The sequence below is a fragment of the Platalea leucorodia genome (genome assembly GCF_965183815.1).
Source record: "Platalea leucorodia genome assembly, chromosome: 8".
In the NCBI taxonomy this organism is placed as follows: Eukaryota; Metazoa; Chordata; class Aves; order Pelecaniformes; family Threskiornithidae; genus Platalea; species Platalea leucorodia.
The window spans coordinates 30201337-30477578 of NC_138830.1; the positions used below are offsets into that span (position 1 = coordinate 30201337).

Below are 276242 nucleotides of genomic sequence, written 5' to 3' on the forward strand. Positions count from 1 at the left end.
TTTGCTAGTGAAATGCCAAACATTCTTTTCTTCTAGCATCACAAGACAGTTTTCTTCTCAGTCACTTACTCTGAGGTCATTAGAGTGTTTATGAAGAGAGAGACAGAGGTATGACTAATTCATCCCCAGATGTCAACCAAATAGAAAGCCTAGGAGCAAGTGGTGTAAATTTGATCTCCAGCCCAGCCATCCTAATATTCAGAATGACCTGAAACAGGTACACAAGAGGCTCTGACTGATCTCCTTCCTCATTCCTTGCGGAAGAGCCAAGATGGCCAGCTCCAACTACTCTCTTTAGAAAAGGGAACAGTTCTGTAGACAACCCACTCTAACTAGGACAAGTGGAGTCTACAAGAATGTTACCCCAAAGGTGTGCATGAACTAAAAGAAAAATGCTGGAAATTTTCAGGATACCAAATGGAAGAAGCAAAGAAAGAGCAGGAGTCTAAAGACAGAAGGGAAAAATCTACTGAATAGCCCAGAGACAATCAGAAGAAAATAAATCCTAAGCATGTTGAAGAATCGTACAATCGGGTGAAAAGGACTGGAAAATAAATATTCATAGAAGTGCAGGAATAAATTGAATGAGAAATGCATTCAGAGAAAAACGTTAAAAAAGATGCACATATACAGTTATACAGAAAATCTGCATCCAAACATATTCAGCTGTATTATGCTACTGCATATAAAAAACCTAAGAGTTTATCTGCATAGCCATATACTAACAATGCACTGCAATTCCTCCAAAATAATGTGATAGCTTGCGTTTGTTAAGCAGATTTAAAGTAAAATAAAACTTGTTCCAGCATGTGAGCGCATAAGGCAACATGCTGCCTAAAAAAATGCATTAGTGTAACATTCCTTCTAGCATTGCCAATGGCAGAAGTGTACAAAGGACATTTTCAATAGTTAGGTTTATCATGATTTTAATAATATTTATACTAAAATACCCTGTGATACTTCCCCCCCCCCCCCAATCCCAGTCTTCCTTTTTCTTCCTACATATGAGTGTATAATAAAAAGGTTTGAGAAGACCACTGGCACTAATCCACACATTACTGAATGTGTGAAGAAAGCTTACAATATGTTTACCCAGTTTTGTGAGGTGTTTTATATGTCAGTTTTGACATGCTCTTTCAGTCCCTGTCCACAATTACCATTCTTTTTCTTCATGTGCACGGAACTAACAAATCTGGAAGATTTTTATAAGTTTTCCACTAATTATTTCATTGTGCAACTCTTAGTGCAATTCTTTTCCAGCACTCCTTTCCAGAACTGGATTTGATTCCATGAAAGCAGTCTTCTACACCTGACAGAAAGGATGCCATTCTGAAAAAAAATACAAGCAGTACATACAAAAAGTCTTCTTCCAAGAAGTAGGTCTGACACATTCAGGATGCTTCCTTGCCTCTTCTCTCACTATAGCCTAAAGATGAATCTTCCTTTAATGTACCAGTTCCACACTAAATACTTCAGATAAATGAAACACAAACATACTTTAAAACCACATATGAAGGGTCACACATGCACAAGTTTTACCCCGTGGAGTGGTCTGACCGAGTAACGTGTGCCCCCCCAGCAATGCAAAGCAATCTAATGCAGCAACCCACAGTGAGCTGTCTAGACCAGGGCACACGCAAAAGTGACACATTCCAGATTTAAAGTACTGCTATAAAATCATCTGGTATTAACAGAATTCAAAAATGAAGACACAGCCTGGTGCTCTTAATCTGTAACAGCCATAGGGATCATTGAAGTCATTTCACAGGAAGATGAGCCCTAAATTATTTTGGAATATCTTGAACAAAGATCAAACACCCTTTCACTCTCTCCAGAGATGAAGCATGATTCACTGGAGAAAACAATGACCCTTAACACTTAAAGCACCATCTAAAAACAAGTAGCTTCATTCTATGCTAACATAATAATTAAGGGACATGCAAGTTTGGTGAGAGCTGCTGAAAGAGCAAGATCCCATAGGTAGGACTTTGGCAGCTCTGGGAACACCCATAGGGAAATGCACTGTACCAATACACTTGGAGCATACAGTACTTAATGATCGTATTTTATGCAGGTTCATCTTTCAACCACATCCGCATTTCTCCTTTATATTTAAAACATATCACCACAAACAAATTAATATTGCCAGCATTGATTATAATAAAGAATCATAACAAAAAAAAAAGTGTATTTTAGCATTTTTTATTATAGGCTTGGCTAATGGCAGTACATAGAATATAACAGATTTTTGTACCAAGAGCAAGTCATTTTTGCTACCAACTATAAAGCTCTGCAGATTCAAAAGTATTTTGACTCCTAAAATAAAAACCGTAACACTGCTGTAACAGAAAAAGAACTGTAGCCAGTTCAGCAAGCCACCAAACATCATCTACCTTTTATCTCCAAATCTTTCTTGTACCCAAGTCTGTCTTCTACCAGTAGCTGAGTTTGTCTGAAACAGAATCTGAGAAAGGTAGTCTCACTTTTCATGTCTCACCATGAAACCACTAATTGCAAGACCATCACAAGAAAAGTGAAGAGGAAAAGACTTGGGAAGAAGAAGCAATTAGCTGTCTTAAGTATTTCAGCTAAAATGGCAAGTGCCATAAACTTGCTTTTTCCTATTACAAAAAAAAAAAAAAAAAACAAAACACAAAACCAAAACAAACCACATACAAAAATATTTCTCCTGCTAGAATTTGTAGATCAAAAATTATTTGCCTAAGAATCAAACAGAATACTATATCACGTATCTATTAAAATATTTCATCAGGATAAATCAAAGAATAAGACATTGCCTAAAATAATTCCACAGGTAGTGACCTAACAGGACTAAATGTGTGGACAATCTGCTTTTGTTCCCATGTTAGAAATACAGAAAAAAAACCTATCAAACCAACATATACAGAGAGTTACGTGCACAACCAATCCCCCTTTGCGTACATTTTAGATTTCACAGTTATTTTTCAAGTACAGGTTCATAGTACTATTGCAACTTACCATACCCTACCAAGCTTATAGGTGAAAACACAATGTCCCAGAGTTTCTCTCCTTGGCAAAGCGGACAGCATCTGAAGCATGCTGTGTTCAAAACATTTAACGGAGATACCAGACAAATAGCTTAAAAGTGGACAACTGCTGCATTATCAGAAAAAAAAACAGATTTGTGGCAACTGAAGAACAGACTTCACAAAGTATTCGATGACTTAAGTTTATAGTAAGTTCTTTTGGTAAATTTATGACAACCAATTCACAAAAATATATCAAAAGATTTAGAAATAAATAAGGTGTTGTGGAGTGTTTTCTAACAATACTGCCACATTACTTTGTTTCTACACATGCTTTCCAAAAAGCAAGACAAGAACTTAGAAGGGCATGCTTTTCCATCTAAGTTTTATATGTAAATATTTGACAAAATGGGACTTAACACTTCTGTGCACCTCAACATACAAAATGGTTCTCATTTTCACTTTTGTCAAGGTTAGGGAAGGTCAGATGAGTTCTGTAAAACTTTGACAGTAATTGCTTTTGAGAAGAGAACTGTAGCTCCCTAGCGAAGGCTATGATGCAGGATTTCACTTCACATTTTTAGAAAGATTCAAATACAAAACAATTCATCAACAGTAGTTTCAGGCAGGTAAAACTTTCAGTTGCTTAGCAGGTTTATATTTAATCTAGCCACTTAAGTACCACTGGAATTATACATTAGCTGTATAAATCCTATTAATTTTTTCAAAGAAACATTAAAAAAATTGTATTTTTTGTGCAGTCAAAATTGTGCAGTCAGAGCTGCACCTGAGCTCAAAGAGAGAAAAATCGCAATTCTATCTATTTATTAGCTGTTCCGATAACAACATTTTGTAACAGATCAGATTCAGAAATCTGATTGCTGGCTTTATCAGAAGTAGTAGAAAAACCAACCACCGTGTATTACTGCTTACTCTACCAGCTACCACCTATGTAGCTGTATACTATACCTGTTATTACAGACTGCAAATACAATACCAGACATGATATGTAGTAGAAGTCCAGCCAAGCTAAAAGACAATCTCCTTTACTATCAGTGTTAAGGAAAGTGACCTCGGCCTAAAAAAACCCAAAGGTGTAACTTATCAGAGTCACTTCTGAAGTAATACTGCTAACTCCATCTTGGAGCAAGACCTTAAAATACAATTTGCATTGATCCTGTCAGGCACAGATCACTTTAAAAAAAAGAGAAGTGTGCTAGTATATATTTTATACTACAATTAACAGTTTTCAATGCCCTAAAAATCATATGAAAATACTCATTAGGAATTACAGAATTTCTTATGCATTTGGATATAGGAAATACCCGTGCATAGAAAACTACTCTTTGGGGTTAATTTAACAGTATCAGCATTATTCAAGTTTGTTTATCTACAGTAATGCCAGAAAATAGCAGGACTGATTTGTGCTAACCTACAAGAAACTCTTAAAAATTATCTGCAATAGAGTAAGAGATTTTAGGCAAACAATAAAGAGTATATGTCCCTCAAGGTTAAATCTGAAGGAAATAATGCCTGTCATATAAAACACAGTGTGTCTCTTAAAGAGGCATTTCCTCTTATTTCTTTTGTTAAGACACAAGGCATGCTTGAATTTTAATTTGATACTTGCAGAGATCAAGGAAATCATCTGCACTGAGCAGAGACAGAAAAAGGGCTGATGGTCTCACAGACACACACCTGTAAACACTGCAAAAAAATATAAAATTAAGCTTGCAAGGATCTCTAGTGAGGTGATTTACATGCCACTGAGCAAGGTATCATTGAGAGCTGTTTATTTGTAAATGTAATACAAAATTAAAAGCAGGGAGCTAATAAGCCATATTAAAAAAAATAATTATCTAACACCGTATCAGGCTAGAAAAGTTTCAATGTCTATTTTGTATCCGTAATACAATGGGAAGTTGAAAATAAGCTCAATATAAGAATTACTAAACAAAAACAAAGTCAAATGCGTATAATATATAAAATACTGACTGCCTACATGTTATGAAATACATATCACAAGAGTTACCACAATGCATTTCCACGTTAAACTCTAAAGCAAACTCCAAGTCACATGTTGAACGAAAGGCATCCTTTCTGGTACGCCATCACTGCAATTGAACTCCAGAAGGTCTCCTTTAAGTCAGGGTATAAAGTAATCTAAAAACAAGACGGAAAAATACAATTTAAGATCAGCTATCTTCTTACAGTTAGAAACCTGAAAAAACTGCAACCATTTTAAAAGTCACAATGAAACAATGACTTCATCATGAGTTTGAGAATCACCTGCTTACACAATTTCAAAGACTCTTTCCGTGATTGTTGTCAGCATATATTGTACTGACTTTCTGGAAAAATTGAATATATATAGATATACACACATACACACACACACACAGAGCCACACTAATGCTTAGTTTGGCTCCAAGCCATTTCACTTCACAAAGAGTAGTTAAACCTTAGAAATTAAAACTAAGACTGAAACCTATGTTTCAGTCTTATGAAACATATGTATGAAACATCTTGTAAACATTTTTCCAAAACTTCTTAATACCAACCACAATAATGAGTAGTTAAAAGAAAAACCCTTTAAGTGGCTATTTGAACATCTTACCAAAGACTTTATACATGGTGCCCATGAACTGCACTGCTGTCTCCTTCTCCACTTTGCATCTGCATCTGCATCTGTGCCTGCATTCTCGCAATCATCTCCTGCATGCGACGAAGCTGGAAAAGTAGCACAGAAGAATCCTTTAGCCTAATCTCACCTCAGAATGTGACTCTCTGCTGCCACCACACAATTATTTATATTATAGAGGGAACACGTATCTGCATTATCTTTATCTGATGGGTAGCAATCTCAGGTTATGGCATCTTGTACTGCTCTTCTTCATCCATCAAGAGGCTGGAAATTTACTCACTGAAATAAGCAGGCTTTATTATTGTAATTTGGGATGAGATTTTAAGCATCCCTAAATGGAAGCCTTTGCTTCCTCTGAAGTTAAATGCATAAAAATGATGGTGCTGAAGTGCTGAACAAACACTTGCAGTTGCTAAAGATTATCACCAGAAAATAAGCAGCTTGTTTATGTCCCTCCAAAGTACACCACTATCTGTCACTAAAAAAAATTGTCAGGATTACTTCCCAGCTCCCTTGCTGGTGATGTCTAGGTGGAAGCAAGTATTACAGGCAAATCATCCAAGGACATATAAGCATTATTAAAAATGGCTGAAGCTAATTTTAGAACACTGCAACATTTAAACACAGGGTAATCACGTAACTCAGCTACTAAGATTAATTCAGCCATGTTGCATGTACAATACTTCAAATTCTTTTATCGTACCCAAATCTGACAGGTGGGAAGTCAACCTCACTACTGAAATACATTTGAGTGTCTTTGCCTCTATGCACCTACACTTCAAACTCAAACTAAACTGTTAAGCTTAACAATGAAAAGCTAAACCTGTGAAATGTTTACACTACTCTTTTTCATATTCCTTGAAACAATGACACTTTTCATTTTTACTCTCATTATCTTTTGGGACTTGGGTAGCCACTAAGACCACTAGTAGAAGACTGAGCGTCTGCTGGTGCTAGAGCAGTCCAAAAAGTCCACCTAACTCAGCCTTCTCACTGACACTGGCTATTAGCAAATGCATCTAAGACCCTGACAGCAGGGTGCACACACCCAGTATTTCCTGACATATGCTTTCAAACTCTAGAAATCTGTCAGTTCTGAACTTGCCAAACCAAAAAAATTCTACCTTTGTGTTTAGTGAGCACATTCATGGAGAAAGTAGAACTCTCCAGTCTCTCAGCATTTTTGAGCTTATCTGCATACTTGCTATGCACAAAATTCCATGCTAATGAGTTCCACAATTTACAGACTGTCTTAAAAGTATCTTTTCTATTTGAAATCAGCCACCTATTAATCTCATTAAATGTGACCTGTTTCTTGTATAGTAGATTCCCATTCATCCTGCCATCTATGATTATGTAAGCCCCTTACTATATCCTTCCCTTCTGCCATCTACTTCCAACAAGGACATTAACCTAATCTCCCCTTGTACAGGACCTGCTTCAGATCTCCACTTCAGCCTTTCTGCCTACTTTTTGCTATTCGTTGTACTTTTTCTAGTCTTGGCTATATCGTTTTTGGGTTAGGGGGACAATGAAAACAGTATTAGAGCTATGCCTTATGGATTTATCATAATGGCAGAATGAGAATCTCTTTCTTTCTTTATTCCTGACAATTCCTACCATTTTTCCCTCCTTTGCTACACAGCTGAACTAACTTTTTTCCAGTCTGCAATTGCTAACTTTAGAACCTTTACTCATGTGAGCACGGCTCTCCCTCCAACATGCATTACATTCACTGCTGATTAGTACAACGGAATCGGGCATTTTACCAGATTCCACCTGTTCCAATAAACCAGTATCCTGAGACTCCTCTACACCTCTTCGCATTCTGTTTTGTTACTGCACCTTGAATAACTTTATATTAGAAAATTCTGCCTTTTCCTTCAGAAATAACCAAGATCATGTAAAACATTTGACCTAAAGTAGCGATAAAAGAATAAAAATTCCCCTATGACAAGAGTTCTGTCATCACATGTCATCTTACTTCAGCTTCTTTTTCAAGCAGAATCTGGTCTTTATTCACTTCTTCATCTTCTATCTTCCTAAAACAAGATGAATATTGTTCAATAACGTGATACATTCTGGATTTTGAACTTCCAAAGAATGCTTTGTTGACAAAAATCGAGGCTCTTAGAACACACCTTATATGTCAGGGTTTCATAATACAAACAAATTTCATTGAAACACATTCTCCACATAGCTGCAATTCATATTTTTATTTTTAAATTATTTTTAAGACATCAATTTATCCCTTAGTCCTTCATAAAGTTATGCCCAGAACAAGTATAAACCATTCTAGCTATGACTTTAAAACATGACAGATCTTTACATGTAGGTATCAATAAAAACTATTTCTGATCAGTATTCAAGTATAGCAGTTTACCTGAGCATAACATTATCTTAACTGATTGCAATTTGAGTACCACACAGATATAGCAAATTCAGAAATACTGCAAACACATACTTAATTCTTCTCTTTCATTGGTGCAATAAATCATTATAACTAAATCAAAATCTAAGTTCAAGGTACTGCTGGACAAGATGTTAACAAAAATATGAGGCAACATGTAAAATAACCAGTGCTCTTAAGAAATTCTGTACCCGTAAACCTGGCTACCTCCAGGCAGAACCTTCCTTTGATGCAGTTCTAGCCCATCTCTATCTTCATGAACCATGTTTGCTACCAAAGATATAAAAGGCTCATAATCAAAACCATAGAAGTAACACAACCACTGTACATATCTGGAATCCTTCCAATTGGAGGAACCCTTTATCCTCTGCTCCACTTAAGACTTTGAAGCTTGATTATTTTTCTAGTATAGTCACTAGTTTTGTTTTTTTTTCTAAGTCCAAAAGATTTCTTTTGTATAACATGTTGAAGTATGGTACAAACATTGATTACTCCCATCAAAATTAAGCAGCAAATGCTTTCAATCAGTATTTCAGCACTTTTGCTTAATTGGGATGTTCCAATTTTACATTGAGAGACCAAACATAAGAATATTTTTATATACTATATTTTCAAGATTACTTACCACTTTGCTAATAGATTTCTCCTATTCCCTGTTGCAATGGGGAAGATCTAATCACGCAAGTGCCATCAAAAGTGCAAAGTGAACAAACTGATGCTTGTTAAAAGGTTAACAGAGAAATAGATCGCCAAAAAATCCTCTGTGCCCAAAAACCTCTAAGAACATTAGCGAATACAGTAAACAAACACTTAATTGCCAAGCACTGCTGGTGAGGTAGGTGCAAGTTTGAAATAAATTCACCACAAACTACCCTCACTTACAGTAAACTTAACTACATTCTAGCAGCACTTCAGAAATGTGAAAACAAAGATATATAGGCCACTTAACTAGACAAGATACAAAAACATGTTTTAGTTTCACAAAGAAAGATACCCCAACTTAACAGTAACTTACTCTCACAGGTCCTTGGCAGAGGCAACTTTAAATCCTCCAAAAACTGGTAATCATTATTTTAACTCTGGATGACCTTAGGTAACATTACTTCTTAAACTTTTGTACATGCCTGTTGGATAACAGGCACCAGAACTCAGCAATAAAATTTTTTTTTTTTTTTTTAGCTTGAACTTCAGAAGACAGGATTTAAAGGTTAGGGGAGGAGAGCATGTCAGCTTGCCTGAAGGGAAAACTGGACTTGTAGGCCAATGCTACAGGCAGAGACAAACTCCTTTTCCTGAAAACTGACTAGGCATGTGACAAAATCTATGTCAACAGCATAATGGAAAAAGCTTTGCAAAATATATCAAAACCACTGAAATGTGCAATCATGAAACCCTCTAGTGGCTGACATAAGAGAAGCAACTGAAAAATCTAAACCAGGAAACACTCAGTTTTCAACAAGAACTCACAAACTCAACTTCACAAACCCTGCTATTTTAGTTAAAAACAGGGTGTTGCGCCTGTCTCTCTTACCAGGAAAGCTGTGCCCTACCCACCACAGCTCAAAATAGGGTTGAAAGACATTATCCTGTGACTGCTATGCAAAGAAAATTATTTATTTTATACCATGTTTAATAAAGCACTGCAGAAGGACTTGAGTTTCTTTTTCTAAAGACACAGTCCAAATATTCCAGTAGTTAATTCTGAAAAAAAACCTTTAACATATCAGCACTGACGTAACTGGCAGATTTTTGAAGACAACATTTATCATAGGCATCTGCTCTACTTATTTACTTCAAACATTCCAATCCAACTGTGTTCAAGCCTTAAAACAAAGCAGAGATCTAACTATACCCTTTTAATGTCACAACCGTCTCTTCAGATTTACGTAATACTTTTTCTTACACTCAGTGTAAGCTGGTTGACTGAACTTGGTGTTGACTGGAGCTATGGAGCTGTCCGTGATCTACCAAATCCAAGCAATGAAATGGTAGGAGAGACAGAGAGAGACCAAAAATAAATTCAAAATAGGAAGAAACAGCATGTAACCATAAGATAACAACCTGCCGCCTTGTTTGAGCCTCTCAGAGCGGAAGTTCTCATAGTGAAGATCCTGGGTCACCTCCTGAAGATCTTGCATGTGGGTGCTGGAGGAAGAAAAATAATTAAAACATACTGGCGTCACATCGGCTTGCTTAACCAACTCTCACATTCAACGCTGTATTGGGTCAACGTGTTCAGCATGTACACCCATTTAACATGCTAATTTAAAACCTAATTTAAGGTAAATTGGTGCAATAAAAGACACATAGAGAGACCACCTCAGACCCTGAGGCAGCCCTGACATAAGCTGTCCTCCTGGGTGAGGAGTTTGATGAAGCAGCGCTGGGCAGGGGAAGCAGAGTAGCAAAGCCTGAAAAAAATCAACAAGTGGAATTTTGAAGTCTACTCCTTTGCAGATATATATCTACATATAGATATATTTAAATAAGCACAAGGAGTGAAGCAACCTGTTTTATGTTCTTGGGGATCTGAATAGCAATACAACATTGTGTTCAAGAACAGAATTAGATAAAAGATTATTTTCACAGAATCACTGAGTAATTCAGATTGGAAAAAACTCATGCAGCCTATGTGGTCCAGTCCCTGCCTAGGCCTAAACCGGCTAGATCAAGGTTGCTCATGGCCTTTTCGAGACAAATTCTGAATGTCTCCAAGGATTTCACAACCACTTCAAACCCCCATTATGGTGTTTGAGTATCTTCCTGGTGATTTTTTTTTTTTATACTACAATTTAATTGGAATTTTCTAACTTACATTAACATGGTCCTCAGCTTCAGGAAGTCATTGTGTTCTGGGTTCTCCACTTCAACCACACCCCATGGGTAGAGTCGACCTCTAACTTTTTTACCTTTGGCTTCAATGAGTTGATTGGATCCCACTACACAAAACGGAATGCTGGCCTGAAAGCCAAAATTGCAAAAATTACCAATAATGAACGAGAACAAACAACTCAAAGAACAACTCTTGTTCTGCTCAGCACTGCATATTATGGTAATAAGTTTGTAATGCTTTTAATATGAAGCTGTAAAAAAAAAAAAAAAAAAAAAAAAGCCATTGTTACTCTTGTCTACCAGATAGAGGAGCCTGGGCACAGAGACACAGTGACTCACTGAAGGTCTCATTGCAGGTGACACAGTGACTCACTCAAGGTCTCATTGCAGGTCACAGTATGAATCTTGTTCTAAAGCTGCCTGAGCAGTACGAAAAGATACAGTATATTATCCACATATGTAACCTATGAAACCAGTCATACCTTCAGGAGTCTGGTCTGCTCTTTAAAATCTTCATCCTCATCTGATTCAGCATCAGGCAGGTGATAAATCTTGATGCCATGCTCTTCTATTTCATCCAGAATCTGAGATTTTATAATATAAGAAATTGAGATAATATACATGTAAAGTCAGTAATTTTAAATCTTAAAGTAAAATTACTTAATGAGTTATACACAATCTCTTGAGAAATTTGGGCCTGTCTTACCGATCCATATTACTTGGCAAGTATTTGTTTTTAAACACTATATTTCTTCATGATATTCAACAACTATTTGCCACAGACTTTCAGACAAACAATAGTGTTGAAATCTGGACTGGATCAAGTGTGCCTTCTGGCAAGTTAATTCTAACACTTCTTTCTAAATTTCATAGCTGTTATTAACTCATGATGGTTTGTTGCATTTTTCCCCCCTCAGCAAATACAGCATCAAGTCCTGCAAGACTGAATGTGTTAAAGGGTCTTGCCTACAGAAGAAGGAACTGGAATGTATTAGAAGAGGGTGACATAGGGGAAGAAAAACAACCCCAAAAATCAGAAAAATCTCTGAAAATCCTATTTTTCAATCCTCAGAATTCTGAGTAAAAAAGTACATGCACATCACAGATGCAGATCCTGTCTCTGCTTTGGGACTGATTAAACAGGTAAGGAAGCAATTACCATTAGCAAATGCATTTAAATATTTTTCCAAAGTTTCAAAATTCACTCATAATGTAATTGTAAATGCAGCCAATCTGCCATTTCGCAGGCAACATTTTAAGGACAATTTCTCAGTTAAATACATAACAAAGGATTCTACAAGATATCAAACTACATATTAAATAATGTCACACTGTGCATGAGATTATATTTTTCTTGGCTAGGACAGAGTAAGTTTGAATGAGAATGCCCCTCTCTTTAGCAACCATGCTGCTATAATCAAAGTACGACATTTTTCTGCAAGCTACAAAAAGACTTACCCTTTTCTTTAGTCGTTCTCGCTCTTTCAGAGAAAGCGTATCTGCTTTTGCAATCACTGGTACAATATTTACTTTGTTGTGTATGGCCTTCATAAACTCAACATCCAGAGGCTTAAGGCTAAAATTAAAATACGGAAAAAGTTAAATTTATTTTTAATCTAAATTACCAATTTATTTTCACACCACTGTAGATCTCTCTCCTTACACAGAAAGAACACACCCAATTAACTCCAGCAGTTCTAGTACTTCCTTAAGTAATGGCAATCTGATTCTGAAAATTTAAGTCAACAGGCAGAAACCAACTCCCCAAAGTAAACTAATTTGAAAAATAAAATGACAGAGAAACACCTACCCATGACCAAACGGTGAAATGAAATAGAAGCAGCAATGAACCCGGTTATCTATGATATGCCTTCTGTTCAAACCACTCTCATCATGCAGATATCGCTCAAACTGCTCATCAATGTAAGATATTATGGTCTTAAAACTGTAAAATAAATATGGATTCAAGAAATCATGCTCGTTCCCAAATGGTCAATAATTTTAGTGATGTTTCAAAGGTAATATTAAAACACCAAGACATCCTGCTGATAGACAAAAATTAATTTACTGGTGCTGTAAGACTGTAGAGTAAAGAGCACGTATCTTAAAATTTCACTTGAATTCCAGAATAACAAACTACTATGCATATTTAATCTTTTTATATTAAGATAAAATGTACATACATATAACACACAACTTCTACAGCAGATTTCTCTTGGGTTAGTATTTATCTTTTGACTAGTATTAATTACACATGCTCAAGATAATCTAAGCGTCTTGTTCCAAACTGATTTAAATTCATAGAATGGTTTGGGTTGAAAGGGACCTTTAAAGATCATCTAGTCCAACCCCCACTGCCATGGGCAAGGACATCTTTCAGCAGGTCAGGTTACTCAAAACGCTGTCCAACCTGATCATGAACACCTCCTGTGATGGGGCATCCACAGCTCCCCCGGGCAACCTGTTCCAGTGTCTCACCATCATCATTGTAAAAACTTCTTCCTTATGTCCAACTTAAACCTACCCTCTCTCACTTTAAAACCGTTGCCCCTTGTCCTGTTACTACAGGCCCTGGTAATAAGTCTCTTTCCATCTTTCCTATAAGCCCCTTTTATATATTGAAAGACGTTAGTAAGGTCTCCCTGGAGCATTCTCTCCTGTAGGCTGAACAACTCCAACTCTCTCAGCCTTTCTTCACAGGTGTTCCAGCCCTTGGATCATTTTCCTGGCCCTCCTCTGGACCTGCTCTAACAGGTCCACGTCAGTCTTGTGCTGGGGGTCCCAGAGCAAGTCTCACAAGAGCAGTGTAGAGGGGGAGAATCACCTCCCTCAGCCTGCTGGCCACGCTTCTTTTGATGCAGCCCAGGATATGAATGGCTTTCGGGGATGCAAGCGCACATTGCCAGCTCATGTCCAAGTTTTCATCCACCAGTATCCCCAAATTCTTCTCTGCAGGTCTGCTCTCAACCCATTCATCTCCCAGTCTGTATTGATATTGAGGATTTCCCCAACCAACGTGCAGGACCTTGCACTTGGCCTTGTTGAGCTTCATGAAGTTTGCATGGGCCCATTCCTAAAGCCTATCAAGGTCCCCCTGGATGGCATCCCTTCCCTCTAGTGAATCAACTGCACTACTCAGCTTGGTGTCATCTGCAAACTTGCTGAGGGTAGGCTCAATTCCACTATGTCATTGATGAAGTTATTAAATAGTATCGGTCCCAGTATGGACCCTTGAGGGACACCACTCTTTACTGGATTCCATTTAGACTTTGAGCCATTGACTGTAACTCTGTGGATGCAGCCGTACAGCCAATTTCTTATCCATCTAACATCATCCATCAAACCCATATCTCTCCAATTTACAGGCAAGAATGTCATGGGGGACCATATGAAAGGCCTTACAGAAGTCCAGGTAGATGACATCAGTAGCTCTTCCTTCACCTCCATCACAGAAGGCCACCAGATTAGTCAGGTATGATTTGCCCTTCGTGAAGCCATACTGGCTGTGTCCAATCACCTCCCTGTCTTCCATATGTTTCAACATATCTTCCAGGAGGATCTGTTCCATGATCTTACCAGACACAGAGGTCAGTAGTTCCCAGGGTCCTCCTTTTTACCCTTTTTAAAAATGGGTGTGACGTTTCCATTTTTCCAGTCACTGGGGACTTTGCTCGACTGCCATGACTTTCAAAATATAATGGAAAGTGGCTTGGGAACTACATCTGCCATAGATAACCCAACAAGATGGGATGACTTGTTGGGTCCCATGGACTTATGTACGTTCAAGTTCCTCAGGTGGTCTTGAACCTGATCTTCACTTACAATGGGAGGGACTTCATTTCCCCAGTCCCTGCCTTGACGTTCAGGGTCTTAAGAGATGTGAGAAGAGGGATTACCATTGAAAACTGATTGCCATTAATCTCGAGATTATTTCTTAGTACTTAAAATGTAAACTTCTCAAAAAAACCCAATCAATCAAACCCAAAGATGATGAAAATGCACTTAAAAATGAAGCACAGAATCTAAGAATGCTCAAATGAATGTGGACAAGATCTAAATGTGGATTTTTACTTGCACTAAAGACTAGATGAGTTACTTTCTCAGAGTATAGTTGAATTTCTTGTGTCCCAGTGGTTCCATTGCTTTTTGACTATAAAAAAAAAAGTCAAGGTCAATGTCCACTCAAAACTCTTACAAATTTAAGAAAGTTAACTAAAAAAAAAAACATAAGCAAAATATCTGTATCACAAAGCTTATTTCAAGTTGTGTGGAAGTTATTGATGCCTCTTTAAGTTTATCTAAATGAACACGTAACACTTAAATTAAGCTTCCTGAACATTAGAAAACACGCCTATCTCGCCAAAAATCACACCTCAAATTCAACACTTCACATAACACACAAAAAAAAGGTAAGATAATGACTTAACCGTATAATCACTTTGAATCATTGGAATGGAAGTGTTTAAAAGAGCTAGGCTGGCCACTTGGGCCATCCTACTTTGAACTGCGTATCATTATTAATATAGCCCCACTTCAGTTACTTATTCTCACCCCCAGGACAAATATGAAATGGATGTCAGTCTTCATACATATATCAATATACACTCTGTGTACATACCAGTCTCGACAATTGATAGCATCTCCATATCCTGGTGTATCTACAACCGTCAGACGTAGTTTCACACCCCTCTCTTCAATTTCAACTGTTGAGGCTTCAATCTGCACAGTGCGTTCAATCTTTTCTAAAAGACAATAAACTTGATCTTTCAGAATAGAATTTATTAGATTATGTCATTTTGAGATAAGCTCAGAAGATTAATTGGCAGATGCAACAGTATAAATGTTGTTTCAGGGATTACCTTCTAAGCCCTGATAACAGCAAGACTCTGTACTTAAATTCTTCAGATTTTGTTAGATTATTTGAGATTTCCTACTGTTCTTAAATATAATGTAGAAACTAGGGCAAAAGTGACTGAGAAAAACTGTAAATAATCAGCAATTTGGAGAACAATACTAAATTATATGTAATGGATTTTTTTCCTAAGGTTGGAAGTGATAAGTACTCGTCAGCTAACATAATAAATTATTAAAGCAAGTCATTCAACAAGTAGCAAAGAGGGGAAAAAACTAGCATCTTCCTCTACTTTCTTAGAATATTCTCTTTCATTGGATTATTGTATGCCTTGCTAACAGAATGAAAAAGGGACAAGGGACTGAAGAAAAAGAGGTGAAGTTCACATTCTCTAAATATCAAGCCAAAGCAAAGGAATCAAGTTGCAAGTCCTAGCAGGCATAAACAATGCATATGTTTAGAATTGCAATAGATTAAAAATTGAAAAAGTTTCTGATTGTTTTAGTTGATTGTTTATCTTACTGTGACACGATGACATTTTTTTAAGCTAAAGAAGGAATCAACTTTCTAGGTGCCAATATGAATACACCCGAGGACTAAACCAACAAAGACCCCATACACATCCTGGGTACAGAGGGAACCAACTGTATCAAACAGTTCAAGTATAAGGAAATACATCAGAAATTACTACAGCTAGAAATCACTACTGGCTGTTACTAAAATCCAAAGATAAAAGCATTCAACTCCAAAAATCATCAAGAACAGAGAACTAGAACAAAGGTGTGCTTACCAGCAGCTCCTGGGATTATCCTTTCTGGGTAGAGATCTGTCAAGAAGAGGCTGTTTATTAATGTAGATTTCCCCAATCCAGATTCACCTGTGATTCAATATAAAGATAAATTCAACATATTTACATAATTAAGTTCAACTGTATCCAGACAGTATCATCTGACTATACATTTTTTCATGTTAAATGTAAATCTTATAATTTAAAAATTTACAGCTTATAATTTTGTATTAGAAAAGTTTGCACAAGAAGGTTGAATAACAATTTTTACATCTCAGCTTTATAATGCACTTTCTCAGAGCTTTCTCTGATTATTTGTAATTAAATCTGCTAGTCAAGTGGAGTTCTGATCAATTTAGACTTAAAATTTCCCATTTCATGTCTCCTGATTTTTTCAAGGCATGTTTTTCTGCTATCACTCCAGAATGTGAAAGATCATACACAGTGAGACGCTAGATCCTGCCCAGGCTGTATCATTCTGCTGAAGCAGAATGTGTCCAAAGAAGAGCAACAAAGCTGGTGAAGGGTCTGGAGCACAAGTCTTATGAGGAGCGGCTGAGGGACCTGGGGTGGTTTAGTCTGGAGAAGAGGAGGCTGAGGGGAGACCTTATTGCTCTCTACAACTACCTGGAAGGAGGTTGTAGCGAGGTGGGGGTCGGTCTCTTCTCCCTAGTAACGAGTGATAGGACGAGAGGAAATGGCCTCAAGCTGCGCCAGGGGAGGTTTAGGTTGGATATTAGAAAAAACTTCTTCACTGAAAGGGTGGTCAGGCATTGGAACAGGCTGCCCAGGGAAGTGGTTGAGTCTCCATCCCTGGAGGTATTTAAAAGAAAGGTAGATATGGTGCTCGAGGACATGGTTTAGTGGTGGACTTGGCAGTGATAGGTTAACAGCTGGACTCGATGATCTTAAGGGTCTTTTCCAACCTTAACCATTCTATGATTCTGTGATTCAGTTCAAACAACAAAAAAGGCATTCCTGAACTTCTGCACAGCTAGCCATCATAAAGTATGATTTATTTCTGCTTTTTATGCTAATATGGCAAACAAGAACCCAGGGGAAGAGGAATATGATATATAGCTACTGAGCATACACACAGAGCAATTTTTTCACTGATGAAATTAGGGATTACCAAAGTGAACCATAAATATATTTTTGTTCTAGGGCTACTGACTGAGCCATGAGGAAAGTTCGAAAGCCAACTAATTAGCTAAAGATCAAGATCTTAATCAGAACAAATGCTCACGACATAAAAAAAGACCAGCAACTCGAAGTGCTCAGTACCTGAATTCACTGAACAAATCCATTTCTAGAATTTCGGTTTTATTTCAGGTGTTGATAGAATTAATTAAAAAAATTAGATGTTAAAAATGATGGGCCACATGGTCCCTCTGAGTAACACAGACTATTCTGCAATAGGAGTCTGACAAAAATATCTGAACAAAAGAAAAAAGAGATGGAATTATTTTTTAAATAAAGATTTGACTAGGAGATGCCAGTTTATAATGCCTTACAGAATGTATCTCTCAAGATCAGATTTTACCAGTGCAGCCTTCACCAGTGAAAGAGACATGCAGCCACAGTAACTCAACAGTCACATGGCATCATTTCAGCAAAACCAAAAGAAGTATGATTTTAACCAGTGGCACATTCCATACTTTCAGTCTGGCTAAATATTATATGTAAAACAAATCAGTTTTCATAGTCACTGTCAAGAATTAATGAAAAGAGTAGTTATTCTAACTACTGACCACAGTAGTTAAAGAGTTTAATGAAATAACTATTTAGATAAAGTCATAGCTTAATAATGAGAATGAATATGAAATTGTTAATAAATTCAAGTGGTTAGGATTTCTTTGGAAGCAACACAGCCAAGCAGCCAAATTGTTATAAACCCAAGCTCATATTTTCACAAACTACAATAAACAATAACAGAAAAAACAATGCAAAGAAGAAAAATCATTGATTAGGACTCTGTCAGTGCAGATAACTTTTAAAGAAGCATTCTCCTGCTCACAAATTAAGAAGCATGGCAACTTAATGAAGAATAATAGTTCAATACAGGCATTGTGATATAGCCCACAAGAGAACATACTTAAACCCCATGCATATTTCAAGAGAAAGAATTCACATTCCAAACTGTTGAAATAATCAACAATTTAAAGCACAGTTTATTTTATCTTACATCGACTGCCTCCGTCTGCTAGTGTATCTTAAAATATCACTCCAAATTTTCAATTAAATTACTTTTCTCCAAGTTTTCTTCCTGTAGTTTTCATTTATCCCTTAGAATACTGGCAGGCAATGACTGTAAAGTTAAATTTTACTCCGAGACATGCGTGGGGTTAATTGCCATTCTGTTACTCTGATACCATGTCATTTCCCTCCTATTTTCTCCTTCACAAAAAGCTAGAAATGACTTCTCGGTCTATGTAACTTTACAGAGCTTTCTGCCAGAACTGTTTCACATAGCACTATTTGCAATTAATCTCAAAGTGATCTGGAAATTAAGTTTAGCTGCAGCAGAGAAAGCTTATCTTTTGTTTCTCAGAACCGCTCAGATTTTTAGGATTACTGAACAGTAAATTTTGAAGAGTTACAGTAGATACCATAATTTGAACCATCTGCTTATAGTTTGGCTTTACCCTTAGATTCTATAAGATATCCATTATATTATCCTAAGCAAATCCAATGAAAGATACAGTAAACAACTATGACAGAATTCTCAGAAGACAAAAATAAGGGCCAACTCTGTCCAACACTGAACTACAAAAGACAGAAACGGGATAAAAGCAATGCTAGGGCTGTCATTTGGCAAAACTAATGAAAGGTTTGAGGATAGACTCTTTCTGTAACTACTGGAATCCAAAACAATTAAGAACTTAAACACCTGCTATCATGTACCGCCTCACCTCTCCTGCTCATTTCCACTGTGATCTCTCTTGGACAAATCTAACACATAAATGGGATTTACTTCTTGTGACACCAGGTAATAAAGAACCTAAGTCTATTAGGGTTACTTTTTGCAAAAGCCTATTTTAAAAGTGAGAATTACAGAGCTGAAACATCAAAACTCAGTTACAGCTCCCAAGCAGAGTGACCAGGAGAGATATAAAAGAAGCCCAAGCCTACTTAATTTGCAAAAATAACACCAGCTTCTCAGAGGATCAAGGTATTTCTGCAGACACACTAGATTTTTCTTTCCATTCCAGATACCAACACAGATTGTCAATGAAATATTGAATAGAATTAAACTTTAAACTATAACTGCTAACAGAAAATCAAGATCAGTTTAAGACATAACAGCCCACATCAAAACCAACTAATCCAATTCTCATTCTTCTCTTACAAGAGTATTTAGAAGGGGTGGAAAGACCAGAGTTCAGATTCTTTTGAGCTACAGGAGCATAAAGAACATTTTAAATAGAATAGTCTCCTTAATACTATTATCTTAACCAAAACACACAAGCAAATAAAGATTGTATTCAAATGCAAAAACAGTTTTAAACTATATTTTAAATTGAATGCTTGAATCCTGTAACACAGAAGAGAAGGAGGGAAGTAACAATCACTGGAGTGCATGACAGAATTTCTTCACTTCACCCACAAATTTATTAATGTATTCAAACATGGTTTGTACTGTGGAAAACAACTGCTGCATGAATGAATAAACTATAAAAGGAAGATAAATGCTACAGTACAGAAGAGCTTTCTGATGCAAGCTGAAGTCTTACAATAGCGGAAGTAATACTCATTTTAATTCCAAATTTCCTGTGAGCAGGTACTAATTTTGAGAAAGAATATAAAACGTTTCCTTACCAACCACCATAAGAGTAAATTCAAACCCCTTTTTCACAGACTTCCGGTGAACCTGATTGGGAAGGTTTGCAAATCCAACATAGCCAGGGGTTTCTGGATTGGTAAACTGAGCAGGCTGTTGCTAAAAATAAAATAAGACAATAATAAGCAACCACTCAAGACATACTTGTTTGTATAACTGCTTTCCTCAGTTATTTCAAATGGTTTGAAGCTAGATGACATAGAGTGTTCCTACTACTCAACAGTTTCACAATGAAGTAAGAACAACTGCATTCGCCTAGAGCTTACAAAAAAGTTTCATTATGCAGCTATCCAGCCAAGATCACCTTAAGTAAAAAAGAAACAAAAACCCAAACATTTATTTATTGAAGTATGAAGTGCATTCACTAATCACACACTTTTTAAACAGTGTCTTCACACGCATTTAAAATAAAAAAGCTTGTGTCTAATGTTTAAAGACTTAAATAAAAAGGTGACCATTTCTAATCTGGTTTTACCACATCCTAATGAAAGCACTGAATGACTGGTGAAGTGACAGCCATGTGCTGGAAGTCCTTTTTAGAGATCTCTTTTAACAGGGGGGGCAATTCAAACAATACTGTTTCAAATGGCCACCACTACAAATATGGCAGAGGAATCTTTAGATTCATTAGTTTCCTTCTTCAAACACATAATTCAAGTACCCTTTATCATTCATTTCACTCCAATAAGCTAACATGGATGTTCTACCCATTATATCAAATGCAGGGGACCGAGAATTAGATGAATCCCAGCATGTCAATAATATTTTAAGTTACCATGTTGTTTATGAAGGATTTTTCCGAAGATCAGTTGACTCTATTAGTAAATGAAGGAATTAAATCTAAGAACATCCTTTTCTTAAATGATTCCTGCTCAAAACAGTAGCAGAATGGATGTTTCAATGAAAATGCACCAGGGAGCTTGTATGCAACTCCATGACCAAAACTAAATCCTTCCAAGAGTATGAGTTAACTGCATAGGTTTATACTTATAGGAAACTACATTAACACATGTTTTACATCACTCAGTCTTTCAATATTATGTCTTCTACATGTGAATTCTCTCTTACTTATGACCCATAAATTTAGCATACGCATCACCATCAAACACAAAGCAAGTTACACATTCTACCCTTGCAGATTAATATTTAAAAACAAAATACCCATTTCACTTTGTTACACTGGAAGACAGAAATGTCATTCTTACCTTGGACATTTTTATGGAAGGTCAGGAACAGATCTGGAAAAAAAAATAACATTTTCAGCTTATTAAAAATTGTACAAGAAGAAAAAACCCAACAAAACACAAAACAACATAATATCCACTGTGGCACACTAAATTAAAAACGGAGCATTCTTGATTGGATGTCCAGATTTTGAAACATTGTCAGTTGCTTCACAGAGTACAAGTATTTGACTCTTCAGTATTAATGAGGGGCAGAATTTTCAGCAACCATTGTTCCTATTAACATCATTGGACAATAAATTCAAGCAACATGAATATGGGGTGCTAAAGGCACTGGATGTATGACAAACCATTCTGAAGCCTGACAAAGAAAAGTTGACATCCTTTCCGGAAACTAACCAAACCAAACCTACTGCTTAAACATATCTTACTATTTACAGGAAACAGTTTTTTCAAAGCTCAGAAAAACAACGCATGTACTATTTTTTCTTTCTAAGCCTCCTTCCCCTCAATATTTCCTGTCATGCTTGAGTGTTCTGTAAAGAGCTGACAGCTTCAAAATGAAACACTTTCTTCTCCTCTTTCATCTGGATGCTTGCGAACTCAGTCATTCTAACTTCTGTTGCCAAGATAAGATTTTTCACATGCAGCTGCAGCACTTTGAGATACAAAGTAGACAGGAAAAAAAAAATCTCTCATCTAACACCTCCATGCAAAGTCTCGACAAAGAAAGACCTGTCAACAGAAGAGAACTTCTATCACACTAACTTGCATGAGTTCAAGAGATCATATAACTTACATATAAAAATGTCAGCATATATTTTTATATATTTTATATTGTATCTTCAAGTGATGAGTGCTCCAAGTTCCCTTTCTACTCCCTCCCCTGGCTTGCCCTCCAACGAAAAAGGTATCAGTTCCTACTCACAAAGCCCACATACCATAGCCGCCACCTATCCATCTAGCTCACTTCCACTTTTATTCTACGGATTTGAAATTATCGCTGTCTGATTCTTTCTGTCTTCCAAGCAGACTTTTGTCAGTAAGTTCAGCCTCATACGAAATGACACCAAATGGCTTCAATGTACAGCACCCTTCAGCTTGTCCCTCCCACCAAAAAGCCATCTTGAAGTCAAAACAAACTGCCAAGTGTCAGACAGACAGAAGCCCAACCTTTTTTGTGCTAGGCAGAAGGCAAAGTTGTTTTCAAATTGGTGATGATTTCTGGCAGCTATGGCATTTGCTTCTCAAAGCTACTGTATACATATATATACATAAAGTGCAACCTCCTTTAAGTTTATTAAGTTTATTAAACTTGCAGATTAATATTTAAAAACAAAATTAATATTTAATATATTATATAATATATATTATATATTAAATATAATATATTTATAATAAAAATATTTATAATAAAAATATATAATAAATATTTAAAAACAAAATTAATGTTTAAAACAATATTAATATTTAAAAACAAAATCTGCAAGTTTATTAAGATGCAACTTTTTAGCTCACTATGATTACTTCACTTAACAGTTACCAAGCTGCTTCCCCCCAATAAGGAAGGGTCAGTTTTGAGGAAGGCTTTTTGATGGGAGGGACAGACTAAAGGTGCTAAACACTGAAGCAATTTGGTGTGGTTTCACACAAAGCTGAACTTGCTGACAAAAATCTGGCATCCTGATTACACACACAGAATAAAAACTGGATAACATGCTTCTCAAGTGAAATTTCATGCTAAAAATAAAATCCAATATCTGCAATATCTGTATTTCAGTCAATAAGCTGGTCTATGACCTATGAAGTATTCAACTACTGAAGAGGTCATCTATGAGACTTTTAGCATCATGCAAGATTGCTCCGATAGAAACTCTTCCAAGAGTGTTTCCTGCTGAGTGATGTCATTGATCTCTACTTAACCATACTCCATGAGAGACTTTCAATGCCAAACAAAACTAGATCCTGCTAGAACACAGAAGAACATTCTTTTAATTCACGAGGCTTGTCTGTCACCCAACTATTTCTCAGAGGCAGGCTAAGAGTGGAGGAAAGTTTCTCACAGCTACCAAGAAACAAAGGAGAACTATTTATGCAGATGGCTGCAGCTACATTACATTTTAATATATGGACCAAGCACGGAAATCTTTCACGAAAGACCTTTCCCACAGCATTCCCTTCAGGGCAGTGGCTGAGAGCTCCCACGCGGGCAGGAGCATGCAGTCCCGGAGCAGTCCAGATTTCCCTCCCGAGCTGGTCGATCATGTTCCTCACCCTCCGGCTTTAACAACCCGGCTGGAGTTTTCTACGAGAGCGTCTTCTGAAGCATGGCGTGCAAGCGGCACTCGAGTGACTACCCCAGCCCCTCTGCAAAGATGGAACCGCATCTCCGAGGCCCTCCCGTCGGCGGGCGCTCCAGGCGTTCGGGCGGCCCAGGCTCCCTAACCTCTCCGACACCCCCGAGCTGTTGCCGGCTCGACAGCCGGCGCCCGCCGCGGCGCCCCGCCCATCGGCCCGCTTCCGCCTCACCAGCATCTCCCCAGTACCCCTGCCAGCCGCCCCGCCGCCCTCCCTCAGCCCCTTCCTCCCTCAGCCCCTGCCCGCCGAGCGCGTCCCGCGGGAGCGGCCGGAGGGGCTGCCCGGAGAGCCCCCGGAGGGCCGGAGAAGGGGCTCTCCTTCACCGCCCCTCCAGAGAGGCGCCCCGCAGCCGGAGCCCCACGCCCGCCGAGGTAGGGCAGCGGCCGCCCCCGGCCGCCCCTGGCCGCCCTCACCTGCCGGCCGCGCCGCCAACAGCCCCAACCACCGCTCCCGCGCGCGCGCGCCCTGAGGGGAAGGGGAGGAGCCGGGGCGCTCCGCCCCGCCCCGCAGGCCCCGCCCCTGGGGCCGTGCCGGGAGGTGCGGCGCAGGGCCCAGCGCGCATGCGCCCGCCCCATTCCCATAGCAACCTGCCGGCCAAGGGTACGTGGGGGAGGGATCACCCGTATGTTGGTAGGTCACGCACATCCCTCTTCTTTACCAAGATGGCGGCCGGCCCCTCGGCCTCGTACCCAGCATAGGCTTCGCTGCGGGCCTACTAGAGGTAAAGCCGGCCCCGCGCCCGGTGGTGCCGGCCGTGCGGGAGGGCGACGGGGGTGGGGTGGGGAGCGCCTCAGGTAAGCGGGACGAGGGTGCGGGCCCGGGCCCGGCTCTGCGGCCGGGCGGGTTCCGTTGCCTCCCAACAAGATGGCGGCAGCAGAGAGACGGGCTCCGCGGGCGGAATGTCTAGCGAGCGCCCGGCTCCGCTCTATGGTCTCGGCCTTTCCGATTGGCGCGTGGTGGGCCACGTGCCCCCGGGGCGGCCCCCCCCCCCCTCCCCCCCCCCCCCCCCCATCGAGCCGGGAGCGATGCGCAGAGCGGCGCCCTTCCCCGGCCTCCCCCGCCGCCCTCCCTCTGGCAGCGGCCGCCCCGCGCTGCGGCGGCGGCGGGGAGCGCCCCGGTGCCAGCCCAGGGAAAGAACAAAACCCATGAGTCATGCCCCGCTTACCTTCCCTGCGGCGGCCGCCCTCCGCCCCGCGAGTCAGCCGGGCGTGATCCCGGGCCGCCCCTGAGGGGATGGGGCTGAGGGGGGCTCGCAGGCCTTCAGCCGTGACAGCACGGCTGCGGTCCCCTTCCCCCCCCCTTGGCCGATGTCCCGCGGCCCGGTCTGCGTCGGGCTCTGAGAGTTTGAGCTTGAGTGTAACAGTCTCCTCTTGCACCGCTGGTGGGCCTGAAAGCTGGGGCTACGGTCATGGGCTGCTCTGGAGAAGGGTTTCTGCCTTGCCTGTGGCTCTTCTGGTAGAGCCAGCCCGCCTCTGTGTGATAGAGGGGAAACTCTGCCTCTTTACTGAACTGCTTTCTAGTCCCGTAGTATGGTTTTGTTGCAGGTTATTTATAGAACAGGGTGATCCAGCAGTCGAGCAGAACTGAAGGTTAAGTATGGGGAGTTCATGATCCTTGGGCCCAGCTTGCCTATAGCTAAGTAAAGTGGCTTGACACATGATAAGTTGTGCTTCATGTGCTGGCCTTCCCCGAACAGTAGGAAGGATTTCCAACTGACAAGAGCAATTCCTTCCACTGAAAGACAAGACACAAGAGAGCAGGCCATGCTGGGAATGTTAGTAATACCAACAGCAGTTCACTCATAACTGATGAGATGAGCCAAGGACCTCGAATTCACAGCTCTAGATTAGAATTTGAATCCAAATTCACAACTCTGTGGCTGGGAAATGAAAATTAGAGACATTCACAGTCCCAAGGAGCTGGAAGGATTCAGTTCTTTTCCTATACTGTTGTGTAATGACAGAGAAAATTCTGCATAGTGATATGTGCTGTCTTGTTTTATTGCTGGTTTTCTGTTTAGTAAGGCAAGGGAAGCTGCTGCCTGATGATTTAGTCTCTGCTACACAATTGTTTTAAGTTAGAAGACAATTTAACAGATAGTATAACAGCTTTCTTTTTTTCCCTCCCAAACTAGACTGGAAAGTGGTGTTTCAGGTATCGTTTCATAGGTGGATTGGATATACCTCCCTCTGGTACAGGAACGTACATCAGAGGCAAGGCAGGAAAGGAAGCAGTAATGTAATTTGTAGCTGTGTGTCTGCTAAAACTGTATCTCCAACCCTTTGCCTGTTTAGATTTAAGCTGTTAGAAAAAACTTCTTCCTGTCTGTACGTGAATTTTCATGCAGCATAGCCCAAGTCATAGGCAGGGCCACCCACATACTCAAGCCACAAAAAAAACTCAACCTTTTCCTTCCAAAAAAGTCCACAGTAGTATAGTTTTTCACAGACCAGAATGACAGGCACAAGAAAAGCTCTCGCTAGATGCAGAGGTAACAATATCTGAAGGCCTGTAAATGTAGAGTGGAAGAGGCAGTGTAACCATCTAGTGTGAGCTTTGCCACTGTGGCAAGATATGGTAAGCCTAGATCATTCCCAAAAGACAGTTTTCTAAGTGGCTTCTAAGAAGCAGTTAAGAAAGATTGCTCTGTGTTTGTCCTATATAAATTTTTCCAGTGTTTCACTCCTGATAGTGTGACACATACTCCTGTGTCCTCCTTCATTGCAAGTTAAGCTGGTTTTGTGTTGTCTTCTTTTCCTCCTCTCCCCCAATTCTGCCTGAAAAGGTGAAAAAATTATGACATTTCTTGTGTGTTAAAGGTTATTGTGTAAAGGTTCTTATGTTCCCTACTTTTTCATTGGTCTTGCTTCTCTAGAGCGGGATGATCAAGGAAGAGGTGGGGGCAAAGGGAAGATATTTTCTCTTGATCTGGAATTGGATCATAACATTATCATTATGCTATGTAGCATAATGGTAAGGATAGTAACTTACTTTTGGTAGGATAAGGGCAGTTGTTCTTAGTCAAGTAGCTAGTCTTTTTTTCCAGTTCACATTAAGCTGCTTCTGAAGACAGTATGGTCTGTTAGAAGAGAGATCTGTAACCTTGGATTTCGTAGCTGTTATCAGTGTGGAGAGCCATCCCAGACAAGCCAGCCTGTGCAGTTCACACCTTTTCAAAGAAAATTGGGATGTTTTATTGGTTACAATATTTCAGCTGATACTGCCTTTCCCAAAACGTACTCTTCCCTTTGCATACAGAAGCATGTTAAGCTGGTACAAATGCACTTAGGATTGTGCTACTGTGAGAATTCAGGTAATTCACCCAGGTCACTACTGGTCAGATGGTTAGAGTAGTAAGCAGTGGCTCTGAGACGGGTCTAGAGTGTTCAAACTGAATGTGGGGGTGTGGTTGAAAAAGTTGATTCACCGTGACTGGGAGGATGTCTGACAATTTGAGCTGTGCGTTTCAGTAGAATATCAGATTTATGTGAAAATGCCGTTTCCCTTTAAAAAAAAGGTCACTCAACAACGGTTCAACTTTGTTTTGTATTCAAGAATTCTACAGAAGGAAATCCTTGGGCCTATACTGTGCAGAGCTTATAAAATAAGCCTTAAAGCAAAATCGCAAGACTCTGGCAAGTGTCCTCATGGGTGTTTTGAAACTGGCTAGCAGTAAAGACAGGGTCTGGACACTGCCTTCACACTTTCCTTGCCACCAGAAAGAGAGAGGTTACGGATGAGTCAGTCTCATCCTGAGTTGGAGTGGACACCCAAGCATAGCCTGGCAAGACGCCGTAACAAGAAATACAAGCCCTGTGGATCAAGCACAATAATAGTTTCCTCTCTGTAGCACTACCCTTATGGAAATGCTGCTATAATCTTGACAAAGAAATGCACTGCTGAAGAAGTTGCAACAGGGGTTTTTAAAGTGGGCTGAGAAAGGCATGTTCACCCAGGATGTAACGAGTCTAACTTGTCCAAGAGCATGTTACTGAGAGGCCCAGAGCCTGTAAAACTTTTGCAACATGGGTCTGTGCAAGAATGAAGTAGGTGTTATTTATATTAAAATATGAAAACAGATAAAGAAGAGATAGGGAAGTAAAACCCAGCTGCAGGATTAGGCCTCTGTTCCTCTTCCTAATTACCCTAACCTTGAAAGAAGAGAGCATTAGGTCATACTGTGTAGCGTGGTGGGGTTTGCTGGTGGTTTTTTGTTTTGCTTATTGTTTTTTCTGGGGCTTTGATCTCAAAGCTATTCCAGCAGAGTCCGTGTCACCAGGAGGCTGTGGTATTTATTGTGGGCTGTGAGACTGCGTTTGGAGTGGGAGGGGGGTCCTGGTCAGTAGGGCCTATTTGGGGGGGATTGCGGAGGAGCTTAAGAGACACCTAGAGCTGGTCTCTGGATCCCAGGTGCTCATGCTAGGCTGGTAATTAAGGCAAGAGTCTAGTGTCCTGAGTTCAGGGCTTGTTTCAAGAGCTCTTTTCCTTTTAGAAATTCCTAGTTCTAGATGAATAATTTTGGGTTACAGGCTTATTCTGGGTGTGGAATTATACATGAGAGAATTCAGCATGTGGCTTTATATTTAGCTGTCCTTTAGCTTTAAAAGAAAGACTGTTTATGTCCTAAAAATCTGCTATTAAAATCTTGTGATTTACATTACATCTTAAATGGAGAAGTCCTGCATGCCTAATAATTCTAGTGACCTTTTTCCCCGTCTTCCTTCTGTGAACTCATGTTGCCCCATAGCTCTCATGGTGTGACTTCAGTGGAAGAAAATCAGGGAGTCAGGTTGAAAAAAAGATGTATCAATAAACAAGGAGGAAAAGTTTATGTGTTTAAGGTTTTAATTCTGACAAGGAAAGGTAGTCAGGCTGTGATGAGTGTTCTGGGTTTATTTTGTTTCTTATGAAACTTATGTATGTTAAAGACAAAGCGGTTCTTTTTTCCATTGTTTATGTGATCTAAAGGTGTTTCTACCTATACAAACTCTGGTATTTTCCCAGCAGTCTCACAGAAATATGAGTATCCTTTCTAGCAGGTACCATGTAATACAGATACTTTTCTTTGAACTTGCTGGTTGACATCACCTGTCTCTCACGACTGGTTCAATTTTATTGAATCTTGCATCTGGTAGATCTTTCAAGCTTTGAACATATCTACTCATGTTTTGCAAATTATTGCTAGTGATATTAGCATGTAAATAACTTAGGTACATTTATACCTCGCAGTGCTAATTTCTTGACTTCAGCTGATTCAAAAAAACCATTTGGTTTAATCTCGGTGTACTGTAACTTTGTTTTGTGTCTGTGCATTCCTGTGTTTTGGGGAGAGCTAAATAAGCAGCTTCTGCAAAGAAGGCAGGCGGTGTGCATTTACGTACGTGGTTGTATATAAGAAAGCCAGCTGGATTTCTTCTTACTGCTCTAAATAAAGCCAAATGGTAGTGGTATTTAGAGAGGGGAGGGGGGAGAAAAACTTGATATTATACTTACTGTCCTAGCAATGCTCTCGCCTCAGTGAAGTCTCTTTAATTGCACTTTTGGCAATTGGTGGACTTGGGAGGAAACCTCTGGTCCCAGCAGGAGCAGCACATGGCCCCAGTGCCAGGAGCAGGTTCCTGAGCGGAGCCCAAGGAGCAGGCAGGTGGAGCAGGGCGGTCTTGGTCCAGCGGCCGTGCAGGTGCAGAGGGCTGACCTTGGCCACAGCTGCCTGTACCACAGGAGCTGGCTGTGTTGCTGAGGCAGCAACGGAACCATGTCACTCTTTTGTGAGGAGCAGGGGTTGAGGCAAGGAGCTATGTCCAGCTAGAGTCACAAAAGAGGTGCTTGCAAAGCAGCTGGCAGAAAAAAAGGGAGAAACCTGAGAGAAAAGATGGACCACAAAAGGCTCAATTAGAGGAAATCATAATGAGTTTAACTTCAATGGAAAAACAGCACTGGAAGAAGCAAAGGGATTGGTTCAGTAGCTGTAAGACACCAAGAAATGATGATTCACAGGAGAAGTTTTGCCTTTGAGAGGATTGAATAGCACAGTAATATTCATGCGACCTCCCTTCAGTGACTGTTTAATTTAATTGTAAAGTAAAATGGATTTACTTGTTGATGCAAAATGGAAGTAGTACCAGAATCTCTTACACTCAGCAACACAGTGCCTGGAACTGTTTTCCAGCGACAGTTTTGTCGTCTTTTCTAAAGATTTTTCACTGATGAGAAAGAACCATTTGGGAAAAGTTTGGGGATGGAATTGATATTTATTTCACATTAACAGAAGAAAAGAAAACAGACACCCAAACAAACAAACAAACAAACAAAACAAAACCAACAAACAGAATTCCACAAGTGACTTGCATATAAACTTATGTCACAAATCAGGGTGATTCTGGTAAAAGCATCCACGCATATAACTTGTGTGTACACCATACCTTTTACCTGCACAGGAAATATCTGTAATTGAAAATTTCTGGAAGCGAGTGCTAATATCACGACAGCTGATACTCGTGTGCTGTAGCTATGCATTTAGTAGTCTGGTATCCCAGCAACTAACTGGATTTTAAGGAGGAAAGTCTTGGAACCCTGTAGTCTTTTGACTATTACTATTCAGTTTGGAGGTGGCAGGACCCAGCCTTGTCCCTGTGTTGTTAAGCTGACAATTGCTTGGTCGGGTCTCTGTCAAAGCCCATAGAAGTGCTGTCTGACCTGTACATATCAGGACTCTGGTTTTTAAGGAAGGTTACCGGTGTCATATCTCACAGTAAATATCAGGAGGCAGGTATGGCTAGCTTTCATAAAGCTAACCTCTGGCATATTTTTCATCAGGGATTGGATAACTGGAATAATCTTCTTGCATCATTCAAATGTCAGGCTTGGTTTAGAGTATTGGCATGTAGCATGGGTATCCCTCCCCTGTCCCTTTTCCCCCAGCCCCACTAGTTTTGGTTGACTGGTATTTCAAAGGTTTTGCAGTGGATCATCTGAAAAAAAAATCAGTAAAGACTTTTTTTTTTTTTTTTTTTTAGAGGAACGCTGAACACTGATGTCTGTTGCTCAATTCAGGTGATACCACCTGCAGTAGTACCACTTGCTGGTTCTCTTCCTGTTGTTTCTGGTACTGTGTTTCTGTCTATCCCTGTGTTTCTGGCACTGAGAATTAAACTGGATCTTTCACAAAATAAACTGGATATTTGCCAAAGATGAGTGACAAAGCCTAGGCCAGGCTATGTGGCCGGAACATGGACATTGGGCATGGGATGGATACATGGGTCGAGTTAGGCAAAAGGAAGAGAGTAAGGGTCAGAGTTGATACAAGGAAGATTTCCCCACTGAAAGGAACAGAGGCAAAGCCAGAGAAAGCCCCAGCGGGGCAGGAGGCCAGGAGCAATTGAAATGGACTTGTTGCTGCTTGCCCCAGCTGCAGCCTTGGGTGAGGAGTCGGAGGTGTTTGTGCCTCTCCAGTGGGCACTGGAGACTGTGTGGGCTGTCGGACCTCCCCTGCCCTTCCCAGTGCGGGGAGAGGGGCTCTGCTCTTTGCAAACCAGGCCCCGACTGTTTCCATTGCACAGTAGAAAGTAAGTTTGCTGTTATCTCTGTTAAAGTGATAAAGCTGAAGGTAAACCTGTGTTGGAGCAGTTGAAAGGAAGGTTGAGAAGAACAACTCACAGAGCAGGCGGGGTGAGAGTAGGGATGGGGATATGTTATGGTTGGCCTGTCATGCTTTTGTTTTCAAAATGAATACTTCAGCAGTTGGTATAGCCTGCTGGGATTTAGGCACATAGTCTTACTAGGACCCTTGGAATCTCTGGAGAATAGCAAGCTGTAGATATGTGACTTGCTTAAAAGCAGAGCTGGTTCAATAGCATTGAGGAAACTTAAAGTTCTGCACCTGCTCTTGTAAATGGTTTCATGAAATTAAAACAGTGAGTTGATGGCTCTGTTGATTGCAGCAGAGTTGTGGCTAAAAATGAGAGCAAGCAATGAGTATTTAAAGGAGTTTAGAAGTTCTTGGAAATTTAAGAAATGTTAACCCTTCTATTTTATTTGAAAACTCATATTGCTCAGGACGCTATTCTGTTAATCCAAAAGACAATAACAATGTGTGGGTGGAAGACTGTACAGCATGAGGTATCAAAGCAAAAAATTTGTACCTAAAATGGCACATGTACCCTTCTGTTCAGCCCAAAGATGAGCAGGGTGGGACTAGAAATTATTCAGTTATGAAAAGAGGTTTTAAGCGTAAAATAATATTATTTGTAACAATTAGTGGAAATAGTTTTACTCTGAGTTCCCGCTATTTCTCTCTCTCTCTTCTTTCATAGCAAGCTTAGAGTGGCCTTGCAGATTTGGAAGAGAAGGCTGTCTGGTTTTTTCACTGTCAGTTTAGATCACCGTGATATAATTCTGTCTAACACATGAAGAGCCTTTTGCTTGGCCTAGTAGAGATTAGGAATTAGTGCTTGTCTGTGGATATGTTGAGGCCCTGTTGCATGTGCTATGAATAGGACAAAGGGAGGGCTGTGCTTAAATAGCGAGGGTCCTATCGTTGTTTTTAAATAGTGGCAGTTGGAATCAGATATTTACTTTAATGCCTTTTCAGAGGAATTGTTGCCAAACTGAAGAATTTTTTTTTTATTTTAAATTGTTCCTTCCCTCTCCAAAGTGTTAGCCTCCCCTCAAGTTTAATTATTTTATTCTTTTGAGGTTTCTGTTTGTCACAATAATGCTAACTTTTCTGGGTTATATTTTCCAACTGCTTATTGTAACTGAAAGATAGAAATAAAAAAATAAAAAAAAAACAAAATTGGAGTCTCTTGTGAAGCCATGTGACTTGGGGAACTGGAACTCGGAGGAAAACATACCAGAGCACATAGAAAGTTTATAAAAATGGAGCTCTGGCATCCTCTTAAGTCTTCATTATCCAATAAACATTAGTAACGAAGCAATCTTTAAAATCTTTTAAGGAGCCATGAACAACCTTGCTTAGGTTTTTCTGTACAATATCTAGAATCAAAGTAGCTAAGCAAGATTAAAACAAAACAAAATGAGAACAGATAAAAATAAATGTCTATTTACAGTTTCCATGCTTAAGTTGCAAATTGTCCCCCTGCCCCCCTGAAAAATGTCACTTGAGATGTCTGTTTGCCACTTTTCTTAATTTTTTAAATTTTTCATTTGCTGTATATATTTACCTAATTGAGTCTCTGTGAAAAGAAGTAGTTGTCGTCTTTATAAACTGCCATAAGCAGGTCCTTAAATTCTGCCTTGCAAAATGTCAGCCTTAAGAGTACCTGTATGACGGTCTTCGGGACCGTGGTGACACATTCAATCTAAGGCATGGTCAGCTTTGAATTTTCTAAATATTTCGCAGTTAATGCGAAAAAGGGTAAGTTAAGGCTCGCAAGTCCCTTGCCTTTCCAAGCTACGTGATATGCAGTGCATGAGAGCTGCTGGCAACATCGCTTTTAAAAAAAAAAAAAAAAAAATTGCCACGTGTTCATTTTATATTGCAATTGCCAAGGGAGAGGGAACAAGAGACGCTGAAAAGGTAAACAAAAGAACTCCAACCAGCAGCCAAAGGAGGGTGAAGTGAGTGTTTCCTTTTGAAGAACAGAAGGGAAATACTGCAGAACAAAGCACACACTATCTCTGCAATCCTCACTACTTGGGTAACTGTGGTATTTAACTGCAAGTATCCAAGCAGGCTTTGGGAAGTAGCTCTCAGCTAATTATTTGTGGAAGATTTTTGTTTTTTTCTTCTGAAGTGCTGGTTGAACAGAGAACAGTGCTGTAGCACCACTATGAAAGCACTTGCGCATGATGAGCATACAGTGTGGTGGTAATTTAAATTAAAAAGCAAGTTCAGATCAGCATAAAGAGCCAAAATTGAAATTGAAGGTTCTGACTGCAAGTAAGAAACCATTTTCACTGTTAGGATAGTCAAGTATTGGAATAGGTTGCCCAGAAAGTTTGTGCAGCTTTGAAGGTTTTCAAGACCTGACTGAAGAAAGCCCTGAGCACCCTGGTCCAACCCTGCTTCGAGCAGGAGGTTGGACTAGAGACCCCAGAGACTTGGACCTCCAGCCTGTTGTCAGTTGTCCTGAATTTCTGTGATTTCTTTCACTTCTGCTACTTTGTGCTATTGACACTTTCCAGGCAATATATCGGGAATCTTTTTTTTCTGAATCTCTTTTCCCGTTCTTGAGTCAAGTCAGTGTTTTGCTTTACTGTGAAACAGGACAACAGAAATGGGACCAGCAAAAATATGATTACTGTTCTACAGAACAACACAGGAAGTTCCTTTATTTCACTTAGTCCCTCATATTTAAAAAGTATTCCTCTTCAAAGGCTCCCCAAGGCCAAGAACCTGAAACTTGCTTCTGCTTTGACAACCTTTTCCATTCCTAAATTTGCCATCTCCGAAATACAGGTGGGAAATTCACCTCAGTCATTCTTGGTCTGAATATATTACTTCTGTTTTCATCTCATTCCATTTTATCTATTCCATTTTATCTTGGTTATTTGAAATCCTAACTTCTCCTGAAAGCCAAGTTCATGTTAAATAATCGGATTTCTCTCCCAGTGTAAGTGGAAGGACGGACTCTGACCTGTCCTCTGTGGCTTCCTTTTGTTTTGCTTTTGGATTGATTTTATTAAACTGCCCGTTGACTTTCTTCCTCATCTCTGAAATGGCACTTGTTTTGTCATAGCATCTGGCATCCAAGCATCACAGCATTCTGAACAACCTGAAATGAAATAATAAGTCCACAGAGTAAACCAAGACCGCTGTATGTGCACAGCCAGGGCAACCGAGAGAATTTTGCCAGTCAATTCAGCAAATTGGCAGCAAAACTAAGAGTAGAGCTCGAGTCTCTTAACTGGTTTGTCTACATTAACCAGTAAATCTAGTTTTCTCACAGAGTCCCTGTGTAAAACATGCATATCTACCCTTTAACTAGCAGCTTTTCCTAATGAGTTCACACTAGAACTCTGTCCACAACAGTAAGTTGCTCCTGTTCTTCCTACCTATTTTGCTTGCCCTTTTTTATAGAGCATCCCTGTGATAGTCTAGGAAGGGCAGTGTATATATTGCTTGCTAGCTGACAGTTGCATAATTTTATTGTCAGGGTGCCCAGGAAATAAATAAGTCTTTTAAACAACCATTTGGCCTGAGAGGCCTGCTGAGGTTAGTCACCTTTCTTCAATGTCTGGTCAGCTCTTCTGATTGTGCAAGAGAATTGCTCTCGATAAACAATGTAGGTTTACCAGGAGAAAGGCAAGTGGTGTTGCACTCCCCTGGGACCCCTTATTTATACCACCTAGGTCTCGTGTGAGACAAACACATGCAGTTGCTCATCTTCCTTTCACCTCTCTCCCTTCTTCACAATGTGACTAAATGGTTGGAGTTGGGATTAGTGTATAGGCTTCTGAATCTGAATTCTCTCAGTGCCAGGAGGCACACAAGGCGCGAACATCGTTCTTGCACTTCGATCGGTCTGCGGCTGCATGCTCTGGAGTCAAGGGCCACAGCGCAGTCTTCCGTCGGTTTCCCCCTCAGGACACGACCAATCCAGCTCCATCTCCTCCTCCTCACTTCGTTACCGATTTTCTCCATCCCCGCCATTTCTGATGCTCGTCGTTTTGCAATTTTTTTTTTTTTTTTCCCACCTCCCCCTCCCCCCTCCGGGAGGAGGTAGTTGGCCTCCTGCCCAACCCCCATGACTTGGAGGGCCAGTGGTTTTTCTGTCAGGGTGGCCTTCCCTTAGGCTGCGTTGGTTCGCGGCACGTTCTTCAATTTTATCCGGTGCACCCTCCAGAGAGGGATCCCCTATCCACCACCCAGGGGACGCGCCTTCTAGCTGTGCAGCCCCAGCCGAAGGCCCAGAGTACAAAAAGGGTGCTTATTTGTACAGTTTTAGAAATATGGAGTTATATTTAACAGGAAATAAAGTCACAGCACACACTCTTTGGAGCATACTTGGGTTGCTTTCCAAATAAGGCTTGCAGTTTCTGGCAGGAAAAATAGGGATCTCTTATAATAACAGAAAATAAGAACAGGCTAGAAGAAATCCTTTGCAAACTCCTAGCTCAGCTGAGGGTGAATGTGCCAGGAAAGACCAACCTTTTTGTGGTCTTTGCTCCAGTGGTTTAAGGAGCTGAAAGTTTCTTCTCCCTTCCCCAAGAGTCCTGGGGTGGTATGATTATGGAAAGCTTAACTCCTCAACCTTTACTTTCTCACTGGTGAACATGTGTTCCAAAAAACCAAACCCCGAACTTACTCAGTGTTAGTTTTATCTCTGTGTGTGTTTCATATTTTTGCTGGTCCCATTTCTGTGTCCTCCCTCAGATTGGTGATGCGAGCTGCCAGTTTGCTAAGCCATGGAAACTGTATTGCCCAAGCCTTTACCCTTTCTGTCACACATTAGCGCTCTTTTTGGGGGGCTTCCTTTTCAGTTGTTCTTGCAAGTCATGAAACCAGGGTCTGTCATAATGTTGCCAAAATATGGGATGCTAGAGGGAGAAGGGCAGGTTAGTGTTTGGGGTTGGGTACCTTCTTCTGTCTCCTTTCCCCTCAGCTATCAAAAATTCCTACGCCTGGCTTTGAGAGGAGCCATTTTACACACATCTTCATGACAGGCATCTTTTTTTTCCTTCTTCCTCCTCCCTGATGTGAGATTGCACTTGTGGGCAAGTAGAAAGAACAGGCACCAAGCATCCCCTGCAGGCCTCTCTCCGCCCCCACCCCATTGCCTTATTGGGGAAGAGGGATGGAGTGGGACGCTGATGGTCAATGTTATGGTGACAGGAGGAGTGGCAGGTTGAAATAGGCCTCCTAGCATCCTCAAAATGTGCTTTTGTCCATGCATGGGACACTTCCGTACTTACTGAATGTGGGAGGAAAGGTGAGCTCTCCACCCCCACTACCCTCTTCCCCCATGGAAGATCTTCCTCTAAGGAAAACAGCCTGTGACAGGTTTCCTTCAGCAGAAATCATTATTTGAGGGTGGCACATGATGGATGTGCTAGGGCTTCCAGTAACTTCTGGGCCTGGCAGGCTTCCCTCTCACCACTTGCAGCTGCAAATAAAGGAAAAACTACAGAAACATACGGGGAAGATTCCCTCTTAAACAGTCCTGGAGAGGAAGCTGTGATAAAAGCCAGATATCCATAATGTCCTAGCAACCCCAGTGGCTGCAGCAACACTGCATAGCCAGAGTAGGAGAGGGGCATACGGTTGTCCCATAGGCGCAAGGTGACACATCCCCACAGAGGGCCCCTGCTGAACCAGATGATGAGATGGAGTTGAGGGAGAAAGATGTTGGTGTTTCAGTGAGATGCTCTAGGCTGGGGGTTGTGATGCTCCTCTGGTCCCCTGGCACAGGGGATTGCAGTACTTACCCATGCCAGAGTTAATTGGATGCAGCAAAGTTAGAGCTTTGAAAGGAGGATGCTTACTTTGCGCTGGGGAGATAAACATGAGGGAGTGAAAGCACCAGAAAAGCATTGTGTAGCTGGAGCGAGGTTCAGAGTGCTAGGCCCCAAGTCCCAAATTACAACCCTCCGCGCTCCCAGCTGCTGCCTGGAAGCAGAAGTCTCCAGCGTCTGGAGGTGCTGCGGTTTGCCCAGGTCCCTGAAGCTCTGCTTTTGCATCAGCCACCTCTGTCTCGGTAGGCACCAGCTTGCTCGCATGTGTCTTGCAGGGTGCTGCTGGCATCCACAGCCTAGACGCTTTTTGTCGAAGGAGCCTGAGCCAGCTCTTGGAGCGTATATGACGTGGCAGCAGTGGTTACTGCCTTTCTGCGCGGCAACCCTGTGCTTGGAGCAGTATCCCTGCATCCTCACAGAGACCGCCAGACTTCTTGAGGAGAGGCCGAGGTGGGGGGAGACGGATCATTGTGGTGCCTGGGCAGGGTGTCAACTCCTGACAACTGTTCTCCTCCTCCCTTTAACGTACTTCCCGATTTCACCCACAAGTGTATTTTTATTTACAGTGATAAATTGTTTGTGTCAAAAAGTTCAAGTGCTTTAATGATGTCCTCCCAGCTGCAGGATTAGAAGAGGAAAACCGGAGAAATCTCCTACTCTTGTTCAATAATAATAAGTAATGATAATTTTACTTAAGGCTAAATACCATCCCTGTTTCCATAAATACATCACATGAATATCTCTAAAAATTACTGCATGTAATCAAAAGTAGTTATTCCAAAGACCTCGCATTTCTGCAGTCAGAGCTCCACAAAGCAGGTTCTTGTGTTTAGTTTGCCAGGGTCTGGGAGAGAGCAGGGCATGAATGAGAAAACCAGTCACTAAATGCAAGTTATGAATGATGAGGGAAATTAATCCTGTGTAGGAAAATGGGCAGAGACTGAGCTAATGCAAAAATCAGTTCAAATTCCATGTGTTTTTACACTGATGTGACTCTTTTTTTCCTCAGTTCCCTGAGGGTGCAGGGCTAATAATTAAAAACATCTATATTGCACAAACTTAACAAACATCCTCTCTGCAGGAAAGGAGGGTATTGTCCTTGCTGTCTTGCCTTTCCCCTCCTTCACTCTTCCCCATTTCCAGATTAGAGATTGGAATAAGGAGATGGGCTCTCTTGGGGAGGGGGGAGATTTTTTTTTTTTTTTTTTAATGTATATATTTTTTTTTTAATCTTGCTCTTACCTTGCCCCTTCTCCTGTCTGTAACTTCAGCATCGGGTAGCTGCTGCCTTGACACAGACTGTGCGGGAGGAGGAACAACTGGCCCTTCTGGGGCTGGAGCCTCAGTGTCCCTCTCTGCTTGCAGGATGGGGCAGAAGCCCCAGGTGTTTGCTGCTTTCCAGTGTTGGACATGGTTTTAAGACTGAGCAGAGCCCTCATGAGCCACTCCAGCTCCCTAACCCTGCGTGAATCCGGCCTCAGCCAAACAAAGTCGGTAATTCTCAGCTCTGGGGAGCTGCACTGACTCCCGGGGCCAGCCAGCTGTGCGGGCTCGGTTCTGCGGCAGCTCTAGCCCTCGCCTTCCCCGGAGCCGCTAGGCCACGGACGGGAGGCGCTTTCTGCACGGGGATCCGTTGTTTTGGGGAAAAGGCGGCCAGGGGCTTTCCCGCGGGTGGCGGCTCAGCTGGAAGCCACCCGCGGCTCTCGTCCCTCGCCGTGAAGTCCCGCGGGCCGGGCCGGGCCGGGCGGCGGGAGCGGGGCCGCCGCCAGAGCCGCAGGCTCCCGGGCCGGGCCGCTGCTCCGCTCCGCGGCGGCGGGGAGGCGGCGGGGCGCCCCCGGCGGCGCGGGGCACGCGTGGCGGGCCGGCCCCGCCGGGAAGGGGCATGTCCCGCTGACGTGCGGGCCGGCGATTGGCAGCGGCCCGGCCTATATAGGCGCTGGGGCGGGCGTCGCGCCGCTCTCCCAGGAGCGCTCCGGTTCTCCAGCAGGGCGGGCGAGCGGGCACCGGCCGGAGTGAGTCATGGGGGACGAGGGGGGGGGCGGCCCCGCCGCCGCGCCGACGTGGAGGCTGGGGGGGCGGCGCGGCCCGGCCCGGCCCGGCCCGGCCTCGCTTCCTCCCGCCCGGGCACAGACGTGTCGGCGCCGCCGGGAAACTCCGGGCCAACTTCCCGCCGGCCGGGCCGGGCGAAGTCCAGCGGGGGCCGCTCGGGGCAGCCGGCGGCGGGAGGGTGGGGGTCCGGCCCCGGCCGGTGCCGACCCGGCTTGTGCCGGCTGGCAGCAGCTGTCGGGTCGCGCCAGCGTGCGGCGTCGGCCCGGGCTGATGGGGAGGCTGGGCCCCGGGGGTGTGTGGGGAGGGGACGGCCTGGGCCGGGGCGCGGCGTGATCCCTCTCGCCGGGAGGAGAGGGGTAGCGGCGCGGGTCCGGGCGGCTCCACGTCGTGTCCGGCGGTCGGAGGGTTTGCGCCTGCTACGAGCAAAAACGGTCGGCGGCGGGTGGTCGTTCAGCGCCGGATCAGCCCGCCGAGCGCCGGCGGTGGGGGCCGAGCGACTCGGCTCCTGCCGCGACTAGAGGGGCGAGCGGCCGTCGGGAAGGTGCTGACGCCGGGCTCGGGCAGGCCGTGCCCCGCCACCCCCAGCCCCGCGCCTGCCACCGGCAGCTTCCCGGCGGCGGCGGGAGCCGTGCTCGGGGGCTGTCAACGGGCCTGCCGCGGGAGCACCTTTCTCCCGCTTGCGTGACGCGGCCGCCCCCGGCCTGCAGCCAGGAGGGCCGCGCCGGGCTGGTGCTGCCGCTGTCCCCCCCTCCCCGCCCGCCCGCCGTGCTCCCGGCCCGGTTCCCGCACGGGCGGTGCGTCGGGGCGTGATCCGCCCTACCTCGGCGCGGGGGGCGCGGGTGACAGCGGGTCCCGGCCGGGCCCTTTAAGGGCGCCGCCCCGCCCCGCCGCGCCGCCCCGCCCCCGGTGCCGGCAGTGCTGAGGTGGCGCTGGCGGCGCCGCCCGCCCCGGCCTGGCCTGGGCCCTGGAGCTCCCCCGCCTTGGCCTGGCGCGGCCGGGCACGGCGGAGGGGCTCGTCTCCGCCTGGCCCCGGTGGCGTGCCCGCTGCCGCGCTGCCCGTGCCGTTGTCCCGGGGAAGGCGGCCGCTGCCTGAGGGGCGCAGTGGCGGTACGGGCCCGGGCGGGCTCCGGCGCTGCCCGCCCCAGGCGGGAGGCGCTCCCCGAGGCCGGCTGCCCCTCTCGGTCTGCGGGCGTGGAAGCCTGCTCCCGGGACCGGTGAGAAGCACCGCCGGGGCCTGCCCCGCTCGGCGCCGGCCGGGAGGACGCGGGCGGGCGCATGTTCTCCTTGGCTGGGCAGGCACGGAACAGGTCCTGTCTGAGGGCAGGAGGTGACGGCGGGGAAAGTGGCAGGTCGTGGCGTTACTGGAAGAGTAAATACAGGGGACTGATAGGTCAGGTGTAAGTCTGGCGGTGTCTAAGATGCCAGTTGCATTGCGCTCTCAGATGTACTACTTCAAGAATCGGTGCAAAGGGAGAGACTCCATCCCGCCACGCAGCAGCTGTCCGCCTGCGTGATCCCCTCCAAAATGAAGGGGCCTGGGCCTTCAATGTCTGGAAGAGCTGGTTGGTTTTCAGAAAGAAAGTATTTTCATGTATGACCATTCATCTGCCAAGGGATAGCCCTGCCCCATGTGAGCATCTGTCAGAGGACAGTGGCTGCCACAACCAGCCCAGCCCTCTTGCTGTGTGCAATCCTAGCTGCATCTGATTTTAGTTACCTTGATTAACAAACTGCTAATATTTTCTTCAATATAGTTTTAAATAACTCATAACTGATATTTCCACAAGTATGGATTGTATTGGCAGGGTAACTCATGACTTTGCTTTTGTTTCTCTTCATACAAATGTTTCCCATGTGGTTGGGTCTGGCCCTTGCTGGAGGTTATTTTTTGGATTATTTCATTCTCTTTATTTTAAGTGCGCTCTAGACTTCTGAAACTTCTTTTGGCACGCAAAGCTAGCACTACAGACGGTGTATAAACTAGGCAGTTTAAAACCTGTTGACCCAGTCAGCCACACGCTAGCATGACGTAGCTGTAACCTTAGTTTCAAAACCCAAAGTGGGAAGTCAAGGAGGTATAGGCTCCAAATGCGATGCCTGAGCTGCTGGTTTCCACATTATGTTTAAAATACCATTCTGATGGCTGCCTCCAGTTTTGTCCAGAGATGAATCCCTGAGGCCTACAATATACCAGATGTTTGGCATTACTGGAGACGAAGAGCATTTGTTCTTAGCTTGCTGTATGGGTGACGAAGCAGAAATTCATATGGATAAACACTGTCCTTAGATTTCTTTTTGAATGTCTGGCTGTTCTCTGAGGTGGAGACTACAAGGAAGATCTCTGCAGCTGGTGTGGACACAGTGAAACCAGCAGCTGTGCCTTGAGGTCGTGACTCTTGGGTAGGTGCTATATTAGGTGTCGTTCACTGACTTCTCATCTTTACCCTACCCTCCTCCTCTAAGCAGCAGAGCACATGCAAGATGAGCCAGGTGGTGCTTTCCTGAGAAATGAGAGTTGTAAGCACGTCCATGTCGTTAGCAAGGCTCTAGCCAGACTTTGGCAGCTGCTTGTGATGTCTAGGATGCTTCTCACTCCTGCCCTTGTTCCTGCTTGCAGCTTCCCATGAGGTGGTGGCACCCTCCATAGCAACCCAACGGGCTGGAGGAGCCGATGGCTGAGTCTGCAGGCCTTGCTGAAATAGTCTGGGACAGGTGCTGTGCCGCTAACACACTTTCCTTGGTTCCGCGGCAGCTTGAGCTGCGCAGTCGTGTACCATGGACGTGTAACCACGTGTTACACCACGGCATAACTCTGGACAGTGAGGAGAACTCAGGTATTTCTCTGAGATCAGATTACTAGCCACCCTCTCATGTATAGCAGCAAATGCCGTGCAGAGCCTCTGTGTGCTGCAGCGGCTGTGTTTCAGACAGCATGGCTGGCTGGCTGTCCTGGTAGCTGCCACCTCGTAGTAGCAGATCATTACAGGATTAATTGCAACATTAGATCTATTGCTTTGATGGTGCACGTGGTGTTGCCTTGTGCCAGATCAGAGACATGTTGAAGTAGGGAAAAATACTCCAGCCTTCACTGAGGTGTGGATCAGGCCTGTGTGGCCCTGTTGCATTACTGCTCTCCTTGTTCTTCCGCCCTTTCCTTCTGCCTCTGTCGCCTTCCCTTACTGTGTCACAACTTAAGCGCAATGTGAGACACCACATCAGCAACGCTGTGTTTTTGGGAATCTTTTCTGGCACATTGGGAGGTCAGAAATGGCAACTGTCAGTTCACTGCAAAAGTGTCTGAGTTTGCTGTTCAGAAGGTCTGAGCCAGCACTGCAGGGTTTGTGTGGGAGAGGGACCTCTCTGGAATTTAGGAGTGCAAGCCCTGCAAAAGCACGCATAACCACTGGAGGGAACTCCAGGTGTGGGGAACTGTTGTACATCTGGCATAGTGTGTACTGTACTGGCTTTTATGTTTTTACTTATATTCCTAAACACTTTTTCAGTAAATCTGCAGATCCAGAGACAGGAGATGTAAAGCTCCCACCAACAGCGTATATTTTTTCCTGGTTCCATCTCGTGTACGCGTTTAAAATTGTCCACATAAACCAGCGTGGGTTTTTTTCTTCCGACTTGCAGACTGAGGCCTGGAGACAGAGTTCAGTGCCTGGTGCGTGATCTTATTACAACAAAAGATGAAGAGGTGGACTGGCCAGCACCTATGTGTGGATAGCCCTGAGTGTTTGCCTTAGTTTGTGAGGACATCTTTGTTGATTCACCCGAGCTCCACTAAACTACATTCCTAACTTCTGACTGATGGCAGTGTTGTTGGCAGGTTTTCAGGTTGTTAGTCTCTTCTGACTAGATGTTGATGCTCTTGCTTGCAACCCTGAAATTTCGTGCCTATCTTGCACATCTGTTACTAATTTACTGTATTTTTTGCCTGATACGGGATGACTGCTCTTGTAGCCAGTATGATGAAAGAGTAGCTACCCCAGGCTTCCTGCTATGAGGTTTAAGTAGATAGTGGTGTTGCCTGTAGCTCCAGTAAAACATGACAGGTAAAATATGGTGAGATGTGACTCAGTATGAGAACATTTTGGATAGGGTGCAAGTTTGAAACACAGTACAGGCGGTGCTCTTTTGCAAGTTAGAATAACGGGGGTGTCATGTTTTCCTGTTGTCTTGGAGCAGTCACATACATATTTTTCTCTTTTTTTTTTTTTTTTCTTTTCTTTTCTTTTTCTTTAAAGCAAAAGCTGGCAGGCTGACAAACGGGCAGCTTACAGGACGGACTCTCTGGCTACTGACCATTTAGCTGGTAAGTTCTTATTTTGGGAGAGCCAAAGATCTTGCTGTTGCTTAGCTTGCTTATCAGAGTGGCTTTCTGAGTGTACCCCTAAGTCAGCAGGAATTCAGGCACCTAAATAAGTCTTTTTCAGGAAGAGGCAGCGTCCTGGGCCCTTTGTGTTTTCTCTCCAGGGTTACACAACGGTCTTGGACTGACTATCCAGACCTTTGGATACTCATTGAAAAATTGCACACCATTAATAAATGATAGATTAATTAGATTATGCTTTAACAACTTATGGTGTCCCCCTTTCCAGTGACCTTCTTAGGCTGCACATCCTCTGCCTTCTTAATGAGGAGCTCTGGTTTTTTTTCCTTACACTGTGCTGTAAGGAAATATCCCTCCTGAGTTCCTGTCTGGTTCAACAAGAGAACTGGGCAGCTGACTGGCACTGTAGGTGCTCTCTCTTTCGAGAGGCTGACTGGAAAAGTGCTCAGTAACACGTACTTTGTCTTCCTGGAGTGACTTTTGTGCATCTTGAATGGTGTTGGTAATAGTGCTGCCACCTCTGTCTCTTCAGTGGCATACCCGGATTGTGTGTGGGTGGGAAGTCGACAATGAGCTCCGTGGCAGTTTTGACCCAGGAGAGCTTCGCTGAACACCGCAGCGGCCTGGCTCAGCAGCAGGTGAAAGGTGAGAAAACACAGTTGAGCTCCTGTGCTGTTACCCAAGCTTGCTCCACACATCCAGTTCCCCCCCACAAGTGTGCAGACGTTGCATTCTCCATTCCTAGATTGGTGGCCTGCCAAACTCTGGCTTTCTGCCAACAGCAGCACAGTGGTGATGCTGCACAGTGCAGAGCCAGGAGGAGGCAACCCTCAGATCTCCATAGAGCTCTGGCTAGCAGTGCCGTCAGCCGTGGGACAGGGCACATGGAAGAGTGGGGCACTGGGCTACAAGAGAGCCTCATGGGATCAGTGTGCTGGGCTGTCATTTCCTTTCTTTGCTCAGCCAGGTCTTGGGGAAAGTCAGTATGATTTTATTAACTGACTTACTGATGGGTTTCGGCACCCATCCTCCAGCTGCGAGCTGGCCCACGTGGCATGGCCCAGTGCACAACTGAGTCGAACATAAGGTACAGGCTTTACCTGGACTCTGCCCTAACTATAGCACTTCTCTCTGCCTTCCTCCTGGGTGTATGTTTGTCTTACCCCCTTCTGACCTGCAGCCTTGCTCTGTTCCTTTCACTTCTTTCTGCTCAGCCTGTTCTCTCCTAATTAAGCCACTCTTGACAAAGTTGGCACTAATGTGCTGTTTGCTGCCACCATTTGCTTGTATGTTCACTTCCTGCATCTGTAGTGCCTGCTCAGACAAGGCTGGTTGTTCATGGCATCTGCTACAGTCTGTGCTGTGGTCAGTTGTGCTCCAGACTTGGCTGCTCCACAAGCATAACTATAATAGGATTAGTAGTAGTGCACAAGTCATTTGCTCTCCCTTGTTAGTGGTGCCTAAATACAATTGCACTGCCTATGAATAGGGGCATTTCTGCAGGGAGAGCATCTCATTTACCCTGTTTGCTTCACCCCAGTTACAGCTTTAAACTCCGAAGAAGAGAATGATCCTCCAACCTACAAGGAAGCCTTCCCTCCGCTCCCTGAGAAAGCACCGTGTTTGGAAGCTGCCCAGGAACCTGCTGGGCCCTGGAGCAAAATCCGACCAATAAAGGCTTCTGTCATCACTCAGGTTGGTGGGAGTGCGTGTCTTATCTCCCTCCTTTTCCTCCCTCCAAAAAGTAGGTGAAGTGAAGCTTTCCCTGGAGTATGAAATCCTTAGTGTGTCAGATTGACAGCCTCTTTGCTGTACTTACCCCTGGGGCACGAGGGAGACTGCAGCTGAGAGCTAGGACTGCTCTGGAGGGCAGGGATGTGCTGGAAAACTGTCCAGAAAAAGCTCTGCATCCCTGTTCCACAAATAGCTGGAGCAGGCCTGAAGGGAGGATTGTAGAATGCAAGTAGTGAGGACTAATCCATTAAAGTATTCTCCCCATAGCTTAGCACTGTTGCCTGCCTGACGTACTTCAGGAAGACACCCGGTGTGGGATGGACTGCCTGCTGCAGTACTCTTGCACTTTTCCTGGTTGCAGCTGGTATCTCCACTAGAAAGGCTGATGTGTTGCACAAACCTGGGAACTTAGTATGCCAGTAAAGTTCTGTATGGCAATAAAAGAGGGAGGTATTGGCAATCAAAAGCATACTGACTGCTTGCTGTCCCCTTCTTTTATCTGTCCTGTGGCTGAGCAGGTGTTTCATGTGCCACTGGAGGAGAGGAAATACAAGGACATGAATCAGTTTGGAGAAGGCGAGCAGGCCAAGATCTGCCTTGACATCATGCAGAAGACAGGAGCTCACCTGGAGCTGTCTCTCGCAAAGGACCAGGGCCTTTCAATCATGGTCTCTGGCAAGCTGGAAGCAGTCATGAAGGCTCGGAAGGAGATCGTCGCTCGGCTGCAGACTCAGGTGAGGGCATCTAACTGTTTCTCGCTTCATGTTTGCTCTTCCTCAAGACTCACAAATGCTTTGAGACCCTTGGGCGTGTGTGCTTATAGAGAAGTGCTATTAGATGACTAATTCAGCTTTGCCATATATTTTCAAAGTACACAATTGGCAATTTGGAATGCAAATGTGGCTTAAAATAGGGTTCAAAGCTAATTACAGGCCATGGTGTTGCATGAAGGGTGGAGTCTGCAATCTCTGAATGCTTGAATTGTAAACACTTGAATTGCAAACAGTGACTTTGTGCTGAGGTGCTGGTGCCCGAGGGTGTGCAGGCCCCTCACACAAAGCTAGTAGTGTCTGATGACTGGATTGTGCTTTCTCTGAAGTCCTTCAGAGGAGAACGTGGAGGGATGGGAGAAAGAAAAGTAGAGAAAAGGTAGTCCTGCAAAAAGCTGAAAGCTTCAGGTCGGGGTTCTGGTTTGTGTAACTCAAGCCACACTGGTAAGGAGCCACAGCCCTCTTGTTTCAGTTGCTTCTCTTTTCAGTCCTCTAGGTTTTGATTTCTTACCTTCAGATTCTTGAGTTCATAACCAAGATGGTAGTTCTTGTTAGGATAGATCGCAGACAAGTGTCATAGTGTGTTTTAAAGTGTAATGTCAAAGGTAGTTAATGCAGTAGTTAATACCATGTCTGCTTAGTGCTGCATGTCATACCCTGCCAGAGAGAAGAGAAAGGGGCATAACGTGCATCTGAAAAAACAGTTCAGGTTGTACTGTCACAGATCCATAACCCACTGTCCTCAAATATACCTCCTACTGCCCTGGCCCCAGGCCTGAAAGGTGTGTCTGTATTCCAGGTTCTCCTAGGCTTGGCTGGCTTCAGTACAGGGACACAGAGTTGAAGAGTCACACCAAGTAATATCTTTTTTTTTGATCCCCCCCCCATTGTAGCTTGAATTTTAAGTGTCTAATTACTGTTAGTAGTTACATACTCACAGCAATCGAGACCATGGTAGCAATCATAAGCTACCAGGTCAGTAAAAACTCAGTCAGAAGGGAGGAAGTCAGGAATCCCTGTTACAAACCAACCCTTTAATGGTAGATTGAGAGAAGCTCTTGGGACCCCTTTTCCAAGAGAGGCCTTCTAAAAGCAGTCCCATGAGCAGCACATCCTACATTGAAGACAGCTTAGCACTTAGTAGTGGTAAGCATCTCCTAGCTGTCTGCCTGCTGGAATAGGTGTCTGGTGTTGAATTTATGTTTCCTAGGAGTCAGACGGTGTCTTATTCTCTGTAGCCTTGGCAGCAGATGTCAAGAGTTCAGATAAACTCCACCCATGAGCCATCATCTCAGTTGCTGTCTGGTACTGCTCCAGTGTCTTGCACTGGACGATCAGCACCTCCTCGTCTGTGCCTAAAGGCCTTTGCTAATTCAGAGTACTGCTCCTGCGCAAACAGAAGGGTTTTGAGGGAAAGGTGGGTTTCAGACTCCTGGTGTACAGGCACCATAGATCAACTGTTCTGGTACAGTATCAGTCCTCGGACAGAATGTGCTGCGAAGGCACTGTGTTTGCTCTTCAGTGGTACTGCTAAGCAGCATCTAACTTGCTTTCCCTGGCTCTGTTCCTGTGGATCTGCCAGTGCAGGCAAGGGTTCTCACAGATGCCTGGTTCCTGTGTTGCAGGCTTCAGCGACAGTTGCCATCCCCAAGGAGCACCACCGTTTTGTCATTGGAAAGAATGGCGAGAAGCTGCAGGACCTGGAGCTCAAAACTGCAACCAAAATCCAGATCCCCCGCCCGGATGACCCCAGCAACCAGATAAAGATCACCGGCACTAAAGAAGGGATTGAGAAGGCCCGACATGAAATCCTGCTTATCTCTGCTGAGCAGGTACTTCAGTACTGTGATCTTTCTCATGGCATTAGCTGGACAGCCATTTTGCTTCTCCATGGTATATTAGATGTTTGTAGCCACCATGGCCACAGTCAGTGGCTAATATGTTAGTCTGAATGGAGACGTATACTGTGCCACTGGCTGTATGAGCACTGCGGCCAAGTTCTGCAACTTCTGGTTCTCCATTTTGCCAATCTCTGAAGTCAGAGAAGCGTGTATCATGTTTGAAGTGAACCATATTAGGTACCAGCTGAGATAAGGCAGGAGATTACAGAGGTGAATATCGTAAATCATCAGCAGCAACAGCAGTATTTATAGATTGAAAGGGATGGAGATCTACAAGCCTGCAAACTGAAAAGGGTGCTTTGGCCAGAGTGTCAAGCAAGACAGCACTGGCAACTTAGCTGTGTCTGGCAGAGACTAATATGGAGGGCAGTTCCCACTGAGGTCTGTTCTGGGCTTTTCCAGGATAAGCGTGCCGTGGAGCGGCTGGATGTGGAGAAAGTGTACCACCCCTTCATTGCTGGCCCTTACAACAAGCTGGTGAGCGAGCTCATGCAGGACACAGGGACGCGCATCAACATTCCTCCACCCAGTGTCAACAAGACAGAGATAGTCTTCACAGGAGAAAAGGAACAGCTAGCCCAGGCCGTGGCTCGTGTTAAGAAGATCTATGAGGAGAAGGTATGGATGGTCCATAAAGCTTCCTATCGTCCCCCTACTTGCTCATAGGCCCACTTCCCTTCTTAGAATCATAGAATCATTAAGGTTGGAAAAGACTCTTAAGATCATTGAGTCCAACTGTACTACTTTGTTGCATCCTCCTCATGTCAGCTCTGTCTCAGCAGCCCTTGCAGTATATGGCCCTGAGTCTTACCATTGCCTCACTCAGTGGAGTGGGACTTGGGGTGACACTACCAAGGAGGTGTGACAGATTTCTCGCTTTTCTGTGTCACGGGAATTAGCAGACCACAAAGAGCTCCCCTGGCTCTTGTTCGCACAGGTGCTACTAAGGAAGGAGGTGTGAAGTCTACAGTGGTGGCCAGCTAACAGTATCAAAGTTGCTACATAAGTAGAAGTTGCTGAAGAGTGAATTTCACTCCAGTTTATTTTCCACAGCCCACGTTGCTGTGAATATCCTTATTGTGGGTTATTGGGCTGTTTTTCTTCATGGTTAGGTCTGTATTTGTACCAGTCTGGATTTCAACAGAGATAATCAGCTTATAGCCTAGTAGCCTGCATGGTGTTGCATTACAGCACTGCCTGGGGGACAGCTGGGCGTTGAGCCCTGTTGTGCAAGAGTGAGTGAGTGTGTGTGTGCGCGCGTATGTCGTCTCTTCCATGTAGTGTCCCAGGAAGCTTGACACAGAATACTAGTTTTGTACTGTGAATTTTTGAGCACAAGGCTTTCTGTAGGCAGGGGGCCAAACGGTGCTAGGCTACTGCAGAACCCCTGTGCTCACCTTTGCTTTGCTTTTCCCTGGGTGCAGAATTTCACTGCATCTTGTGCCTCTTCCTTTCGCTCTTGTCCTTCCCTGCCCCCTTGTGATTGATGCCCCAGTGCCTCTGCCCCTACAGAAAAAGAAGACTACTACCATTGCGGTGGAGGTGAAGAAGTCCCAGCACAAGTATGTCATCGGCCCCAAGGGGAATTCCCTGCAGGAGATCTTGGAGAAAACTGGAGTCTCTGTCGAGATCCCACCCACTGACAGTAGCTCGGAGACGGTGATACTGCGAGGCGAGCCTGAAAAGCTTGGGCAAGCATTGACTGAAGTCTATGCAAAGGTACTGACGAGGTGGGCTAGGCCTTCTTTGAAAGGCCCATAAAGGTACATCCGTGAGCACTGGCAGGTGTAAGGGGGGCTGGTCTCTGTTAGGCTGCTAGAGATGCAGCTTAGGCATTAATACTGAGGGTGCAACATGGGAATTGGAACTGAATTTTTGTGAAGACCTCTTCCAGTCTGCCCATCAAACAGCTTCTCTTTTTTTTCTGTCTCTCAGGCCAACAGTTTTACCGTCTCCTCGGTCTCTGCCCCCTCTTGGCTTCATCGTTTCATTATTGGAAAGAAAGGACAAAACCTGGCCAAAATAACTCAGCAGATGCCAAAGGTATGGATGAGCTGGTTAGCTTAGCACCCTGTGATATAGAATATGGTTTAGTCCTGATCACTCTGTAGAAGAGAGGAATGTATTCTAGCGTGGGTAAAACCAGGGAGGAAATGACACAGATCTTAATATTAAGGGGAGCGTCTCTTTTACTGCTGCAAACGCTACTCATCTTACGTTGTTCTCATGGGTTGAGCCCTTCAAAGGAAGCTTTATGTGGTACTATATTGAGAATTGATGTAGTAGGATACCTGCAAATGCTGACTTCAATGAGGTTTTCCCTGCCGTGTTAGATGGTATCTCGAGAAAGGCTAGGTGAGTAACTTCTCCAAAGCCCTTGCAGACTCCAGGGTAGCACCAAAGCCTTGGGCTCTAGGCATATTGATATGGCCCGAATTGTAAGTTACCTTCTTCTGAAACCATGGGAATGATGCGTGTACTTTGTGGGAAGGAAACCATCTTTTAGTGGCAGGGATTGATGGTGTAGGCCTGACTAACAGCGTTGACCTGGCTTGTGTCTTGGAAAATTCTTATTGGATTCATTGCTGTGTCTCAAGGTTCACATCGAATTCACTGAAGGAGAGGATAAAATCACTTTGGAAGGACCTACAGAAGATGTGAATGTGGCTCAGGAACAGATTGAAGTCATGGTCAAGGATCTGGTAAGTTCATGTTACTAGTTCCAGTACATAAGAAGAAAGTGGGGGAAGAAGAGGCAACAGAGCAGAGATTCAGGTGTGTATTACATCCATATGATGTCTTGACATGCTTAACAGAACTTGCAGAAGACAAGTTGGGTGGCAGGTGGATGAAACCCTTGGTTACAGAGCTCGCCCATAGCATTCTTAAAAAATGAGCAGCAGGTCTTAAATCTTCTGATGCAGAGAAGGAAGGAGTCTCTTTCCATTGTAGCTGGAGAGGCATACAAGTCCCTTTAAATGTTTCACAAGCATGTTGCTCTCAGCTCAAACCAGAGGAGTGCTCTTCCGCTCTGCTTAATAGCAGGAGGAGTGCTTGTAGCTGACTACTGGAGAGTCAGTGCCAATACTGGCAGTAGGCAGTTACTTAGGGCACAAGACAGGAGAAGTGGTGGCCTACCCTACCTAGCCCTGTACAACTCTTTATAGATCAACCGGATGGATTATGCAGAAATCAACGTTGACCACAAATTCCACCGACACCTCATTGGCAAGAATGGAGCTAACAGTAAGTGGGGTGCCTTTCTAATCCTTCCTATGCTCGGGCTCTCTATGTTCAATAGATCGTATCAGGGGCTCTGTAGCTCATCCAGTGTGCTGTCTCTGTCACATTTCCTCTGCTCTTCTGAAGTGGGGTTGGCACAAGGAGATAAATGGGCAGTGAGGCCTTGGGGTGGCTTTAATGTGTGAAAGTGTCTTGGGAGGTTGAACAGTGGTAGGATTACTTTGCCATGTTCTGGAGGAAATTTTTTTGTTGTTGTTGGAGAATTGTCTTTTTTTTTTTTTTTTTTTTTTTTGAAGTTGCTGTATGTGAATTACATTTTAGCAGCTGATTGGGGGTGGTGGAAATCTGCTTGGTGAGTTTCTCCCCAAAAAGAATTTGGTATTAGAAATGAATGATCATCTTCTGATCTAAATGTGGTGCTGTTTGGGGAAGAAACAGATGCGTCACTCTGGCAAGCAAATAATTGGCTCTGTAGATGCCACAGTATTTACTTGTACAGGTTCTTGTGTGGCACAGATCTGCTCTTGCTGAAGTCCAGGGTGAAAAGGCACTTTCCCTTGTTTCAACCCCACCCCACGGGCGCCTTCTCAGAGGCTCATTTACTTCTTAAACAGCCTCTAAGCAGTGATAATCAAGGTGCCTTGCTTCCAAGTCTTGACCTAGCAGACTGCGTCACCACAGTCCTTGCCTTGAAGTTAACAGGATTAAGGACCTCTACAAGGTGTCTGTGCGCATTCCCCCGGACAATGAGAAGAGCAACCTGATCAGAATTGAAGGAGACCCACAGGGGGTACAACAGGCCAAGAAAGAGCTGCTGGAACTCGCTTCCCGTATGGTGAGTAGGACGTGATGCTTGGGAGGCTGCAGGGTTTGGGCTCCTATGTTCCCTTGTAACCTTTTGGTGCAAGTGTGTGCCCCTTGACACCAAGCACTTGGATCTCATGACAAGCGCAAGTTCCTCTTCACAGATATATTCCTCTATTCCCTTGGATACCCCTTCTCTGTCAACCTAGGGTGCATTTTGTCTAGAGGAGAAAAGAGGGACGATGCTGGCAAGTAAACTGTCAGGCAGCAAACTGGTAAATAAAAGTATGTGGCTCTCCTGCTGAACATTCAATGTAAACTCTATTCTCATCAGGAAAATGAACGCACCAAGGACCTAATTATTGAGCAGAAATTCCACCGGACCATCATTGGGCAGAAGGGTGAGCGGATCCGGGAAATCCGGGAGAAATTCCCAGAGGTAAGGCTTTCTAGGAGATGAGGAATCTAGAGGGGATATTTCCTGCTTGGGTAGTAGACACATCATCACTGAAGTCATAAATTTAGTGGCTCTGTATCTAATACCTATGAGAAGATAGTTCTTTTGGGCAGAGGCTGCTAACATGGTTATGCTTTTCCAAATGGGAAAGGGGATGTGTAGGATCTCCCCAGCCTTTGCATGTGTCTGACAGCCATTCTTGTGTTTGCTTGAGCTGACTATAAATGACCACCTCTTGCAGGTTATCATCAACTTCCCAGACCCTGCACACAAGAGTGACATCGTCCAACTAAGGGGTCCCAAAAACGAGGTGGAGAAGTGCACCAAGTACATGCAAAAGATGGTGGCAGACCTGGTAAGGGGGACTTCTGTCTGCTGTTCTCTCCTACATGCCTGGATAACCCTGGAATAAAACAGAGCTATACTGGCTTGGCTAAGGCTGAAACACCTGAAGATGAGGAAGCTGTGGACACTGTTCTGGCTGGATGGGGGCAGGTGGTAATACCTGTTATTTAAGGGCTATAGGGGAACGTACTTGCCTTTGCTTATTCTTGAAAGTTTCTCATTTAGAGAACTTCCTTGGATCTAAGCCTATTGTCAAAAGTTTGTTTATCAAGGTCCTGGGACGGGGCCTCACTTGTCATAACAGTGTCATCTTCAGTTCTCCCTTCCTTTCTCCCCTAGGTTGAAAACAGCTTTTCTATTTCTGTCCCCATCTTCAAACAATTCCACAAAAACATCATAGGGAAAGGAGGTGCCAACATCAAGAAGGTGAGATATCTTTCCCATCTCCAGTGCTCATTATGGTCACTGTCTGCAGTTAAATCCCACTCACTGCTCTCTCCTGCTCACTGGTGATGTCAGATATAACCTCCAAGGGCTTTTTTCTGACATGGGACACCTCTGAGATTATTTTATTTTTTTCCTTTGGGGTAGATCCGTGAAGAAAGCAACACCAAAATTGATCTCCCAGCAGAGAACAGCAACTCGGAGACAATTGTTATCACAGGCAAGAGAGCAAACTGTGAGGCTGCTCGCCACAGAATTCTTGCCATCCAGAAGGAGCTGGTAAGTGAGATGACTGGCCCGTTGCAGGTGAGGGACTTGAAAAAGTTGCTAGAAGACATAAATACAGAAGAAGTGCTTGTAGTGGGGGAGGGCAGGGAGGGGACAAATGTGTCAGTCTGTTCTTGACTCTTAAACCTAGTTAGTGGCTGCTCATGTGTCAGGAGTAGCCAGTCTCAAACCCCTCTGGTCAGGCATTTCTTACACACAGCTCTATAAAGTTCCTAGCAATGTGGGAGTTAGAGGGTAAGCAGAGTGGGTGCAAACACATTTCTGCAGCTTGACTAATAGCCTGGTACTGTCCTCTGTTAGGCCAACATCACAGAGGTGGAGGTCTCTATTCCTTCCAAACTGCACAATTCCCTCATTGGCGCTAAAGGCCGCTTCATCCGCTCCATCATGGAGGAGTGTGGTGGAGTCCACATCCACTTCCCCACTGAGGGTTCTGGCAGTGACACTGTGACCATCAGGGGCCCAGCCCAGGATGTGGAGAAAGCCAAGAAACAGCTGCTGCACCTGGCAGAGGAGAAGGTGAGCCTTGTCTCATAGGGGAAGGAGCAAATTGTTTTGGCCAGCTGTTTCTTTTTGGGGGTTGAAGTGATCACCTCTGCCTGCTGGGACGACTGTGGCATCAGCCAGCCTAATCCTCTTTTGAGGGATTTGAGTACAGTTTGGGTGATTAAAAGAAAACTATGCTTCCATCTTTGTGACAATGAGTTCTTCCCCCATGGGTAGAAGAACTGGCTGTAATGCTTCTCTGCCCAGGCTGGGGACATACTCAAAGGGTTAAGGCTCCCTACTACTATGATTTGAATGCTGTTGGGTATCCGCGCTTCTCTGAAACAGCTTACTGTGCATATCTCCTTTCCTTTTTTTCTCGATCTCTGAATTCCAGCTCCAGTTCTTCCATTTCACTGAATATATCCAGGTTTGAGAACCTCAAGTTACAAGACCTTGCTCTGAGTTGTGACTGACTGACTGGTCATTTTAATAGCAAGAAAAAACCCTTTCTAATATCAGCATGTGAACATGTTCTCCTGATCGATTGGTTGCCTCTGCTGCCTGGCTTGCAGCAGTCAGTTAGCAAGTGGTTATGCTGCCTTGTGTGAGTGTCACACCCTTCTCCCAGGGAAGTATTTTCTGCTCATATTCTCACCAGTCGTGCTGAGCGTAGAGTTAGCTTTTCAGCCCTGAGAACATCTTTCGGGTAGTGTTTTTAATTTAAGACATTCTATACCTTTTTGACTTCGACAGCACGCTGCATCTACCTTGCTCTTGCAACACTGTGTATGTGGGTGCAGGTAACATACCTACATGGTTACTGTTGATGCTGATGTGTATTTTCTATATATTGACATGTTCCCTGGGTATCTGACTCCTTTCAGCAAACAAAGAGTTACACTGTGGACCTGCGTGCAAAGCCAGAGTACCACAAATTCCTTATTGGTAAGGGTGGTGGCAACATCCGTAAGGTGCGTGACAACACTGGGGCCCGCATCATCTTCCCAACCACTGAGGACAAAGATCAGGAGCTGATTACTATCATGGGAACTGAGGAGGCTGTCAAAGAGGCGCAGAGGGAGTTGGAGGCCCTCATCAAGAACCTGGTATGAACAACTACTTCTCCTTTCTTGCCTATCACTGTAGCAAGATGTAACGAGTCAGTGTGGAGGACCTGCTTGTCCTAAAACCATCTGCTGCCCTTCATGGGAGCTCAGGAAGATCCTCCTCGGTGTCACTTGTTGGGGTGAGGTTGTAAACTGATTGCTGTTGAGTGCAGCAAACTTGTGCTTATCACCGGGACAGGCAGGGTTGACTGGCTGTCATCTGTTGGCAGGATAACGTAGTTGAAGATTCCATGGTTGTTGACCCCAAGCACCACCGCCACTTTGTTATCCGGAGAGGGCAAGTTCTGCGTGAGATCGCAGATGAGTATGGTGGTGTGATGGTCAGCTTCCCGCGCTCTGGCACCCAGAGCGACAAAGTCACCCTCAAGGGAGCCAAGGACTGCGTGGAGGCAGCCAAGAAACGCATCCAGGAGATCATCGAGGACCTGGTATGTCACAGGAAAGCTGTTTCTTCTATACTTTTTTGCTTCAGCAGTGCCCTCCTTGAACCTGCTGTACAGCCAAGCTTTATGCGAACAAGTCCCACAGTAGTTCTGGGATTTGAAGCTTTGCTGTCAACATATAGGGTCTGCAGACTTTTGGATTCCAGCCTGGGGAACAGCAGCTGGCTCCAAAATGGCAATGATATATGAAAGAATTGCTTCCTCTGACAGTCGTCTTGGTTTTTAGGAGTGGAAATAGGAGGCCCTTCCTTGGTGTACTTCTACACATTAAAAGATTGGAGCCTTCTTGTGCCTCTCCATGCCTGGCCTTGGACAGTGGTTGCTCTCTGGGGTTTCCTGTGCTGTTAGTATTGTCTTTTGGAAGCAGCCAGCTGTCAAATGTGTTCTCTTCCTTTCCTTCCTTCTTTTTCCTTTCTTCTAATGCTTCCTCCTCTTCAGGGTAATAGAGAGCTTGAGCTTTGGTCTTGGAAGCCTTTAACAACATGGGTTGGAGGCAGCCTTCATTAAGAAATCCTCTGCTAGCTTCTCTGAGAGAGGAAAGATTCTAGGAAACTTTCAGTTCTTCCCCTGTCAGCAGCTGTTATCTTTTCTAACGCCTTGCTGTGTTCATTATGGATTTCACCATGCACAAGTATCCTGTTTTCTGGTGTGAAAGAGGCTGTGTTGCAATACAGCAAGTCTGCTTTCTCACAGGAAGCTCAAGTGACAATCGAATGCACCATCCCACAAAAGTTCCACCGCTCCATTATGGGCCCCAAAGGATCCCGGATCCAGCAGATCACCCGGGACTACGGTGTCCAGATCAAATTCCCTGACAGGGAGGAGAACCCAGGTATACCCATGGATGCACATTCGCACGGGAATTGGGGTGATCAAATGAGTGTAGTGTAGCCTACACTCCCTATCAGTGGAGATGTTCTACTTAAAATCTATGGAGAACTGACCTCAGGTGTTCCCTGCAGTGTCCTTGAATCTGGGCTTAGCATCAACTGTGCCCTCTTGGGAAGAGGGGGCAGTTTTAGGAGGTAAAACTGCAGGCATGGGTGTTCTGAATGTGTTCTCACCACAGAGCGCAGGGAGTACGAAGACGTACCCCGGCAAAAAGCGCTCTACACGCTTGCCAAGGTCTCTTTGATCTCTCATGCTCTCATTGCTGAGTGTACTGAATTCAGCACAACTGGGGCCTGTTGGATACTCTGGCCTAGCACCAGCCGTCCTGCTGTAACATCCAGTGCTGTGCTGGTGAACTTCCCTGTTGGGGAAGAAACGGCCAGCCTTACTTGTTGCCTCTGCTGACATAGGAGTGCAGCCTGCACTTCGTAGTGCAGCTGCAGGCCCTTTCTGTGCAGGCAAACACAATATCAATGCTGTCCAGAGAGGTGTGGAGGAGGCTGTCTTGGTGGATGTTCTTGTTCTGCTCATTCCAGGCTAAGCCATGGCAAGCTGCCTGTGCTAGGAGTAACCTCCTCCATAGCAGTCTGACCTCTTGTGGCAAAGCCCAGGCTGAACATCTCAGGCTCTGGAGGGGGAGATAATGAGCAAGGAGGGGGCTTTGTGCATTTAACATGAGACTTCCCATATTTTCAGCCCCTGTTGCAGAGCCAGCTGTGCAGGAGAATGGCGAGGAAGGTGGGGAAGGCAAGGACGGGAAGGATGCAGATCCCAGCTCTCCAAAGAAGTGCGATATCATTATCATCTCTGGCCGCAGGGAGAAGTGTGAGGCAGCAAAGGAGGCGCTGCAGGTATGTGGCTTTCTAAGCCCCTTAACCCTGTAATGTAGTGATGCCCTGATGCAAGAAGCTTGCTGCAGGCTTTAGTGGTGGTGATAACTACCCAGTCAAAGTTGCAATCCAGGTGGTCACTGATGCTACCTGTGGAGGTGGTCTCTGCCACTCCAGGGAAGTCCTCTGATTGCTCTGTGATTTAGCTTGGCTGCTTGAATCGTAGTGCCTGACCTTGCAATTGCTAGAGCTTGTAGACAGTCCTGAGTTACTTGCCATAAAAGCATGACATGCTTGTTTTATGGAGCATGGCTGGAAAGAAAGAGGCTGATTGAGGCTGAATCATTCTAGCTTTAGCAGACCTTGCCATGCTCCTTTAGTGATGTTGTCCAAGTCTCTGCTAGATGGAAGCCAAGGATATGAAAACAGCCTGTCCCCAGAGGCGGGGCTTAACATTGCTTGTTTGGAAAAAATGCTTTAGCAACCAACAGGTCATCTTGGTGTTTGCAGCTGTTCTCTTTTCCTGTAGAGTTTGTATCCTGACTACAAGGGAATGTACCTCAGTTCAGCAACACGTTCTTTTGGACAAGTATATGGCAAGCTGAAAGACAGGAGAAGTCTTTCAAGTGGTAAACTGTGCTCCCTTCCCTGCAGGCTCTGGTTCCTGTCACCATTGAGGTGGAAGTTCCCTTTGATCTTCATCGTTACATCATTGGCCAGAAAGGAAGTGGGATCCGCAAAATGATGGATGAGTTTGAAGTAAGTTGTTGCCCTTCCTACCATTTCCTCTGTCCTGGAGAATCTGTAAATGATGATGTTTGTGGTGATGGCAATCAGTTGCGACATACTCAAGACCTTCGTTGTGGCTTGACCATGGAATACAGGCTCTGTAATAAGAAAATGAGACCTGTGTGATTTAGTCCCTGGCTCTGGGGCTCGGTAGCTTTCATGCTGAAGCTGTATGATCAGTGTTGATGCCATGAGTGTTGCATGACTTGTTTGGTGCCTACAGGGATTCCTCACCAGTGTCAGAGTTTTCCTCCTAGGCCATGGGAAACAGCTCTGCTGTGCTTGCCCATTTGGGAGAATTGCCCAGAAGCCCATAGGGACTCTTGAGGCTGATGCAGGTTGGCTGCAGACGACGCTATTGAACGTGTATTTGTTTCCTAGCCTCTCCAGGCTGACACAGGGACTGCTGGGGGCTGAAGCCCCACAGCAAAGCAATCCGATATAGATAACAGCTGAAGAAACAGGGTTCTATTAAAAAAAAAGTCTAGACATGGTCCCAGGCAACTGATTCTAGGTGGCGCTGCTTGAGGAGGAGGGTTGGGCCAGATGACCTCCAGAGGTCCCTTCAGCCATTCTGTGATTCTGTGGTTCAGGCTGTCTGGGTGGGAGTTGGTCTTGGCAGCAGGGGAGATCAGCGAGATACCAACCTGCAGTGAGCAGTGATACAAAACGGTAATGGCTACTTGTTACTCAGGTGAACATCCAGGTCCCTGCTCCTGAGCTGCAGTCAGATATCATCACCATCACTGGGCTGGCTACCAACCTGGACCGTGCCAAGGCTGGACTGCTGGAAAGAGTGAAGGAGCTGCAAGCTGAACAAGAGGATCGGGTAGGGCCTGTGTCTGTCCTTCCTCCTTCCAGCCAAACAAGGCTTCAGCCTCTGGGTGTTCATTTCAGAAGTTGTGCAGGCTCCTGGAACCCCTCTCCTTTTAAGAGCACCCTTAGCCGCTCTGCCGGTGTGGAGTGCTCATAAGTGGGTTACCCAAATGTAACCCATTTAGCGTGAACTGACAGGAGAGTTTTGGGATTCTACTTTAGGTAACTTTGGACTGCCCAGGGCTCTATCACACCTTCATGTACCTTTGAGACACTGCAGGGTGGGAAACTCATTGTGCTAGGAGTCTCTCTGTACCTATTCTCATTGAATCCTTATCACAGCTCTGAATAAATAGGTGAGGGATGAGTTGGATGGTAGTTTGCTAGTTGTAGTTTCCTGCTGAATTTGGCCCCAGTAGACGGATGTCTTGGGTGCTCTTCTGTAGCCACGTACACTCAGGCGTGACCCTGCAGAATCTCTTCTGCACATCTCAGAAGCCAGAAGGAAATGCTGGGACTTAGATGGACATCACTTGACCAGCCATGGTGTGTTCCCTACTGTTGTATCTCACTCTGCTTCTCCTGTTCCAGGCCCTGCGAAGCTTCAAGCTGACAGTCACTGTGGATCCCAAGTATCACCCTAAAATCATTGGACGGAAGGGAGCAGTGATCACCCAGATACGCACAGAGCATGAGGTCAACATCCAGTTCCCTGACAAGGATGATGAAAGCCAGGTGAGAGGTCAGAGGAGGTGCAAGGAGGGCTGCTGGTTGTCTCTGAGCATAAGAAGCACAGCATCTTCTCTAAGGCTGTGACCTCCCTGTGCTGCCTTTGGATAAGGTGGAAGGTAAAAGGGATTAGCTGGGAGAAGGCTTGCTCAGCTGCTTATGAGCCTGGTCTCTCACACATTTCCTTGTACCACAGGCCCAAGATCAGATCACCATCACTGGCTATGAGAAGAATGCTGAGGCTGCCCGGGATGCCATCATGAAGATCGTTGGCGAGCTGGAGCAGATGGTCTCTGAGGATGTGACTCTGGACCATCGTGTTCACGCACGCATCATTGGTGCACGTGGTAAAGCCATCCGCAAAATCATGGATGAGTTCAAGGTGAGCAGTGGGGTGATGCAGCACAGGCTGGGCTGGGCCTGGGTGTTTAGTGGTGCCGCTTGCTCCTGTGCTAAGAGCTTGGTAGCAGCTTGGTGCTAGGGGCTAAAGAAAAGCCAGTACTGTCCTGCTCACCTCCAGCTCTGTCACCACAAACATGTGAGCAGAATCCCTGGGCCAGGGCACCCTGGTATGCCCCAGGGCAGCTGGGCTATCTGGACACTGCACCCAGACACCAGCTGAAGCATCCTCACACAACCTCAGCTGTGAGTCACCCTTCTGGGAGCCAGGCAGGGAGGAGGCTGAGCTCTTCCTGTCTTGCTGGAACACAGTTAGAAGAAGAACCTGGAAATGCGTCCTTGGTGCTCTGGGTTAGCACTGCAAACAGCACTGAGCTCTGTCCCTCTCTGCAGGCCTTTTAGTGGGTGTCTTGCAGACAGGGTCCCGGATGGCCTTCAAAGGGAGGAGGTGGTTATGTCAGCTACTCCAGTTACTGGAAGTGGACAGTCAGGCCTATTCCTGTGGGGCTATGGGAGGGGAATGTGCCCAGACCGCCTCAGCTTGACCTTAACTCAAGGAAATCCTCTGGATTTCTTTGTCTCTCTAGGCCACTGTTGATTCCCTTGATTTTGGGAATCTTGACCCACTCTCAGGGCTCCAGATTTGGCAAAGTGAGCTGACTCTGGGAAGGGCAGGGACCTTTGCTCTGACAGCATGTGGCAGTAGCAGTGTGCCACAGCATGTGGCAGTAGTGAATGTGAATCTAAAGTGATGAGGCTTTGGAGACTTGCATCTTGACTGGGCTCAGTTGTTGAAACAAGCTGTTTGGGTTCCCAAATGAGCAGCCTTTGATTTTGGTCCTGTCTTGTGTGGCTTTCTTGCATCCATCTGGAAGGCAAGCTGTCAGAGAGCCCAGTGGCTGTGTAGAGGGTACACTAAGCCAGCTCCACAAAATGATTGTCAGCTAGGATTACTCTGTCTGTGGAGGAGACAGAAAGCTTATCGTGCTTCATGCTAATGCCTTGATGGTAAAAATGCTTGCAGCAGTGTGAGGCCACTGTCTGGAAATGCGGCCCTCTTCTGCCTCTGCTGCAAGTGCTGCACAGAAAGCAGTGGGCCTCTGGGCGGTGAGAACAGCAGGGGCTGCTGGAAGATGGGTTGTTACTGCAGACTCTGTTCTGCCTGCCTTCATGGGGGAACTGGACAGGCTTCAGGGCCAGGTATATTCCAGTGCACCCCCCAGCATCTGAACTAGGGAGGTCCTAAACAGACTTGTGGCAGTGAACAGATCAGGCCTTTTCTCTTCTGTGAATCTAATGACAAGGGTCATGGGAAGTCTGTGGCTTTTCAGATGTGCAGGTCTAAGTCCCATCCTGTTCCTTGTGTTGCAGGTGGATATTCGTTTTCCCCAGAGTGGAGCTCCTGACCCCAACTGTGTGACTGTGACAGGACTCCCTGAGAATGTTGAAGAAGCCATCGATCACATCCTGAACTTGGAGGAGGAATATGTAAGTGTTCAGCAAATCTGTGCAGGGGCTTAGCAAGGCTTTCCTCTGCCACAGAGCTGGATGCCTGAACTATCTCCATGTGGTATTTTCTACCACTGCATTGGAGAACTCGAGCCCTGTGCAGGTGGCAGTCGGCCCTCATCTGCAACTGTCCTTCAGACCAACTGGGTGCAGAGCCGCAGGCTGTGCTCTGTGAAGCAGTGCAAGGGCTGGCCCCACTGTCCAGGAGGGGACGGTGAATGAGAATGCTGGGACACCACCAGGATGTGCACACGCTTGCCTGCTGCAGCTTGCATCAGTTAGGAGTTGGTAGCCATCAGACTAGTGCAGAAACACTGTGTTTGAGCATTGTAGAACAGGCTGGTAACCTTGGATGGGTTGCAGCATGGTGAGATGGGGGGAGGCATGTTACACCAGTTTGAGGAACTATCAAGATCCGCCCCCTAACTGGGCTGTGTCACTGCAGCTTGCAGATGTGGTGGACAACGAGGCAATGCAGGTATATATGAAGCCCTCTTCACATGAAGAATCCAAGGCCCCATCCAAGGGCTTTGTGGTGAGAGATGCCCCCTGGGCTACTGTCAACAATGAAAAGGTGAGTGCTGCTTCTGCTATGCGCCTGGGGGCACAGGGAGTGTGGTGCCCTCTGCCAAGGACCTGCTCCGAGGTCTGGCCCTCTTATCTTGCCTAGGGAAACAGAGCACTCTCCTTCCCTTGATGGCAGAGAAAGCAGTGAAGGGCCCTCCTGCTCTTTGTGGCTTGTGCAAGCTGAGGGCAGGCCTGGGCTTTTTCTCTCCAGCTTCCAAAGCACTGCTGTCTCTTTCATCCAAAGAAAGTGTCTTGCCCACACTGACTACCCCAATGTGGAGCTGTTCAGGAATGAGGGACCCCTGCTGCAAAGTGTCCTGCCAGGTCATGCTGTTTTTAGGGGTAGGGACGGGGCCCTGAGACTTCTGACTCTTCTGCTGCAGCACAGAACTGGCTCTGTTTGCAGCTGTGTTCTGGCTGGGAGCAGTGAGCAGGGACATGTGGCAGCTCTGTCCTCAGCTGCCGTGGTGCTGCTGCAGGGCTGGCCTGACCCTACTCTGGTGACAGAGTTACTGAGGTTGCACCCTTGAAGCCCTTGATCTGCCTGCCATTTGCTCCTACCTGCACCCTCCTAAATGTCATCTCTAGATGGCTCGACCGTCCATCCTGGGCCAGTCCTAAGGACATAATGATCCCTTTCGGCCCTCACCCATTGTCTCTGCTCACGGGACATCACAAATGCTGCTTAGCTCAGGGGTGCACTGTGCAGGTTCGCAGCAGGGCAGGTGCTTAACTTGTTCCCTTTTTGTTTGCTCTAGGCCCCTGATATGAGCAGTTCTGAAGACTTCCCCAGCTTTGGGGCTCAAGTGGCCCCCAAGACTCTTCCCTGGGGACCCAAACGATAATGACCTGGAAGCAGAAACATCTCCTCCAGCCCGCTGACCTGACACTAACCTGCCACAAATACTTCCTGTCTGAAATCTGACCCAGCGGCTGGAGCACAAGTCAATTGCCCCAGGAGGTCTCCTAATGGTGTCTGGAGTGCTAGACCCCATCCTGCTCCCCTCAGCTATCACCGTGGCTAGGACCCACCCTCATCTCTTGATGGTTATTCTTTCCTCCTTTGGAACAAGACTTCCACTCAGATTCAAACACTAAGTGTGTGTGTTTTTGTTAGACACTTCATAATTGACTCAAAGTGGCTAAGATTTGCAGCTTCCCAAGCCCTAGCAGAGCAATCTGCTCTCTTGAGCATGTCTTACTAGGCATTCTCGCCTTCATTAGGAGACCTCCTTTACTGTGGCTAGGAATCTACTTCCTGTCTCATGACCTCAGGAAATAAATTTCCTTGACTTTCTAAAGCCAAAACGTTTGCCCTCTTTCCTTTGTGTTTATCCCAGGCCTTACCTTACCTCCGTAGAGTGCAATCAACTTTTTTCCTTTTAACTGCCAAAAATTCATTTAATTCTGATAGCTGACTGTGGGGAGAGCTTAAAATAATCTAAAAGGTCAGAAACTTGCTTTTTAAAGGAACAAAACCTTCAATAGGCTGTAGAGGCAGCAGAGATGGAAGGGACCAGAACAACGTACAGCTACCCTGGTCAGGTAAACACTTCTGAGTGGAGCGCACCCCTATGCCACACCAAGCACAGCCCCAGCCTGCACGCTTGATGAGTCTTCCAGTGTGTGATGACAGACCCCGCTCCTAGTTCCCCCCGTTCCCTCGTTCACCCTTCCCAACAGCCAACGGTGTGAGCAGGCAGGCGAGCCAGCACATGACAATATCACTGGATGGGACAGATTTGGGTCGGCCAAGGTTGCTGCGGTGGCATGGCCCAGGAGAAGCTAGTGAAGCACAGCCTTGAGAAGCTGTAGTACTCTGCTGGCACTGCAGCATCTAGGCATGAGCGGTAGGGACACCTATTACTATTGCCTTCTTTCTACCTCAAAAGTCAGTACAATGGTGGCCTCTCTGTAAGCGGGTAAGCAGCTGTACTAGCTCTTGCCCTGGCACCCAGAGCAGAAGCATGGAGGAGAAGCAAGAGGAGCCTTTTGTCTTCAAGTGGCTGTGGGAGCTTCTCCAGAGGGAAGCTGAGCACAGTGGTGATGATGAGGCAGGCAAGAGAACCGTAATCAGAGAGAACCGTAGGACTGTTTGCTGAGCTAGGACAGGGCTCAGCCCCAAGGCCATAGGTGCAGCCTTGCCACAGCCCTCGGCTGCAGAGGTTGTGAGCCAGGCTTCTGCTCTGATGGCTTTGGGGGGCTGACGGCATGGTGTGTTGAGGCCTCCATCGTACAGGCGGTAGAGGGTGATCCATGCTCTGTACTCTGGGCTGCTTGTGCCTAGGCCCTGCCATGGCTTGCTTGAAGGGGGCTGTGTCCCAACTCCTCCAGCCAGTAAGAGGAAAACCACATCTTTGTGGAGGGAGGTGGGGAGCGTGGGGTTTCTGTGTTCCCTCCTTACCCTGCCTCAGTCCTACAGAGGTTGTAGTCTGAGCCATTCCTCTATCCCAGCTGCTTCAGCTCTTGGACAAGCAGGAGTCCCTAGCCTCTCTTCTCTAGTGCTGCTTATGGAGCAAAGGCCCAAAACTCGAGCAAGCTGAGCCCAGCATTCTTGCCTTTCCCTCTGTCCGGCAGGCTTGACATGCCAACGCTTCTTCCCGCACCACCTCTTCTTGGAAGAGGCTGCTATGCAGAAATTGAACCAAAACCTCACAGTGCTCTGCTTAAGATTGAGAAATGACTGAAGCTGACCACGGCCCGTTGCAGGGCACCTGATTGCCCCAGAAAGACAGTGTGGGCTTGCCTCCAGCACAGGAGACGGGGTGGGTCAGACAGAACTAGGGTGACACCCTTGCATCTGTGTCTGTCAGAAAATGGTTATTACCCCTGTAGCTTAGGTCTGTCCTATGTCACCAAGCCTATCACCCCCCTCTTCCTCTTTATGCCCCCCCATGCCCTCACCAGTTGCACAGCTAGGCTTGTTTTACATTTGGGGCACCACTGTCTGGGCTCGTGCCCCATAGCCCGACCCTCCACTCTAAAGAAGGTCATGAAGTGATTGTACCTAGTACTGTCCCCCCACCACCCTCCTTCCGCAGCAGACTGTGGCATGTGTCCATTTCCTCTCTTTGACGTCTTCCATATTGTACGTTTCCATAGCAATGATCCCTTGGCCTTAACTTTGGAATTTGGAGACTATATGCAAACATGTAAAAAGGCTCATGAGTATGGATGACACTGGAATTTTATAAATTCTAAAATAAAACCTGAAACAGCTTGGAGTGTCACGGATATTATTTCTACTGGTGGGTTGAGATCCAAGGCAGCCCTTGCTTGGCTGGGTTTAGCCCAGTTTGAGGAGTTCCACCTTGCATGTGGAAGCAGCCTCTGCTGTGGCGATGCCCTTGCTGAGGTGGGACTTGCACAGCAAGCATCTGGGTCAAGGGAAGAGATGAGAGCAGCACTGGGCAGCAGTGGAGGCTGCGCCCTCCTCGTGGGGAGGCACCGACCTGCTCACACCCAGGGAGGTGGTGCTGGGGACACTGCCAGTGTAGGGGAGAAGAGGGAGGCACCAGCCATGGTCCCTCTTGTTCACCTCCTCCATAACCAGAGCCTCTCTGCCTTCTGCAACTGGCGCCGCTGCATAGCACACACGAGCCAGGGCCAAGCTGCTGCTCTCCGATAGGCGAAGCTTGGCTCAGGGGCTGCTGTCTCGGAGGGTCACAGCACACCTCTCAAGTTTACCTGGTGTCTCCATAGCTCTCCCCCTCCCAAGAGCGGCTCAGACATTCCCTCTGTACTGGCTGGCACTGGCAGGAGCAAACCCTCCAGCCGTAGTTACATCCGGTGCAGATGGACGCAGGAGAAGCAAGAGCCAGTGCAGGAGGCCATAGCCCTACCTTTGCTCACCCTGAGTGGCAAGAGGAGATGCGGTTGCACTGATCAGCTGTGTAGCTGCTGTGGACAGGCGCTGCCCTGCACTAGCTGAGCACAGCACAGCGACACGGTGTGGCCAGCCTCCTTTAATTTGCTCCATGCCAGGCATTTATGCAGCAGTAGAGTTACCTTGCAGTAACGTCAATGACCTTGGACAAACACACAGAGCCAGCTGCGTCTCTCCCCGCCTTTGGCAATAGCCATCCCCAAATGCCCACTTGCCAGCTGGGCAGGGAAGGCACGCATGCCTGCCTGTTGCCCTGTAGCTCCAGGCTGGCCTGAGGAGGAGCCAGTCGGCAGCCCTTCAGTCCTGGCACCGTGCCGTGGGCCTCGAGGCATGCTCTGGTCCTCAGCTGCTGGTGAACTGCTCAGTTTCCCAGTCCCTGCCTGCAGCCGGATTCATGACGCTGGCGTTGCTTCTTGTCTCCCATCTCTCCAAAAGGACCTGAACCACAGAAAAAAGGAGCCGGTGTTTGCACTAGTAGGAGCTGCCGCAACTGCTTACAGGGCTGCCTTCTTGCTTCCCTGTGTGTCTGCACAAGTTTAAAGCAGAAAAGGCTTTAAAGGAGGAGGCGGAGGAGCTGCCACAGCCCACCTTGTTCTAGGCCAGGGCCTCCTTGGCCAGGTACCGTTCACATTTCACCTTGACCTCCACAGACTCAGGAATGTCAGGTACCAGCCATGCAATCACACGTCCGATAAAGAAAACCACGTGCTGAAAGTGAGCAGGGACGCGCAGGTTGGCCGAGGTGGCAAGTCCTCACCCCGGGCCCTAGCACTGCAGGGCTTGGCAGCTGGTACCTCAAACACGATGATGAAGCCCAAGCGTATGGCCAGCAGCTGCCAGTAAGTCAAGGTCAAGTTTCCGTCCCGGTCCCTAAATGCTCTGTGTCTGTGGGAGCAAAATGCAGCTGTTACTGCCTTCTGCCCCCTTCACGGCAGGCATCACCATTGCATGTTGCTGCAGGAGCTATCTGATCACAGCTCCCAGCCCAGCACGCTAGAGCGCAGCAGAACCAGCCCTTGGCCAGCCTCAACTGGGACCCAGGCGGCTGCAGGTAGCCCAGCCCCAGGGGACTTTCTCCTTTGCAAAAGCACCTCCCTCCACAACTGGGGAGCTTTTGCCCCAGCCCCGGGTCAGACCAGGCAAACAACCCCGCACGTTACCCCACCCATGGGCACATCCAGCACACGCTCAGCCCTGGGATGAATGAGGGCCCCGAGGACCTCGGGAAAGTGGGTGGACAACCTGGACCTGGCTAAAGGCTGCTGTGCTGAGCAAAATGTTTGCTGTGGTGGTGGCAGAATAAAGCAAATCCAAGCCTAGGCGAACAAGGAGAGAAGCCCGATGAGGCGGGAGGGTGGCTCCCACCTGCATGTGGTGTTGCTCTGCAGGACAAAGTCCCACGGCGCATATGCCAAGGTGAAGTTCACGTAGCCATGCAGGCTGCTGTCGTGGACATACTTGTAGTACATGCGGGGCAGGAAATCAGAGGTGAAGGCAATGAGGAAGGCCTGGGAGCAGGGAGATGTGCTGCAGCAGGTCCTGCAGCCAGGGGACACCCCAGCCCCACCGGCAGGACCTCCTCTGTGCCCTGTGCTCCTGAGGTGGCTTTCCGCCTCTCCTTGCTCTCAGCCTGACAAACCAGACATGAACGCCACTTGGTCTTAGACAGCAGCTCGCTGCTCTTGGCACTGTGTCCTGCTCTCACCCCGCAGTTAAACCCAAGCAGGGCTGCATGTCCCAGAGGGTGACAGCTTCCCACCACTCACGGCTGGAGCTGCACCTTCTGCAAAGGTGGACCCACCCCAGGCACTGCAGCTCCCCTCGTCACTCAGTGTCCTGCAGCAGCCAAACGAGTTTTCCCCCCTAATTCCCCTACACCGCTTGCAGCCCCCTCACCACCCGCCTGCCTGCCTGCCTGGTGTACATCGCTGATGACGGCCAGGTGAGTGATGGCCTCCAGGATGGAGAACCAGATGCCGATGCCCTGCGCCCGTTCGGCCACTGGTCGCCGGTAGTCACAGATGAACTTGTGGGCATCCAAACGGATCTCCACCCAGTTGTTGAGCAGGCCGAAGAGGGGTGCCAGGGGACAGGCAGCCACAAAGATGGTGATGAAGCCAAACTGCAGGACTGGGAGGAGGAGGAGTGGGGAGGGACAGGCTGAGAGACAGCAGCGGCAGCTGCAGCATCTCCCAGCCATATCCTGTGGTGAGCAGGGCAGCCCTTCTCCCTCCAGCACCCGCAGGCTGCTTGGGGAGAAAGCTCCCGCAGTTGGTCCCTTTCTCCGGGGAGCTCCTGCAGCTCCTGCCTCTCCCCATCAGCTTTCTCTCTCCTAGTGCTTCAGCCCTCCCCATCCCAAGGCCGGTCCCTACCCATCTCCAGGTACTCGTCAAACAGCCCCTCGAACATCAGCAGCTGGTGGTCCATCACCCAGGGCGCAGGCTCCACCAGGACTGACTCCCCCTCCTCGCCCGCCTTCTTGGTGGAGAGGAGCTTGTGCTTGTGCCACCAGCACTTCAGCTTCCTGGGGAGACAAGAGGGCCTGTGTCCCCCACTACAGCCAGCCGGCACCGCTCAACGCCCCCTTGGCAGAGCCCCAAAGCTCCTGCACTGCACAGGCTCGGGGGCACGGCGTACTCACGGGATGGCCACCTCCTGCACGTTGTTGATGATCTGCTTCCCCACCATGATGACCAGCAGCTCCTGTGCCAGCTCAATGAAGCACCCGCCTGAGCTGCACTGCAGGGAGGGAGGGGCCCTCAGCCTGCTGGGTCCGGCACACAGGAATGGGAGGACCCTGAGCACGGGAAGGCGTCCCTGCAGCATGCACTGGCTGGGGCAGCAGGCACAGTGTCTCTCCCACCTGGCACTCACCTCCTCGTTGTGGACCCCCAGAAAGCTCAGGTAGTTCCCAGGGTAGCCGACAAACCTGCAGGAGCCATGGCAGAGCTGTGAGCGGGGACCCCAGGCACTGAGCCCAGGGATGTGTCCAGAGTGGCCCGGGGGAAGGAGGGGCTTTTTCTGGTCCACCCAGAGCCCTCTTCACCCTCGCCAAAGGGTGACAAAAGGGCTGGTGGTGAGTGCCTCTGATAGAGAGACTCCCCCAGTCCCAGGCTGGGACCGGCTGCACCACAGCAGGCTGGCACTGCCCTCATTCCCAGGTGTCCCATAGCCCTGTGAGGGTGCCTGCTCTCTGGTGGGACCATCCCCACTCCGCCGCAATGCTCCTTGCCCATGATGGCAGCAGCACTCCCCAGCAGCAAAGCTCAGAGGCCGTGGCGGCTGCAGGGGATGGGGAAGACCCCTGCTTCCCCAAGGCCTTACTTGCCCTTGAAGAAGGCAATATAAACAGGAGATGAGTAGAAGGTGACAAACTGGAAGATGAACACTTTGAAGGTGAAGGCGTCCTCGTACTTGGTCTGGGTGCGGTGCATCTCTGCCAGGGGAAGCAGTGGGATGTGGCATACATTGCTCCAGGATACTCTTCCCCATCATTGCAGAAGTCACCCCGCATTGCTCGACTTTAACCAACCCCCTGCAGCCCGTGGTCCCCAAACCTGCTGTGGTAATCTGTGAAGGCACCTGCCATTTGTCCAGAGCCTGGAGACACCGGTCTGCTTTGCACCAAAAAAAAAATAGTCTTTCTCCACTCAGTACAATCAGGCTTTGTGTCTCATTAAATACGCCAAAAATATCCCACATGCTTTTCTCTCCCAGACATCAAAAGTCAGCTTGAATATTTTCATCGAAAACCCCCAGAAAAGCTCAAGCAGAAGTAAAACCCTACACTCTTTTTTTTTTTTTTTTCTTGCTGCCAAAACACTTTTCACTGAAGGTCTTATTTTCTCAGCTCTCCTCCATAAAGCCATCTTCCTCCTGAGTGTTGGCCAGCCTTCGCTCCAGGGCTGTGGATGGAGCTCACATCCCAGCATCAAGTTTGCTGGGTTTGGTGCTCTGCCCTTACTGACTGCTCCCTCCTGTCACCGTCCAGCTTGCAGGACCCTTGCCTTGCTTACCCCACTTGGTGAGGAAATGAGCCAGGGAAATATAGATCTTGGAGAGGATAAGGATGAAGATGAGGTTCACCACCGAGCCAGTGATGCTGGCGATGCGGGATGCCTACAGGAAGAAGCAACACACAGAGCACAGTGGGTGGCGGCGAGCAAGCCCAGCATGCAAAGCAGGTCTGGGAGTGGCTCTGGCCACCTCTTACCGAAGCCACAAACCAGAAGTACCCCGAGCTGGAGAGGAGGATGGCGACCACTGCCCGGTAGAGGATAATTGAGACCACAAACATCACCACTACAGCAATCTGCAAACACAGCGTGTGGGGTATGAGCAGCTTGTGTCGGGAAGGAAAACTCCATTGTTAACCCGGGGCACTACGAGCCCCAGGGGAGCTCCGGGACAGGCAGCTAAGCCTGGGCACAGCAGGGTGTGGGTTAAGCCGGCAGAGAGCCACAGGTTCCACCACGGGCCAGGGACACCCGTGTTCATCCCCACCTTAACCCATGCTCTCTTACTCCAAACTGATCCCATCCCACCATGTTCCACTGCCCCGTGACAGAGGGTGGGCAGATGCTGCTCCAGCCCCTGCAGTCTTACCATCATCATAATGACCATCAAACCAGCCAAAGTCCGGTGGAGGCGGCTGTGCTTGGGGAAATATGGCTCCTCTGCCCCCGTTATAGGGTTTATCATCGTCATGGGAGCCATGGCCGTGAACTGGGGCCGCGGTCGCTCCTGGGAAAAAGGGGGAAAGGCATCAGGGGCACCCAGTGGCTTTGGTCCATGTGGTTTTGGGAGGTGCTGCAGAGGGCCAGACCCCACCTCAATGTCCTCGAACTCTGAGCAGTCCCAGTGGTGAGCCAGGGACGCGTTGGTCCGCTTCCAGAACTCCAGGAACAGCACTGCCCACAGGGACATGAAGATGCTGAAGAAGATGGTCCCGCCATGGTCAAAGAGCCGTCCTGCCTGTGGGCAGAGCAGGGCTGAGGGACGGGCAGGAGACCAGGCAGGGCAGTGGGGGCTGCCCTCTGCACAGCTGCCCATGGCAAGTGCCAGGTCCTTGGTGTCCCTGAGCCATGGGGCAAGCACGAGGGAAGGTGGAAGGGGCCTCCTGGGAGCCTTCGCCAGGGAGGGAGGTGTGGGAAGATGGGTGGGAGAGGAAGCACCAGGGCAGCTGGGGACAAGAAGGGGAGGCAGACTGGGATGACGCAGGCTAACGTTGGATGGAGATCTCCACCGCAGCCCAGAGCTGCCCTCCAGGACCTCACCATGAATGTGCTGCAGATTTTGGAGAGCTGCCAGTAGGGGCAGGTCTTGCAGAGGGGACACATCCAGTACTGCTCTTCGCTCGTGCAGATCTCCTGCCTACAGGCAAGGAAGGAGGAGCCAGCAGCCTGCTGGGGCTCAGCCTTTCCCACCGCTCCCCATTGGACTGTTCACCTGCACTTTTGAACCAAGTGCTCCGGCCGAGTCCCAGCAGCCAGCCAGTGCCATCACATCAGGGTGCAGGCATCCCCCTGCCCTCCTCCGCACCACCCTGGGCACAAAGGGAGCACAGCCCAGGGGAAGGGGTGAGCGGGGAGGTCGGGGCACTTACGAAGGTACGTCATTGAACATCAGGAAAATGCCCACGATGAACACCACTGTTCCCACCACCGTGGCAGGCAAGAGCCATCCTGTGTAGAAGCCTGGAGACAGTGGTGATGGGGACCGTGAGCCCTGCAGGCCTCCAGGCACTGAGGATGACACCTGCTGAAGCCCAGCATAGCACCAGCCTAAAACCCCGCAGGGTTTGGAGGACATGAGCATGGACCCAGGGCTGCAAAGTACTCATCAGGCTCTAGCTAGTCCTTTTAGGACACATGGGGCACAGCTTGTGGTGCCACCACTCACCAGCCTTGAAATGGAGAGCATCCTGGGGCAGAGCTGCATCCACACCCCAGGGCAGCTGGGAGCTGCCGCCTGCTGCTGGTGGCCCCTTACCCCATGCCATGAGGCCGAGGGAGCTGTTCCCTGGGAGAGCCGGGGGCTGCTCTGGAGCAGGCAGGACTCACCCAGCCAGGCGAAGTAGAAAGCAATCTTCTCCCCAAAGTATGTGCGGACATGATCCAGTGGCTGGTACTTGCTCCACTTCCCCCAGCTGGCCCAGTACTGGAAGAGGACTTGGCGCTGGCTGAGGCTGCCAGCAGCCAGCTCCTCTGGCCGGAGCTTGTAGGGACCCTGTGGGGACAAGTAGGCAGTGGGAGAGGGGCTGGCCAGGCGTGTGGGGCCAGCAGCGGGGCGGCTCCCCGGGGGACAGCGGTGTCTTGCCTCATGCAGCGGGAAGGCAGCAGTGAAGACGTTCTCGCTTAGCAGCTCGTCCACCCCCACCTCCCGCTCCCTGGAGTGGCCGTACTGTGTTGTGGCCAGGATCTCATAGAGCTGCTGGGGCAATGCCAGGAGGGGTGAGGGGGATGCAGCCATCCCCTGTGATGGCAAGAGGTGTCCCCACCACCAGTCGGCTTTTTGGCTACCAGCTCTAAGCCTGATTCCCAGCTGCTGGAGGAGGGTTTCCACCCAAGCCTTTTAATCCCCTCTGCAGTTACTAGCACACAGCGACCCAGTCTGGGACCTTTGAGACTGACAACGCATGACACATGACGACACACTCACTTACAGCACTTCTCCCTCAGACCCCGCAGCCCACCCAAGACTGGGGAAGCGAGGCCCCGGTGGCCCCGGTGCTCACAATTTGATGACGCTGGGTGGTGGAGAAGAAGGTGTGCTGCTCATCGCTCCCCAGGAACCTGGAAGGGCAAAGAGGAGCAGCTCAGCAGAGCCCAGTGCTTGGCACGAGGGGTGCAGCACCCCCTCCTTGCAGTGCCCATCAGCTGGGGACCACCTCCCAACATGGTCCCTCCTGGGGCGCTCACCATCGCAGCTTGTTGGCCTTGAAGGGGCAGGTGTAGTAGTCCAGCGGCAGGTTGGGAACCTCCTGGGCCATCAGGTTGGGGATGCCCAGCTGCCACAGCATGCTGGCTGACCAGCTGGAGGTCTGTCTGGGCAGCACCTGCATGGGCAGCAGAAATGTCTCAGGAGGACAGAGCGGGAGCAAGACAGCAGCCAAGCTGGAGGGAAATAGTGCCTGGACTGTGCCGGACACAGGAGCCTGTTGTTCAAGGGGCAGGGAAAGAGGGGATGGGGAGCTGGAGGAGAAATTCAGACAGGGAGTGAGGTAGGATCCCATAACTGTGCATGGGACAAGATCAGTTGCTGGGAACTGCTGGGTCCACTGGAAAGCAAGGATGCTGCAAACCCCTTCAGAGACCCACAGCAAGCAGCTGCCCAGCGTGTCACCTAGAGTGAGGTACCTGAGAGTGCTGGGGGCACCATCCCCTGTCCTTGGGGAGCTTGGGCACTGCAGCCCCTCACCTGCAGCGGCACATGGAGCTGGAGCTCCTCAGCATAATAGCAGAGCACATTCCAGGGCACACTCAGCAGCAGGTAATGCACCACCTTCTTCTCCACGCGGGTCATGTGCTGTTGGGAGAAGGGGACTCCAGCAGAGATGAGGCTGCTGGCACCAGTACAGGTCCCTGCAGGAGGTGCCAGGGTGACTCCGCGCTGGTGTGGATCAGCCTGGCAGAGCTGACCCAGTGGAGAAGAGCGCAAGCACATCCCACCCCATGCTCCAGCTCAGCTACCCGCAAACCTGGGCTCCCCTCCCGTGCAAGGGCCCCCACGGCATGGCATCCCTCCTCGCAATTCACAGAGCAAGGCTGTGGTTATCACAGGGACATAGAAATTTGAGGTCAGGTCCCTGGGTACCTTTTCCATGTGGATTCCAGCAGCATGAAGCTTGTCCAGAAACTTCTTCCGCCAGGTCCTGTGGATAGTAGCAGATCTCTCCTGCAAGCCCCCGTTCTTGCGGCTGTCCTGCTGCCCCCTCAGCTCCCAGGGGACGGTTTCCCACACCAGGACAAAGTCTGTGGCAAGGAAAGGCAGCTTGTGCCCACCCCATGGCTGGGAAGGGCAGCAGATCCCAGGGCTGTCCCCGTCCTTTTGTCACTCTCCTGCAGGACTCGGTGCTCTCATGGGGCTGAACATTGTCTTGTGAGTCGAGGGGAAGACATGCTTGGTCTGGAAGAGGCTGCCTGCCACCTCACTTGGGTGTTTCTAGCACGGGAGACAGGAAGCTAGAAGCCCCTGTTAACATGAGTTGAGGACCACAGCTGTCTTGCAGAAGTGAAAGGCTTGAGCACCTGAGCAGGGCAGTGCCTGCCAGGGCTTGCAGGAGGTCTGATGCCCTCTGGATGTGTGGTACAGACCAGCTGCGGTCAGCAAGACCTGCTGCCAGCTGCAGCTGTGGAGTCCAGGGGCTTTCCCCATCCTCCTCAACCCAGTGGGCCCCATCCAGCCCCAGCCTTCTCACCAAAGTAGAAAGGAACTGACCTCAAAGACCAGCCTTTCTCCCTCACCTATCCTTGTACAGCCATCGCTGAAGACATTGGCTGTGCTCTTCTGGTCCAGGGCTGTGCTGCTGGGCTGGAAGTAAGGCATATGGGGTGATGAGAGCAGCAATTCCCCAGGCAGCTCGATTGCAAGGGGGAGAGACTGCAGCCACCCACCTGGGGGATTTTGATGGCCTCTTCACTCAGACTGCCATAGTGAGCACCTCTTCCATCCTGCCCCACCAGGCTGCAGTGGGGATCATCCGTGGTCCTCCTCCGCTGCATGGCAAACCTTCATGCCCCTTCGTCCTGGTGCTGAGAAGCAGACCCAGGCAATTGTGGACACCTCGCAGCCCCACCACCTATCCTGGCAGTGCTGGAGCTCCGCTGCTGGTGACGCAGCTGGCCTTGCTCCCTTCTCTGCCAGCCCCTTGGCTCCTGCCCACTTATGGTGAGACCTGGGACCCTGCTCTACCTACCATCAGGAATGCTTCCAGGTAGAAAAGAAGGAGACATGAGTGGTCAGCGGTCTTGTGCGGTGTCCTCCCTTTACACCACCACCTAGACCCCCTCCAAGTGCCCCTCTTCTCCACCATCTCAGCCAAAGACACGGTGGGGAACCCTTGCATCTTTTCTCAATGGTCAGCTCCGCCACTGTGGGGAAGGACTTTCCACCACCCTCCCCATGGGGCGACCCAGCTCAAAGGCACATCCACCAGCACACGTGACCCAGTGATGGCGAAGCCAGGGACACGCTCTCCACCCCAGAAACAGCGCCCAATCCATGCCCAAGCACTCTACGTCCAAAAGACATGGCAAACCGAGCTCCCCCAGCTCTCAGTTTTGGAACTGGAAACACCTCGAGAAGCCGAGGTAGGAGATGGGAACCTCATGCAATGGCTGACACCAGCTCAGACAGACGGGCGTTGAATAATGAGTCAGAAAGATGCCTTCTGCAGAGGCGGGGGGAGCAGGAGGGTATTGCAGCAGCATGAGCGGCAGCCAGGCAGGAGGGACATTGCACATGCAGGGAAAGGAAGAAGTTCTCTTGCAATGCATTCTCCACCTTAAAAAGGAGCCCAGGAACGTCTGTGCGTCCTTCATCAACATATTTTGTTATCATTAAGACCGTTACTGATCAGGGGCAAGAGCTGCTGGAGGAGTTTTGTCCTCCTCCAGCCAGATGTTTGTGTTTTAGCTGACTTGGTGGTTGTGCTACAGACGCTGGATAAAAGCCGCCAGCAGCACTGCCAACAAGCAAGGACTACACGTCAGCCAGAGAAACCAGCTCCATCAGTAACAGAGTGGCGTAAATGCGTTCCCATTTCTCCAAATCTTTATGGGGGGGCTGGCCTGGTTCATTACCACTATCACACGATGTGCCCACAGCCATGGCCTTTTACACTGTGGCTCCAAGTTCGTTGCTAAGCAGTGAGGAAATGTTGTTGGCCTTTATAACGACATCATGTTGCTCCTCCAAAACAATGTGGCTCTTCATCATTACTTTCAAGACAAGTGTAAAAGAAGAAACGCCAGACAGCCTCAGTTTCTCAAATCACCACGTGCCCCTGGCCAAAAGCAAGGTGGGCAAAACATCCCTTTGCAGAAGTCATTGACAACCTGCGCCAGCAGAGCTCTTCAGATACAAGAGCTTCTTCTGGGCATCAGTGGAGCAGGATGAAGACATTGCTAACTTCACCTAAAAGCATTAGAAACCCATTTCTCTAAACAAGGAAGTCATGGGAACAGGCTGGGCCTGTTGCTCCTACAGTAAGGACTAGTTAGTGTGGAGATAAAGTGTGCTCAGACTGTGAAGAGAGATAAAGGTGCCATGAAGAGCCCGAGCTTCTGAATGTTGCACCACCCAAAATGTCCCTGGCTGGGCTCCTCGAAAAGGTCAAGTCCCTCCTGGGAAGGTGGCCCTGTGACCACACTGTGACAACCCACCAGGCACCTGGTGAACTGCACAAGGCAGCCAGCAAGAGACTCACACAACAAGATGAAGACATGCCTGGGATCGCAGTGAATGTGAAGTCGGTCATGCTGGGAGGACATGCTGGGGGCCTGGAAAACCAGGAAGGTGCTTGGGAATCGGGGCAGAGCCCTGCTGAGCCGGGCAGAGGTGCAGGTGCCAACCTCCACCCAATTCCCTTCCAGCATCTCAGTCCCCAGGGCACCTTCAGACAAGCCCCTCTAATTCTCCACCCCTTGGGCTAAATTCCAGATTCATTTACACCCTTTGCAACTCCTACCAAGTCAAAGGTGTTGCTAGTCAGCACCAAATTTTGCTTGGTTTGGGTCCTGTGACCTTTCAAAACCCTGGTCAGACTAGCCGGGAGGGCTGGGGTGATACGTGCCAAGGACAAAATCTCCCTGAGGAAACACACCCGTGTCCTGTAAAGCTCTAGGCTGATCTACCCCCTAAAAAGCCTCTGTCACACCCAGAAGTCCTTCTGACATCTGGAGCACATGCGCACACATCTCTGCTGAGCAAGCAACTCCAGACCAGACCTAGCTCTCCGGCTCCTTTGGGCACAGTATCTGGTCATCGCTCACAGTGGACCTCAGCCGATCCCCACAACAGCTCAAGGAACAGGCACCTCTGAGCCCTGCTTTGGAGATGGGGGCAGGGAAGCAGCGGCAAGGCCAGGCACCGACGGGGAAGCTGGATGAAGACACAGGGGGCTGCCGCATCCTGCCCCACTCCTGCAGCTCCCAGTGAGATCCTGGCCCCAGCGGGACCCCAGACCTGCAGCTTTTCTACCATACCTGCTGTCCGGGCCCCTGCCCTGCTTGTTCCTCCCACAGTGACAGATCGGAGCACCAGCACAGCACAGGGCGAAGGAGTCCTCCTGCCCTACCGCTGCTCTTCACTTCTCCTCGGGTGTGGAGAGAGCGGGAAGTGCCACTCTGTTGCTCTAATCCAGCGGTTGACAGCTGCTTCCTGTCTTGGGAAATGCCAGGCTCGGGGGGGGGGGGGGTGGGGGGGGGGCGGGGGGGCGGGGGGGGGTGGAGGGAAGAGGAGGGGAGAACGGGTTTGCAAGCACCTTCCTCGGAGCATCCTGGAGCAGGCCCTGCCTTTGTTTGAGCTGGAGGGCTCAGTGGAGCTCGGGGCCGGAGAGGCAGTGAGGGGCGGCAGGTCCCCCCCTACACCCTGGAGGGTCCAGTGCCTGGCCAAGGCACAAGGATTTTGGGGCACCAGGGAAACTTTAAGCACCATGCTCACCTCACACTTGCAAGAGAAAAGTTTCTGCTAGTTTTTGCAAGTTTGGGGAGGGAAGAGGAAAAACCCAGCTCCATTTTGCCTCCTGGGTGCTGCCAACCGAGGGAGGGGCACACTGCCAGCCAGCAGCCCGGGGACAACGTGGGTGTGCAGCGGTGATGGCCACTAGGCAGCTGAGATACTGCTTTTACAGTCCTCGGGGTGAGCTCGTGGAGCTGTGTGGGGGGGTCAAAGCAACTCATCCCACCAAACACACACACCTGCACCAGGACAAGGTGAATCACCCCGGTTCAGCAGCATGGCAGGGTGCAGCTCCCTCCAGCCAAGCCCGGCATCACCTCACCACCTCCAGCGACTTCTGTGGCATCACACTCTGCAGCAGAGCTGTGACGGATGAGCAAAAGCAACACAGTCTGCAAAGGGAACCTCCAAGAGCTTTCAAAGGGCCCCACTGTCCTGCTTAACACTACCAGTCTCCTGCCAAAGAAGGAATTCACCCCAATCTTTCAAAGACTCAAATCCACGTCAGATCAGAATGAATCAAAGTACCACCAAGAGCAAATTTTTGAACACCCCTGCCTTTTTTTCTTGTTATAGTTCTCTATAGTTTGGCAGGGCAGCAGGGTGGAACAGGTTGGACTCTTGATGGGCAGTGGCCCAACGAAACCTTTGAGGCTGATGTGCATTCCCCAGCACATCTCCTGCTGACACCCCATCGCTATCGGCTCTGGTCCAATCCCTAACAGAGGGAAGGGATCTGCTTCCTTAAAAAACAGCTAGAATTTGCATTTTTTTGCCAGAGAACTTGCAAACCTACATAGCTTTCATATTTAAAATACACATTTCATTGCTATGTTCCTCTGCAAGCGCTATGGACCACTTTGGAAATGTCTCCCAGATACCTCACAGGTTCACTGAACAGAAAGTTCCTAAAGGCTGGCACGCACAGAAATCTCCCCCGCGCCCGCTGCAGACCCGCTCAATCCTTCTCCTGGCCAGCACACACTGGAACACCCACACCGGCCCGGCCCGGCCCGGGCAGCGGCTGTTCACCCGGACCGATGACACAACTGTTAGACAAACACAGTGGCAGATGGCAAGTGCTTCCAGGGAGGTTTTCCAGCCACTGGAGATCTGAAGTCCAGATCAAACACAGGTGTGGAGGGATGGCAATGCCACATTGCCGTATTTAGCGGAAGCAGGATATGATTCATATTGTTTCCTGCATGCAAACACCGTCTGTAACAAAGTGCCACCAAACCCTTACCTTGCTGACCAGTAGCATTAATATATTTAATGTATTAATATCAGTTGTATTAATTTAGTATTAATAACAAGCAAATGATGATGCTAAGAGAATGCTGAATACATTGGCCACAGAACAGTCCTGACTAATTCCTCAATACTGCAAGAGGCTGTATTTGCAAAAGTGCTTAGGGATTCCTATCACAAATACAGCCTGCTCCAGCAAGCACTGACAGCTTGAAGATGACAGCTATCACTCAGCAGAGATCAAATAACTAATGACAGATATACAGCAGAGAAACAAGCAGCAGCTTTCACTACACGATGGTAATCTTGCTGTCTCCTCCCACATCAGCACAAAACCTGTTTGAGCCCCTTACAGAGGGCTATGACTTATTCCTCTCCAGATTCACGCTGCCAAAACCGCAGTCCAAGGGCATGGCACTCCAGGCAGGTGGGCTTTATCATGAGTTTCTACCAGGGGACCTCGACAGCATTTGTAAGATGAAGGATGTGTTTGAAGTCATACTAAATCAATGGCTCCCTCCAGAATAGGTCCACTCATTTTCAATAAAAACCCAAACGTCCACTGAGTCAGCTTCACTTCAGGCAGTGGAGATGTTCAGTACAACCACTGAGGAGCTGCAGGCCACATCCAGCACTCCCCTATTCTTAAAGGGATCTGGGAGCATCCTTGGCTTCAGGCCAGGAAGGAGGAACTATGTGACAGGCCTCGACATCTGCTGTACTTTGCTCTGATAAATCCTGGGGAATCTGGAAGCAAATGAAGCCACAACCACCAATAAAGAACCTGTAAGTGTGAATTAGGTCCCTCACTTCCTCAAGTGGAATCCATAGTCCCTCTTATCTCCTTCTAACCCCTTTTCCAGTTCCCACCTTGGTCTACAGCACTACATTTAAATGTGGAAGCTCTATCACTGGTGACTCCGTGAAGGCCACTAGCTCATTCAGGCATGTACATCCCCACACTGCTTTCATACCTCAAGCTATTTGTCCTCAATCCTCTAATGAGCTTGTGGCTGCACTTAAAAAAATAAAAATTGCTACAGGAAGGCTAGCCTTTTCCCCGCCAGAGTTTCACAAGCACATATTTAGAACTGACTCATACCTGGTGACCTGGATGAGCACCTTTATCAGATTTTTCCCCATGTCAACATCATCACTGTCTTTTCACATTTTTACAGACCACCGTTGAGCCTGGATCTGGAAAAGTGATGCTTGCAAGGATGTTACTAACCTGAAGGTGTGTCACAGAATCAACAAAAGTCAGCAAGTGGCTCCAAGTGGCTTCAGTCTGTTGCAAACACTTTCTGCCAAAACCTCCCACATAAATAACAGATGCAAGCACAAGGAAGTCTCTTGTGTTAAGATTTAATAATAATAACAACAACATTTCAGAAACAATGAGTGCATTGTACACAAGATCTGGTATTCAGTGCTTTTTATTGACCTTTTGCTCTCTGTCAGTGTACTGAAGACCTGGGGAGTGGTAAGCGGATAAAAAACCCAGGTGGGACATTTCTCCAAGGAGGGCAGGAGAGAGGGCAGCAGGAGGTTCAGAATCGAACAAACGTGGCATCAATCTGCCGGACAGTCGGGAGGGCCAGCATGATTTTGCGCCGGTACTGGGGATCCTTCTGCAAGGGGTTTCGCTCCAGATATACAGTTTCCAAGTTCTTCGCTCCTTTCAGCTCATCCAGGTCACTCCAGCTCTCAACCAGATTATCGTTCATCTGCAGAGCACACACAGGCACACTCACACAAACAGATACTCCCCAGCTAAGCCTGGTTAGCAGGAACCTAGCCACACCGATGCTGCTCAGGAGGATTGCTACTACCCAGGGGCAGCAATGCTGTACAGTCTTCCTGCGCATATAAGACGACTTTGTCTACATGATCCTTCTTCCCCCTAGAACCTCTGAGATGTGCTTTCCTGTCTCACACCCCAGGCCTCGCTAACCATGTCCAACTTCTGCACACTGCCCTGGGTTGCCAGTCAAATGCTCCACCCTTCAGACAGCGTATCCAGTCCAACCAGTACGCTGGGAAAGACCCAGCAAGACACGAAGACAGTCTCTTTATACAGCGTCCCAGCCCATACACTTCATTTAAGGGCTGGAAATCTTTATGTCAAGATTTTCTTCCACTGTGACATCTTATCTTTACTTTTATGACTTCCCACAAAACATTAAAAAAAGGTCCCAAACTGATGTGAAAAGTGGCATTTTCCTCTCCCCTTTACATCACTTCTCCACAAAAACTGCTTCCGCACTCCGGAGAAAGCACCAAGCCCTCTGATTCAGGCTCTTCTCCTGTCAGCACAGGAGCTGCCTCATTGCTGGCACTGCAAAGGAATTCCCATGCAAGGGGACGAACTTCAACTGCCTGGCAAGGAAGCAAAGTGTGCAAGGTGGCCACGTGCGGTCCAACCTAGAGACTTCAGCTGCCCTTTCGTTTTGGATACAGTGGCAGTTACTACAGCAATACTACCTTTAAAAAAAAATTAAAAATCAATGGATTGGCTCTGGCCCCCCTCAACAACTGTTCTTCCTTGCATCGGGGACCCATGGTAAACTGGAAATTTTGTGCACCCTGTTTGCTCTGTGGCAGATAAGCAGCTCTGTTTTCTCCAGCTGCCTCCCTCTAGCTAGTTCAGTGAAAGAAAACTGCTTCATCACTGGGGCTGCCAGCGTTCCAGCTGAAGACGGCTTTGTAGTTAAGACCCTGGACTAAGACTCTGAAGAAAACCTGCTAGCTCTTTCATTCTGCTACAAGTCATCACAACATTACTTCAGCCACGTCACTTGACCTTCGGATATCTCAGTCTCTCCACTAGGGAGGTACTGGGAAACTGTTAGAAGATTCCCACAGTAGCCAGGATTTGAAATTCTGCTTCCTTAAGGTGTTAAAGGACTTTGTTATGTGGCTTCAACTCTGCAGTCAGTGAATAAATTAGTAGATGTAACACTTGTTCATATGAAAGAAAATTCTGCCCAGCTCTTTATCAAGAAGCACATAACCTTTTTTAAAAAAACAGTGTTAAAATGGAAAAAAGCCAGGAGAGCATTTTCTGGGTTCAGCTAACACATGCTCTGCTTTGACAAAGGACTCTAAGCGCACTAGTGTTTTTGCAAAGAAAGTCCAATGAGGTTAGGATCTTCCCTTTACATTCTGTAAAACAAGTGGAAACAGCTCTGCTATGCTTTCTTCTATAAGCAGAGCAACAGCAAAGAGGAAGACTGGAGGAAATTGCAAAGGATCATGACAGGTCCCACACCAGCCACACTGCACCGTCTCATTTTTACCACCCAAAAGATGTCATGTTAAATGGGCTTCTCAGCTCCTGTTATTTAGAGTTGCTTACAGAATAGGCATGGCCAGATAACACCACTAGCTGTCTGCTAAGCTACACTGCAAGATGAGGAAAATGGCCCAAGTAGCCTCAACTCCAGGCTCTAGCTTGGTTTCATTTGCAGCTGCTTTCCACTTTTTATCTCAGCCTCTACCCAAGAGTTTAAGTGACTCCAAATGACAGACATTAAGCAGCACAACTCTTATTCTCAGCCTTGACATGCAGAAACTCTACAAGAGCTAAAGCACGTACCAACTCATGAATATGTCCTGCTTTTTCCCCCAAACATGAGCAGATTTGTACGCAGCTCCCTCCCACATGGCAGGGTACTCATGTTTCAGGAAGGGCTGTCTCTGCATATTTCCTGACCAGACTTATGAATGACAAAGGCCTTAGCTATTTTAGGGTGCCACAAAGAAACAGAAGCAACCCTAAATCTACCTCATAGGAACGGAAGTAAACTGGAAGAGTTTCTTTTCTTCATATTTATAATGACATGAACATATTGACTCAGCTCTAAATAGGTACTGTGCTCTGGTGCAGTGGTGAGACAATATCAGCTTCCCCTATTACGCTGTCATGCTCACTTAAAGAAAGATGAGATCTGCAAAACTAGGGCACTGTAGGGCTGTTTCATAACCATCACAAGCATGAAGGCAGGGCCTATTTCCTAGGTAGAGACAGGCTCATTACCACTAAGCAAAGCCCTGCAAAAATTTTTTTAAGCTCAACTATTTCCTTAGGGGACACCATCATATTCCATCCATGTAGACTGTCAAGATCTTAAAGCTGGTCACCAGAACAGAAGTTTACTCGAAGACATACATGTACACCACCCTCCCACAGCTCCCCATCAGAAGGGTTTCTTTCACCATTGTACAGAGATTTCAGGGACAGCTCCAGCCTGCGCTTACCCAGAATTCCTGCAGCTCTGTTAGGTGACTGATATTTTCAATCTTCTTGATTCTGTTGGATGCAATGTCCAGCATTGTGAGTTTGTTCTAGACAAGCAAACACAAAAATATTAGACTGCATTTCCTTTCATCTTCTCTGTCCCACTTTTTTCAGGCCCAGAGTTGGAAACTGTCAGGAGCAAAGACACATTATTGCCAGCTGCTTACATGCAGCACAAGAACTCTCACTGCCTAAGTATAGCAAGGAAGACTGTTTTTATTTAGGCTGGGTGTCCTGGTTTTGGCGGAGATAGATAGTTAATTTTCTTCCTAGTAGCTGGTATAGTGCTGTGTTTTGGATCTAGTATGAGAATAATGTTGATAACACACTGATGTTTTAGTTGTTGCTAAGTAGTGCTTACACTAAGTCAAGGAATTTTCAGCTTCTCGTGCTCTACTGACTGAGAAGGCTGGAGATAAACAAGAAGCTGGGAGGGAGCACAGCCACGACAGCTCACCCAAACTGGCCAAAGGGATATTCCATACCATATGACATCATGCCCAGTATACCAACTGGGGGAAAGCTGGCAAGGGACAGGCTGGACATCAGTTGGTTGGTGGTGAGCAACTGTTTTTCATTTGCATCACTTGTCTTTCTTGGGTTTTATTTCTCTCTCCTTTTGTTATTTTCCTTACAATTTATATTTTATTTCAATTATTAAACTGTTCTTATCTCAACCCGTAAGTGTTCTCACTTTTCTGATTCTCTCCCCCATCCCACTGGGCAGGGGGAGAATGAGCGAGCAGCTGTGTGGTGCTTAGTTGCTGGCTGGGGTTAAACGACAACACTGGGTTACTGACCTCCCAGAAGCCACGTGACAAAAATGAAAGCAATTACTGGCCAGCTGGCAGTTGCCAGCCAAGGGCTCCTAAAAAGTGAGCTTTCCTCATAGTACATTAAGAGGAATCCATTAAAAATCAGATCATAAGCATCCTCTCGAGCAGCTGAGTTGAGCAAACTTTTTGCAGCAGGAAACTCAAGTTTTAGAAAAAGGGGTTTTTTTTCTGCCTTGCAGAGAGTCAACTAAGTTCTGGATTGTCTCTGCTCTCTGACAATGCCATCCACTGTTGGGTAAGAATGAAAATGCTCTAGGCTGCTGTGAAATCAATCCTACCTAGAAATGTATACTGACACGAAGGCAAGCCACATGCCACGGCTTGTCTCTCTACTCCCAATTCCAGTTGTTGTCCTACTGGAAAGAACTCATGGTTATCTACAACTGCTGTCTGGAAGGCTGCAGCAGAGACAGCCACTTGTGGCCATCACTCTTTCCACTGCTGAAGATCAGCCAGGCTGCTGCATTAACCACATCTTGTTCTTCCCCTCCCCAGGTCATGAAAACAATTCTACTCCTGAGGATCTGGAGGAGCTTCACCCATGCATGATATTTTAACATAACAAACACTTGGATCTTTGTGGTCTTTTCAAGAAACTCAGGACCCCACATGTAACTGAGGAAGCTGAGGAATAAAAATTTCCAGAAAAGCACACCACTAATGGGTGCAGCTTAGGGCAACAATTCTGTCACACATTTAGCAAGAACCTGCTCACATTGTTCTCCAGTCCCTCGATGACTTCAATGCCATTGTGGCTGAGGTACAACTCACGCAAATTCACCAAGCTCTGCAGCCCTTCAATCTTTGTCAGACGGTTATTCTGAAAGTGTAACAGCGGTTTAAGTCCACTCTAAACAAACCAAAACCCAAGTGAGTCACTGGAGAAAAAGCATTTCTCTGAAGTATGGATGGGAAGAGGAAACAGTCTCCTTGGGTCCACATTGATCTCATGAGCTCACCTTGTTTGATCTCTGTACCACTGATGCAAAAAGAAGTTCCACGGGAGCCAAAGTCTCTAAGTTTAGAAGAATCAGACTCTGACCTTCCCATCAAAAGTTGTAGCCTGAAAGTTTTCCACCTGGTGTCTTTGGAAACAACAGGTCTACACATCAATAGCATTCATTTTGTAGTTTTTTTTAATGGAATGGTCAGAAGGAAAGTTACAACACTTGAATCCCACAACACTCTGCTGTACATAATTCTGTACGTCCTACAGAATAATGATGCATACAGGTACTACAACATGTAGTGAGTATGACTTTCTTACCAAGAGCTGTAAGAGATATTAGAATGCACTAGCATTGTCATATGGATGAGAAGGAGACTCAATGAAAGAAGTTAGTTGAGTATCCTTTATTCCACCTTTTAAAAAGGAAGCAACTTTCCATAAGCTCATTAAGGACAGATTTCATTCAGCACAGGCTTGTTCACATTTCTTCCCCCTTCAGGAAGAAGGCAGTGACACTGAGCCTACTGCCATTATAATGACTTCCCTGGCATAACTCATTTGATGTTATTGTAATATATTAGAAACCAGTATTTCAGGAAGGAAATAGGGGATAACATTCATTTCCTGTTCTCTCTTCCATAAAGATCAAACGTTTGTTTTACCATTTTATCAGTGTCTGTCAATCTCGTTTAGTATGAAAGGATGAGAAAAGACAGCATAGAGAATATCATACTTTCTTCCAGTACAGGAGTTTTGACTCAAACACTGAAGACCTGCTGATTCAGAAGAGCTTATCATAAATTACATGGCTGTTCATGTAACCAAGGGTGTTCAAAACATAACAGTACAAAGTAGAATCAATACCTGTATACTGAGCACAGTCAAGTTTGTCAGCGCATCCAAGTTCTGGAGCTTGGTGATTTTATTCTTTCCAAGGAACAGACTGTCAAGATTAGCCAAGGTGTCGATGTTTTCAATTGCCTGCAAAATGACCAAAGGAGACAGTGTTATTGCTGTGATGCAAAATCCAACCTGTAGATGTGGTTGGCATTTTAGAGCCTTGACGCATGGAGCTGCACTCCTGAGAAACACAAGCCTGCCAATTCCAGAACGCAAAGCGTGCACAAGGTAGGGCCTCCCTTGTGACCCAAGAGCAGAGTAAGCGCAGGACTTTGTGCAGTGAACCTCAGCCTGCATGACAGCTGGCTTGTGGCACTACTGTTGACTGATTTTCAACAGTGTTGCACACACACAGTGCTGGTGAGACAGGCCACCGAGCCCTAGCACCACTTAGATGACTGTGTGTGTGGGTAGGTGTGTGTATGCATGTTTACCTGTGCGCATATAAAGGAAGGAAGGGGAAGATGGACACAAACACACACACTACGAACTTATAGATACGCGCTGGAAAGGAAAGAAGCTTTTCAACCTCTATCCCACAACTGCCAACAGATTCAACATAAGGTGTTTACCAGCTCAGATTTGGATTCACCCTCCTGTGAACTTTGGATTCACCAGCCTGTTTTGACCTTGCAAGAAAATGATAATTTTTTGCTGATTGGTACCTCCCTCAGCCCTGAGGAAGAAATACTTATGACTCTGAGGTATCATCAGAGAGAAGAAATAGTCAGGAAAAAAAAAGCTACTTAAAGTTAAAAAAACGCCACACTTAAGTGAGAGTATGAAACAGATGGACATGAGGGGAAAAAAAATAAGGAACAAATAAAGAAGTGCTTGCCTTATAGTTGCCTCAGTCTAACTTTGGGGGAAAAAAAAGCATGAAAATGCATCAGTTCAAGCATAAAGTTCTGCTTCCCCACCATTCATACAAAAGGAACAGAACTACAAGTGCTTAGTAAGTCAGGATGGACTCCAGGGTAAAGGCACTCCGAAAGGTTAGAGTGGGCAGCAAAATGACTAAGACAGCATTACTACAGAAGCTTTAATGCACAGGGGATGAGTGTATCAGGCACCTCAGAGCCAAGAATGCTGCCTGAACAGACAGTCCATAGGCTTTTACCCTAAAGAGTTAAGGATAAGCCCACCTGTAAAGCACATAGCCAGGCCACCCTACCAACAGAAAACTATTAAGAGTTCTAGCTGCCCCCAAATAACATGAGAGATATTTCTTCATGCCTAGCCTACACACAGGTTACTCTCCAATAAAGCAGTTAGAAGCATACAGCAGTGCTGTTTGAAGAAGCCAGAACAGAATTAAGAGATAAATGGAAAGAACACTAAAAATAATTTAAGCAGCTTGTGTTACCCATACAGTGATAACTTTCGGTTTTTTGGTTGGGTTGTGTTGTTTTGTTAATATGCTCAGGCTCAACACTGAGAAAACACATAAAATAAATCCAACCTCATTGTTTAAAAGATATTCTTTGTCTTGACAACATTGGTGACAATGTACTGCCTAAATATCAATTCAGAAATCTAGCTGGATGGGTTTTTTTGGACAAGGTAGTGATGCTTAGATATGGAATACAGTACAGTTTTGCCTAACCCAGCTTTTGAGATATAAGGATCAGTGTGCTTAGCCTGTTATGTTCTGAAAAAGGAAAGTGCATCTCTCTAACCCACGTTTCCCCAACCTATGCAAACTCTAACATTCCTAACCACTCATCTGATCTGGCTGATGTTATCACACTCTAGATTTATTCTCCTAAGTAACTTCATTTCCAAAGTAGAAATTCCTTTGGATGGAAAAGAATTCAGTCCAGTTTAGCTTTAGGAACAAAATAAATTTTTTCCAGTTCATTAAGGCAGAAATGTGTGCTGCTTTTAAAGGCTGTTTACAATAGTTGAAGTTTCCTTCTTTTCTAGAAAGAGAAGTGTGCTTCCACAAGGCTTGAAATACAGAGGACAACCAGTTCTTTTCCTAATTTGCTCTTTCAGCATAACAATTAATTTTTCAGAGAGTGTAAACAGGGAGCGCCAACTTAGGCAATTTTCAGATTGGAATGCACTCATCTGTTACAAGTAGTTTCTAAACTGCATATAAGTGAAAAAGCTCCTAAGAAATCAACAGTTTACTTTGCATGTTGAAAGTCTTTTTTGTCATTTGTTTCACCGGTTCTCTTACAAACTGGGCAATATGCAGAAAAGCATACTTTAAGGACAGAAGAGACTACTCAGAACTGCTTCCCTTTAAGTGGCACAGATTTTAAACCACCTAAATTGAAAAGGTCACAAACCGCATAATAAAAAAATAAAAAGTAATCAGCAGTACAGTATCAGGTTTTTGAGGCATTTCAGAGCAAAGCCTCAAGAAAATCTTTTTCCTGAGTGAGACTGACTAACATAGCATGTTACCAATTACACATACAAATCAAACTAGAATTAAATTTGCATTCAATAGGTTTTATCAACAGAGCACCAGCCTCTGGGAAGGTACGAGAAAACAATAATTGCTAGTTTTGATAAGCTTGGCTTTTTGTCAGGAGGAAACCATCATCTGCAAAAGGCAACACACAGGGGATGCATGAGTTCATTAAAGAGAGAAATTAATAAATAGTAATTTAGTAGCCAGGCACTACATGCATACATAATTAAAGGATCCAGCATGCACAGCAATAAGGAATTACACATTAAATGACTGGAACAATAAAAAGAAGAAAATTGCAAGTAGAAGTCAATGAAGTGCACTTTCAGAAATGCTAATCCCAAGCCAAAGAGCTCAAAACTCTGCAGCTAATATCTTGTAGAGCAAGCCTACCCGAATTCGATTGGATCCCAACTCTAACATCTGTAGCATCTGCAAGTTGCTCAAATTCTCAATTTTGCTGATTTTGTTGTTGACAAGGAAGAGTTTTTTAAGCTGGGTAAGCTGATCTAGTCCTTCAATGTGTCGCAGAACGTTAAAGGAGATGTCCAGGATCCTGAGGTAAAACAAAACAAAGGTCTCTTCAGTCCATCAAGCATGGATGATTCTAGAAGAGGCACTTGTAAATCGGTGGGGAACCTCGCTATTTGCAGAGATCAAGCACTTTGCTAGGCCTTGAAGCTAAAGTCATAAGTGTAATTTCTTTTTATCAGAAATGACAACAAATATAACTTTCAAAATACTTCTATAGTGTGTCAGGGGAAAAAATAATCTGTCACATCCTGAAGATAGATAGCCATTATTTTGCTCAGCCATGGAGCTGCCACTGTGGGAGGAAGCCAATCTTCAGTACTGCATATTCCTTGGGAAAGGTACGTGCCTACAAGATCTGCCTCTGACAGGACAATGTCAAGGCCTCCCATAAGCACGAAGCAGTTATGACTGTCGGAAGTGGGTCAGTCCTCCTCGCCCCAGTGGGAACAGTTTTGCAATGTATCTCCAGAGTGATCAGACAAGTGCCAGAAACTGGGAAAAGCGCTACTCCTTCCCTAGCACTCCCCCAAAAAAGTCCTAATCTCACCTGAAATCTGTTGTCATTTTCTGCAGGAACAAAAAAACCTGTTATATGGAGCTCTTGCTGACAAGAGCTAAGGGTGCCTGAGCGCTTCCACACCTGCACAGAAGCTGCAACCACCTATCATTCATGCTGCCTTATACAGCACACATTTCATTTCCAGCTGACTGTCCCTGGTGAGCTTCAGGATTATGAAACCAGTTTACTGCACAGGTTAAATACCAATGGAGAACAGACATTATCCTTCATAGAGCACCCAAATGAATCACGAGAAAGGCCTGGGTGATAAATACTTGAATAAGTACAGCATGAGTGAGTGAATGGCAAACCACCCTCAACCTAATCCTGGTGATTCCCCTGGACTCACTCAAGTTCCACTAGAGACTCCAAGTTCTCGATCTTCCGAATTTGATTGTCATAGAGATCCAGTTCCCGCAAGGTCTGCAATTGCTCCAGGTTCTCAATGCGCTTAATCAAATTCTGACGGAGACATAGAGTCTAATAGTTGGGGAAAAGTTTAAAAACAAACAGGAAAATGGATATGAATAACAGCATGTAATGCCTTTTGGCATACAGACAATTTTTGGGGTTTTTTTCCCCATTAAGTTTTGTTGGGTTTTGTTGGTTCGTTGTTTGCTTTTTTTTTTTTTTTTTTTAAACCAGAAATTTTTCTTGTTTTATTCCAGCTCTACAGAGGAAATCTTTTTACCACAGAGATGATCAGACACTAGAACAGACACTAGCCCAGAGAGGCTATGTAATCTCCATCCTTGGAAATACTCAAGAGCTCGACTGGAGAAGGCCTTAAGCAACATGCTCTAAACCTGCTTTGAGCAGGGGTTTACTAAAGACCTCCAGAGGTCCTTTCCAATCTACGTTATTCTATGTTAAGCCTGCTATGCAAGTACAGAATGTATCTCCTGGGATGAGCCCTGATGTATTGTTTCTCATCCACTTCCAAAACCAACTTGCAAAACCCCAGGATTTTTATTACTACTTGACAAATGGGTAAACACTACCTCCTTCAGTTAAACATGAAGTACACTCATTAGGATCTCAGCCAAAAAGAGACTCCTGTATCTGTCCTCTTATGGGTTAGACATGCAACATCTCCAGCTCCCAGAGGCATTCTCTATTCCTTAGGACTGTTACCTTCACTTTCTTGAGCACCTCAAATCCTTCAATCTTCCCAATTCGGAAATGATTCAAGTCAACATCCTGAAAGAGAAATGGAGGGATTCAGCACTTGTTTCAAAACACTCTTCAAAGACCAACCTGGTACTTTGTTCTAAGGAAAATCATATTCGTACAAGACGTGTAGCTCATTAAAACTTCCCTTCAAAGAGCTTGTGAAAATTGGGTTTGGTGCATGTTTTTACCACCACAGGTGAATCATGTGGCCTAAGCTTGTCAACTGCAAACACAATCTCTGTGAAGAGGCAACAGCCCTGTCCTGAGCCTGAGCATTGTTTCACCAAAATTAGAACTCTTTTGCAGTAAATTCTGAGTTTACTGAGACAAATTTTGCTAACATGACTAAAATGTTGCAGAAAATTCTCTTACTCACTTTGCTTAACCGGAACACACCTTGCTATTTCCAGTTCCAGGCCTCAGATGAACAGGAGCCACTGATAGTTCAAATAATCTGGTGGTTCTGTGAACATTAACTCTGCGCTGGCAATCAGCTAATGCACTTCACATCTGTGCTGTCCAGCCCCAGTTTTGCAGGTCAGTCAATCAAAGAGAAATAGAGCACTTTACCACCCAAGCTCAAAAGCTGTCCAGCTAACAGGTTCCTGGGGCTGCCGACAAGGCACAAGGCCGGTTAAGCAGCTGTGCCCATTACAAATCATGGGTCTGACAGCAGCAATCACTTCATTAAAGACATTCTCACAAAAGCTCATAGCCCATCAATAATGCTTGCAGCATAGCCTCACTTTCAGTGCCTCCATGCTTAATTTAAAATTCTAAATTATTAACAAAATGCTTCAGCTACTGATCAAGAATAACACACCTCTACTTCTAGTCTAAAGGCTCTGAATCAATTCCAGGGAAGGTCATGATAGCCAGCACCTTCAGAAGAATTAGATCTTTTAATCAGGTTTCAATACTTGCCTTTGCCTACCTTTTCTTCCTGCTGTATAAAGCCCGTAAGGACAAAAATCTGCCTTTACCTCAGCTTCTGGGTCCAGGCTAATTGTCTCCATGTCCACTGGTGTCTCTGCTTCTCCTGCACGAGAAGCAAATACATTATAAACTTATGCTAGCTGATAGCTAAAGGCAAGATAACAATGGCTAACATCTGGAGAGACAAAGGGAGCAAAGGCTCATCAGAAGAAGAAACACATGAGATGCACAGTTCAGATATTCTGCTGCATTAAAAATAGATTTCACCTATTTGGCTTTCATCATGACAGCTAGTCGTAAAAAAAAAAAAAAAAAAAAAAAAGGCTTTAACAGAATTTCATACCTAGATGCAAAAGACAGAAAGAACAGCACCTTCCCCAGCCTGCCTGTGTGGCTGCTGACTAATGCTGGCTTAAGACTGATATGGGCAGGATTCCTTTTCTTTGCACTTAGGGCCATCATTCCCCTGAAGATACACCATCCAAAGTGGCTATGCTCCTCCGACAACCTAACACAACATTGCCAAGAAGGAATCTAAACTGCCTAGCGATAGTGCCAGGAATGACCAGGCATCTCAGCAATCCCACCTTTCAGCTTTTCTTTCATAAATACTGCCAGTTTATGTCAATGTTGGGCACACTTCTGCATGGATCTCCCTTCTTTTGTTTGACCAAACTCACTAATATGCTAGAAAACATTGTTTATCACACTGCATACATTTTCTTGGGAAATGCCTTTAGAGCTCTGGAAGACAGCCCAACATTTGCTGTGCTTCTATCACAGCACAAGAGGGAGCGAAGTTTACTGGATAAATTCATGCTGAATAATTCATGCCCGATTCCCATTTGTTGAAGATGGTGTGCTGGTTGCATTAATTTCCAAAGAAAGTCTAATTCGACTTTGCAAAACACACATACAACCCACAATCCCTTTCCACTTCATGTGTTTAGCTTCTGTATATACTACCAAAAAAACAAAGAACTTTAATTACAGTCAAATCCCAAAGGCTTTGCATTAACTCCTGCATTACTGTATGCAAGCTCATTCCATTAACCCAGAAGTAATGACTATTTTTATAGTTACAACATGGTAACTATAACATGTTATAGTTACAGCGTGGTTACAACATCCTTGTAAATGCCAAATGTCCCCTATGCTTAACAAGTGTTTTTCGTACTGATGCTTACCATTGTAAGTAGTATTGTAAGGATGAACAGTACAAGCATTACAATTTTTAATACTTCCATCAAACTCCAAGGTTTTGATAGCTCCACATACCACCATTTACCCTCCTGTATTTGGGCTACTGCTCTTGCCTGGGCATTCTAACAGGAAAGAGCACTAACTGAACTGACTCATGGAAGTTAAGACTGAAAAGTAATCCTCGGTCCCTCATCTTTTAATATTCTTTATAGCATAAATTAGCAGGGAGCATAAATTATATTTTGGGGATGTGAAATGAGGTGGTAGGCTTGGTGATGTTGAATGGTGGTATAGAAATACCACCAAAACTGACATGCATGCATATGCCTGTCGGCATTTTAGCAGTGGGCAACACTTGAATTTTCTTATTTTTCTTCCAGATGAGGAGCTATACACTTCAGCAGGGGAGTGGGATACCCTACCCTGCTGCTACCAAGACTGCATCTCTTCAACCTATTTCTAGGGTGCAAAGGCTGCCAGCAAAAAGTGCTCCAAACCAAGCAAGCACCCTAGCTGAATTTACAGCTAACAGGAACACAGCCCAAGTTTGGAACAGGAGTTACTTGAGATATCACATAAAACCCCAAACTATTCCCCTTGTATTAAGTTGTATTAGCAGTAAGTTAGTGCTCACAGTGAAGGAACTTCTTTTGAGACTTTAAAGTTGTCCAACACTAAAGCCAGTCATGTACTCAGTGAAAGGAAAAAAAAAAAATCTTTAACAAAAAAAAATTCAAGTAAAAAAAAAATTCTTCGACCTTGTCTGGCTGGGAGGCTTCTCCGTAAAATTATGTGTTTCATCACAGCACCCATTACATACCATTTATACACATTTGGTTTTGGCAATGTGTTAAATACCCTGTTCTGGGATCTGTCAAAGGGTAGCTCCTTGTATTTTTGCCATATGGCTTTTAGTGACCAGTCCTGGAAGAGCCAGAGTAGGGGGAAAAAAGCACACCAGTCCAAAGGCACAAAACCAAATCATACAGGATGCATGTATCAAATTCACTGAAATAAAAGCAATTCAAAACTGAACACAGAGGCACTAGCATTTATGTAATAAGGGCAACTCTCAAAGTTTACGTACTGTGTATAAAACACTCTCCATACAGCAGTCTGACTGAGATGTGTATACTGGTAACACTGATAAATCAGTATTGGTATGGGAATGTTAAAGTACATTTTCTCTCAAAGAAGAGAGACAAATATGGTTCTAGCAAATTTACAGTCCTATCAATTGTCAACCAACATTTTATTTATGAACAAAGGACATAAAACACCCTAAATTGACCCTTCTACAATCACTTTACAAACAGAACTGCAATTTCACTTGCATGCAGTAAGTATGCAAACAGCGCTTTAGTCCACAATTTTTAATGCAGCAGGTTTCTCAAGGGAAAACAACATTGCTCTGGCAGTGAAGTTACTTAAGCAAATTTTTGTGTAACCCATGCCTGCGAGCTACACAGCTTTGCAGATGTAGGAAAAAAATACAACATTCAGGAAACCCAAATTCCGCAGTACAGAACAGTAGTTACTGAGTTATGTAAGTTCACAGTACCACAAGCATTTAAAGCAACTAAAAGCCTATCTACACTTTTTAGCTGCATATGCATGGAAAATATTATAAATAGCTAAGTTATAAGCTTTCTAAACAGAGGCGCTATTCTTCAGAGAATTAGCTAAATGATAAATTTGAAATTTCAGCTGCTTGAGCTCCTTCTATTTATGATCTTCTGTGAAAAATGTGGAAAACTTCATTTTCCTTTCAGCTGAGAAACTCAAAGCTGGCTGTGGAAACTAACTCAAACGTTCCAAAATTATTCCTCTGCTCGGTTTCTGCCCCAGTAGAAGTTTTCTGAATCCTAGCAGTTTGGAAGAAGAAGTAACAATACAGTCATTACATTAAATTGTATCCAATGTAATTCAGCCACTAAATCTGAATGGGTTTTTCTTGCCTTCCTTGGAATAAAAGTACGTCTTTGAAGGATTTCCTTTGAAGGATTTTGTCTAATATTGTAATTCCCAGGGGAGCAACATACAAAATATAACCTCAAATGCACAGCTAAATTACGTCAACTGAACAAACACTCAATGTTATATGCATGCAAAGGAAAACTGTGACTGACTGATCTGCATGGTTGTATTGATCATATAGTGCTTGGGATGTACAATCTGCGAGGTGTGCTCTTACACTTTCACAGATACCACCACAGCATTTTTCAATTAAATATATGTTTTTTTTACAATCAACAATGAATTATTACCTAGAATTTATTTATAGTTAGGAGATGAGATTTACAATTCTCACAATAACTTCCTATTTTGGAAAACACTTTTGCAAATTCTAATGGGCAAGGATAAGATTAGGAGGGATGTGCAGTAAATGCACAGTCAAAAAGGATTAAAATTTGCTGCAGAAAATTTGCTATATTATTTCACTTCCATTTCCAGACCAATAATAATCACATAAACATCTCTATCAAAAGGATGCTATTACATATCAGATTGTTAGCTAGCACCAAAACCCCAGATAATATTGCCATACAGGATCTTCAGAAATGGATCTGCTGTGGCAAATTCTATGCAAGTTACTGAAAAGCAAACCCTTCCACCAAACATGCACAAGCTTAAAAGTCTGTCAACATTTCTACCCAATGTTCTACCCAGTGTTTACAAACACTAAAAACAGCAGCAAAAGTTTACAGTCAAGAGGATTCAAACAGATATAATTCTGATATTTCTTAGAATTTTTAAATTAAAAAAAATTAAAATTGACAGCTTCCTTCAATCTATCTAGAAATAGTCACCTTTGCCTTCCAAAGGAATCTGGCAACTCTTTATGCAAAAAATTACATACACTAAAGCAGAATTATGAAAAGCTGTTTATGTTTATTTCTAATGAATGTTTCCAGCACCCTTCCACAGAAAGTTACTATGTTTCCACAAAAAAAGTATGAATAAAGGTGTTTTGCATTTTGGTATTAAGATTTCAAAGAGAAATGTGGATGGATAAATAAATAAGAAAAAACAAATGGTCTAATATCAGTGGTTCCATAAAAAGAAGGCAGCTTTATTTTAGCAATGATAACATTATCATTTATTTAATTTTTAAAGAAGATTGCTCTAGGGCAGATTCACGCTGTTAACTTACATAGATACAACCATCATGTAGCCACAAGAAACACAAAGGAATGATACATGTATGCTACTGTACACACTGGTAAGACAAGACTTCCTAACGAGATGATTTAGGTTGGCAAGGTACCTGCAGAGTTCTCACCGTTCTGCTCATCTCTCAGGCTCTGCTGACTGAGGTCTGTTACTAAGCGAACTGCTTGCTTCTTCCCTTCTTCGTCTCCTGACTCCTCTGATTCAATTCGCTTATCAACTGTGTAAGATACATAACAGCAGAATTAGGCTATTTTCAGCAGTGGGGTGGGGGGAAGAAGTAACAAGCAGATATAACCAGGATTCACGTATACCACTATGCAGTTAGTAGAAATCCTAAGTTAACTAAATTAAAGGTTTAGTCTTAAATAAAAGGCCTCTTACCCCTTGTTTCTACTTTGATTTTGGATGCACTTTTTCCTCCCATCACATCTTCCTAAAACCAACAATCTGGGAAGAAGACTGGAGGAAAAAGGAAATTTCTTAGATCAATGAAGTGCAATTCCAAAGATTACGGAGATGGAATTAGAACTATTACATTTTAAAAGCTTTTAGAAAAAAAGTCAGTATCACGTACAATAGTACCAATGACACGAAGAAGTGAAGGCATAAGAAAAAAAAATATCCCTGCAGATAAAAAGCAACCGTCTCCCCAGTACAACCTGCAAGATCCCTTCACCGTTTACCCAGCCACAGCTCTGGCGGCTACCCTGGCCCTGGGGACCTGAAGCTCCTCGCTCCTCCTCGGTCCCCCCTCAGTATTTGTTCTCGTTTCACGGGGCGACTAAGGAAAAGCAACGCCGTGCCAGAGGATTTGTTTCTTATTGTCTTTATTTTTTTACGTCACGGTCATATCCACAAACCCACTTCTTCCACCTCTCATGCGTGGAGACCCAGGGGAGGGGGACGGCATCACGCCATGCCCCAGGTAACAGACACACCGCCCCCCACGGCTCGGGTGGCCCGCTCCGGCTCGGCGGCCAGCCAGGGCCCCGTCCCCCCTGCGGCAGTCACCCTCGGGGTGGGCACCCGGGGGCTGCCCGACCGCGGAGGGCCCACAAGCCCCACGCGCGCAGCTGGCAGCCGCCCCACCAGGCAGCAGCGCCCGAGCGGCGGGCCGCCCCGACCCCTTCAGCGGCCGCGGCCATGCCGGCCTCCGACGGGCTCTCACCCTCCATCATCTCCTGCGGTCCCTCTCCACTCTCCGCCGCCATATTGCTTCTCCTCCCACCACCCCCTTCCGGAAACCGCCTCAACCGTCATCGCAGCCAATCAGAACCCAGCGTTGGCGATGCGTCGCAGCCAATCACCTCTGCAGGTGGTGCGCCGAGGGGGCAGGGCAGCGCCCGGGCCGCCAGCCACCCACGCGCGTGCGCACCGGCGTGCGCACCCTGGCCTTCTGGGAGTTGTAGTTCCCTACCGGCAGTGCGGGAAGCGGTCGTAGCGCCGGGCGCTTCTGCAGCGGCTGGGGACCTGCACCCTCCCCACCAGCGCCTCAGGCGTTACGAGCTGCTTCCGGCCTCGTCGTTCCACCTACAAATTCTTCGGAAGATAGCTGTCATGCTGCAGAGGGGCATTCCACCTGCAGCCTTCCACCCCCGGAGCAGGAAGCCCCAGGAAGGTCGGCCAGGGTTGCCTGGGGTCGGCGGCTCGAAGCAGAGCATCGTGCGTTGTGGCGGCGGTGAAGGAAGGAGAGGCCGGAGGGAGCCACAAACACAGGATCAGTTTTGCCTCTTCCCGCGCCGGTCCCCATTGGCTCCCCTCCGTGCCGCTCTCCCACTGCCTTCGCTTATTGGGCAACGCCGCCACCGAGTCCCGCCCCCTACTTCCTCGCCCCCGCCGGCTGTGGGGTAGCCGCCCTGGGGAGCGGTGGCTGTCGCTGTCCTGGTGGGGCTGGGGCGGGCCCGGCCCGGCCCCCACTGCTGGCGGGCCAGGGCTGCAGCCTCGGGAGGGTGGGCGGTGCGGGAGGCACCCTGGGTGGGAGAGAGGCTGTGCCACACTTGCTGACTCAAAACTGGGAATTACTTCCCAAATTACCAAAGCTTTTGCTTTTAAAACGAGCAGGAATGGGGAGAGAGTGCCGGCTGGGGGCTTGGTAGCTCTTACAGAAACGTGGTGGAGGCGTCCTATCGATCACAGGTATCCTATACTGCCCGGGCAGGATAATAGTCAATAGTTACATTTGTGTTAACAACACAGACTAAACGTTGATCGGGACATGCAAGAACAAGCGGCAGTCTTGCCGTAACTTACAAGGCTGTGCTTTGGGCTAGAAGACATCGTTACCTGCCAGTGTCCGTAGGGTTAGTGCCTGATTGTAAGGCTGACTGAATTTCTTACGGTTCTGTTACAGATGGTGGCTCCATAGGCGTGGCCTGGCAACCAGAGTGTGATCATGGCAGCCAAGGCTCATAGCCCCTCTGAAGGGGGCCTTCTGCCTTCATCAGTAGGCTTAGTCCTTGCTCACTTGAATGACTCTGATAAGCTAAGTAGATCCTACCCCTGGGCCAGCAGGAGCAGGAAAAGTCAGCTCTCTGAACTCTGCCGGCTTGGAGCATCTCTGTCAGGTGAGCACAGTATTTTGAGATTGAGTTCATATGTTGTCAGCGAAGGTGATGTGTTTCAGGTGATTTCAGATCTTCCTCCTTCCCTCCCCAAAACCTAGAGGTGATAGCAATAAATAGCTGCCAGAAAGCGCTTGTTCAATAAGCATCTGAGTCATAGATTACTGCAGGCTGGGAGAGTTTACAGGGGATGCGTTGCTGGATAGGTGCTCTACACTTGTACTTGTCCCTGGGCAACCTTTGTTGGCTGCCATTGGACCATTCTCCCACCTTGTATTATTATCTAAAACATGAAAAATTTCCAAATGGGGAGAAAGATGTTATTATACTGGATTCTGTTAGGAGGGGAAGAAGTTTGCCATTTACAATGCGTCCACATAAGCGTCTTTGTTTTTTATCATGGTGAGCATATTCATACTGTATGTGGTGCATAAATGCAGAGATGTCCTTGTGATGAATTGTTCATAATGCTTCTTCCACTACTGCTAGACCTTCAAAACTGCTTACTGTTTTGGGAGTGGAGTGATGGCATTTGGCTGCTGATGCCACTTCCCAGGAAAACATTTTTTACAGGCAGAACTTTTCAAAATTTTAGTAGGATCATTTGGCATTGTGTAGCATAAAACATTGGTGTGGGCACAGGTATTTCAGTCTCACGTCTTGTGAACAGTTAATTAACTGGCTTCTGACTAATGCAGTATTTAATAAGGGCTTGAACACTTACTGTAATTATATTTAATAACAGTTTCAATTTTAACTTGAGACATTTCAAAACCTTTTTAAACTCTGTTAAGTGAAAAATAAAAGTTAACTAGTCTGATTGAATCTTATGGATGTTGGCAATTCTTTTCTAGCCTACGGACTGAGTTTAATAGTTCCAGTGGCTGTGATTCAAAAAGATATGTTTATTAGAATTGTTTCTGCTTTCTTCAGTTTCATTGATTTTATTTTCTTGTAATTTCTTAAAAAATGTAGAAGCATATATTTGGGAATTACTTGACAGTTGCTTCAGCTGGCAACTGATTTTTTTTTTATTCATTCCTCTAATACTCCTGTACTAGACTGTTACAGCTACATAGCTGATCTTTATCTTCTTACAGGGAAGAAATGGAGCTCTTACTGTTTGTCTTCACTGGCAGCTCATAACATTTGTGCCAGCAAAATTGGTAACTCGTGGGCTCAGTGGGATTCTGCCTCTCTCTCCACTTCCATCAGAAGTTCTGCTTCTTGTTCCTTTTTGCATGCCCTTGCTGTGGAGGAATCCAGCCAGTGCCTCCCAACTGCTGCACGCAATCCAAACAAAGCCATCTTCACCGTGGATGTCAACACAACAGAGGTATTTGCAGTAGCAACTGCTAAACTAAGCAGGCCGTATCTGGTATAGGCTGTATGACATCAGACAGGCTAAAATGCCTGTTATTGTTACATTTATCTGCAGGCAATCAGAGCATCATGAAGGCATTTTATAGTCTGCTCAAGCTCATTAGTCTTCCAAAGACTGATAATGTGTTTATTTCCATTGCAGGTTGTGGTTAGCAAATCAAAAAAACAATATCAGAAGCACAGATGTCTTGAGTCTTTTTTTCAAACAGAAAAAGGGAATAAAGAAGAGTGCAGCTGTGATGTGGCATGAGGGAAGAAATGAAAAGCAGAATGTGCTTCAAGCCTTCTGTTTGTTAAGTGCCACCCTGGGATGGATTTGTGGTGGCACTAGGTCTCTATCTGGCCCAGTAAATATGCCTTTTGCATTGGGAGGGAGAGGATTTCTCTGTTTCTCTCCTGAGAGAAAACATTAATATAAAATTGAGTCCTGAAAACTTTAAAAGGCTGTGCCATTTTTAGCTTGAACTGACAGTTCGGGCTTACCCATCTTAAAGGCATTTAATCCTGACTTGGTCTGTAACACAGGCTTAACTATGTCAATGACTGGTGTGATTACTGCATGCCTTCAGGTGTGGATAAAATGTTGTGGTCTGTGAGGCTTTGCCTGCAAATACAACTTTGTAGTTTTGCCTCTGTGGATGTAATTATTTAAACGACACAAGAGGCTGTAGCAGGTAGGCAGTTAGAAGAAAGCAGGAAACCTAAAAGGAAAGCAATGTCTCAAACCCTCTTAACCAAGAAGACATGTGGGCAAGGGATGTCCTAAAATAGGAAGCTTTAGTAAACTGGTTTTGAAGATTTCAGAATTTAAAAGAACCACTCCATTCCCACCAAGAGGAGGGGATTTTATAAGACATTAAAGCAAGAACCTGAGGAGGTGGTGATCTGCAAACAAAATTTACAGCTTTTATTCTTTGTTTTGTTTTGGTGTTTTGGGTTTTTTTCCCCTGCTTTTCTAGATCCTAGTGGCTAATGACAAAGCCTGCAAGCTGCTTGGGTGCAGTAGTCAGGAACTCATTGGTCAAAAGCTGTCCCGCTTGATATCCAAATCCAGTCAAGAGGTATGGGAAGCTGTGGGTGAGGAGTACATAGAAACTGATGAATGTTCATCGCTGGTTTCAGGAACTGTGGTATGTGAAATGTTCAAGCAAGTATTCCCCACCATATACAGTGTTTTTGTTGGCTTTGGTTTGGGGTTTTGGGTTTTTTTTTTTATATTTTCAGTATAATTTCCTGATATATTTAACTTTGTGGGCATTTGGCAATTATGTAATTTGTAGGACTGTTTGGTTTAAAAGTTTGCAGATGTGGGAATTCAAAGGGCAAAAGATGGTTTGGGAGGCACCTGTGAGAGCCTTGCAGCTGCCAACATGTAGTCATGATGATTTGACTAAATCAGAACTTCAAGGACATTGGATTTTAAAAAAAATCAATATAAATTGCTTAACATGGAAAAACCTATTCTGGAAAAGTTCCCAATTGTCTGGTCTTTTAAAATATTTTTAAAATTACTTTAAATTGCATTATGCTTATTATAAAGTTACAAGTCAGTCAAATACTGTGAAATGTCTGTGCCAAAACACTCTAGTTGGTGCAAGAGAGTGGAATTGATATTTTGCCTGTAGTGGGGTTGTTTATAAGAAAATTGCATGAGAAATGTCTCATTTATTTTCTTTTGCTGATGTTTTGAGCTGTCACTAGAAAATACTTGGAAAATGGGCTGATATTCTTGCTGGTGTGTTATTTTTGTATGGGAATTGTTAGCATCTCAGAGCTTGATCTTCCTGAATCCTCAATTGGATATGGGAAAAAAAAAAAAGTACCTACGTTTGATTCAGTGAAATCCAGAATTAAAATTAAATGTCTGATAAAGGCACTAATTCTAAGCTACAGCCATTCCTAGTACTTTATAGGAGTCACTGTGTAATGCATAAACCCATTCTGTCACGATCACATAAAAATTATAAAAGGCTTGATATGAACACTGCAGGTTATAAGATAAATAAACATTTTCTGATTTGAGAAGAATCTCCTCCCATAAGAAATTAAACTGCTATTTTTGCAGCTTAAAGTAAGAACAATGTTACTAATGTGGAGTATTCATTAGCACCATGGGACGTCTCTTAAATAAGGCATCTCTGAAAGGCACTTCTCTTGAATGCAAGGTATTAGATTGGCACATTTATTATGCTGAAGGAAATGCTGTTAGTCCTCCTGAGGCTGGGAGAGAAGATACAAAAGCAACAATGACATTTTGTGTATGGTCAGTGAATTATTTACAAACCTTTTCATCTCTATATTAAAATTGTGTTTCTTCCAATAAAAAACTAGTAAGTAGTCAAGAAACAATGTTGTTCTAACAATGGTGGGGAGATATCTTGGTTCAATATCTTATTCTTGTTTGAAATTCTTGCTAAGTAACCACAGTCTTAGTAAATTATAACTACATCTCTGAATCCTATGGAAAGGTGGATGTTAGAGGCCATCTGAAAGAGAAGATTCCTGTCTCGGTCTGGCTGAGGCGAATAAGAAGCAAGGACAACCAGTGTTGTGTGGTTGTGCTCGAACCAGTGGAAAGACTTTCAGCTTCTGTTTCCTTCAGGGTTGACGTGAGTGTTTTCCTAATGATCAAAGGAGACCGCAGTTTGTGAGAGTTTATGTGCAATGAAACATGTCTAAAAGCCAGTAGGCACATTACTATTTGTGAACATGAAGTGTGTACGTAGCATTGCCTGAAACTGGGATTGCATATGTAGGACCTGCGCATGTATCTCCCATGCGGCTTACCTTGACATATGCGAGAAGTCACATTAAAATACACTGTCTGTCCCTCAGGGACATCTTAGACTTGAACAGTGATGGTTTGGCAGGGGGTTGGTAATTCATGGCAGGGATGCCCTTGTGAAGGGATCAGCTTGCTGAGGAAAAGTTCTGTGAGGAGCGTTGGACTTTCCTGCTTCTCCCCTGTGGCAAAGGGCAGGCTCTCTGCATGATAATGTTGGAGAAATATTGCATGATGCTATGTTTGCTTTTACTGAGGTAGTTGGATCCACGAAGGGACTGCAGAATGAAACTTCCTGCCATTTGCTTAGATATTTGCAGAAACTGTTGTTAAAGGATTGAGTGGACTGTGGCTAAAATGCTAAAATTAAAATAGTCCGTAAATTTTCTTCCCAAGGGAGAGATTACATCATGTGACCTCCTTTTTGCCCATCTCCATGGCTACCCAACATTGGAAGAAGTAGTTGGGCTCCACATAAAGGACCTGATTCCTTCTGTGCAGATCCCTCCTCTAGGCAAAAAAATCCCAAAGGTATAGACCAACCACGTTCTTCTATACTCTTCCCATTTGGAACATAGGTGCACACTCTTTTCCCTCCTTATGTAACAGAAGAAAGCCTTTTCAGAGAGAAGTGTAAGTCCCCTGAAAAAGGGTATGCTGCTTATTTATGGAGCTGCTGTCTGAATATTTCCTAACTAGGAATGAGACTAAGCCCCAACCTCTCACTGTGGAATCTGTCCTGGTGAAAGACACTTCTCCAATCCTGGCTTTTTGAGAAACCATGCTGTCTCTGTCAGCTCCCTAAAATTCCTTTGAATTCTTTAGTCAGTTTCAGTCATGTCTGTCTGAGGAGTGAAAGTCCAGAGAATACCCAGATCTTGCAAATGCCATGAAAACGGGCAGCTAGATACTTGAAAGAGGCCTTATTAATGCCTCATTTGCTGAAAAGCTGCAGCATGGACTCTTCTGGTCTTCATTGTCAGAATATTCATATAGGAGTTCAACACTGGATTCCAAATCTTTATAAAACCAGACTTTGTTCATTTTGATATTCACAGGATTGGTTCATTTTTCTTTTCCTGATCCTTTTTCCTGATAATGTTCCTGTGTAATTTTATATGACTACTGAAATAAAACCAAAACATTTGATTAGTTAGAGGTTTTTTTTTTTTCTTTTTGCTTTTATTTAGAACCTTAGGATCCAGCAAGCTGTAGGCCAGTCCAGAGAGGGTAACATGTTTCCTCTCAGTTTAAAGCTGCAAGTAAGCCTTCTGGAGGAGGACCAAGCAGCAGTGCAGAAAGATGGTGTTCTGCAGACAGAAAAAGAAGGCTCTTTCACATGCTATCATTATTCTGCTACAGTTGTGGTTTTCTCCACCATCAGTGGTCTTATTACTGTCCAGTCAGATGGAACCATCTGTGGCATCAAGGATAGTTTTGCTTTAATGCTCTTTGGCTATGAGAAGAAAGAACTGTTGGGAAAGGTAAGATAGGAGTTTTAATCCCTTCCAAAAGACTGCTGTGTCTGGCAGCATATCCACTAGAATTGTAAAGTTGTGTTTACAGACTCATTTCTGTCTGTCACAGAACCTCTGTGTTCCATGTGTTTGGTGAGTGAGTTGTAGGATGATACGCAAATTCCCTTGCCCTAATTGCTAAGTCTTGCAGTGCCGAGGAGCTAGTATGGATTTCAAGTATATGTGCTCCATCAGTCATGTGGATCGCTTTTGTCTGGCTGTTCATGAGAATCAGGTCCACAAACATGGATTGTTAGCATTTTCCCCCAACCTGTGAGAGTCAGCTTAGCTTTATAAGGTTTCGTTCTGTGTTTTAGAACATTACGTTCCTGATCCCTGGTTTCTATAACAACATGGAGACAAGCAGTGACTGTTCTTTGCCATTACCTCCTCTTGATGACTCCACAGGGACAGAGAGTGAGTGCATCTTTAAAGATGTTCCTGCCTGCCATATGACTGGCTCTGGCTGCTGGAACAAAGGTAAAATGAATAGAGATGACAGATTAGCCTATGAACGTGGGAACATGCTTTGTAAAAGCAATGTACCTCCATGCAGTTTTTAAATTGGATTTCCACTATAACCTAAGGTAAACAGAATTGTTCACCTAAGGTTGTGCTTCTCTCTTTGTTGCTAAGAAGATGAAACTGAACATCCAAGTTGGAAATTACACTGTTAATAGAGAATGCTTTGTACTTAGCGAGCACTTCCCTTTCCCTCCCTCCCCTGTTAGGATCTCTGAGTATTTTAAGATGTGTGAAATATAGCTTTTGTGACAGTATTGCAGTAGAGCTGTAGATACTTAGGACTAATATTTTAAGGGAAAATTCTAATATTCTTCTCAATTGGCTCATGTTGCTTGCTAATATTCAATGTTATGTTCCTGTGGTGTTTCAGTTAGGAGGCGTCACATATTTCGCTGATGCAGTTCACTGCATTTACAAAGAATTTATCAAAATTGTATTTCTCTGAACACAACAGGAATAAACAGAAGGAAGGAAGCCTCATGTCTCCAAATCTGTCTTTCCAGCTGCCCAAAACAGAGAACACAAGCAAGTGCATGCTTTCATCCGTATCACAAGAGATCTTTTATGCTGGTTTTGTCTCCTTCATTTTATTTTTTTTCCTGTTTGCCTTTTCTTTGCTTAGAAACGCACATCTGCATTGAAACCAATGCACACTACTGGAACAAAGAAGAGTTAGTAGACAGCGTGCAATTTCTTAAGTAATTTTTTGATGAAGCGATGCCTCTAATCTAGGAGTAATTCAGTTCTTCAGTGAGGAAGCATTGTTGGCACTCAGCCTTTGCTAAATGGAAGGACTGTTCTAGATTTGAATCTAGATTTGTTCACTCATTAACAATACTTGGTTTGCTTCATCTTACAAACTCAGGTTTTTTTCTTTTGATCTGTTGTCACTGGGGAAGGAAAGAAGTTCTTGTCTTATTCTTTCTCTTAGACATGTCTAGACTGTATACTTTTTTGTCTTGCAATTTTAGTGAGTTATATTAGTGCAGTCTAAACCATTTTATTTTAAGTGTTTGGAATGGGGAGTGTATGTGTGTTTTGGGCTTTTTTTTTTTTTTTTTTCCTGCTATTTGTATGATCACTTTATTTCCAGTTTCTATATGGTCATTGGCCTTTTTTTAGGTCTCTGATCCAAGTAGCTAACCCAGGAGGCTAATACCTGTCCAAGAGCTTTGATAGGAAGGCAAATTTTAGCAGCCCTGAAACATTTAGATTCCTACATGCGATGATTTCTCAGGCCAGAGTAGAGCAGGGTGCTCACATTTGGACCACTTCACCTTAATCAAGTCTTTTATACGTAATTCCGTAGGGATGAGATAGACCAAGGCAGTTCCAAGATTTTTTTTCATCACTGTTGTCTCCAGAGCCTAAACATAAAAGGTTAACTTGGTATGGTTTTGTTTCTTGTTTGATACAGACAGCAGCTTTGTGGCTGCATCTTTAGCAAGCCTTCTGTCAAGAGATGAAGAGCAGAAATTGGAAAGAAGATACGAAGATGACAAATTAATACATGATGAGACTAAACAAAAGAATGGGACCAGTTTATTTTCTACTCCCTCACCTCCTGAAGTGGCATCCACACTCTCTAATAGGTAGGCATTTCATGGCATATTCACTTTGAAAAATGAAGAGCCATGGTGGCAATCACCAGCAAAAACTGTTTCTTCACCTCTGTGATGTCTGTGGGAAGGTATAACGAGAGCCTTCCGCACTTTGCTGTCTTTAGAATCTGAGCGCTATTTGCAAGACAGGTTGAGTTTTGCCTACCTTAGATTTTTGTTTACATCTGTACAACCTACAATTGTAGTTACAGGAGTTCCATCTCTAAAGGGGACCAAATGCTTCACCCAGGCTAGGGAAGGTAATTAGGCTCTATCTTTGCTAGATCAGAAACAGTGGATGTTTATCTCCTTCCATGTTATCCTCCAGCTGGTGTTGCACTGAAACCAGGTCACCTGGAATTAATTCCAAATGTTATTCCTTCTGGTGCTCGGTGTAACTGTCAGGTCATCCACTAAAACAGAGTACTGTGTTACTGAAGTCCAGCCTTTTTTATTGTACCTTTCCAGGTCTTTTTCCTGTTACAAGGTTAGAAATTCTGCACAAGTACCCATATGATGCACATGGTTTATCTTAAGTAAAATTTTAAGCTTTCCACACTAACAATTCTAACCCTCAGAAAATATTTACTGCCCTTTTTAATATATAGACTATTACAGCACAATTCTTGCTGCTTTTTGAAGAAACTGATAGTCTCATTGTTTCCTTGTTCTCTCCTGGGTTTATGTCTCTCACATCATACTTGGATTGTAAGTGCTCTGCTGCATGGATTGTTTTTCTACTCTGCATTTTTACTAATAGAAATGCTTGTAAAATACCTTGTGCTATGGTCTTCAGTGAACCATGGTTAAATTGATGGATGGGGATATCTATCTTCTGTTGGACAGACAAGGGATCTTCTGTTCTCAAGACTGGAAGTATCCTGCCACGTGTCTTGGCTTTTCGTTGTGGTAAATGATCTATGACATATATTTAGAAATTAAGCTAGAGAAGGAAGTAATCCATAGGGAAAGAGTGCCGTTCGAGTGTACCTGCTCTCCTTTGGTCAAGATGGAATTTATTAGGATTTTGGATGCCTGTGCCAACAGCTTTCTGCCTTTTTCTTTTAAACTTGAAAAAGAAAAACAATTGGTGCAGGTTTTAAATAGTGACCACAATAACGGAAGAGTGGGTAGTATACAGTACTATGGTTTTCTCATTCTTTTGTCATCATGGTATCACTAATAACTTTGAATCCTTGCAGTGAAGACAGCATTGCTACTGATGGGCTGTCAGCCCACCATAGAGAGCCTCACCCTGAAACCTGGCTTGACAGAATCAGAGCAGCAGAACAGTGTAGAACAGCGGAAACTGTAGGATCAAATAATTCTCAAAAGATGCTCTCTGCAAGGCTCTCTCCCACATCATGTGATTCAGAAGAGTTGGATTTAAGTCAGAACATGAAGATTCCAGTAAAAAGCGGTGATAGTGCAGTATCTGGTGCATCTGAGACTCGAAATGCCAGTGAGACTAGTATCTTGCCTAACCAATTACAAGTTCATCAAGATCTCAAGGAAGGAAATTGTCAGCAGATCTGTAGGTTACCATATGAAACGCTGAAGCGTCAGCACTCCACTGAAGCCTGGGGACAAGCTTCTTCAGGAAATGTTGCCTGGCCACCTGTTTGTTCTAGGCTAGAAGGCAATCTAGATACTGCATCCTATGGTCCAATTAAGCTGCCTTCTGATGTTACCTGTAACTCACCTGGAACACCAACAATAGATGAGCCATGGTCTGGGACAACACCAGACATTTTCTTTGCAAATGGAAGAAATACTATCCATGTTTGCTTAGGAAATAAAATGGGTTGCAGTGCTTCTGCACCAGGAGTTGCCACAACCTCTGAAGATGTTAAAGAATCAGACACTGAGCTGAACTGTATTTGCTCTGGTCTTAAGGTACTGGGTCTGCATATTGGTGTCAAGGGGAACTCGGACAATTGTTTAGGTATTACTGCAGCTCTTGTAGGAGCATTCTCCTCTAATGCAGTGGACTCGGCTGTAGGCAATATGCTAACTCAGAAAAACAGTGCCTTTTCAACTGGACAAGAAAAGCAGCTGTTGAATGGTGTTGCCATAGAAGATGGTTCTGGGTGGCTGGCCTCCCAAAGGCATTTAGAAAACTCTGAAGAATCCTCCAAAGCATTTCTTGAGAAGCCTGAACCTCTTGCAGAGACTGTGGGGGACAATGTCAACAGAAACCCACTGAAAAGCAAAGGTAGTCCTGAAGAAGACTGTCTGTTGCATGGGCAGAAAAATAGGGAGATAAAAGTAACATCAACCCCGGTGAAACAAGAAGGAAGGTTGAATCCAGCAGCTCCTTTGACCTTGGAAATTCTGGAAGGCAGCTACACTGGGAATTGCTGTCACAGAGATGGTTCACAATTAAGTAAGTTAAACCTATTTCTCCCCTTCCCAAAACTCTTATCGGGATGCCCCTTTTCACCCACATTTTTGCAGAAGGCAGACAATTCTGGTTAGAAGCTCACAGTGGAGAGGAAGGAAGAAGCTCTAGCATCTAGAAGAAACAATGGTATATAAGTCTACTCAGAGGGTTTTGGAAAAGCAGGTGGTATAAAATACAAAGTTACTAAGAAATTAATCCAGACTGAATAGTCAGAGATATTCTTAAAACACAATTAAAAGATTTGAACCTGATAACTTCTTCTGAACAGAAAATATAAACTCCACTGTAACACTTGTATTTAAATTGTGTAATGGAATGTGTTTCGTTCACTCCTTCAGCTGGACTCTGTGGCTTGTAGTATAAAATCCCCATTTTTATGTAATTCAGAATAACAACTGAAATTAATAATCACAATTGGACACTGACAAAAGTTTCTGCCGGGGGGGTGGGAACTATGGAAGTAGCCAAGTACGTCTCGAATAGCTGTGCTTTTGTCAGCCCCTCTGATGATTCCTTACTGAGTAGGTGTTCCCCAAATGAATAATGGAGGAATTCACTTTAAGAGCTCAGAATTTTGTCCTAAAATGTCTGCGATCTTGATAAACACTAAAGTTTCATTCTACCATTTTAACTTCCTCACCTGTTTCTACAGGTATACTCTTTGAAGTGAAATGTGTAGAACTGCAGGACCCTGCCATACTTTTCTGTGTCTGGGTGGTGAAAGACCTTCTACAGAGCCAGAAGGAAGCTGTAGCAAAGACTCAGCTTTTGGTCTCCAGTCCAGCTAGCTCTATCCAGTCTATTGCAGATCTTTCTACACATAGTCTTGGAGAAGTAAGAAATTCTACCATTGTATAATATTGAGCATTTCTTTCCTTGATTGACTGTTAAGCTGAAGCTAAAGTCAAAAAGTTTTTCAAATGAAAATGTCATGAGGTGGTGGGTGGATATTGCTGTTTCTTTGTTTCGCTATTTTTATGTCAAAAGAAATGTTTCTTTGCTGTTAAAAGGACAATTGCTATTCTGTAACATTTCTGGTTGTGTTTGGCTTTGTGTAGTTACCTTTCCAGTCTGAACAATGAAAGCACCTAATTTTAAACTTGTTCTTAGGCTGGTTTAAGTACATCTACAATAGACGTTTGCACCAGTGTGGTGAGATTAATTAATTTTTAAATCAGTGTAATCACACTGGCACCAATGACACAACATTATGCGAAAAGGAAATACTAGGCTGAAAACTTTCATTGACTGACTTGTGTCAGCAAAAGAAAACTGCGGTTTTTAGCTGCCTCCTGAGATGCTGCATGGTGTACGGAAAGCTAACACCGCATAGCTGAACAGTAGGTACATGTCAATGCCATAAAACTTGAACACAGAACTGCTCAGGCCTGCTTTTTAGTTAGCAGTGGGATGTAAAACTGACAGTACTTTGACCAAGGCTGTAGAGGAAAATAGTGTCTTTGATCAATTGAAATAGGTAATGGTGATCTTCTAGATCCCTTGAATAAATGTATGTATTCCCTAGATCTTTACATAGCTGGATTTTATGATGACCTTAACAGAGAAGTATGTACATATTTAGATATCACACATGGAACATGTATAGTGGTGACAGTTCCAAACTACAGGAGACTCTAAGGAGCTGCTGTTTATTGAAATGTACTGCAGATTAGACGTGGTTTCCCTCCCCGCCTCGCCTTTAATCAGTGAGCTGGGAGATAAAGTAGATGTTTGAGTGAAAAGCTTGGCTATTGGCAAAACTTTCTATTTGGAATATTTTTTATGAGACCTTTGAGAGCCAAGTAATAAGGTGGCTCTTGTTTTCCTTTTAGAAAATCATCTTCCATGTACATGCACATGTATGTCGAAATATAAGCAGTTCTGACCATTTCATGTATAACTCCAAATTTCACTATTCAAAACAAATGCCCCTGTGAGATTTGTTGTGTTTCCTTTCACTGTGGAATACTGTGTATGTCATAAAGATGTTCTGTTGTCATGCATTTTAGATGCCATCTTTGATGGAGAAACCTAATAATCACTGAGACAAACAACCCCAAGCTCTATCCTCAGAGGAAGAAAAACTTCCATTATGTTTAATTTCTCATGCAGTGTTGCAGGCCTTGGTAGGAAGGCATGCGATGTTTCTTTACTAGGGATTTTACTGGGATGTTAAAATTTAGGAGGGTATGCCTTGAACTTGTTTGCTCTTTGTGTCTGCTAAGAGACAAATCTACAGAACTAAAATGCTGTCTTACCAGAAAGTTTGGTAAACACTGGTAATTTAATATCTTTTATATACTAACTCTTTTTAGGTTACTGAGGCAAATAGAAATCGCCAAATTTATAGACAGGGCTTAAAGCAGCACCTTTTTAGTTCTGTTCATCTAGAATACACTTACCTGGAAAAATGACATGGAAAGTGACTTTATTTATCAGATGAAATTATCATTTGGTGATAGACTATAATAAATTCGTTTTCCTACTTGCACAGAGAATTTTGTGTGAGCATCCAAGGTGCATATGCTTCCGTTTTCTTTACCTTTCTCTGAATTAAGCAGTATTTGTAGCTGCTGAGAGCTAAGTGTTGACTTAACTTGTCTTGTATGGTGATGGTTACATCAATATACAGTTCTTGCTATCAAAACCAAAGATCACTTCTTTTAGCTATTCTTGCAGATGTGTACTTTCTTTTCAGTATTTATTTCATTTTATAAACATGATTCTGTGGCTTGCTCATTTTTTTCTTGTCTTATTTTTTTATCTGTACCTAGGCCATCAGATCAACTTCACTTTTTGAGAATTCCCGAAGAGCTGAAGAGCTTGAAGTATTAAGGGCATGTGAGGGAGAATATGCAAAAAATTACAACACTTTCAGTCTTATTGGCAAAGGATCTTTTGGCTTTGTCTGGACTGCCAGGGGCAAGAAAGATCACCAGGAGGTTAAATATTTCTTTTAGATCTCATTGCAATAATTATTTAGGATGAAAACTGAAAGGTTAGAGTGTTCATATTCTGTCAACACTACACTATTAAAAGCTGCAATTTGGTAGTTGGGGTTTTCCTTTCTTTGAACAGAAATCTGAAATCACTAACCTCATGGAAACAGGACAGCAAAATGTTCACATTGATGTAGTATATGAACTGTTACCTAAGACAACAGACACAGAATGAGACTGACCATATAGCTAATTTAACCTGTTGAAAGAAGTATACATTAAGCTTAACAGAATTACAGGTTTTAGTCTTCCGTTACTAAAGAGAATGATAAACTTCAAAGTCTTTATCGTGCCACAACTCAAGAATGTGAAGTAGACATGTTGAGGTTATGGGACCCTCCTCTTTATCAGCAGAAGTATTTTAGGTGTTGAGAGGCAAGCTCTGGTGTTTCTCTGCATGGATGTGAAGTGCTCATTTCCCTCCACGGTACCCCTATGCCAGAAGTCACCACTGCTGTAATTGGGTTGAAAAGAGAGCTGGCCTGTCAAGGCCTTTGGAATTCAGAGCATCAATAAAAAAATATATCTGTTCCATTTCTGTGCATCGTTTGGCTTCTAGGACTAAATTAGTTTAAATATGTTTAAAGATACTATAAGCAATGCACATTGGGTTACTTCTGTCCTTCTGGTAATATGATTCACTAACATTTTTCCTGGAAATTAACTTGCCAAACACTTAAAGCCATACTTTTGCAGGTGATGCTGAATGCTGTTGTCTGTGTAGGTTGTTGTAAAGTTCATCTGGAAGGAGAAGGTGCTTGAGGACTGCTGGGTAGATGATCCTGATCTGGGGAGAGTTACTCAAGAAATTGCAATCCTGTTGAAGCTGGAGCACCCCAGTATCATTAAGGTACAGTGAACTCAGAGTGAATGCAGTTTGAACTGCATTAGATGCTTCCTTTGAATACTTGGTGTCTCGTGTTCCTCTTCATTGGCGAGGAAGTGTCCTGTATTAAATCTGCCTTTTCAGACAGAAAGGAACCTACCTATCTTGCTTTGTTTTGGAGGATATGTTACAGCAGACTATCACTTGCTTCAACACTTTCACCCCAAACAATTGATGTAAACATAGATCTGAAGGTGTGACTCTTAACAGAAAAAAAGCCTGTATGTTATTTTAAGATGATAAGATGCATATCTTGGAAGTGTGATGTCACATCTGAACATGTATCCAGATTATTCACTGAACTAGTACATATCTTGATTCCTGTTCTTTGTTTTGGGGTTGTTGGTTTTGTTTGTTTTGTTTGGTTTTTTTTTTTTCCCCCCAGTAAGAGAATTCTTCTTGGTTTTAATTCTGCTTTCAGTTTTAATTATGCTCTCTTTTCAAGAAACATTTGTGCTCAGTGAAATGAGACTTCAAAAGTTATAATATATGTTGATTATATCTCCAAGAGGAGAGCAGTGTTTGTTAAAAAAAAAAAAAAAAGGGCCGTTTGAGGATGAAGCACATGATTAAAAAAGTCTGTTATTTATAGGTGCTAGATGTATTTGAAAATGAACACTTCTTCCAGCTGGTGATGGAGAAGCATGGATCTGGTCTGGATCTCTTTGCGTTCATTGATAATAAGCCCAACTTGGATGAGCCATTAGTGAGCTATATATTCAGACAGGTGAGAGCTGGGAATGTGCAGTTACTACATGCAGGTAGGACTTGGTTAACGTAAGAACCAGGACCCTATTTCACTCAAAAGAATTACTGGCTAATCAGCAGGCATGCTGAATTAGTCATGCTCAATACCTGCAGAACTTTTCCTCATTATTCTGTAGGGCTGATTTTTAGCTAACTGAAATGCTACCTGCAGAAACCTTTTTAAGGTTTACCTAGAAACCTGTAACAAAGGAACATTTACAGGACCTTACTTCATATTAGGATTTCCTATAGTGCCATCGCCTATTGGCTGTGATTGTAGCAGCACGCACCCCCTGTCACCAGGATGCCCATTCATGTAGCAGTCATGTTTCCTCTGTGGGAGGAGGAAAGCACATGGAAGTTGCCCCAAGCCTCTCTACAAGCCATGCTTTCACTTAGATCAATGCTTATTTTAGATTGGTTCCAGGGATAAAGGGCTCTCTTCTTTTTAAGGAACTTAAAATCAAGAAATTAACTTGGATTTTAACGTGGCATAATGAAAAATAACTCAAGGTAGTTTACTGTGGGTCAGGAGCTTGCCTGAGAGCTGAATTGTCTTTTGTTCATTGAGTTAACTGCAACAGCAGTCCCCAAGTAATTCACGCTTGCATGTTTTGGAGTAAATTCCTTGCTCTAAGGTATGCAGGAATGACTTCGTACATGGTAACCCTCTGCTGTGTCCATACCCCCCTTGCCTGAGGTGCTGATGGAAGATGGTAGCCAAAGTCATGCACCTTCTCTGCTATGCAATGTGCATTCACAAATTGCAGTCTACGGTCCCTTTAGACTTCTGATAGATAAGCCCTTTTCCTAAACAAACCTTGAGTTTGTAGGGGTGCTTTGTTACTTCAGACCTGTACAGTATTTCTCTGCAGAGGGAGCTTTGTATTATAAATAGAAACTTTTCTCCCTCAGCCATCTGCTTTTCTTGCTCAAATGTATTGTGGTAGGGATCACGATTGTCTCCAAGGTGATATAATTCTGATGCTATTCTTAATTATGGCACTATCGCATGAATCGTGCAGGAAGAAGAATGGAATTTAGGAGTGACTATATTATTTATACCAAACTTCACTCTTAAATGCTTTGTCATCCTGCAGTATTGGAGGCACACAGTAATACCCTCTGGAGAAATCAAAGGACCCTCCAAATGAAGCTGGGATAAAAATAGAGTAACTGCAGGATTGTAACAGTAAGCTCTGATGATTCTAACCAAAAAAACAAGCACATCGTGACTATAGTATGCCATCTTCCTGCACATTTGTGAGAGGAAAGCAAGCAAAGGCTTTTTTAAGTCTGTCTCTTGAGAGCATTGTAACACCCACTGCAGCAATGCTGACAAGCGTGCTTGCTTGAGTTCCTTTCCAGTCAACACAAGCCAAAATGTGGCTATCAGAACTCTGTGATGCCATGTAGATTATCCAGGAGGACACCACTGTGTAGTAACACCTAGTTTTTTCCTCCTCTTTCAGCTTGTGTCAGCTGTTGGGTATCTCCACTGTAGAAACATCCTTCACAGAGATATCAAGGATGAAAACATTGTCATTGCTGAAGATTTCACAATTAAATTGGTCGACTTTGGTTCAGCTGCCTACCTGGAACCCAACAAATTGTTTTATACCTTCTGTGGGACAACTGAATACTGCTCACCAGAAGTGCTCTCTGGCAAACCGTATGTCACCCTCTGAAAAGTAATTTTTGGGTCCATCACACCAAAAAAAAAGTGTGTGCAGGGCTGGAATAGAGAAGCCAAGCTGCTTTGCCATTGATACTCTGATAGAGTATCTAACTACAGAAAACTGCAGTGAGATTTAGGACACTGCAATGACAGAAATTACTTGTAAAGGTTTGAATGCACATAAAGTAGGGCACTGTCGTGACAGAAATTATTTGTAAAGGCTTGAATACATAAGAAGTTGTTTCTGAGTAAGTCTGTTGACAGGCTTTCTTATTCTGGTCAGATGTTTTGCAAAGTCTTGCACTAATGCTGCAGAGCTGAGTTCAAGAACAAGCCTATGATTTTGATTTCCAGCTTGGTAGAAGAGTCTGGATGAGTTGTGTTGTGACTTGAATGTATCCTTTTTCCTTAATCTTTCATAATATGTACATCAGCTTGCTAACCTTCTCTTCATACCTGCATATGAACACACTGACGTGTCTCTACTAAAAGCTGCTCTTTTAGAGAGGTGGTATAAGCAAGTATTGCTGTATAGCATCTGCCCCTTACCGTGTCTGTGTTTTGTGCTTCCCCCACTCTCGTCTGCTGTGTTCTTTCCTACTTGCTTTCCTGTATGAATTTTTGCAGTTTGATCACTGTTCATTTCCCCATTCATTTTTGTGCTCCTCTGGACCCAAGGGTTCTTCCCTTGCAGCTTGCTGCTATCTTGGATGTGCTGCCCAAATCTTAGTTGTCTTGTCCCTATTCTCCCCTTCTGTGAGTGCTCTTTGCCTGGAGGTTGGCAGTCTCATACCCACTCCTGGAGGGAAGCCTTACCATCACAGGGTGGTAAAGATTAATTGTACGTGCAAGTATGTTATCTTGCTCATGTTTCACAGCTGTTTTCATGGGTCCTTCAGGCAGCTCCTCTTAATGGAGCGGGGGGCAAAAAGCTGTGCAAGGAGGAGAGGAAATCCCTGCTGGGAACTAGATGGAAGATGAAGCAGCACTGCCCTCGGAATTCAGCCTGTTACTGTGTGAAGAAACTGTCCCTTTTTCTCAGATGGAATCTAGATAGTTAATATTTATTTCCAAATAACTTCTGTTTTGAAAGGGGTGGAAGGGGGCAAATGGGATTCCACTGAAGTGTCTGATCTTCCATTTAAATATTTACTTGATAGTTTTGGCTTATGGTGAAGAAGGAGGAGGCTTAAGTTCTCTTGTCACCAGCTTATGCATGTGGAAGTCTAGGTGCATATTATAGATACTCATCAACTGAAATTGGCTGGCCGTTCTTTGGTTGTTTTTTCTTTCATGGAGAAGGATGATACAGACTTCTCAAAAACACATAAGCGCCTTATTATAATTCTCACAAACTTCCTATGCTAGAAGTTGGAAATAAGGGCTATCAGCTGCCTTTTTTCTTTTTACTTTCTTTAGCACACAATTACATATATGCAATCTGAATTTATGCAAGTTTATCTCTGCATAGGTACCATGGCCCTGAGCTGGAGATGTGGTCACTTGGTGTCACCCTTTATACCCTAGTATTTGGAGAGAATCCCTTCTGTGAGTTGGAGGAGGCCATGGCAGCTCTCCTGAATCCTCCTTGGCCTGTGTCAAAAGGTGAGGTTTTTTTCCCCATTTGCTTTTCTAAAGGAACAGATCTTGGGAAAGTATGAGCAGTATTTATTCCCCAGAAATAAAGGGGAAGACTGGAATAATGCTTCCAAATGTGCTCTGCAATGAATTTAAAATGAGCTCACAGAAACAGAGTTATCCAAGGTATCCTTTTCAGGTAAGTTCTGCAGTTCTTCCTGCCTACAATGAATACAACTATCTGCTCTATGTTTTATTAGTTTCAAATTCCAGGCCTCCCACTTATTATGATGACTCAACCTATCAGCTTGTCAAGCTCCAGTGAGGTTTATACCTGAGAAAATCAGAACAAATAATGCCTGATGGGAAGGTTCACTCTGGCAGATAACTTTAAGATCAATCATGGCACTCATGTAACTCTAACGCAAGTTTTATCTCACTTGAACTATTGCCAATCCATGCCATGTCACTTTCAGGATGGATTATAATGTGTTAATTTGTAATTTCTGAATGAATTGTATGGCTTGACCTCACAGGAAAAATACATTGGCCTTGTTTGCTGTTGGAGGTATAGAAAACTAATTGTATGTCAGGCTAAAGAAATCTTCATCAACAAGTTCTCTGGGGTCCTTAGCAGCACTATGGTTACAAGGCTTCAAGGTGCTGCAATTGACTGGTAAATTCTGGAAGCTTTCCCTGAATGCACCTTTAATCACAGATCAAACACGGGATTGTTGTCTGAAAAGTGGATTTGTTACCCGGTCTGCAATAAGTAAATCATCATACAGTCAGGAGAGACATTGCTTATTTATTTCAGGGTTGCGCAGTCCTGGGTGCTTGGTGGTTTCCCACAAATCAAGCACACCTTCATTAACATACAGTGACATTGTATACATTCTAAGTATCTGTTTTCAGTGTTTTACAATTCTGCATATTCATTCTTGCTTCTTCTGGTTCTTGCAAGCCTCATCTCCTACTTACAGGTACAGTGTATTTTAAATTGACAGAGCATGCTCAGTGGGTAGGGTTCTTCGCTTGGGCCAGGGGCTTTATTGCCGGAGGTGTGGTTTTTACTGTGTTAATCAGCATAGTTCACTCCTAATTCAAGTGATTCTCTTTGGTCTTATCAAGTCTCTTACTGCCTTCAAGCTTATCTTGGTATTTTCTAGCCTGGCTGATTTATGTTGCCATCTTGTTCCTTCTCCCAGGGCCATGTCTGATTAACTATCTACAGAGGTTGAATAGTATCCTTTGTTTTGTTTCTCACATGTCTTCAACAGGATGACTGCAGGACAAGACTGGGCTTGGAAACAGTGAGTCAGGGTTGCCTCTGTGGCATTTGCTTCTACTTCTGTCCTCCTTGGTGTCATAACTCTGCGCTCAGTTCTCTGTTTTCACAACCTGGATATCTCAGATCATTCCCAGAGCTGAGCACATGTGACTGTGGTAGAACAGTACTGCACAAGGGATTATTGGGGAGGATTTGTAATAAAAATCAGCATTCTCTGAATATAAACCATACCTTGCATTCCCAGCATGCCTAAGATACCGACTGAGCCATTCCTCTTGCTGCTGTCTCTCCCCAGGTCTCATGGATCTCATTGCTGGGCTGTTGCATCCAGTTCCAGAGCAGCGCACGACTCTAGCGATGTTAGTAGAGGATTGTTGGCTGAAGCAGCCTGTAAACCTGGGTGATTATACCTGGGAGGAGGTATACATCTCTGTTGAGACAGGTGAGACGACGTTCTGAAGGCTTTCTCCTCCACCCGGGGCCCGCCGAGCACACGGGAATGATTTATAATAGAAGACTGAGCTGGGGTTTGCAAGATGCTTCTCATTGGAAGGCCATCTGCTGATATCCAGATGTGCTCAGTTTGAAGATATGCCTGTTGTGCAGCGGGACCTGTGCGTCACCCCTCGCTGTTTGTCTTTCTCCCTAGAAAGCAGCGGATTCAGGAACAGTTCTGGTGCATGCGTACGCAGAGACAGACTCCCAGCTCCTCGCCTGGAGGGCGAGCCATGCTCCAACGCTCCCCACTGTGAGCATGTGGATCCCCGCTGGGAAGAAGCAATGGCTGTAGGGGGCCAGGGCTGGGATCTGGGGCATAGCTGCCCTCCCTCTCCTCAGCAGGAGCCCCTCCTTGGGGAACCATAGCTCCCTTCCCTTCCTGCAGGATACATACTGTCACTCCAGAACCGACAGGAATTAATTGTAAGCGCTTCTCTCTTGTAGAAAGATTGCTACTACTTCTCTGTTGTAGAAAGATCATGTGGTCAGTGCTGAGCCGTAGGCAGGGCAGCCTTGAACTGCTCTGCCTGGCAGAGTCCTCCAGAAAAGCTGCTTACTAGTAAGCATTTATCATAGTTCTTACACAGGATCTGTTTTAAAGCTGTGAGGCAAAGATTTTCATGTTGTTTAAATTGTTCATAAGTTGGAATATATTTTTATTGGCTGTTTTTATATGCAGTTTCACTCTCTCTAAAAAGCAAATGAATAAACACTTTGTCTCGGGTGACTGCCCTCTGCCTGTTGTTTGGAGTTCGTGTGCACAAAGAGGCTTCAAAACCAGACACAGAATTGCATTACGGGGGGGGTGCCCCTTTTCTTTTGGTCAGAGTCCTCGCTATATCCAGGAAAACAGTCCTTGATTTTGATGAGACAAAGATACGGGAAAGAAAAAACAAATTCAGTAAAGAGAATTTCAACCAGTTCAGAATACTGAGACAGGGCCCATTCGTCCCCGGTGCTCGGGAGGAGGCAGGGGCAGGGCAACCGAGCTGGGACTCGCCCCCTGTGCCGCTCCGGGGGGCCGGGCTGGCCCCGGCTCCCGCACCTCGCTCCTGCCGGGCGGCCGGAGGCGCCCGGGCCCCAGGCTCCGACCCCGAGCCCCGGCGGCGGGGGAGGAGCGCGGCGGCGGCGGCCGGGCGCCTCCGGCTCCTCCCCGCGCTGCCAGGCCATGGCGGGGCGGCTGCTGCGCGCCTGCGGGCGGGCGGGCTGGGCCCCAGCGCCCCGCGCCCTCCCCGCCGCGCCCGGGCTGGGCCCCCGCCGCGGCTGCGGGGAGGCGGCGAAACTGCGGGCCATGGGCTTCAGCGAGGAGCAGGCCCGGCGGCTCCTGGGGCTGCAGCCCCGGCTCGGCCCGCAGCGCCGGGAGGCGGTGGCGGTGCAGCTGCTGCTGCTGGGGCTCAGCGCCGAGGCCGCCCTCGGCCTGCTGGAGCGGAGCCCCGGGCTGCTGCGGATGGCGACGGAGCGGTTGCAAGAGCGCGCCGAGGAGCTGCGGCGCCTGGGGCTCGGCGGAGGTAGGGCGGCGGGGCGGCGGGGCGGCGGCGGGGGGACCGGCACCTCCCGGCCCGCTCACCCCGGTGCCCGCAGGTCAGCTGCAGCGGGCGGTAAGCCGCTGCCCGCAGCTCTTCACCTTGCCCGGGAGGAGGATGGCGGCGGCGGTGCGGCTGCTGCGGGAGAAGTGCCTCTTCACGGCGGAGCAGCTGAGGGAGGTGCTGGGGACCTGCCCCGCCGTGCTGCTGGAGGAGCCGCGCCACCTCCACCACCACTTCCAGGTGAGGGGCCCGGGCTGTTCCCGGGGGTACCCCCCCAGGGCCGGGAGCGCAGTGCGGGGCCGGGTGTGAAACACCCTGTCCCTCCTACAGTACGCGTACTTCAGGATGGGGGTCCAGCAGAAGGAGATGGTGAAGGCCCGTCTTTTCAGAATGCCCTTTGCTGAGCTCAGGAACCGGCACATCTTCCTGGAGCGCCGGGGGCTCTACCAGACCCCGCACAAAGGCCAGACCCAAACCAGTAACCCGAAACTGAAGGACATCCTTCAGCTCCCGGAGAAAGACTTCCTGGCAAGCCTGGCCCGCTCCACCCCGGAGGAATACGAGGTCTTCAGGAAGCTGCTGGCTCGAGAGGAGGAAGAAGAGGACAGGGATGCACTATATGCAGAGGAAGATGAAGACTTGGGACAGTGAATGAAGTAAAACAGCCCAGGAGTGAAGAGGTGAGGCTCCAAGGTGCCCGAGCTCTCCCTTGCTGGTGCAGTCCCTGGCCCCACTGCACTCGTGGGTGCTCTGGGCCCCCACCCCACACAGGCACACGCCATGGTGGCTGCAGGGCTCCATGCACAGGGCCCTGCTGAGGGGCAGTAATAAATGCCCTATGTCAGAATACAACAACCACCCACTTTCCTTCTCATTGACCAATTACTTTAAAAAATACCCAGTTTCCATAAAGTTTTTTTATTTAAAAAAAAAAAAATCAGACAAAATAACTAATTTATTTCCAAGGCTAGGTTAAAACCTTCTGGCTGCATTACATATGGTGCTGGCTGTGGGCTGGGAAGGTGGCGGGCCGCTGTGCCACGCTTCCCCTCTCTGTGGGGACAGGCCTTGTGACAGAGCTGGCTGGGCCCAAAATGGGACTGTCCCATGGGGGGGCCACCTCCACCTTCGCAGCCCATGTTGGCACATGCTTTCTGACTACAGCCCCAAAGCCTCCCCTCCCTCAGGGATAGCAGAGGCTCTTCTGGCTTTTCCCTGGCCCTGCTCTTCCAGGCAATGGCTGGCTTCTTCTCATGGCCTGGGGAGGCAGGACTTCTGTGCTCACCTTGCAGCAGGGAGGCTGGAGCAGCATCAGGCAGCCTTAGAGGAAAATGAAGCATGTCCATCTCTGACTCCCGCTTCTCCTTTGGGAGCAGAGCTAGAGTCAGTGCAGGAGGGGAGCAGCACGCTGGCCAGCGGGTCATGGCTCTACATCGTCCCTGCCGCTCCCAGGCTGCTGCTGGATGCCTCAGCTCTTACGCTGCTCCCAGCAGGGAGAGGGTGGTGCCAGGAGCACCCAAACTCCTGGGCCTGTTCTGCTCCGAGAGCCTCTTCTAGGCTGCAGCTCAATATGCGTGGCTGAACAGGAAAGGGTCCTATGATGCTTGTGGGAGGGGAGGGCTGCCCCGCAGGGATGCCCTCCACACTGCTTGGGAAATAACACTCTATACCATAACTACGATATATCTCTGGTATGTATTAATTTATAATATACACTGTGTACGTTAATACACAAATCTATGTTTAACTAGTGTTGTCATACAACCTCACAAAAACTAGGAACGTTTCTAAGCTACACTTTTTCCTTGCCTGCCCTGCTGCAGCCAGTGGGGCGGCTGCTGTGGGGACTTGCGCGCTGGTCCTCTCATCCAGAAACAACACAGCGGTGGCACGGCTAGTGCCGCAGGGAACGCAAATGCTGAGAGCAGCTCAGGGGATGGCACATGGAGCTTGCTTTGTCACCAAGCCCGTACTGTGCTCCTCCTCACTTGGAGGCGATTAGCATCAGAACAAGGGTGGTGGTACTCCTTGGCTGACAAACTTCACCCTACAGATCACTTCTAAAATTCTTTCTAGGTGCTCTGTTGCTTTCTGAGCTGGAAATTTGGTTAAAACCAGGGATTGTTTACAAAGCAAATAAAAAAGGCAGGCAGTAGAAGCTGCCTCAGTTTCCCCCGCCAGAGCAGAGGACACAAGGACACGCCTCCAGTGCCCACGCTTGCCTCACTGCTTGAGGAGCTGCTCACCTTTTCTAACTCATCTACATAGGGAAGATCTCCAAGCAGATTTTGGTGGGCCACATTTCAGGTGATAGCTAAGGCTTTTTGGTCTGCGTTAAACTGTTTTATTTGGGGGTTATTGGTAATTTATAACCTTGGATTACGAAAACAGGTTATTGCAGATGCTGTTGGCAGGGAGCTGGGCTCACCCCTGCCGATGCCTGAGCAGAGCCAGGAGCCTGTGGCTCATGCAGAGTGGCTGGGGGTGCCGAGTGGGGCTGGTCCCCTTGGGGGGCAGCTAGCCAGCTGCCACAGTATGCTGGCGCTCAGCTCCTTGGGGGGCAGAGAGGTGGCCAGAGTAAGGCAAGCCAGAGCAAAGGCAGTGCTGGTCTGGCGGAGGGAAGGGAGTGCTGCTTGGCCTGCCAATCTGGCTGCCTGTCCCTAATGGGCTGGAGGAGAGGGAGAGGCTGATGCCAGGCAGGAAGGTTCCCTCGCCGTGTTCAACTCAGTGAGCAGATCTGATCTTCCTGGTGTTTCAAAAGCCCTTAGATGTGGAAAGACGAAGCTTCTACTGCTTTGAACCCTGTGAAGGGGCAGGAGGAGAATGAACTGGTGTGCAGAGTCCCCTATAAGCTCGGCAGCTGCCTCTTCCCACCCTGTGCACCCATCTCAGGCTGGGAGAAGGGGACCTACCCTCTCCAGGGCTCCAGCCTTTGCCTTGCTGGAGGCTTGCCCTGCAGGCAGCGCCCAGGCCCTCTCTGTGCAGGAATCTCTGGTTCATGGGGCTGCAGAGCTGCAGGGGAGCCTTCTACTCCTCCACCCCAGCCACAACCAGGAGCCCTCAGCCATGTGCCCAAGCCCAACCAGCGCAGCAGCTGGAGGGCCCTTGCACCCCCTTGACATGGCAGCATGAGCCTGGGCTGTGCTGTCCCCTCTGCCCTTCTCCCTGACTCCATGCAGGGATGCAGGCAGCCATAGGCAGGAGCTGCCCCTGCCTGCGGCTGAGGAGGACCTGGAGCGGGTACTTACTTTATGGCTTCTTCAGTGCATGACTGTTGCTTGGTTTTCTGAAAGAGAAGGGAGGAGAGCACTGTCAGCCCTGCAGCCCCTAGGCTGTTACTCACAGGGAGGGCAGCATAGCTGGGGTCTGAGCCTCAGTTGTGCACTCCTCGCACTCTGTTCTGCACGGGGTGCCTGCAGCACCCCTCTCCCAGCCCACCCCCAGCCTAGGCACCCCTGCGTGTGCTGGGTGACACTGGCTGGCTGCATCCTCCTGTCCTGGGCCACAAGAAGGCTGGTGTGTTTGGCGAGCTGCTGCTAGCTGTACCTGCTGGTTGTCTTCTTAGAACCAGTGCTCTCGCAGCTCTCCTTGTAGCAGACATCCTGGTGTACCTTGTAGACTCTCCTGTACCTGCACACACAGCAGAGGGGCGAGTTGTAGGGAATAATAGGGACAGATCTGCTTTTATGTGTGCGAGGGGGGAGTTTGGGGGTCTCCCCTGTTTCCTTCCAGGTCGTGGTAGCCAGCCTTGATAGGAACAGGGCTGAGCCTGCTGTGCTTGAGGGCTGACCCCACACAGCCAGGCCCTTGTGCCTCCATCAGAGGAAGGCTCGGGGGCATGAGGGGGCAGAGCAGAGGCCCCCATGCCCTGGCATTGCAGCAGGGCTGGCCCCAGCCTTCTGCTTGCAGATGCAGAGGCAGCTAGGAACTTGGCTGTCAGGCAGCAGGCAGGGGATCAGCTGCTGCTTGGGGGGTCATGCACACCAAATCCAACCTCACTGCCACATAGACGGGTAACACTGCTATGGGGCTGTCATTTCAGCAACACCCTGCTGTAAAGCGCAGCTGGCAGGGCAGCCCCAGGGGCTCGAGGGCAGATGAGGCTGCTCAGCCTGCGCTGGGGAGGGGGCAGCTGCAGCCACCTGGCAGCTGCCAGCTGGGGTCTGAGACAGCCTCACACTCACTCTCCCTTCCCTGGAGCCGAGCTGTGGGGAGACATCCCCAGCTCTGAGCACAACCCACAGGCAGTACTCACAGGTAGTGGCAGGTGCCTCCTTCCCACACAGGGAATGACTTGGTTTCCGAGTACAGCCGTGTGCACGAGTGTGGCACCTTCTTGCAGGCTGCTTGGGGAACAGGAGAGGGGAGCTATCAACAAGCCCGTCTCTGGCCCTGCCTGCCTGTGCGCTGTGGCTTCCCCTCTGCTGTCCTGGAGGGCTGGGCGCAATAGAGCTGGCCCACCAGGAGAAGCAGAGCCCCCAGTCCTGCATGCCCAGATAACTATGTGGGCAAGGCAGGAGCCTGGCTTGCCAGGCTGCCTGGCAGAGGCAGAGGGCTCGGCCAGAAGTGCGAAGCAGACCTGTGCTCCCAGATCTGCCCGAACCAGGAAGAGCAGAGGCCAGCCCCTCTCTCCACTGTTGGCACAGTGTTGGCTCGCTCTAGTAGGGCCCGAGCATGGTGGGAGCCTCCTCAGCCAGGAGGAGCCGGGTGTTGACAGGGTGTGCTCGGTGACCTGTGCCCTGGGGGACCTGTAGCTGGGACAGCTGCCAGGCTGGACACATGCAGTCTGCCTGCAGGAGGGAGCTTGGCTCTCCGACAGCAGCGCAGCACTCACCCAGCTCACAGAGCCGGCCCTTGAAGCCCGGGCGGCAGTCACAGTGGTAGGACTCAGCGTCCCTAGCGCAGGTGCCTCCATTCCTGCAGGGGTTCGTGGAACAGTTCTGCCCCTCACCTGCAAAACATGTACAGCTGTCAGACCCCGGGGCCGTGGCGCAGCTCTACCAAACCCCTGGTGTGCCAGGGTGAGCAGCAAGCAGGCAAGCAGGAATGGTGTATCCGGCAGGGGCCCGTACCATGCGCCTTGTGTGCCTCCCGGCAGGGCAGCAACAAGGAGAGCAGGCTGGTGCCGAGCTATGTGCGTGCCTGCAGGGCCTGGGCTGGGTCCCTGCTGCTCGTGTGTCCTCCCCCAGACTTACTCTTGCTCTTTGCCTCGCGCAGCTGCAGTGCCAGATTGCCCTGGCTGAACACCTCCACGTTCTCCAGCTTCACTGGAGCCTCCGGCTCTGGGCAACGAGAGTGTCAAATGTCACCTCCAGCCTGGGCCAGACCCAAAGGCAGCCCCTTTGGTGGGAGCCAGCCTACCCGCAGCATCAGGGGCCTGGTCAGGCCTCAGGCAGCGGGTCAGCCTTTCCCAGTTGGCACCCCTAGAATTAAGGTGAGAGACCCCCTTGGAGCACTGTGGGACACAGCCCTGGAGAGGCAGGGGCAGAGCTGAGAACATGCAATGAGCCCACAGCTGCTGTCAGGTGTGCCAGGCTCCCTCCCCATCCCATAGCGTGGGGTTCTGGTAGGATATCTTGGGCTGGCACTTGTATCCCTGGTGTTCCAGGGATAGCAAATGGGGGGCTAGAGAGGGATTTCTTGCCAGGTGCCCTCCTCAAGTGTGAGGTTGTCCTTGGCGGTGGGGGCTCAGGCTGCTGGGCAGGCAGGGCTGTGCTAGACGGCCACGGGGTCTGTGCCTGGGCTCCCACTGCTGCTGGCAGGGTAGAAGGCCAGCCTGTGCTGCAGCTGGTATTGCCTCTCATCACCAAGGGTCCCTCTCTGCACTCCCTGACCAGCTGTGTGTTATCCCTCTCTGGTCAGGGGTCTGGCGAGCAGAGCAGATGTTTGTCTGCCCAGGGAGAGGTGAAAGGACCCTGCCTTCCTCTATGGCTCCCCAAGCCCTACTGCAGCCTGCCCAGCTGCCACCCTCTCCTGGGGGGAGGTGTAGAAGATGGCACTGTGACAGACGGGGGCCAGAAAGGCAGCAGAGCACTTACGTGTCTTCACAGTGATGGATTTGCTCAGCGCAGTGCCAAACCTGGCGCTGATTCTCCCTCTGCCATCCACCAGCTCGGTAAACCTGGGACAGGAGAGCCATGAGGGTACAGGACACTGCAGGTCCCCCAGGCCACAGCCACCCCATGTGCTAGGGCTGGAGGCAGCTAGATAAAGCGCTCGCTGGTAGCATCAGGCTCAGTGTGAGTCCCGCAGGCTCAGCTGCAGGCAGTGTGGGGGACCTGCTCATAGGACAAGGAACCCCAGTGGGTGGGCGAGAGGCACAACCCAGCAGGAGCATGGCTTGACCCTGTGTTCACGCAGACGGGAGCTGGGAAAAGGGGCTGTGCTCAGCCCGATGCTTGGGCCGAGCACTGGTAGAAGAGCCAGGAGTGCCAGGGCAGTGCCTACCTGGGGGTTGGCGAGGGCTCCTCAGCTGTGTCACGATCTGCTAGCAAGTGGAGTTCAGGCAGAAAAGCTGGGGGCAGCCTGTTGCGCAGGACCCGGGGGTGTCCAGCTTGGCTCCATCGTCTCTCTGGAGCCCCATCCCTCTGCACTGCAGACCAAAGGGTTAGGCTTAGTGAGAGGCAGGCTGTGAGTCAGCACAGCAACTCAACTCCAAGCCAGTCCCCTCATCCCCAGGCTGCCATTTAGGGCTGTCTGGGGACATGTGCACACTCTCCACCTGCCTGGGCTGCAAGCACTGGTCCCTGTGAAGCATCACGGAGCTGTAACTCTGCATCTGCCCTCTGCTAATGGAGGTGGCACCCTGCAACCCCCACCTACCTTTGCAGGTGACCTGCGTCCTGTCTCCATAGCCTGCTATGGACACCCAGTTCTGGGTCAACTGGTTTCCTACCCCGCTTCCCTGTTAGCCCATCTCCTCATGCTGCAGCAAACCAGCAGCGCCCCAGCCCCAGCAAGCCAGGCACTCACAGGTGGTGACATAGAGATGGATAGGCTCGCTGTGAACTTGGCCTTGCTCCGTGTTCTGCACAGCTGTCACAGACAGGCGGTACCGCTGCCCAGGGAGCAGGTCCCGCACTGTGTAGGACACAAGCTTCCCATTGGGCACATAGCGGCTCTTCACACTCTGAGCGGTGGTGACGTTGATGATGTACCCCTCCACATCACCAGTGGGCGGCTGCTCCCACACCATGGACACTGAGGTGGCGGTGACGCGGGAGGTGGTGAGGTTTTGTGGGGGGAGAGGCCCTGGGGCAGGCAGGAGGCAGGGAGAAAAGGGGTCAGCACTGGTGTCCTTGAATTGCAACTGCCCTACTTGCTCACATGCCACCTAATAAGCATGCCAGGGCCCCAGCTTGCCTGGCCATGCCCAGGCCAGCCCTCAGCTCAGCTCCAGCCATGCAATGCTCTGGGAGGAGATGTCAGCACTGGGGCCCTGGCAAGGGGGTCAGAGCCTCACTGCACCCTGGCACCCGCATCTAGCCCTTGTGCTCCATCTGCTGTACAGCAGGGGATGAATTGGGCCCGGTCGGGCTCTGCATGGGGCTGAGCTCAGGCTGGTCTTGACCAGTGAACAATATCTGGGAGGAGAGGATGTGGCGGTGCCTTGCTTGCCCTTCCTTAGGGCTGCCTGCACGCCTCCTACCTGCTGTGCTGGCCAGACAGGCTGACGGCTTTCGCACCTTCCCCTCCCTGCAGCTTTCCTGCTGGCTACAAGCCATGGCTGCCCTGTGCCTGCCAAGCCCCAGGGCCCCTGCAGCAGCAGTGAAGGCAATACCACTCACTCGTCCACACATGGAAGGGGGCTGTGGCCAGACTCTCCGAGGGGTGGTCTTCCATCCCCAGACCGCTCAGCGTTGTGACATGGACGATGTACCTCTCTCCTGGCTGCAGGTCCCTGTGGATGAGGAAGGCAGGCATAAGGTGGGCATCCTGGGAAGGCCAACTCACCCTGCACCTGCCTGCTGCCCCACTCACAGGAAGGTGTACTTGGCCACACTGCTGTTCAGTTCCGCGGTGCTTTCTGCCAGATCCCCCGGCTGGCGGATGGAGACACGCACCCTACTGACGGTGGAGTGCTTGAGCCGGTGGAGAGCCCATTGCACCGTGATGGTGCTGGCCGTCACATTTGTGATCTCAAAGCCTTCCACCGGACGCGGTCCTGGCCGGAGCAAGCAGAGAGGGCTGCAGTCAGCCACTGGTCATTGCGGGTTGCCCCGTCCCTCCCCTGTGCCCCTGCAAGGGGGGTCCTGCCTGTCCCTCTGGATTGGCTTCCCCAGCAGGAGCAGCTTGGCACCGCCTGCCCTGCCGGACTCTGCTCTCCCATCCTCACCACCTGTGGGCAGAGGGGAGGCGCATCCATCTGCTTGCCCGCAAGGCCTCGTGCCATCCACGGCACCCCTGGGGCTGTCCTCTGGCCACAGCCCGCCCCCCCCCCCCCCCCCAGCTCCAAAGGGGCTGCAGTGCCTGGGCCTGGCCCTAAGCCCACTGCACACCCCAGGCGGCCGTCCTGAGCTCAGTTCTCACTGTGTCTGGCATCCAGCCCTGGCTTGAGGCCTCCTGAGATGCTGTGGCCAGGGGCGCAGACCCCTGCTGTGCCCAGCACCACACCTGCCTTCTCCTCCCGTGGGCTTCACTTGGTGTCAGCCTGCTGAGGAGGATGTGGCCCATGGGCTTTCCCACCACCATCCCCCTCTTGTTAGGTGGCAGCTTTTCTAGGTCTAATCCCCTCCATCCTCAGTTTGCACTTGATTTCTACATCCACCTGCCCTAGAAAGCAGGACCACAGCTGCTCTGCCTGCCCATGCCCCCACAGAGGCATCACTGTGTCCCCTTCCCTCCACCCAGAGAGCGGAGGTCCCTGCCAGCCTCTGCACTCTCTGGCATGTTGCCATGCCAAGCCCAGCGAGGCAACTCACCACAGGGCTCGTTATCAGCAGAGATTGCCCAGCCCCACTGCCCAGCTGGCATGGGGAGTTCTCCAGCTCAGCCAAGCACCACCAGGGACCCACGCCACCCTGGGCCCAGTGACAAGGGGTAACTGGTGCAGCAGGCACAGCCTGGCCCTTGATGAACAGGATCCGGGAGCAGTCCCCGCTGCCAGCTCCCTTACCAGCCCCTGGGCAGGGGCCCAGTGAGCCACAGCAGTTCGGTCCCCTTTTACTCACAGCAAAGAGAACAGCAATTCTCTGTGCCAAGCACTTTCCAAAGGCCCCCGGCTGGATTTTAGGACCTGCACCACCAAACCCACTGGGGTTCGGCACAGGCCCAGGCTGCAGCTGGAGCTGGTAGCAGGGAGGAGGTGGCACAAGCCCTGGCACCTGCAGGGGCCGTGCGTGCTCACGACCACAATCCCCCCAGGGACACTACTCACTAGTGCGCGTGGTGAGCATGACGGGCCTGCTGATATCATTCTTGTTGTTCACGTTGCGTTTGACTGAAAAGACAGAAATATTGTAGGCTCTGCCGGAGGCTAGTGCCCGCAATTGGTGGGCAGAACGACTTCGGTCCACAAAATCTGTCCTGCGGTAAGAGCCGTCGAGGGATACGTACGTCACGGCGTAGCCGTCAATGAGTTGCCTGGCGGCTGCGTCCTCAGGTGGGTGCCAAGAAATCAACACACCAGTGTCCTCCACCCTTTCCACCTTTAATGAGGTTGGTGGCAGCAATTCTTCAGGGTGTGGGCAAAAGCAAAGGGGAGAGGTAACGCCATGAATCTTTAGAGAACAGACCCCGGCAGCAAGAGGCAGAGCAGCAGCGATGGAGGACAGGGCCCTTGCTCTCCCTTGGTGCACCTGGCAGGGGCCCTGTGGGCGCCAGCTGCCGCTGGCCTGATGGGCACGGGAGGAGCCAGGGTGCCGGGAGCGCTCCCAGCCACTGTAACCTGGCAGCACTGGCAGCCACGTGCTTGCCACCGCCTGCCGGGCCTAGGACACCGGCGAGACAGGGTGAGGGGCCCTGGGGAGGTCGGTGCTGGTGGCGAGAGGCTTCCCTTGGACACCTCAGCCTCCCCTCATGAGGGCATCTGAGGGATTGTTGTCACTGCTGGGGGCCAGGGAAACCTGTCCCCAGCATCCTCGTGCCAAGCCTGCAGCAGCAGCTCAGCACACCAGCACCTGCCCGCAGCATGGGTGGGGCCAGGCTGCCCCTCAGCCCTGCCCACCTCAAGGAGAGCTGCTGGTCCCAGATGGCGTTGAGCCCTTTGTGGGCAGTGGCCACCGCCAGGCCGGCGTCGAACCCCACGCCACGTCCTGGTGCCGCTGCTGAGGGCCTTTACCTTTTTCGCAGCTCTTGCCTGTGTAGCTGACTTTGCAGGTGCAGCTGTGGGTGCCATTGCTGGGCAGACAGTAGCCTCTGCTCCCGCAGGGGCTGGAGAAGCACGGGTCGCTGGCTGTGGGAGAGGTGCCAGGCCCGGTGGCATTAGAGGTGCCAGCTGGCCAAGTGGCCACCCTGCACCGAGCTGCCCTGCCCACCTCACCTGTCTCACAGTGGTAGCCAAAGAAACCCTCCGGGCACACGCAGAGGTAGGAGCCCCTGTAGCTCTCGCACTCCCCTCCATTTCGGCAAGGGCCCGACTCACAGGCATCCACTTCTGGAGGCAGGAGGAGGCCGGCGGTGAGCAGGGAGCCCCTGGCATGCCAGCAGCCAGCTCCCATGGGTGAGTGACAGCAGTGAGCCCCCAAGGGGGATGCAGGACAGACACGCAGCCTGGCGCTTGGCACAGCCAGCTGGGACCCAGAATCCCACCCAAGTGCTGTGGCAGCCTCATCCCCTGGCAGGGGGTGAACGCCTTCGAAAATGGATCCATCACCAGTGGACACCTTGTTCCTTGCTCCCTCCCAACCAGAGCAGTTTCAGCTCTGCCCCGGAAACCGCAGGCAAGGAAGCATGACAAGCACCGAGCGCCCGGGGTGATGGCTCAGGGTCAAGGTGCCCAAGACAGTGACCAGCTGCCTGGCTGGTCCCGGCCGTGTCCCAGTGCCCACAGTTCAGCCTCCCACCATGCCGGGAAGGGCGAGTCCATACCTGTCTCGCACTGGGTCCCCACAAAGCCCTCAGGACAGTAGCAAGCAAAGGACCCGGGGAGGTCCTGGCAGGTCCCACCGTTCTTGCAGGGCTCTGACTGGCACTCATTGACATCTGGGGAATAGTGAGAGGAGACGTGCTGGCTCAGCACAGAGACAGGGCCAGCGGGGCTTGGAGAGGCAGCACTTCTACCGCAGGCTGCAGACCCTTCCCATGTCGCTCGCTACCCCAAGCCCACTGGCCAGGAACAGCCCTGCTCCTGGGGCCATCGCGAGCCCGCTGCCCCATGCCTGCCCCTGTGCGGGGGCTGCAGCAGGAGCTAGGCATGGGGACATGCCCACAGCGACACCTGGGGGTGGCTGGCAGCGTAGGGCTGTGCCAAGAGGTCCCATAGGGTGCCTGCAGCACATCCCCTCCTCTAACCCCCTGTAGGCATCCCACCTTCTCCCACCACTATCCTCTGCCAGGTCCTGGGGAGCCAGGCTAGAGCTGCTTGCCAGAGAGTCCCACCAGCCCCCGTGCTGCCCGTCACCCCCTTCAACCAGCGCCTGCACACAACCACGACCATGTGCATACATGGGAGCAGGAGCACAGCGCAGCCAGAACTGTGCTACCTCAAGCTGCTTCCCCCCTCGCCCCACTCTTGGCCAATAGCTTTGGAGCCACACAGGGCACTTCCCACCCAGATCCCGAGATCAGGGCTTCTCTGCACAGGCTTAACACGTGTCAGGAGAAGGCATTACTCCATCAGTGATGGGGATGCCTACGCAGCAGAGGGGACACAAGTAGCGCGCATGCCCCTTGCAATCCTGCCTGCTCCTCCGCCCGACTGGGAGCAGCGTCTCCCGACCGGAACATCCCACAGCTGGCCGGGGGCTCTGGGAGAGGAGCCCTCGCCACAGGCTGATCTGAGCATGCAGGAAGGAGACTGAAGCCAGCCCACACAACCGCAGGCAGCCTGGCTCCTGGCCACGGGGTTTGTGCCTGCTGTCATTCTGCGGGGCCTGGAGGGTGAGGAAGGGTTTGCCACAGCTGCCTGTGGCAGCCCTGGAGCACACCTGGCACAGTCTCTTACCTGACTCACAGTGGTGGCCAGTGTAACCCGGCTCACATAGGCACAGGAACTCGGCGATGCGGTCCTTGCATTGGCCACCGTTCAGGCAGGGCTGGGACTGGCACTCATCAATCTCTGCAGGCATTTGGGCAGGGGAGAGACAAGGCAAGAGACGTGAGCACCAGGCAGGGGTCTCTGGGGGGCTCCATCCACGTACTCAAGTCCTCCCCTGCTCGTGTCCATGTCCTGGTGTCACCAAGCTGTGGTCATGACCATAGCCCACTGGGATGGTGCCCCAGGGCTCAGCCGTTCCCTGGCGCTCCTCACCATTACACTCAGGGGGGTCGCTCCAGACGCCTGGCAAGCGGCAGACACGGGGGTGGTTGTGCTGACTGAGGGCGTAGCCTAGCTCACACTGGTATTCAGCCAGCGAGCCCACCTTGGTGGAGTTGAAAGAGGCCTGGGCGTGCTTCACCTCGCTGGGGATGCCACAGTCAACCTCTGGAGAGAGACAGGGGCAGGGGTGAGTGGGGCCCACAGAGGCACCCTGAGCCCCTGGCTGGCAGGGGCAGCAAAAGGCCCTTACCAGACTGGCAGTGCTTCCCTATGTAGCCCACGGGGCACGTGCAAGCATAGCCCCCGCTGAGGTCCTCGCAAGTAGCGCCATTCTCACAGGGGCTGAGGAAGCACGGGGAGGGCACTAGAAGAGCAGACCAAAGAGCGACCGCTGCAGAGCTGGCAGAGCCTAGAAACCAGAGCCATCCCCTTTTCCCCTCCGGCAGCACTGCCTCGCCCTCTGGCAGGGCGCAAGGAAGAATCAAAGCACTTCAAATTGCAGGGAAGTGGGTTCAAAGCAAGCAGCGAGGCTCACTTACTGCCACCATGGCAGTCATCTCCACCAGCAGCCCCAACACCTCCCCAGGCAGTCCCCAGCACCGGGGCACCCTGCTCACACCTACCGATCTCACAGTGCCGGCCGGCGTAGCCCGTGGGACAGTCGCACTTGTACTTGCCAATGTAGTGGAAGCAGGTGCCCCCGTTCTGGCAGGGCCCTGAGGCGCAGGGGTCCGGCTTACCTGGGGGCAGAGGGCAGGTGGGAGCTGAGCAGTGAGTGGGATGACTGCCACCTCTCCTCCCCGGGTGGGGGCTGGGGGGCCGTACCGATCTCACAGTGCTTGCCGGTGAAGCGGTAGGGGCAGGTGCAGTGGTACTCGCCATCCGCCTCCCTGCAGGTGCCCCCATTGCGACATGGCCCTGTGCTGCAGAGCCGTGGCTTGGCTGCAAAAGAGAGCAGCGAGAGCAGGGGTTACCCACTGCTGCCGGCACCCCAAGAGCCACCGCCTCCCACCAGCACCCCACCAAGCCCCTCACTGCAGGAAAGCAAGTGCACCTGGGCCCCACAGCCCTGGGCTCAGCAACACTGTGAACCACCACCTGTGCAGACATGTGCTGGGGCCTCAGAGAGCCACAGGTGCCTGATGCCAGGGGACTGGTGGCTGCTCCTGAGGCCAGAAGTTCAGGCACATAAAAAACCTCCAACACTGATGGTGTTGTGCAGGAAACAACTGGATTAGCTCCTGCAACTGTCAGGGGCTGTGAAGCCCCGCAATCCGTGGCTGTGAGCCACGCAATCCTCCCTCCACCCTGCAGGATGGGATGGGATAACCTGCGCCCACTTCCAGCTGCAGCTCAGCAAGCAGCTGCTCATCTCCCACAAAGGTCCAAGCTATTCTCCCACCCCCTGCCAGGTCCTGGCGCCGGCAGGGAGCTCCATGCAGGTACCTTTCTCGCAGTGCTTGCCAAGGAAGCCTCGAGGACACTCGCAGGTGTATGAGTCATCATGAACCTCACAGGACCCTCCATTCAGGCAGGGCTCTGAGTCGCAGGGGGATGGCATCGCTGCAAAGCCAAACACAGGGCGTCACTGAGGACATACAACCAGGAGTGTGCGGGCTGCTCCCCGGCTGATGACTGTAACCCTGCTCACTTCCCTGGTCCCCATCACATGTCCCTCCCCAGGGCTGGTCCCACATCTCTGCGGATGACACTTACTGTGGTTGGTGCTGTAGTCAGTGTGGCAGACGCAGAGGTAGCTCCCACCATACTCCATACAGTACCCGCCATCTGGGCACTGTGTGTTCATGTTGCATGGTGTGGTGGTGACTTCTGCAAACACATGGCCAGCACCAGCCTCTGTCAGCTGGTGGCAGGAGAACACCAAGCTGGCTGCCTGGCCAGAAACAGCGGTCCCCTAAATTTGCAGGGTCTGATGAGACTGGAGGGACTCTCTGTACCCCACACCACAGACCGTACAAACAGCAAGGGCCAGCCTGGATGACCAGCAAGCTTTGGAGCAGGAGCACTCAAAGGCTGCTGTTCCCTCCCCACCCAGCCCCAGCCTGGCTACCCTGGAAGAGGCAGCTACCCCTGGAAGAAGGAGTGATGGAGATGGAAGTGTTGCCTCCTCACCAGGGGACAATATTTCCAGGCTCAAATTCAGCGCATACCCCTGGTACCATACCCATACCCTCAGGCATGGGCAAAGCATCTCCTTGCTTGCCCACAGCCTGCCTAGCTCAAGCATCCCAGAGAGGGAGCAAACACAACGAGTGAGAAGCCTTCGCCTACCGAATTCACAGAGGAGACCAAAAAACCCAGGTGGGCACTGGCAGATGGTGACATTCCCCTCCAGACAACTGCCCCCGTTGCGACACTCGCAGCCCTCCGAGAGCTCTGCAAGAGAGAAGACAGGAGCTCCCAGGACCCCTCTTGCTTGTGGGGCTGGAACTGCCAAGCAGCCCTGCTGGATGCCACCCACAGGGGCAGCTCAAGTGGGTGGTAGCCACGAGTCCCCCATACACAGCCTTCTTCAGCAGGATGAATCTGCTGTTCAGTCCAGGAGCCCTGAACAGGCTCTCCAGGCCTGCTGCTTCTCCCTCTCAGGAGTGCGAGGGCACGACACCCCACCAGAGAGACCCCCTGGTACTCACTGTCTCGACAGTCCTGCCCGGTGTAGCCCTCCCGGCATTCGCAGATGTAGCCCTGCTCCGTCTCCAGGCAGCTGCCCGCGTTCTGGCATGGGTGGGAGAGGCAGGCACTGGGGACGCGGGGCCCACCTGCGTGAAAGGGGGAGGCTGAGCCAGAGCCATCCCAGCCTGGGGCTGGAACACCCTATGTCTTGGGGGAGCTGAGGCAGACCCAGTCTAGCCCAACTTCAGGCTGGAGACCCCACCACAGCCAAACAGCCCTGATGGAAGGAGCTCCCTCCCAGCAGGGCCACAACCCATCTGCACACACTGCCCACCAGCTTTCAGCAGTGCCTACTGCTGACGCAGCCCCTTTTTAGCCATTTGCCCCTTCCCACTCGGCTCCCCTGAAACCGGCTCCTGTGCCAGGCTGGGCAAGGCGAGCCTCCACTCACCATACTGGCAGTTGTTGCCGTAATAACCCGGGGAGCAGGTGCAGATGTAGCGGCCAGGGCGGATGTAGTTGCATGTCTGCCGATTCCGGCAGCTCTGGTCCTCACAGGAAGATGAGTCTGGGGGGGGGGAGGGGGGGGTGGGGGGGGAAGCAAGCAAGCAAGTGAAGAGCAGGGCCCAGCCCTAGGAGAAGGGCCATGTTGGGCATTGGAGCATGGAGGACACAGTCGTCTTGGGGATCAGGCACCTGTCTCACAGCGCTGTCCGATGAAAGGCTCCAGGCACACACAGGTGTAGTTATCAACCAGGTCAACGCAGTGCCCACCATTCAGGCATGGGCTGGACTCGCACTCGTTCACCTCTGTAAGGGGAGGCCAGGAGGGGTAGTCAGGCCACGCATGGGCACTGCTGGTTCACCCACAACCTCCCATCCTGGACGATGCTTGGGATGGGGAAGGCGATGGCCGGGGTGGGGGAAATCAGTGCTGCCGGCAATGCCGAGCGCTCCCCTCCTGAAACCACAGCCAGGAGTGAAACAGGGTGGGAAGACAGCTTGCCAAGATGTGAAATATCACCGTCACCCCCCCGCGCCTGCTCCTGCCACCCACCTGTCTGGCAGTCCACCCCCATGTACCCCAGCTGGCACAAGCACACCGCCGTCCCATTCACTGCCTGGCACTTCCCGCCGTTCTGGCACACCCTGCTCTCACATGGCGACTCTTCTGCAGTGGGACACCGAAAAAAAGACAGGGGATCAACCCAGGTGCAGGACCAGCACATGGCATTCTCTGCACATGTGGTGATGCCGGGGCTGGGCAGACAGCACAGCTTGGAGCCACCAACATACCCTCTGGCAGGAGACAGTGGCCACGTCCCCAGCCATGGCTCTTCCCAAAACCCTTCCTCGGGCAGCTCAGCCCTTTCATTCCCCTGCACCTCTTGGATGCCAGCATGCTGCACTGGGCATTTCTCCCTCCCTCCCTTCCCCAAAAGTCAACTCCCTGCTTGCCTTCTCCACCGGTGTGGAGGCTCTCTGGGAGCCAAATGCTTTGGCAGCACTTCCACCAGCGGGTGGAGGCCAGTGGCGGGGGAAACTGGCCACCACAGCCCCTGCCAGGGACTGAGAGTCCCCACTGGCTTCAAAGGGCTCAGGACCAGAGCATCACCTGCAAAAGCAGGGCCTTCAACGCTTCTGTTTAAGCACTAACCGCCAGCTTTTCTCACTAAGGGAGTGGTGGTGGGAAGAGGTGCCGGCAGCAGTGCTGAACCAAGCCCTCGGCAGAGTGGGCTGCCAGGAGCAGGAAGCACTCACAGCCAGAGCAAAGTTTCCTTTGCCTGCAGCAAGCTGAAATCCAAGCCGGTGGCGCTCGGCACCCGCTGCAAACTGCTCAAGCCCAGCAGCTGCTGCAGGAGCCCTGGTCTCAAAGAGCTCCACCCCCCCAAGAGCGGCAGTGCCCCCCAAGCCTCAGGTCTCTGCTCTTCAAGCATGGCAAAGAGCCAGCCCCACCGCGCTGGCAGCCCCATGCTCACCGGCCTCGCAGCTGGCGCCTCTGAAGCCTGGCAGGCACCTACAGCTGAAGCCGCCGGCACCATTGAGGCAGGTGGCTCCATTCTGACACGGGTGGGAGAGACACTCATCCACATCTGAAACAGAGCCCCGGGTGGGGGCAGGAGCTCAGGGCAGGGACAGGGACAGGGACGGCTGCAGGGACAGAGACTGCCAGCACACAGATGTGAGGCCAGGAGTGAGACCTGCTCCCCGCGGCAAAGCATCGGGAGCTTGGAGCTGGCACTCACCAACATGGCACCTCTTCCCAGTAAAGCCGGCCAGGCAGGAGCAGGTGTAGGAGGGGTTCCCTGTGATGCAGTCCTCAATACACTTCCCCCCATTCAGGCAGGGCCGCAGCGTCAGGCAGACAGAGGCTGTGGGGACAGGCGGTGCCCTCCCATCAGCCCGTATCCTGGCAGGGCTCACCCGCCGCCTTCCAGCCACACCAGTACTGGGGTCTCTCCCCACGCCCGCCTGGGTCCCCGGGGTGCTCGGGGAGCCCATGAGGGCGGGCTGCCTCACAGCAGGGTAGGGTCCGCTCCTTGCGGGCTCCCCTGGGACAGGAGGGCAGTTTTATTCCTGCTATGCAAGGGGGAAGAGGCTGCATGAGGTCAGCCCTGCTGGCCAGGGGTACATGGATGTGCCCTTGCTTATCACCCGGGGCAGAGGGAAAGGGGGACGGAAGAGCCTGTGTACAGCAAATCCACTGGTAACGCGAGACACACACAGATCACAAGTGGGATAACATAGCTGAGGGGGAGCAGGGACAAGGAACAGGGGGCCAGCGGCTCCACAGGGGACATGTCAGGACCCCCGGGGCAGGGAGCATGGCCCAGCCCTGGCCCTGTGGGGGAGGCTGGCACCCAGCAGCCCTCCACATGGCTCACCCCAGCCTCCTGGGACTTATGGACTTGTGCATCCCCCCGAGGGTGCCAGCCCCTTGTGCCAGCCCCTGCCTGCCAGTAGGCTGGTGGGGTCCCACCTGTGTGCCATCACCTCCTCCCCAGCCTCCCTCATTGCTCCCCACAGGCTCTTTTCATCTCAAAAGTCTTCCTCCCCTCCCCATTTGCTCTCCCAGCCCCTTCCCAGCCCCCACGCACCCGTGGGTGCCGTCCCCAGCCATGGCAGGTGCTGAGGATGGTCCCCCCATGGCTGCCTCCCCTCCCTCCCCAAGCCCTTCAAGCCGTCTCCTCCACCCCGCAGATGTGGGGGTTGAGACAGGGAAAGACAGGGCTGGAGAACAGTGTGGGATTGGGTTGGGAGTTAAATAAACCTAACTGCTGTCCTCTTACTTGTGTTGCTGCAGCCCCCCACTTGCACCTGGGCATCATCGATTCTGAACACCCAGCGCCCGGGGATACCCACATTTGTCGTCATCTCCACGTCAGCGATGTCATCAGTGCGGGATCCGGGGATGTTGAAGTAGCGCTTTCCATCACCAGCGTTAAAACCTGCCTGAGAGGACAAGGGCAGAGGGTAAAAAGACACCACTAGTACATGGGCAAAGGTGGCTGGAGCACAAAGGCTTGTCTCTCCTGCCACTCAGTGCTGCCGGTGGCACCGCTCGGACTGACTGTCCCCTTCCATGTGCCACCAGCCAGCACTCAGCCCTGTCCAGGCACCAAGATGACAGCCCGCACGGTGGGGCAAAGCGGCCGCCCTGCCTGCTTGGTCCCTCCCCTGGGATTCAAAACCCGTCCACTTCCTCTCCACCTGCAGCATCCTGCCTGCTGCAGGCTGGTGGGCACGGAGCCAAGCACAGATCAACTGCCGGTAAATTCACACATCCGAATGGGTACTGGGGTTTTTGTGGGTGTGGGTGTTGGCTTTTTTTCCCTTAAATACAACAACGCATACAAGGATGAAATAAAAATACAAGCAAAAGCTGTGCTGGCTACAGCAGCTGCTCTTAAAGGCTGAGGTTAGGGAGGAAAAGGGACTACGAGGCAGCAGCCAAGGCAAAGACCTGTGGTTTCAGGATAACAAAGCTCCCTGTATGGTCTTGGCTTTGGGAGCCAGAGCACACATGGATATTTAAGAACTTTAAAAAAAAAAAAAAAAAAACCAGGGGAAGGCTTTCTACCTCCAAAAAAATCCAAACCAGGAGCCGTGAGCTCACAGGGCGGATGTGCTACCTGGGCACCCCGGGGGCTGTGTTCGCCACTTACTTGTGCTGCGATGCCGCCGAGCCCAGCAAAGTCCCCCCCACTGCTGGCGTGCATACCCGTAGTCCAGGTGATGGACTCATAGTTGAAGATGGTGAAGGAGAGCTTGCCGTCCGTGATGAGGACGATCTGGAAAGTGTTTACCTGCAGCAGGGAGGGGAGGAAAGCAGTGAGCGGGGAGGAGGGGGGCAGGCAAGTCAGCCAAAAACCAGTCAGAAAATAAAATGACGGAAAGAGTATTTAGCAAAGCGGTGTTTCTTTGAGCCCCAGCCCTTCTCTGTTAGAAAAGGCAGTTGGGTTTAATTATTTTTTAACCCTAACGTGTTGCGATCCCCCTGCTCAGCACCCCAGCCAGCAGAACAGCTCGCTTTTCCTCACAGGGGAACAGGAAAAATGGGGAAAAATGTGGTTATTTGGCCTCCGGAAGAAAGGTACCAAACCCCATCTGCAACTGGCTCCTCAGCACAGCTGCATGCAGGCAGGCAAATGCCACCCTGCTGCTACCCGAGAAGGGGGACGCCAGTGATTTGTAGCCTCCACACAGCACAGAGAGGAGGGGGTTTGGTTTTGCCAGCCTGGCGCTGCTCTGTCACGGCAAGGCATTGCAACTGAGCTGCCAGGGTCAGCTTAGCCCTGCTGACAGCTCCATGCCGCACATGGCAGGAGCGCCACCACCGTGGAAACACCAAAGTTCCAGTGAGACGCTCTTTTAAAAAAAAAAAAAAAAAAAAAAGACAAAACTAACCCTAAACTAATGACTGCTTTGCCCCAGCTACTCACCGGCGAAAACGAACTGCCCCCAAAGAAGGTTACTCGGTACCAGGTGGCGATGAAGACCCACTGTGCAGAAAACCCCGGGAACTCAGGGAAATACTGCGCGATGTCCCTGCTCGCTCTCTCCAAGATGGGCTGCTCAGTGCTCTCCCGGTAATATACATCGCCTGCCCGACGGTTATCCACATCTGCCCAGAAAGCGGCCACCACACGCCGGTCCTTGGAGATGGGGAAGGCCACCGGTGTGAACTGGGAGACCTCCTTCAGGAATGAGATGATCCCATTGTTGTTCACCTGTGGAGAGGGAGGGAAAGAAACGGGCGGCCATAGTTGATTCCTGCCGCAGGAATCCACATTTTAGAGTCGCTTTCCATTTCACCTTTCTTCCCCCCCCCCCCCCCCCCCTTTCCACAAACATTGGAGCACTTCCCTTTCCTGCCCTTGGAAGCAGAGACGTGCCACAGCGCCCACAGCCCCCCACTCGCTGGAGTGCGGCTGCAGGGAGGCAGCCACCCAAACAAACCCAGCCCTGTTCTCCACCACAGCCGGGCCAGGGGAAGGGGGAACAGCTGAGAAAACTGCAGCATCCCCGGCGCTTTAAACAAACAGCACCCAGCATGCTTGGCCAGCTTGCGCCAGTGCTCTTGGCGGGGACAAGGGGCTGTTTTGCTCACTCCCTGCTCTCTTACAGCTGACACGCAGCCTGCAGGGCATTGCTGCCACCCTCTACGGTCTAGGGCCGGGCATCACTGCAACCCTCCTGGCGGGTGTGTTGTGCCTGAGACAGGCGGCCACCGGCACAGGATGGGGGGAGCCTTGCCGGGCAGGAATCTATCCGCCAGCATGCACAGTGCTCTGAGTGAGCTAACGAGCGGTCAAGCTTGGTCCTCAGGTGACCAAGTGCCACCATCCTGTGCAAAGCCCCCAGTGCTGGCTGGGCCTCAGCAGGCTGCTCTCGTTAAAGTGGGGGATGCCAGACACCTGGGGTGAGATACTGCAAGCTCTGAGCCCTTCCCCAGCACTAATTAACTAGGGCAATTAGGGTCCTGGGATGTCTGGCACAGGGTTGCATGGCAGAGGCAGCCCTCAGCCCAGGGAAGGAAGCTGGAGACAGTGGATGCTGTTGCCTGGAGTGCTGCCTCCTGGCTTGGGGATGCAGTGGGAGTGAGGAAGGGGAGGAAAATCCCTGCCTGCACTGCTGCCTGAGGAGGCAGCAAGGGGGCAGGGATCAAAGGGAAACGCTCTCACCCTCAGGCCCTAAAATTCCCAGGAGGAAACCCTGCCAGCACCCTGCCACACTGGCAGCCCCAGTGGGGCAGGCAGCTCCCAACCATTCCGTTCCCCTGCCTGCAAGTGACAGTGGGACAGACAGGAGCACACAGCCCCCCAGCTGAGCTCCCTGGCATGCAATGCCCGGCTCTGGCAGCAGCAGCCCAGCAAAACCCTGGGCTGCAGGGTGGGAAAGTGGGTGCATGGTGCAGGGAAGAGGCTCTCAAGTGGAGAGAGCAGCCCTGGCATGCAGCAGGCAGGGGCTAGCAGTGGTGTCACGCTCACATGCCGACAAGGAGCTGGGAGCCAGCATCCTGCCAGGAGCCATGCTGAAGCCAGGGGGCAACCGGGCTGTGATGTCCTTGTGCAGCCCCTGGGGAGGGTCCCCAGATCCTGCGGAGGGTCCCCAGCCCCTCCAGCGAACACAGGGCAGTCCTTGCTGTGACTAAGGGGAAGAGGATTCCTGTTTCCCAAAGCCTCTGTAACCCCATGGTGTCCACAGAGGAACATTCTTGCCCTGATTAAAGCAAGATGGGAGAGAGATGGAGCCAAGAAGGGCTTTTTTTGTTGTTGCTCGTTTTTGCAAAGGAGGAGGGGGTGGTTGGAGGCAGCCCTCCAGGACAGAGGTTTCCAGGTGAGCCCAGCCCTCTGCCAGCTCCCCCAGGGAGGAGCAGCCCTGCCATGCAGACCCCTGTGCCAGGGGCAGGAGACCTGGCCCTGCAGCGCCAGGGGGTCTTGGTTCAGGGGAGGGACACACACTGCTCTCTGACCCCCTGCAGCTCTTCCAAGACCCAGAGCTGTGCTGCAGATCCCATATAGATCACGTCACCTGGCTTCTCCCAGCCTCTTCTATCCTCCCACTGTGGCTCAAGCCCCAAGCCCAGGTCCCTCCTGCCCAATGGCAGCGTTGGCACTTTTATCGGGGGGGGGGGGAAACAAACAAACCACTGGTGAGGACCAAGGACCTCCTGTGCTTAGCTGAAGTGGTGGGATGGTACACAAGCCCAGCTTCAAGATGGCACCGAAATGATGCTCAGCCCTCTCCTCCACCAGCCAGGTCTGGATTGTCAGTCAACCCAGAGCAAACCAGGGAGAAGAAAAGGGATGAGGATGCCAGAGGATTCACTGCACCAGGTGGGAGCCAGCATGGGGGGCACAAACCCCACCCCAGGACACAGGGCAGGTGTTTGGAGCCAGCGCTGCCCAAAAGGCTCCAGGGACAATCGGGCACTCGGGGCTGCTCCTGTGCCTGACGGCCATGGGGGACACGACGGGCCAGGCATGACTCAAGCTCTCTGGCCATGGTCCCCTCCAGGTGGCTCAGGGGCTGTTAGGGAGCACATCAGCAGGGGTCCCAGCGGCCCAGTCACCCTGGCGGGTGCAGGGAAGAGAGGAGAGGGAGCGGGATATGCCGAGTAGCCAGCCAAACCCACTGCAACACAACCTAAACGGCAGCTGTGTTTATTCTGCATCGCACCCAGAGCCCAGCCACTGCCTCCTCCCCAGCGAAGGACATGATCCAGGGGCAGCCATCCAGGGGCCACAGCACGCCTGCTCCGAGCTCTCACCCGCCAGCCGTGCCTGGCTCCCCGTCACCGGGACCCCCGCAGCACACCACTGCGGGGGCCAGTCCCACGAGGCGTGGGTATTTCTGGCTCCAGCCAGGGCCAAGTCCAAGGCTCCCCACTGCGGGCGAGCGCTTCGTCCCAGCATCCCCAGCGTGGCGGGGCCAGGACCCTGACCCTCGCTGCACCACCCGCTGAGCTGGGGGTCCAGCACGGTCCCGAGCCCCGGGCCCTGCCAGATCTCCCCCTGCCCTCAGCACACCGTTATTCCCCTGATGCGCTTGGATCCACCCGAGCAGAATACTAATTCAAAAATGAAATAAAATGGGAAGCCATCCCTGCTGCCGCCCGGTACTCACGTAGAGGCCGGTGTGCCCCGCGCCGAAGAAGGGGAAGGGGACGGAGAGGGGCCGCAGCTCGGAGCCGCCGTCGTCCTGCTTCCGCGTGGCGGCGTCGCCCTGCGTGGGCCCGAAGGGGTAGAAGTCCGCCAGAGGCACCACGCCACCCGCCCACAGCCACTCGCCCAGGGCCACCAGCACGGCCCAGCCCGCCAGGCCCCGCATGGCCGCAGGGATCCGCCGCTCGCCTCTCACGCCGGCACCGGCCACCGCAGCATGGCGGCACGGCGGGGGAAGAGCGCCCGCCGCGGGGCGCGGAGCTCGGAGATGGCGGCCGGAGCGCAGAGCCGGGCGCGCGGAGCCGACGCCTCAGAACCAGCCGCCCGCTGCAGCTCCGAGCCCCGCCACCGCGCCGGGCTCCTTCCCCCCGCCAGCCCCGCCCCTCCCGCGGGTGATTTGCATAGCCCGGGTGCGGCCAGCCAATGGGCGCTCGGCGCGCCCGGAGGGCGGTGGCGGGGGGGCGGGGTATGCAAATAACGCGGGGTGGTGGCGTCGGGATGGGCGGGGCGCGAGGATGGGGCGGTGGGAGTCCGCCCACGGGGGGCGTGGCGTCCCTCAGCGGGGGGCGGGGAGGCGGCGGGGGGGACCCCACGCAGGGACCCCCCTGCCGCCCCCTCTCCTCCCAAGCCCCGCGCGGAGGGACCCTTCGCCGCCCCCTCATCGCCCACGGGGGAAAAGTAGCCGCTGCTCAAGGACACGCGTGGGTGCAGAGCCACCCTCCAGGGCCAGCCGCGGCCCCGCTGCCCCGCCAGCTGCAGTTCAGCAGCGGGTCCACTCTGCTCCTTTAAATCAGAGGACTGGAGGGGAAAAAAAAAGCGTGGAAGAGAAAAAAAATGGTGTTATTTGATTTTTTTTTTGCTTCCCCCCCTTTTTTTTTTCAGGTGCTAAAAATATTATCAGGAAATTCTTTTCAGGAATGCCATGTTTTAAGTTATGCTTTAGACTCAAGGGCCTCTTTGTCTCCACTGGAGAAAAAAAAAAAAAGCCCCACACCCACCCTACGTTTATCATCAAGAAAGCCCAAGTTTTTATCAACCTTTACCAAGGTTTTATCAAGAAAGCCCAAGTCCCCCAGAAAATTGGCAGGGCTGTTCCCCGGGAGACCCTGCTAAAAAGCACGGGTGGGTTTTTATAGTTAATTGGTAGTTAACGGTCGGTGCTGCTGCCCATGTTGCTGCTGGGCAGGTGCTGGGGTGAGGGCCCCAGCCGGACCGAGGGGCTCAGTGTCCCCATCCCCACCCACCCCCTGGCACCCCTGCGGCTGCGCCCACCCTGTCCCACAGCACGGGCATCTGGGGTGCGTGGGTGCGGCCGGGTTGGGGACGTGGGGCAGAACACCATCCAGTCCCGTCCAGGGTCCTGGCAAAATGGGGAGGGCTGTTGCCTGCCCCCGGCGCGGGGATGGTGTGGGAATCCAGTCCCCGGCTCCAGAGGTTTTCCGTGTTATTCCACACCCCCGCTGTATAAATATCCTCTGCTGTAGTGATTGCGAGGTATGTTTGAAAAGGGGCCAAGGAACAAATTATGTAAAGAGCAAAGTAGAGGAGCAAACAACAGTGGGACTGGGTTAGGACCAGCCGTGGACACTGTTGCGGAAAGTCTGCCTCATCGGGGGCCCAGATCTGCCATCGCAGCGAGGGTGCTCCCAAAATCTCCCCAAGAGGTGGTAGCGCTGGCGCGGGGATCATCGCCTCTCTGTAGAGCAGGGGAAAATGAGGTGTGGATGGCCGAAAGTGGGGCTGAGCACATGTGGGGACCTTGCAGGCAGCAGGGGTGCAGAACCCAGGGCAAAGCTGCGGGGCTCCAAAATGCCCTCAGGGCAGCAGGGCACCCCCAGCAGCGCCAGAACCTGCCCCCCCCTCGGAGTGGCCTCAAAGCTGGACCCCAAAATCTGCCTGATTCCTTGAGATGCCAGGGCACCTTGCCTGGCACCAACTCTCCAGGACCAAACATCCTGCGGGCAGCCAGCCCTCGCTGAGCCCCACTGCTGAACATGGCGAGGCGTCCCTGTCCCTTTAAAAATCTCCTGGAAGAAAATGTTAAAAGGAAAAGAGGGGAAAAAAAAAAAAAAAGGCAAAATCCAAAATAAATAAGCGGCCACATCCGGATTTCTCCCCTGAGACACTAATAAAGGCTTTATGAGTTTGATATGAATTACCCTCCCCAGCCATTTACAGCTGATCTTCTGGAAGGCATTAGGCTGCTCGCTCCTTCCCTGGCCCCTGGGCACCGTGCAGGGGGACACAGCGGGGGTACCGCCACCCTCTCCATGCAACCCATCCGCAGCTCCAGGGGTGCAAGCCAAAACCCATCTCTTTTGGGGAGCGGCCGGGCGGGGTCTTCTGGCTGTCGCCATCCACCACCTCACACCCGGGAGGGTGAGCCCCATGCTCCTGTGGCGGGGGTTGCACCCACTCGTGCCATGTGCTCCCAAAAGTTCTGTCTCCTGGCCCTGCCGTGCTGTGCAAGACCCCACTGCAAGCTCAGCTCCTAAGGGACACAGGGACATGGTGGCACCAACCTGCACCCCGCCGCTGCGAGCATCCCCGCAGGGGCCATCCCGGGCTTCTGCCAGCGGGTTTTCCCTCCGGAGATGGGCAGGACAGGCAAGAGGGAGCAGCCCTGCCTGCAGGCATCCTGAGCATGAGGGAGGGATTTCCTTCAGGCAGGCTTCGCAGGGGAAAGCACCACAATGCTCCCCTTGCGTTGTCCCAATCCAGCTCCTTGGGACGTTAAATTGAAAGCAGCAAACCGAGCAGGGAAAACAGCTGTGGGCCACAGCTGGCAGCCATTTCCTCTGCGCCAGGAGCTGGAGCCGGTGCGAAGCCAGGGTCTGTGCTGGGAAGGCTGGGAGGAGCGTGGCGGGAAGCAGCCCTTTTCCCACACCATCTGGCCAAGCTCTGGCCACTGCCACCCGCTCCCTCTCCAGGAGCAAATGCCCCTTTCCTCTGCCCGCAGCTGCGTTCAGGGTGTCTGGCTTCTTGGTGGCCTCCAAAACAGGGTCAAGACCCCCAGCACCCACCCCAGGGTGTGGGTTTTATGGGGCTGTCATGCTGGGGTGGGGACTGTGCAGGTCTTGGGGACATCCCAGGTTCTCATCCCAGGCTTCTCCTGCCCTTCCTGGCACCTGCGACTGGTGATGGTCCTCAGCGAAACGCCTCGGCATGTGTCCCAGCACTGTTTGGACCTGGTGTTTCCTCCTGGGCTCTGCAGGTGCTCGGCAAGTGGGTTGAGGATGCCAGTGGGTGTTGGGCACACTGTGGAACAAGTTTGCCCACTTCAAAGCTGTGCCGGAGGGAGAGGCAGATGCCACCTCCAGGAGCGAGGGATGGAGGCAGAGGTCCTTTGGCCGACCCCAAGCCTGTCTCTCCCCAGCATCACAGCACTGGGGTTGCCCCAAATCCGTGGGCATTGTCTCCCCAGTTCTTCCCAGCTGTCGCTCACGGCCCCCGGGGTCACCTGCTGCCTCTGGGGTAAGAGAGATAAACCAGTGGGATAAACCACTGGGAAAGAGCACAAAGCCCTAGCCCCCCAACCCAGCCAGGCCCTGCATGTTTTGGGGGTGAACACGTGCAGAAAGGACCCGGGGAGCTATTAATGATCCAGAGAGCGTTCAGCACGGATGCTTTCGGGTGGAGGGGCCTGCAGGTCAGCACATGGTTTGGATTTGGCTCTCCTCCTCCCTTCCAGCTAATTGGGCCGAGCGCAGAGACCGTTCCCTGCGGATGCCGAACACATGCGCGGCACGAGCATCACCTCCCATGGGGGGAACCGGCCCTGGGGTCCCCCTCCCCGGGGTGGGCAAGGCAGCCAGGTAGCCCAGGGAGGTGTATGGGCGTTTGGGGGGGAGCCGAGGTTTTAATGAAGGGGTTTGAACTCGTTATCTGGCCTGGGTTCAAAGAATGCAAGAACACGAATCACGCGCATAAATGCGGGTGGTGGGAAGGAGCTGGAGGGCGGCCAGGAGGACAGAGGTTACTGCAACACATGGCTCCTGCTCCCGCTGCACTGCCCGAGCCTGCAGTGCTGCCTGCCTCTGCCCTCCGGCTCTACGGGGCCATGGGAACAGGGGGGACCCCTTCCCCTCTCCCATCCGCTCACCTCCTGGGACTCTCCGAACCACATGGCTGAGGCATCTGGTGGCTCCAGCTTGGCTGAGCTACAGTGGCAGGGTCATCACTTGGTGCCAATCGCGTTCCCCACCTTGCTCCAGCCAGGGGAGCCCCAAGTGATCAGAAAGAAACAGGGCTGGGGCTCTCCAGGTGCTGCCATTTTAAGGCTGTTCCCCTGCCTCCCTGGTGAGCAGCAGCTCGGGGCTTCTCAGTGGTGCTGCGGGGACACAGTGCCACCAGGACACAGGAGAGGAGCTGTGGCTGTGCTGGCGACTGGTGACACCGGTGCAAATGGGGATGTGGGACCATTTAGACAGACACAAACCTCATTTCCTGGGGGAAACCCTGGCCCAAGGCTCTCTCCTCACCACTGCAAAGCAAAGCTTTTGAAATGCTGAGGGTGCTGCCGGCTCTGGAGGGATCTGGATGCTGCCGGGGAGTCCCCCTGCCACCTTGGGATCCACCCTGCCAGCTCATCTGCCACCCTGCCACTCACCACACCAGTCCCTGGCTCTGCCACGCAGCTCAGGGGAGGACAGGGATACAGCGCTTCACCCAAGGATTTCTCTGGTTCCTGGCATGGTCCCAGTGCAGGGGACGGTGCGGAAACCAGGACATGAGGGTGAAACTGATGCCTGGCGAAGTCTCATCCCTGGCCGGGGCTCCCAGTGGGTGGCTCGAGTTGATGCAAGTGAAAGCCACCTAGTACCATGGTCCCCAAACCACATTAATGAAGACCTCAAACCTGCCACGAACCCATGCCGGCAAGTCTGGCAGCCTGCAGAGCCGGGGCCAGCCGTGAGCACCTCCAGCATCGCAGTGTGGTGTCGGAAAGCAACACTGGATTTCCCAATCCAGCTGAAAGCTCCTCAGATGTTCTGCTGCTTTCATTATTTGACAGACCATGTTTTTTAAATTATTCTTGTATAAATATTTATGCGTTTTTACAAGAACCATGCTTTGAGCAACAGGCCATGGCAGAGGAAGGGCCAGAGGGGAGGTGGCTGGATGCTGGATTGCTCCATCCCTGCTTTGCAGGTCAGCTGGGGGTTGAGCGTGACTGGCTCATGCTGGGTGTTGACAGCCCACCCGAAAGAAAGGTGGCTGTTTGGCGTGATCCTGCCCCCTTCCCTCTCTCCCCTGGCTTTCCTCTCCCCAGGGAGCAGAGCCCAGCCAAGCACCAGACCGACCGGGGGCCAAACAGCCTGCTGCGGGATGCACATTGCCGGCTGCTGCTGGGAGCCCCGTGCAGCCCCACACACATCCCCGGTCTCGTCCCCGGCCTCATGCCTGGCCCACTTGCCTGGCCAGGTCTGAAAACCACATCCTACGGCTGCCCTGAGCTGAGAAAGCCTGCAGCAAAGGGAGATGTGGCTGTCGGTGGGATGGAGACCACTCCGCTGTTCCGTGCTCCCACCCTGTGTACAGCTCCTCTGTCATCTGCTCCCACTCCGACACTGCACTCCAGCCCAGCCCTTGCACCCTGGCCCAGGTCAGGGAGGAGGCAGTGGGTGCCAGGAAGTCCTGCAGGTCTCCCAGAGAGAGAAGGGGATGGGGTGGGGGGCTCTGGGGCCGCAGCGGCCCCTGCATCTGCTCCCAAAACTCCAGGGCAGGGGCTGCAGGGGGGGTGACCACAGAAAAGCCCCCTGCTGTCATGGAGACCCTCCCCGCCAGCCCCATCCTGCTCCCCAGGACTGTTGCTGTGGTTTTTGGGAAGGATGAGGGTGAGCCCCCCCCTCCCCCACCCACAGATGGGATCCACAACCCAGCCTTGCGTTTTCCGCCGAGCTCAGCAGAAATTCACCCAAAAGGTCAGTGACCAGAGAAAGGGACGATCCATCATTAAATAAATTGTTTTCATTTCCCAGGATAAAGGGGAGGAAAAGGGAGGGGGTGTTGGATCGGGACTGAAAGAAAAAAAAAAAGAGCACAAGGCAGGAAAACCACCCCCTGCGCTCCCTGCCGCTTGCAGCGTCAGCTCCTTCCCCGCACTCTTGCAGGGCTTTTACAGCCAAAGCTCTTAATGTGATTATAATAATTATTTCTTTCCTAGCATTTTTTTTTTTTTTTTTAATAAACAGCCTCTTTTGAAATGTCTCTGGGGGAAGCCAAGACTCCAGCTGAGCCCTGGCCCGGAGGAAGGAGCAGGGGCTGGGGGAGCGTGCGAACATCTGCGGGTGCGTGCAGGCAAGCATGTGTGTGCGGGAGCGCGCAGGCACCCGTGGGGGCACTCTCGGGGAGGGGGCTCCACTGGAGCTTGTGAGCACACCTGGAGCTGTGAAAGCCCGGGTGTTCCCCAGGGACAAGGAGGCGGGGGGCTCCTCTCCATCTCTCTCGGTCCAGGTGCCCCATTGAACCCCCCCTCACACCCCTGCTCTCCTGCTCCTCTGTGTGGTCCCCCCCAGGCCCAGGGCCGGCCTTTGAAAGCTGTTGAAAAGAGACCCTTTTTGCCAAAATAAACAGCCTGTCATGTTAAATTACTCTCCCTTCCTCTCTACCTCCTCTGCCTGCATCCCCCCCTTCCCATCCCAGCCTTTTTGCTGAGGGCTTGCCACTCTGGGCAAACTCCCAACTCCAGTGGGAGGCTCATGGGGTGTAGGGGTGCCAGTGTTGGGGCCAGTGCAGAGCCGGGGCACTGGGGCAGAGCATCATCTACCTCCCGCATCCCTGTCTCCCTGTCCCCTGCTAGCTCCTCCGCCCACCAGCTCAGCCCCCTGATGTCTTTCTGCTGGGTGGTAATGGCACCTGGCAGGGCCCAGGGCTCAGCGGTGACACTGCGCACAGCATCCTATGGAGAGGAGAGCTGGCTGAGGGATGCTGGGGGTTTGCTGCAGCCCCTCGCCCATCCCTGCCATGTGCAGTACTCCCCTGCCTCCAGGTTTTTTCCTCTCTCTCTCTTACCCTTGCTCTTATTTTTGGATTGTTTTCTCTCTCCTGTTTCTAACGGAGTGAGAGTTCATAGAACCATAAAATGCCGAGATGGAAAACGAGTGATTAGCTCATTCAGCCCAGCCCCTCTGCCAGTGCCAGGCCGTTCCCCGCCAGCCTCCCAGTGACTCGTCCAGACTGAGCACTGCGCGCTCCAGCCATGTCTTCCATGGCCTAACTGACCTTCTTGCTAGGAAATTTTCCTCCCGTCTCACCTCCAATGGTGATTTGCTACATTTGAGCCTATCGCTGGGTTACGCGTCCTGGTGCTGCCCTGAACGCCCAGCCCTGCACTGTGCCTGGCCATGCCGCTCACCCCCACACACGGCATGTCCCAGGCAGGGCTCAGACCTCCGGTGTCTTGTTGCTTCCTCTGCATGGGATGGAGCTTCTGCTGTCTCCCCACTGCCCCGACCTGCGCCATCCCCTACCCGTGCCATCCCCTCCCCACACCAGCTCCTCTCCCTCCTGCTGGGTGGCATCTGCCTTGGCCTCCTGTGGTGCCCAGCTTGGGCTCTCCAGGGGTGGCAGGGAGGGATGCCAGTGGGCACAGGGTGGCCTCACACCCCACGGCCCCCATGCAAAGCTCACAGTACTGGGCAACCTTCCCTCAGCAGGCAAAATGCAGGCAGGGGCCAGAACTGCCACGCTGAGCTGCCTGCTTGGCCTTGGTGGCCATCTCCCTGCTTCGAGGGAGACCCCCTCTGCACCCCAGCACACCCTGCCAAGCTGCCCCCTGGCCTGGGGTGTTGGGCAGCATCTGGCAGCACCTCTGGCTGCTCCCACTTCTCCTGGCTGGCCAGCTGTGTCACCAGCCGTGCCACCAGCTGGCACCGCTCCCTGGCCAGGTCTTCCTTCTCCCTCTGTGCCTGCAGCAGGGCTGCTGCCTGCACTGCCTGCGCTGCCTGTGCCTGGCAGCAGCAGGGTAGCTACTCCTCCAGGGCCTGCTCCCAGCCCCTTGCCTGTGGGGAAGAGGAGGCAGAAGGGGAAGGGGAAAGGGAAGGAGGAAGGGGAAGGGGGAAGAGGAAGAGAAAGGGGAAAGGGAAAGGGAAAGGGAAAAGGAAGGGGAAAGGGAAAGGGAAAGGGAAAGGGAAAGGGAAAGGGAGAAGGAGAAAAAGGAATGGGAAAGGAGAAAGAGGAAGGGTGAAGAAAGAAGGGGAAGGGGGAAAGAGAAAGGAGGAAGGGGAAGGGGGAAGAGGAAGAGAAATGGGAAGGGGAAAGGGGAAGGGGAAAAGCGCATGGGAAAGGAGAAAGGAAGAGTGAAGAAGGAAGTGGAAGGGGAAAGAGGAAGGAGGAAGGGGAAGGGGAAAGGGAAAAGAAGAAGGGGAAAGGGGAATGGGAAAGAAGAAAGAGGAAGGGTGAAGAAGCAATGGGAAGGGGGAAAGAGGAAAGAGGAAGGGGAAATGGGAAGGGAAAGGGGAAAGGGGAAAGGGGAAAGGGGAAAGGGGAAAGGGCGAGGAGGAAAGAGAAGGGTGAAGGAGGAAAGGGAAAAGAGGAAGGAGGATGTGGAAAGGGGAAGGGGAAAGAGGATGGAGGGTGGGGAAAGGGGAAGGCCCCAGGCTGCGGGAAGGGGCAGAGGGCAGCATTTTGCAGCACTCACCTCTTGATGGTGGCACCTGGAGGTCGGCAAAGTGCAGATGCCAAAGGCAGTGAGGAGCTGAGGGGGTCACATCGCACTCGCTCCTCCTGGTGCCAGAGCTCTGGCAGTGATGGGAGCAGGATGCTGGCCTTGTGCTGCGGGGTCAGCCAGCACCGTGCCAAGGAGGGCATGGTTCCCCCACCAGCACCATGCTGCCCCACGGGGGACTGCCTCGTCTCCCCACCCTGATAAGCCTTACCTTCCTATAGTACTGCTCCTGCTCACAGTTCAGTTCCTGCGTGATCCCTGTGGCCTCCTCCAGCATCCCTGCCAGGTGCTGCCTGAAGGACTGTCCTGGCTGCTGCCACAGTAGAGCCTCCATCTGTGACAAAGTGATGCTCCTAGGGCACGCAGTGACCCCGCCAGCAGTGCACCATGCCCCACCACCCCTGGAAAAGCAGTGGCCTGCATTTATCTGCCCTCTTCCCCACATCAGGGCCTGGAGTGGTCATCTCTCCTGCCTGACTTGGGCTCAGCATCCTCTGGGATGAGCCCGGACCCCTCTGATGGGGAGGGTGAAGCCCTCAGGAGCCCTGCTTTGGCAGCAGGGAGTCCTGCCGCTTTCGACTCCTTTCTGGCACGCCAGCCAGCTTATCCTCCCTGTATGATGGAGGAGGGCAAGATTGAGCTGCATGTGCAGCCCTCACCAGGACGGTGGTCGGTGTTGGGGACTGAGGACCCCAGGTGCCACCAGGTGCTCAGGTGGGGTGAAACCAGGAGCATGAGACTCGGATAAGGAGACATCCTGGAGACATCCACCAGCCTCTAGGTGGTGAGGGGCCTGGTGCAGGCTCCCTCTCACCTCCGCAGCTCATGCTGCAGCCACATGAGGACACTCTGCAGGTTGAAGCTCCGGCCCTGCTCCCTCTTGGAAGGCAGCCGGGGCTCCCTGGAGCTCAGCTGGAGGAAGGACGGACAGCCATGAGGGACAGACCCCTTCATGGAGAGTGGCTCCTCAGCCACATGGGACTGAAGGAGGCAAAAGAACTAACTGGGAACAACCCCAGGGAGATCCAGAAACCTCATCTGAGCTATATAAAAGTGCCATAAAGAGCCTGAGCCACAGGAGGTGGGAGGACTGGCCCTAAACGCCATGGCTCTCTCTCCCCTCCCCCGAAGTGGTCCTAGGGCCCCATGCTCGTCTGTGACCTCCTTCCAACACAGGTTTCCACTGCCACAGAGCCTCCCCCACTCCCTTCGCTGCTCTGACCAAGGGCAGGAACAGTTTGCAGGGAAGCCTGGGGTTACTGAACTGTGCTGTGCTGCTGGGAGAGCCCTGACTTCCATCCATGGGCTATAATTACTAAGAGCTCCAGCTCAGGACCCGTGAAGCTGCGGAATCTGCCCCGGGAAAGGCATGGCACGCACTCCCCTCTCCAGGATTTGCAGGAGACGCTGGAGGACTGAGGGCAGGTACAAGGGTACAGCCAGAAAGGCTATGCACAAACAACAACCAGTCTCTGCCCTGTCGTGGCCGGAGCTGTCCTAACTCAGGGCAGCCCAGGGGCTAAGCCTGTCCCGGGCAGCTCTCGGGAGGCGGAAGGTGACCAAGACCCCGCTCAGATCGGAGCACGGACCCAAAACACAGCCCTCGCCTCAGCGACAGCTGCTCCTCCTGGAGGCAGCCAGGCTGAGGACCGCCACCTCCGGCGCCACGGCCCGCTCCCACCCCGCTGCCGGACCGTTTTGGGGCCGAAAGCGCCGGTTTGCCTGTCCCCCGCGTGGCGATGCTCCACGCGGCCCAGCACCGTCGCCAGGCAACCGCGCCACCGGGGCGCGCCGTCGCCATGGCGACCGCAGCCGTCGAGCTTCAGGCGTGGGGGGCAGGGGGGCGGTGTTGCCGGGGTGACGCGGGGCGGGGCCCACCTGCGGGGCGGGGCCGGGCTGCCGCAGTGGGCGGGCCTGCGCCTGAGCCTGAGCGCGGGCCTGGGCCTGGCTCGGGCCTGAGCGAGCTGTGGCCGGGTGCTGGACTGGGCGCAGGGGGCACTGCCCGGTTGAGGGGCGCCGGGAGCTGCCTGCATCTGGCAAGCTTGAGCCTGGACCTGAGCCTGACCCTGATGGAGACGCGGGCTTGGCACGGGGCTGGGCCCGTAGGGCTGCACTGAGCGCCTGCATGGAGGGTGTGGGGTCCCACAGCCCTCCCACGGCCACCGCAGCACAGCCCGGCTCTAGCATGAGCCTGCTCCCAGCTCCCGTGGGCGCAACACAAATTCAGAGCAGACCTGCCCCAGCAGCCGCAGGCAGACAGGCCTGCCGAGCTGAGCTGGGCCAGGGTGGGAAGTTGGTGGCTCTCCTTCAGCTGGCACTGGCTGTGAGGGGATGCTGCCGGCAGGCAGCTCCAATGTCGGGAGAGGCATGGGAGACCACAGCATCATTGTGGTGTGACCTGCTGGCTGAACATCCCTTGTCATCCTGCTGGACTGCCGGGGGGCCCACAGTGTGACTCGGTCCCCCACCCTGGATCTGCCCTGGGGGGACATGGTGCTCCCGGCAGCTCTCCCTGGCACTCACCCAGCAGTGGTGCTTGACAACGCCCGGCTGTGGCTTCCCTCCGCCTGCCCTGCACTGGCTCCCAGCCCTGCCATCCCTGCCCACGTATTTTTACTCCTGCTTGGAGCAGGCTTGGGACAGCAGCGGAGCTGCCATGGCAGCCAGCGTTTCCCACTGGCACAGCTACCTCGGGGTGATTGTGTCCTGCGAGAGGCAATGGCTGGAGCATTTCCAGCGGGCTGAGAACATCCTGCTGACCCTGCTGGAATGCGTCCACGCCAGGGAGCCTCGCTTCCTTGTGGACTATGCCAGGAACCTGGAAGCTTTTGAGTTTGCTCTCTCTGCCTCTGAGGATGTTGTCACCGTGGAGGTCCCCCTGGGGATCAATGGCGATGCTCTGCGGGTGCTGGCATGCTGCCCTGGGGACACCCCAGCTGGGCACTGTTCGGGGATGGGCACCTGCTGTCTGGGAGTGCCCTCTCCAGGGACTGACTTGGAGGACTGGACCAGTGCCATGGGTGTGATGGAGCATGGAGGTGGCGCGGGTTGCCTCGTTCCGGGCAAAGTACTCCAGCACCTGAAAGAGCTCCTTCTTTCGGCCATCGTGTGCTGCCAATGCCGCTTCCTGCTTCAGCCAGGTGCGTACACCGGCATGGTGCTTCCCCAGCTGGGAGCTGCTTCCAGCGCAGCTGGGGAGCCCAGCTCAGCAGTGGTCCCTTGCGCAGACAGGCTGGGGTGTAAGTCCCCAGGTGCGTGGCCCACCCAAAGCCTGCATGAGCAAATGGGTGCCCCGCTGTGTGCTGGGACAGGCTTTGCCCTCAGCTAAGGAAGGGGAGATGCAAACTACTCCCTGCCATCCTAGGGCAGCAGAGTCATCCTCAGGCATCTTCACCCTGGGCTGATGGCACCCTCCTTGGTGGGTGGCAGCTCCACGCAGGGTTCACCCACCCCTGCCGTTTGTCCCCGGGGGGGGTTTGCTCAGGGATTTGGCATGCTTGGCTCACCCTAACTGTGTTCCCTCCATCTCTCCTGGCCTCCAAGTGCCCCCTGCTTCCTGCAGGAGGATGTTTGGAGGGTGAGCGTGTCAGGGCTGGACCAGTACCTTGGGGCATGGATCTGACCCTGCACACACATGGGGTCCCAGCTGGGAGCAGTGTCCCTGGGAAGGACACGGTGGGGAAGGGACCCTGGGAATGCCTGTAGGGGTCCCATCAGCTTCTTCATGCATTTCCATCTCCAAAGGTGCTTCTCGAAGTAAATCTCAGCCCTGACGGAAAGGTGATGTGAGAGGACCAGCAGGTCTGAAAGTCTCTTAACCCAGCCCCAGCAAGCCCACCATTCCCTCCTTCCTCCTCAGCCAAGCCAGAACCCTTCGTCTTCCTCTACCCCCACAACCTGAGACCCTTCCTGGTCCCTTTTTCTTTGACCACATTGTTTTTCTTGGCACTGTTCAGCTACCCAGCAGTATGGCTCTGTTAGGCTGCTCGGGACTTGCTGCTGTGCCCATACCTGCTGGCCTGGCCCTGTGCCCCGCTGGAGCAATGCTCCTTCCCAAAAACCACCCCAGTGGGGTTTGGAGAATGGCTTTCACCGGGGAACCACAGCCAAACCACAGCATTGGAGAAGGATGAGCCGAGTAGGGTGGGACGTGCTCACGGGCATTGCAGCATATACCTGGTTCAGCCTGCGGGCCCGGCTGTGGTAATCTCCTAACTGCGGCCAAACCCTCTGCATCTAGGTGACCTCAGTGCTGAAAATCTGCAGGAAGATGCTATGGAGCTCTCCCTACTGATCCTCGGTGGCTGGAAGACTGTTCACTTTGACATTGTCCCAGTGGTGAGGAGGCAGCAGGAGCTGCTCCAGCTCAAGGGGCGGCAAAGTGACAGGGGTTTCCCTGAAGGCAGTCTCCGGAAGGCCACGAAAGAGGCCCACTTCATCCCTGCCTCTCCCCATTGCTGGAGGTGAGCAGCTTGCCTTGCACATAGTGGGGTGACCCTGTCCCAGGGATCCTGCTTGGCCAGCAGCACTGTTGGGTGTAGGCAAAAAGGGGAAGGGAAAGTGGAGGGACATGCCAACAGGGGGATGAAGCCACCCCCTCGTGATGCCCAAACCAGCTGCCCTGTGTTGGGAGAAAAACCTCAGCCAAATTTCAGACAGCTCAAGGAAAGAGGGGGGGGGGGAATGCAACTGAAGGAGCCCCCTCCAAACTGTTTGCAGGAGCTGAACCCCAGCTGCATGGAGGGTGGCAGCTCTCAGACCTCTGCTCGGGCTTCGGGAGTGAGCCTGGTTATCTGGCAGCAGCAGGGTTACGAGCCGCCTCCCAGGGCAGGCTGGCGGGTGGGAGGGAGGCTGGGGTGACACACATCTTGCCTGCCAGCACAGCTACCTGGCCACAAGGAGGGGCCAAGCATCCGGCTGGACCAACCCAGGCTTATTTTGGGCACAATGTGGTCCAGCCGAATGCTCGGCCCCTCCTTGGGGTCCAATCCAGCCTCCTCTCTGGGGCAGCCTGCAGCCCTCCCCGCTGCACTTAGGGGAGCACAACCTCACTTCAGCTCCCCTCTTGTCCCTCCCGGGAAGACAGGAGCTACTCAGAAGCATCCCCATCACGCTGAAAATCTACTTGGTCCCTCTTCACCAGAGGCAGGTGTGGGAGGCGGATCCAGGATGCTGTGTGCCTGGGGCCACATGGTGGCCGGGGGGATTCCCACGCGTGTTGAGTCACTGCAGGTACCCTCTCCCCAGCTGGGAGGATGCAGGTCTCCATCTTCCCTCTGACCAAACCCTGCTTTCTCTCGCCAGATCCTCCACTCACCTCCCCATCCTGAAGCTGCTCCAGGCAGTGGACACACTGAAGGGACCCCGTCTGGACAGCCTTCGCCTGCTCGACCAGCTCCGCAGCCAGGACTGGGAGGAGCGGGGGAAAGGTGGTTTCACCTTCAACCACCTGAAGGTAAGTAGGTTCCGCTGGCAGCACTGTGGCTCTCCGGGCAGGCAGAGCCAAGGCTGCTCCCCTGCACCCCGCTGCGGCTGAGTCACTGCTGGAAGAAGATCCCAAGCAACAAACCCAAGTGCCTGCAGTGCTTTGGGATGTACCAGCCCGTGAAGGTGTCCAGAAAGGATGCACACTGCTGGCCATGGTTAGAGGGGTTTGATCCTCCTTCCTTGCAAACTGCAGGCACTTGCTGGACTGAACCAGCAACCTCCAGCTTGAAACACCCTAGGTGTTAAGAGCTGGGGCTCTGTGCCAGTGTGCCAGGCATCCCCTGGCACAGGCTGCCTGTGTCTGCAGGGGCCATGCTGGGGATTGCATTGCCGTGCCTGCCATGCTGTAGGTTGTCCTGTGCCCCTGTGTGCTAGGAGATGCCCATGCAGGGCTGAGGGTGGCGTTTCCTCTGACAAACCCCTCTTTCCCCACCCAAACTGTTTTTGGCACTCTGGCACCATGCCAGCTGGTGACGCCGGTTGGGAAAGGGGCCATGCTGGGGACAGCACCTGGTGGCACAATCCAGGTGTGCCCTGCCTTGTGGTGGCTCTCCGGGCTGGGGTGGAGAAGGAGGCAAAGTTGTCTTCTGCCGAGAGAAGAGCGCCAGCTCCAAGTAACCCGAATCCTGTGGGTTTTCCTTTATGTTGCATTCTTTGATTATTTTTAAAAAAAAAAAAAAAGGCACAGTATGCATCTGTCCTTCAAAAAAGCATCTTCTGCTCCAGCCCACTGCATGTGTTGCCCGTTACGCCGTGTCACCAAAAGGCATTGGTGCCAGGCCATTTGCCAGTGCAGTGCTGAGGAAGCTGGCATGGAAGCTGCTGGGGGTTCACCTGCCTTGCCAGCAGCTGATGGAAACCACAAGCAGGGTTTTTTATTACTGCTTGGTGCCTGTGGAAAGCTTGGGCGTGTTGTTTCAGAGCTGCTGCAGAGCTGGGACCTGCCTTGGAGCCGACACAAGGGCTCTTAGGAGAGTGAAGCAAAGGTTCAAAACTAAGGGGTGGTGTGGCTCCGAGAGCCTGCGCAGCCCTAGGCTGCTGAGGACGTGATGTCCGTGTTGAGGGCTCAGCCCCATGGGTAGTTGCACGGTGACGTCCAGAGTGTGAAGACACCGCCTTTGTGGGGAGTGTCCGATCCCACACCCTTCTCTCCCTCCCTGCAGATGGTGCTGCTGTGGAGCACAGAGCTCTTCCCGTCCCCAGAGGACTGGCAGGACCTGGAGGGCTCTGTCTACAGGCTCTTGGTGATCCTCCTCCACTGCCTGGCCACCGGGCATCTGCCCCACTTCCTGCACCCGGAGGAGAACCTCTTCCAAGGAGAGCCCCTGGATCTCGACTCCCTCTACCATAAGGTGGAGAGCTTCGCCTGGGACCCCCGACGCTTGCTCCGCTTCCATTTTGGCTTCCCTGCATGCACTGACAGCTGGCAGGCAGACCCCGGCACCCGAGCCCTCCTGCAGCTCCCCGCCGAGGACGGGTCATACTGGGACACAGCCTGCTTTGACATCCTGCTCAGCCAGGTAACAGGGACCGGAGACCCTGGGCTGGTCTTGTGAGGCAGAGTGCAGCAGCGCCAGAAACTACCTGGGCTGTGCAGCTTAGGATGCACTGGAATTTGCCCCCAGAGCGCTCCAGCCCCTGGCAGCTGCTGGCATGCGCTGCCCAACCCTGCTGTGGAGGCTGTGGGAGGCTGGCGATGCTGGGGTGCGGGGCTCAAGCAGAGCAGGGGGCCCTCTTTCCTCACTCCCCACCTGCCTCCGCTTAGTTCCAGGTGTACTGGATCGAGGACGGTGCACGCCACTCGGCAATGTCCCAGCTCCTCTCCAAGATCCAGCGAGAAATCCCCCAGCAGAGCTGAGCAGGACCCCGCTGCCGCCCCATCTGGGTGTCTCAAAACTCGGGGGGATACAAGGCGAGCTACAGGGCCAGGAAGCAGCATGCTGCCATGTTGCTTTATTGAGGAAAGATGGTACTAGGGAGCAAGCTCACGTCTGCTGCAGCTGAGTGGGGATGCACGGCCTCTCAGCTCCCCTGGTAGAGCTGGGTGCCGGGGCAGGTGTTTCATCCCAGGGTACCTAATCTGGGGGGGATGGATAGCATCCTGCACAGCTGGGCTCTGGTGCAGGGACGGCTGAGGGTGATGGTGGTGGGAGGGGAAGGGACCTGTGGTCCGATCCTGCATCCAGCCCTCGTGTCACCTTGCAGTGGGGCTGCCGTGCCCTGGGGCCAGGGGAAGGGGAGAAGCTGGGGGGCCAGGCCATCAGGGTGAGAAGTGACCCTGCGCAGGGGACCTGGAGAAGGGGTTTTGAGCCACACCTTGCATCTGCTGAGCTTGCATCTGCCCTCACCTCCACATCCCCTGCTCTTCCAGCTTCTCCTTCCTGCTCTGGCTTGGGTTGCTGTGTTGCAGTGTTTCCTGCCAGCTCCCTGGGGAGGCAGTGGAGCCCCTCTGCCTGACAGCTGCCTGCAGCCGGGCACTGGGGGAGCGCTGTGCCAGCTTGTCCGGACGCCCCCTTTGCAGGGGTGCTCACAGCCTGCTGCGGCGGCAGCACCCAAGGGCGTCTTGCAGAGCATGCAGCACACGGTCCACATTGCTGCTAGTCGAATTGCAGCCCATGAGGCCAATTCGCAGGACCTAGGAGGAGAAGGGCAAGTGTCTCCCTGCAGCACCCACCTTTGCAGCCATGCCCTGGTGCCATCTCCCTGCGAGCAGAGTGGCTGGTGGCAGAGCGCAGGCTCCCACAACAGAGCAGGGGACGTGAAGAGTGGCCATGTGCACAGCCAGGCGTGAGTGCATGTGCACAACTCCCTGCTTGCTCCTATATAACACGTGTTTCCTCTAAAGACGTGTCACCCTGCTAATTATGTGCATGGTTATTCAATTATACGCAGCAATTGTGTGTGGTTAGGAGCAGCTATGCATAGCTGCAGGTGATGGGATGCATCCAGCTCTGTGTTTGCTGTTTGCAGCCAGAGAGCACCAGTTAATCATGGGGCGCGCCACTGATATATGAGGCTACAGCTGGGTTCGATGCCTGGCTGTGGGCAGTGGGAGGGAAGGACGCTGCCTACCTTGCCCACCGAGGGGCCCAGGCCCCCCGCGATCTCGATGGCGTGGTTGTCCATGAGAAAGGCTGTGATCTCCTTCCAGTCATAGCCCTCAGGCACCTTGACAGTGGTAATGGTGGGAAGTCTCGCCTTCTGGGGAAAAGAGAAACCGAGCTAAATCTGCAGCTCCTAGACACGGCCCTGTCTCTCGGTGAGCCCTGCAGCCTGCCAGGAGGGAGCATCGCTGTGGGGGGAGTTTTTTCTCTAGCATCAGAAGCTGCCCAGGCACATGTCTCCAGCTGCGCAGAGCCATGTCGTCACACTGCCCCTGCATGATGGCGGTGGGCTCGCCCTGCACCCACCTCCTCCTTCACGAAGAGCTCGAGCCCCAGGTCGCGCAGCCCCTGGCACAGCTGGGCACAGTTGGCCCGGTGGCGCTCCCACGAGCTCTCCAGACCCTGTGGGCATAGAGGTGGGAGAAGGTCCTGGCACCCACCGCTCCCCTAAACCCCACCAGCACTGCTGGTGCCCCCCTGCCTGTCCGGCACGGCTCACCAGCTCCACCAGCATGGCCAAGCCTTCCCGCAGGCTGAAGAAGCTGTTGATTGGTGCCGTATGATGATACCTGCAAAACCCAAGGGGCACCCTTGGCAGGTTTGGCCTGGCCTGCAGCAGAGCAGTACTCCAGCTCACGGTGGGGGGGAACCAGGGCACAGTGTCCTCCCTCCTCTTCACCCAGTGCAGAGGGGATGCAAATACCCCACGGTCGCTTTGCAACCAGTGGACAGGGTGATGGGGAGACAGGGCCCAAGTCCTGCAGGGCAGACAGCCCCCGAGCTGGGGCGAAGGCTGTGGGTGGGACAGCTGCAGCCATCTGTCCTGGGATGGCCTGCCCTCACCTTCGTGGCTCCCTGTCGCAGCCCCAGTAGTTTGCCAGCCAGCCCATGTCCAGATAGAAGGATGGGGGCTTTGTCTTCCTCCTCAGCATCTTCTCCCTGGTGAAGCAGAGTGCTGGCGAGGAGCCAGACCTTGACCCCACCACCTCCGGGGTGGCATCAGTCCTGCAGGAGGGCTCCCCCAAAGCAAGTGCAGAGGTTGGCTCCAGCACCCATCACTGCTCAGGGATGGGCCCTGCGCTGACCCTGCAGAGCTGCTGCTGGGCATGCTCTCCAGAGTGGGGCTGGAGTGGATGACTGGCAAAGCCGGTGGGGTGACAGCCTCCACCCAGCCCCATCATCTTTCCCTCTGGTGGGACGGGGCTGCACTTACCTGGCTCGCTCGCTGAATGAGATGGGGGCGCTGCCAGGGGGGGCGTTGAGGACTTTCTGAGACCCTGAGTATAGGACATCGATCTCTGCCCAAGAGGGGAGGCAGCTCCTTAGGGACTGGGGGCTCCCAGCAGGGACACGCTGAGCCCCCCCAACCCGGCTGCAAGTGTTGAGTGGGAAGCACAGGGTGGCACACGCCACAGGTCCTGCTTGTGTTTGGCCTGCTTTGGGGGACACCCTGGCACTGCTGATGGTCCTCTGAGAGGAGCAGGCTCTCTGGCTGCAGCTGGACCAGTTTCTAGTGCTGCTAGCTCGAAATGCAAGTGGTGGGGCTGCCCTCCCTCCCTGGCTCAGGCATGAGCCCCCTTGTCCCCTGGGTGCCCGTGATAGCACTTGTGGCTCTTACCCTGCTGGTCCATGAAGAGGGGAGCTCCCCCAAGTGATGCCACCGCGTCCACAAGCAGCAGGCAGCCGTGCCTGTGGGAGGATGGAGTTCAGCCTGGTGTCCCTGCCACCTCCTCCTGCCACTTCCTCTTGCCACCCCTCTGCCTGCAGCCCCAGGATCCCAGTCCCCCCAAGGCCACATGTCTCACTGGCACCAACCACTTCCAGCACAACAGAGCCAGAGGAGAGCCCAGGGCATGTAAATCCCCACACCCCAATCCCCGACGGCAACCTTGGGGTGCCACCAGCCCCCACGGGTGCCCACTGTGCACTGACCTGTGGCACAGCTTGCCCAGCCCCTCCAGTGGCTGCAGCACCCCCGTGGAGGACTCGCCATGGGTGATGAAGAGCACCGAAGGCTTGTGCCGTGCCAGGCCCTGCATGAAACAGAGGGGAAGGTGACCGCCCCTGGGGCCAGCTCGCATCCGCCGCCCCACACTGCGGCTGTCACTCACCTCCTCGATGTCCCACAGAGCAAAGTACTCGCCCGGGGGCTTCAGCAGCTCATGGACATTGGCTCCTGGGAGGGATTTTGGCAGAAGGAGAGCAAGGTTTTGGCATGCCTCCCACTGAGCAGCCACCTGCTCTGTGAGGGAATCGGTCATGCATGAAGCAGGAGCGCAGCTGCCTGCCAGGATCTGGCCTCCAGGGGATTTGCCCAGTGGAAAAGCCATAAACCACTGTAAGCGAAGGGACATCACCCTGAAAAATAACTGGAGCGCTCTCCAGCTGCGGAAGCCATGTCACCGGCCACTGCCACCAGGATGGGGACAGCAAGCCAGGGTAACGTTCTGGCATCCCACCCACAAGCCCAGTCCCCTGAGCCCTGCCAGTGCCATCCAGCTGTCCCCAGCGTACCCAGCCTCCTGGCAATGTCAGCAGCGCGTTGTCCCCAGATGCCATTGACGGCTACCAGCGCGGTGTCACCGTGCTCCAGGAGGTTGAGGAGGGCAGCCTCCATGGCGCAGTGGCCGGTGCCGCTGATGGCCAGTGTCAGCCAGTTCTGCGTCTGGAAGGCATACTGGATGCCCGCCTTGATCTCATCCATCACCTGCAGCGGCCGGGGAGTGACTGGCACTGCTATTGCCGCCCTCTCCCCAGCAGAGCTGTCCTAGCCCTTTGTGGAGTGCAAGGGAGAGGAGGGGAGGGGAGGGGAGGAAGGCTGGGCTGAGGCAGCTCACCTGCAGTACCTCGGGATGCATGTGGCCCAGGAGCTGCTGGCTGCCCGCAGCCAGGATACGGGGGGGCACGTTGCTGGGCCCTGGCCCGAGCAGCAGCCTCTCTGGCACAGCCAGGGGCCGGAGCAGCCCCTGAGGCGGGGCGACACGGAGCAGGCCGGTGGCCATGGCGCGCCTTGCCATCCCCAGGAGCCGAGCCCGGAGGAGAGGAGCAGTGGAGGCTGCCTGTGCAGCACCCAGTGCTGCAGCGCAGTGCATCCTGTCCCAGCAGTGTCCAGTGTGCCTGTGGACATTGACCCCAGGGCTCGGTACCCCCCTCCACTGGCCTGGACTCTGCCCTGGCCTCCTCCTTATCTGGTTAATGTGCCACCAGCACCAGCTCTGCTGTCTCAGCCACCTCATTTTGGGTGTTCCCCCCTTGCTAGTGCTGGGGGGGGTGGGGGGTGGGGGGGTGGTCCCCAGGCATGCCAGCCTCTGGGTCTGGCAAGCACCCACACAGACCCTGTCCCCATGGCCCCTGGGACACCATAGTTGATGGTTCCCAACACCATCCCAGCAGGTGGGATTCCTGGTCCTGGCCACGCAGGTCCTGTGCCATGTGATGGTTGTGCTGGGACTGGCCCGGCACAGCTACCATGGTCACAACTCCTCCAGCAGCACAAAGCTCTGTTGGCCAGGTCTCCCTGACCAAGGACCTGCCTTGCAGAAGTATGCCTGGCTGAGTGACGGACACCTGGAGGAGGGTGGCCATTGGCATGGCCTGCACGAGGGCAGAGCCATGGGGTGGGACATGGCTGCAGTCCCTACTGCAGCGAGCTGTGCTCTGTGGGCTCAGCCTGGCTTGCGGGCATCACAGTGTGTCCTGATGATGCCACAGGCCATGCATGCCTGTTCAATATGCTGTGCCTGTCACCTACCATGTGTGCCCACAGTCCATTGTATCTTGCCCATCCTCCGGCACATTCTTTGCCATCCATACTCTGAAACACAAACAAGCTGCCCGCTGCTGGCTCCTGGCAGGTCCAGGAGTGGGTCCCTGGCCAGAGGAGCCACTCAGTGAGCAAAGCTTTGGGCTGGGGATGACGGTTATGAGGTGGAAAGCCACCCCCTGGCAGAGCTGGCACTGCTGGCTGGTGCTGAAGGCATTTGGGGCAGGTGCGTGGGGCTGGCAAGGTGCCAGGCAAGAGCACTTCTGCCCGGGCAGCCGGATGCTGGTCTCTGAGAGGAGCTGGGAGCCAGCGTGCCCGACACTGCATGGATGATGGAAACCACTGTTAGCTGGGGGACTGCTGCCCGGTCATAATCTACTGAAGTGAGGACCAGAAGTCTTGATGTCCTGAGAGGTCCTGAGCCAGCCCCTCATCCTGTGCCCCAGCCACGTGCTCCTCTGGCTGATGGGACTTCCTGCCACAAAGATTACTGCTGGATGCTCACAGCATCACTGAAATGCTCAGTCCTTAAAACACTGGCAGGAGAGACTCGCTGGAGACCCACCACCACTGCTGTGGGTGGGTGGATGGAGACCTCTCTGCTGCCTGTCCTCTAGGGAGACTTGGGGAAAGGCTGGACAGGGAGGGGCCATGTGGCTTGGCGGTTGGCGTGGAGGGGTGAGGGAGGATGCACTGCTGGAAACAGCTGGCGGCAAAGGTATAATCTTCTTTCCGCGCTGGGTCTAAATTCCCCAGCGCAGATGGACAGGGAGCCGGCCGTACCACCCCAGGGGCTGCGGGGCGGGGACTGCATCAGGCCGGAGGGGCGAAGGAGCTCTGCACCAGGGGGGGATGCTGACAGCCGGGGCCGCCGGGGGCTGGGGGCCAGGGCCGGGGCCGGAGAGGGGGTCTGGGGCCGGCAGGAAGCCCTGGAGGGGGCAGCTCACCCGGGGGCAGGGGGCCGACGGGGCCGGGGTACCGCGCCCGGGAGAGCCGGGGTTGGGGAGGGGCAGTTGCCGGGCGACGGTTGCCGGGTGACGCGGGGGGCCCCGCCCCTCCCCGCGCCCTTGCGGCGGTTCCGCAGCGCGGCCCGGGGGTGGGGGGGATGCGCTGACGTCACCGCTCCATCCCCGGCTCGCGCCCTCCCGGTTCCGTCCCCCGCCCCTTCTCCCGGGCGGCGGCGGCCAACCAGCGCGCGGGGCGGGGCGGGGCAGGCGGGGACCGCAAGGGCGGGGTTGCCGCCACCCGCACCGGCATCGGCACCGGCATCGGCACCGGCAACGCATCGCACGGCACGGCTCGGCCCGGCCTCATGCCGGCGCCCCCCGCCCGCGGCTGAGCGCTGCGCCCCGCCCCGCCGAACCGGGCACGGGCACGGGCACGGGCACGGGCACGGGCACGGGCACAGGTAGGGGCGGGCGGCACCGTGCGGGACGGAGCAGCCCCGCCGCGGTCACCGGGCCCTGGCCAAGCGGGGATGGCGATGCCGCCCCTCTCGGCACCGGCGGGGACCAGGCGTGGCGGGGCGAGCGGGACGCGCCCTCCCGGTGCGGCGGGGGGCTGCGGCCGGCGGCCATTTTGCGGGGCCCCCCGAAGTGCGGGGGAGGGAGGCCGGGCGAGGGCTGCCCGCGGGTCCCCTGCGCGGCAGCCGGCGGGTGACGCCCCTGCTTCCAGAAGGATCCCACCGGGGGCGGCATTCCCGGGGACGGGGCAACGCCTCTGCGGCCCTGGCACCAGCCTGAGGTGGGGAGGGGGAGGATGTTGTCCCCGCAGCCCGTGGGAGGGGGTACACGGACGCCTTTTCACCCCTGAGCCGCCTCTGCTCTCCCCTCTGCGGCAAGTGGCTCTGGCCATGATGCTGAGCCATCTTGCGCCATCGTCATTCCGCTTCAGAGTCAATGACGGTGCTGGAGGGAGCAGTGGGTGCCCCGACTGGGGCTCTTGCCTGTAGGGGTGGCTTGCCAAGGTGCTGCAAAGCCGAGGCTCTTGCTTGGCCCACAAGGACGAGCTGCTGCTGCTGACCTTGCGCTGGGGGGCAGCTGTGTAAGGGCTGCCATGTCACTGCAGGCCAACGCTGATGGCTTCTGGCTGGAGGAGGGGGTGGACCCCGGGCTGAGGGGCTGGTGCAGAGCCCTGCTCTTGGCCACCCTGGAACCCAGGGAGCAGTCCTGCACCTGTCCCATTGTCTTCCTCCTCTGCCTCTTCCTCCTCCTGCCCCATGGGTCAGCGTCCCCATCCCTGGACCCTGCAGACCCCCTGTGTGCTGGGGTCTCCTGCCTGCTCAGATCCCACACCTCGGCTGTGGGGCTCAGGGAGCACAAGGAACAAGCCGAGCTTCTCCCCTGCCACCCCATAGCCATCCTTCCACACCCCAGTGCCTAGAGCAGCCCCTTGGCAGGTGGCCTTGGTGGCATGCGTGGGGGTGGTGGCAGATGCCCCGGGAGTACAGCCATGGGTGTGGTGGGCTCTGCCATCTCCCATGCTGCTTCTGACCTCCATTTTGTCTGGGAGGTGGCAGCTGGTACTGGCACAGATGCTGCCACCACCCCTCTGCCTCCCTGCGTGTGGCCAGACCTGGAGCCCGCAAACCCTGGGGGATGTCGGACCTGGTGTTCCCTTCCCATCCCTGGCTGACCACCCCTCTCCGTGCCCAGCCATGCTGGTAACCCGCTGAGCTCACTGCCTTTTCCATGCAGCTTTTCCCTGCTGCGGGTTTTAGCGTGCAGAAGAGAGGATGGAGGGAATGGGCAACTGAATGCAAGGTGACTCGCCTCTGCAGCAGAGATAGTGAGCTGCCCAGCGGCAGCGGCAAGCAAACTGCCTCATCCGCAGCCTTAAATTTGCTACCTGCAAATTTAATCTGTATTGTATTCTCAGGGACCTGCAAACACTGCGCCAAAACCATGTCCTCCATTGGGGTGGGCAGGAGGCGAGGAGGCACAGGGCAGCGTGCCCATGATGGCACCAGGGAAGCGGGGGGCTGGATTTCAGCTGGGGATCGGGGGACAACTGCCCCTGCCCTGGGCTGTCCTCTGAGCTGCTTCCCCGCCTGCGGGTGCTGCTCTGGGGAAAACTGCACCATCACGGCCCCTTACCCTGCATGGGGCAGAAGGCAAGTGGGGAGCCGCTGCTGGGCTTGGCTGGCAGGTGCCGGTGGTGCTGTGTCATCCGGGCCAGCTGCCCCCAGGGTCCCCCACTGTCCCCGTCGTCCCCAGAGGGAGGGCAGGGTCCCACAGTGCCAGACAAAGCTGAGGGGCCCCAATGAGGGGTGCAGGGGGAGGGCTCATTAAAACAAAGCCCATCGGCAGCTGAGAGCACTGTGGCTCGGTAGGTGCAGCCAGACAGGGCGTCTGCCCTCGCCACCGAGGTGACGTGGGGATGCACGCAGACAAAAGGAGAAACTCGCCTTGGATTTCCCTTGGCACGGGCAGCTCTTCATCTGCCAGAGCTACCTGTGGCCCCGTGCTAGGCACAAGGAATGGGGCATCCTGGCTGTGCTGACCAGCATTAGCATCGCTCGAACCCCAGTGTCCTGTAGCACCCAGGGGACAGACATCACAGCATGTCCCTGCAGCAACCTTAGGGGAAGAGTTCGCTGCAGGTGGCGCTTGGGGACAATGCTCCCCGTCCCACTGGTCACCTCTCGGCAGTAGCCCTTGGACTTAAGAGAGCTCTCTTTAGCTAATCTCTGCCCAATTAATTTTAGCTGATCCAGTTAATCGTTGCTCTCTAGGCCTTCTGCTCATCACCAGCAGCTGTCAGGTGTGCCAGTAAGGATGGGCAGAATGCAGCACGCTGCACGGAATGGGAGGGAAGAGATGCCCTGCAGAGTTGGGAGCCAGGTTTGGATGTGCCCCCTGGCACCATGGCCCCGGGGACTCTGCTGTCCTCCTCTGCTGTCTCCCTTGTGTGTGGGGTGGCCCTGGGAGGAGGCGGGGAGGGAGCAGGGCCATGGTGCTGGCCCGCTCCCAGTGAAAGGCTGAGAGCAGCTTATTGAATTTCTCTCGATGGCGGATTAAGCAGGCGGTGGCTGACTGTCCCCAGGCAGAGCAAGCTGGCTGGGCTCGAGCCACCTGCACGCCCTGGGAGCGGCTGCCTGCCTCTGCCCTTCCCGTTCACAGCCTGCCTGCTGCAGTTTGTCCCCTCTCTGCGGGATGCTGAGCGCCTGTGGCCAGTGGCTGCAGGCTGAATTCCTCCCCGCGGCTGAGCCGGGAAAATAAGAGTCAGGGGAAAAAGAGGAGGCTCAGGAAGGAGCTGGGCAGGGGGCTGCCAGCGCTCCCCAAGGGGGCACAGTGCTGCCTGGGGTCCTTGTGCCGCTGTGGCAGAGATGGGACTAGAGAGCTGCAGAGGAGCAGGAGGGAAGCGGTGTGTTGCTGACCAAGGAAGCTGAAGGAAATGGATAGAGACAAAAAATGGAGCTGAGCTTGCAGCTCTGCAGCAGGGAATACCAGCAAGGAGAGGAGCCTGCGCTGCTGGGCTAGGCGAGCCAGATGGCTTGCTGGGAATACACTGGGATGTGGGCATCAGGATGGCAGGGAGGGAGGGAAGGTTCTGCTGGCAAGGAGGGGGCTTCTCATGGCCAGTGAGGGTGGGCTGGGGGGTTACTGGTGTGGGGCTGAGCGGGCACTCCTGGCAGAGGAGGGCAAGCAGCCACCAATGGAGGGCATGCAGCAAGATGAGATGCCCCGAAAACCGGGACGAAAGAGAAACCAGAGTTTCTTCGTGGGAAGTGGTAGGGCTGGAGGGGGCTGTGATGGGAACAGGGGTGGGAGGGAATGAGAGCAGGGTCTGAAGCTGTGGGCAGCAGTCGGTCCCAGGGCTGGTGAGGTTGCTGATGGGTGTGCTGTTCCAGTGCTGGTGGCTCTTGCTGAGGGCTGTGCCACAAGGTTGGAGCCTGGGGACCTGACCCTCCTTTTCGCAGCCCTGGGAGCTGGAGAGACTGCAAAGTGGGGGGAAGAAAGCTGTCCCAGCTGTGGAGGAGGAGAGGGAAGCGTTTGACACAGGCAGTTGTTGGGTGCTGTGTGGGGTTTAGCCCAGCAACGGATCCATTGTCCCTGAGCGCCAGCGGTGCCACAGGGTGGAGCAGCTTGAGCTGATGGCCTTGTGAGGACACAGCCCTTCTACCCAGGAATATATCCCATATTTTCATATATTTTCATCCCATATCCCATCCAAATATATCCCATATTTTCATGGGAAAACCAACTTTTTCATTCCCCCTTGGCAAGGAGTCCTGTTTAATTTTTCCTTTCTCCCCCATCTGAGAAAACAGCAGAGTGGGGAAGGCAGAGGCCCATTGGTATGCGGCAGCCCACTCGCTGCTGCAGGGACTCAGTGGTCTTAAACACCCACTTAAAATAATCCATGCTCAAGAAAGCCTGAGACCAAATGCTTGCACTTTGGAGCTGGTGGGATTTAAGGGTGCGATTGCTGGCTGAGTGCAGTGGGAGCTCCAGAGCTGTCCCAGTGGAGCGGTGAGAGGAGGGTTTGGGAACTCTAATGGGAGAAGATTTGTCCTCCTCCTGCTATCGGGGATGCAGGCTTGCTTTTAAAACAGGTGAAGCATTTTTGAAAGACAGTGCCGAGCTTAGAATACTTTCTGGCTGCAAATTTTTCCACTGCGCCATGAATATACCTGCCTTTGGGCAGAGCATACATTGGTTTTCCTTCCACCCCCTTTGGAATTAAACTGGAGCTGTCAAACCTCAGTTAGTTTTAAAGCCATCCCCTTCTCTTGGAACACTCCCATTCTGTGTATTTATTTTTTTCTTCTTTTTTTTCCCCTCCTTTTCCACAAATTCATTTCCACCATGGGAAAACCCATCTCGTGTTGAGGACCCGTCGTTTCTGCTCCACTTCCTTTGGGTCATGGTCTGTGTAACCAGAGCTGTGCCATTGCCCTCCTTCATCCCAGAGCAAGCATCCCACTGGCAAAGACCAGGCTCAAAATGCCCCAGTGCATTTGCAAACATCCTTGCAGGAGTCCTGCAGGCAGGAATTCCACAGGCAGGGATGCCGGAGGAGCTGGTGCCTGCCTGTGCTGTGGGGTGCTGAGCTCCTCTTCTGCTGGTAGGCTCAGCATGGGGACCCAGGGAGCAGGGGATGTGCAGGAGAGGGTATGGATGTTAGAAGGCAGGAATGGATTTTTCCAGGGCTGATCCTGAAGGACCTGGTGGTCAAGGGAAGGACCCCAGCATCCTTTGCTGGCCAACGCTAGTGTGGCTTAACTGGGGTTCAAGAAAGGTGGGACTGGCTGCAGAGAGCCTGAACACCAATGCTGGGATGAGTGGCTGCTCTGGGACATGTTAGCGAGTGGTTCGTTCCATCTTGTGAGGTTTGTAATTAATAATTTATTAGCAAAAAGAGTGGAAAAATTACTGTGACCTGGGAGCTTCAGCTCAGTGCGATTGCCACTGGCTTGCTGGCTGGTGCTGTTCCTGCTGACGCCGCGTTTCTGCTTTTGCTGGGAGCTGAATGAGAGGCAAATACCAGCAGTTGTGTTCAACAGCTGCCTCCTTTCTCGACAGGAATGCCATCATTTTCCTCCCCCCCTCCAACTGGTCCTGCTGCCCAGTCCCTGCTCTGCTGGGGCTGGAGCAGAGGCAGGAAGCTCAGGTGATGGGCAGGGGGTTGTGGACTTGCTTGCAAGTAAGGAACTACCTGCTCAGTGTTGTTGGCACCCCAGGATGGAAAAACTGCTCCTTGGGGTCATGCTGATGGTGCCTATGTGGCCCTGTCCCCTGCTGTGGGCACCCACCAAGTGATGTCGCAGGGTGATGGAGGCCCTGGGTGCTGCCCCAGGGTAAGGGCAGGGATGTCCCTTGGGACTGAGCAGGGGGTCCTGACCCGAGATAAAAGGGGGAGGTGGGAGAGGCAAAATGCAGGCAGATTGAGGGATGAAACAAAATATCATCTTTTGGGCAGAGGCAAACCAGCGGTCCTGGGAGGTTTTGTTGCACAGGCTCTCTGTTCATTTTTCCAGCACGGCTGTGAGATGGGGATTGGGATGCGAGCTTTCCTAACTCCCTTTTCTTCCCTCCTTGCAGGACAGCCACTGCTCACTGCTAGCAGGACCCACCTCCAGCCGGCACAATGGCGGGAGCATCTGTGAAGGTGGCGGTGCGTGTCCGGCCCTTCAACTCCCGGGAGATGAGCCGGGAATCTAAATGTATTATCCAGATGTCAGGAAGCACCACCAGTGAGTGCTGGCGTCAGGGGCAGAGGGGCTTGGGAAGGCTTTGGGTGCTGCCTGGGGAGAAGCACACGTGGTCCAGCTGCAGCGGCGAGCACTGGGCTGCTGGGATCTTTGATGTGGATGCCTGTAGCACCTGGCATCGTTTGGAGGAAGGAATGGGGGGGATGTCACCTTTCCCACATGGAAATGCAGTCCCGCTGTTGAAATGGCGGCGGCGGGATCTACGTGGTACCGAGCCCTCGGGTTTCGGTGGTACTGAATGGGGCAGCATCCCCTGGCAGGTGAAGGGGGAGGAAGAATCGGAAGAGCCTGGAAATGCCAGTGCGTGAATGTGGGGCTGAGGGTGCCCAGCCCACGGTTGCCTGTCAAAATGCGGAAGCTGTGCAAAGTTAAAGTCAAAATGGGCCGACGAGAGGCTCCCGACAGAACTGCCTGGCTGGGTACCGTGCACCGTGGCGTGCTGGGACCCATCCCTGCTTCAGCGAGGCTTGGAGCTGTGACACCAGCAGGATGGAGGGGTGGGAGTGGGGTTTGCTGAGGGAACCGTGTGCTCGGGGAAGAGGGATGTAGCGTGGGGGCTAGGGGCCAACTGTCCTGTTAGGAGCCCATCTGGCATTCGCCCCTCTTTACATAACAGCTGCTGGAAGTACGGGGTGGGAGAGGCAGCCGAATCCTTCCTCTTTAGTTCTGGAAGCCTCCAGATGGGACAGTGTCTAAAATAACTCCCTCCCTGCCTGCCTGCCTGCCCAGGGCTTCCTGCGTCACCAGCAGCGGTGGGTGAAACACCGGTGCCAGCCACCCACGTGAGGAGTGCTGTCGGGCTGCCGTGACAACCCTGGCAGGAGGGAGAGGAGGGCACACAAGGGTGCGGGGCGGCTCGGCTCTGTGAGCCCGTCGGGTCCCCCGCTCACCCTAGGCCTGGGGAGCAGGAATGGGGCGGTCCGTGGGGCAGCGTCTGCTGGTCTATGGCGTCCCGGGGTGGCTCTCCCTGCCAGGTTGCGCATTGATGCTTTGTCTGCCTGGGGTGCGGAGCTGCTCCCCCCACAGCAAGGAGGCCTTTCTGGCCTAGCAGGAGCTGCACATGTGCCCGGACCTGGGTTCAGGCAGGGGAGACATCCCTTCTGGCCCTGACGGGTGGGGGGGACCTGCCATGCCGCAGGCCCAGTCAAAAGCATCGAGCATCCCCCACCTCCGCCGCGGCTGTGTTTCCTCAGAGCGATCTGCCAGTGCCCATCCTGCTGCCCCCAGCCCTGCTGTCTGCATCCGCCCCAGGCCATGCCCCACACCCCTCGTCCCCCTGCCCACGCCGGGGAGGCCGGCAGGGCCAAAGGCAGCGCCCCAGCCAGCCCTTTGCTGACAGCGGGGTTTTTCTCTGTGAGTGGACAAACCGTCGGCTAATCCCCTCGGCTGGGGCGCTGCGGGACAGGCGCCAGGCAGGGGCTCTGCTTCCTGCTTCTCCTGCCGGCTGGGGGAGGCGGGGGTATGCCGGCAGTGCCGGCTGGCCCCCCGCAGAGCGGGACTGTCTCGGCCCCCTGGCTCATCGCAGAGAAGTCAAAAATAAATGTGTTTGGGGGGATAACAGCAAGTTTCCCCCTTCCCAGGATTATTTGCAGAGACCCCTGCACGTTCCAGGGCGGGGGAGATTGTTCTTCTGCCTAATTCATTAAGCCCCGTGGGGGGCAGAAGGGGCCAGGGGCCGGGGCGGGAAGGGGTCAGCTCTTCCCTGCCGTCCTTTTCCCCCCAAACTTACAGCTGCTGCCCGCTTGGCTTGCTGTGCTGCGGCTGCCTGTCTGCTGCCAACACTGCCGCTTTGTTCCCCTGGCGTCCCCCCTCTCCGCGCGGCCGCAGGGACCGGTCCGGGCACCAGCACCCGGGCCCCTCTCCTGGCAGCTCCCGCCAGGATGGTGAGGAAGGGACCCTGGCTTTCATCCTGCAAGGCCGTTAATATTCTGTGGCCAGAGCTGTGCCTCCATGGGCTTTAAAATACGGCAATTGTTTTCTCTCCTGTGGGTCTTGGGTTTTATCCTGCTTGGTACTTGCCCGCTTGCTACACTCTGCCATGCTGCTGTCTCTTCAGGGCGAAGATGAGGATCATCTCCAGATGTTTTCCTCCTTCTTCTCTTGTCTGTATGTCTGTCTCCATGCCCCCCCACCCCTTATTAATCCATTTTGGCCAGAGTATGAGTCTTTTTGCAGCAGCTTTGCAAAAGCCCTGGGATGCCTGGTCACAGGAGAGGAAAAAACTGACCAGTGTCATCCAGCCACGTGGGGGCAAATAAACGGGAATGAAAGGGTCATGGGGACAGCATTTCAGCTCAGGGACAGGAGACCCACTGCTCTCCATGTGCTCCCTTCTCTGCCATGTCTCGGTCTCTGGCCTGCTGGGCCAGCTGGGTGGCTGCAGCTGGGATGCCCAGAGCTGCTCGGTGCCATCCCCAGCTGCTCCTCCACCCCGTGCCCAGTGTGGGCTGGCACTGGGTTGCAGAACAGCTGCCTTGTGTGGCCCCATCCTGCCCGCTTCTGCTTTTGCACCTGTTGGACTCATTTTTTGGGAGGTGATGCTCCTGTTCGCTCCAGCAAGGGTCACCTCCGCATGGCAGAGGCAGCCCTGAGCTGAGAGTTGGGGGGCTGGGTGGCATGACAGAGCTGCCAGGTGAAGTCCAGGAGCCATTGGAGATGCTCCACCCGACTTCTTGCGTGGCCTCTGCACCTGTTTCTCTTTGCAATGGCCACTGACACGCCCTCAACACACTAACGAGGCACTGGCAGGGATGGGCAGCCCCCGTGGCTGCCCATGCTGCCCAGAAAGGCCTGGTGCTGTTTCGGTCTGGATCTCAGCAAGGACCTCCAAGTTCCCCTTCGCAGCTGTGGGATGGGCAGTTGCTATGGGGATGTCAATTCCCAGCCTTTCCTCCTGAGAGAACCACTCTGGTTTTGGTAATTAGTCTGCCAGGATGCAGGAGGCATCTGGAGCATCTGAGTCACGCTGCCTCCGGTGGGCAGGCAGGCAGGGAGCCAGTGCCTCGCCCCTCTTTGGTGCTGGAGTTGGGCTCCTGCCCACAGAGAGGGGCATCCAAGCAGCACTGTGCTGTGGTTTCGCGATTGGGGCTGGATCCTGACCCCACCTGCCTGCCTCACTGCCTTTGGGGGCAGGGATGGATGGGTCTCAGGCCAGAAGTGGTGGATCCCTCCCTGGGATAGAATCTGTCATAGCAATGGAGGAGGAATTTGGAGCAGAAAGCATCCATATCTGTAACGCCATGCACCAGGGCATCTGACTCCATGGGGAGAGGGCTGCACCATTCTTGGGGCTGCTTGGGAAGGTCCCAGCTTGAATCCCGAACAAGCCCTGGCTGAGCGCCGGCCCCAGAGCAGGGCAGGTTGGGGCTGCGATGGAGGGAGTTCCATCGGCCTTTGGTGCCATATGTCCTCCTCGTCTCCCGTGGTGGCAGGGAGCAGCTGGGAGCTGCAGGCATGGGAGCTGTGCTGCGCTGGCCCGCAAGGTCATTTCAATGTCACCTAACATGGCTGATGGCTGGATCTCGTGATTACCCCGCTGGTTTGGGTTTCTTCTGACGCATCTGTTGTTTCAGAAAAAAACCTGTCGTAAACGCTCTACGGGGGGGCGGGGGAGAGGGAAGTGTCGAGCAGGCAAGAGAAGTGATGCAGTCTCCAATTTCCATGGCAACGTCCTTTTCACTAGGGGATGGGAAAAAGCAGGCTCTTGTTTCCGCTGGCGGTGTGACACGAGGCATTAATCACCCTGCTGGGGCTGGGTATGCAAAAGAAAGGGCAGGGAAGGAGAGGCAGGAGCCAGAGGAGGCCTGGGGGAGCCCTGATGGGGCTGCGGCTGCTCTGACCCCATAGTCCGAACGCATGTAACTTTGGGCATGGCCCCCGAAGCTGTGGGGTGAAGGAAGGCTGTGATCCTCCTGTGCCGGTGCCAGGCTCCCATGGGCAGGTGCCAAAGAAGGAAGGAGCCTGAGGGAAGGAGCCATTTCCCCCACACCGTGCTGAGCAGGATGTTTGGGCAAGGCTCTGCCCTGCTCCCTGGGCTGGTGCAGGCTCTGCCAGCTGTGGCACTCACCCACTCTGTTGGGGTCTAGGGGGCTCTGGACCCATCTGCAGAGCTGGAGGGTCCCAGTCCTGCTTTCCAGGACTGATTCAGACTGAACCCCATCACCTTTCTCCCCTCATGAGCGGGATGTGGGTGGCAGGGGTACCACGGGTGGCTGGGTGGCCTCATGTTCCCATCTGTTTACCCCTAGCTATCCTGAACCCGAAGCAGCCCAAAGAGACACCAAAAAGCTTCAGTTTTGACTATTCCTACTGGTCCCACACCACGGTAAGTGGCAGGAGGCCTGAGCCTGTGTGGAGCACTGGGCTGGCCTGGGAAGAGGCAGGAGGACCTCCTTGCCAAATTTCTCCTTGTCCGCCTCCTATCTGCAGCCCGCAGACATCAACTATGCATCTCAGAAGCAAGTGTACCGGGACATCGGCGAGGAGATGTTGCAACACGCCTTTGAAGGCTATAACGTCTGCATCTTTGCCTACGGGCAGACGGGTGCTGGAAAGTCCTACACCATGATGGGGAAGCAGGAGAAGGATCAGCAAGGCATCATCCCGCAGGTACTCCCTGGTGAAAAGCTGCCTGTTGCCCTGGTCCCAGCAGGATACTTGAAGGAAAAGTGGAGTGGGGAGGGAAGAGGGGAGCCGGGCGGGAGCAGGGCCAGGCTTTGCCAAGGTCTGCCACAGCCCTGCTGCGGCAGTGAGCTGGCACGGCTCCGCCAGAGGGCAGGGCGACAAGGAGTGTCACGCTGGACTCCTCTGAGACTGGATGAATTACGGTCTGGCCACATGGGGCTGGTGTTCGTGAGCAGCAGTAGTCCAAGTGCTGAGACCCCACTGGCAATGCTTGCCTGAGAGCTGCTGTGTGCTGGCCCAGCAGAGTGCCAGGGGGGCTCTGGGGATGCTGAGCCCCCTATGTCAGCGGGGGGGGGGGGTGTTCTGCCAGCTCCCCAGAAGCCGTCCCAGCACTCAGGGGCTCTGGTTTTTGGGGTGAGAAGGTAGAAATCCCTGTGGCCTGGGTGCCCCGGGCAGGAGCATCCTGCTGGTGGGGGGCTGAGCAGCCTGGCTCTTCTCTCCACAGCTATGTGAGGACCTCTTCTCCCGCATCAACGACACAACGAATGACAACATGTCCTACTCCGTGGAGGTAGGCACCCCATTGCCTGCCTAATCTGGGTCCAGCCACCTATCCGGCTCTGCAAGCCATGCCAGTGTGCAGACCTCTCTTTGGGGGTGTCCTGTCCCTGGGTGTGGGGTGGGTGGGCAGGGCCTAATTCTGCCTACATGCTGAGTGTCCACATCCTGCTGGCCGCTAGCCCTGCCCTTGCCCTCTGCTCTAGGTGAGCTACATGGAGATATACTGCGAACGCGTGAGGGACCTCCTGAACCCCAAGAACAAGGGGAACCTGCGGGTGAGGGAGCATCCCCTTATGGGCCCATATGTTGAGGACCTTTCCAAGCTGGCCGTGACCTCCTACAACGACATCCAGGACCTCATGGACTCTGGGAACAAGGCCCGGTGAGTTGGGGGAGCAGGAGATGGCCAGGATTTGGAGAGCTTGAAGACATCTCCAGAAGGTCCTGCTTAACTTCCTTACTTTGCTGGTCTGGCTGCTCTGGAGGTGGCAGTCCCCTCCTGTCTGAGCATTGGGTACCCCCCAGTTATTTTCACCTTACCTCCTTCCTGCTCTCAAAACGCCCTGGAGCCAGCAGGAGAAAGCCTGGACTCTTGTACGTCTCCTCCCAGAGTCCTCTCCTGTCCTCCAAACTTGCCTTCCCATCATGTACCCTGTCCTGAAATGAACCCTGGCCACAGCATCAGCTGCTCCAGTGTCACCTGCAGAGTGTCATACCTCCCTGTCCTACTCTCCCTGCAGCACAGTGGCTGCCACCAACATGAATGAGACCAGCAGCCGCTCCCACGCTGTGTTCAACATCATCTTCACGCAGAAGCGGCATGATGCTGAGACGGACATCACCACTGAGAAGGTAAGAGCAGAGCCTGGGCAACTTGGGGGAACGCACATGGACCCGGGAAGGGCTTCATGTGCTATCGACAGCACTTGGGACAAGCTGTTGCGGCCTGATGGAGGGTTGAAACAGGATGGCAATAAGTCCAAGGCACATGCTGGGCTCACAGTCCCTCGAGGGACCGGTCCCTAGACAGGATATTTGGCAGTTGGTGCCCTCCAGCTCTGCCTGTAAGGATGTTAGCCCTACCCCTGGCCAAATCCCGGTGAGGATGACCCCACAGAGCCCACCTCTGCCTTCAGAGCAATGTCACCTTGCAAGAGGTCTTTGCTCGCTCCTCAGCTCTGTGCCAGGGCCCAGTTTGCTGTGCCTGCTGGGCCTGACAGCCTCATCTCTGTCTTCAGGTCAGCAAAATAAGCTTGGTGGACCTGGCAGGGAGCGAGCGAGCCGACTCCACTGGTGCGAAGGGCACAAGACTAAAGGTAAGAGCTGGCGTGAGGTCCCCTTCTGCCGGCGGGGATGCTGCGTCCTGCCCCCTCATCCCCAGCTGTAACATCTCCTTTCCTTGCCGGGTTCCTTGCCCGCTACGCTGCCAAAATCCTTGGCAGGGTTTTGTTTGAAAGCTGCCCAGTGCCAGTTCCACTGAGGTCCATGAGTCCCAGCTGGGAGGTGCTGGTTACCCAGTAAGACCAGCTGCTCTTTGCCCACCCTGTACTGGGACTTCCCCATCCTCTTGGTGCACCGGGCTTTAGCGCTGCTCTGAAATGGGGCCTGAGCATCTGGGCTTTTTCTCTCTCCACCAGGAAGGAGCAAACATCAACAAGTCCTTGACCACGCTGGGGAAAGTCATCTCTGCCCTGGCTGAAATGGTAGGTAGCCAGAGTGCAGATGAGCGGTGGCACTGTAGGGGAATGGGCTCAGCTTAGCAGGGATGGGATCAGCTCCGAGGGGTGGAGCATCCCAGCTCCGAGGGATGGAGGATCCCAGCTCTGAGGGATGGGCAGGTACATCCCAAGCTGTCCCCAGGGCTGGGATGAGCTGGGCTGGTGAGGCTGCCATCTCCCTGGGGACCTGTGCCTGCTGCTCTCTGCTTGGGGAATGGGGAGCTGTGGTGGGTGCCGAGGCGGGGTGCAGCTCACTTAAACCGTCTCTCTACTTTCTTTGCAGGATTCGGGGCCAAACAAGGTAGGTGCCCTGGCTGGGCTGGGGAAGGGGGGGTTGGTTTTTAGCACAGGTGGGTAGGAGTGGGTTGCAGGGTGGTTTGGGCGTGAGGCTCTGGCTGGATTCAAGCCACACTTCTCTGGGGGCTGGCAGAGCCCTCAGCATCCTCATCACCCTCCTCACCCTGTGGCTCTTGGTACCCAGCATTAAACACGCAGTCTGGCCCAGGCAGGGCATTTCACAGGCAGGACCTGTGGAGCTGAGCAGAGCTGCCTGAGATTGCGGTGGCTGGCAGAGCCATCCTTCTCCGAGTTCCCATGGCTGGCTGTCACCTCCCTTTTGAAGCGAGCTGGCAGCCTGACAGCCCTTCCCTCTACTCTCCATCCCCTAGAATAAAAAGAAGAAGAAGACGGATTTCATCCCCTACCGGGACTCGGTGCTGACCTGGCTGCTGCGGGAGAACCTGGGTGAGGATACGGGTGGGAGGTATGGGCTCGGCAGCGGGCACAGCTGCCGATTGGAGGGTGACGGCTGGCACGGGGACCAGCATCTCCCTGATGCAAGTGTATCTCTCTGGGCAGGGGGTAACTCCAGGACAGCCATGGTTGCTGCGCTCAGTCCTGCCGACATCAACTACGATGAGACCCTCAGCACCCTCAGGTAGGAAGAAGATCTCTCGTCCCCTCACAATAGGCAAGGGCAGGGGAGGTCTCTGAAACCCAGGCACTGCCACGTGCTCTCCTCACCTCTGTTGCAACCCTGGCTGGGGGGGTGCTGTGGGGGGACCCTGCCACCTCAGACAAGAGGCCAAAGTATTGTCCTGGCGCTGGGATCCTCTGAAGGATCTCTTGCTGGAGGGGCTCGGCAGCACTCCTGCTTGCCCAGTAGCTGGGCGTTTGCCCCCCCCACTGTTGCTCAGGGCTCTGCCCTTCCCTAGGTACGCCGACCGTGCCAAGCAGATCCGCTGCAATGCCGTCATCAATGAGGACCCCAACAACAAGCTCATCCGGGAGCTGAAGGATGAGGTGGCACGCCTGCGTGACCTTCTCTACGCCCAGGGCCTTGGGGACATCATTGACAGTAGGTACCACCCAGTGCTCTCTGGCAGTGGCTCCAGGCAGAGGCTGGCTGGAGTCCCCCCTGCCTGCAGGGCTGGTGTCCCTGCTGCTGCCCTGCATCCTGCTCTGCCGGCCATGTGGCAGCATCACGCTGCTGAAGCGTGGTTGGGACACCTCCGGCGAGCCCCTGCACGTGCGTTCACAAACCCCAGCCCACTCCCTTAAGCAGGAGGATCTGCTTTACACCCAGCAGACCTCCCCTTCTCCTCCTCCACCTCCCGTCTTCAGCATCTCGCACCTGGCAGAGGTGCCAGGAAGATGTTCCTGGGGCTGCGCCCACCCGTAGCCTCTCCTCTGTGTGCTGTTGGAAATCCTACTGAGATGAATCCACTCTTGTTTTGTTCTCTCTGTCTTACCCCCGGCTCCCTGCCCTCTCTCTCTCTCTTAGCCCATCCTGCTGCGGGAGGATCCAAATGTGTGTATTCCCCATCACTGGTACTCTCTGTTGCTTCACAGCTTTTGGGAGGCGTAGGCTGCGCCCAGGGGCACCTGTGCAGCATGGGGAAGGGCTCCCGTAGCTGGCCCCAGCTGATGGAGAGGTGCTTGCCCACAGGCTGGCCATCCCCAGGGAGCTGGCAAAGGGGACAGTGGCAGAGTTGTGGTTAGCACCTGGGCTTGGGATAGCACTCGGAGGGACCAGTGTCCTCCCCCTTTGCTGTGCCAAGGGCCCGATCCCCATGGGGACTCCTTCCTCCATGCTGTCATGATGTTTCCTGTCGCTGCTGCTGCTGCTGCTGCTTCTGCTGGCGCTGGGGACTGGAGCCCGGCACGGTGCTTGGGCGGGCTGGCACCCTGATGGAGGTGTGTGTGGTGATGGCTAGGAGGTTTTTGCCTGTGGATATGCACTATTGCCCCATCCCTCCTGGGCCAGGCAGTGCAGCCAGGCTGTGGCGAGCCCGCTGAGGAGATGGGGACGTGGCCTGACCCCTTCTGGCTTGGCTTCCCCAGACGCGGGCGGATGGAGATGGGTGACTAATGCTGCACCCGCTAACCTGTGCCCTGCCCACCTCTAGCACAGTGCACTGAGCCCCTGTGACTTCTTGGGGCTGGAGGAGCATCTCTGATACCTGGGTCCCTTCACCGCGGGGTCCGGTGGCAGCTGACGCTTGGGGTGCCGGCAGGCAAGCACTGCTACGGGCATGTTGTCACCCTGCCCTCACTTTGTTCTCTCTTTGGCTGCTTGACCCAGGCTCTGCTCCAGTGGGCCAGGTGCTTGGGGTCTGCCAGCAAGGGGATCCCACGGCTTCTCCTGTTCCGCCTCCCCGACCCTTTTGTAGGGCAGAGGGCCACTGCCTCTCCTCCCCTTCCCTTCTCATTCTCTGCCCCCAGATCCAGCTAATCTGGGGCAGCTGGGCAGGGTAAACCACCCAGGCTGTGTCAGTGGGGGAGGATGACAGGGGCAGCGGCACACTCTTGGGGAGGATGGTTGATCCCAGACCTGATGGCTGCAGGATCTGGTGTTGCAAAAAAGCATCCCCGGGTGCCCGGGAAGGCTCCAGGGCTATTCCCACAGCTGCTTCCCAAAACAGCCCTGTGTTCCTGGGGGGCTGCGTGGACTGGGGGAGAGATGCACTTGCACTTGCCCTGCTGCTGCCTGTGCTGCTGTGCTGTCGCCTGTGCCTTTCCTTGTAATTCCTGTCTTTCTTCTTGCCACACCTGGCCACTCTTTTATTTTTCCCAACAGTTTTTCTTGTCTCTATCTCTTTCTCTCTTCCTGTCCGTGTGTCTTTCCCTGGCCCATCCCTCCTTCCCTGCCGATAGATGTGTCCGACTTTGAGAACAATAATGATGCTAGAGGGGCAGAGCTGAGTCACCGCCATGACAATCTCTCCACAGTGACCAATGCCATCGCTGGGATCAGCCCCTCTTCCTCCCTGTCGGCCTTGTCCAGCCGTGCCGCCTCTGTCGCCAGCCTCCACGAGCGCATCATGTTTGCTCCAGGCAGTGAAGAGGCAATCGAAAGGCTCAAGGTAAGAGGCCAGCGTCCGGCAGGATGGAGGGCTCAGCTCAACGCTCTTGCACCGAGGCTTGCGGAGTGGGCTTGGTATTTCCTGGAAACCCATTATGGGTTGTGCTCATGGGAAGTGATGCTTGGGCACACTCTTGCAGAGCGGACAGACTCAGAGCTGCCCAGTGCTCTGGACTGCTGGACGGGAGACAGTTTGGTGTGATAGGGTCCACCTGGTGCTGCCATCCTCCCCATGGGGTGACTGCTGCCTTTGCCCTGTGGGATGAGCGCTCCTGGCTCAGGATGGGTGCTCCCAGCTCAGCATGGCGCAGGAGCAGGTTGGCAGCAAGGGGATGGAGAGGCTGGTCTTCGTGCTTGACTCTTTGAAGATGAGGATGATGGAAAGATGTGGGTGAAATGCTGCCACGGCTCATTTAAACCAGCCTGAAACTGTGACTAGTGTCCTGCTGTGGCATGCTGGGCAGAGCCTGGCAGACCGGGCAGGTCTGCTGCCCTTAGGACGCACTAACCCCCTGCTAACCCCATGCTTGCCAGGAAACGGAGAAGATCATTGCGGAGCTGAATGAGACATGGGAGGAGAAGCTGCGGAGGACGGAAGCAATCCGGATGGAGAGGTGGGTGGGTTGGGGTGGGATGGGATGGTACGGGGTGGGGTTCCCCAGGCATCTCCCCTCCTCTGCACTTTGCCTACAGCAGTTCAGTTTGTGGGGCAGCTGGGCAATTTGACTGTCCAGCTGTATCCTGGCTGCTTGCCAGGCACCTCAGTGCCTACCACATTAGCCTGCACGGACATGGTCTGCTCTGAGAAACTCTCCTGAGGCAGAGAGAGAGCTGAAGCAAGCCCTACAGCTGTGATTCGTGGGGCAAACCCATGGACTCAGGTCCTGTCCTGGGCTTGTCTAGTGCAGACTCATGGGGCTTTGACAGGCTCTTCTTTCCCTTGCTCCTTCAGGGAAGCATTGCTGGCCGAAATGGGGGTGGCCATGAGGGAGGACGGAGGCACCTTGGGTGTTTTCTCTCCTAAAAAGGTAGGATCATCTTATTCTCTTCTTCCTGGCAAACAAGGGCTGGTTTGTACCCCCACAGCTCCCTTCTGACCTGCCCTGTCACTGCCAGCCAGCCCCAAATATTTCACTAGCCTTTTCTTGGCTCTGAAACCTATGGGGTAGATCCCAGTGTTGACCCTACTGGGTACGAACATCAGTAGAAACACGTGGCTGAATGTCCAGCCCCCATTGCCTGAATGCTGTCCCCATTCAGGTTGGGCTTTGCTGATGATCGCTGTGTTGGACTTCAGTGTCAGCTTATAAAAATCCATACTTTGGGGTATTTGAAATTGCTGCCCCTGAAACCGGCAAGTCCTCGCTGAGAAATGTGGGTGCGGAAACATTCCATACTCCTTATAGCTTGTAGCATCCTGGAAAGTATTTTCTAAGAAAATACTGGCTGTGCCCCAAAGAGTTTGTGTGCCAGCGAACCCTGCCAACCAACAGTTACAGCACATTGCTGCCCCTTGCTTGTCTGTATAACCATCATGGTAGTGACATCCAGCTTACAGTCCCAACCCTGTGAAGTGTGCAGAGCAGCACGGGCTGCCGAGATGCAGGCACATGTGGGTAGGACCAGGACGCGCTGACTCAGCTTTCCTGCCGCACTGAGGGATGCTCTTGAGAGCTGCCCTGAAAGCTGATGCTGGTTGGCTTGGCCAAACGTCTTAGTAGGTGCATGTGTCCTCAGCTGAGTTGGTGGCATTTGGTGATGAAAGCTCCAGGACCTTCCCCTTGTGTGCCTTGGCATTGCTCTAAGGACAAATTTCTACACCATTGTCTTTGTTTCTCATTCTTGCCTCAGCTGCTGCCTGTTAGGACCCCAGACGTTTGTGTAGAAAGTGTGGGGGTTTATTTCCCAAAGCAGTTTGGTCTTGGAGGTGGGGCATTGCTGTGGTGGTCTTGGTGCCTCCTTGCTCTTCAGCAAGGTGGGTGGAAACTTCTCTGACTTCTCCAGTGGCTGGCAAGGAAAGTTAGTGTTGATAGCATGCAAAATATAATTTTGTTAAGGGCAAAAGGACTTCATTGTCCTGCTGTATGCCATCGCTGGGGTGCTTGTCTCCAAGGAGCTCAGTGCAAGGTAGAGCATCTGCCTTCTACTAGTCAGCCTTGCAAATCTGGAAAAAAACTGCAAGCTGAAGGAGTGTCAGACCCTGGGGCTATGTGTCTGCCTAGAGGAGCCTGAAGTTAAATGTTAAGGCCATCTTATTCCTGCCAGCCACCATGGAGAAGAGCCTGCATTTCCCTTGACCTCTAGCTCTCCTGCACTATTTGGAGTGAGTCTCTCCTATCAGCCAGGGCTCGTAGCACTGTTGTGATGGGGAAACCTCTGCATGCTGGGTGTCAGCAGGCTGGTAAGATGTTTCTTGTGGTCTCTCTTATTTCTGGGAAACTCAGAACTTCACCTACTGATACTTCTGGGACTTTGCCTGTTGCCTGAAGGTGCAATCACAGCAGCTTGCGATGGGGTGAGATAAGCTAGCTGCAGCTGGAGAGGTCTGTGGCCAGGGGAGAAACTTCCCTCTTGTCAAGAACAAAGTGGTTTGTGACCCAAGGGAAGAAAGTGATGGGAGGGAACTGTTAGGGAGGAGACCAGGGAGTGAAATTCAGCCTGGAGATACAACTTCAGGTCTCCACTACCTCTGGTCTGGGACCTGCTCTTTTAAGTGCTTTATCTGCCCTTGTACAGTCAGTGGAGGAAAACGGGCACTTTTAGTTTCTCTCATCCTAAACCAGCTGCTGCATGGGACATGTCTCTGCCTCAGATACACTGTCTGCAGCGGAGGGGAGTGATGGTGAGGCAAGGACCCGTGCACACGCGGTGCAGGCGAGCAGGGACCCACCCCAGGAGACACTAAGCCATATCAGGGACTCCCCATGGGAAGTGTTCAGCTCCATGTTGGGCCTGTTTGCAACACAAATTTTCAAAGGCAGCTGGGGGAAGGGTGCTCAGGGCTCAGCGCTTTGAGGAGGAAAGCAAGGAGGCAGGCCCTCCTCATCCTGGCTGCTCAGTTCTCTGCAGTCCCCTTGAAAAGTACCTGCCTGGGCATGTTGTCCTGGAGCTACGGAGGGCAGGAGAGCCCGTGCTGGGGGCAGCCTGAGGTGCTGCTGAATTCCCACCTCCCTTAGGAGCATCCCTCAGTGCCCAGGTAGATGGGGCACACCAGGGTGACTCCTTGTTCGTCTCTCCCAGACGCCCCACTTGGTCAACCTGAACGAGGACCCGCTCATGTCTGAGTGTCTTCTCTACTACATCAAGGACGGCATAACAAGGTGAGGGCCAGGTCCCATGGAGCGGTGGGAGCCTAGCCCATATCTCAGTGCCTGACTTGCCCAGGTGGGCAGTGGGGTGACAGCTGTCCCTGGGCTGGGCGCTGTTCCCGGGGCATCCCTAAAGTGCCATATCTGTGTGGGAAAAATGTCTTTGCCTGGCAATCTTGTTAGGGATGTTGGTCCTGCTGTGCACCAAGGATGGCTCCTGTCAGCCCCAAGGATGGTTTTGGGGGGAGGCCCAGGGAGGGGCTGCTTTGAGGAAGGATTGAGCTGGGTTTCCCCCTGGCAGGGTTGGCCGGGAAGATGCAGAGAAGAGGCAGGACATCGTTCTCAGCGGGCACTTCATTAAGGAAGAGCACTGCCTTTTCCGCAGCGACACCAAAACCGGTGGTGAAGGTATTCCTTGTCTGGAGGGGCTCCACTTTCCTGGGGATCCCAGTCCCTCTGCGTGTCCCCAGCACCTGCCCTCAGCTGGGGGTCTTGCCCTCCTCAGACTTGTGGGGCTCTTCCCACATGGCTGTGGCTTCTATGTGCTTCCAGAGCACGCTACAGCCCTCACCTAGTTGGGACGGAAGCTCGTGCAAGGCACTTGGAAGCTGTCATGGTGAGGCAAGCCAGGGAGATCAGGGTGGGAGAGAAGAGCAAACCGCAGATGATTCCCCTGGCCAAGATGCGAAGCAGAGCCCACCCTGCAAACCAGCAGGAACCTAGGGGTGAAAGAGCTTTGGGAGACGAGCCTGGGGAGGCTGGAGATGTGTGCTGGAGGCTCTGATCTCCTCTCATGTCCAGTCTCCAGCTGCTTTTGGTCCTTGGGACTGCTCTGATTAACATGAGGTTGGCTGAGCCCTGTTGGTTGCCCAGGGTGTGGTTGCTGCCAGTGGGTACCCCGGTGTCCCCACACTCCGTGCCTGGCGTGCTGGCTGGGGCAGCTCTCCCTTTCTGAGGCTGCAGGAGCAGCGGAGCAGGAGATGCAGGATTTATCCCTCTGCTTCCACCTTAACCTTTGCTCCCTCTCTCCTCCTCCCACTGTCTCTGCAGTAATTGTGACCCTGGAGCCTTGTGAAGGTGCTGACACCTATGTGAATGGCAAAAAGGTGACAGAGCCCAGCATCCTGCGTTCAGGTGGGTCCCTGGAGCTGGTACGCCAGCACTGCTCTAACCCGCCTTCCTCCATCCCATGGGGGCCCTCCAGGATGTCCCACATTAAACCCATTCCCTTTCCCCCCACCACACATGTATCCCTGTAGGAAACCGCATCATCATGGGGAAGAGCCACGTCTTCCGCTTCAACCACCCCGAGCAGGCTCGGCAGGAGCGGGAGCGGACCCCATGTGCCGAGACCCCTGCTGAGCCCGTGGACTGGGCTTTTGCCCAAAGAGAGCTGCTGGAGAAGCAGGGCATCGACATGAAGCAGGAAATGGAGCAGCGGTGAGGGCACGGGGGCTGAGGCGATGGGGAATTGGGTATTCACCTCCAGGTTGGTCATCTTCTCCTTCCCTGTTCCTGCCAGGCTCCAGGAACTGGAGGACCAGTACCGGAGGGAGCGGGAGGAGGCGAATTACCTTCTCGAGCAGCAGAGGCTGGTAGGTGGCCAGGACCTGGCTCCTTCTCAGGCTGTCCAGGCATGAGCGGGTTCTGACAGATGTTTGCATGGGGTGGCTCTGTGTGTCCTAAGTTCCTGGGGTTGTCACCATAAACACAGATCCAGAGGAGGGAGGAGGCCAGGTTCCTGTAGTGGGCAGGGAGAAGCGCTATGTGGCAGCATGGAGGAAGGTCACACCTTGTGGGTTGCATCATCCGTCTCCCTGCTTCCCTCAGGACTATGAGAGCAAATTGGAGGCTTTGCAGAAGCAGATGGACTCTAGGTATTACCCTGAGGCAAACGAGGAAGAGGAAGAACCTGAGGATGAAGGTGAGGGCTGGGTGCCACCATACGGTTTTGATGTTCTCTGTGGGAGCAAGAAGAGGACTGCGGGTCCCCTGGGCACCTCTGCACCAATGTCCTCGCTCCTGGCAGTGGGGTGACTGTCCCTCTGTGTCCCCACAGTGCAGTGGACGGAGCGGGAGTTTGAGCTGGCCCTCTGGGCCTTTAGGAAGTGGAAGTGGTACCAGTTCACCTCCCTCCGTGACCTGCTCTGGGGCAATGCCATCTTCCTCAAGGAAGCCAATGCCATCAGTGTGGAGCTGAAGAAGAAGGTGGGTGCCGAGGGCTCCTCTCTGGCATGCTGCGGCACCCATGGCAGAGGCCACAAGCATGGGCAGCCTGGGAAATGCTGAGGAGGCAGTTGCCAAAGGCAACACACGGAGCCTGCTGTCCTCCTGGGCAGCTCACCGTTCCCCTCTGTCCCTCTCCAGGTCCAGTTCCAGTTCGTGCTCCTCACAGACACACTGTACTCACCTCTTCCTCCCGACCTGCTGCCTCCTGATGCTGCCAAGGACCGGGAGAAGCGGCCATTCCCCCGGACCATCGTAGCCGTAGAGGTGCAGGACCAGAAGAACGGGGCGACGCATTACTGGACCCTGGAGAAGCTGAGGTGGGTAAACAATGCCTGTGCTGGAGGGGGCTCGGTCGGCCTCAGCCCAGTTTCTCACCGCTGCCCGCTGTGCCCCCCTCTGCCTGCAGGCAACGCCTGGACCTGATGCGTGAAATGTATGACCGTGCAGCAGAAGTGCCTTCTAGTGTCATCGAGGACTGTGACAATGTGGTGACCGGTGGAGATCCTTTCTATGACCGCTTCCCCTGGTTCAGGCTGGTTGGCAGGTGAGCGCTTTGGCTCCTTCTAAGCATGGCTGGGACCCGCAGGCAGCCCTGCAGGAGGAAGCGCCGCCGGCTCTGCCGTGCACAGGGCGTTTGTTTCCCTGGGGCCACACCGCGGGAGGATGCGTTGCCCCCCCAGTGCTGGTCAGGGCCCATCTTGCCTGCCATGGCTCTCCTCCGCATTGGCTGCTGGGACCCTGAGGGACCCACAAGCCGCTGGCAATGCTCCTGCTGCCTGCCGTAACACAGTGCTGTGAGGCACAGGCTCTTGGCTTGCCGCTGGTGGGAGGCAGGGGGCCACGGCTGTCCAGCAGGCCGAGAGCCCATGCCGTCGTGACCTCCGCCCTGGCGGGCACGCGTCCATGTGCACGCGTTGGTGTCCAAGCATCCGTCTGTATGGTACGTGCTGCGTGTCTCCGTGCGCCTCCCGCACACCGGTTGGAAGGGTGCAGTGCCAGCAATGAGGATGGGCCATCCCGGAGAAGGGGTCTGCCCCGGTGGGCAGGGGGAGCAGGGGGCTGAGCCGCATGGCCCAACCAACTGCACCTGCTGTGGAGGCATCCCGCCCCATGCCATGGCATGTGGAGAGATTCCCTTCAGTGGTGGGGGTGGTGGCGAGCATCATGCCACCCGCTCCAGCCCCATGTTGCTCACAAAGCCAGCGAGGGGAATCCCTATTGATTGCAGCTGTTCCTTGGGTCGCTCTTTTCTCTGCCCTTTATAGCCAATGGCTGTTGGTGGCTTCCTTTAGAGATGCACTGGAAGGGCAGGTCTTTATTTCCTGACATCCCTTGGTTTAAGCAGAAAAAACCCTCACCCCAAAACCTAACCGAGAAAAAAACCCCAACCCCCCCAAAAAGCAAAATTCCTATTCTTGCTCTCTCTGTTTGGAACAGCTAGTGTTAACCTGTCTTCTATCTTGTTGTACTAACCTTAGTTCAGATATCTCTGGCTGCAACAGCTCTCCTCTTTTCAACACATGCATGAGCGAGCGCATGGCTGATCTCACCCCCTCCCCTACCTTCTCGAACCCCGACTCCGACATCACCGAGCCTGCTGACGAGCAGCACCAGGGGCAGGAGGAGGAGGAGGAGGAGGAGGAGGAGGAGGAGGCGGAGGACCTGGAGGAAGACATCTTTCCGGAGTGCCCGCTGTGTGATGGCCGGGATCCATTTTACGACCGCTCCCCCCTGTTCAGTTTAGTAGGAAGGTTGGTGAGGTTTTAGGAGAGCATGCCGGGAAGGAACTAGCTCTTTCGCATGAGGGAACTGCTTTCGGACACGACTCCCACCTCTGGGGCATCCTGGAGGTGCAGGGGGTGGCCGGCCAGCTGGGATTGCTGCTGAGCCCGGGGCGCCCGGCGGGGCGATGAGGTGCGCACCGAGGTAGGGCTGTGACAAGCACAGCGGTGGTAGGGGATAGCGGGGGAAGGCGGATGGCGCCAGCTCCACCGGAGACCCTTTAGGCAGGTCCCTCTTTGGGGCGGCCCCCAAGAAGGGGAGCACGGCCACATCTCCAGCACTGAAGCAGCCACACAGGCGTCTCGGTCCTGGGCGTTTCTGTCCCAGGGAGGGCCACCTCCCACCCAGCTCGGGATGACCCCGCGGTGCCACTGGCTGGGGACACGCAGGCACTTTGAAGCCATGCGTGCCTCTGGCACTGGCTTGGCCGTCCTGGCTGTGTCGTTCAGCGTGAGCCCCCCTGGACATGGAGGCTTGGATATCCCCAAGTGGTCAGGGGGATGAAGCCAAGGGGAGTGAGGGGAGAGCCAGGCGCAGGAGGAAGATGAGAACTCTGCGAAAAGTGGCATTTTCTCTCACTGTCTGGTGCTTGGCTTGGGGCCTTCCCTGCCAGCTTGGCACAGGAGATGTTCAGGGAGGTTGCGGGGACCCGGGTGTAGGCTCCAGCTCCTCCTTGGCTCCAGCCGAGGACAAGAGCTTTGATTTCTCATACCTGTTGGCCAGGAGACCCCCCTGGGCTCCATTGGTCTTGGCGTGGAGAAACCCACCAGCTGCTGCAAAACCGGCTGTGCCACCAAACCCAGTTGCAATCTGCCTATCCCCAAAATGCAATGTGGTACTGCCAGCTCTGCTTTGGGGTTTTCCCAAGGGGATGTGCACCCGGAGCTTGTCCCAGAGCCTCTGACCCGGGCAGGAGCCAGAGGGACTCAGGACGGTGAACCTCTCCCCACTGGGGTTGCCCCGACAGGTGGAGCTGGAGCTCCTCTTCCTTGGTGTGCTAAAGCCAGGCTTATCCCTGCCAGGCAGGTGCGGACAGTGAGGCGGGGAGGAGGGGGACCAGTGCAGGCAGAGAGGGCAGAGGTGGGGTAAGAGTCCTGCAGCCTCAGACCGAAAGAGCTGGGTTCTTCCCCCCCTTTTTTTTTTTCTTTTTTTCCTTTTTTCCTTATTTAAAAAAAAAAAACCAACCATCAAAAAAAACCCCAAAACTCTCAGAGGCACCTCAAAAAACCAAACAAGGCCCTGCAGCAGCGGCCCCGCTCCATGCTGGGAGCACGTTCCCCGGAGCTCGGCACCTTCTGACTTCTTTTGAGTCTGCCCTGGGTTTGGCTCCCCGCACAGCAGCTCCGCCGGCCACATTTCTTGTGAAGTGTGCTTGGATTGGTTTATGATTGGATCCTTGTCTTTGATTTTTTTTCCTTTCTTTCTTTTTTTTTCCTTTTTTTTTTTTTCTGGGGTGTTTTTTTAGCTGCTGGCTCTCTCTCTCCAAAGCTTTGGCGAAAATTGGGGTTATTTCACTTTCGTCTTCCTTTGGAAAGGCTTTTCTTTGATCTGAGCATGCCATCTTTGCACCTCACCAATCTTGTGGTTAGTGTCCCTGCCCTCCTTCCTCTAGTGACACACTTGTCCCCCTCCTCCCCGCCTGCCCCTCCCCCTCTTTCCTCCCCTCTCCACCCCCCCGGCTTCATCACCAGCTGCCCTGTGATTTCGAGTGGGTGGGTGCACCCAGATCCCAGTGCTTTAGAGACCTCCCAGGCATGCGGTCCTGCCGGGAAGCCCTGGCATGGTCCAGCCACTTGTCCCTGGTGGCCTCTGAGAAGAGGGGTGAGACAGGCCTGGCAGGAGACGGTGATGGGGCATCACCTTTGCTTCCACAACTTGAGTCCTTGGAGATGCTTTGGGTGGAAAAAGCCTCAAGCAGCGGTTGGAGGTCAATGGGAGTCACCAGAGCAGGGGGAACCTCCGGACTTTGGGGCTTGGACAGCAAGTGCTGGGCTGGAGCCTCCTGCAAGAGCCCCCTGGGCACTTTTGGGTGCTGTTGGATGTCTGCAAAGACACCTGTGAGGCTGGGACATCACAAGCAGAGCTGCCAGCCGCCTGGAGATGCAACCCTCATGGGAGCCTCCTGAAGCAGAAGTGTCCTGGCCAGCCCCAGCACCATCCCGCTTCATGACCCCCAAAGATGCTGTGTGTCAAGATGCCGGTGGGCACCCCACAGAGGGGTGCCGGGCACCATGCACGCCCTCTTGCTGGAAGCGGTGCTGCCTTGCAGGCAAGGGTGGTTCGCACCGCTTGGCAGGGAGCTCAGCGCCAAAGGCTGTGGAGGTGACTTGTCACCACTGAGGGCACAGTGTGCCACCATTGCCAGAGTGCCAGGAGGACCATCAAATTGTGAGCCAGCCAGCGGCGAGGTTGAGGAAGGTAGCAAGAGGAGGCAAAACACTGGAGAAACAGGGAGCTGTGGCCTGGCAGGAGGTGCTGGCAGAGACGTGGTGCGGCCATCACACTGAACCCCAGCGTGGCACCCTGCTGCGGTAACGTCAGTGACCTGGATGCCACAGAGGACGGCGGGGAGGCTCAGACCTGCTGCATGGGGAGTGGGCAGCTCCTTCCTCGCCCACAGGAAGAAGCTGGCTGTGCCGTCCCTGTGACGCGCTGGTGGGCAGCCCAGGACCCCGAAGCCACACATGCCAAGGGATGGGGCGGGGGGACACACGCTGCCAATTCCGCCAGCCACGCCATGCAGCCTCCCTCCCAGCTGGGCAAAGGCCACCTGCAGCCACCAGTGGTCCTGCGACACCATGGGCAGAGCCGGGGCCAGGACTTCCCTGGCAGGTTCATCTCAGGAGGCTTCTGGCCTCTGGCCAGGACCTCCTCCTCTCCCTTCCTTTGATCCCACTGGCCCTTACCTCCCTTGTCACCCTCCCTTTCCCCCTTGCCTTGCCCTTGTCCCTCCAAGGTGACTCCGCAGCCGTCCCCGAGTCGTGTTGCAACACCTCCTGCCCTAGTCCTCCGGCTCTCCACCTCAGAGAAGGTCCTCTTCCCTCCCAGCTTCAGGTTGGCACCAGCACAGCCCCCCTCCCCTCCCCGTCCGCCACGGAGGTGACAGCCGGAGAGGTACGCGAGCCCCTTCTGCTTCGTAGTGCTGCCTGCGGCGCGCTGCCCGCCCGCCTTCCTGCAGCACGCTGCCTGCCCGCTCCCTGCCCCTCTCGGCTGGCCCTGGCTGCTTTCTCTTTAGTTTTGCTTTGCAGTGCCGCGGTTGCGCCGTGAACGGTGACCTGGGATCCCGGCCGCCGGCGGCCATGCCACCTGTGCCTGGGGACCCGCGGGTGGGAGCAGTGACCGCTCCCCCCCGTGTTGTGTGTGTCCCCCCCTCTCTGGCAGGGCCTTCGTCTACCTGAGCAACCTCCTCTACCCCGTGCCCCTGGTCCACCGCGTGGCCATCGTCAGCGAGAAGGGCGAGGTGAAGGGCTTCCTACGCGTGGCCGTCCAGGCTATCTCAGGTAGGAGGGGGACACCCCCCAAATGTACCCCTCACATACCCCGCGCCCCCCAAGCCAGCTCACCCCCATCCCTCCTCCAGCGGATGAGGAAGCCCCCGACTACGGCTCTGGCGTGCGGCAGTCAGGGACAGCCAAGATATCCTTCGATGACCAGCACTTTGAGAAGGTACGGTGGCAGCTGGCTCTTGGTGGGTGCCCAGGGACCGCAGACCCCTGCCTGCCATGGCGATGCTCCCCATGGGGACCACCAGGCTCCCAGAGGTGCAGGCATCACACTGAAGGGACCGTGCTCCCAGTCCACCTGGCAGCCCTCAGCCTTCCAGCACCTACCGGTGCAGCATGCTCTTGCCTGTGTCCCAGCGGGGGGCTGCCGTGGGGTGGGAGGGGAGAGCTGGAGGTGCCCCAGTGCTTGGGGCAGTGGTGGCAATGCAATCAGGACCACCTCTGGGACCACCAGTGTCCCTGAGCCGCAATCCTGGTGCAGTTCCAGTCAGAGTCATGCCCGGCCGTGGGGATGTCTCGCTCGGGGACCTCCCAGGAGGAGCTGCGCATTGTCGAAGGCCAGGGGCAGGTCAGCGACATGGGTCCCTCTGCTGATGAAGTCAACAACAACACCTGTGCAGGTGAGAGGGTGCTGACAAGCGGTTGGGGAGCAGCCCCCCACCCCGGCAGCCAGCCTCCTGTGCCCACCCAAGCACCAAAAGCCCCCTGCCCCAGTGCGGGGCTGCTGGCAGACACCGAGGGGGTAACACCACCGCCTTGCTGAGGACCTTCCCCTCCCCACAGTGACCCCAGAAGACCTTCTTCTGGACAGCCCGGAGAAGCCTGCGCCAGACGGGCCACTGGAGACGGCTCTGGACCACCTGAAGCTGGGCAGCATCTTCACTTTTCGTGTGACAGTCCTGCAAGCCTCCAGCATCTCTGCAGAATATGCAGACATCTTCTGCCAGTTCAAGTAAGTCCCCAGTGTCCCCTGGCCCCACGTCTCCCACCATGGTCTGGCCATCGCCTCGGGGCTGGCGGTGAACATCAGGGAGTCCCAGCCCCCCCCACCTCTGAGCCCTTCATGGATTGGGAGGCAAAACCAAGGGCTGCAGAATGAGCCCATGCACTTGTCCAGTACCTTGTTTGATCACTGGCAAAAGGCAGGGAGAGGCTCCCATCAGCTTTGGGGGGGTCCTGTCCCAGTCCAGGGTGTGGGAAGCCGCCCTGGGAAGAGTGGGCTCTTCTCTGCCCCCTCTCCCCTCCCTGCTCCGGCATGTCCCCATCCCGCAGACCCCGAGCCACCTTCCTTCCCTCCACAGCTTCATCCATCGCCATGATGAGGCCTTTTCGACAGAGCCCTTGAAGAACACAGGACGGGGGCCACCGCTGGGCTTCTATCACGTCCAAAACGTGCGTACCCTTCCCCTGCCCACACCTGTTCACCCCCACGGCTGCCAGGGTCTCTGTGGGGCCATTGGCTGGATCTTCTCCCCAGGGGAGCAGCTTCCTCCTGGCTTTCCCAGCCTGTTAAGCCAACGTTAGACAAGGTGGATGTGTGGGGAAAAGGCCAAAAGCTGCTGCCCTCCTCCTGAAAAGGCTGGGATTTCATGGCAGTGGTCTCAGTGGGGAGGGCATCCCCGGGCCACAGGGAAGGGGATGGGTGAGGGATGCAGGCAATTGGACAGGCTTTCACCCTTCCACCTCCCTGGTGCTGTTGCAGGCTGCATCCCTTCCCCAGCTAAACTGTGCCGTCGATGGCTGTTTCTCTTCCAGATCGCCGTAGAGGTGACCAAGTCCTTCGTTGAATACATCAAGAGCCAGCCAATTGTATTTGAAGTCTTTGGGCACTACCAGCAGCACCCCTTCCCACCCCTCTGCAAGGATGTCCTGAGGTGGGTGTGCCCTGGGCCAGCCACAGGGGCACCCAGTGCAGCTGGCCTCCTGGGGACACAGAGAAAGGCAGGGGCAGGTGGCGGGAAGGGGTGGCCCTGGAGCATAGGTGAGGTTGGCTGGGTTTGGGGGTCTCTGTGGATGCTTTAACTGAGCCGGTTCTCTCTGCAGCCCGCTGAGGCCATCCCGGCGCCACTTCCCCCGTGTGATGCCACTCTCCAAACCAGGTAGGTGGTCTGGCCTCCTGCTCCTCTACCTGCCCGCAGTCCCCGTTTTGGGTGCGGGGTCCCCTTCCCCAGGGGGACCAGTTAGGACCCCAGGGGCACCACAAAATGTACTGTGGACCAGAGCACCCGAAAGCCCTTGGCACCCATTCCCACAGCACCTGGTTGATGCAAAGCCCCCTTCTCACCTCCTGCAGAGTGGCAGGGAGGAGGCTACCTGCCCTGGATGGCTCAGATGGCCATCCAGCCCAGCCATCCCACAGGGGCTGTGGGGTCCCTGCTGTGCTCTGGCCGCTGAGACCCGAGTTGTTGGGGTTTGGCTGAGCGCCATGGTTTGCTCTGTGGTCACTGCACCAGCACCGGGGGAACCTCCCTCTGGCTGTTCCGGAGAGGCTGTCCCTGAGCGGCTGTCGCTGAGTGGGCCCTGGAGCAGTGCTGCGTGGTTTGAGATGTGTCTGTTCTGGGGCTACACACTCAGGGTGTGCATCTCAGGGATGGGTGAGGCTGGCTGCATCCCGTCACCCTTGCTACTCCGCCTTAGGCATGGGAGAAGGTACACCGGTAGTCAGCGAGGGCCCTGGGATGGGGCTGTCCCCCTTTACGCACTCCCTCCTGCCTTGCTGCTGCCTCTGTGTGTCTCCCTGTGGCCTCTGCCTGCTCTGTCCTTACCCTGCGGGCCATCACGTGCCTCACTCCAAGTGTCAGTGGCAAGCTCGCCTCTTTCTGACCTACCGCAGTACCTGCGACGAAGCTGAGCACCATGACTCGGCCCAGCGCCGGCCCATGCCAGTGCAAGTATGACCTGATGGTCTTCTTTGAGATCTGTGAGCTGGAGGCCAATGGCGAGTAAGTCCTGCTGGAAAGGGGAGCAAGAAGGAGAGGGAGGCAGCACAGTGATTTGCCCAGTGCTCAGCACCTCTGGGCAGGCTGATGGGGCTCTGTGTCATGCTGCGATCCTTTCTTCCAGCTACATCCCTGCCGTCGTGGACCACCGTGGAGGCATGCCGTGCCATGGGACCTTCCTCCTCCACCAGGTACTCCCTCACCGAGATGCCCTCCTGGTTCTGGCTCCTGCCGGGAGCTGTTAACCACTGTCCCTTCTCTCTGGCCTCATGGGTCTCAGGGCATCCAGAGGAGAATCACTGTCACTTTGGTGCACGAAACAGGCAGCCTCATCCGCTGGAAGGAAGTGCGGGAGCTGGTTGTGGGTAAGCCAAGCCAGGTTGGGTGGGCTGTGAGCAACCCCCAGCCCACCGAGCTCCCGAGCATCCTCTTGGGCTGTTTCTCACCCATGTTCCCATGCGGGGCTTTACACCTTGTCTCCCCTCCTGCCCTGCAATAGCAAAGCGGCAGCTGCCTGACAGGTGACACCAGGATGCCGTGTGGGCAGGGCGCCTCAGTCCTAGGCACCATGTCCAAGAGCTGGGCCAGGACCTCTGGCGCTGCGTGGCCAAGCGCCGGGTGGCTGCTGCCTGTGACGAGGTGTCTGCTGGGGGATGCAGGCAGGCTGGCTGCCCCTGCCCCTCACGGGGACGCTCACAGGACCACCACCTGTCACCTGAACAGCATCCCCATGCTGTGCTTGCAGGTCGGATCCGGAACACCCCAGAAGCAGACGAGTCTCTCATTGACCCCAACATCCTGTCCCTGAACATCCTCTCCTCTGGGTACATCCACCCCTCCCAGGATGACCGGTGCGTGCTGCTTCTTCTCTTACTCTTTCCCTGCTGTGGTGAGGGCTGGGGGTGGATGTGGGGAGCCCCTCTCTCCCCTGGGGGGGGCTCTCAGCCCCTCCACAGGGTCCTGCCGACCTGTTGCTGCTTCAGGGTGGGGCTTTTCTGGAGCTTCAGAGGGTCTTGGGGTTCAGGGCTGCCAGCCCCCTTCCTCCTTCTCCACGAGGCCTCTCCGTGCTGGGCTTTGGCACTACAGGGAATTTGGGTGGGGGTCCTGCTCTCCAGTGGTGGCTGTGACCACCTGGCACAGAGAGCCGGTTGGTGCCGGTGCCGGGAGGATGTACTGACCATGCGACACGACTTGCCATGAAGGACTATTTGTCCCGTGTCCCAGCAAACTCACTGGAAGGGCCACGTAATGCCTGTGGCTGGTCCCTGTCTCTGCAGGGGTGATGCAGGAAAGCCATCCCTCATTGCTACCAGGTGACTTTGAGGATGCCTGCCCCTTCATGCCTGTCCCAGGGGGCTGTGTCCCTGCTGTGGGTTTGCCAGGGGTGTGGGAGCAGCGGGGCCGGAGGATTTGATCTCTGAGATCTCCCTGGCTGGGTCCTGCAGTCGCAAGGGGGAGTGATGGGTGCAGAGGGCAGAGCTCTCCTCTGCACCAGTGCTGCTGGCAAAACTTGTGGAACTGATGGGGGGTCCCTGGCCAGAACGTGTGCATGTGGGCAGCTGCAACAAGATGGGGACGGTCATTTGCAGCACCAGGAGCAGCGGGACTGGTCCTGGGCTGCGTGCGTGGCGGTTGCTGGCATAGGAGCATCCCGGTGGGGAGCGAGGACCACTTTTCCCCTTGTTTTCTTCACTGTTTTCTTTCACTGCTGCCCCAAGGTGGCCTGTCCCAAGGCAGGGTGTTTTCGGGGTGGGGGGTGACGGGGCTCCGGAGGGGAGATGCCACCCTGCAGCACTCCTGGGGCAGCTCCTGGACATGGTGGAGTGGCAGGCACATGGTACCCAGGCAGCAGAGCTGAATCATGGGCTCGGGTATGTGTGTGAATATCAGACCAGGAGACTTTGGCACAGCCACAGGGACAACAGAGGAAGGCCAGGCGGGGACAGTTGGGCAAGGAGGGCTTGGCCCAGCAGAGCTGTGGTGGTTTTTGCTGGGTTGCTGGGTGGCTGTGGCGCCCACGGGCTCCTGGGGCTTCGCTGTTTTGTCAGCTCCTGATCTGGCCCGTTGGTCCCGGGTGCAGCCAGATAGGATCTTCAGCATCTCTAGCATAGCTTGGCAGGGGGGACATGGCTCCTGCTCCTGCCTTCCCCTCACAGGTCCTGCAGGGCAAGGGCCACAGCTCGGGCTGGGGGGATGCTTGGGGTGTGGAGAGAAGCGGGGAGATGGGGGGGCTCAGGTTTTGCAAGAGCCCGCCTCACCTGCATGCTTAGAGGGTCTGTGCCTCAGGGCCAGTGCCGAATCGGGGCTGCGGGCCAGTGTGCATGCCGTATCTGTCCTGTATCCATCCCGTCAAGCCTGCCCAGGGCTGGGCAGGGGCAGGAGGGAGCAGCTGGCTTCCTGCAGGATGCCGAGGGGCACTCACTGCACACCCCTCCCGCTGCGCTTCCATCCCGCATGCAGGTGCGCATGCTTTGGCCCCAGCAGCCCTCAAGAATGGGCAGAAGGAGGGCAGCGGGCAGAGCCAGGTCCCGCTTCACCCTCCTCCCTGGCTGCTTGCACTCCCTGCTTCGCTGCCTTATGCCATGCAGCCTCCATTGCCCAGAGCAGCCCTGGCTCCCCCCTCAGCCTCCCCAGTCCCCCAGAACCACTCAGGAGGAGACAGGGGGAGTGGTACGGCTCCTTCCCCAGCACCCATCCATCCCTGCATAGAGCGCCCAGGGAGGAGGCGCGGGGGGCAGTGCCCAGGGTCCCTCCTTGCTTCTCTCCGCTGCTGCCACCCATCCAAGCCCACACTAACCATGTGATTGTTTTGTGTTTCCGCAGGCAGTTTCTTGATTCGGATATGCCTAGGTATTATTTGTTTCCATTGGTTTTTTTTCCACCCCCCCTTCCTCTCTCCTTTCTTTCTCCCCCCTCACCTCAGGGCACTCACTGCCGCCAGAGGCATCACTTGGACATCCAGCCCCCCATCTTTCCACATGCCCTGTCCTTCCTCCCTCCTGCCCTGGCACCTCTCGCTCACTTAGCCCCTTTTGCTGTTTGTTTGGGCCGCGCTGTCGCTGGCTGCCGCTCCCCCTCGCACGCCTGTGTCCCCATCGCCTGATTTGGGTTTTCTTCTTGCTTTTTGACTTCGCTGCTCTCCCATCTCTCTGGCATCCGGCGCCAAGTGTGCCGCCCCCTTGTTGCCTCCCGCCTCAGCCCCAGCTCAACCCCCGGTGCCACATGGAGTAGCCACAGGGCTGGTGCGGACCACGGTGGGGGCTTTGGGGTGCCTCCAGCGCTCGCCCAGGCACCTGGTGATGGTGGCAGCACCACCGGCTGGTACGGCGGCACGTGCAGTGGCTGCCCACCCTGTGCACGGTAGTCCCGCGGGCATAGGCGTGGCATAAGAGCGGTGAGTGTCTGTACGCAGGCACGACAGTGGGTGTGCACACCCATACATGGCACGGGCTGTTATACCCCTGTGTAACGGGAGAAGCGGCTGTTCGGGGATGCAGGCAGTTCAGCAGGGACTGTAGGGTGAGCCTGGAGTGTGGTGCATGGGCAAGAGCCGCCTGACCCAGATGCTGTTGCCAGCCTCTGGATGGGCGCATTGCCGAGGCCCCAGAGGAGGGGGCGGACTGCCACCATGTCCCACGGTTGAAGAAGAGGGGGATGCATCTGGGAGACAGGGGATTGGATCTCCCGAGTCCTGGTGGGCTCCATAGCTGTGTGCCTGGGAAGTCGTCCTCCCGACAGCACCTAGAAGCTGGTCATGCTCGGAGATGCCCAAGGGCAGAGCTGTCCCTCCAGCAGCACCTTGTCCCCTCCGGGGTGCAGGGAGATGGATGCAGCTCAGATCCACCTCCCCGCTGCAGGAGCACGTGGGCTCACGCTGGCATTGCCCGTGGGCTTTCAGCACAGTGATGCTCTCTTTGTGGAGCAGGGGACAGGCCAATAAATTATCCGTGGGTGGCAGTGGTATGGCTGGTTCCCCCCCTGACGGGCACCTTCCTGGGGGGCTGTGCTGGGTGGGAGCTCCTTGCCATGGGATGGCAGCGAGGGCAGAGTTAAGGGGATGGGGAGCATGCATGTGCTTGCTTCCCAGCTGCCAGATTACGAGGAAGGTGGGAGGCAGAGGGCTTTCACCCAAGCAGGTAAACCTCTGTCTGCCCTCACCAAGCTTCTTCTGGGCTCTGATTTGGGGTCCAGCTAGGCAGGAGCTCCTTCGGCCAGTGGTGCTGATACGGGGCGAGTCCCCTCGAGAGGGGCTCCCCTTCCTCATGGCCCTGCTCCTGTGTCAGCCCTGTATGGATGATGCTTTCTGACCTTTCATTTTTCTGTGTGTGTACGTGTATGTGTTTGTCCTTGGGTCGCCTTCCACTTATAGCATTTCGTTCGGAAATGACACTAGGTATTTTGCGTGCACCCACTCGGTCTGGTCCCTCCTGCTTTTCTCTCTTTCTCCTTTGCCTCCTCCCTTTGCTTTTTGCTCTTTCCTCCCTCCCCTGAGGCTCCTCTTCTCCTCATCCTCCCTGGGGAGCTACTCTCTTCTCAAGTGACCTGTGTCTGCAAAGCGATCCTTCACCTTGGCTGTGTCTCATGTGGGGTTTTTTTATGTATTTTATACACCTTCTGAAGGCGTCACTCTCCCTCTTCTTCCATCGCGGGGGCAATCACAGCTGAGAGGCTCTCCCCGCTCCTGGCTGCCCCGGCTCTCGTTAAAAGAGCCCCTCAGCCGCCTTGATGCTGCTTCAGGGATGTGCGAAAGTGTCCTTGTTGAGACATCGCTGAGCCATGGCTTCCTGAGGATGCTCAGGCAGGAGCTGGGGCTGCAGCAGCTCTGGGTGGCTTTGGGGAGTGCGTGTCCCATAACCCCAAGGCTGGCCCAGGAGGGAGCCCAGGAGCGGGGCAGGGGGTGAAATGGGAATCCTCCATGCTCTCAAACTGGAGCTTCCTTCTGCTTCCCCCACCCTTGATTGCTTGACCTGAAGAGGGCAGTTGCTGCTCTTGCTCTGGGTGGCTGCGCCATCCTCTACGGGACCCTGTAGGCACTGGGCGAGTGGGGCCAGGTGTCCACCACTCCTTCTCCCAGCCTGGGAGCCATGGAAAACACAGTGAGGGGAGCGATGCAGGCCAGTGGGAATGGGGATGGATGGGACTGGTGATCAGGGCAGAGCAAGAGCTGGGGGAGACAGCCTGACAGGGGCCAGCCACCAAATCGTGGTCCCTGGGTCCTGCTGGGGCTCAGGACTGGCAGATGGGGGCAGCACTGGAGAAGGGGACCTGGCTGGTGGGGGGGCTGCTCTCCCAGGGGTGGGCTGGCAGCAACCCCCTAGTGCTGAGCATCCTCCCTCCTTTCCCTTCTGGCCATCGTCACCTGAACAGTGGCAGCTGCTCTTGGTGGGGGCCGGAAGGTGCTGCGTGCCCCAGACTGGATGGTGGGGACCTGGCCTGGGCATGCTGGGGCTGGCAGCCCCCCACTCTGAGCACTGGGGTGGGGCATGCACCCTCCTTTGCCCTCCTTTGCCTTCCCAGCCTGCCCTGCCTTGCCTGCACCCCAGCTGAGGCCCCCCCTTCTCCTGCAGTCCCTCCTACCCAAAACTCTGGTCTGCTGGCTGTTTCGAATACGCCACGTCCTCCTCCCGCCATGCCTTGTCCCCCTTTGCCTTGAGCCTGCGCCCTCTGGAGTGGCTGTCCCCATCTGTCCCCGACACGCGTGCATGTCTGTGTGTCCTTGCAGGCCTGCTGCTGCGCTGCGGAGGGGGACAATGGCCTCTCCTTGCTTGCTCACCTGCGATTCTGGGGGGGTTGTTTTACTGGCTCTGCTATTTTTTTTGGCAGGACTTTCTACCAGTTTGAGACGGCGTGGGATAGCTCCATGCACAATTCATTGCTCCTCAACCGTGTCACCCCGTACCGGGAGAAAATCTACATCACCCTTTCTGCCTACATCGAGGCAAGGACCTTAGTCAGGGCCATTATAATGCCAGCAAAGTCTGGTATTTCCCCACTGTTGGGGTGCAGCCAGTGTGAACCCCTCCTTAGCTGGCACCAATGCTAACAGGGTGCAGGATTCAACCTGGTGCTTGGGGGCCCTGCGGGATCCTGGGAGTGGGAACCGCTGGGCACCAGGGGTGGGAGAGACCTGCTGGGCTGCCAAGCCGCAGGCACTCTGATGCCTCCCCCCCTGCCCTGCTGCAGATGGAGAACTGCACTCAGCCCGCCGTCATCACCAAAGACTTCTGCATGGTTTTCTACTCCCGGGACGCCAAGCTTCCTGCCTCCCGCTCCATCCGCAACCTTTTTGGCAGTGGCAGCCTGCGGGCTTCTGAGAGGTACAGGGATACTCCTGCCTTTCGGGGGAAGGAGAGGATTTGGACTCGGGGATTTGAGCCCTCCTGGGGTATCCCAGCAGCCTGGGCGAAATAACTGGGGCATGGGGATGATCCAGAGCCGGTAACACCTCATCTCCCTTTGCTTGCAGCAACCGCGTGACAGGAGTCTACGAGCTCAGCCTCTGCCGCGTGGCTGATGCTGGCAGCCCAGGTGGGTGCTGTGCCTCTGCCCGGGTGTTCACTGTGAGGCCAGGAGGCACAGCATGGTGGTCAGGGTCGGGGTTGTGTGTCTGTCCCCCCAGCTGTGCATCTGTCCCCGCAGGCATGCAGAGACGCCGCCGGCGCGTGCTGGACACCTCCGTAGCCTACGTGAGGGGAGAGGAGAACCTGGCTGGCTGGCGGCCCCGCAGCGACAGCCTCATCCTTGACCATCAGTGGGAGCTGGAGAAACTCAGCCTCCTGCAAGAAGTAAGAGTCTGGGCTAGAGACGGATGGAGAATGTGCAATTTGCAGCTCAGCCCCTCGCCCTGCCAGTGCCAGTGGGATTCCCAACCCGGGGAGGTCTCAGCCCTCCCGGTCGTGGGAGGAGGCAGGAGTGGGGTTGTGCCACCCGTGCTTTCCTGTGCATTGCTGCTAGCCAGCTCCCAGCAGACCCGAAGCTAATGTTGTTAATGTGGATGTTGTCTACCTGGACTTTAGTAAGGCCTTTGACGCCATTTCCCACAGCATTCTCCTGGAGAAACTGCCTGCTTATGGCTTGGACAGGTGTACTCTTTGCTGGGTAAAAAACTGGATGGATGGCCGGGCCCAAAGAGTTGTGGTGAATGGAGTTAAATCCAGTTGGCGGCCGGTTACAAGTGGTGTTCCCCAGGGCTCACTACTTGGGGCCAGTTCTGTTTAATATCTTTATCAATGATCTGGATGAGGGGATCGAGGGCACCCTCAGTAAGTTTGCAGATGACACCAAGTTGGGTGGGAGTGTTGATCTGCCTGAAGGTAGGAAGGCCCTACAGAGGGATCTGGACAGGCTGGATCAATGGGCCAAGGCCAATTGTATGAGGTTCAACAAGGCTAAGTGCCGGGTCCTGCACTTCAGTCACAACAACCCCATGCAACGCTACAGGCTTGGGGAAGAGTGGCTGGAGAGCTGTCTGGCGGAAAAGGACCTGGGGGTGTTGGTTGGCAGATGGCTGAATATGAGCCAGCAGTGTGCTCAGGTGGCCAAGAAGGCCAATAGCACCCTGGCTTGCATCAGGAATACTGTGGCCAGCAGGACTGGGGAAGCGATCGTCCCCCTGTACTTGGCACTGGTGAGGCCACACCTCGAGTACTGTGTTCAGTTTTGGGCCCCTCACTACAAGAAGGACATTGAGGTGCTGGAGCGTGTCCAGAGAAGGGCAATGAGGCTGGTGAAGGGTCTAGAGCTTATGAGAAGCGGCTGAGAGAACTGGGGTTGTTTACTCTGGAGAAAAGGAGGCTGAGGGGAGACCTTATTGCTCTGTACAACTACCTGAAAGGAGGTTGTAGTGAGGTGGGGGGTCAGTCTCTTCTCCCCAGTAACGAGCGATAGAACAAGAGGAAATGGCCTCAAGTTGCGCCGGGGAGGTTTAGGTTGGATATTAGGAAAACTTCTTCACCGAAAGGGTTGTCAAGCATTGGAACAGACTGCCCAGGGAAGTGGTTGAATCCCGATCCCTGGAGGTATTTAAAAGACGGGTAGATGTGGTGCTTAGGGACATGGTTTAGTGGTGGACTTGGCAGGGCTAGGTTAACGGTTGGACTTGATGATCTTAAAGGTCTTTTCCAACCTAAACAATTCTATGATTCTATGATGAGCAGATGGGGTTAACGGGGCCTGGGAAGCATGGTCCCTGAAAGGATGCCTGTGGGGGGAAGGGGCCATCCCTGAGCCTGGCTGCCTGTACCCAGGTGGAGAAGACAAGGCATTACCTGCTCCTGCGTGAGAAGCTGGAGACGACCCAGCGCCTGGGCCTGGAGACCCTGTCCCCCTGCTCCAGTGAGGACTCCGAGTCCCGAAGCACCTCCTGTGTCTCCTCCCCACTCTCTGCTGATGGGGCCCCTGAGGGCCGCACCTCTCCCCTCGAGACCCCCAGTGAGAGGCAAAAGGAGCTGGCCGTGAAGGTACCATCCTGCAGCATCCCCAGCTTGTGGGGATGAAGCTGGGAAGGGGGTCCCACAGGGTGGCAGGGGGTTGCAGCAGGAGAAAGCCCAAGAGGAGCTGGAGGAGGAGGGTGGAGGAAGTGCCTCCTGCCCCACTGTCCTCCTCCTCTCTCTGCAGTGCTTGCGCCTGCTCACGCACACCTTCAACAGGGAGTACAGCCACAGCCATGTCTGCGTTAGCGCCAGTGAGAGCAAGGTACTGCTGCTGCCTGAGGCTCCGTCAGGCTGGTGGGGGCCGGGAGGGATGCATGGCCCAGGGGGACTGGCTGGGTGGGGCCCAGATGGCCACCATAGCGTGAGTGGTCCCTGCTCCAGGATCCCTGCTCCCTCTGCTCACCCTGGTGTTCCCGGAGCTGCTGGCTCTGGGGACTGTGCCAGGAGAGGACCCCGCCGGCCGGAGGTCTTGCCTCTCCCCATATGAGCAGGCGCCTGGTCCTTTGCCTGTGCCCGGCTTCAGACAGAAACTCAAGTCCACGCCTCCACTCCTCCACAGCTGTCCGAAATGTCTGTGACCCTGATGAGAGACCCCTCCATGCCAGCTCTTGGGGTCACCACTCTCACCCCCTCCTCGACCTGCCCATCACTGGTGGAAGGACGCTACAACGCCATGGAGGTCAGGTAGGAAGGTGGCTGGAAGATTCAGGTGATGCCCCAGCGTCCCCCTAGCAGGGCAGCTGTACCACTGGGATGCAGTCCTGGTCGATGGGTGTTCCCCAGCCATCACTCCTCCTCCACCCCGGCCTCTCCTCCCTCCCCAGACCTCCCCAGATCTCCTCCAGGGCAGAGAGCCCTGACCTGGAGCCTGTGGTAGAAAGAGAGCAGAAGAAGTCCCCGTCCCGCCGGCCTGAGGAGGAGAAGGAGCCCCAGCGTTTGCTGGTGCCTGACATCCAGGAGATCCGGGTCAGGTAGGAGTGGCTGGGGCAGCCAGTGAGGGGAGTGCCTTGGGGCTGGGGGGGACCGTGCCCTACCATTGCCATCTCCTCGTGGTCTGTGTCCCACCCTGACCTTGGTACCTTCTGCAGTCCCATCGTCTCCAAAAAGGGCTACTTGCACTTTCTGGAGCCCCACACCAATGGGTGGGTGAAGCGCTTTGTGGTGGTCCGGCGCCCATACGTCTACATCTACAACTCGGACAAGGATGCGGTTGAGAGGGCCATACTCAACCTCTCCAAGGCCCAGGTGGAGTACAGTGAGGACCAACAGGCCATGCTCAAGGTAGGGCGCTGGGAGCCAGCCCCACTCCGTGCACCCCCTCGGGCAAGGGACTCAGCCCCGGCTCTTCCCCGGCAGACGCCGAACACGTTTGCGGTGTGCACGGAGCACCGGGGCATCCTGCTGCAGGCAAGCAGTGACAAGGACATGCACGACTGGCTCTACGCCTTCAACCCCCTCCTGGCTGGGTCCATAAGGTACCAGGGGCAGCTGGGGGAAGGGGGTTGCAGGGAAGCTGTTGCGGGGGGGACCTGCGGGCAGCCAGTGTGCTCCCTCCCCTGCTCCCCGTGTTGTCCCTACTGCAGCACCCTGGGCCAGGCGTGGGGAGCACCTCCTGTGGGGAGCACCTCCTGCGCAGAGCTGTGCCTGGACAGGCTCTCAGCTGGTAAAACATGGACCTTATTAATCTTGATTTCAGCTCCTCCCCATTTAAATGCTTCAATCTAGGGCCAGATCCCAGCTGGTACAGAGGCATTGTTGTGCTGAGTTCAAAGCAACATCCATGCCTGGCAGTAGGGACACTGGCCCTTCACTGTTCTTGAGAGCATCTCACAGTCCTGGAGAGCATCTCATGAAGTTCTTGAGAGCACCTCAAGTGGCATGACTAGGGGAATAGGAGTAAATGCACAGAAATTTGTGTGCTCTGGCTAAAGAGACATTAATCCCATGTCCCTCCAGCTCTGCCTGGATTCAAGCACCAGCCTGGAGCCAGGACACTGAACCCAAGGGACCACACCTCTCCTTGTCCACATCTCTTGACACGTTTTGTCCCTTGTTTTCCAAATCAGATCCAAGCTGTCCAGAAGAAGAACAGCCCAGATGAGAATCTAACCTGAAAAACACCCTCCACCTCATCCATCTGCGAACAGGATCAAGATAGCTGATTCTGTCTCAAGACTCCCCATGTTAACGTCTGATCTCTCACACCATCTGCTGCCCCAGCTGTCTGCTCCATGGAAGGATTTGTCTTGATTCACACCTTCACGGGGGAAACTCACTTCCGTTCATAGCTGCAAAAGCCTGGACCTGCCTGGGCAGGATTTCTCGTGCGTGTGCCATCTTCTGCCCGTCCCCCCATGGGTGACCTTCATGTCACACCATCTGTAATGCTCCAGAAAGGTCCCTGTCGGAGGGGAGGGAGCGAGGAGGGCAGTTTCAGCTAAAAGCTGGTCTTTGATCTACAGAGGTGGGAGTGCAGTAAAGCTTGGAGGTGGGAGAGCAGGAGGAATTGCCTCCACATGAAAGGAAAGTGGTAGTTTAGGTATGGGGATTTCCTAGTTTATTGATAGTTTCTGCAAGAGACGGCAGGGTAAGATCAGGTGTTGGTAGTTTAAGATGATATTTATAAAGTATTTATTTCTGTTTACATCACAAAAATCCCATAAGTTGGGTCCTAGCCCCTGGACAATGCCTCCCCCGGGCAGGGGAGAGCCTTGGCGGTGGGCCAGGGTCCCGGAGATGCCTTCCCCGGGATATCCCTGGCATGTGCCTGGTGGTGGCAGAGCTCTTGCCCTTGCTCCCTGCCCTTCCCCAGCCCTCTGCTTTACCCCCCCCCCGGAGCTTAAACTACTTCTCCCCTGATCAGTGGCTGGACAGCCCACCATGTCTTCCCAAAGGAGGCAATTCCTACCTGCCCCATCTACCTCTGGAAGGGGGGAGCCCGCCATCTCAGCTGTCTGAGGCACCTGTGCCCACGTGGATGGGTCACCTCGCTTCAGAGCTTGGTCCTGATGGAGGGAAAAGGAGGGCTTTGGGGACGGCTATGCCTGTCACCTCATGTGGGGCTGTCCTTCCCAACCAAAAAACACGTGGGCCACCTCCACTATCCCGGCCTGGGAGCCCCAGGGGGCTTGTCCAAGGGGATTCCCCCCCTCTTAGGGCAGGACACCAAGGGTCCCATCCCTGTGGGGAGTGTGGAGGTTCAGGTGGCCGTTTCCAAAGCCAGATGGGAAAGTTCTCCAGGAGCTGGGGCTAGGAACGACCATCCCAATCCACAGGATCCTCATCGCCTTTTCCCTTTCCCATCCCTTCTCCCAGCAGGACAACAGGCTCGAAGCAGGTCAGAGGGGCAGGGGAGAGGCTGGTGTGGGGGTGTCAGGGTGGGGATGGGGCTTCTTTTTACTGTTGTAGCTGGTGTTCTCTCACTCCTCTTCCCCCACTGCAGAAGCGAGTGCCCACCTCCTTCCCACCCTGCCTCCGCTGGCACATTAATCCAGGGGGCTTCCTGTGGTGGAGGTGGCTTTGCCAAAAAGACCTTCTCCAGCCATCACTGCTTCCCACCTTCCCTAGCAGCAGCTCTCCCTCTCCTCCTTCTCTCGTATCTCACTGATGGGGGGATGCTTTTGTTTGGGGCTTCCCAAGCAGCCGGTGGCATCTGGCACAGCTCCAGGCGGGAAGGCGAGCATCTTCCTCCACACATCTCCTGGGCAACCCCCCAGCTTTGCTGTCATGCCTTCTCGGCTGACCTTCCCTTGCACAGCACGGCTGCGCCTTGGCTCTGCCGCACCTCCCCACGCTGTCTGTGGTGTGTGTGTGTGTGCCTGTGTGTGTGTGTTGGATGTGGTGCCGTCTTCTTGTTACACTCATGTCATGGGGGGCACGGACAGGTAGGGACATGGCAGGTGGGCAGAAGCTTGCAGGGACCCCCTTGCTGCATGTCAGGCGCTGTTCAGCTTGGGTTTCAGGTCACAGAAAGGCTTCTGGGATCCTTCCTGAGCCCCTGCCAGTTCTGCCCAGCCTCACTGCAGCTCCTTGGGTGTCTCACCCCATCGCTCTGGCCTGAAGCCGTGGCAGGGCTGCTCCTCCCAGTCCTGCTCTCTCGGCAGGCAGCAGATTGCCCACCCAGGACAAGCTCCCCATCAAACTGGTTTTTTTTCCCCCATGTAATTCATTTTAGAGACCTGGAGGCCAACTCATGCCCTTTATGGAGGGAGAGGTGCCTGCTCGGGGGTATGGAAGGGCAGAGCTGAGGCCAGGGTGAAGCAGGGGCCCAGGCTGCGACATCCTGGCTCCCGTGTTCTGGGAAAGGACTAGTTGGTATCATCCCAAATTTCAATGTAAGGGGCTAGGGGTGGAAACACTGGGTGCCCCAGGGCAGAAGGGAGGCTCTTTCAGGGCAGAGGCAGCTTCTGGCAGAGACAGGACCTGTGTCTGCCAGGGACCAGACACAGGTTCACTGGCATGGCTGGGTGGTGCTGCCCATGCCACAGGTGAGGCGTGGCTACAGGATGGGTGTCCTCCAGCCGGAGCCGAAGCATGTCTGAGGCCAGCAAACCTGCAGAGCAGCCAGCTCGGCTGGGGGCTGCTGTGCTTGGGGCTACCTTTGCCATCTTACCGGCTCCACTCTCGCTAGCACTGTGCGCTCCCCTGGTCAGGCCCCTGTCCACCCATCCCCTCTACCACCTCAGCCCCCCCAGGACAAGGAACGCAAACCCGAGGTGTAGGCACAACTGTGAGCCCCATCAGAAGGGAAATTTCACAGGGGAACGGTGGTGTGGAGGGTGGGCAAGCACCGGCAGGCAGCCGGGGCCCTGCCGAGGAGGGAGGCTGCCCTTCATGCCCTCTGGTTCCTGCTGGTGATGGCGGCATCCCGGGCCCTCTGTGCTCTGTGCCCGGGGGTTGGCACCTCGGGTCCTGGCCGTCCACACGCACGTCAGGCTTGTTCGGTTCTGAAATAAATGTGGCATTTAACGCAAACGCCCCCATGCCGCTGAACTCTCCTTCCTGGGGCGGGTGGGCAGGGCGGGCGTGTCCAGGCCGGCAGCGGGGAGGCCCACAGCGGCCCGGGTCTGCGGACAAGGGGGCCGTGCCGCTGTAGGGCCCGCTGGGTAGGCCGCACCGGGCACCGGCCCTGGGCTGCGCACAGGCGAGCTGCCCTGCAGCGCGGCCGCCCGGGCGCACCGGGCACCGACACCGTACTGGCGCCACCAGGGGGCGCCGCGCGCCCTTCCCGCCCCGCCGGGCACGCAGTGGGCGCCCTCCCACCCCCGCCAGCGATTGGTAGGCACAGGAAGACGGTGCTGGGCACACCCCTCCCACCCCCGCCGCGGGATTGGTCAGACTGGCGGACTGATTGGCAGGGCCGCCCCACCTTCCGATTGGCGGAAACGGCGCCGCGCTGCCTCCCGGCGGCCGTGTTTGACGGGGCCGCCCCGCCTCCCGCCACGCCTCCCGCCACGGGGGATTGACAGGCTCCTCGCAGGGCGGGGCCAGCGGCGGCCTTCCGCTCCCGCCCTGCCGCCGCCGGGCCGCGCGCCTACTTCCGCCCCGTCCGCGGCCGCTGATTGGCCTGGGGGGGAGATTGGCAGCCCGGGGGGGCGGGTTAGCGCCTGGGCAGGAGGGAGCGGCTTCGGCGGCGGCGCTGCCGGCGCGGTGGCGGGATGGATTTGTTCGGGGACCTCCCGGAGCCTGGCTCCTCGGCGGCGGGTGAGGGGGCCTCGACCCCTGGGGCGGGCCCCTAACCCCCGTCCTGCTCTGCTCTGCCCTGCCCTCCCCCTGCGTGGCCCCGGGGCGGGGCCTCGCTCAGGCCGGGCCTGGCAGGCCGCGGGGCCGGTGGCGAGCGGTGCTGGTCCCTGCTGGGCCTGCTTCAGAGGGGCCGTGGGCAGCGAGCCTCTCCGGGGCGGCGGCGGCAGCGGCAGCGGCAGCGGAGGGCCCACAGCGCCTGAGGGACGGGGCGGGGGTTTTGAGGGGGCGGTTGTAGGAGGGGGTGGCTTAAAAATCGCTGGAGAAATTACAAGGTTTGGGGTTTTTTTTGTGCTTTTTTCCTGGGACTTTTTCAGGTGCAGAGTGGTATCTGTGCGGTTTAGGCCATGCTGGAGCCTTTCCCCTCTCTGTGCTGCTGCAGGTCGTGGGTCTGTGGAGAGCTGCAATGGTGTTACCTGAAATAATTTGGTGCCGTCTGGGCCCCTCTCATCCTATAACATCTTGATGGGGCTGCTGAGGGATGTTAATGCAAGTTGAGTGGATTCTTAGCAAAATAAAAAAAAGAAAGAGCTGTTTTCAAGATAAAAGTTCACATTATCCCCAGGCAGGTGGTTGTTTTGCTAGTGTAGGAGCTGCCTAAATTAGAGATGGAAGAAAGGTAGTCCAGGCTCTCCTCTGTTACCCCACCTGTGCTTACCTGGGGGACAGTGTTTCCAGAAACCAACCCCTGGGTGCCTGTAACAGGTCCTGACTCTGCCCTGGTGTCTTACAGGGAAGGAAGCCCAGAAAGGGCCTCTGCTTTTCGATGATCTCCCATCAGCCAGCAGTGCTGACTCAGGTATGGGTACTCCATTCCTGCCATTAGTTTGGCTTCCTGTGTTTTATCAGTATCTCTTGAGATTAAACTTGTGTAAACCCTTTTCTTTGTTAGAATAAAGACAGTCAAGTTATCAGCACCAGTGTGCAGAGCAGCTGCTTTCCTCTTGTGTTTTTTTTGGATAACCAGAATGTTTTAGATGTTCCACATATGTTCCATAATATGTTCCATGTAAATACTCCCTGAAACAAATGTAAGGCCTGAGTTTGCCCCCACCATCCAGTAACAGAAGTTGAAATTTGGCTCACTTTGGTAAACTGGCATTTTATAATTTCCGCACCTGAGGACAGGTGTACACAGAGCATTATTCCCTCAAAGGGACAAAAGTATTTAGTTCTTCTTGCCTTTTTCTTGTGATTTAGGAAAAGGAGGCTCTTTACTCTTCGATGATCTTCCGCCAGCCAGCAGTGGTGACACAGGTAAAGAGCTGTGTTGGCTCACCAAACCTCTGCTGACCTGCCGTTCTCAGGAGGACCTACTGATGTAGCCTGTTGTGTTGGACACATGGCAAGTTAAGCTGGTGCCCGGGTTGGCTGACACTGGTCGTGGTGATCTGTTTGTGCCCTGATTGTTTATATTGGGATTCTGACTCTTTAAACTTAGGTCTGTTCCCAGAAGTACATCCCTTAGATGTCTTTTGAGGACCTCCATCATCTGTGCCTGAAAGCTCCCTGCTTTGAGAGTGAAAGTATGTGTGTGCTTGCTAAGAGCAAAGGCAGTGCTGGCTTGGTGCTGCCACTGCCCTCGCTTCTGTTGCTTTTCTGCTGTGGGCACAGACTGCCTTCTTGTTCCTAGCTGTAAATGTCTTCAAAACCAGACTGCTGGTCTGGCAGGGCTTTCTGCATGCAGCCAAGTGTTTGCTAGCACCTGGGAGGAGGTGAGATAATTCACTATACTATATGAGCATAAATCTCCAGAAGAAGGTGGCTAGGGTTCTGATGTCATGGGGATCATATTCTGCTTGCTAGCTTTATGTTGAAACCTGTTTTCTGAAACCCCTAACAAATATGCGCATTCAGAGTAATAAAATACATTTCTTTGCATTGTTGTGGACACAGTTTGTAGGCACAAATAATAATATCATAGAATCATAGAAAACCGGGTTGGAAGGGACCTCAAGGATCATCTGGTCCAACCTTTCTAGGCAAGAGCCCAGTCTGGATGAGATAGCCCAGCACCCTGTGCAGCTGAGTCTTAAAAGTGTTTAGCGTAGCAGAGTCAACCACTTTCCTGGGGGGATTATTCCAATGGTTGACTGTTATCATTGTGAGAAATTTTCCTCTTGTGTCCGATTGGAATCTCCCTGGGTGTAACTTGTACCCGTTACCCCTTCTCCTCACCATGTGACTCCTTATAAAAAGGGAGTCTCCATCTTTTTTGTAGCTCCCCTTTAAGTACTGGTACATGGTGGTGAGATGTCCTCTAAGCCTCCTTTTCTCAAGGCTGAACAAACCCAGCTCTCTCAGCCTGTCCTCATACGGCAGGCTTCCCAGACCCTTGATCATCTTCATGGCCCTTCTCTGGACCCCCTCCAGCCTGTCCACATCTATTTTGTATAGCAGGGACCAGACTGTACACAGTATTCCAGGTGTGGCCTGACAAGCACTGAGTAGAGTGGGATAATGACTTGTTTATCTCTGCTGGTGATGCCCTTTTTGATGCAACCCAGCATCCTATTGGCCTTCTTGGCCACAGCAGCACACTGTTCACTCATGTTGAGCTTTCTGTCCACCAGAACCCCCAGGTCCCTTTCCACAGAGAAGGATTCCAACCCGAAACATTAACTTCCTAAGCAGTTAACTGCAAAAAAAGCTGGTAGCTAAGAAACAAACTGTGGGTTGGTGAGGAGAATCAGCAGCCTGCCAGTCAAACACAACTGTGCTGTGCCTGAGGTGGGGTAACACAATGTAAAGTGATCAAATTGGTGCTCGCTGATTTAGACAATGATGTGTGCCATGGGTTGTATGTGCTGAGTGAAGTTGTGTGTGCGCGTTCATGGGTCAGTATGTTTTGTTCAGTAATATCTGGTTACTTAATACTGTGTGAGTGTGCGAGCCTGTGCTTCTGAGAGTGCTTCGGTATAAAAGGAATTGCTGCTGAATTTATGCAAGTAAAACAGCTGGAAGACTTCAGCTGCCTGCATTTTTGCTTTCTTTCAGCCTCCAGTGCTACTGAGCAGGTCTCATCAGCAGGGAGCCATGGGAAAGGGGAGAAGAGAAAGTCCTTGGAGGAGGAAGAGAAGAATGGCAGGGAAGAACTTGTGGAAAAGAAAGTTTGTAAAGGTTTTCAGACAGTTTGAAAACAAATGTACTCGATTTGTACTTTTGGCATTGGGCTGAGTAAGTCCAGACCAAAGCTAAGCTTTGGTTCTTCAGTCTGCTTGCATTTTTCAGCCTCTCATAGGGAACAAAGTGCTGTGGCAGTCTGTGGAAGCCCCTCAAGCTCCCTGGCACTCTCTGCCTCCCTCCCCTGGGCCTTCTTACCGGCCCTGCTGAAGTGGCAGAAGCTGAGCAACAAGCACCTCAGCATTTGCAGGATAAGTTACTCTGCTGCCAAGAGGGGGATTGGTTGTGAAACCTCTGGAAGGCTAGAGTCACACCAGCTTCTTTTGCCACATCCACAGATCTCTCCACTGGGTGGCTGCTAAGAAAGCCAGAGAGAGACTTGCTGTTACATATAGGGCTTTTGACTTCAGTGCGGGTGTCCACGTGTTAGGTTGCAGCTTTGGGAATAAGATGTGTTCAGGGGTACAAAGGAAAGGACATGTTCTGGAAACAGCAGACCCTGATTTCCTGTCCTTAGCACCCTCTTTAAAGGTGTGTTTTGTTTAATCTACAGGTTCAGTGCCACATGCTCCCCCTGCCCCCTGCCCATTTTTGGTAAGAGCCCTGTCTGATGCCCAGCAGTCCTGCTTGGCTACAGCTGCCTGCCAAAATGGGGGCAAGTGGCTTTTATAGCTGCTGACCTTCAGGGCACTTAAAAACCCATGTTACAAAATAAATACATCCTGTTCAGCAGAAGGTGTCAGATGTTTTGTTGCAGGATGAGGGCTGTACTTCACTGCAGTGCCAGGATAGGGTTCTGAAAGCTGAAAAGTGGTTGTTGACTTACTGGTTTTTAGCCTTAGCTGAGGAGGCGGAGGAATTTGATTTGTGTGCGTGTGTCTGCTTTGTTCCCCTTTAGGGTCAGTGGGCATTCTTGGATTGAAGGGTTATGTGGCAGAGAGGAAAGGTGAAAGAGAAGACATGCAGGATGCACACGTCATCTTAAACAATATCACCGAGGAATGCCAGCCTCTGCCCTCCCAAATGTAAGTGGGCACCAACTGCCAGAATAAAGCTGTGGATGGAAGCCATCACAGGGGTGAAGAAGCTCCAGCTTGCTTCAGCTAAGCCCATGATATGATCCTTTTTGGTTTGACTTGACTACACCTGTGTCACGGTGTGTCGTTTGGGCTTGTTATTGGGGGACTTAGGTTGAATTGTTAGCTGTGTTCCTGAGCAAATCACAAGACTATTTTATATACAAATACCTCCCTTTGAGTGATGCTCAGTGAATTCGGTCACTGACTTCACAAGGATTGTGCGGGCTTGGTAACTCTGGATATTGAGCCTCTGTTACCCAAATGTAAGTGTGGATGTTTAGAGACCCTCAGTTTAGTTACAAATAATCAGGTCTTGCCTTGGGGATTTTACAGTGTGTAAAACCTTAACTGTAGCAATGGAGAACACTTGAAGAAAAGAAAACAGATGTCAGAACTCTCTCATTTGAAAAGTTTAAATTTCTTAGCAAATTAATACATATAAGTATGTGTAGGGGGAGTGTGTATATTTAAAGGAATACTCTCAAGCATCATCCTGATACTGGATTTAGCTTCTGAACCAATATTGTCCCGAGAGCTTTATGTGCTGAGGGATCTGAGTTTCTTGTCTGTAGCATGGTTTCAACAAGTTTAGGCATGGAAAGAACTGTAGGATTGGTTAGACTGATGTCTGTGTAGTGCTGGGGAGTTGTAGTGCCCTTGAGGTGAAATGTTCAGCTGATTTTATGCCAAGTTGTGGTCTATAAACTCTTCTGCCCTTCATTTTCTTGAGGGGTGGAAAATTACAAGAAAGTTCTCAGCTCAGTGCTTGCACAGTAAACTGTGTAAATGCTTGAATGTCTGAGCTTAGAGACTTGCTACCTTTGTGCCTTGGAGTGCAGTATTTATTCAGTCTGTCCAACACAGGGCAGGGTGTTATGGAGATGAATGTACTTGATCCCACCATCTGGCTAACGGCCTTTCTTAGCCCCTTTCTGCTACTCTTTTTTTTTTTTTTTTTTTTTTTTCTTTCCCTCACAGCACACGTGTCTCGTACTTCGCTGTTTTTGATGGCCACGGGGGAGTCCGAGCCTCAAAATTTGCAGCACAGAATCTGCACCAAAACCTGATTAAGAAATTTCCTAAAGGTGAGAGGAGTGGAATAAGGGCTGTAGGACAACCATCGCCTTTTCTGCCTTGACATTATGGCAATGGATAGGGACACTGATTTGTTTGCGTATAGTTCTACAGTTCCCATCCACTGTTTCCAGTGGGCTTGTGAGACTGTGCTTCCCCCCTGGGGAAGAGAGCTGGAAGTCTTTTTGGCACAAGGGTACAAGTAGCCAGTTGTGAACCACTAAGCAAGTGTGAGATGCGCTGTTGCCAGTTTTGGCAGTGCCTCTTCAAGTGTGAAAATACGTCCGTGGGGGAGAGGGGTATGTCATAAATTCTCCATACATGCTACTGCGCAGATTTTTGATAGTGTGAGCCCAGAATGTGCCTTAGCTCCTCTGCACAGGGTCTGAGAGATGCACTGCCTGATTGAATGTTGGATGAGCGAAGGGAGGGACTGGGATAGGTCAGATACATTTTAGCTGGAGCTTAGTTCCTGTTTTCCCTGTCTGACAGGTGAGGTAGTCAGCGTGGAGAAAACTGTGAAGAGATGCCTTTTGGACACCTTCAAACACACAGATGAAGAGTTTCTAAAGCAGGCATCCAGCCAGTAAGTGTAAATGCTTCCCATACGTTTGTATTTCTTAGCTTGCATCTCGCAGGCCTTAGTTCTGAGCAGGGCAGAGGAAACCTTGAGTCGTGTCTATGCTTTGGTGAAACACCATACAGCTTAGCTGTGCCCAGCTGTAACTGCCAGCTGAGTGCCTGCTGGAGCTAGATCATGGCATGTTCTGGTCTTACTCTGTGGTAAGTGGTCTGTAGGACTCCTTAGTACATGTTTATGGTAAAGGAAGGAACCAAAACATGACCAAGAATGCACCTCTGTCCTTACCAAGGCACCTTGTTGGCCTTCTTTTTAAAGACTTACCATGTTGCTGAAGTGACTTAGTCCATACTGCCTGAGATGGGATCTCTGTCTTGATGGCATCAAAGTGTGTCAGGAGGGTATCTGTAGAGCAGTACTTTGGAGGCTGCTGTGTGCAGCTTTCTTTAGAGCTGCATTCTTGTTAGTGAGTATGTGCTTGCCAGGCTGGAGCACATCTCTGAGATTGTTTTTAATGCTCTGTGTTGAAAGACTGAACTCTTTCAATGTAAGTTTAAATCTTGATTTCTTAAGCTCTTTTGAAAACAGATGTTGATGAAGAATGCCCTCATCTTAAGCTTGTTTCTAACAGGTTACTTTAAAACAAAGCTGGAAAGCACAGCAGCTACTTTCTGTGGGATAAATGCCAGCCTGTCTCCCAGCTGGGTTTTGAGAGCAAGCACCCGTACCTTTTCTCAGTCTCTGCTGAACTGACATACCAACTCTGTGGACTAGGGAAGATGTAGATTGCATTTAAAATACAGTCACTTTGTTACCAGTCCTTTACATTTTTGGGTGTGTGTGTTTTTTGGTTTGTGGTTTTTTGTTTTTTGTTTTTTTTAAATTTCATAGTGACACCTCTAACAGATGGAGAGACTGTTGATGCATCTGATTCTGAGATTCCCTGCGAACTTTGAATTTTAAGTAAATTGCAAACTGGCTCAGTCTCTTAAGTCTAATCAGGTCAACAAGTTTGACCAGCCAAAAGGAAAAAGCATCCTTGAGTCTGTCACAACAGCGTCATTCCCAAACCAGTCTCCATTTAATCAGAAACATGACTTATGACAAAGGCACTACAAAGGATTGCTAGTGATAGCTGTATTGATGATGAAATGAATGATCTTCATTCAGCTGCACCTTCAAAGTTAGGAAAAACTGAATGAAGTACGTCTAGAAATCAGTCTTTCAAAGCTAGTTTTGGTAAAGAGTGACACCTTAGCTGGGCTTAATTGTAGGGAGGACTAGTCTGGCAGCTGTAATGTGAGAAACACTTCTCGTTTTACCTTGAGATCTAGAGATACAAGCTTAACTACAGCAAATGGAATATCAGGAGAGTGACTGAAGTAGTGTTGCTGCTGAGGTGGGGTGGCGAGGGCTGAGGTGGGTGGGTAGGGGTACTGTGACAAAAGGAAAGGAAATGAAAGTGAAAAGGAAGGCAACTCTGCTGCAGTCCTGGCTGTGCCTTCCCTTTGCTGCAAAGAAGGAGCCTCCCGATGAGGAGTTTGGGGTGCTTGTTTGCTCACGATGCTATAGCTTCTGGGCAGCCATTGGGGCTGAGCCTGTTACAGCCACAGGTGAGCTTTTCTGGGAGCTGAGTGTGAGGAAGGGTTGGTGTGGAGAGTGTGGCTGGCAGTATTTGAACCAGTTGGGCATTGGCCATGCATTTAGAAGGCGGTACTCTGTGCAGCTGCTCTGTCCTTGTCCAGCTCGTTATTTACCACCAGCAGTTTCCCTAGCTGTTTGCAGGCAGCTGCTGGGGGCTTGTGCTAGCTGACTCCTGTGTGTTGGCACATGAAATTTCCTTGAGTCCTCCGGAGCACTGTGTGACTAACTTCTTAAACATTGTTTTCTCCCCTTAGTAATCTCATTTTTGTTCCCTTCAGGAAGCCAGCGTGGAAGGATGGCTCCACAGCTACTTGTGTCCTAGCTGTTGACAATATTCTCTACATAGCCAATCTCGGGGACAGCCGGGTAAGCAGAATGGAGAACACTGCTGGCGTCTTGATTCTTCCAAGAGCTTTATTTGCCCTGAAGGACAAGGTGTTTTTGTGGGATGCCCCAGTTGCTGTGAGCTCCCCAATGGTTCCTACAAAGCATCTTGTTTTGGGTGGGTGCAGGGTACTTCTGTGTTGTCTCCCATAGTGTAAAACAACTGCGTGTGGTAGCTCTCTCTTGGTGGTGCTAAATATCTCACAGTATCTAGAATACAATATTTCAGTTGGAAGGCACCTACAATGATCATCTAGTCCAACTGCCTGACCAATTTAGGGCCAACCAAAAGTTAAAGCATATTATTAAGGGCATTGTCCAAATGCCTCTTAAACACTGATGGGCTTGGGGCATTGACAACCTCTCTAGGAAGCCTGTTGCAGTGTTTGACCACCCTCTCGGTAAAGAAATGCTTCCTAATGTCCAGCCTGAACCTCCCCTGGCACAGCTTTCAACCATTCCCAGGCGTCCTGTCCCTGGATCCCAGGGAGAAGAGATCAGCACCTCCCTCTCCACATCGCCTCCTCAGGAAGCTGCAGAGAGCAATGAGGTCACCCCTCAGCCTCTTTTTCTCCAGACTAGACAAACCCAGACTCCTCAGCCGCTCCTCATAGGACATGCATTCCAGCCCCGTCACCAGCTTTGTTGCCCTTCTCTGGATGCATTCAAGTACCTTAACATCCTTCTTAAATAGTGGGGCCCAGAGCTGCACACAGTACTCGAGGTGAGGCTGCACCAGTGCTGAATACAGCAGGATTATCCGCTCTCTTGGCCAGCTGGTTATGCTGTTTGATGCACCTCAGGGTGCAGTTCGCCCTTTTGGCTGCCAGGGCGCACTGCTGGCTCCTGTCGAGCTTGCTGCTGACCAGCACCCCCAGATCCCTTTCTGCAGGGCTGCTCTCCAGCCACTCCTCTCCCAATTTATACTTGTGCCTGGCATTACTCCATCCCAGGCACAGAATCTGGTTAAAGTTCATGCCATTGATGACTGCCTGATGCTCCCATCTATCTAGATCCCTCTGCAAGGCCTCTTGTCCCTCCAGAGAGTCAACAGCACCTCACAGTTTGGAATTGTGAGCGAACCTGCTAATGGTGCATTCAACTCCTGCATCCAGATCACTGATAAAAACATTGAACAGCAGTGGCCCTAGGACTGAGCCCTGAGGAACACCATTGGTCACCAGCCAGATGCAGCCCCGTTCAGTACAACTTGCAGCTCTCTCTCAAGAAGTTCTTGTTGCTGCAGTTTTGTTGTTTACTCACGAGGGTGTTTTGTCAGCACAGGCGATTCTGTGTCGTTACAATGAAGAGAGTCAGAAACATGCAGCCTTAAGCCTCAGTAAAGAGCACAACCCCACCCAATACGAGGAGCGTATGCGGATACAGAAAGCTGGGGGAAATGTCAGGTAAGTGCCTAAAGGGTGTGAGTGAGCAGATCTAAACCCTGGCCCAACTTTGGGCCTGAGCACTGAGTTTCTGGAGTTTCTTGAGCCCAGCACTCATGCTAGTGAGAGCCTGAAGAGAATATGTTGCTGCCTGTGGGAGGCGCGGTGGTGCCTGAGATGTCGAAGGATTCAGTGGCTTGAGTTGGTTGATGGGGGCTGGTTTCCCAGTGGCTTATAATGGCGGCAGGGTGCTGTGCTGCAAAGGCAGGAACCCACATGAAAGCCTGGCAGTGCATGTGCGTGCTTAAGCTTGACCTGCAGAGTTGGACCTACAGAGCTGGACTTGACTGTTTAAGACGTTATCACTTGCGGCACACTGTGGCATTGAACAGAACTCACTTCCTTGCTTGCAGTATCAGCTGTCCCTCCTTGTCCTGTAAGATGAGGGGATGATTTGAGAGGACATGAGAAGCCCTCGATGTCAGTCGGTGTTGCTCCCATGGGGGTTAGCTGATGCACTGAGGTGGTCTGCAGTAGGAGGGAGGTTTCTGGAGCCAGAGCAGGATTATCTTAATGTTCCTGTGCATGTAGGTGTGTGTGGCTGTTTGGGCAGCTGTGTCTGATTTCCCTGGCTAGGTTCTCTTCCTTCTTTGAAGACTGTTTCTTGATTTAATGGCATCCTCAGAAGAGAGGACTCAGTGCAGGTGAAGTATCTTAGTGCCTGTGGAGGCAGAATGCCCCCCGGGGTGGCGAGGGGTGGGCTCAGTTCTGTCATGCTGCCATGTCTGGAGGGCCTTGGTCCCCTTATCTCCAGAGAGCACATGCTGCTGCTTATGCTTAGCACTGATCTATCTTTGCACACAGGAAAGAGATGGGCGAGTGTCTGTTAGCTCTTTTCAGAACTGGGGAAATGTCTCCCTGGCTGCCTGGGAGCCTCTCCCAGTGCTTGTAGTTCAATATTTTGGACCCAAGAGATAAGTTGCAAAGTGTGTGAGCATCAGATCTCTTCTCTGTGACATGCCTCGCTTCTTGCTTTTATCCTAAGTGGGGCTGGTTGGACTATGAGATGAATGAGCTTGTGTCTTTCCAGAGTGCACAGTAGAGCCTTCTGGGGGAGAAGATGCTCGATTGTTGGAAAGGTGGAGTGTGGAAAACTGCTTCTCTTGGGGCAGCACTCAGAAAAATTTAGCAAACAAAACTACTTCCTAAGGAGGATTGTAACTCGGGTTTCACAGAACTGTTTGCTGTGATCAGTGGTTAGTAAAGACCAAGCAATCAGGAGAAAGTGCTGCGGTTCTTGCTCCTTGGAACTGCCCCGACTTGAGCCAGTCTATAGGGGTTGGTGTCCTGATAGGCAGAGGACAGGAGGAGCTGCTGGCTCTGACCTGGTCTTACCTGCTGCCACTCTGTGCTTCTATTGAAATGCAGTTTGCTAGATACCTTGCCAAAAAATAATCTGTGAATTCAAACCTCCGCCTCCGGGAGTTCAGCTCAGCACATAACTCTTACTTCCCTGGCTTGCTAGGCTAAGCAGGACTTGAGTTAGGGCAGGGAGATGGAAAACAGCCTTGAATTCTCCTGACCATGTCTTCTTCCCCCTCTCCACTTGTTTCCCAAACATGCAGAAAGGGAAGGAGACTTTGAAGGGAAGATTTGAACTTGCTGGGGAAGTGGGCCAGGATTTTTACGAGGCAGCTGAATGCACCATGAAGAGTGTCCCCATCAGGCAGTGCAGTGAGATGTGCATGTGTGGGGAGGGGTCTCAATGTTTTCTTTCTTTGTGCAGGGACGGAAGAGTCCTAGGAGTCCTAGAGGTTTCCCGCTCCATTGGGGATGGCCAGTACAAACGCTGTGGTGTTATCTCTGTGCCAGATATCAAACGCTGCCAACTCACGCACAACGACAGGTAATGTGTGCACACGCACAAGGGGGTTGGCTGCATCCTAGCAGTGCTCAGCAGAAGTAGCACAAGCTGCACAGCTCTGTATGCTCTGCAGTTAGGGCCAAGGCACGTCAGACTGATCACTCAGAATTAGAGGATGCTCTTACTGCTGACGTCTCTCTGCTCCTGTTCCTTATTGGTATAGTGGGATAATGCTGCTGCCTTACTCTGCCAAGGTACTGTGAAGGCTCCTGTTGGAGAAACTGGCCTCACAGCAGTGATAACATACACAAGCCTTAGACTTCCTTCATGCTCTAAATAAGTTCACACACCAGTGTTCAAACAGTTGGTTAAGGCTTGAATTCTTGGATCCCTATCCTGTCCAAGTGTTTCTAGCAGCCATGGTGCCCACAAATACCATTGCATTCAGCTCTGATACTTGAAGATTTGAGATACTTTTCTAACATATGATTGGCAATGACAAATTGCTGTAAGCTTTCATGTCAGTGTGGCCCTGCAGGCTCTCTGAGGTGAGAATGTAACCCAGTACTGCTGCTTTTTCTGGGATTAGAGTTCCATGTTAAGTGATCCACTGCAATGTTTCTGAAGATATTCTGAGTATCAGGCTCTGAAATGATGTCTCCAGAGACATGTGCTGCTCTGGCAGGCCGGCCACCTCTGTGGGATGGTTGTAGTTTTTCTTGTCCGGTGACTCTGGTTAGGGCTTCTCGTTAATACAATCCCCTGTGCAGGCAGGGAGTGCACAGCAGGCTGTCTCACCCATCCTCTGGTGGGGAGCTAGAAGGCAGCTCTCCCTGCCTTGGGCTTTGTATCCCCTCAACCTTCTGCAGCCTGTGGCAATACCTTGTGGCAGAGTTCTCCGATCAGAGTTATGCCTCTACTTTTGGGTTAAGCTGCTCGCTTTTCTTTTGAATATTTATATTTAAATTAAGTTATTGCATACCTCAGGAGCATGGAAATGTAAAGGATTTAAAGGGATGCACATAAGGTGTTAAGATGGCTGTATTTCTTTATTTCCTTGCATTAGCTAGTTCACAAGGGAAAATATGTGAATGAAAAAGACTCAAAGGAAAGAAGCAGTTCCTAGAGAAATAATGGAGCTCTTCAGCAGGGTGTGGCATAGGGTCTTGCCTAACGGTGCAGTATCAGTAGGACTGCCAGGATGTCCTGATCTAGGTTGTTTGCCTGGCTCTTTGGCCTGTACTTTGGATTGCCTCAGTTCTGTGAATGGTAGGTTCTGGAGCACCAGGGGACTTCTCGTGCTTCCGAGGGATTTTCAGATGAGCTTTATGGCATCTTCCCTTTGGATTGGAGTGTGGGTACTCATACTTGAAGGGTTTTTGCTGTAGCTGGGGAACGAAAGGTTCAGCCTTGGAACCTGTCTTTGCTTGATTTCCAGGTTCATTCTGATAGCGTGTGATGGCCTCTTTAAAGTTTTTACACCAGAAGAAGCTGTGAACTTCATTGTGTCCTGCCTGGAGGTGAGGAGAAGGCAGCATGGGGGCTGGGTTTGTCAGTGCAGGGGGCACGAAATGGAATGACTTTGACTTGCAGAAATGTACTTCTGCCAGGGTATCCTCCCTTATACCTGAGGTTGTCCTTATTTGTTTTGCTTCCCCATGCTTGGAAATTACAATGTGCTTGCACCGATGCACTTTGCTGGAAGCAATCAGTGTCGTCTTTCCTTGTCCGAACAGGATAAGAACATCCAGACGAGAGAAGGGAAGCTAGAAGCAGACGCTAGATATGAAGCTGCGTGTAACAGACTGGCCAACAAGGCAGTACAGCGAGGGTCGGCGGACAACGTCACGGTCATGGTGGTCCGGATAGAGCACTGAGAGATGAGGTGCAGCAGCAGGATCCCTAGCTTGTGGCAGATGTAAGGGAAGGGAGAAGTCGGTGTGCGTGCATGTGTGGCTGGGGCAGGGAGGGTCCTGCTGGATGCTCTTCAGTGTAAATAAAGTTGTGTTTTTTTTTTTTTTTTTCTAATAGTTTTAGCTCACTTGGCTAGCAGTGTTTTCTAAGTGGCTGCCGCAGTGGATCAGCCTATGCGGAAATCTCTTGTCCTGTTGACCCCCCCATGAATGTCTTGGCAAACCAAATAAATCCATTTGGCAGAGGTGCTAGCAAGAGCAGGCATCTGTGGGCATGAACTCTGCCAGCTGTTCCAAACGGTGCACTTCTGCTGTTTGTTTCTTTGAGCTTTGTATGAGGCCCTGGGAAAGTCCTGAGCTCTTAGGACTCAGTGGGAGCTCCTGGTCGGGCTGTACCATGCAGACTGTACAGTACCGCAGACCACCAGCTTGTGATGCAGTCTGGTCTGTCCTCTTAGTGCTGGGAAGGAAATCTTTTGATTCTGAAGCTGGGTTGTGAGGTTGCATGCAGCTGAGTGATACAAACGCCGCTTGCAGAGCAGCAGTGTACCTTCCCTCTGCTTGCAGAAAACATTGGGGTTTTAGCCTAACTGTTGATATGGCAAAAGTGGCTGGAATTTACTCCTGATATTTATTGGGAAAGTGTTTTCACCAAATGGACCTGCCAGGCAGCAGAGATAAGGGCAGGCTCTGTGCTTGTCTGTGTGCTATCTGAGGAGCAGGCATCTCTGGTTTTAGGTGCTTGTTGCTATTAAGTGTCTGCTATCTCATCCCGTCCCCATTCCTCTACCAGCTGTTGCTGCAGAGTTGGTATGCTGTTTTCCAGAGAAAATTTGGCTTAAGACCAAATGACAGTGTGAAAGCTAAATGGATTGGGCCACCAAAGCGCTTAAATTCCAGATGATGTAATTTTCTAGTCCTATGGGTGAGATGGTGCAGTGAGGGAGATAAGCCAGTGGGTCTGTGCAGTGGTTTCTTGCGCAACCTACTTGCTCTGCAGGAGAAACGGTGCAGTCCCAGAGAGAGGTTGGGCAGGTTGGTGTGGTGCCTGCCATTTTGTGCATAGTCCTGCACAGGGTTGTGAGGCTTCCTGGGCTCTTTTCTGCTCCCTCTGTTCCCTGGAGCTTTGTGTTTCCTGGGAGCTTTTGTTCTGGATTCTAGGCTATCTGTTTTCTTGAGCCACGCAAAAGCTATCCTGTTGTTTGGGACAGGTGGCTTGCCTGTCTTTCACCTATTTCTGCTACAGCAGAAGTCAGTTAAAGTTCATAAGCTTATGCTAATGGTTAGGCTAACTTGGCCTAGCTTGTGCTAACTCTCTGCATCTCCTGCAGAGCACTGAGGAAGGAAGCAGGCCTCTGGCGCATATTTTGAGTAGGGCTTGCCTCTGCCAGCTTGTTCTGCTCCCAGCCGTTCCTGCATACTCTGATGTAAGGTTGCACTGCAGGATGAGCTGAGAGGGAATTGCCCATGTTAGCAACACGCTCTGCTGCTTCTCTTGAAAGTCAAATTTAGAGAGCCAAGACAGAGTAGCATGGAGTTTATTCAGTCTGTGGCAAAAGAAACCCTGACGGCAGATCTCAGAAGGGCAACTCACCCTCCCTTCTCGCCTCCCTGCTTTTCACAGCTCTTGCCCTGGGGAGAGCTGTGTGCTGTGCTGAAAGAGCCGAGCCAAGCACCCGTCTCTGGTGCTCCCTCCGGGAGACCCCTCATGATTCCAGCGCAAGAGCTACTGAGAGAAGTATCAGCTTGTCCTTCTCTGTCTGTCTTCTCTCCCCCTCCCTCCTCTTACAACTCTTTCTTTCCTTCCCTTTAGAAAGTGTACTGAAAGCACAACTCCAACTAGGAACATAATAAACAATGTTATGGTACAGTTAATAACATTTTCCATAAAATGGATCGTATCATCCATTTTCCAGGGCAAAGGGGAAAAGGAAGCACTGTGGAGGAGGTTTCACCATGCTTGTGAGTAGCCAGCCAGTTAGAAAGGCAGGTTGAATCCCATCTTTAGTGGAAGTAAAAAAAAAATGTTTGCTTGTGTTTCCTGGTAGGGTGGAGTGTGCAAGAGGTTTCCTGAAAATAAACTGTCTCTGGCTTGTTGCTCAGCAGCGTCTTGCTACTGTGGGAGCTCCAGGACGACCATCCCGGGGTGGCCCATGGGGCTGACTGAGCTTCTAGCCCCCTCCCAATACCTCAATTAGCCCCCCAGTATCTCCGACTTAATCAACCCTTTCAATTTTGCGTTCAAGTGCCCTGGGCTCTTCATATCTCGCTTGCAGAGGACAGCTTACCAGCTTGGCAAGGCCTGCTCTCCAACAGTGAGTCCTTTTGTAATTTCTCAGGTGTGTTTGGTAGGAAGGGAAGGTGCTGATCTGAGCAAGACTGCCTTGGCTCACTGTCACATGTGGTGACTGCGAGGTGCTGCCTGGGCCGAGCTCCTCAGCTGGGCAGGAGCTGCAGAGGCCTCTGCCAGGATGCTGCAGCCCACCCATTCAGCTGGGGTAAAAGCATGTCTTTCCTTTCAGAGACATGTTCTCTTTGCCTTGGGGAAGAAGTCAGCATTAAAACTGCACAGCCAGAGCCCTCCCCCTGCCCCCGGATCCAAACACTCCCACCCATGAGGAGTTGCAGCAACAGCTACTTCATCAGGCTCCTTGAGGAGATGCAGCCTGTGGAGAAGGCCAGGCAGGGCCAGGAAAGCCCTCCTGAGTGAGGTCCAGTGCAAGGAGGCTGCCTCCCCTCCTGCCTATGTGTGCAGATCCCTCGGGGAAGGTGGGGCTGGCTGCAGTTTGGGCTATCTTGCGGTGTTGCTGGCACAGCTTGCCCAGTGCTACGTGCTACTAACAAATAAAACGTGTGACTCCCTTGCCCCACACCCAGCCTGCCCGGGTACCTCTCCTGCAGCCCTCGCTCAGGCACGTAGCCCTGCATTCATCCTTGGCTCAGACGGCTATCAGCGCCGAAGCAAGGAGCATATCTGTGCTGCCCATGGCCTGGGCCCTGTGCCACGGGCAGGGAATGCCTGACGTGGAAAGCTACGGGACAGGAATTGGCTTTAATCGAATGTGCAGCATTATCAGGACATTGCTCTGCTTTGAAGATTAGCTGCAAAGGACATTGGCTTCTGCCAGCAAACATTCACTGCTAATACATTGCAGGGAAGCTAAAGCAATGCAAATAATCTGTTTTGGGATGCTGAGAAGCTGGGCAGGGAAATCTGCTGAAAGCAAAAATGGAGGTGCGGGGCTTTGTCCCAGGCACCAATGCCTGGCAGAGCTGAGCCCTGCAGAGAAAGCAGCTGACTGCCGCCATTGTCAACAGTGTTTTCCAAGATAAACTTCCAGCCCTAGCCTTTAGATAAAAGTAAACTCCTTTAGCTCCTTGTCAGGCTTAGTTTTTATTATTATCGTCCTTTTGTCAAGCTTCAGATGGATCTGCAGCACAAGCAGTATTGGACCAGACTGCAGCTCCCACAGCAGCGAAAGCTCTTCCCTGGGCTTGGTGCTGAGCAGGGGAGGCGTGACAGGGGCTGGCAGAGGGAAGGGTCCAGCTGCTCCTGCGTGGTGCCCAGCACTTTTTCACACCCCCAGCAGAATGGCACTGAAATCGGAGCCGCTTTGAATGGTGAGTGGAGAGCCTGCAGCGTTGTCCACGAAAACAGAGGCATACTGCCCAGCCTGGAGGGAGAGAGGGCTTAACAGGGACACCTCCTCCAGGCACTGAGCACAGCCTGGCAGAGCAAAGGAGAGCGCTCTCCCTTGTGCGCAGCTCAGGAAGCAAGCTCCCCCTTCCTTCTGGGAAAAGGATGATGTAGAGGCCAGTAGGGCAGCCCAGCCACGGTATGTGCTGTGGTGTCCCAGCAGCCCTCAACCCTGAGTGTCCTCTGGGCTCAGAGCTGGGCTGAGAAACAGACTTGATGGCCAGCCCTAGAGCTGGGGCCGTGGGAGGCACCGTCCTCCCTGGCACAGTCCTGAGCAGAGCTGGTACCACTAACCTGCAGGTAAAGGACTCCAGAAACGGAGATGGTGAAAAGGTCACCACCACTCTCCAGCCAGGACACTGTCTCCAAGTTGCTGCAGAAGAGGGAGGATAGTGCTGGGGAGAGCATGTCCTTCCTTCCCCTGGGGATGCTGGACTCCTTCTTCCCTCCCTTGCCCAAGGTCCCTCTCCTCTCCTAGCTTTGCCCTGCCCTACCTGTTTTGCTGGCAGTGGGACTGCACGCAAATCAGCACCTGCAGACGATTTCCCCTGCATGGCTGCCCCTTCCTCCGCTGCTCTCTGCGCACTGGGACAGAGGGGAGGGTGAGAGCCATCCTGGACCTCCCTGGCGGGGCCGTGGGGGTTGCCCAAGGGCTCACCAATGTGCAGCGTGGCAGTGAAGGTGTAGTACCCTGCAATGGGGGCTGTGTACTGCCCGCTGGTCAGGTTCAGCCCCGAGCCATGGTGGAACATCCCCTCCCTCTCTGGCTGGGGATTGGGAAAGGCTTGGGTTAGAGAATGAGCACCAGGGCGGGTGCCTTCATGGGCAGGAAGATGCGGCAGGCTGGGCACTCACGATGTAGTAGAGCCGCAGGTCCTGCTGCGCTCTCTGGTTGATGGAGATGTTTTCACGTGTCCGGCAGTGGAAGGCTGCTTCCACGTGACGATGGGATCCAGCCTGTGGGTTGCCTTCAACACTTTCCTCCTCTTCCTCATGCCCTTCCCAGACCTTCCTGTGGGTCTTCACCTGCTCCTTCACCATGCCTGACCTGACAACCCCACCAGGGCTTGGCTTTAGGAAGGAATCTCGGCTTTTCCTGGTTCCCAAGATGAGACAGCACCTGGCTGTGCTGCCCAGCCCCGCTGTGCCTCCTCCCTGCTGTCCCCTGCTCCTGCCCTGGGATCCCTCTCGGCCCCCTCTGCCCGGGGACGGTGGGTACCTTTCAGCAGGAGCTGCAGCTCCCTCAGCAGCTCTTCCAGCACGGCGGGTGCCTCGCGGGAAGCGCCTGGCACACCGACTTGCAAGGCAGCCTGGGGTGATTTTCCTGCAGGTTGGCCACTGGCCGGTACCGGTGCTGTGCCAGTCCCCATCCCATCCCGTACCGTGCCCATTCTTCCCCGGGCCCGGCTGCTGCTCGCCTGCCCGGGGCTCCCGGCCAGCTGCGTCCACGCCGCCGCCCCGGGGGCCGGCCGGCCCCGGACCCCCGCGTCCCGCCTCCGCTGCCCTCTGCGCGGCTGCTCCCGAGCCCGGCGACTGCTCCCGGGCCGCCCCCAGGGAGCCGGGCCCGGCGGCGGCGGCGCGCCAGGCCCAGCTCCGCCAGCCGCATCCCGCAGCTGCCGGGAGGGCGGCCCCGGCCTCGCCTCGGGGCTTGCGAGGGCGCCGCGGGGCCCGCCCCGCTGCTGGGGCTCGGGGAGCGCCGCCGGGGGCAGCGCTGCTGCCGCGGGAGAGGCCCCGTTCTCCCCTGCGGGACGCGGGGATCCCTGTGTGTAAAGTCCTGCGCGGCCCGTGGGGAGCAGCACAGGGTGCCGGCGGCGGGGCATGCTCCCCCCCAACCCGGGGGGCTCCCCCCACGGCCCGCAGAGCTCCTCGGTGTGTGTTTAATGCTTCAAAAATAATAAAAAACCTAACACAGAACAGATTAACCACTAAACGACGCTGGCAGAGCTACGACGTCCCAGTGCTGGTGGTGGGTCCAGCTGTTGGGGAAGCATTGGGGGTGTCCTCTGCCACCAGGTACCAGCAGAGATGGGGATGGGGCAGGAGGTACTGCCCGGCTCTGTCCTGGCACCGGGAGCCACCGAGGTGCCGGCTGCTTCACCATGACTCTCCAGTCATTTCCCAGGGGCACATGCTGCGCATCCTGGGAGAGAAACCAAGATGAAGCACCCCACCGCAGGCTACTGTGCCACCCAAGCACACAAAGCACCGAAAAGCTGGTTTATCTCCTGTCATTCCGCTCCACGGGGCACTGGAGTGGGCCTGACACTTCAATGTGAGCCACCGAGGTGCTGGAGAGCTTTGGGTGTCGGGAAAGAGAGATTCCGCTGATCCTACTCGTGTTTCCCCATGCTGGATATCAATGTGATGGGGAAAAGGGCCATGGCCACCAGGCAGCAATGCCAGTCTCTGATGGGATGGGCCACACTTTGGGAGGCCTTAAAATACCCTAAAAGCTTTGGGGTTTTGGAGGGGTTTTTTTTCTTTAAAAAACCCAACAAACTAAAAGCAAGTGTTAGCCAAAGCATGTTTATAAGGAAAAGCCTTTTCCCTGCAGTGGCAGGGGGGAACACATTCCCGACACCCCAGCCAGGCTTGCAGAGGGGTTTCCATCTCCCCCTGCAGAGCTGAACTGGCAGCGGGGAGAAAGGCGAGATGGGAAGAGCGGCTGTGCAGGGTGACAGGCGATGCTGTGGGCTTTCCTACCACCTGTGGTCACCCTGGAAAGCCTCCGTCCACTTGGAGGTGTCCATGAAGACTGAGGAAGAGCTGTGGAAGAGCCAGAGGCAGGGCAGGGAGCCCTCCCGTGTCCAGAGGTCCTTGGTGCAGTCATATACCTCCATCTCCACCCGATAGTCCCCGTCCATGCCCTTCCAGTGGCCACCAGTGACGAAGAGCCGGTCGCCCAGTGGCACCATCCCACCGTTCTCATGGAGCGTGTGCAGGAGCTGCACCTGCGCGAGAAGCAAGGCAAGATGTGCAGGGACCCCCTGGGGACCTCTTGCTCCCACTGCAGAAGACATTGACCCACCCGTCGCATCCCTCTGCCCTGTCCTCTCTGTGAGGTTTGGGGGCTCCTGGGCCATGTCTTGCTTTTAGCAGCATCCCTGTGTTGTGCTTGTACAGGAGCAAGGTTGAGGGTGCTGCAGGGAGCAGGGGGGGAATGGAGGGCCGAGGGGACAGGCAGGATTTTGCTGGACTGCATAGGCAGAGCCCTGCACACCCTGCAGCAGGGTGGTGCTGGAAAAGGCGGGGGTCCTGTGGGCTTCTGCGGTGTGAACACTGCTTAAAATCAATAGCTTAGTGCAAAAGCTGTGCTCCCAGTGTGGGTGTGACAGGGGAGCAGGGAAGGAAGGATTGGGGCATCTTCAGCTCCGCAGGCGTTAATAGAGCCAAGGGATGAGTGGGCAGGAGGGAGAGAGGGTGCTGGCACCCAGGGGGGAGGGGGTGTGAGTGTATGGTTGTGGGGTGCTGTTGGGGAGGGAACAGCTGCCCCACCTCCCTGGGAGGGGGACTGCACCCGGTCCCACATCCTGCTACCTTCTGCCAGATGTTGGCCTCCGGGTTGTACACATGGACCTTCTTGGTGTTGTCCCCGATGAGGTAGATGAGCCCATGCAGGGTGGCACAGCGTGGGGCCGAGAGGTACTTGGGGATGAAGGGGGATGTGATCACACTCCACAAATCTGCAAGGAGCAGCTGTCAGCAGCACGTCCCACCCTTGGCTCTCAATGCAGCTGCCAGTGACCGAAAAAAGCATTGCTAAGCCCGTGGCTATTTAAGGGGGAGTTTGAAAGGGAGGGGACAGAGCAGCCAGGCAGGGTGGCACCTGCAGTCCTCATCCCAGACAAGGCTCTTGCATAAAAAAAAGTGGGGGGGATATTGTTTGTAGTGGTGGTGTGGGATGGGAGAGACCACCGCGGGCTGTGCAGAGGCTGCCCGAGGAGGTGGTGTTGTCACAGGTGTTTACTTTCTCCCTAAGGCGGGTGGCCTCTCCCATCCCTCTGCCCTGGGGATCCTGCTCCACTGAAGCCCAGGTCCAGGCTGTGCTGGAGGTCTGTGACTCAGGTCCGTGCTACTGGGAGCCGTGCTCCTGGCTGGCCCCCGGCCCCATGTCGCAGCCATCACCAGACCCTGTTAGCACCTGGTTGCATCCCATGGGATCATGCTTGGCGGCACAGGATGTCACCTCCCTGGGGGCCCCCCACAGTCCTGCTGCCCAGGAAGGCATTGGTTGGGGGCGCGGTGGTGGGGCCAGCTCTCACCTTGGACAGGGTTGTAGCACTGCAGGGTGAGTGCGTTGTACTTGACAGCGCAGGAGCCCACCAGGTAGAGCTTGCCCAAGCAGCTGGCTGCCGCAAAATTGCTCACATACTTGAGGGCTGGGCTGATGGCGCACCAGCTCTTGTTGTAGGGGTCGTAGCGCTCCACCTCCACTGCATCCACTGACGTCCCTGCAGGGTGGCAGGATGCTGCAGCCATCCTGCTGCTCCAGGGCACCCACGGACCCCCACCTCAGCAGCATCTGCCGGGTCTTCATGGCCTTACCCCCAATGACGTAGATCTCGCCATTGAGGACAGCGCTGGTGTGGTTTGTCCGGGCTCTCAGCATGGAAGCGATGGGCTTCCAGGTGCCATCCCTGGGGCAGAAGCGCCAGGCCTGAGTCGTTGACCATGTGTCGTTCTGGGACCCCCGGGAGCCACCTGGGGAGGAACGGGTCAGGCAGGCCACCTGCTCTGAGTGCAGCTGTCCCTGGGCATCCCTCGCTAGTGGCCAGATCCGCCCAAGACGGGAGCAAAGAGAGGGCTTTGCTCAGGGAGGAGGGTAGCCCCCCGCCCCACACCAGTGCCCCGTGCCCACATCTTTGTCCGCCATCCTCCATTCACACTCCTTGAGCACCGCCACCCCGCACAGGCAGCCCTGGCACCCACCTGTGACGTACACATCATTGTTCAGAGCCACCAGGGAAAAGCCCCATTTGTTGTAATCAGGAAAGTCAGGCAGAGCCATCCATCGCCCTGAAACCCAGCAGAGCCAAGCGATGACCCCCTCAGCCAGCGATAATGCTTTTAAGCAAGCCTTGTTTCACTCTTCCCTCCCTCCCCCCGCCCAGTGCCCCTCCTGACACCAGATTGTTTGGCAAGAGCTGGCCTTGGGGTAATTAATAATTTGAGGGTTAATTAACACATGGGGGTGGAGGGCACTGGCCCCATTCCTGCTGTGGGCACTTACTGCTTTTGGGGTTATAGAAGGCGAAGTTCCTGGGGGCAGCCGGCATCTCCAGTCCTCCATCCTCATCCTCGCTCTCCTCCAGCACGCGGCCGCCGACCACCACCAGCACCTCCTCCAGCTTCTGCGGTGGGGTTGGGGAGTTCTTCTGGGCACCAGCATTGCTCTGCCCCTGAGGGAGAAGCCAGGGCAGCACCGTCAGGCTCCAAGCTGAGCCTCCACCCCAGCTCAGGGCAGGGGGAATTGGGGCAGAGGGTACCCACTGTGGCGCAGGATTGGGCGACGAGGGCCTTGCTGGCATCTGAGTCACGGACGAGGGGCTCGGTGGCAAGCAGGTTCTGCAGGTACTGGTCGGGCAGCGAAACAAGGTGGGCCAGCTCCAGCAGCTCGGGCAGGAACTGGGCTCGGGGCCCTGGGTCATGGCGTACCCAGCGCAGCACGGCCTCAGCCAGGCTCTGTTCCTCCTGCACCTGTAGCTGATCGTTGGAGAGGTAGACAGCCAGCCTCTCCTTGGAGAGCTGGAGGAACTCCTCCTGCTGAGAGACGGCTTCAAAGTTCTCCTGCAAGAAAGACCAGGCTTTGGAGGAGACCTCGGGGCAGCCGTGGCTCTCGCCGAACTCACAGATACCTAGGCAGTTGGTGGCATCCATCTGCTGCCGGAGGTAGCGGCTGCAGACCTTCTGGATAGTGAGGAAGTGGAGCTGGCTGGAGGTCCGCATCAGCCCCTCCACATTGCCCTGGTTGATGGTGACCTTCCCTGTGTAGGCAAAGTCAAGCAGCATCTCCAGTGTGCTGGGGTCCACTTCCTTCAGCTCCACCCGCGCAGCAATGCTCTCGGCGAAGTCGCCAGAGAACATGGCGTGGAAGTAGGGGCTGCAGAGGGCCAAGATGCTGCGGTGGCAGGGGAACTCCTGCCCGCCTGCCACCAGCATCACATCTGCCAGTTTGGGGTTGGCACGCAGCTGCTGCAGCCCCTCCAGCATGCCTTGGGCGTGTGAAGGCAGGCAGAAGTCAAAGTCGTCCATGTTCCTCACCATGGCGCTGGGGATGGCTGCGGGGCCTTGCTGGTGGACAGAGCCTGAGCACCGCGTGGCAAGGAAGTCCCTGCCAGGAAAAGGCAATGACATCTCCCTCTCCCCACCTCCTCCCCGGCACGATCGCACCTTCTCAACGCCTGATTTACAGGCACCAGCAGGGGCCCGAGTAGTGCTCCCTGGAGCCCCCCACTCCCACTTCCACGCGTGTCCGTGATTTCTCCTCCCCATGCTCCGAGCTGCCCTACCGGGGCTGCCACCGATTTTTCGGGGGTGGGGCTGGTTTTGGGGATGGACCGAGCCCCGCTCCGACTCGCTCCCTCCCGCTCTCACCTGGGCTTTGCAGCCCTCTGGCCAGCCAGCCTGCCGGCAGAGAAGTGGCCACAGTCCCGGCACTGGGGCGGGACAGCCCGGTGTGACACGGGACCCATCCGGCACCGGGGGGACACACTATTTTTAGGCGGCGCCGGGTCACGGCTCCCTGCTCTTAAAGGCACCATACGGGCAGAGCTGCCCGCTGCTGCCCATCCCCGTTGCCCCGCGGCTTTGCTGCTTTTTGGAAATCATCCCTCTGCGGCCAGCCGGGCACCTCAAGCCTGGGGGAAAAGGCTCCCACGAGCATCCCCCCCCCCCATCGGTTGCTGGGGGTCCCCATGATGTCCCTCCTCCCCCCGCCTGTGTCTGCCGATGCCGAGTGTTAAATATAGGATGTTATCTCACTCCTTGGCGGCCACAAATAAATGGCGGCAGCTGCCTCGCCGCGGGGGGCTGGGGGCCAAGACACCTATCTTGGGGAGGTCGGGGGGGTCGGAGTGCCGGGGCGGTCCCCCTCTGCCCAAAAGCTTTCTCCATCGCCTCCGGAAGCCTCGGTCAGCTCGGACGGAACCGAAAAGGCGTTTATTGCAGCCCGCGGCTCCACGCAGCCCTCTGCCCTCCCCGCCAGCGGGCATCACTCCTCCGAGCTGAAGATCTCGGCTTCCTTCTCCTTCCAGAAGGCGAAGCTGCGGTCGATGTAGCGGCAGATCTCCTCCCCCTCTCCCTCGGCCTCCTCCGGCCGCCGGGCCGAGCTTTGGGGGGATCCGAAATACCTTGCCTTGATGTCGTCGAAGCCGTCCTGCCAGCCCCGCCGGCCAGCGGCGATCTCGTCGGTGACGGCGCGGTGGAAGGAGCGCACCGCCCGCCAGCCGTGCCGGCCCAGCTGCTCGAATACCTCGAAGCAGAGGAGGTGGCGGCCGCGGCGCTCCTCGGGGGGCAGCGCCTGCTCCAGGATGCGGAAATAGCCCAGCATGAAGAGCTCCAGCGACAGGCTCTCGTAGTCAGCCGGTCCCCCCCCGCTCCTTGCCACGAACTGCTCCGGGGAGAGCGGGGCGCGGCTGGCGGTGGGGGGCGGCGGTGATGGGGCGCGGCGGGAGGCAGCGTCCCGCCAGCCGCCCAGAAGCCGCTGGATGGCCGCCCTCTGTCGCACCAGGCGGGCCGCACTCCCCGCTCCGGTTCCCGCTGCCTCCCGGGGATCCCCGGCGGCTGGCGGGGGGGGCCCATAAGCGGACCGTCTCCAGTGGCTCAGGAAGAGCATCACGATCCGCTCCTTCCTCAGGCTGCCCCACTCCGGCCCCAGCCCCAGGGAGCCGCCGCCGTCGGAAAACGCCTCCTCGCAGCTGATGCCCGAGTCGCTGGCGGCCTCCGCACCGCTTCTCCCGGCCGCTTTCCCCTCCGCCATCCCCCAGGCGGGCTCGAAGGCGCCGCGGAGGCTGCGGACGCAGACCCCGCACTGCCGGATCTCCCGCTGCGCCAGGCTGCCCGCCGGCTCCCGAGGCTGCCCGCCGGCGGCGGCGGGGGGAGCGGCGGCGGCAGCGGCCACGGGAGAGGCGACCCGCGCCCCCTCGGCGTGGGCCAGTAGCGCGGCCAGGCTGCTGACGGCACCGGCCAGGCGGCCACACCAGAGGGGCAGGGGCTGCCCGGGGGCGGGCGGGGGGCTGCGCACGGTGATGCTGAGCAGCGGGGCAGGCAGGAGGGCCCGCAGCTCCCGCGCCAGGCGCCGCAGCTCGCCCTGGTACGCCTCGCCCCGCCGCCGCAGCCGCAGGCTCTCCACCGCTCGCTCCAGCTGCTGCAGGTCTGCCTCGGTCAGCAGCTCCCCGAAGGGGCCTAACACGGCCTGGCGGGACGGCGAGAAGCGCCAGGAGCCCGCGTCCTGCAGAGAGGGGCCATCAGCGTTCCCCCGGGCAGGCAGCGGGAGCCCGCCCATCCCCGGGACGCCCCGTACCTGACCGCCCGCCGCCTCCTCCTCCGCCAGCCGGGCCCGCAGCCGCCGCACCATCACCTGCCGCTTCCACTCGGGGATGGGGCGGCCCCGCTCGTCGTGCGTGGGCACCAGGGAGTCCGCGTCTGCCTCCGCAGGGTCCGGCCTGGGGAGGTCCGCCGGTTCGGCCGCCCCACCCTGCTCGGGCAGAGTCACGGGGGTCTCGGGGGGAGGGGGGTGCCAGCCGAGGGGACGAGCTGGGGGCCGCGGGTGGAGCCAGCGACCTACCGGGTGGGCGAAGAAGGGCGCCGGGATCCTGGCCCTCTGCGAGGGCTTGCGGAGTTTCAGGTCCGCCGGCACCGACCTGCCGGGCTGCATCCCCTTCCGGGCCGGGTGGCTGCCAGGGGGAGAAGCGCAGGCCTCCTCCTGGAGGAGGGCAGGCAAGGGGAGATGGGCGCCCGACACCCCCACGGCCCCCAACGCGTGACCGGATGAGGGGTGCCCCGTGAGGATGCCCGGCACATCACTCCGGTCCTTGCGGGGAACTCCCCCCGGGAAAGACCCACGGGGTGGTGTTTCCTTCAGAAGACGGGACGGAGCTGCCAGAGCCCCTGCTGCCCCCTCTCCCCCCGCGGGACATTGCGATGCCCTCGCAGCCGAGGATTGAGCCCGGGGCCGCCCCCATCGGCGCCAGCCCTACTCCGGGCGCCCCATGCCCCCGGCCCGCCCGCCCTGCTCCCCGGGGGGCGACGGGCTGGATTTCCCGGGGGATGGGGAGGTGCTTACCTGCCGCGGGGGGCTGAGCCGGCCGCTGGGGACTGGAGGCACCCGGGAGCCGCCCGCTGTGCGCAGGAGGTCGGGTCCTGCCCAGCCCGGGCAACACCCAAAGGTGGGTGCAGCTGCACCCCCAAAGTCCCTGCACAGGGAGCGACGTGCACTACCGGGCGGAAGGGGAGGTCAGAGGAGTTGGGCAGCCTTGGAGCGGGCAGGGGCCGCAGCTGCAGCGCTGGAGCAGGACAGGGAGTGCAATGAGCATCGCATTAATATTTGATGGGGGCGTCGAGTGGCAGTGTCAGGGCTCAGTGGGTGGCACCGGCGCTGCTCCTGGAAATAGCAGCTTGATGACTTGGCTCCAAGCCTCATCTCGCTCCTCAGGCCAGCAGACAATGGCCAAAGCTGGTCACGACACCTGCCCCTGCCCATGGCCAGGCCAGGTTTTGGGGACAGAGTAAGGGTTTTGCACTGGCTGGCACAGAGGGCAGGTACCGGCAGGGGGGATCTTCGGCAGAATAACCTGCTGCACCACTGCCCGGACATCTGTTACCGATACGCAGCCATGTTTGTGTTCCTTCACTCCGCTGCCATCCATTATATATGGCCAGGATGGATCAGTGGGGCTCGGTTACACGTGAGAAATTCCATCGAGGGGCTGGAATACAATCAAGAAGCACTGGATCAAAGACTTTAAACACCGATTGCCTGGCGAGGATCCATCACAGATTCAGCCTCTTAATCCCTCCCCAGCCCCGGCACAGGCTGATGCCTGGCACAGAGCAGCTCTCATAGGGGGATGAGCTGACACCACCCTGCAATACAGCCGCAGTGCTAGAGCGGGTTACACTGTGCCGGCAGCAGCGCGGGCCCCTGCAATATTGATGGGGATGTAGTACGAAACACGGGAACACTGCTCAGTACCAGAGGTGCCACACATCTCAGATTAAGCAGGCAGATGTGAGCTGTGACACAAGCAGCACACGAGCCTGCTCCCATCTTGTTGCCAGTGTGGCAGGTGAGGGCCAGAGCTTTGCCAGCTACTGGGCCAAGGGGGGATTTTGCCAAAAGCCCTGAGAGGGTTGGATTATCCTCTAGATACCAGAAAGCTGCTCACAAACATCCTGCCTCCTGCTCCCTGGGGAAGGATAGAAAGGGCTGCATTGATGCCTGGCATGGCCTGGGACCTCCGATGAGCGGCTGCTGCTCAGAAGGAGCCTTTGGGAAGTACCAAAGAGCCACCTCCTGCTTACCAGCATTTTCCAATCTAAATCTCTCTGAGATTTTAATCTTTGCATCTGTCTCTGGGGCCCAGAAGGCACTGAAAGGCTGTGATCGCCCTGAGTCATGGCTGCCCTTGCTGGGGCAGATGCAGCCCCCAAAACTCGTGACTCTTTGTCCGCTCACTGGGAAGCAAGGTCTGGCAAGGTGGCAGGCAGGCGTGGGCAGCAGCTCAGCCCCAACACCAGGAACTTCCCCAGCCACCTGCTCCACAGGAGGGGATGTAGCAGGGTGGCAGTGAGGGCCTGGCACACTTCAGGGGCATGCTACCACCACACAGCTCTTGGGGCCACCCCAGAGTGCTCCCCAACTGGAGGGGAGTGGGGAAGGGCTCTGGGTTTCCTTGAAGAAGAGGCTCCCTAAATATGAGGCACATCCTGGCTGGGGCCACTTCTCCCGCGGGCAGCGCAGGTAACTGCCTCCCCCACCCCAGAGAGCCTCCCCATGGGATCACAGCCCTCTGCAGCACGGGGGTGTGTGGGACCAGGAGAGGAGGGTCTCCACCAAACTTCCATCTCAGCCCCTCTCCTCGCCCTGGCCTTCAGGAGAGCAGACACTGGCCCCTTTGGGGATCTACATGGAAGAGTCCCAGGGGACTCTCCCTTCCCTTTCCCCTTCCCCTCTCCCTCCCCCTCCCCCTCCCCTTCCCCCTCCCCCTCCCCCTTCCCCTTCCCCTTCCCCTTTCCCTTTCCCTTCTGGGGGTGCATCCCCACAGGGATGAGCAAAGTGGCACGGAAGAAACCAGGAATGGCCCCTCCAGTTCCAACATCCACATTCCTCCCTCTCTGCCAGTTCTTGAGCTGTATCCCACCCTCTCCCCAAGTTCTCACAGCCATATCCGTCCTTCTCCCCCAGTTCCCAGGGCCATATCCCTCCCACTCCCCTAATTCTGCAGCAATGAGCAAACCAGCATGGAAGAAACCAGGCACGGCCCCTCTCAGCATGCTCCATGTCTTTATTTCAGAGGGGCCCCGGGGGACCCGGATGTCCCGCTCAGAAGTGGCGCCAGGGGAGGCAGTGCATGTGATCCTGAGCCTGGCTCGTCCTCCTGGACCCTCTGCAGCCATGATGGATCTTCATTGGTCTCTGGTGTCAGGCTGTGGCTCTGGCCACGCTGGCAGGGCATGGCGGGGCATGGCAGGGCTGTGCTCCCCACACTCATCAGAGAGTCTCTGGTGCTGGGGACTTCTGGGGCCCCGCTGCTGCTGCCGCTGCCCCTGCCACCATGGCCATGGCCCTGCATAGGGGTCGAAGCAGCCGCAGTGATGGCAGGCCACCCTGGCATGGTCATCCTCCCCCTGCAGGTGGCGGATGGCCATGACGGGCTGCCGGCAGAGTGGGCAGGTGGCAGCAATGGCGGTGGCAGCCCAGCGCTGGATGCAGGATGGGTCCACAGCAGCAGGGCCTTGGAGGGGACTCAAGCAGATGGGGCAGGTGTCCCCCCGCTGGGACATCCTGGTGGCTCCTGGCACCGCCGGCTCATGCCTGGATGCCACCAGTGCTGCTGCTGGGACTTGATGTCCTGTCAGCTGCTGGCAGGACTTGATGTCTCGTCTGCTGCTGGCAGGACTTGATGGGTGCTGCTGGCAGGACTTGAAGGCTTGGGTGCTGCTGGCACGACTCGAAGGCTTGGGTGCCGCTGGCAGGACTCGGTGGCTCCTCGGCTGCTGGCAGCTGACAACGTCTAGCGTACCGTTGGCAGAATTCAATGGCTCAGGTGCTACGCACGGGACTCAGCGTCTCGTTTGCCACTGGCAGTATGCAACGCTGGCATATATAGCTGCCCATCGCAAGTGACATCACAGGGTGACTGTGACTCTCTGGTGACATCACAAGGCTCTTGGAGAGCTCCTGTAGCCTCAGAGAGAGACTCTGTGATGCAAAGCCCATCTGGCAGCATGCTTCACACCTGGACGTTTGCTCAGGCCCCTTTCAGGTGGTCCCTGTTGTTGGTTGTTGTGCCAGCATCACACGCTCACAGAGTGGCTGGGGTTGGTAGGGACCTCCGGAGGTCATCTGGTCCAAGCCCCTGCTGAAGGAGGGACACACTGAGCCTGCTGGACCCTGGGCACCACTGAAAAGAGTTGGGCTCCATTTTCTTTGCACCCTCCCTTCAGATATTGATATCTATGTGGAAGATCCCCCAAGCCTTCTCTTCTGCAGGCTAAACAGTCCCATCTCTCCCAGCCCCTCCTCATTGGAGAGATGCTCCAGTCCCTTCCCCATCTTGGTGGCCCTTTGCTGGACTTTCTCCAGTCAGTCCCTGTCTCTCTTGTCCTGGGGAGCCCAGCACTGGACACAGTGCTCGAAGCACATGCAGATGGTAACTTAGGACACGAGAAAAAACAATGCCCAGCGACTCTTTCACCAGCATTAAGGGATAAAGTGGAAAAGCAACATCAAATAAAGTATCACCTGAATAGCCAGCAGGCTAAGGGAGAAAGGCAGAGGCCAACTACAAAGGACTGATTTGTAGTCTACAAGCTCAGGAAGAACAAGACCTTGCATGCTGAGGTGCCTGTAAGGAACACCCCTGGCAAGCAAGCAGATCTAACTACACCATCACCATACAGACCTGCAGGAAAAAGGGAGCAAACTGTAACATAAAATCCTATGTGTCACATCTACACAGTTTGATTGATGCAAATTTTTTGCAGAGAACCCTGATGTGCTTTGGACAGAAATAGTCAAACACCAGTGCAAGCTCCCTGAACACAGAGCGTGAAACCAAAGTGCACACATGGGGGAGAAGGCAGTGGTACCTCTGCACACAGGGGTGCTTCGGTCTTCTAAGACTCCCTCTGTGATTTTTGGTATGGATTTTCAGTGGCATCCTGTGGCTGTTTCACCAGCTCTGTGGGGTCCATCAAGCTCATCAGAGCAATGCCAAATGTGTTGAGATACTAGAATGAAAACAGACGGCTCAAATGCAAGAAGCTCTTGCCGTGACTGCAGCTCCAAGGAGGTCAGCTCTAAACTAAGCCGCCCTGAAATGGTAACACACCACTCAGCACTGCAAGAACTCAGTAAATCAGTGCTTAAGCTAAGGCAGGACATGAGAAACACACAGCCTCCCACCCACTGCAACCAAGAGTTTATGGAGTGCTTCCAAGTGGCTCATTTCACTTTAAGGAAAGACCTTTTGAAAAAGCAGTCATGTGTCCTGTGTGAAAAAGAAATTACCTTGATCCTCACCTGTTTCCAGGCCTCCTTCTGCCTGGAACTCCTGGACCTTTTTGGTTACCAGGCCTGGCTCCTGTGCCTTCCCAACCATTACCAACATGCCCTTCTGTATCAATATTCAGTAACTTTCTTAAGGGGAGAAGAGAAACTGGTTAACACCCCCCCCCCCCCCCCCCCCAAAATAACCCCTCCCCTCCCACCCCAGAAGTTAGTTATTTTCAGTGATGTGTAAGGGCTCCTTTGGAACTTCGCTTCCTTCCTAAAGCAGGCCACAGGAAGGGAAAATATGTAAAGCAGCTGAGGACAAGGAAGGAATGGCAGCTTTGTAACCATTTTCCCCTGCAGCTAAATACCATTTGAGGTAGAGAAAAGCAAAGGTGCCTCAGAGCACATCTTGCAGCCCTTACCCTTCTGACATCATAGGCAAATGGTATCTCTTCCTCAAGTGAGACACATACCTTGACTTCAGTTGAGGTTTTAAGTGATCCACACTGTCCTCTGACTAGCCAAAGTTGCGCCTGCTGCCATATTATTTGAACTTGAGGAAAGAAGAAAGATTCAAGAGTGTCAGTACCTTGCTCTTGCTGGTATTGCCAACATCCACAAGAGCAATAAACCTGCTCACATCTTGGAGGTCTCCCGTACCACTGTGTGATGTCTGTAGCAAAGCAAAATGTGATGGTACTGGCATACACTTAACAACAGGGTAGTGGGAAAAACGTGTGTCCTGCATGAAGCTACTCAGACACCGCATCAACCACAGGCAGTCTTTGAGAACAAGAAGGCCTGAGGATAGGCAGGCTCATGAGATATAATAACAAGCAGCTGCGCAGACCAAAACGACATCTCATTGCAGTCCAAGCAGAGATGAGAGGACAATGCACTAGGCTGGAAACAACTGCATCTTTAAAATGTTTCCTGTGGAAAGGATAATAACCTTACTCAACATTAACACAATAGCCTTAGTTTTACTTGGAGGTTGTTCTGACACCTACATTATGGCACTAGTTGCATTTTATATACATTACGACTGAAAACACCAAACTCTTCACCATATGAGAACGTTTCCACAATACCTTTCTTTTCAGAGAGGTACCCCTGAATTAGCTTGAACACTATTTAAATGGGACTAAGGGCAACTAATTTGGCATTGGATTCACAGAAACACACTCAGACAAGTGTTGTTAGCAATGGCAGTTTTTGAGGCAGCAGGAATTATGGCCGTAAGACGCATCTGAGAAACAATCTTGAGTCTGTGTTGGAAAATGTGCAGTATTTAAAGGGGCTGGATGACTTCAGAACATTACTTGAAAGTTGACATCCTGTGTTCTTTAAAAACTGAACCCTGCCTACAAAACAAATGAGATTTCACATGGTCTTACAAACTTGAAAGGAATTCTTTCACAATATGCCTTCTCCAGAGCAGCAAAGTGTACCTTGGTGAGACCTGCAGCTTGATCAGGTCAGAGCCACATTTCTTGCTATCTATTTCTCCCTACAAAATGCAAAAGAAGTTTTATTTTTAAAACCATGTTGAATTGCAGTGAAAAGAAAGTTTTGTACAGAACTGCATGCTGGAAATGTAGAGATGATGACTACAGTGGTTGCCATTCCCTGAAGGGGGGGAAAGGTGGAAATGGCTTGACCTCTTGTCTCCAATCAGAGCCTTCTTATTTATACACATGATTATTTGCATCCACTCATTGGATCAATAAAGCTTGTCATATTTTCCTTCTCTTGCTCGTGGGAAGCCGGTGAAGCACAGAGCAAGTTTTGGCAAACATCAGAACATGTCAAAATCCTTGAGAAAAGTTTTGACCACATGCCCAGAGTGCCAAAGCTTTAGTGCATGAGTCGAGTGAATAGGAAAGCTCTGAGGTTTCCTTAGGATGTGTAATTTTATGCCACTCCCATCCCTGAGAAGTCAGAGCAAAACAAATCACAGCCAAGGGACAGACTTCCAATCAGTTCCTTGGGTGAAGGCTGTTCTTGTGCTGCCTTTTCCCTTTTAGCCTTAGATCAAGAAGAGAAGTGGGGAAGGAAGAGGGCAAGCGAAGAGAGAAAACCATGGAGTAGTTTGGGTTGGAAGGGACCTTTAAAGGTCATCTAGTCCAAATCCCCCTGCAATGAGCAGGGACATCTTCCACTAGATCAGGTTGCTCAGAGCCCTGTCCAACCTGACCTTGAAGTCTATGTCTGTTACCTGAAATGTGTTATCTTTGGTAAAAGCATGGGGAACAAGACTTGGACCTGTCAGGCATCTGTCACAGCCCTTCATTGCGGCAGCTGGACATGACTGGACAGTCTACGCTGGTAGACTGAGGATCATGTCATTTTTTGGGTGTCAGAAGATACTGAGAGGAAGCAAAAAGTGTATGTTTGCCATGATATGTAGCATTCCTCTCCATGGAGGTTTCAGATCATCTGAAGCTATGACTGGAAAGTCACTTCTGCTGAGGAGCATTAACAACAGCAAATTAGACACAAACTAAACACCATCCTCAGACTCTGTACAGAGAAACAACCAGATCATTTAGTAGAGCTGACTGATACCTAAAGAAATAAACACAAACACACTTAGAAAGGATGGAAGTGGGGAGAAAGGATGACTTAACGTCAAGTGATGGGGAAGACACTTAGACGCATTCTATATCAGAGACCAATAGCATTGTTCCACAGCAACTGCAGCCACCTAATTCACAGGAGATTTTCATAGAATCATAGAATCGTCAAGGTTGGAAAAGACCCTTAAGATCATCGAGTCCAACCGTTAACCTATCACTGCCAAGTCCATCACTAAACCATGTCCTCGAGCACCACGTCTATCCGTCCTGTAAATACCTCCAGGGATGGGGACTCAACCACTTCCCTGGGCAGCCTGTTCCAATGCTTGACCACCCTTTCGGTGAAGAAGTTTTTCCTAATATCTAACCTAAACTTCCCCTGGCGCAGCTTGAGGCCATTTTCTCTCATCCTCTCACTTGTTACTAGGGAGAAGAGACTGACCCCCCCCCACCTCGCTACAACCTCCTTTCAGGTAGTTGTACAGAGCAATAAGGTCTCCCCTCAGCCTCCTCTTCTCCAGAGTAAACAACCCCAGTTCCCTTAGCCTCTCCTCATAAGACTTGTGCTCTAGACCCTTCACCAGCTTCATTGCCCTTCTCTGGACACACTCCAGCACCTCAATGTCCTTCTTGTAGTGAGGGGCCCTGTCCCGATCCAATGTCGGGAGAGGTTTCGATACGATCCCAAGGACGAGATTAAGACGCAAACGAGGTCAAATGCCGTACAACCTTTTACTTTTATTGGAGGGGAGAAGAGAACGGAGGGAGGGGGGAGGGCAAGGGAGGAGAGGAAAAGAATTGGAGAGAGAGAGAGAGAGAAGGAGAAGGAGGAGTTTGTCACCACCACTTCGAGTCCGGTGATCTTCTGCAGGGTCTTCGGTGGCCTCGGGTTCCGGCGGGGATCGAAGCGGGGGGGGCGTGAGCCTGGAGGGTGCAGGAACGGAAGGAGTGGTCTCGCGCGCGCCGCTGCCGCCCCCGCCGAGAGGCACGTGCGCTCCTTATATAGGGGCTCCCACGCATGCGCAGATCACAAATGTGTACGTGCAGTTCGCCACGGCCGTGCTGCCCCCGCCTCTGCTCTTTTCGCGCCTTTTTGTCCCCGCCTCAGCTCTTTTCGCGCCTTTAGTCCCTGCGCAGGCGCACGAGGTTGCTTTTTCTCAAAGCTGTGGAGAAGACGGTCTTCTCGAAGCGCTACGCTGGATGGCGCTACAGCGGCAATGTCGAGACAAAACCGCATTTGGTACCGGTTCTCTACACCACCCCGTGGCTCGACATTGCAGCTTGGTGGTATAAGACAGAGAGAGAAAGAGAAAACAAAGGGGAAAGAAAGAAAATGCAGAGTTGAAAGGGTTGGAGATAAGGGTGGAGGAAAGTTGTGGGAAGGGAAACAGGAATAACATTGTTTCAGGTGAAGGAATGTCTTAACACAGATTAACTGAGGTATTGCTCAATGCAAGCTATTCTTGAACGACTTTAACAATTCTTCAACTTTGAAGGGTAAACATTAGAAATAGGGTTGACAATAACTGGCAACAGCAAACATTAGAAATAGGGTTAACAGTAACTGGCAGTACACGGTTTCTTCCTTTAGAAGTAATTGGGGATGGGTTTAAATGATGGGTACTGAGGTTGGTTGTGGCTGACGGATGGTACAGATTTTCGTTACACCATCAGGTGAGGTGTTAGGAACAAATTGCATATTTGACACAACGTGTCGAATTAATTGAATAAAACATGGAATTATACAGGGTAGGAACAGTAAGGTAGCAGTTGCACATAGCAAGTACAATATTAATTGTTTGACCCACGGTGCCCCTGGTAACCAGGACCACAAATCACCATTCCAACCACTCCAGGTTTGAACAGGGACATGGGCTATTTTCCTGATATCTTGGGTCAGTTGGAGAACCACTTCTCCCACATCATCTATTTCTAGGCAGCAGTTAGAGATATTTAATTTTCCACATACCCCTCCCTCCTCAGCCAGTAAATAATCTAAAACCATGCGGTGTTGAAGGATTGCCGTGCGCATTTGTTGAGACTGCCGAGTTAATAGGTCTATGGCGTCAGCGGTTTTGTTGGTGATAATTTCTAGGGCCGCTTGTAGTCTGATTATTCGGTTTAGATTATAGATTGGTTCTCTTGCCCCTGCAATGGGCTCGTTCGGATTCCAGGTTGCTGGTCCATAGTGTTCAATTATTCGCTCAGGGGGCCATTCATCATTCCCCCATTTTTGTGTCCCACCTAAATTTACCTTGGTAGATCGCGTCTTACGGGCAATACTTCTGTGTCCGAGGTTATCATACACTTTTACGCCTAATTGGGGTCCACCAGTTTCTGGCAGGAGGAAGAATAGGGGTCTTATGATCCCTATATAACAAACTCCCGACCACCCCGCGGGTAAGAATTTGTATGCCGTGTTTCCACAAATCCAATAATGCCCTTTTCTGGCTTTATTTCCTTGAGAAAATGGCCCATCTTTCCCTGGTGGAAATTGAAAATAAGTTGTGTCTTTGTCACCCAGAGGGCTGAAAAAGGTCGTTGCCACATCCCTTATTCAGCCGGTACAATACCAAGCCCCATAAGTACTGAACATTCAATATTTACTTTTTGCAAAGAAAACTAAACAATTACATTTTCTAAGCAAGTACAACATTTCATGTTACTTGACTATTAAGTTTTCCCATATACAGGACTATTTAATGATGAAAATAGAGGAAGATCAAAAAGAAAAAAGAATTATATATATAGTAAATCATAGGTTGAAATCCTTGAGATGTCCCACATAAATAGGTATCATTGGAAAGTTATTGGGTATTTTTTCTTAAATAAGCACACACATATACGTGCTTAGACACGCACCAGACAATTAGATGTCTTTGTACTATTGCATAAAGACTGTAGTGCACTGAAACATCTAATATTTAGCCTGTTTGACATAGATATTAGATCTCGAATTATTCATAGAGCTGCAATGAAGTACAAACATGTATGCACACATGTGTACCCCCAACTATAAAAACCGATATACACAGTGGAATATTCTAATGGATTAGGGTCTCTGAGTTAAAATGATCCAAAGCAGCAGGTGCGTCGTGGTCATATCACTGCCTTTAAAAACAGAAACAGGAACAAAACTCGCTCCTTGGGTTAGAAGGAGGGAATAATCCATTTGGCGTGTATTTTGTGGGTTCTCCCACTAGTATCTTTCGCTTTCCACATGTGTTTATTTAGGGGGGTATCTAGTACAAGAGGCACGGCTCCCACAGTGGGAAGCTCAACCAGAACCGGTTGACCAGGAGAATAACATGGTGTCCCGGGGGAGTTGGGGTTTCGAGAGACAGGTACCATGGTTGGGGCTTGTGGACAAAATGCTGCAATTTTCGGGCACCCGTTTGCACCCCAGCGATTATTGACGTTGGTCACCGCCTCTCCTACCTGCTCAGCCCACCCCGGTTCATGTGGTTTCAGGAAGCGCTTCAGCAAGCCGTTTGTTCTCTCCACAATCCCATTTGCTTGGGGGTAGTATGGAGTGTGGAATACCCATGAAATCCCCTCCCGAGCCGCCCATTCCTGGACCATCTTGGCTGTGAAGTGTGTGCCATTGTCAGATTGTATCAACTGCGGTTTAGGGAAGGTCCCAAACCATTCTTTCAGGGCCTTCACCGTATTCTCCCCTGTTGCCTTAGCGCAGGCTTTAGCCTGTGCTAGGCCAGATACTATTTCAACACCCACTAATACATAGCACTTTCCTTCTGATTTACGGAACAGACCAATGTAATCAACCTGCCAGGCCTCCCACAAACCTTTTCCCTCTCTCAAATGTAGGGGACTGTCTTCCAGGGGGTGCCTGTCTAAGCGGATACGACATTGCTCACAGGCCGAAATGCAAGTTTTGCAATTTTCTCGGGTAACCGGCCAGCCTCTGGCCTGAGCCTCTCGGTAGAGGTCTTGGGCTCCAGTGTGCCCTCTCTTAAGGTGCAACCATTCCAGGAGTCGCTCCCAATCCTCTGCTACTGGATCACTTTGCAAGGGGGCGAGGCGGGCCAGCTCATCAACCCTATTGTTCCAATGACCGGACGGATCTTCTCCCGTCTGATGGGAGGCTACCCATCCTACCGCAAAGTTCCCCTGTCTGGCAATGGTTAAAATATCTTGCCACTTTTCCTTTTGCCATACAGGTATTCTGTTAACCTCCCACCCATTTTGTTCCCAAAAGGGGAGCCACTCTGTACACCCCTTAAAGACAGCAAAGGAGTCAGTGTAGATATAGATTGGAGAGGCAGATTGGGCTTCATGTTGAAAAACACTCCATATGGCCACTAATTCCCCTACTTGAGCGCTGCCTTCTCCTTCGGTAATTATTTTTTGGTCGGTCCTTATCTGTAGGGCGACTGCACGGTATTTCCAAGTTCTGCCCTCTCGTTCAGCAGAGGCATCAGTGAACCAAGCGTTCTGTAATTGTTCTGAAAATGGGGGGGCTACCTGTACAGCAGAAGGGGGCACGTCATCTTCCCGGTCTGGGGCCACTCCCTCTTGGATAACTAAATTTTTGGCAGCGCCCTCAGAAACTTCAAAAATACCACAATAATGTTCTATTTGCGCGTACCATTTCCGCACTGAAGCTCTTTGTGCCACCCCGTCAGGGGGAGGTGTCCCAGTTAAAACTGGCTTAATCACTTTGAAAGGACCTCTGAGCACTATTGGTTGCTGGCGAATGGTGCGCTCTGCTTCTCGTAAAGCTAGGCTGACTACAAACAGCCCCTTTTCCCACGTAGTGTACCGTTTTTCTGCATCCTTGAAACTCCGAGAATAAAAGCCAATGGGCCGGATGGGCCCTGCCGGCCCCCGTTGCCACAAATGAATCGATAGCCCGGTTGCGGCAAACCCCCACTCGATCTGCACCGGGTCTGTCGGGTGGATAGGCCCCAGGGCTTGGTATGCATTTGCCTTGAACACCAACAGCCGTAGCGCCTCATCGTGGACCGGGGTCCACTCCCATTGCGCCCTTTTCCGTAGTAAATCATATAGGGGTCTCGCGATAATTGAGAAATCAGGGATATGCTTTCTCCAGAACACAAGCAGCCCTAACGCATGCTGTAAGTCTTTTTTCGATTCTGGTATCTTAATTTGGTCGAGGGAGGAAAGGGTGTCTGGTGGGATACATGTCATCCCTCCCTTCCACCAAATTCCTAAAAATTTCACCTCACTTGAAGGGGTTTGCATTTTCTCAGGTGGGATTGTCAATCCTATACTCTCTAGATGGGTGATGATGTCCTTCTGGACTTCCCCAACCTCTTCCACCTGATTTCCCCCTATGAGTACGTCATCTATATATTGGTAAACTTTCACCCCCGCCCTTATGGGAATTGCTTCCAGCTCCTGTGCTAGAGCATGGTGGGCTAAGGTGGGGGAGTGCTTGTATCCCTGAGGGGGCCGTGTAAAGGTGTACTGTTGCCCCTCCCAGGTAAAAGCAAAGCGGTCCTGGTCCTGCGGCTGCAGGGGGACCATAAAGAACGTGTCTTTAACGTCAATAGTCGCCATAATAGGGTGTGATTGCTCTTGAATGGCGGCTATAAGCTCGGCAATGTTCGGTACAGCAGCTGTTAATGGGCCTGTGTTGGCATTCAGCCTCCGGTAATCTACTGTCAACCTCCACTTGCCGTTTGGTTTTCGGACAGGCCATACCGGGGAGTTAAAGGGGGAGTGGGTGGGAACTATAATCCCCCTCCCCTTTAGGTCCTCCAGCACTGGCACGATTCCATCTCTTGCTCCTATCGGTAGCGGGTAGGGTTTCACGTTTGTCAGTTTGGAAGGGGGGAGGGCAGGCGCCGCTTGCAAAAGGCGCACCCCCACGCCGGGGGCTTCGGCCAACCGCCTGATCTGCGGGACGCCGAAAGACCACGAATTTCCCTGCGTGTCGCGCCACTGTCTGCCCTTTAAAACGTCTATGCCCAAGAGATTCATTTGAAAGGGTCCTATGGCTGCCATGGTGTTCACCGGACTATCATCTCCTGGTAGCCATAAGGTTACCGGGGTCATGGGCACAGATTGGGTTTTCCCTAGGGCGTTTAATACTATCAGGCGCTTAGAAGGAGTTGAGACGCCGCACCGTTCTGCCTCGCTTTGTTTTATTGCTGTGATTTGGGCCCCCGTATCAATTAAAAAGGTCATGGGCCTCTTCCTCGGCCCTACTGCGACAGTAATGAGGAGGTCCCCTTTATTGTTGCAGGTGAGTTGTCTAATAAACATCCACCCTCCGCCTCCCCCCTCACCCTGAGGGGGCGGAGGTCTTAGTTTTCCGCCACCCTTTCATCCCCCTTGAACCCCTCCTTCTTATCCAGTGCCGACACGGAGGGCGCGTTTGGTTTGGGAGAGGGTCCTTGCCCGGACCACCTCCGCACAAGGAGCTCTAATTTTTTGGTGGGGAGCCCATCCATTAGGTCTCGGGGCACACCCTTTTGCAGTCCCTTCTGCCACAATTCTTGTCGGAGCAGGGGTTTTTCCCTTTTTGTTGGGCCGGGGCTTGTCCCCGAAAAAGCCAGCGGTTTATTTGCCGGCTCCGCTGCCCGCACGGCCCTAGTTTCCACCTTGTGGTAAGTTCTGCCTACTGGCCCGGATTTCCTTCCATAGTTTATCAGTTCCTGAGCTATCTCCCCCCAAGTCCACACCTTCCTCCCCCGCTGTCGCTGTTGCGGTGTTACTGTTCCCTCCAGGGCAGATGCAATTCGCTCTTCATGAGGCACATTTTGGATTCTCCCCTGTAATTGGATCCCGATAGGTTTTAACGAGTCGGGGAGTCCTCTTATTAGCGGTGTCAGCCGCTCGGGGTCTACTGGTAACAACATCGGAGAGCTTAAGTTTGGTTTAAGTTCCCGGTCATACATCATTTGCAGGCATGCTGCCTTTTGTACGTTTTCTAGTAGTTGCTCAACCGAACCAGTTATAGCTAGGGGATCCCCCCTTTCTAATGGGTTCAGCCCCCCCGCCCAATATGCTGCCCTCTGGGTCAGAGACCATGGGGCCCAGCGATCGCCCGTGGTGAGGAAGACGCCGGGGCCCCAACACCCCTCTGCTTCTTTTTCTGATAGCATGATCCCGTCCCCCCCCGACAGGGATACCCTCCACACATATTCGGTTTCGGACTCCCTTGCCGTCCTAGCAAAATCCTTTCGGAGTTTAGCCAGTTCCGTGGCAGTAAAAGGGATTTCTTTCGTTACAACTTGGGGACGGTTGTCGCTATCGTCCTCATATATATACTCCGTTTTTACCAGCGGGCACATATGGGGGGGGTTATCCACCGTCTCCCTTAATTGCTTTAGGTCTTTCTGGGGGTAGATTTGGCGTACGCCTTTCTCCTCCAACACTACCTCCGCCTCAGCGAGGGTGTCTGCCTCCCTCAGGAGCTGAACCCTCAGCTCCTCCTTCAAAATCATATTTTGGCGCTTCTCCTCCTCTAGCGCCCGTTTGGTCTCTAGTAGTTGCTCTCGCAGCGGCGCTATCGCTGCTTGCAACGCAGCGGCCACAGCCTCCGATTGGCAGGGCGCTCGTTTCTTGTCCTCCACCGCCGCTGCCAGACACGCTCCTAACACAGCACAAACAACAGCCTTCCCTTTTCCCTTCTTCACCCTAGCTTCTTTATGCAAAACCGCTATTCGGTCCATAACACTTTGCAGTTGGAACCAGTGGTCCCGTGCCCAATCTCGTCCCGGGGGCGAGGGGCGAGAGCGGTACGTTTCTAAAAACTCATATAATTTCTCTGTCTCTTCACAAAAATCGCCTGCCTTTTGGGCGGCCATATCCTACAAAGGGGAGTTCGTCCCGGGAGGGTCAAACCTTAAAAAAAACACGTTTCCCCTATACGCTCCCAGGAGGCCAATCCACACACTACTACAAGACAAATACGAGCCTACAAAGGGGATATCGTCCTGAGGGGGTCACACCGTACAATCCAAACTTCCCCTATACTCCCCCAGGAGGCCAGACCATAAACTACTGTAAGACAGAGCAGAGCCTACAAAGGGGATATCCTCCTGAGGGGGGTCACACTATAAAATTCAAGTCTCCCCTATACGCCCTCAGGAGCTCAAATCACAAACTGCTACGCGCGTTTCAGTACAAAGCTCTCAACATCCACTCCGTCCTTGCGCTTCGTTCGTCTCCGGCTGCTTCCCTCACGGGAGAGCAGAACCGCGGATCGGAACTCCGCACTCGCTTCGTACTTGCTCGTACGTCTCGTTCACACACACTCGCTCAGCACACCGTAAGGTTGTATGACACTCTCGTCTCAAGGGATCCTGTCCGTGACGCCAATTAAAATGTCCCGATCCAATGTCGGGAGAGGTTTCGATACGATCCCAAGGACGAGATTAAGACGCAAACGAGGTCAAATGCCGTACAACCTTTTACTTTTATTGGAGGGGAGAAGAGAACGGAGGGAGGGGGGAGGGCAAGGGAGGAGAGGAAAAGAATTGGAGAGAGAGAGAGAGAGAGAGAGAAGGAGAAGGAGGAGTTTGTCACCACCACTTCGAGTCCGGTGATCTTCTGCAGGGTCTTCGGTGGCCTCGGGTTCCGGCGGGGATCGAAGCGGGGGGGGTGTGAGCCTGGAGGGTGCAGGAACAGAAGGAGTGGTCTCGCGCGCGCCGCTGCCGCCCCCGCCGAGAGGCACGTGCGCTCCTTATATAGGGGCTCCCACGCATGCGCAGATCACAAATGTGTACGTGCAGTTCGCCACGGCCGTGCTGCCCCCGCCTCTGCTCTTTTCGCGCCTTTTTGTCCCCGCCTCAGCTCTTTTCGCGCCTTTAGTCCCTGCGCAGGCGCACGAGGTTGCTTTTTCTCAAAGCTGTGGAGAAGACGGTCTTCTCGAAGCGCTACGCTGGATGGCGCTACAGCGGCAATGTCGAGACAAAACCGCATTTGGTACCGGTTCTCTACAGGCCCAAAACTGAACACAGTACTTGAGGTGTGGCCTCACCAGTGCCGAGTACAGGGGCACTATCACCTCCCTGGTCCTGCTGGTCACACTGTTATTGATACAGGCCAGGATGCCATTGGCCCTCTTGGCCACCTGAGCACACTGCTGGCTCATGTTCAGGCGGCTGTCAACCAACACCCCCAGGTCCTTTTCTGCCAGGCAGCTCTCCAGCCACTCCTCCCCTAGCTTGTAGCGTTGCATGGGGTTGTTGTGACTGAAGTGCAGGACCCGGCACTTAGCCTTGTTGAATCTCATACAGTTGGCCCCGGCCCATTGATCCAGCCTGTCCAGGTCCCTCTGCAGGGCCTTCCTATCCTCCAGCAGATCAACACTTCCGCCCAACTTGGTGTCATCTGCAAACTTACTGAGGGTGCCCTCAATCCCCTCATCCAGATCATCAATGAAGATGTTGAACAGGACCGGCCCCAATACTGAGCCCTGGGGAACACCACTCATGACCGGCTGCCAACTGGATTTGACTCCATTAATCACCACTCTCTGGGCTCGGCCGTCCAGCCAGTTTTTAACCCAGCACAGAGTCCACCCATCCAAGCCGTGAGCAGCCAGCTTCTCCAGGAGAATGCTGTGGGAGACAGTGTCAAAGGCCTTACTAAAGTCCAAGTAGACAACATCCACAGCCTTCCCCTCATCCACTAAGCGGGTCATCTTGTCATAGAAGGAGACCAGGTTATTGAAACAGGATCTCCCTTTCATAAACCCATGCTGGCTGAGCCTGATCCCTCGGTTGTCCTGCACTTGCTGCATAATGGCTCTCAAGATGATTTGTTCCATGACCTTCCCCGGCACCGAGGTCAGGCTGACAGGCCTGTAGTTCCCCGGATCCTCCTTCCGACCCTTCTTGTAGAGGGGCATCACATTTGCTAGCTTCCAGTCATCTGGGACCTCCCTGGTTGACCAGGACTGCTGATAAATGATGGAGAGTGGCTTGGCCAGCTCCTCTGCCAGCTCCCTCAGTATCCTCGGGTGGATCCCATCTGGCCCCATGGACTTGTGCGCATCCAGGTGGAGGAACAGGTCAGTGACTGCCACCTCTTCAACAACTGGGACGTCACTCTGCATCCTACCTCCATCTCCCAACTCAGGGGCCTTAAAAAACCCGAGGATGACTAGCTTGACTATTAAAGACTGAGGCAAAGGCGGCATTAAGTTCCTCTGCCTTCTCCTCATCCTTCGTGGCAAGGTTACCTTCTGCATCCAACAAAGGAGGGAGATTCTCCCTGGCCCTCCTTTTGTCACTAACATATTTATAAAAACTTTTTTTGTTGTCTTTAACGGCGGTGGCCAGTTTAAGTTCCAGCTGGGCCTTCACCTTTCTGATCTTCTCCCTGCATATCCTCACAACATCCCTGTAATCCTCCTGACTCACCTGCCCCTTCTTCCAAAGGCGGTAAGCTCTCCTTTTTTTCTTGAGTTCTAGCCAAAGCTCTCCGTTCAGCCAGGCTGGTCTTCTCCCCCGCCTGCTCGACTTGCGGCACATGGGGAAGGCCTGCTCCTGCAACTTTGAGACTTCCTCCTTGAATAACGTCCAGCCTTCCTGGACTCCTTTGCCCTTCAGGACTGCCTCCCAAGGGACTCTGTTAACCAGACTCCTGAACAGCCCAAAGTCTGCCCTTCTAAAGTTCAGGGTAGCGGTTTTGCTGACCCCCCTCCCTTACTTCTCCTAGAATTGAAAACTCTACCATGTCGTGGTCGCTGAGCCCAAGACAGACTCCGACCACCACATCGCCCACCAGGCCTTCTCTGCTCGTAAATAGCAGGTCCAGCGGGGCACCTCCCCTGGTTGGCTCGCTTACCAGCTGCGTCAGGAAGTTATCATCTCCCACACACTCCAGGAACCTCCGAGACTGCTTTCTCTCTGCTGTGTTGTATTTCCAGCAGATATCTGGTCAATTGAAGTCTCCCATGAGAACAAGGGCTAGGGATTGTGAGACTTCAGCCAACCGCTTGTAGAATACTTCATCTGTTTCCTCGTTCTGGCTGGGTGGTCTGTAACAGACTCCCACCAGGATATCTGCCTTATTGGCTTTCCCCCGATCTTCACCCATAAGCACTCAACCTTATCATTACTGTTGTTGAGCTCTAGACAGGCAAAACACTCCCTAACATACAGGGCTACCCCTCCACCTCTCCTTCCTAGCTTGTCCCTTCTAAAGAGCTTGTAGCCGTCCATTGCAGCACTCCAGTTTTGTGAGTCATCCCACCATGTTTCCATGATGGCGACCACAATTCTGTGGTCAGGTGTGATCAGGTGAAAAATATTTGCTCTGATTTTTCAGTTAGGGAAAGATAAGACATTCTCAAGCCTCACAAATTCCCCTCTCCATTGGTCCATAACTTCATTTCTTTTTTGAAAGCAAAAATTACTAAAGGTAAGACAAAGACTCTTCCCTTCCTCTACTGTCTGGCTACCTAGGGAATGCTATTTTATGACTACTATAAAGGACTAGCTCAAGTGATGATAAACTTTCTAATGGTGCTTGTTGGTGACAACAATACTCAGATGATGGGATTTGAGAAGGGAGAGGGCAAAGAGACACTTTGCCGTTTTGTAAATCTAGGAATTCACCCATTAAAAACTGCATTTAAGGAAGAAAAGAACCTTATGTTTACAAAGTCAAACATTTGAAACTGACAAAATACCAGAAATAAAGGTTGCTTGTGTCATCGAAATTGGGCCCTTTTTTGGTATGAAGGATTGAATTACATCATTGTACACATACTTTTTACCACAGGGCCCCATTTTATCCAGTACACAGAATGGACAATGCCTATGGAACAAGTATCTCTCTAATAGTTTTAATCTTTGTCGTTCAATGTATGGTGAAAGACCTTATTTACTGAACATCATTACTCCCATTTTGAGCTGAAAAATAAAGATGCCTTTTTGAAATTTGCTTTTATTCCTTATTTTCAGGTTGCGAAGCATTTGTCTACATGAACAAAGTATAGCTTCACACACCCACCTGAGATGACAGGGTATATTACCTACACTACAGAAAGGATCTGAGAAACGTACAGATTAAGGTAAAAACGTATCACCTAATTTTAAATGTCCAATGTCAATGTTCAATTCTGGGATGCCAGGCAGACTCTAGCTTTGTTTGGATTGTTAGGAAAGCTGTACAGAATTTGGATATTTTAATACATTATGAATCTTAAAGAAATACAAATCGAATATATCAGTGCTTTGAATGTTAGTGCTTTGGTTTTGGACAGATTATTAAAGATGCTATTAAAAACATAATATTGACAGAGATTTTTAAGAATTTTTTTACAGATGAACATACTTCTAGAAAATTATATGGTCAGAAAATATTCCCACTGTCCTTGAAACAATCAATAAATTAATATAATTAAAAAAGAGGAGCATACCTGTAATTCTGAGTACAGAACTGACAGCAAAGGCATTAGAATGCCTCTCTCTCTCTCTTCTTGGTTTTCCTATTGGTAAAATAGAAATAACTTCAAAAATATTTCAAGAAGAAAATTTATCACAATTATTGAGGTAGGTAAGATGCTGTCAGTATACAATTTTCATCCTCACAGCATGCGGGTGCAGTGACAACCTGGCAATCATGAAATGGAAGATTCAGTGTTGTTAATACAGTGCAATTGGAAAGGCCATAGCACCACAAGCTGTCATTATTTTCATATCTGGCATTAGGAAAGGTTACCTCCACAGCACATTTGCCTAACTGAGTATTGATTTGACTTCTCTGATTATAAATGGAACCTAAAATACTCAGAGAAGCATCCTGTTCCATTCACCAGAATATAGAGAAATTTCAGAGCAGGTCAGGAGAGCTCTTCTGAGGGAGATATTGTATCTGTTGTGGGGCAATGGATGCTGGAAAACATGTGAGAACAAAGCAAAACAACCATCACATTTATGACAGCTTCACAAAACATCAGAGACACTGAATGCTGGGTGGAGAGATGAGAATGCTGCGATGGAACCAGGAAGGTGGGGAAAAGAGTTTTTTCTGTCAGACCTTTCCCATACCTTTCTTCATCTCTTCCTTACTCTTCTTCTATATAGCCAGGGTTCATAATCCTGCTTGGCATTTCTGCATTTACCCCTGCCTCAGTAAGGAAGGGAGTAATTTCCCCCAGATCTTACTTCTTGAGAGAAAGGAGGCAGCAAGCCACCATCAGCATTTCCCCAGGTGTTTAACAGAATGGAGAAAAAGAAAGGGACTTGGAGCTATGCTGCTCCAAAAGGACCAGTTTTCAGTGATCCCTTTTTGTTGTTCAAGAGTGGAAATAGTAGCAGTCTGTGGAAGGAAAATGTCTTCTTTCTCCAGGAATGCAGCCTGCCAGTGCTGCTGCCCCAGTCTCCCTCTTGCTCAGTTCAGGCTCCAAGCCATTCTTGGCTGAGTTGACCAAGTCCTCCACTGAGGTAACAGACTTTCTTCTGTTGTAAGAGGATGGTACTAAAGGTCCAAAAGAAAGACCAAGACATGCATATTCCTCCCATTCTGTCCTGTTTCTGGCCTTGGCAGGGAGAAGCTTTGCTAAAAGCAGGACTGCTTGGCCCCGAGTCCTGGTCAGCCTGGTGTCCTCCCACAGTCAGAGCTGAGTGGCTCTGCTGCCCTGGGTAGCTCCCAGGTGAGGAAAGCTCTCCCTTCCTAGGGGATGCAAAGTGCTGTTCCCTGGTGGTAACTACAGTCTCAGCTGCTACATGACCCCTTTCATGTCTGTGCTCTAGTAGAAAATGTAGCGTGTTTAACTGGTATTCCAACAAGAGTAGCACTATCAGATTACACGGCCGCTCAAGTGAGGAAAAGGGAAAAATACAAATTTATAAAAAGATGCTGGTCTGAAAGCACTCTTGGGGTAATCATAAAAGAAGCACAGGTGCCAGCTTGGACAGGTAGGACTAGGAGCGCAGCACAGCTGTGCTTCTTGCTAGTGTAAGGCAAATTGGGCTGAAACTTTTTTTTTAAGCAAGCTTGCAATTTACCTTATTAATAATCTGTGCAACACTTTCTGATATATTGAAAATACACTGAACATTTGTGTCCAACTTGAATTGAACTTCTCACGCTGAGAGTGCACAGATGCAGTAAGGGATGAAAACTGCAAAACCCCCCACAACTGTACTGAAATCAGGTGGCACAATGCGTCCTAGTAAAACTTTTCAATAAAGTGTGGCTGAACGCCTGTTGGGGGAGCCTTTTTAATTTTCTACAAGACAATGAAAATAGGCTTCTAACTGCACCCATTTTAGACTTCACATCAGAGTATTTCCTGAGGCTCTTGCCAAGATTTCCTGCATTTCACTTCCTCTTCTTCAGCCAATAAATCATCACAAATCTCATCTCCATTTGTAAGTTCACTACTATAACCACTGACTCTCAGCTGAGCTAAAAGTCTGAGGTATTAAATTGTACCTGCTACAACATTTCTACTAACACTCTGCCTCGATTTTGGAAATGATTTTGAAAACATCTGCCTGGAGCTTGAAAGATTGGCTGACTTACAGCATGTCAGTCAGTAGTGTCCTGGCAGTGGTGTTTTGTTGTCCTAGTAAGATAGCATCCCTTCATTTAGTCACTGAAGGAATTTTATGTGCCAGCAAGACAGGAAAAACAATTAAAAGGAATGGGAAGGAAAGAGAAAGTAAAAAAAAAGGAGAGAAAATTACAGCTGACAGGAAAAATCTTTGCATTTTCCATATATAGGCTATGTTTTCGTACAAATAAAACTTTAAATTCAACATCAATATCCTGAAGATTAAGGAAGAAGGTCAGAAGAGAATAAATGCAACTAGTAGGACTTGATCATCAAACCTTATCATCAGCCTCAGCAAACCTTACCGTACTAATCGCATTTTCATTTAAGGTTGTCTGAGGCAGTGCAGCACACTGGAATGGCACATCCTATGGATGATATCTTCAAGGAATGATTCATTATAATCCAGGGACTCCCAGATTCCCAAATTCAGTGCTTGAATAAACTAGAATGTCCGACCTTCCTTCAGGACTAATCCCTAGCCCCCAATGCCAAAGGTCAGAAAGTACAAACAAAATGCAATTGCTTAAATCTAATAAGAATATCATCCAGTTAGCACTGTAATCTTTACTGGGAGAGAAAATATTATAAAACGTTTAGATTTTCTGGTACAAAAGTTCCTAATAGCACCCCTAGGTTTTATGCCTCCAGAGCTTCGTTTTAAACTTAATTGCTAGCCGGGCAAAAATTTGCTTGAACTTAAAATGAAAAGTTTGGCTTCCATGTGCCATCAGAAATCCCAACTCTGCCCTCGCCAATAAGGTACAGCAAGAGAAAAACTGAGAGTAAATACTAATCCAATTCAATTCTCATGCTACTGACTTTTCTTTCTTCTGCCTTGGGATTGCCTTGCCAAAATATTATGCTTTTGGGGAACCTGAAACTAATATTCTCAAAACATGGCCAAGGTATTCTTTGCACCACCAGGGTTACAAGAGCCTCTCCCAGACACCAACATTCTCTGTCTTATTTTATTCTGAAAAATTCAGAATGAACTTACTCACTTACTATCTGCCTCAGATGCTGAGCAGAACTGAATCGCAGCCCAGCAATTGCGAATGTCCCGGGATTCCTCCCACTCCAAAGGGGCCAGGACCAAAAGCTCTTGCTGCTCTTCAAGTAGCCAGGCAACCCCATTCACAGCCCCACAAACGCTGACGCTGTCTCTTTCCTGGGCCTCCCAAACTCCAAGACTATCTGCCTGGGACACTGAGGACACCCGGAGCCAGGCTCAGCAATTGCGACCGTCCCGGGATTCCTCCCACCCCAAAGGGGCCAGGACCAAAAGCTCTTGCTGCTCTTCAAGTAGCCAGGCAACCCCATTCACAGCCCCACAAACGCTGACGCTGTCTCTTTTGTGAGCCTCCCAAACTCCAAGACTATCTGTCTGGGACGCTGAGTACAGCCGGACCCAGGGTAGCAATTGCGAATGTCCCGGGATTCCTCCCACCCCAAAGGGGGCAGGACCAAAAGCTCTTGCTGCTCTTCAAGTAGCCAGGCAACCCCATTCACAGACCCACAAACGCTGACGCTGTCTCTTTCTGTGGCCTCCCAAACTCCAAGACTATCTGCCTGGGACGCTGAGTACAACCGGAGACAGGCTCAGCAATTGCGAATGTCCCGGGATTCCTCCCACCCCAAAGGGGCCAGGACCAAAAGCTCTTGCTGCTCTTCAAGTAGCCAGGCAACCCCGTTCACAGCCCCACAAACGCTGACGCTGTCTCTTTTTGTGGCCTCCCAAACTCAAAGACAATCTGCCTGGGACGCTGAGTATAGCCGAATCGCAGCCCAGCAATTGCGACCGTCCCGGGATTCGTCCCACCCCAAAGGGGCCAGGACCAAAAGCTCTTGCTGCTCTTCAAGTAGCCAGGCAACCCCATTCACAGCCCCACAAACGCTGACGCTCTCTCTTTCGTGAGCCTCCCAAACTCCAACAGAATCTGCCTGGGACGCTGCCTGCAGCCGGAGCCAGGCTCAGCAATTGCGACCGTCCCGGGATTCGTCCTACCCCAAAGGGGCCAGGACCAAAAGCTCTTGCTGCTCTTCAAGTAGCCAGGCAACCCCATTCACAGCCCCACAAACGCTGACGCTGTCTCTTTCGTGAGCCTCCCAAACTCCAATACTATATGCCTGCGGCCCTCAGTAAACCGGAGCCAGGCTCAGCAATTGCGAACGTCCCGGGATTCGTCCCACCCCAAAGGGGCCAGGACCAAAAGCTCTTGCTGCTCTTCAAGTAGCCAGGCAACCCCATTCACAGCCCCACAAACGGTGACGCTGTCTCTTTTGTGAGCCTCCCAAACTCCAAGGCTATCTGCCTGGGACGCTGAGTATAGCCGAATCGCAGCCCAGTAATTGCGACTGTCCTGGAATACCTCCCACCCCAAAGGGGCCAGGACCAAGTGCTCTTGCTGCTCTTCAAGTAGCCAGGCAACCCCATTCACAGCCCCACAAACGCTGACGCTGTCTCTTTCCTGAGCCTCCCACAATCCAATACTTATTGCCTGGGACGGTGAGCAGAGCTGAATCGCAGCCCAGTAATTGCGAATGTCCCGAGATTCCTCCCACACCAAAGTTGCAAGGACCAAAAGGTCTTGCTGCTCTTCAAGTAGCCAGGCAACCCCATTCACAGCCCCACAAACGCTGCCGCTGTCTCTTTCGTGAGCCTCCCAAACTCCAAGACTATCTGCCTGGGACACTGAGTAGAGCCGAAGCCAGGGTAGCAATTGTGAACGTCCCGGGATTCGTCCCACCCCAAAGGTGGCAGGACCAAAAGCTCTTGCTGCTCTTCAAGTAGCCAGGCAACCCCATTCACAGCCCCACAAACGCTGACGCTCTCTCTTTCTGTGGCCTCCCAAACGCCAAGACTATCTGCCTGGGACGCTGAGTACAGCCGGAGACAGGCTCAGCAATTGCGACCGTCCCGGGATTCCTCCCACCCCAAAGGGGCCAGGACCAAAAGCTCTTGCTGCTCTTCAAGTAGCCAGGCAACCCCATTCACAGCCCCACAAACGCTGACGCTGTCTCTTTCTGTGGCCTCCCAAATTCCAAGACTGTCTGCCTGGGACGCTGAGTAGAGCTGAATCGCAGCCCAGTAATTGCGAATGTCCCGAGATTCCTCCCTCTCCAAAGGTGCCAGGACCAAAAGCTCTTGCTGCTCTTCAAGTAGCCAGGCAACCCCATTCACAGCCCCACAAACGCTGACGCTGTCTCTTTCGTGAGCCTCCCAAACTCCAAGACAATCTGCCTGGGACGCTGAGTAGATCTGAATCGCAGCCCAGTAATTGCGAATGTCCCGAGATTCCTCCCACCCCAAAGGGGCCAGGACCAAAAGCTCTTGCTGCTCTTCAAGTAGCCAGGCAACCCCATTCACAGCCCCACAAACGCTGACGCTGTCTCTTTCATGAGCCTCCCAAACTCCAAGACTATCTGCCTGGGACGCTGAGTACAGCTGGAGACAGGCTCAGCAATTGCGAATGTCCCGGGATTCCTCCCACCCCAAAGGGGCCAGGACCAAAAGCTCTTGCTGCTCTTCAAGTAGCCAGGCAACCCCATTCACAGCCCCACAAACGCTGACGCTGTCTCTTTCTGTGGCCTCCCAAACTCCAAGACTATCTGCCTGGGACGCTGAGTACAGCCGGAGACAGGCTCAGCAATTGCGACCGTCCCGGGATTCCTCCCACCCCAAAGGGGCCAGGACCAAAAGCTCTTGCTGCTCTTCAAGTAGCCAGGCAACCCCATTCACAGCCCCACAAACGCTGACGCTCTCTCTTTCATGAGCCTCCCAAACTCCAAGACTGTCTGCCTGGGACGCTGAGTACAGCCGGAGCCAGGCTCAGCAATTGGGAACGTCCCTGGATTCGTCCCACCCCAAAGGGGCCAGGACCAAAAGCCTTGCTGCTCTTCAAGTAGCCAGGCAACCCCATTCACAGCCCCACAAACGCTGACGCTGTCTCTTTCCTGAGCCTCCTAAACTCTAATACTATCTGCCTGGGACGCTGAGTACAGCCGGAGCCAGGCTCAGCAATTGCGAACGTCCCTGGATTCGTCCCACCCCAAAGGTGGCAGGACCAAAAGCTCTTGCTGCTCTTCAAGTAGCCAGGCAACCCCATTCACAGCCCCACAAACGCTGACGCTCTCTCTTTCTGTGGCCTCCCAAACGCCAAGACTGTCTGCCTGGGACGCCGAGTACAGCCGGAGCCAGGCTCAGCAATTGCGAATGTCCCAAGATTCCTCCCACCCCAAAGGGGCCAGGACCAAAAGCTCTTGCTGCTCTTCAAGTAGCCAGGCAACCCCATTCACAGCCCCACAAACGCTGACGCTGTCTCTTTCTGTGGCCTCCCAAACTCCAAGACTGTCTGCCTGGGACGCTGAGTAGAGCTGAATCGCAGCCCAGTAATTGCGAATGTCCCGAGATTCCTCCCTCTCCAAAGGTGCCAGGACCAAAAGCTCTTGCTGCTCTTCAAGTAGCCAGGCAACCCCATTCACAGCCCCACAAACGCTGACGCTGTCTCTTTCGTGAGCCTCCCAAACTCCAAGACTGTCTGCCTGGGACACTGAGCAGAGCTGAATCAAAGCCCAGTAATTGCGAACATCCCGAGATTCCTCCCACCCCAAAGGGGCCAGGACCAAAAGCTCTTGCTGCTCTTCAAGTAGCCAGGCAACCCCATTCACAGCCCCACAAACGCTGACGCTGTCTCTTTCGTGAGCCTCCCAAACTCCAAGACTATCTGCCTGGGACGCTGAGTAGATCTGAATCGCAGCCCAGTAATTGCGAATGTCCCGAGATTCATCCCACCCCAAAGGGGCCAGGACCAAAAGCTCTTGCTGCTCTTCAAGTAGCCAGGCAGCCCCATTCACAGCCCCACAAACGCTGACGCTGTCTCTTTCTGTGGCCTCATAAACTCCAAGACTATCTGCCTGGGACGCTGAGTACAGCCGGAGACAGGCTCAGCAATTGCGAATGTCCCGGGATTCCTCCCACCCCAAAGGGGCCAGGACCAAAAGCTCTTGCTGCTCTTCAAGTAGCCAGGCAACCCCATTCACAGCCCCACAAACGCTGACGCTGTCTCTATCGTGAGCCTCCCAAACTCCAAGACTATCTGCCTGGGACGCTGACTGCAGCCGGAGCCAGGCTCAGCGATTAATAACGTCCCTGGATTCGCCCCACCCCAAAGAGGCCAGGACCAAAAGCTCTTGCTGCTCTTCAAGTAGCCAGGCAACCCCATTCACAGCCCCATAAACGCTGACGCTGTCTCTTTCGTGAGCCTCCCAAACTCCAAGACTATCTGCCTGGGACGCTGAGTAGATCTGAATCGCAGCCCAGTAATTGCGAATGTCCCGAGATTCCTCCCACCCCAAAGGGGCCAGGACCAAAAGCTCTTGCTGCTCTTCAAGTAGCCAGGCAACCCCATTCACAGCCCCACAAACCCTGACGCTGTCTCTTTCCTGAGCCTCCTAAACTCTAATACTATCTGCCTGGGACGCTGAGTACAGCCGGAGCCAGGCTCAGCAATTGGGAACGTCCCTGGATTCGTCCCACCCCAAAGGTGGCAGGACCAAAAGCTCTTGCTGCTCTTCAAGTAGCCAGGCAACCCCATTCACAGCCCCACAAACGCTGACGCTCTCTCTTTCTGTGGCCTCCCAAACGCCAAGACTGTCTGCCTGGGACGCTGAGTACAGCCGGAGCCAGGCTCAGCAATTGCGAACGTCCCGGGATTCCTCCCACCCCAAAGGGGCCAGGACTAAAAGCTCTTGCTGCTCTTCAAGTAGGCAGGCAACCCCATTCACAGCCCCACAAACGCTGACGCTGTCTCTTTCTGTGGCCTCCCAAACTCCAAGACTGTCTGCCTGGGACGCTGAGTAGATCTGAATCGCAGCCCAGTAATTGCGAATGTCCCGAGATTCCTCCCTCTCCAAAGGTGCCAGGACCAAAAGCTCTTGCTGCTCTTCAAGTAGCCAGGCAACCCCATTCACAGCCCCACAAACTCTGACGCTGTCTCTTTCGTGAGCCTCCCAAACTCCAAGACTGTCTGCCTGGGACACTGAGCAGAGCTGAATCAAAGCCCAGTAATTGCGACCGTCCCGGGATTCCTCCCACCCCAAAGGGGCCAGGACCAAAAGCTCTTGCTGCTCTTCAAGTAGCCAGGCAACCCCATTCACAGCCCCACAAACGCTGACGCTGTCTCTTTCGTGAGCCTCCCAAACTCCAAGACTATCTGCCTGGGACGCTGAGTAGAGGTGAATCGCAGCCCAGTAATTGCGAATGTCCCGAGATTCATCCCACCCCAAAGGGGCCAGGACCAAAAGCTCTTGCTGCTCTTCAAGTAGCCAGGCAACCCCATTCACAGCCCCACAAACGCTGACGCTGTCTCTTCCGTGAGCCTCCAAAATTCCAAGAGTATCATCTGCCTTGGGACGCTGAGTACAGCCGGAGACAGGCTCAGCAATTGTGAACGTCCCTGGATTCGTCCCACCCCAAAGGGGCCAGGACCAAAAGCTCTTGCTGCTCTTCAAGTAGCCAGGCAACCCCATTCACAGCCCCACAAACGCTGACGCTGTCTCTTTCTGTGGCCTCCCAAACTCCAGTACTATCTGCCTGGGACACTGAGTACAGCCGGAGACAGGCTCAGCAATTGCGACCGTCCCGGGATTCCTCCCACCCCAAAGGGGCCAGGACCAAAAGCTCTTGCTGCTCTTCAAGTAGCCAGGCAACCCCATTCACAGCCCCACAAACGCTGACGCTGTCTCTTTCTGTGGCCTCCCAAACTCCAAGACTATCTGCCTGGGACGCTGAGTACAGCCGGAGACAGGCTCAGCAATTGCGACCGTCCCGGGATTCCTCCCACCCCAAAGGGGCCAGGACCAAAAGCTCTTGCTGCTCTTCAAGTAGCCAGGCAACCCCATTCACAGCCCCACAAACGCTGACGCTGTCTCTTTCTGTGGCCTCCCAAACTCCAGTACTATCTGCCTGGGACACTTAGTAGAGCCGGAGCCAGGCTCAGCAATTGCGACCATCCCGGGATTCCTCCCACCCCAAAGGGGCCAGGACCAAAAGCCTTGCTGCTCTTCAAGTAGCCAGGCAACCCCATTCACAGCCCCACAAACGCTGACGCTCTCTCTTTCCTGAGCCTCCTAAACTCTAATACTATCTGCCTGGGACGCTGAGTACAGCCGGAGCCAGGCTCAGCAATTGGGAACGTCCCTGGATTCGTCCCACCCCAAAGGTGGCAGGACCAAAAGCTCTTGCTGCTCTTCAAGTAGCCAGGCAACCCCATTCACAGCCCCACAAACGCTGACGCTGTCTCTTTCTGTGGCCTCCCAAACGCCAAGACTATCTGCCTGGGACGCTGAGTACAGCCGGAGCCAGGCTCAGCAATTGCGAACGTCCCGGGATTCCTCCCACCCCAAAGGGGCCAGGACCAAAAGCTCTTGCTGCTCTTCAAGTAGCCAGGCAACCCCATTCACAGCCCCACAAACGCTGACGCTGTCTCTTTCGTGAGCCTCCCAAACTCCAAGACTATCTGCCTGGGACGCGGAGTACAGCCGGAGCCAGGCTCAGCGATTCCGAACGTCCCGGGATTCCTCCCACCTGAAAGGGGCCAGGACCAAAAGCTCTTGCTGCTCTTCAAGTAGCCAGGCAACCCCATTCACAGCCCCACAAACGCTGACGCTGTCTCTTTTTGTGGCCTCCCAAAAGTCAAGACTATCTGCCTGGGACGCTGAGAAGAGCTGGTGCCAGGCTCAGCAATTTCGACCGTCCCTGGATTCCTCCCACCCCAAAGGGGCCAGGACCAAAAGCTCTTGCTGCTCTTCAAGTAGCCAGGCAACCCCATTCACAGCCCCACAAACGCTGACGCTGTCTCTTTCGTGAGCCTCCCAAAATCCAAGACTATCATCTGCCTTGGGACGCTGAGTAGAGCCGAAGCCAGGCTAGTAATTGTGAACGTCGCTGGATTCCTCCCACCCCAAAGGGGCCAGAACCAAAAGCTCTTGCTGCTCTTCAAGTAGCCAGGCAACCCCATTCACAGCCCCACAAACGCTGACGCTGTCTCTTTTGTGAGCCTCCCAAACTCCAAGACTATCTGCCTGGGACGGTGAGCAGAGCTGAATCGCAGCCCAGTAATTGTGAATGTCCCAAGATTCCTCCCACCCCAAAGGTGGCAGGACCAAAAGCTCTTGCTGCTCTTGAAGTAGCCAGGCAACTCCATTCACAGCCCCACAAACGCTGACGCTGTCTCTTTCTTTGGCCTCCCAAACTCCAAGACTATCTGCCTGGGACGCTGACTGCAGCCGGAGCCAGGCTCAGCGATTGATAACGTCCCTGGATTCGTCCCACCCCAAAGAGGCCAGGACCAAAAGCTCTTGCTGCTCTTCAAGTAGCCAGGCAACCCCATTCACAGCCCCACAAACGCTGACGCTGTCTCTATCGTGAGCCTCCCAAACTCCAAGACTATCTGCCTGGGACGCTGACTGCAGCCGGAGCCAGGCTCAGCGATTAATAACGTCCCTGGATTCGCCCCACCCCAAAGAGGCCAGGACCAAAAGCTCTTGCTGCTCTTCAAGTAGCCAGGCAACCCCATTCACAGCCCCACAAACCCTGACGCTGTCTCTTTCGTGAGCCTCCCAAACTCCAAGACTATCTGCCTGGGACGCTGAGTACAGCCAGAGCCAGGCTCAGCAATTGGGAACGTCCCTGGATTCGTCCCACCCCAAAGGTGGCAGGACCAAAAGCTCTTGCTGCTCTTCAAGTAGCCAGGCAACCCCATTCACAGCCCCACAAACGCTGATGCTCTCTCTTTCGTGAGCCTCCCAAACTCCAATACTATCTGCCTGGGACGGTGAGTACAGCAAGAGCCAGGCTCAGCAATTGCGACCGTCCCGGGATTCCTCCCACCCCAAAGGGGCCAGGACCAAAAGCTCTTGCTGCTCTTCAAGTAGCCAGGCAACCCCATTCACAGCCCCACAAATGCTGACGCTGTCTCTTTCCTGAGCCTCCCAAACTCCAAGACTATCTGCCTGGTATTCTGCGTACAGCCAGATCCTAGCTGAGCAACTGCGAACGTCGAGAGATTCCTCCCACCCCAAAGGGGCCAGGACCAAAAGCTCTTGCTGCTCTTCAAGTAGGCAGGCAACCCCATTCACAGCCCCACAAACGCTGACGCTGTCTCTTTCTGTGGCCTCCCAAACGCCAAGACTGTCTGCCTGGGACGCTGAGTAGAGCTGAATCGCAGCCCAGTAATTGCGAATGTCCCGAGATTCCTCCCTCTCCAAAGGTGCCAGGACCAAAAGCTCTTGCTGCTCTTCAAGTAGCCAGGCAACCCCATTCACAGCCCCACAAACGCTGACGCTGTCTCTTTCGTGAGCCTCCCAAACTCCAAGACTGTCTGCCTGGGACACTGAGCAGAGCTGAATCAAAGCCCAGTAATTGCGAACATCCCGAGATTCCTCCCACCCCAAAGGGGCCAGGACCAAAAGCTCTTGCTGCTCTTCAAGTAGCCAGGCAACCCCATTCACAGCCCCACAAACGCTGACGCTGTCTCTTTTGTGACCCTCCCAAACTCCAAGAATATCTGCCTGGGACGCTGAGTAGATCTGAATCGCAGCCCAGTAATTGCGAATGTCCCGAGATTCATCCCACACCAAAGGTGGCAGGACCAAAAGCTCTTGCTGCTCTTCAAGTAGCCAGGCAACCCCATTCACAGCCCCACAAACGCTGACGCTGTCTCTTTCGTGAGCCTCCCAAACTCCAAGACTATCTGCCTGGGACGCTGAGTACAGCCGGAGACAGGCTCAGCAATTGCGACCGTCCCGGGATTCGTCCCACCCCAAAGGGGCCAGGACCAAAAGCTCTTGCTGCTCTTCAAGTAGCCAGGCAACCCCATTCACAGCCCCACAAACGCTGACGCTGTCTCTATCGTGAGCCTCCCAAACTCCAAGACTATCTGCCTGGGACGCTGACTGCAGCCGGAGCCAGGCTCAGCGATTAATAACGTCCCTGGATTCGCCCCACCCCAAAGAGGCCAGGACCAAAAGCTCTTGCTGCTCTTCAAGTAGCCAGGCAACCCCATTCACAGCCCCATAAACGCTGACGCTCTCTCTTTCATGAGCCTCCCAAACTCCAAGACTATCTGCCTGGGACGCTGAGTAGATCTGAATCGCAGCCCAGTAATTGCGAATGTCCCGAGATTCATCCCACCCCAAAGGGGCCAGGACCAAAAGCTCTTGCTGCTCTTCAAGTAGCCAGGCAACCCCATTCACAGCCCCACAAACGCTGACGCTGTCTCTTCCGTGAGCCTCCAAAACTCCAAGACTATCATCTGCCTCTGGACGCGGAGTACAGCCGGAGCCAGGCTCAGCAATTGCGAACGTCCCTGGATTCGTCCCACCCCAAAGGGGCCAGGACCAAAAGCCTTGCTGCTCTTCAAGTAGCCAGGCAACCCCATTCACAGCCCCACAAACCCTGACGCTGTCTCTTTCCTGAGCCTCCTAAACTCTAATACTATCTGCCTGGGACGCTGAGTACAGCCGGAGCCAGGCTCAGCAATTGGGAACGTCCCTGGATTCGTCCCACCCCAAAGGTGGCAGGACCAAAAGCTCTTGCTGCTCTTCAAGTAGCCAGGCAACCCCATTCACAGCCCCACAAACGCTGACGCTCTCTCTTTCTGTGGCCTCCCAAACGCCAAGACTGTCTGCCTGGGACGCTGAGTACAGCCGGAGCCAGGCTCAGCAATTGCGAACGTCCCGGGATTCCTCCCACCCCAAAGGGGCCAGGACTAAAAGCTCTTGCTGCTCTTCAAGTAGCCAGGCAACCCCATTCACAGCCCCACAAACGCTGACGCTGTCTCTTTCTGTGGCCTCCCAAACTCCAAGACTGTCTGCCTGGGACGCTGAGTAGATCTGAATCGCAGCCCAGTAATTGCGAATGTCCCGAGATTCCTCCCTCTCCAAAGGTGCCAGGACCAAAAGCTCTTGCTGCTCTTCAAGTAGCCAGGCAACCCCATTCACAGCCCCACAAACGCTGACGCTGTCTCTTTCGTGAGCCTCCCAAACTCCAAGACTGTCTGCCTGGGACACTGAGCAGAGCTGAATCAAAGCCCAGTAATTGCGACCGTCCCGGGATTCCTCCCACCCCAAAGGGGCCAGGACCAAAAGCTCTTGCTGCTCTTCAAGTAGCCAGGCAACCCCATTCACAGCCCCACAAACGCTGACGCTGTCTCTTTCGTGAGCCTCCCAAACTCCAAGACTATCTGCCTGGGACGCTGAGTAGAGGTGAATCGCAGCCCAGTAATTGCGAATGTCCCGAGATTCCTCCCACCCCAAAGGGGCCAGGACCAAAAGCTCTTGCTGCTCTTCAAGTAGCCAGGCAACCCCATTCACAGCCCCACAAACGCTGACGCTGTCTCTTCCGTGAGCCTCCAAAATTCCAAGAGTATCATCTGCCTTGGGACGCTGAGTATAGCCGGAGCAAGGCTCAGCGATTCCGAACGTCCCTGGATTCGTCCCACCCCAAAGGGGCCAGGACCAAAAGCTCTTGCTGCTCTTCAAGTAGCCAGGCAACCCCATTCACAGCCCCACAAACGCTGACGCTGTCTCTTTCCTGAGCCTCCTAAACTCTAATACTATCTGCCTGGGACGCTGAGTACAGCCGGAGACAGGCTCAGCAATTGTGAACGTCCCTGGATTCGTCCCACCCCAAAGGGGCCAGGACCAAAAGCTCTTGCTGCTCTTCAAGTAGCCAGGCAACCCCATTCACAGCCCCACAAACGCTGACGCTGTCTCTTTCTGTGGCCTCCCAAACTCCAGTACTATCTGCCTGGGACACTGAGTACAGCCGGAGACAGGCTCAGCAATTGCGACCGTCCCGGGATTCCTCCCACCCCAAAGGGGCCAGGACCAAAAGCTCTTGCTGCTCTTCAAGTAGCCAGGCAACCCCATTCACAGCCCCACAAACGCTGACGCTGTCTCTTTCTGTGGCCTCCCAAACTCCAAGACTATCTGCCTGGGACGCTGAGTACAGCCGGAGACAGGCTCAGCAATTGCGACCGTCCCGGGATTCCTCCCACCCCAAAGGGGCCAGGACCAAAAGCTCTTGCTGCTCTTCAAGTAGCCAGGCAACCCCATTCACAGCCCCACAAACGCTGACGCTGTCTCTTTCTGTGGCCTCCCAAACTCCAGTACTATCTGCCTGGGACACTTAGTAGAGCCGGAGCCAGGCTCAGCAATTGCGACCATCCCGGGATTCCTCCCACCCCAAAGGGGCCAGGACCAAAAGCCTTGCTGCTCTTCAAGTAGCCAGGCAACCCCATTCACAGCCCCACAAACGCTGACGCTGTCTCTTTCCTGAGCCTCCCAAACGCCAAGACTATCTGCCTGGGACGCTGAGTACAGCCGGAGCCAGGCTCAGCAATTGCGAACGTCCCGGGATTCCTCCCACCCCAAAGGGGCCAGGACCAAAAGCTCTTGCTGCTCTTCAAGTAGCCAGGCAACCCCATTCACAGCCCCACAAACGCTGACGCTGTCTCTTTCGTGAGCCTCCCAAACTCCAAGACTATCTGCCTGGGACGCGGAGTACAGCCGGAGCCAGGCTCAGCGATTCCGAACGTCCCGGGATTCCTCCCACCTGAAAGGGGCCAGGACCAAAAGCTCTTGCTGATCTTCAAGTAGCCAGGCAACCCCATTCACAGCCCCACAAACGCTGACGCTGTCTCTTTTTGTGGCCTCCCAAAAGTCAAGACTATCTGCCTGGGACGCTGAGAACAGCTGGTGCCAGGCTCAGCAATTTCGACCGTCCCTGGATTCCTCCCACCCCAAAGGGGCCAGGACCAAAAGCTCTTGCTGCTCTTCAAGTAGCCAGGCAACCCCATTCACAGCCCCACAAACGCTGACGCTGTCTCTTTCGTGAGCCTCCCAAAATCCAAGACTATCATCTGCCTTGGGACGCTGAGTAGAGCCGAAGCCAGGCTAGTAATTGTGAACGTCGCTGCATTCCTCCCACCCCAAAGGGGCCAGAACCAAAAGCTCTTGCTGCTCTTCAAGTAGCCAGGCAACCCCATTCACAGCCCCACAAACGCTGACGCTGTCTCTTTTGTGAGCCTCCCAAACTCCAAGACTATCTGCCTGGGACGGTGAGCAGAGCTGAATCGCAGCCCAGTAATTGTGAATGTCCCAAGATTCCTCCCACCCCAAAGGTGGCAGGACCAAAAGCTCTTGCTGCTCTTGAAGTAGCCAGGCAACTCCATTCACAGCCCCACAAACGCTGACGCTGTCTCTTTCTTTGGCCTCCCAAACTCCAAGACTATCTGCCTGGGACGCTGACTGCAGCCGGAGCCAGGCTCAGCGATTGATAACGTCCCTGGATTCGTCCCACCCCAAAGAGGCCAGGACCAAAAGCTCTTGCTGCTCTTCAAGTAGCCAGGCAACCCCATTCACAGCCCCACAAACGCTGACGCTGTCTCTATCGTGAGCCTCCCAAACTCCAAGACTATCTGCCTGGGACGCTGACTGCAGCCGGAGCCAGGCTCAGCGATTAATAACGTCCCTGGATTCGCCCCACCCCAAAGAGGCCAGGACCAAAAGCTCTTGCTGCTCTTCAAGTAGCCAGGCAACCCCATTCACAGCCCCACAAACCCTGACGCTGTCTCTTTCGTGAGCCTCCCAAACTCCAAGACTATCTGCCTGGGACGCTGAGTACAGCCAGAGCCAGGCTCAGCAATTGGGAACGTCCCTGGATTCGTCCCACCCCAAAGGTGGCAGGACCAAAAGCTCTTGCTGCTCTTCAAGTAGCCAGGCAACCCCATTCACAGCCCCACAAACGCTGACGCTCTCTCTTTCGTGAGCCTCCCAAACTCCAATACTATCTGCCTGGGACGGTGAGTACAGCAAGAGCCAGGCTCAGCAATTGCGACCGTCCCGGGATTCCTCCCACCCCAAAGGGGCCAGGACCAAAAGCTCTTGCTGCTCTTCAAGTAGCCAGGCAACCCCATTCACAGCCCCACAAATGCTGACGCTGTCTCTTTCCTGAGCCTCCCAAACTCCAAGACTATCTGCCTGGTATTCTGCGTACAGCCAGATCCTAGCTGAGCAACTGCGAACGTCGAGAGATTCCTCCCACCCCAAAGGGGCCAGGACCAAAAGCTCTTGCTGCTCTTCAAGTAGGCAGGCAACCCCATTCACAGCCCCACAAACGCTGACGCTGTCTCTTTCTGTGGCCTCCCAAACGCCAAGACTGTCTGCCTGGGACGCTGAGTAGAGCTGAATCGCAGCCCAGTAATTGCGAATGTCCCGAGATTCCTCCCTCTCCAAAGGTGCCAGGACCAAAAGCTCTTGCTGCTCTTCAAGTAGCCAGGCAACCCCATTCACAGCCCCACAAACGCTGACGCTGTCTCTTTCGTGAGCCTCCCAAACTCCAAGACTGTCTGCCTGGGACACTGAGCAGAGCTGAATCAAAGCCCAGTAATTGCGAACATCCCGAGATTCCTCCCACCCCAAAGGGGCCAGGACCAAAAGCTCTTGCTGCTCTTCAAGTAGCCAGGCAACCCCATTCACAGCCCCACAAACGCTGACGCTGTCTCTTTCGTGAGCCTCCCAAACTCCAAGAATATCTGCCTGGGACGCTGAGTAGATCTGAATCGCAGCCCAGTAATTGCGAATGTCCCGAGATTCATCCCACACCAAAGGGGCCAGGACCAAAAGCTCTTGCTGCTCTTCAAGTAGCCAGGCAACCCCATTCACAGCCCCACAAACGCTGACGCTGTCTCTTTCTGTGGCCTCCCAAACTCCAAGACTATCTGCCTGGGACGCTGAGTACAGCCGGAGACAGGCTCAGCAATTGCGACCGTCCCGGGATTCGTCCCACCCCAAAGGGGCCAGGACCAAAAGCTCTTGCTGCTCTTCAAGTAGCCAGGCAACCCCATTCACAGCCCCACAAACGCTGACGCTGTCTCTATCGTGAGCCTCCCAAACTCCAAGACTATCTGCCTGGGACGCTGACTGCAGCCGGAGCCAGGCTCAGCGATTAATAACGTCCCTGGATTCGCCCCACCCCAAAGAGGCCAGGACCAAAAGCTCTTGCTGCTCTTCAAGTAGCCAGGCAACCCCATTCACAGCCCCATAAACGCTGACGCTGTCTCTTTCGTGAGCCTCCCAAACTCCAAGACTATCTGCCTGGGACGCTGAGTAGATCTGAATCGCAGCCCAGTAATTGCGAATGTCCCTGGATTCGTCGCACCCCAAAGGTGGCAGGACCAAAAGCTCTTGCTGCTTTCAAGTAGCCAGGCAACCCCATTCACAGCCCCACAAACGCTGACGCTGTCTCTTTCTGTGGCCTCCCAAACTCCAATACTATCTGCCTGGGACGCTGAGTACAGCCGGAGCCAGGCTCAGCAATTGCAACCGTCCCGGGATTCCACCCACCCCAAAGGGGCCAGGACCAAAAGCTCTTGCTGCTCTTCAAGTAGCCAGGCAACTCCATTCACAGCCCCATAAAACGCTGACGCTTTCTCTTTCTGTGGCCTCCCAAATTCCAAGACTATCTGCCTGGGACGCGGAGTACAGCCGGAGCCAGGCTCAGCAATTGCGAACGTCCCGGGATTCCTCCCACCCCAAAGGGGCCAGGACCAAAAGCTCTTGCTGCTCTTCAAGTAGCCAGGCAACCCCATTCACAGCCCCACAAACGCTGACGCTGTCTCTTCCGTGAGCCTCCAAAACTCCAAGACTATCATCTGCCTTGGGACGCTGAGTATAGCCGAATCGCAGGCCAGGAATTGCGACCGTCCCGGGATTCCTCCCACCCCAAAGGTGGCAGGACCAAAAGCTCTTGCTGCTCTTCAAGTAGCCAGGCAACCCCATTCACAGCCCCACAAACGGTGACGCTGTCTCTTTCTGTGGCCTCCCAAACTCCAAGACTATCTGCCTGGGACGCGGAGTACAGCTGGAGCCAGGCTCAGCAATTGCGAACGTCCCGGGATTCCTCCCACCCCAAAGGGGCCAGGACCAAAAGCTCTTGCTGCTCTTCAAGTAGCCAGGCAACCCCATTCACAGCCCCACAAACGCTGACGCTGTCTCTTCCGTGAGCCTCCAAAATTCCAAGACTATCATCTGCCTTGGGACGCTGAGTATAGCCGGAGCAAGGCTCAGCGATTCTGAACGTCCCTGGATTCGTCCCACCCCAAAGGGGCCAGGACCAAAAGCTCTTGCTTCTCTTCAGGTAGCCAGGCAACCCCATTCACAGCCCCACAAACGCTGACGCTGTCTCTTTCTGTGGCCTCCCAAACTCCAAGACTATCTGCCTGGGACGCTGAGTACAGCCGGAGGCAGGCTTAGCGATTGCGAACGTCCAGAGATTCCTCCCACCCCATAGGGGCCAGGACCAAAAGCACTTGCTGCTCTTCAAGTAGCCAGGCAACCCCATTCACAGCCCCACAAACGCTGACGCTGTCTCTTTCGTGAGCCTCCCAAACTCCAAGACTATCTGCCTGGTATGCTGCGTACAGCCAGAGCCAGGCTCAGCGATTGCGACCGTCCCGGGATTCCTCCCACCCCAAAGGGGCCAGGACCAAAAGCTCTTGCTGCTCTTCAAGTAGCCAGGCAACCCCATTCACAGCCCCACAAACGCTGACGCTGTCTCTTTCCTGAGCCTCCTAAACTCTAATACTATCTGCCTGGGACGCTGAGTACAGCCGGAGCCAGGCTCAGCAATTGCGACCGTCCCGGGATTCCTCCCACCCCAAAGGGGCCAGGACCAAAAGCTCTTGCTGCTCTTCAAGTAGCCAGGCAACCCCATTCACAGCCCCACAAACGCTGACGCTGTCTCTTTCTGTGGCCTCCCAAACGCCAAGACTATCTGCCTGGGACGCTGAGTACAGCCGGAGACAGGCTCAGCAATTGCGAATGTCCCGGGATTCCTCCAAACCCAAAGGGGCCAGGACCAAAAGCTCTTGCTGCTCTTCAAGTAGCCAGGCAACCCCATTCACAGCCCCACAAACGCTGACGCTGTCTCTTTCGTGAGCCTCCCAAACTCCAACACTATCTGCCTGGGGCCCTGAGTACAGCCGGAGCCAAGCTCAGCAATTGCGACCGTCCCGGGATTCCTCCAACCCCAAAGGGGCCAGGACCAAAAGCTCTTGCTGCTCTTCAAGTAGCCAGGCAACCCCATTCACAGCCCCACAAACGCTGACGCTGTCTCTTTCTGTGGCCTCCCAAACTCCAAGACTGTCTGCCTGGGATGCTAAGTAGAGCTGAATCGCAGCCCAGTAATTGCGAATATCCCGAGATTCCTCCCTCTCCAAAGGTGCAAGAACCAACAGCTCTTGCTGCTCTTCAAGTAGCCAGGCAACCCCATTCACAGCCCCACAAACGCTGACGCTGTCTCTTTCGTGAGCCTCCCAAACTCCAAGACTGTCTGCCTGGGACACTGAGCAGAGCTGAATCATAGCCCAGTAATTGCGAACATCCCAAGATTCCTCCCACTCCAAAGGGGCCAGGACCAAAAGCTCTTGCTGCTCTTCAAGTAGCCAGGCAACCCCATTCACAGCCCCACAAACGCTGACGCTGTCTCTTTTGTGACCCTCCCAAACTCCAAGACTATCTGCCTGGGACGCTGAGTAGATCTGAATCGCAGCCCAGTAATTGCGAATGTCCCGAGATTCATCCCACCCCAAAGGGGCCAGGACCAAAAGCTCTTGCTGCTCTTCAAGTAGCCAGGCAACCCCATTCACAGCCCCACAAACGCTGACGCTGTCTCTTTCTGTGGCCTCCCAAACTCCAAGAATATCTGCCTGGGACGCTGAGTACAGCCGGAGACAGGCTCAGCAATTGCGACCGTCCCGGGATTCCTCCCACCCCAAAGGGGCCAGGACCAAAAGCTCTTGCTGCTCTTCAAGTAGCCAGGCAACCCCATTCACAGCCCCACAAACGCTGACGCTGTCTCTTCCGTGAGCCTCCAAAACTCCAAGACTATCATCTGCCTTGGGACGCTGAGTATAGCCGAATCGCAGGCCAGGAATTGCGACCGTCCCGGGATTCCTCCCACCCCAAAGGTGGCAGGACCAAAAGCTCTTGCTGCTCTTCAAGTAGCCAGGCAACCCCATTCACAGCCCTACAAACGGTGACGCTGTCTCTTTCTGTGGCCTCCCAAACTCCAAGACTATCTGCCTGGGACGCGGAGTACAGCTGGAGCCAGGCTCAGCAATTGCGAACGTCCCGGGATTCCTCCCACCCCAAAGGGGCCAGGACCAAAAGCTCTTGCTGCTCTTCAAGTAGCCAGGCAACCCCATTCACAGCCCCACAAACGCTGACGCTGTCTCTTCCGTGAGCCTCCAAAATTCCAAGACTATCATCTGCCTTGGGACGCTGAGTATAGCCGGAGCAAGGCTCAGCGATTCCGAACGTCCCTGGATTCGTCCCACCCCAAAGGGGCCAGGACCAAAAGCTCTTGCTGCTCTTCAAGTAGCCAGGCAACCCCATTCACAGCCCCACAAACGCTGACGCTGTCTCTTTCTGTGGCCTCCCAAACTCCAAGACTGTCTGCCTGGGACGCTGATTACAGCCGGAGGCAGGCTTAGCGATTGCGAACATCCAGAGATTCCTCCCACCCCAAAGGGGCCAGGACCAAAAGCACTTGCTGCTCTTCAAGTAGCCAGGCAACCCCATTCACAGCCCCACAAACGCTGACGCTGTCTCTATCGTGAGCCTCCCAAACTCCAACACTATCTGCCTGGGGCCCTGAGTACAGCCGGAGCCAAGCTCAGCGATTGCGACCGTCCCGGGATTCCTCCAACCCCAAAGGGGCCAGGACCAAAAGCTCTTGCTGCTCTTCAAGTAGCCACGCAACCCCATTAACAGCCCCACAAATGCTAACGCTGTCTCTTTCTGTGGCCTCCCAAACTCCAAGGCTATCTGCCTGGGATGCTAAGTAGAGCTGAATCGCAGCCCAGTAGTTGCGAATATCCCGAGATTCCTCCCTC

At 52.4% G+C, this 276242-nt stretch overlaps 13 protein-coding genes across 53 annotated transcripts; 6 read left to right on the plus strand and 7 right to left on the minus strand.

Moving 5' to 3' along the window:
• Positions 1-2186: 2186 nt before the first annotated feature.
• SEPTIN2 (septin 2) lies at positions 2187-25163 on the minus strand. Of its 8 annotated transcripts, none has more exons than XM_082319084.1 (14): positions 25082-25163; positions 21580-21612; positions 20353-20473; positions 16537-16623; positions 15513-15636; positions 14991-15044; positions 12705-12839; positions 12353-12470; positions 11377-11478; positions 10878-11023; positions 10124-10207; positions 7637-7694; positions 5626-5738; positions 2187-5171 (listed from the first exon to the last, which is right to left on the minus strand). In XM_082319084.1, the coding sequence occupies exons 2-13, from the start codon at positions 21586-21588 to the stop codon at positions 5634-5636; spliced, it is 1143 nt and encodes a 380-aa protein (XP_082175210.1). In that variant the 5' UTR covers positions 21589-21612; positions 25082-25163; the 3' UTR covers positions 2187-5171; positions 5626-5633. The 8 variants fall into 8 exon arrangements, with proteins under 8 accessions (XP_082175210.1, XP_082175207.1, XP_082175206.1 ...); XM_082319081.1 differs by lacking the exon at positions 25082-25163 and adding an exon at positions 24575-24647; XM_082319080.1 differs by lacking the exon at positions 25082-25163 and adding an exon at positions 24330-24387.
• Positions 24499-65492, plus strand: HDLBP (high density lipoprotein binding protein). 3 transcript variants are annotated; one of them, XM_082319077.1, is made up of 28 exons: positions 24499-24637; positions 43632-43699; positions 44250-44362; positions 45258-45412; positions 45970-46185; positions 47847-48053; positions 48525-48740; positions 49635-49841; positions 50058-50165; positions 50720-50824; positions 51290-51368; positions 52061-52200; positions 52504-52608; positions 52868-52981; positions 53311-53397; positions 53563-53694; positions 54004-54222; positions 55077-55298; positions 55529-55747; positions 56456-56594; positions 57350-57504; positions 58138-58242; positions 58967-59101; positions 59680-59823; positions 60014-60199; positions 61588-61704; positions 62171-62299; positions 63051-65492. In XM_082319077.1, the coding sequence occupies exons 3-28, from the start codon at positions 44287-44289 to the stop codon at positions 63135-63137; spliced, it is 3804 nt and encodes a 1267-aa protein (XP_082175203.1). In that variant the 5' UTR covers positions 24499-24637; positions 43632-43699; positions 44250-44286; the 3' UTR covers positions 63138-65492. The 3 variants fall into 3 exon arrangements, with proteins under 3 accessions (XP_082175203.1, XP_082175204.1, XP_082175205.1); XM_082319078.1 differs by lacking the exon at positions 24499-24637 and adding an exon at positions 39284-39344; XM_082319079.1 differs by lacking the exon at positions 24499-24637 and adding an exon at positions 43045-43221.
• Positions 65493-66455: 963 nt separating this feature from the next.
• On the minus strand, positions 66456-77475 carry ANO7 (anoctamin 7). The gene is made up of 23 exons (XM_082319152.1): positions 77386-77475; positions 74794-74931; positions 74644-74710; positions 73994-74151; positions 73598-73705; positions 73099-73235; positions 72915-72972; positions 72241-72607; positions 71784-71874; positions 71455-71551; positions 71009-71152; positions 70784-70921; positions 70392-70490; positions 70195-70297; positions 69503-69614; positions 69053-69107; positions 68820-68917; positions 68551-68702; positions 68103-68308; positions 67544-67686; positions 66973-67063; positions 66767-66886; positions 66456-66616 (listed from the first exon to the last, which is right to left on the minus strand). The coding sequence occupies exons 2-22, from the start codon at positions 74899-74901 to the stop codon at positions 66773-66775; spliced, it is 2646 nt and encodes an 881-aa protein (XP_082175278.1). The 5' UTR covers positions 74902-74931; positions 77386-77475; the 3' UTR covers positions 66456-66616; positions 66767-66772.
• A 3005-nt stretch (positions 77476-80480) lies between these two features.
• On the minus strand, positions 80481-97333 carry PPP1R7 (protein phosphatase 1 regulatory subunit 7). Of its 7 annotated transcripts, none has more exons than XM_082320582.1 (11): positions 97269-97327; positions 96482-96559; positions 96210-96317; positions 91771-91826; positions 90749-90814; positions 89964-90094; positions 88915-89077; positions 86061-86177; positions 84963-85067; positions 83372-83458; positions 80483-80838 (listed from the first exon to the last, which is right to left on the minus strand). In XM_082320582.1, exons 2-11 carry the CDS (start codon positions 96522-96524, stop codon positions 80662-80664), a joined length of 1053 nt encoding a protein of 350 aa, XP_082176708.1. In that variant the 5' UTR covers positions 96525-96559; positions 97269-97327; the 3' UTR covers positions 80483-80661. The 7 variants fall into 7 exon arrangements, with proteins under 7 accessions (XP_082176711.1, XP_082176712.1, XP_082176710.1 ...); XM_082320580.1 differs by having other exon boundaries at positions 96195-96317; XM_082320584.1 differs by lacking the exon at positions 84963-85067 and having other exon boundaries at positions 80482-80838; positions 96195-96317.
• A 178-nt stretch (positions 97334-97511) lies between these two features.
• On the plus strand, positions 97512-119154 carry PASK (PAS domain containing serine/threonine kinase). Of its 4 annotated transcripts, none has more exons than XM_082320686.1 (18): positions 97512-98236; positions 98451-98664; positions 99762-99997; positions 101004-101174; positions 102513-102653; positions 103223-103357; positions 104017-104310; positions 104661-104823; positions 106286-106460; positions 107672-108855; positions 109526-109707; positions 111648-111815; positions 112597-112722; positions 113351-113485; positions 114978-115177; positions 116655-116788; positions 118348-118494; positions 118702-119154. In XM_082320686.1, the coding sequence occupies exons 2-18, from the start codon at positions 98493-98495 to the stop codon at positions 118914-118916; spliced, it is 3978 nt and encodes a 1325-aa protein (XP_082176812.1). In that variant the 5' UTR covers positions 97512-98236; positions 98451-98492; the 3' UTR covers positions 118917-119154. The 4 variants fall into 4 exon arrangements, with proteins under 4 accessions (XP_082176812.1, XP_082176813.1, XP_082176815.1 ...); XM_082320687.1 differs by having other exon boundaries at positions 97512-97718; XM_082320689.1 differs by lacking the exon at positions 113351-113485 and having other exon boundaries at positions 97512-98664.
• A 564-nt stretch (positions 119155-119718) lies between these two features.
• Positions 119719-121757, plus strand: MTERF4 (mitochondrial transcription termination factor 4; the record flags this gene model as incomplete). The annotated part of the gene is made up of 3 exons (XM_082320570.1): positions 119719-120058; positions 120132-120316; positions 120407-121757. 3 exons carry the CDS (start codon positions 119719-119721, stop codon positions 120725-120727), a joined length of 846 nt encoding a protein of 281 aa, XP_082176696.1. The 3' UTR covers positions 120728-121757.
• Positions 121758-121884: 127 nt separating this feature from the next.
• SNED1 (sushi, nidogen and EGF like domains 1) lies at positions 121885-143551 on the minus strand. Of its 2 annotated transcripts, XM_082320569.1 has the most exons (33): positions 143259-143551; positions 140072-140359; positions 139295-139435; positions 138419-138581; positions 137375-137500; positions 137108-137221; positions 136186-136299; positions 135825-135938; positions 135580-135696; positions 135149-135274; positions 134787-134891; positions 134211-134324; positions 133941-134057; positions 133320-133436; positions 133118-133234; positions 132745-132858; positions 132486-132659; positions 132180-132293; positions 131105-131218; positions 130557-130670; positions 130356-130469; positions 129453-129749; positions 128057-128240; positions 127864-127976; positions 127049-127327; positions 126524-126668; positions 126115-126197; positions 125272-125358; positions 124911-125027; positions 124332-124422; positions 123623-123706; positions 123325-123362; positions 121885-122878 (listed from the first exon to the last, which is right to left on the minus strand). In XM_082320569.1, exons 1-32 carry the CDS (start codon positions 143460-143462, stop codon positions 123326-123328), a joined length of 4338 nt encoding a protein of 1445 aa, XP_082176695.1. In that variant the 5' UTR covers positions 143463-143551; the 3' UTR covers positions 121885-122878; position 123325. The 2 variants fall into 2 exon arrangements, with proteins under 2 accessions (XP_082176695.1, XP_082176694.1); XM_082320568.1 differs by lacking the exon at positions 124332-124422 and having other exon boundaries at positions 143259-143542.
• Positions 143552-154620: 11069 nt separating this feature from the next.
• MAB21L4 (mab-21 like 4) lies at positions 154621-159309 on the plus strand (the record flags this gene model as incomplete). Its single annotated transcript, XM_082318998.1, has 5 exons — positions 154621-155104; positions 156205-156427; positions 157269-157419; positions 158615-158971; positions 159217-159309. 5 exons carry the CDS (start codon positions 154621-154623, stop codon positions 159307-159309), a joined length of 1308 nt encoding a protein of 435 aa, XP_082175124.1.
• A 669-nt stretch (positions 159310-159978) lies between these two features.
• AGXT (alanine--glyoxylate aminotransferase) lies at positions 159979-163647 on the minus strand (the record flags this gene model as incomplete). The annotated part of the gene is made up of 11 exons (XM_082320847.1): positions 159979-160086; positions 160524-160652; positions 160862-160957; positions 161055-161124; positions 161399-161494; positions 161769-161853; positions 162174-162244; positions 162488-162588; positions 162667-162731; positions 163070-163262; positions 163393-163647. The coding sequence occupies 11 exons, from the start codon at positions 163645-163647 to the stop codon at positions 159979-159981; spliced, it is 1269 nt and encodes a 422-aa protein (XP_082176973.1).
• Positions 163648-171410: 7763 nt separating this feature from the next.
• Positions 171411-206102, plus strand: KIF1A (kinesin family member 1A; the record flags this gene model as incomplete). Of its 18 annotated transcripts, none has more annotated exons than XM_082320982.1 (48): positions 171411-171516; positions 175782-175858; positions 175963-176142; positions 176663-176728; positions 176922-177100; positions 177459-177570; positions 177957-178034; positions 178356-178421; positions 178720-178737; positions 179105-179180; positions 179295-179373; positions 179651-179793; positions 181668-181801; positions 182335-182414; positions 182753-182828; positions 185041-185120; positions 185410-185516; positions 186159-186242; positions 186368-186548; positions 186631-186703; positions 186939-187032; positions 187168-187316; positions 187476-187654; positions 187744-187881; positions 188816-189088; positions 192501-192619; positions 192700-192785; positions 193104-193242; positions 193406-193574; positions 193924-194014; positions 194378-194496; positions 194666-194721; positions 195456-195564; positions 195686-195752; positions 195842-195926; positions 196307-196412; positions 198385-198411; positions 201385-201499; positions 201745-201878; positions 202028-202089; positions 202201-202346; positions 203808-204020; positions 204178-204255; positions 204553-204677; positions 204818-204964; positions 205082-205274; positions 205350-205468; positions 206060-206102. In XM_082320982.1, the coding sequence occupies 48 exons, from the start codon at positions 171411-171413 to the stop codon at positions 206100-206102; spliced, it is 5376 nt and encodes a 1791-aa protein (XP_082177108.1). The 18 variants fall into 18 exon arrangements, with proteins under 18 accessions (XP_082177108.1, XP_082177110.1, XP_082177097.1 ...); XM_082320984.1 differs by having other exon boundaries at positions 188840-189088; XM_082320971.1 differs by lacking the exon at positions 198385-198411 and having other exon boundaries at positions 179651-179820; positions 181593-181801.
• A 3500-nt stretch (positions 206103-209602) lies between these two features.
• ILKAP (ILK associated serine/threonine phosphatase) lies at positions 209603-223320 on the plus strand. Of its 5 annotated transcripts, XM_082320952.1 has the most exons (13): positions 209603-209696; positions 210466-210531; positions 210933-210989; positions 212730-212852; positions 213754-213880; positions 214913-215019; positions 215501-215594; positions 217511-217598; positions 218901-219022; positions 220788-220907; positions 222304-222385; positions 222602-222783; positions 222897-223320. In XM_082320952.1, the coding sequence occupies exons 1-12, from the start codon at positions 209651-209653 to the stop codon at positions 222740-222742; spliced, it is 1173 nt and encodes a 390-aa protein (XP_082177078.1). In that variant the 5' UTR covers positions 209603-209650; the 3' UTR covers positions 222743-222783; positions 222897-223320. The 5 variants fall into 5 exon arrangements, with proteins under 5 accessions (XP_082177078.1, XP_082177077.1, XP_082177079.1 ...); XM_082320951.1 differs by lacking the exon at positions 222897-223320 and having other exon boundaries at positions 222602-222882; XM_082320953.1 differs by lacking the exon at positions 222897-223320 and having other exon boundaries at positions 212730-212846; positions 222602-222882.
• A 3033-nt stretch (positions 223321-226353) lies between these two features.
• Positions 226354-227845, minus strand: ERFE (erythroferrone; the record flags this gene model as incomplete). The annotated part of the gene is made up of 6 exons (XM_082319063.1): positions 226354-226452; positions 226770-226848; positions 226970-227060; positions 227134-227242; positions 227331-227518; positions 227695-227845. 6 exons carry the CDS (start codon positions 227843-227845, stop codon positions 226354-226356), a joined length of 717 nt encoding a protein of 238 aa, XP_082175189.1.
• A 1268-nt stretch (positions 227846-229113) lies between these two features.
• On the minus strand, positions 229114-232754 carry KLHL30 (kelch like family member 30). Its single transcript, XM_082319227.1, has 7 exons — positions 231966-232754; positions 231706-231874; positions 231405-231491; positions 231021-231176; positions 230738-230926; positions 230013-230158; positions 229114-229426 (listed from the first exon to the last, which is right to left on the minus strand). Exons 1-7 carry the CDS (start codon positions 232737-232739, stop codon positions 229175-229177), a joined length of 1773 nt encoding a protein of 590 aa, XP_082175353.1. The 5' UTR covers positions 232740-232754; the 3' UTR covers positions 229114-229174.
• Between the last annotated feature and the right edge of the window lie 43488 nt (positions 232755-276242).

Coding starts and splice junctions, on each gene's coding strand:
- SEPTIN2 (XM_082319084.1), bottom strand. Junction 11,479..12,352: donor GAGAACGACTAAAGAAAAGG/GTAAGTCTTTTT, acceptor ATAAAATCTCAG/ATTCTGGATGAAATAGAAGA. Junction 5,739..7,636: donor TGCTTGAAAAAGAAGCTGAA/GTAAGATGACAT, acceptor CTACTTTTCCAG/CTTCGTCGCATGCAGGAGAT.
- HDLBP (XM_082319077.1), top strand. CDS start 44,287: ATGAGCTCCGTGGCAGTTTTGACCCAGGAGAGCTTCGCTGAACACCGC. Junction 52,201..52,503: donor TGGAACTCGCTTCCCGTATG/GTGAGTAGGACG, acceptor TATTCTCATCAG/GAAAATGAACGCACCAAGGA. Junction 53,398..53,562: donor GAGGTGCCAACATCAAGAAG/GTGAGATATCTT, acceptor CCTTTGGGGTAG/ATCCGTGAAGAAAGCAACAC.
- ANO7 (XM_082319152.1), bottom strand. CDS start 74,901: ATGCAGCGGAGGAGGACCACGGATGATCCCCACTGCAGCCTGGTGGGG. Junction 70,491..70,783: donor TGATGGTCATTATGATGATG/GTAAGACTGCAG, acceptor CTGTGTTTGCAG/ATTGCTGTAGTGGTGATGTT. Junction 70,298..70,391: donor ACTTCTGGTTTGTGGCTTCG/GTAAGAGGTGGC, acceptor TTCTTCCTGTAG/GCATCCCGCATCGCCAGCAT.
- PPP1R7 (XM_082320580.1), bottom strand. CDS start 96,524: ATGGGAGGAAAAAGTGCATCCAAAATCAAAGTAGAAACAAGGG. Junction 89,078..89,963: donor GAGTCTCTAGTGGAACTTGA/GTGAGTCCAGGG, acceptor GTTTTACCTCAG/GATCCTGGACATCTCCTTTA. Junction 80,839..83,371: donor CAGAGCTGCAGGAATTCTGG/GTAAGCGCAGGC, acceptor TGTGCTCTGCAG/ATGAACGATAATCTGGTTGA.
- PASK (XM_082320686.1), top strand. CDS start 98,493: ATGGCAGCCAAGGCTCATAGCCCCTCTGAAGGGGGCCTTCTGCCTTCA. Junction 109,708..111,647: donor CTACACATAGTCTTGGAGAA/GTAAGAAATTCT, acceptor ATCTGTACCTAG/GCCATCAGATCAACTTCACT. Junction 118,495..118,701: donor ATACATCTCTGTTGAGACAG/GTGAGACGACGT, acceptor CTTTCTCCCTAG/AAAGCAGCGGATTCAGGAAC.
- SNED1 (XM_082320569.1), bottom strand. CDS start 143,462: ATGCGGGGCCTGGCGGGCTGGGCCGTGCTGGTGGCCCTGGGCGAGTGG. Junction 138,582..139,294: donor TCGGCGGCATCGCAGCACAA/GTAAGTGGCGAA, acceptor TTGTCCTCTCAG/GCAGGTTTTAACGCTGGTGA. Junction 137,501..138,418: donor GGGGGGCTGCAGCAACACAA/GTAAGAGGACAG, acceptor CTGTCCCCACAG/CCTCTGTCTGCCTGACGCTG.
- ILKAP (XM_082320952.1), top strand. CDS start 209,651: ATGGATTTGTTCGGGGACCTCCCGGAGCCTGGCTCCTCGGCGGCGG. Junction 213,881..214,912: donor CAGCCTCTGCCCTCCCAAAT/GTAAGTGGGCAC, acceptor TTTCCCTCACAG/CACACGTGTCTCGTACTTCG. Junction 220,908..222,303: donor CAACTCACGCACAACGACAG/GTAATGTGTGCA, acceptor CTTGATTTCCAG/GTTCATTCTGATAGCGTGTG.
- KLHL30 (XM_082319227.1), bottom strand. CDS start 232,739: ATGGTGAGGAACATGGACGACTTTGACTTCTGCCTGCCTTCACACGCC. Junction 231,875..231,965: donor TCGCCCAATCCTGCGCCACA/GTGGGTACCCTC, acceptor CTTCTCCCTCAG/GGGCAGAGCAATGCTGGTGC. Junction 230,927..231,020: donor CGAGATCTACGTCATTGGGG/GTAAGGCCATGA, acceptor GCCACCCTGCAG/GGACGTCAGTGGATGCAGTG.